The sequence below is a fragment of the Microcaecilia unicolor genome, chromosome 3, assembly GCF_901765095.1.
Source record: "Microcaecilia unicolor chromosome 3, aMicUni1.1, whole genome shotgun sequence".
In the NCBI taxonomy this organism is placed as follows: domain Eukaryota; kingdom Metazoa; phylum Chordata; class Amphibia; order Gymnophiona; family Siphonopidae; genus Microcaecilia; species Microcaecilia unicolor.
The window spans coordinates 316,177,602-316,465,959 of NC_044033.1; the positions used below are offsets into that span (position 1 = coordinate 316,177,602).

General features: G+C 45.0%; 1 protein-coding gene across 2 annotated transcripts; it reads left to right on the forward strand.

Moving 5' to 3' along the window:
- Nucleotides 1-37,345: 37,345 nt before the first annotated feature.
- On the forward strand, nt 37,346-225,688 carry CALCOCO1 (calcium binding and coiled-coil domain 1). Of its 2 annotated transcripts, XM_030198341.1 has the most exons (15): nt 37,346-37,398; nt 93,548-93,786; nt 104,905-105,007; nt 112,665-112,855; nt 118,272-118,430; nt 118,614-118,762; nt 121,240-121,330; nt 124,071-124,226; nt 143,743-143,997; nt 147,022-147,147; nt 156,380-156,475; nt 156,562-156,676; nt 175,761-175,960; nt 202,455-202,561; nt 223,260-225,688. In XM_030198341.1, the coding sequence occupies exons 2-15, from the start codon at nt 93,625-93,627 to the stop codon at nt 223,444-223,446; spliced, it is 2,097 nt and encodes a 698-aa protein (XP_030054201.1). In that variant the 5' UTR covers nt 37,346-37,398; nt 93,548-93,624; the 3' UTR covers nt 223,447-225,688. The 2 variants fall into 2 exon arrangements, with proteins under 2 accessions (XP_030054201.1, XP_030054202.1); XM_030198342.1 differs by lacking the exon at nt 124,071-124,226.
- Nucleotides 225,689-288,358: the final 62,670 nt, after the last annotated feature.

Genomic DNA, 288,358 nt, shown 5'->3' on the forward strand with positions numbered 1-288,358 from the left:
GTGGTTCTCTTGTACAAAAACATGTTTAACTGCAAAGAGATGTGTATTGATACAGTGGATACAATGAAAACAACCCATGGTGATGCTCTGGAAAAATCAAATACATATATTATTATACATGGAATGTATTTCAGTCCAGAAGATGGATGACAAGAAAAATCACACAGCACACACTAAAAATCCTCCTCCTAGTAACTGGAAATCCATATAGACAACACCTTCACCAAAATAAATAGAGAAAAGAGACCTCAACACAAGTCATTAACCTCATTAAAAAATAGGGCCCAACTAAAATCATCAGCAATTCTAAAAAAAACTTCTTTTGGAAAAAAAAGTTCCACCCAGAACAATAGTAAATATCATTTATAGTAAATATACTCCTTCCCAAAATGTACGTTTTTAAAACTTTTTTTTCACTTCATATTAAATTCACAGTTCACCAAACCCTGGAGAAAAATATAATCATTTATCTAAAGCAGATGAAGTTCGTCTGCAAAATTAATTTCCAACACCATAGTGAGCCTCTTTGAAATGGAAAAGTCCTATAATCCTCAATCCATAAGTCCCTCTGCAGCGTTACATCTTCTTCAAACATCCCAACAAGGATACCTTTGTTTTGCCAGGGGATGGAAACTCTTCAAATCATACTGCAAAAGAAAATCAACTACTTTATGAGAATCTGGACCCCCATTCTTAAACTCCTTAACATCTCAACTGAGAAGCATACAGTTCTCCTAAACACCCTGAGAACTTGACCTAATGATTTGCCATAACATTAACAACTGATGTCTAAAATGGTTATCTAATATGAGATGCTAAATGACAAAGAAAATGTTGAAATGTAATATATTAATATAATGTACGAGAGGGAGGAGGGAAGGGTTAATGGGGAGGGAGTTTGGGGGAGAAAAGAAAAGAATGTGTCAATCAGATGATAGACCTTATACAGTAACAATGAGGAAAATATTGGTTTGTCAGTTTGTAAGATTACAAAGCAGTCGAATAAAGATGATGTTATTTTAAAAAAATCCAATCAAAATATACTCATATCACTTGCTTAGATGTACTACTTCTCTAACCCACAAAAGATTCTTTATATTCATCAAATCACATTTCATTCCTTCTCTTTTCTTTTGAATGACCTCAGTGATGTTCGTTGCTAACTAACAATTGTTTTTTATGGCAACGTAATCAACATCATAACATCTTCATAGGTCAACTAGATTGACTATTGCAATTTTTCAAAACTTTAATAAAGCCTTTAAATAGTTCACTTATCTTTGTTCACTTATCTTTTTAAATCCATTTATCATTCGGACCCAGGGGTAAAAATGTCAGACATATGTTTCGCCCGAGACCGAGCTGTCTCAAGGACAATCCCCCTAAGTATTTTTAGCGCCAGCTCAGCTAAAAGTTCTATCTTCCAATTTTCCAAATTGGCCATCTTTTGGGTTATTTAAAAAAAAAAACATGGATCCCTAACTCATTCCTCAGAGCACACCCAGTCAGTTGTATTTTTAGGATATCCACAATGAATAAATATTAGATTGCTTGGCATATACTGTCTCCTTGGTATGCAAATCTATCCCATTCATATTCTTTGTGGATATCCTAAAAACCTGAATAGCCAGGTATGCCCTGAGGACTGGATTGAGAGCCACTGTCTTAAAACAGAGAGGCCAAATTTTCTAATACTCCAATCACAGAAGAAGAAGGAATGTCCAAGTCTAAAAAGATGGTCATTGTTACTTAGACCTAGCATGTGTCACATCCAGGTTGCAAAAAGGTGTTCTGATTGAACTGCTGTCCACTGCAGGGATTAAGGTACACAATGAGGCATATTGTCAAAGCACTTAGCCTTCCAAAGTTCCATAGGTTATACCACCTTAATTCCCCAGTGGTTGCTGTCCCCTTCCCTCTCCCCTGAATGTGAAACCAGCTAGAGATACCAGGCTCTATGACAGCTTCAGGTATAATGGACATCCTTCACAGACCAGCATACAGATCTGAGGAGTAGCCTAATGGTTAGTGCAGTAAACTGGAAACCAAGGGACCCAGATTCAAATCCTACTTCAGCTTGTAGCTGAGGAAGTAGATTGTTACATGACTTGCTCAAAGACCTAAGGAGGATCTCTGGGATTTGAGTGCTTTTCTCAATTTCAAATTCTTTTTGGGTGCTATGTTTGAAATTGAGATGGCAGATTTTCTGGATGTTAACATAGTAGGCTTCGTTCATGTTCATGTTTATGGCTGTGGTATTTCTACTGCAAGAATGGAAATGATGGTGGAATGTTAAATCTTTCCCTTCAGCTTCAGATAAGTGAAAAAAAAAACATTTTTGGACTATATGATGTTATATTAATAATTTTTGTGTTTTGAAGTTGATTTACAGGGCGTCTTTGACATTGTATAGTGGAGTTTTTTTTAGGACCAGTGATGGTGGTTTTTATACTCCACAAAAATCAGGCTCCTCAATAAGGGTAAAAGTGAATCGATTTTTCACTCTTTTAAAAAGTACAAAGACAAGGGACTTTCTATGAAATTACACGGAAATACTTTTAAAACAAATAGAAGGAAATATTTTTTCACTCAAAGAATAGTTACGCTCTAGAACTCTCTGCTGGAGGATGTGGTAATGGCAGTCAGCATATCTAGGTTTAAAAATGGTTTGGACAAGTTCCTGGAGGAAAAGTCCATAGTCTGTTATTGAGACAGACATAAGGGCCCTTTTACTAAGCCGCATAAGCCCAACATGTGCCACAATTGAGTTACTGCCCGGCTACCACATAGCTCTTACAGTAATTTCATTTTTGGCGCATGTCCGATATGCGCAGCCAAAAAATAATTTTTAATTTTGGACACATGTATTGAATGCGTGCCAAGTGGCATTTGACACGTGTAGGTCATTACCACCTGGTTACCATGTGAGACTTTACCACTAGGTCAATGGCTGGCGGTAAGGTCGCAGATCCAAAATGGGGACACAACAATTTTGATTTTGCCGCATGTCCATTTTTGGCAAAAATTTAAAAAAAACTTTTTTTTACAGGTGCGTTGAAGAATGGATCGGCGAGTGACCAAAACCCGCGTCTACACCACCGCAAACCATTTTTCACAGCACCTTAGTAAAAGGACCCCATAGAGAAGCTAATGCTTGCCCTGGGATTGGTAGCATGGATACTTGTGACCTGGATTGGCCACTATTGGAAGCAGGATATTGGTCTAGATGGACCATTATTCTGACCCAGTATGGCTCTTCTTATGTTCTTATGAAAACAATAGTGCGAGTAACTATTGTAGTAACATACAACTCAGATCCAGAAAGAAAAACTCAGGTAAATTATAAAAGACTGACAGCCATTGCCACTGTTGGGGAAATCACTAAAATAAATATTTCTTGCTTTTCCAGTACTAGCTTTCTGGCACCACCTAACCTGAAGCAAACGCAATCAAGAAACAAACTATAATGCATCTCCTACCTTTCCCTTTGGTACTGATCTGTTCAAGCTTCTGTAATACAGAATACATATTCAATACAGAAAAGGGGTGAATTCTATAAATCGCACCTAAAAATCAGCATGGATAAAAATGTTTAAGCGCTATTCTATAAGCAGCACCTAAGTTAGGCGTGGTTTATGGAACAGCACTTAAGCACAGGGGTCACATGTAAATTTACCTGCCGAACCCCTTTATTCTATAATTGTATGCGTAATTTGAATTCACGCCCAAGCTCTGCCCCAAAATGCCCATGACATTCCCATTTCCATGCCCCCTTTTCTGGAATGAACATAAAATTTAGGTGCAGATCGCATGCCTAAATTTATGGGCATACATATTAATTGATTTCAATTAGCACCAATAATTGCTAGCTAAAAAGTCAATTACAGGCACCAACTGGATGGGAAGGGAAATGGGAGTTGATATGCTTCCTTTCTGTGGTTTTTGCAACTATATTCAAAGTGGTTTACATAGTATATGAAGGTAATTATTTGTACTTGGGGCAATGGAGGGTTAAGTGACTTGCCCAGAGTCATAAGGAGCTGCTATGGGAATTGAACCCAGTTCCCCAGGATCAAAGTCCACTGCACTAACCACTAGACTACTCTTCCCCACTTTCATACATATCCCACCACTCGCATACCTCTCTCACATACACACACATACATTCCACCTACTCATACTCACTCACTTCAACACCACCCACAAATGTCACTCATACACACATACCGCCATTCCACACACACCTCACTCATATACAAAAACATACATCCATTCAATTCACATCCATTTACACACAATGAAATGCACTCCTACCCAGTTACTACTGCTCATGTCCAGCACAAGCCACTCCACTCTGGCCAGTCCCCCACTGCATCCTCAGATATCATTCACCAACACAGTCCTTCCAGCCATTAGGCAGAAACATATCAGGCATGTACGAGTTCAATACAGTGATGCCACTGGGGCAGGGGAGGATTTCATGTGGGGAAAAGAGGGTATGACTCAACCCATACATCTACGCAGACGATGTCACGATATACATCCCGTTCAAACAAGACATAACCGAAATCACAAATGAAATCACACACAGCCTCCAAATAATGAACTCATGGGCGGACGCATTCCAACTAAAGCTAAACGCAAAAAAAACACAATTTCTCATCCTGTCCTCACAATACAGCACAAACAAAACCAATACCATAAACACCCCAGACTACACACTTCCGGTCTCAGACAGCCTGAAAATACTGGGAGTCACAATTGACCAAAACCTAACACTTGAAGACCACGCGAAAAACACAGCAAAGAAAATGTTCTACTCAATGTGGAAACTTAAAAGAATCAAACCTTTCTTCCCAAGAGAAATATTCCGCAGCCTAGTACAGTCAATGGTGCTAAGTCATCTAGACTACTGCAATGCCATCTATGACGGATGCAAAGAACAAATCATTAAGAAGCTTCAAACCGCACAAAACACAGCAGCCAGACTCATATTTGGAAAAGCGAAATACGAACGCGCCAAACCCCTAAGAGAAAAATTACACTGGCTCCCACTAAAAGAACGAATTACGTTCAAAGTCTGCACCCTGGTCCACAAAATCGTCTACGGGGAAGCCCTGACCTACATGTCAGATCTTATAGACTTGCCTACCAGGAACGCAAAAAGATCATCACGTACATTCCTTAATCTCCACTATCCTAATTGTAAAGGGCTAAAATATAAATCCACATACGCGACCAGTTTCTCATACATCTGCACGCAGTTATGGAATGCACTACCGAAGGCCATAAAAACAACGCACGACCTAACCATCTTCCGAAGACTACTGAAAACAGACCTTTACAAGAAAGCATACCATAAATATCCATCTTTAAACACTAAATAATAATATTATACACGATCTATACAAAACCGAACTCCTATCACATGACTGATTAACCCTTTGCTATGAATAATCAAGCACTACCACTTTAAACCTTACACCAAATAAGGTCTCTCTATAGTCAATGACCTAATGTATGTTACATCCAATTTTTACTCAGGAACCTTCATGCTATACAATAAGATATTCTTCTTTACCATGTATGTATACACATGGTATATATATACCATGATCTGTTCGATATATGTTATGTTCCATGTATGTACCATGTATGTTACAATGTATGTTTACACCTTAACGCAAGACCAGTTGTAATTCTGTTACCCGGAAATGGCAACCGCCATTATGGCAACTGTAAGCCACATTGAGCCTGCAAATTGGTGGGAAAATGTGGGATACAAATGCTACAAATAAATAAACATAAAATCCTTATCTATTTTCCCCATCATTTTATGACAAGACTATCATACTGGTGATCAGAATACTAGAAGGAAAATTCTGAACTATCCAAGTTCATAAGCTAGTAGAATTTCAAATGATCAGATACTGCAAAACAAAATTAAAAGGGATTTTATAGAGACATGAGCTCTGTCATTCAGTAACAGACATAATTCTGCTGACTGTCACTTTCTTAGCTCTCTGTGAACACATCAACCGCTTCCCTTCCCCCTCCTCCCCTTCACATCACCATTATAATATAATCTGTGAATTACTTGTTTATTCAGGTCATATCATCCTTTCCCTTGACCTGCTCATTTTGTTTTGATCTGCTGAATGAAGTATAGCTCCAGAAAACTAGTCTAGAAATGTATTTTTAGTTGAATAACAAGATATTACCTTTCTCTGTTGTTTTTTATGTCCATATGATTCCCAAAGAACAGTAAAAGCCTTCACAGAAGTCAAATCAGAATCCTTGCCAAGCACCAAGAGGCCAATTTTCAGATTCTGATAGAACACCTGTGTTTAGCCAGTTATGCTGGGCTCAGTTTCAGATGCAATGTTTCAGCTAGAATGTGCCTGAAATTAGGTTTAACTCTAGCCTGCTAAATTTAAGCCTGCAGTAGCTATAATTGAGCCTGCACTATGTGGGAAAGCGCGGGGTACAAATGTAATAATAATAATATCTAGGATTGGTTTGTTAAGGCTCCAATGCTCAGAACCTAATGCCGGTGTTAGAGCCCATTAGCTCTAGACTAGCATCAGCATTAATCTGCGCAGAATGTTCAGAGGGCTTTAGCACAGAAAACGTGTGCACCAAAGATGGCTCCAAATTGTATTTAAATGTAGTCAAACAGATGCTAATGAGGTCATTTGCTATTTCTTCACAATGTTCAGAGAACAGGACACAAACAAACCCTGCTCATAATGCTGGAAACCTACCACCAGCTCAGAGCTGGCATTGGGGGGGGGGGGAGGGGTTGAAGAGAGAATTTCTTAATATTTTCTGTTTAAAATCTGCTGGTTTTGATTTACTTCAGAAGTGGGAGCCCATGCAAGCCTCTAAGTTCCGGTACTGAGAAACAAATGTGTGTGAGTCCGAGCCAACCTGACAGTGAAAGCACACAGTTGACGCCTGTTTTCTGCACTTAATTATAAACCTTTCAAGTGAAAACATTTCAAAAGTTTATATTTAAAGGTGCAGAAGAACGGCACCAATGTGTGCTTTACTTCTGGGTTTGCGCACAAGAGTTGCACTTACTATGAAACTGTTGTGTGCATGTGCCAGGCACGTTCCTCCCCTTACTTTATGTCTCACTACATGCATATGATTTGAATGTCATTAGTACTGAGTGCTAAGTTTTTGTGCTGTTTCCACATTGGGAGCTAAGTTTTTGTGCTGAGCATTGGGGCCTAAATTAGGGAAAGGGAAATGGATTTGATGTACCACCTTCCTCTGTTTTTTGTATCTATGATTTGGATATTATATACAGGTCATAAAGAGCTGTAGTGGGAATCAAACCCAGTTCCCCAAGATCAAGGTCTGCTGCACTAACCATTAGGCTACTCCTCCACTCCACTAAAAAGTAGTGCTAACCAGCTAATTTCATGTCCCTGAACAAGTCTCACCTCAGATTGTCCCCAAGCCCATCTTAATAATGGCTTATGGGCTTTTCTTTTAGGAAGCTATCCAAACCTTTTTTTTAAACCCCACTAAGCTAACTGCTTTTACCACATTCTCTGGCAATGAATTCTAAAGTTTAATTACACATTGAGTAAAGAAATATTTTCTCTATTTTGATTTAAATTTACCACTTAGAGTTTCATTGCATGCTCCCTAGTCCTAGTATTTTTGGAAAGATTAAACAATCTATTCACGTCTACCCGTACCACTCCACTCATTATTTTATAGCCCTCTATCATATCTCCCCTCAGCCATCTTTTCTCCAAGCTGAAGAGCCCTAGTCATTTTAGCCTTTCCTCACAGGGAAGTCGCCCCATCCCCTTTATCATTGTCATCACCCTTCTCTGTATCTTTTCTAATTCCACTATATGTTTTTGATAGATAAAAATAGTGAAATAAAACAGCTATATGTAGCTATTAAATACAGCTAAATATTCTAGCCAGCTCTGTTCTGTTCTTAGGCTTATACACTTACTAGTAAAACAGGCCCATTTCTGACACAAATGAAACGGGCACTAGCAAGGTTTTTCTCGGAGTGTGTATGTTTGAGAGAGTGTGTGTTAGAGTGACTGTGTGTGAGAGAGACAGTGAATGTGCGAGTGTGTGTGTGTGTGTGACAGAGAGAGAGTGAGACCACTGGGTGTGAGTGTGTCTTCTCTGTCCCCTGCCCCCCCTGCAGCCACCCAGCGATTCTCCTATGTCCCCTGCCCCCCCTGTAGCCACCCAGCGATTCTACTCTCTCCCCTGCCCCCTCCAGTCACCCAGCGAGTCTCCTCTCTCCCCTGCCTCCCCTCCAGCCACCCAGTGATTCTCCTCTCTCTCCTGCCCCCCTCCAGCCACCCAGCGATTCTCCTTTTTCCCTTGCCCCCCCTCCAGCCACCCACCGATGCTGTTCTCTCCCCTGCCCCCCTCCAGCCACCCAGTGATTCTCCTCTCTCCCCTGTCCCCCTCCAGCCACCCAGCGATTGTCCTAGCTCCCCTGCCCCCCTCCAGCCACCCGGCGATTCTCCTATCCCCCCTGCCCCCCCCAGCCACCCTGCAATTCTCCCCTCTCCCCTGCCCCCCTCCAGGCACCCAGCGATTGTCCTATCTCCCCTGCCCCCCTCCAGCCACCCGGAGATTCTCCTATCCCCCCTGGCCCCCCCCCTCCAGCCACCCTGCAATTCTCCCCTCTCCCCTGCTCCCCCTCCAGCCACCCAGAAATTCTCCTCGCTCCCCTGGCCCCCCTCCAGCCACCCATCGATTCTCCTCATTCCCCTGTTTACCTCCATCGAAACGGCCGCGTCTTTGAAAGCCCTGCCCGTCTGTAGCCTTCCCTTCAACTTCATTCCCTCTGAGTGCCGCCTGTTGACATCATTTCCTCTTTCCGCGAGGGCAGGACTCTGAGGGAACGAACTCAAAGGGAAGGCTATAGACGTTGAGGTTGTGCCTCGTGCTGCTATCCTGTGGTTGGCCATTGCTGTTTGTGACGAACCCGGAAGTACTTGACGTCAATTCAGGAGATGGATACAGCGTTAGAGGCAGCACGAACCCTTCAAACTTTCACTGCCACGGAGTCAGCTTCAGAACGTTGGAGGTGCTTTTTATTATATAGGATTCCCCCAAAAGGGAACCTAAAGCAGTTTATAACTGATAAAATTCATCAATATAGTATAGAACAACACATACAAAATAGTTAAAACAATCTTTCATGCAGTTTCATGCACCTCAGCTCTTTATTTATGTACTTTGCATCTGCTATTCCTACAGGTGACAGAACAGAGTAAAACATGACAAAAACATTTGAAAATGCAAGTATATGTATGGCATTTCCCCCCCAGTCAAAGACTGGCTTAAAGTTCCACATCGTTAAATACATGCTCATATTTTTAGATTTTCCGAGAGGCAAAATTTCCTACCAGAGGATGTAGCTGAGTAATTCCATCATTGCTTGGCTAAATCCCTCTAAAATTGTTCTCCCCACATATCACAAAACTAGAAAATAGCACATCCTCTGAATTTTATGACAATAAATAAAACAACATAAAAATACAAAATGAACAATATTCAGCTGAAGTATCTAACTAATGCATTTTCAGATTATAAATATAGTCAGCACTGCTATCTGGTTAGGTAGAACCGCTGAATATCCACATATGTCTTGAAACTTCTGACTTCTGTCTGTGTGGGTCACATCAGCATATGTATCTAGGTTTGGTCACTAGTCATTGGCCATCTATTTTCAATTGTATTTCACTCATCATATCTGTAATTTGATTATACTACTACTACTACTATTTAGCATTTCTATAGCGTTACAAGGCATACGCAGCGCTGCACAAACATAGAAGAAAGACAGTCCCTGCTCATAACTCTGCACGTTTTTATCATACTTTTTTCATATTGTCACCAGTAAGCTTATTTTCACCATTATGTATGTTTTTATCATTTTTACTTATCAGTAATTATATTGTCATCAGTAAGTTTATTTTTACTATTATTTATTTATTTATTTATTTAGATTTTGCTCACACCTTTTTCAGTAGGTGCTCAAGGTGCGTTACATTCAGGCACGCTGGATATCTTGTATGATTTTATTCTTATGTTTACTATTATGTATGATTTTATGATTATCCATGTAATTATTTGCAATCTTCATATCATATCTGTAATTCAATTGTATTTTTATATGTTTTATATCCTTTTTATCATCATTATGCTTGTTTTGATCATTATGCATTATTTCATGTTTATTTATCTATGTATCTATCGTTATATTCTTTCTATTACTTTGCTTGTTTTTACCATTTTGTATTATTCTATGATCATTTATCTATGCTTTTATCTTTACACATATTTGTTTTATTCATATAGACCCCTGAAGCAGGCACGTAAGTGCTGAAACATGGTACCATGTCGAGTCAGATTTAATAAAAATCTATAACTTTTCTTTAGCGTCCTGAGTCTGTTTTTGAAGAGCCTGATCCAGTTCTCACTCCCTGTGTTCTGACTCTACTCACCTTGTGGGATCTTTGTGTTCTTTCCACTGCCCGTGGTTCCTTTGCAAATGTGTGGGTCACTTGACATCTAACATATATTTAGCTGCTGAGTATCACTGCTTAGACATATCCGTCATATCTTGCAGAGTCGAGGAAGTGAACCTTCTTGTGAGCTGGCCCTGAGAGATGGAACCAGTGCCAGAGTACATTAGATTGCTGTCTAAAACACTGCCAGGTAGATGCACAAAAGTCCCCAGAAACATCCATGTTCATAGAGATACTCAGTATAAGTTACCGAATCGGAAATAGAGAGTGACTCCCATAGAAAATTGTATGCAAATGAGCTGTGGAGACTTTCAATGAGCAGCTCGTTAGAGAAAGCGCCAGCGCCTGTGTAGAACAGTCAATCGCTAAAGTGTGGCTGCTATGTGCATGCCCTGGACAGTGTGTGCTATGGACATGCCTCCATAGCATTTCACTTCACACAGCTTTCATACAAGTGATAATGTGCGTGTATGAAAGCCGTGTGTAGCTTTTTTTTCAAAACTTTTTTTGTTTCTTGACAACTTGTAGATCACAGCAGAAAGCAGCAGCCAAGGTCTGTCTTTCCCGTTTGGAGACCGATTACATCATGCTGGGCAATCCAAGAAAGGGGCTGCATTCTCCAAAGCGCTCCAGGGGCGTAGTCAGACATTCATTTTGGGGGGGTTCCCAAAGGTGGACTGAGAGGCCCTATATCCTCTCCCCTTCCCTCTCCCCATCCTGCCGCAGCAATAAAATATCATCTTTGCTGGCAGAGATGCCAAGCCCCACCAGACAAAGACGTCTCCTGCCTGAGTCATGCCTGTACTGAACAAGCAGGACTTAATTTAGCAGGCATGCTTCAGCTGCTAATGCCAGCTCTCCCATGCATGCACAGTTCAGGTCTAACAGAGCATGTGTGGGAGAGCAGGCATTAGTGGCTAAAGCATGCATGATTTACATGCTGCTCATTCAGCACAGGTGCGACTTAGGCAGGAGACATCTTTGGCTGGCAGGGCTTGGCATATCCTCCAGCCATGAAAGCAGAGGGGACCCAAGCTGAAGGTGAAGGAGCCCAGGCCACCAAGTCCTCCCCATAGGTACACCACTGGTGCTAACATCCAACAACAAGATCCTTGAATTCTGCATCCCTCCAAAATTGATGACTCCTCTAGAGATTACGGGACTCCTCAGGGTAGATCTGCCCCCAATATCCAAGATGCAGTCTCTGCAGAACCCAGAGAGGTTCACAGGGTAGCTCACAGCTTCCACCCCAGCTTGCCATTTACAGAGCTCCATGTCATCCAAAAGTACCAAGGATGCTCCCCCAGACATGACCTACAGCGATAAGGAAAGTACCAATGCTGATCAGTAGCAGGCTGCACTATCTCTGCCACATTTGCCCAAAACACAAACCCCCTATGGCTTTTGCACTTTACTGGAAAGCCCCCACATTAAAAGAAAAAGATCTCTTTCACAGCGACCCCGTTAACATTTTTTGGGGAACCTGCTGTACACCCAAGATCTGATCCAACTATCGCAAAGGGGTTTCTTCTCTGCTCACCGTCATGCTATGACAGCTCCTGACCTCCTCGTAAAAGGTAAGCATTCCTTTAAGTGTATCACTCAGGAATGGCTGTGCATTTCTCAGAATGCACATTTACATACTAATCAGCTCATTATAATAGTTTTGCTTATGATTCTCGTTGGCCTGCTGTCATGAACGGAAAAGAGTTCACAGTGCATTTCTTGCTGAAAACCATATTCGCTAAACTGGCTTGAACTGGTCAAAATCACACATTGCTGCCCAGGTAAGTTTGTGCATCAGGTTTTTAATCCTTGCTATTTCTGCAAGTGTATGGCATTGATGCCTAAAAGGTTTTCATTGCCTGTCAGTGTATTTTTAGTTTTTAAATTGTTTGAGTTTGTGATAGTATGGCTTTGTCCAATGTTTGTTATTGTATTATGTATTTTTTAATTAATGTTTTACAATTGTGCATGTTTCGTAGGTATTCCTGCTTACATAGGCAGATTATAAATGTTACAACTCAATAAATGAAATATAAGTTAGAAGGTTAAGGGGCTAATTTTTAAAAAAGAAAAACGTCCCAAAAATGGCACAGAACGACAGATTGATTTTTTTTGTAAAAACGTCCAAATCGCTATTTTCAAAGCTCATTTTAAGACTTTTTTTTAATGCAGTTAATCTAAACCTCAAAGGGGTGTGTTGAAGGTGTGTTTTGGGTGGGACTAGGGTGAGCTTACGATTTCTACATTTTTCTGCAATAATGGAACATTGTAAAAATGTCCAGGGCAAAAAATGGGATGTTTTTGGCTAGACCTGTTTCAATAATGACTATGTGCCAATAAGATGCCCAAACTGACCAGAAGAACACTGGAGGGATAAAGGCATAGACCTCCTCCCTTAATCCCCCAGTGGTCACTGATCCCCTCCCACCCCCCCTAAGAGATGAAAGTGACAGTACATACCAGGCTCTATGACAGCTGCAGATGCAATGACCATTCCTCTTAAAGCAACAAGCAGGTCCCTGGAGTAGCCTAATGGTTGGTGCAGTGTACTGCAGAGAAGGGGACCCAGGCCAATATCCCACTGTAACTGTTACACTTGTGGTGGAAAGTGTGAGCCTTCTAAACCCCACCAAAAACCTACTGTATTCACATATAGGTAACATCTGCAGCCATAAGGACTATTGTGGTGGTGTACAGTACATTTTTTGCAATTCCTGGAGGGTTCACCATACAATATAAAGGAGTTATGATGTGATGTGTACCTGGGACTTTTTATGTGAAGTTCAGTGCAGTGCCCCCTAGGCTGCCCCACTGCTCTGCTGGGATTTCTGCTGGCCCCAGACATCCCAATGGCTTGTTTTTGTATATTTTTCCCTTGGACGTTTTTTGTTTGAAAATGGCCCCTAAAGAAAAATGCACCAAACACAAAAATGTCTAAACTAGAGCGATTTTCAAACCAAAAATCTAGATGTTTTTCTCGTTCAAAAATGACCATGTTTGGCTCTTGATTTTTGGACTTTTTTTTTTCAAAATGTTCAAAATTGGATTTGGACCTCATATCGAAAATACCCCTCTAAGGATCACCCTCCCCAGAATATCCCATATGCTAACCCACTTTTTGTACAGATATTTTTGACTATATAACAAATTATGGAGTATAATTACTAAGGCGCGTTAGCATTTTTAATGTGCCTTTAAAGACAGATTAAACGCTAATGCGCCAATACATTCCTATGGGCGCAATAGCATTTAACATATATCAAACATTAACATGTGTGAAAAACGCTAATGCACCATTAGTGCGCTTTAGTAAACGTGGAGGGGTATAATCGAACGGGGATGACCATCTCTAAGGGCACCCATCTCTAAGGACGTCCCGGCGAAGGGGGTGGGGAAACCCATATTATCCAAACAGGATGGGCATCCATCTTTCGTTTCGATAATAAGGTCGGGGACGCCCATATCTCAACATTTAGGTCGACCTTAGAGATGGTCGACCTAAATGTTGAGATGGTCGACCTTAGAGATGGAAACCGAGGACGCCCATCTCAAAAACGACCAAATCCAAGCCCTTTGGTTGTGGGAGGAGCCAGAATTCGTAGTGCACTGGTCCCCCTGACATGCCAGGACACCAACCGGGCACCCTAGGGGGCACTGCAGTGGACTTCACAAATTGGTTCCAGGTGCATAGCTCCCTTACCTTGGGTGCTGAGCCCTCCAAAACCCACTTCCCACAACTGTACACCACTATCATAGCCCTAAGGGGTGAAGGGGGCACCTACATGTGGGTACAGTGGGTTTCAGGTGGGTTTTAGAGGGCTCACATTTACCACCACAAGTGTAACAGGTGGGGGGGGGAGGGATGGGCCTGGGTCCGCCTGGCTGAAGTGTACTGCACCCACTAAAACTGCTCCAGGGATCTGCATACTGCTGTCATGGAGCCGGGTATGACATTTCAGGCTGGCATACAGGCTGACAAAAATGTTTTTTATGTTTCTTTTAAGGGTGGGAGGGGGTTGGTGATCACTGGGGAAAGTCATCCCCGATTCCCTCTGGTAGTCATTTGGTCAGTTCGGGCACCTTTTCACGGCTTGGTCGCAAGAAAAAATGGACCAAATAAAGTTGGCCAAGTGCTCGTCAGGGTCATTATCGGCCGAGGACGCCCATCTCCTAATCACTCCCCAGTCCTGCCTTCGCTACGGTGCCAACATGCCCCCGTGAACTTTGGTCACCCCTGCAACGGGAAGCAGTTGAGGACGTCCAAAATCGGCTTTCGATTATGCCAATTTGGGCGACCCTGAGAGAAGGACGCCCATCTCCCGATTTGTGTCGGAAGATGGATGCCCTTCTCTTTCGAAAATAAGCCTGAAAGTGGTATACATACGAAATTATCCATTTAAGTGGCCTGGATTTATTTTTCTATTTTTTTAAAGCAGTTATGTGATTATTCCTGCCACTGACTGCATAGATGTGTTTGAATAGGAAGCACAAGGTATACTACAAAATATATACTATGACAGCATCATAGAAAAGATACCAAAGCACAGGTTCAGCCAGCTAACCTACTTCAAAATTGCATCACTAAACTATTGACCATATCATCCCCCAACAGATACAGATTAACACACTAGTTTAAAAAAAAAGACCTCAAGGCAAATATTTGCCTGCTTTATCACCTTTAAAAAGAATGATATTCTATTTGGCACCTGGTCTCAATCTGAAACTATTGCAACCTAAACTAATGCGAAAAATCTACCATATGCTTAATTCTATGTACTCATCCATCAGCTGCAAAGCAAAGATAAACATGCAGGCAGGAAGCTTCAGCCAGGAGTGAGAAGTAAGACAGACATATAATTCTAGATCTCATAGATCCAATGCCTTTTCTATGGAGATGATCTGTTCATTTTATCCCTTATGTCAAATGTTTTGCAGGAGAATCTGCTAGACACCTACTGCAAATCAAGGGCCCTAAAGGTGAAACCGGAAAAGAACAGCTCATGTCCAAAAAGTTCAAATATTTTCTATACAAATTCAAATTTTCCATAAATAACTAAGCAGTAGTGCACATCATAGACCATTCACATTTTGGCCTAGCATTAAGGGAGGAATTTTATAAATGGCACTTAAATTTTGGTCAATTACACTACTTTTGGGGAAAATTTCAACTAACCGGAGTACAAATGTTATCAAATAGTAAACCATCAAGTATTCACACTACAATTATATTATCACCTTTTTTAAATATAAAATGACTTTTTATTGTGCTGTGTCAATATATCCAGTCTCCCTATCCCACAACAAGTAGCCCCAGAACTCCTTGCATACTAGCCCAACAGATGCTCACACTCACTCACAATTGTCATATTCATACATTCAAGCCCTTTTATTGGTTCCTCCAGTAGCCTAGCTCTGGCCCGACGCTGTGGCTTTGTTAAAGAGCAACCAGTTTATTGGTGAAAGTGTGGCATTACTTATGTAGATGTGGGTATAGTGGGTTTGTGGTGGGTTTTGGAGAGCTCGTTCTTTCCTCCACAAACGTAACAGGTAGGAGGGGGGATGGGCCTGGGTCCGCCTGCCTCAAGTGCACTGCACCCACTAAAACTGCTCCAGGGACCTGCATACTGCTGTGATGGACCGGAGTATGACATCTGAGGCTGGCACAGAGGATGGTAATCAATATTTTGAAAGATGTTTTTTGAGGGTGGAAGGGGGTTAGTAACAACTAGGGGAGTAACAGGAGGTCATCCCCGATTCTCTCCGGTGGTCATCTGGCCATTTTGAGCACCTTTTTGTTCCTTAGTTGTAAGAAAAACACGACCAGTTAAAGTCGTCCAAGTGTCAGGGACGTCCTTGTTTCTTTCGATTATGGGTCGAGGACATCCAAGTGTTAGGCACGCCCAAGTCCTGCCTTTGCTACGCCTCTGACACACCCCCTTGAACTTTGGCCGTCCCTGCGACGGAAAGCAGTTTGGGACGTCCAAAATCAGCTTTCGATTATACCAATTTAGACGACCCTGGGAGAAGGACATCCATCTTCCGATTTATGTCGAAAGATGGGCGTCCTTCTCTTTCAAAAATGAGCCCATCAGTGAAATATATAATTTGACCAAAAGTGATTAAAGCTTTGCACACTTATTCTTCCAGTGATGATCTCAAATTTCATTGCATTATCATCACAACTGCCAAGCAGCTCCACCAAAGTTACTCTTTACATCATAACCTGCTTTAGATCTCAAGAAGACCCATCATCACCTCCCTGACATAAAGCAGTCATTTAGAAACTTCACCTCCCTGACATGATTCAATGAGACAGTCACCTAATTGATGCTGGGATAAGAGAAATCTCCCATTATTACTGTGTTTCTACATTTAGGGGAGAAGTAATCAAGCTGCATTAGGACACTAACCCACGCTATTTGTCCTTAACGAGAATTAAAGGGCTGTAATGCTGGGTGTAGTGCCCCAACAGAACATGAACTAAGTCACCCCACATTAAATAGTAATGAGATGCAAAATATGGAAATGCATTCAAAGCAACTCATTAATATCTAAATACTGCAGCTTGTAGTGTGCTTTGGGTGCACAACACAGGTCACGAAACAGCCTGTAAAATATCCCCAGCTAAAAGCTGAGGTTAGTTTTCTGCCCAGGAGCATCAGACCACCAAGCCACAGACAATGCGTCTGGGCTATCTCTTAGGGGGGCTGGCAACTTAAAAATATAGTAGACTTCTGCTTCCCCTCAACTGAAAGCCCCTAGTGTGGTCCCCCATCAAGTTCCCTCCAACCAGAATTCCCCCCCCCCCCCCCCCCGAAAGTGCAACCCACCACCAGGAAGCCCTACTGCAAGTCTAGAGGGACCCCCAAGGTCCCCTACCCATCCACAAAGACTCTCCCCGAACCATACCTTAAATATTCCCTGATGGCTAGTGGGCAGCCAGGTGCAATCCCCAGTCACCCTCACCAGTACTGGAATCCAAAATGGCGCAGACGACCCCTAGAAGCAGTCTCACAGTACTATTGCTAGGGGTTATGTTTCCATATAAAGGCTTGATTGGAGGAAATACAACAGGGACTTCCAGTTGGGTGGAGCACACAGGAGCCTACTACTTTTTTAAGTTGCTGACCCCTTTATTTAAGAGATAGCCCAGAAGCATGCTCCCAGGTCAATGGAGGTGGCTCACAAGTAGTGTTAGTCTTTTACCACAGCAGTTAGCAACCTGCAGTATTCAGGTACTTTTAGTTCACCTTGAACCCCCCCACCCCCACCCCCACCCACACATACATACTTAATAGCCATCTAATCTTCACTAGTATTTTACAATCTGCTTCATTATCCAGGTCAAGTGGACAATGTATACATTTTAATTTCTCTTTTTGTACAGTTTATTCAGTTGTGCCTACTGTACTTTAAGTATTCCCAACCCTCCCACTTCCTTTTCCACCTATACTCTTTTAAATTTGTGGGGAGCAATTCTTCTCCCTATCATGCAAGAAATTACTATGCACACCTAACTCAAGACTGCCTATACTTCAGCAAGCAGGTACAAGTTTGGCTGTTCTCCCAAGCCCTTTAATACATAACGAGAGAAATTCTATATATACCTAAAAAATCGGTGCAGAAATCAGGGCAATCTAAGTGTATTCTATAAGCAGCACCTAGATGTAGGCGCAATATATAGAATATGCTTAATTGATATCTTAGCGCCTAAACCTATGTGCATCCATTTACACCAACGAAAATGTGGCGTAAATCCAAGCATATAGATTTATGCACATTGGGCCATATTCTATAACTACGCACATACATTTCAGAACACCCATGAAACACCCATTGCCCCACCCATAACCAAGCCCCTTTTTGCACACATTAGAAGTTTGGCGCACTTCATTACAGAATACGTTTAGCGAGTTGTGCGTGTAAATTCTAATTAGTGCCAATTAGTGCTCATTATTGCTTAAGTGCTTAAGCGCTCATTAGCTTGTTAAGCTTAAGTTACGCACAAATTTCGGTGTGGATCTCTAGGTGCGCTATATAGGACCTGGGAGATGGTAACTAACTATCTACTCACTCAGCCCCTGGATTACCTTGCCACACACCCTGTAACTAAGACCAGTTCCACATACCTTATTCATATTCCCTTCAATTTAGCCATCCATCTATTTCTCCCAATGTCTTTGTCCTATCCATCTTGTCTATGTATCTGACCTGAACTTCACCCCAGCTGCCTATTAAGATGTTTCATTGTATTGTACTGACATTGTGAGCACCATACCTGTGTTATCTGAATGTTCTAATGTGTTGCCTTTTATGTGTATTGTGTTGACATCGTGAGTAGCATATCTATTTTATATAAATGTTCTTACATGTTGCCTATTATAGTATTGTGAAGAAACTGTATGTTTTAAGTCTGTAAAATGTATTGGGTATTTTCCTGCATTAATTATGTCCTGAAGTGTATTTCTCCTATTTGGCCAGCAGGTGGTGTTTCTTTGCTGCCATTACAGAGAAAAGAATGTTCTTTCTTTAGTTTAGCACACAAACAGAAAGCAAGAATCAGTATATGTTTGAAATTTTCTTGTTCTGGGCTCTGATTAGCCCAGGAGCTCATTTTCATTTGGAGAGTACTGGCTTTTGCTCCAGTCTTAGCCAGGGAGGAAAGAGAGACAGATCTATTTGCTGAGGCTCGGTGAACAGTTATATGTCCTGATTTTCCCAGGTACTTTTTAGAAAGTAAACAAATGTTTAGTTAGTGTTATAATTGATCCATATTTCAGTTACCTGTTATTGTTTGCTGATTGCACATTTTTTGTTCAATTTTTAAGACAGTAAAGAATTTTCAGTTTATTGCCTCTTTGGACTGATAAAGAATCCTGGTGGTTTGTGTGTTAGGTCTGTGAGTGCACTCTGGGAACTGTGGGATCACTGGGAGTGTGGCTCCAGTAACCTAGAAATCACTGGGAATAATTTGAGAGCAGGAGACTTGTCCAGAGGTGGTTGTGACCCAGTCGATGGGAGGAAGGTGCTAGTGTAGAGCACAAGTGGCAGGTGCTGGAGATAGACCCTGAAAGTGGCCACAGGGTAAACCCAGATGGGTGGCTAGGTGTTTCGTGTATCAATTGTGTTTAACATATTTCTATTATATGAATATTCTATTGTGCTGTTTTAATATGTATATTGCTGTTACTGTATTGGGGCATTGCTATTAATAGGATTTAATTTGCTTGTCTCCAAGTTTACCTTGATTGTATTTTATGCTTGCATTTGGTCATTTTACTATTGTAACATTGTTAATACAATGTAAGTTGTTCATGTCAAATTATGTTATACACTGCTTTGGCTGAATTTCTTCATAAAGATGGTTAATAAATCCAAATAAAATAAGCAAATAAATAAACTAATTTATTAATTAATAAAAGTGAGATTTCAGAATATAGTTTGTTTCCCACAAAATTTGAATTCTACTTGATTCTTTGAAATCACTGACATGTGGCAGGTAATTTTATAACTGGGTGCCTAGTTTACAGCAGGGCATAAACAGCCCTCCATTTTTTTGGGGGGGGGGGGCAGGAGTGAGCTGAGGGGTGCAGTGCATTTCCTTCCCCCACCCCACCCCCACATGTTAAAAATATTACCTTTGCTAGCCGGGATGCCAAAGCCCCACTAGCCAAAGAAATTCATTGCTCAGTCACTCCCCTTTTACTTGTGCTTCTGCGGTAAAATGAAAATCAGCAGTGTGCCTCCAACCGCCAATGCTGGGACTGCTCACACACTTTCAGTTCGCAGCAAGAACTGAGCATGCACAACGAGACCCAGCATCAGCGGCTGCAGGCACACTGCTGACTTTCTCTTTACTGCAGTAACACAAGGAGGCAGGGAGCACCTCAGGCAGGAAATCTCTTTGGCTGGCAGGGCTTAGGCATTCCCATCAGTCATTTAACAGGTGCTGCGGGACTAGAGGGAACCTGAGCCCAAAGTGACGGGGACCCAGACCCTCAAGGTTCCCCCATGGCTACACTATTGATTAAAGTGGCAAAAATGTACCTAGTTCAACCCTATTTTATAAGAAAAGTAGGCACCTGCTTATTTTTTTAAATAAAATACTAATGTTAAGTTGCAAAAAAAAGGTATTATCACTTACACCAGTCCTACAGTTTTCTTAAATGACTGTGCCTTCATTAATGCACATAAATTATAATATTCAATAATCCACATGTGTACTTCCATGCACCACCCATGCTCTGCCCAAACTCCAAGTGCGAGCCCATAGTGAAAGTATGCACATGCAAATGATGCACATACTTTTATGCTGGTCAGTATTTTATGAGACATTTGCATGCAATTTGCATGCATACACTTCCTCTTACCTGCGCAAATAACTAAAATACCAACATTGTGTATTATTTGCACCTGAAACTAAGCATCCCCTTACAGAACTACCCCCCTATAATGGCATGTGACAACCAGTTTTATCCATTCTGTCAGTTTAATAAATATTGAACCTTGGTATCACAATGTACTATTCGTTATCCTTTTTCTGCCAGGTCTCTAAGATATTTATGCTTATTCCGAGGAATTCTATATATGGTGCCTAACCTTAGGCACTACATCCATACTGAGCTTTTGGTGCAGAAAAGCATTCTAACGGATGCAAGGCGCCAAAATGGGATCTGCAAAGAGGGCATAGGCAACTCAGGGGCATTGCCTTAAGATGTGCACAGTATTACAGAGTAGTGTGGATCTGCGCCCAACTTGCAGGCCGGGATTTACACCTGGTTTTAGTTGGTGTAACACCTCGTGCCCAAAGTTCAGGGTGGATCCTGGTGCTACGCACTATGCTATGAAGGGCGCCCATCCCAGAACGCCCTCTTTAGAATACAGTTCAGAGCCAATTTTTGTCAGCGCCAAATTTCAATATCCTTAGCCTGTCTTCACTGCATGTTAACAGCATTGTAGAGAGATTCACAAAGCACTAATCCAAAGTCAAGCTAGTATATAAGGAATCGGGCCTTGTTTACTAAGCCATGCTAGAGGAGCGTTAGCATTTTTAGCATGTGCAAACCGTGTAGACGCTCATAATATTCCTATGGGCATCTACATGGTTAGCAAATACAAAACCTACTATGCATCCAACTTCTCCGTTATAGGCAGCCAACTGTGGAACGCAATACCTCGACACATCCGAACAACCAATGAACACCTACCCTTCCGAAAGCTGCTTAAAACTTACCTCTTCAGACAAGCTTAACCAAATAACCCAACTTAATTCTCGAACTCAAACCACACTACCCATACTCCAATCCTCTCCCACACATCCCTCCCTATTGTCCTACTCTTTCCAACTGGATCATCTCTGTCATTGGCGCCCCGGTATAAGAGGCTTGGACAGGCTAAGCCTCCCCTGCTGTGCTCTGAGGGGTTTAAATTGTTGATTTACCTCCATCCTCACAGCAGGAGCTGCAGTGAAAGCCCTCTAGCCTTGTCCAGTTGTAGAAATTGGTTTATGGTTTGTTTACCTTACTGCTGGGAGAGCGGGGGGGGGGGGGGTGGCTGGAGGTGTCCTGGGTTGCCAGGAGATATTTAAGGAGGATGACTTCCTGGCCTACACTGAGGACAGATAGCAGCAGAATCATACTGGGCCAGCATGATCAGAAAAACTCACCAGACAAAAAGGTAGAAAAAGATCATTTTATTTTCATTATAGTGTTTGGAATATGTCCACTTTGAGAATCAGGTGCTCAACATTAAAAGTTTATATTTATTTACTTATTTATGGCATTTTATCCCACATTAAACATGAATTAGGGTGTTTTGTGGCTCTACATGAGAATTGTGATGATATGATCCCTTGTTTCATATTGTTGATGGTCTACATTTTCCGTATGGGTGGTATATTGGTGTATTAGGTTCTGCCCAGTGTAATATTTATGGTACAGTAAGGTTCTGAGTGTGTTTTTTCACAAAGTTGTTCATAGTGTTTTGCAGTTGAGCGATTGTGCTTAGAATATGCTTTGAGCAACCACTTTATTCTTTGACATATGATACATATCTAATATCTAAATTTAATAAAAGGTATTGTGATTATTTTATTTTTATTTATTTATTTTTTCTCTGTGTTATCAAACAATTATGTATATAAGCTCCGCCCCTGGCTCCACCCCTAACCCCGCCCCCTTGAGCCTCCCCACAGTTGGGCCACCGACCGCCTATGATCTCTGTGATACTTCATACCATACTCTGTGTTATCTCTGTGGTACTTTGTACCACACCTTGTACCTTACTTTGTGTTATCTCTATGATACTCTGTATCACATCCTGTAAGCCGCACTGAGCCTGCTATCGAGCGGGAAAGAGCAGGGTATAAATGCCATAAATAAATAAATAAATAAGCATGCACTAAAAACATTAGTGCACCTTAGTAAACAGGGCCCCTCATGTCTTAACTTCTACAGTTGTATTGAAGAAGTAACAAGAACTGGAAAAATATGCAACTATTTGAGTGATAAAATGAAATTAAACATAATAATCTCAGCACTGTCAAGTTTTCAGGAGCTGTTCTAAGTCCTCAAAGTACAACTGCTGAGGTACTGAAGTAAGAGTGCTGAATTGCTAGACCAAGTCTGAATTACTGGGTAAAATGTAATATCCTCTGAAAGCTCTGCAAAGGCAGGAAACTAAGCATAAGCGGTTTGGCCTTTGCAGTTTTAGCCCACAAAATGCAAAATCTAATTCACAGGAGAAATTTTCCTGGATTCCATGGCTCCTTCCTAAGATCTACCCACAAATCAGAACAGCATAGGTAATCAAAATGGATGTGAATGCAGTTCCCTAAAATGGCCAGTAGGTGGTAGCATAACACATAAACATAGTAAACATTAAAGTCTAAGCGTACAAGAAGGCATCATAACACAGTCACTTCTATGACAGCACAGTCATTAGTGTCATACATTCTAATTCTCCAATCTTATTTTTAGACCTCTGGTGTTTCCATACAAACACCTAAATCTAGCCTGTCATAACACACTTTCAGTCGATCTAGGTAATGTGAAATCAGCTTTTTCCCCTATCAGGGAAAATCCATTGCATATTCTAGGATAAGTAGCATAAAATCTGTTTTACTGTTCTGGGATCTTGCCAGGTACTTGTGACGTGGATTGGCCACTGTTGGAAACAGGATACTGGGCTTGATGGACTTTTGGTCTGTCCCAGTATGGCAATGCATATGTTCTTAGGATACTCTAATTTCCCATTTTTAATGGTATACTTTGTAGATGCCCCTGCTTCAAACCATGCATTCCCAAGCAACTGTAAGTTTTCCCCTATGATCTAGTTCCCTTTTAATTGTAAGTGCCAACAGCCAGGTTCCATTTTGGTGAAGGTGAAACTAGGGCTACTGAGAGACACAGCCGGGCCTGGGGCAGAACCAGACCACCACACCCCTGTCCCCCTCACACTGCCACCCCGCCCCACTCATGCCACCCCCCTGCCCGCTGCACAAGCCAGCATGTTTGAAAATAAAAAGTGGGATCAAATAAAAATGCTACCGAGTAATAAAAGACCATAACGTGGATGCAGCAGCTCATAGGTTTGTTTGCTTTGTTGTGGGATGAAGGTGAAAGAGAGACTAACCGTCTCCTGTTTTCATCCAACCTCCTTGGTCTGTCCTTTCCTTCTCGTGCTGGGAGTCGGGACCCAGATGACTAGGTATAGGATAAGTTCCTGCAACTGACAGGTGATCCTCTCTCCTTGTGACCTTGCTCAGAGGCAGCCAGAATGGAGGTGGGACCATTCATTCTGATGTGTCTCTGCAGGTCTCTTCTATATTTCTGCTTCTCTGCCTCAGCTCTTGTGGATCAACCACTCTATTTTCCAGGGATTGTATTCATTCTCCAAGTGCTATGATCTTTACACCAGGTATACACATATAACCTCATCCTAGCAGGAAGGTAGTCATATATGTGTCAGTTACTGCAAAAAACTGGATAGTCCACATCTTACTGCTGGATTCCTATCTGCATCTATCTAGCTATCTATCTATCTATCTATCTATCTATGATAGATAGATAGATAGATAGATAGATAGATAGATAGATAGATAGATAGATAGATAGATAGATAGATAGATAGATAGATAGATAGATAGATAGATAGATAGATAACAGAAAGGGATTGAACATGTCCAAGCAATTAGAATTGCAATAACTTTTTGAGAAAACAAAGGGCTCCTTTTACAAAGCCACGCTAGTGATTTCAATGCAGCAAATGCAACAAACCCCACAGGAATTAAATGGGTTTTGTCGCATTTGCCACCCCAGAATCACTAGCATGGCTTTGTAAAAACAACCCAAAATATTCTGATAAACATTTGAAAGCAATAAATATGCTTCACTGGTATGCTTTTATGATAATTTTCTAATAGGGCATGAAAGCCAGCTCATCACAAAATTAAGAGAGAGTGTATTTAATTATTATTTATTTATTAGGATTTATTTACCGCCTTTTTGAAGGAATTCACTCAAGGCTGTGTACAGTACGAATAAATCAAACATGAGCAATAGGCAATTACAGCAGTAAAAATATTCAAAAACAATACAAAGTGGAAAAGGAAGTGAGACAGGTGGGAATGGGAAACAATGCTTAAATTCCAGTAGTCACAATAGAATAAAACTGCACAAATAGAGAAAAACATTTAGACCAATATTGAGACTGAAGAGATAGATCAGCTAACTCCCACGGTCGTTGGCAAACCCGGAAATCCAGTGCCGTGGCCCTATCTGGACACCAGCATTGAATGTTCTGCTTTTTTTGGGGGGTGCCGCAAACATAGCCGGTTAAGCCGATAATCATCAGCTGACTGGCTAAGTTATAACGGCCAAAGATAGACTTGCTATTTAAGTGGGTCAATCTGGCCTCTAAAGTTAACTGGTCATCCGATGAAAATTGGTGGCAACCAGCTATGTCATGCGACAGAGCCGCTGACAGGACCAGTCACTGACCAGGATATTCAGCGGGAGATAGCCAGGATTGAAATGTCCAAGCAATTAGAATTGCAATAAAATTTTGAGAAAACAAAGGGCTCCTTTTACAAACTTTTGAGATGGCAATAAATATACTTCACTCACTGAATATAAGAAGATAGCCAGCTTGAGGGTTTTAACCGGCCAGGTGCCATTCCTGGCCGGTTAAATACTTTTGAATATTGGCTGGATTGTACATACATTTAAACTAAGAAGCTACTTGAAGACACATTTGGACAAAAGAAATCAGCAAATAACAATCAAAAGATATAATTCAGAATACTTACCACACAATATTCAAAGCGACTTAACTGGGTGGAGTCGGTAATTAACCGGTTAGCCACAATATTCACACCACTAACTGGTTAAAGGGCCTTTCACTAGAGTGCAGCATGCCCACCGCGAGCGAGCCCACTGCATGGCAATCCAGCATTACTGCCAGGCTACTGCAGGAGCCCAGCAATAGTATCTGCCGCCGTTGTGTCAATAAACTATCTTCCGAGCTCCAAACGTTAGCATAAGCTGAAACAATACTCCACAAATTTTATACTGAGGCCTGTGATACCTACCAGACATTTCCAATATGGTTGGTAGCTATATCCCTTTGGGGAAACATCCTTGAAACAGCCGAGAGGCGAAACATGATGTCATGTCAGACAGCTAATTCCCCTTGGAAACAATCTGTGGAAGTTAAGTGCGCTATTTAAGTTTGTATACAAAAAAGAAATGCTATCTTATGATAATAATTTGAAATGTCAACAAATGCTAACAAAATAATATAAAGTAAAAAATACGATTTAAATAATCTCAAGAAGACCAGTGACGATAGGAGAGTGGAGGTCAAGACAGACAGCCCCACAACTCCGAGAGACTGAGGTCTTCTAAATCTTTTTTTTTTTTATTGAGTTTTCAAATACATTTCTCAACAATATCAGAGATATTTGGAAAGACATTAAAAAATAAAATAAGAAATCATACAAACATTTTAGGAAAATATACATGAATCTTTTGTCCACCAATCAGGAAATCAATAGAATATAATTCCTAATACAGGTAGATACTCCCTCCAATTACTGTCTCTAGCCTGCCATACACATTCAGGGAGGTCTTCTAAATCTTAATAATTAAAGTGTAGATAGCAAAAACCTCAGTATAAAATTTGCCCCCATTGTGTGCCATTTCTGGTGCTTCCAAAATATTATTACATTTTTAGTGCTATGGGCTTACTCAGCGGTAATCGGCCAGAGCCGCGCTGCCCAGTTACCACTGGGTTAGCGGGAGAGCCCTTACTGCCTCCAAAATAGGTGGCAGCAAGTGCTCCCCCAGGAAATGGCCACATGGCAAGTGTTTAACTTACCACATGGCCATTTCCATTTTTTAAAAAAAAACGAAAAGCCTTTTATCTGCTATGGTATAAGGGGCCTCGGTGTATGGCAAATCCATGTGCCGATGCCACTGCCGGGCCCCTTGTACTGCAGCTTCATAAAAGGGGCCCTAAGTAAGTAGCTAAAGTTAGGACAGCAAAAAGGTTGTCCTAATTTTAGCCACCGAGCTAACTGGACACTGGCATCCAATGATTAAAGAGATCCTCAATGAAATTAACCAAAGTCTACACATCATGAACACCTGGGCAGATGCATTTCGCTTGAAACTAAATGCAGAAAAAACTCAATGTCTGATACTCACTTCCCAGTACAACACGAATGAATTCACCGCTATAAACACACCAAAACTAAACCTTTCAATCTCAGAAACGTTAAAAATCCTTGGAGTCACTATCGACCGCCACCTAACACTCGAAACTCATGCAAACAACACAACCAAAAAGATGTTCTACTGCATGTGGAAATTGAAAAGAATAAGACCATTCTTCCCAAGATCCGTCTTTCGCAGCCTAGTGCAATCCCTCGTACTCAGCCATCTGGATTACTGCAACTCACTATACGCAGGTTGCAAAGAGCAAATACTGAGGAAACTCCAAACAGCCCAGAACACAGCAGCCAGACTCATCTTCGGAAAACCAAATATGAAACCCTTACGAGAGAAGCTACACTGGCTCCCACTTAAGGAACGCATTACTTTTAAAGCATGCACATTAGTCCACAAAATCATTCACGGTGAAGCCCCAGCCTACATGTCTGATATAATAGATCTACCACCCAGAAATGCTAAAAGATCATCCCGAACTTTCCTCAACCTCCACTTCCCTAATTGCAAAGGCTTGAAATACAAGGCGCTGCACGCGTCAACCTTTTCTTACATGAGCACGCAATTCTGGAATTCACTGCCATGCAACCTGAAAACGACCTATGAGCAAGCCACCTTCCGCAAACTATTGAAGACCCATCTTTTTGAGAATACTTACGGAAAGAACCAAAACACATAAAGCCCACACCCACGGTTCAATAATGCTTCAATACAGCCACTCTGAATTCTCATCCCCTGTAATCTCACCACACTCATACTTCTACTCACAGAAAATGTATACCATATGCTTTCTTGTTGTTATGTACTGCCCCTTTTAGTTTCCCGTTGTTCCCCCAATGTTTCACTGCTCTTTTCCATTGTTATATTCCTTACTGATACTCTGAGTTTGTCTCGCTTAACTCCTCACAATGTAATCCATAACCGAGTAGTAACAAATTGTATTTCTATCACTCACAACTTATTGTAAGCCACACTGAGCCCGCAAAAAGGTGGGAAAATGTGGGATACAAATGCAATAAAATAAATAAATAAATGAGGTTTTCATTCTCCCCAACGCAGCCGCCACCATCTTGATATACCCAAAACAATGTAATTAATAGGGTGACAAGCTCCACCTACTGGCTTCAGCCCAGATAATGGGCCAAACATGCTCCTGCCATCTCCTGTTCATCAAACCTCTTTGGTTCAGTATGAGACCAGACAGCTTCCCTTCCCTTCCCTTCCCTCCCCTCCCCCCAACACACATTTCTAATGGAGAGCTCTCATCTGTAATCTATCATTTGTTTTCACTTTTCAATTCTCTGGGTCAGATTTAATGATCAGACAAAAGAAGGGTCTCAAAACATGGACAAATCCCACAAGTCCACGTGCTTATAAACTTTCACAACAGTGCAACTTTTCTCCAAGGCTTTTACTTCTTGCAGCTTTTAGAAGAGGGAAAAAAAAACCTTCTGAGGGAAAAAAAAAATAGAGCAAGCAAAAACTGAAGGGACAGGATCATGAAGAGGAAAAGTTGAACATGTGAGGCTGGCAGCACCTTCCCTTTGCAAGTGCCCGACTGCATAATTACCTGTAACATCATGTGAGTAGGAGGATGCACAGGAGACAGGTGGAGCTTGATGTTGAAAACAGGATGCACACGTTTCCTACTGACACAGAGAATGTACATAAAGTTAAAATAAATAAATACTGCTTAGAATCATGAGGCAACAGATTGGGACTAAATCCAAGAATATTGCAGGGCTGACCTTATTTGGAGATGGTGGAGACAAGAACTATATCTGAATTCAAGAAAGCATAGGTCAAGCACGTAGGATCTCTTAGGGAGAGCATGAGATAGTAAATGGTATGGATGGGCAGCCTGGATAGGCCATATGGCCTTTTTCTACCATCATTTTCTCTGCTTCTATATTTGGATGATGCTTCATACTGCAAAGGAATACTTGCAGCAATCTTCAGCATAATTGGATAGATAATAGCATTAAATTTTGGAAGCCTAGGGGAAAACAGATTTTAGAAGGTGTGGAGGGATTTTTCAGCTTTTTTTTTTTTTTTAATTGCACTGCAATATGGCTACAGTGCCTGAAGGAGAAAGTTGCTTTTCTGAAGTACTCCTAAACCTCACAGAGTGTCAGGTTCTTGGCTTTGGGAAGTTGAATCACAGGCACAGCCAGTAAGCATGCTAACATACAGAGGCAAGAGACTGGATGTGCTGTGGAAAACCAGGCAGGCTGCTCTTCCCCAAACGTCTAGAAAGTTGGTATGAGGGGTGGACAGTGGCAGCTGCTCCCCTGAGATTCTTAACATAAAGTCTTTAATCATCCTCCATTTCACGGGGAATATTTTCAGATGTAAATGCCACTTTGTCTTTGTGTTTATGTCTTCGTTTATCCAGTAGAAATCTTGCTTGCGTTCAGCTCTAATTCCAGCAGATGAACTGCTGTAGTGCCCATCAGAGACGCTGCTGCCAGCGCTGCAGGGGAGCAAGGGTGGCGATAAATGAGCAGCCTACGCAGCATTTATCTTTATGGGCTAATCCCGAGGAGTCACTTGGAAGCAGTGAACTAATGAGGATTCTGTTTTTTAGTTGTCCCTGGGGCGATGCTGAGGGCATTATCTTCCAACGAAGGACTTACTAAGTACAAGGGAACTGTTGCGACGGTAAACTGTAATCAAGAGGAATATTTCATTTGAGTTAAATAGAAAATAACAAGGAGGAAAACAAAGTAGTAGACGAAAGCAGGTAGCTGCTTCGGTGACCATTTCCTGACATTCATGGAATAAGCAAAGGAACATGCACTTGTCAACAGATAAGGACCTCTTGGTCCACTTAGTTTGCTCACTGTACTGTCACAGACATTGCTCAGTTTCTGGTCTCCTCCTTCCTAACATTTATTTTAATATTGCAACTTTTTTGTTCTCTTAGGCTTGCACAGCTGGTGTATGATTGTTGCAATTGTCCAGGTCTTACCATGTCTAAGTGGCTCCACTTACTCAGATGTAGCAAGACCCAGAAAATTGCAAAAATCGTTGTAACTTTTTATTAGATTTTCAAACAAGAAACAATCAATACATATCAAGGCACCGGTATTTTATAAGGAGCGCATAGGGGTCCTTTTACTAAGCCATGGTAAAAAGTGGCCTGCAGTAGTGTGAGTGTGTTTTGGCGCACACTGGGCCATTTTTTACCGTGGCTGGGGAAAAAGGCATTTTTTAATGGGGCAGTAAATGGCTGTGTGCTAAAATTAAAAGTAATGCACAGCTATTTACTGCCTGAGCCCTTTCTGCCACCCATTGACCTAGCGGTAAGTGCTCACGTGCCACATGTGTGATACTCAAGCAGTGCATGCCAATGTGGGCATGTGGCTAATTACCACCGGAAATGCCCCCACGGTAGAAAATAGAAAAATATTTTCTACCATGGGAAACAGCGCGCACCAACTTCAGAATTAGCGCCGGGTGAATGCAGTACCCGGGCGGTAGTGTCAATTTGACACATGGTACACGTGCAAATTTGTAAAAGGGCCCTATAGTTGGGCACACACCCTATAGAATAGGCATGTGTGCGCCCCTTCACATACCGTTGTATTCCTGCATCTACATGAACATTTATGCAACGTGCTCTTTTGGCAGGCTTGGGGACACTTCTAAAATGGCAACCAGAGCTAGAAAGTCTAATTGTGGAGAAAAGGACACCCTCCTCCTCATCAAGCTTTTTCCAGAGCCTAAGAACCACCTGTTCCCAGCGCCAGAGCAGAGAAGAAAGATGCCCAGAATGTGCCAGGCCTGGCAAAGACTGGCCAGGTGCCAGTGGACTGGAGGAGTAGCCTAGTGGTTAGTGCAGTGGACTTTGATCCTGGGGAACTGAGTTCAATTCCCACTGCAGCTCCTTGTGACTCTGGGCACGTCACTTAACCCTCCATTGCCCCTGGTACAAAATAAGTACCTGAATATACTATGTAAACCGCTTTGAATGTAGTTGCAAAAACCACAGAAAGGCAGTATATCAAGTCCTAATTCCCCCCTTAATCACCAGTATCCTATCTCAGAGGAGTAAGTGCCAACAGGGAGATGAGCAGGAAAGGGTGAACTCCTAACAGTGAGAATTGCCATGCCAAAACAGTGAGATGTTTTGGACAGTGTCTGTATGGTATAAAAGGTAAAATATGTAGTTGCGGATGGAGTGTTTGTCATCTCACAATTGTAGTCCGTTTAAGAGGCGACTCCTTAAGATTTGGACAACATCTGTGAACACTCTTACTGTATGAGTTTGTTTGATTGTATTGAATAACCTGGACATTTAAGTATTGTATGACTTAGGCATTCCTGTTTCACTTTACATTGTGTTCTTTTGTGTACTACATTGGGGGGATGTGGGGGAGTTGGGGGAGGGGGTAATGCTTTCGGTGATCAGAAATTGAGTTATATACCTTGTTGGTAGGTTTTCATTTTGCTATCACTCTACTATTTGAAATTGTATGTTGCGGGTATAATTTTCAATAAACATATTTTCAAATAAAAAATTCCTGAGATCTTAAAAAAACAAAACAAAACAAAGTAAAATATGTAAATGATATATAGCATTTCCTTATGAAAATAGACCAGCTGTAACTGTAAATAGGCCTTCTCTGTAGCTAGTGAATGGTAATGGAGTACAACAATATGAGGATACATAGAGGGGCATAATCGAACGCAAACGCCCATCTCCATGGGCGTCTATGTCCGAGAACGGGTATGTGAAGGGGTGGGGCAGACCATATTTTCGAAAAAAAATGGGCGTCCATCTTCTGCTTTGAAAATACGGTTTGTACGGACCAAAATGCCATGGATTTAGTCGTTTCCGAGCTGGGTGTTTGTTTTTTTTTAGCGATAATGGAAACTAAAAACGCCCAGCTCAAAAACGTCCCAATCCAAGCCATTTGGTCATGGGAGGGGCCAGGATTCGTAGTACACTCGCCCCCCCTGACATGCCAGGACACCAACTGGACACCCTAGAGGTCAGAGTGGTGGATTTCAGACAGCACTCCCACATGCATAGGTCCCTTACCATGGGTGCTGAGCCCCCAACCCCCCTCCCCCAAAACCCACTACCCACAAATGTACAACACTACCATAGCTCTTAGGGTTGAAGGGGGCACCTACATGTGGGTACAGTGGGTTTTGGAGGCCTCCCAATTAACATCAATAGCTAATTGTTAACAGCCAATTATTGATTGTTAATGGCTCGTTAACTAATTTATTTGTGCAGGGATCTCAGGATCATGCGCAAATTTGGGCACCATTTATAGAATCCTGGAGATTATGTTTGTATTTAATGTGGTGATGGTGCAGAGTCAGGGGTCAAATTTTCTTTTCTTTATGACATCCAGGCTAAACTATTTTACTTAAATCATTTGTGCTCAATATTACCAACGTTGGAAAAGTTTTCATTTTTTTTCAAGTGTAGCCTGGGAATATAAGTTGTGTTCTTTTTTTTTTTAATGACAACTATCTGACCAGTGTTCTAAGTGGGGGGATCTCCTCACCTTCCTCCCTGACCAGAGTTTTTAGGGGGGCCATCTTTGTACTCTTCGGAAGGGGTGGCAACTCATTCTTATCTCAGGCAGAAGACTACCTTGAGCAGCACCTGAGAAGTGGCGGTACTAGGAGGTGAAAGCAGCACATACAGCTCTCACTTCTAGCTCTGCTGCCATACCACTTCCCAATCAATCCTAAACTCTTCTTTCCATGTGACCTGGCAGTAAGTAAAATGCTAAAGTACCTCATTTCTCATTGTTGCAGTGCTGAAAAGAGCCATGAGCTCACATGGCCAGGGTTGCCAGGTGGAAAATTTTTTTCCCACCCAATCCAGCCTAAAAACAGCCCAAAACCCGCCCAAACTCAAACCCCGCCCCTGACACCCCCACCCCCGCGTCATCAACCCCGCCCACGCTGTCATCAACCCTGCCTCCCCCATCACCGGCCCCACCTCCCCGTCATCAGCCCCGCCTCCCCGTCATCAGCCCCGCCTCCCCGTCATCGGCCCCGCCCAGAACGTCACTAACCCCGCCCAAAACGTCACTAACCCTGCCCCCTGCGGCCGAAAAAACCGCCTGAAAACCGCCGAAAAGAAAAAAAAGAAGCCCAAAAAACCGCCCACCTGGCAACACTGCACATGGCTCAAACAGCAAGACCTGAGCTCCACAGCAGCCTAAGGCCTCATGCTAATTCAGTGCCTGACTACATAGGGGGAGGAGGGAGAAATTGGAGACTAATAGGGAGGCAGAGCAGCAGCACTGCTAGAGGTAAGAGCAGTGTGTGCCATGTTTGCCTCTTCTTTCCAGACTTTAAAAAATATTTTATATATTCCATTGGAAAGGGGAAGAAGCAAGGAGTCTTCCCTGAACCCTCCACAGTACCCCTCAATTCCTCCCAGAAAACCTGGGAAAACTCCTCTCTACTGTAGATCCACCTCAGATGTTTCCCTCTACTGCAGCTCCCCCCCCCCCCCCCATCCTCCCTGCAGACTCACACCTTTACTTCACATACTCATATGCCCTCCCTGCTGACTTTGGACACTTCCCCTCTAATGCAACCCCCCCCCCCCCCCCCCACACACACACACACACACATACCCTCCATGCAGACTACTACTACTACAAATCATTTCTATAGCGCTACCACTCGTACGCAGCGCTTCACAATTGAACATGAAGAAAAGACAGTCCCTGCTCAAAAAGAGCTTACAATCTAAATCAGGACAGACAGGACAAATAAGGAATAAGGGTAGGACAGACAGATAGGACACATAGGGAAAAGGGACTGTTGAAGAGAGGAAGACAAGATAAAGGTTACGAGCAGGTGACAAGTTAGGAATTAAAAGCAGCATCAAACAGGTAGGCCTTTAGCCCGGATTTGAAGGCAGCCAGGGATGGAGCTTGATGTAATGGCTCAGGAAGTCTATTCCAGGCATAAGGTGTGGCGAGATTAAAGGAACGGAGTCTACAGTTAGCGATGGAGGAGAAGGGTGCAATTAGGAGAGATTTGCCTAGTGAACGGAGTTCCTGGGAAGGAGGGTAGGGAGAGATGAGGGTGGAGAGGTAGTGAGGGGCAGCAGAGTGAATGCACTTATAGGTTAATAAGAGGAGATTGAACTGTATATAGAAACGGATAGGGAGTCAGTGAAGTGACTTCAGAAGAGGGCTGATATGGGCATAGCGACTTTGCCAAAATATTAATTGTGCAGCAGAATTTTGAACAGATTGAAGAGGAGAGAGATGGCTGAGTGGAAGACCTGTGAGTTGCAGTAGTCCATTAGTATCCTATAGCCTGTTAATCAGGATGTACTTTTTGTAGGTGACATTTGTTTCTCTGCCATAGTAATTTTCAAAAGCATCCAGGATTTTGTTCACATCAGTCTTATTTGCATTGCTCTTGAATGTTGGGGTCTTACATAGCTCATATGCTTCTATGCCAATGCGTGCTAGGAGAATGGTAATATGCTCATCTGCTGCTCTTTCATAATTCCACCACTGATTCTTGACATCCAAGTCTGAATTTGGACATTTTGCACAAAATATCCAAAATCTGAATAGAAAAGAAGGTCATTTTCGAAAAGAAAAAGGTCTCTCATTTTTTTTTTAAATACTGTGTTGAACAAGGTTTTGTGCTTTGGATGTTTTTTGGTGTTTTGTTTGTCAATTTTCGGAAAAACAAAACAAGTGTAAAACGTAGATATTCATGCGATTGGGATGTAGGAGGAGCCAGCATTTTTAGTAGACTGGTGGTCCACCAGACATCCTAGGAGAGCAATGGGGCACCCTAGAGGGCACTTCTGTGCACTTCATGAAAATGCTCCCAGGTGCACATCTCACCTTTGCTCCCTTATGCTGCTCTAATAGATCTGGCTACAACATCTGAGGCTGTCATAGAGGCTGGTAAGTCATATTTATTCACATTTTTTGAGGGGGGGCATTGACCACTGGGGGGGTGTACTGCTATGTATTTACAGCCTGTATCGCTAACACAGACTACTCAATAATTACCGTGGATTCTTTTAGATTCGTATTAGGTAAATGAGACCTTTATTAGAGGTGCTAAAATCTACAATGATTAAGATATATATACAATGATTAAATCATCTAACTAAAAGAAAGCTATAAGACAGATATATACAACATCACTGGTCAGGAACTTTAGGCCCTTATCATCAGCTGGGAGGCCCATTGCAGCCTGAAGTCTCCTTATGACCAGGAACAAGTCCTCTGCGCGATACGTCTACCCACAGATGAGCCTCAAATCTCTGCTGCAACAAGCCCCCCTTTTTATAAAGCTTAGAACTCATGTTCAGAGCTAAGGAAAATTACAGAATGCTTCTCTGTTTAGGTAAACAAGCCATACTGTGGGAACGTGGTCACATGTTTTCCAAGTCCAGGTGGCCAGGCTGAACTCCAAAAACAAGCACCATCCTCTTCTTCACATACCAAATTAATTAGAGCTGTGTCTTATCTTCTGCATTCTAACTTATTTTCACACAATCAAAGTTAAACAATCATTTTTAAACAGAATTACTTCTAATCAACAATATAAACCCAGAGTGTACTGGTCAAGACAGAGTTTAAAAACAATCTTTAAAATTAACTTTTATTACAGGGGGTCACCCCTGATTCCCTCTAGTAGTCATTTAGGGCAGCTTTTTGTGCCTTATTTGTTCTAAAAACAGGTCTATCTCAAAACGTCTCAGTTTTAGTCCTAGACGGTTTTGTCTTGTTCCATTACGGCTGATAAACGTCCAAGTATTAGGAAGGAACGCCCAAATCCCACCCTTAATATGCCCCCTTTAAATTTTGATGCACTGCAGAAGAACAGCATAGAACAACATATGAAAAATAAGTTTCGGAAATACTAATTTGGACATTTTTGTGATTAAAACGTCCAAATGCTGCTTTATGCCACTTTTTGGACGTTTTTCTCTTTCAAAAATGAGCCCCAAAGTGACCTTACTAAATTCTAGAATCTGTATTAATAAATATATTTCTAAGGTAGAATTTTTCCTAGGTCCACACTCCTACTACTTAGGGAAATATGGTTTATAATAATAATAATCTATCTTAATTTTTCCACCTGGGGTCCATTCAGTCCTAGCTACACTACTGATAATCCTAATTTGAAGTCTAACTCCTAGAATCATGGAGAACTGGAAGCAGAGCTGCATCTGTTAAAATTAAAAAAAAGAAAAGAAAATACAAATACAAAAAAACACCGCTCCTTCTCTTGTTTCTCCAGCATGATGCTCCCTATTGAAAGGGAAGAATCTGGAATGGACACAGAGCACAAAAACATGACTGTTTCATTCTATAGACTTCTTCTGTTCTTTACAGGCTGCTTAAAGGGAATGGTCTAAACAGCAAGCACAAAGACTAACTGGCACCTTCATCAAAATTTGGCACCAGGGCAACTGCTTATTTAGATTGTAAGCTCTTTTGAGCAGGGACTGTCTCTCTTTGTGTCAGGTGTTCAGCGCTGCGTGCGTCGTAGCGCTATACAAATGCTAATAATAATAATACTCCTATGCCATCACTCTTCCCTATAATTTTTCGCATTAAGTTTCTTCTCAAACACTTCCATTCCTTCATTCTTTCTAGGTCACTCACTTCTTCCCTGCACTCTTTCCCAATCCCTGCATCCCTTCTATCCGCTCCCTTCCCCATTTTTGAGCCTCCGGGATTCCAGTTTGATAGTTCTGCCTGCCACAATACACCATCATCGAAGTCATGGCCTATTCCAGTGTCAAAAATAACCAAATCCAGCATGAACTACAACGCCCAGCTGTCCATGCCAAAGCCATACGCTTCCACTCGCAATGCCTACTAGGAACGGTAGTCCATATCTCGACTTGGTTTTGATGACGCCAATGACACCGACAGCACTAAGACCCTCCCCCCCCCCCCAAGCTTTTCCATTTCCCAGGATCCAATTCGCGGTTTATGTATCCTCCTAGGAGTTGTAGTCCCGTGTCTCCTTTCCTCCCATTGTTGAGCATAGCGAGAAAACTACAACCCCCAGCGCTCCGCGTTGGCCGCCCCCCTGACCGCCCGGTCCGGTCTCTGTTTACATTGTTGGTATAAGGGCAGCGGAAGAGCTGGTGGTGGGCTCTGGTAAGAAGTTGGTGTTTTGCTGCTTTTGAGCTGTGGTTGCTGTGGGCTTTTGCTGTGACCGGGGAAGAAATGCGAGTGGTTAATGTGCAGTTGGCGGCCGCTGTCCTGGGAATCATTCTGCAGTTCTATTGTCACTTCTCTCCTTGTATTATTTTGCCGTATGCTCTTTTTGTTTCTCTCGCTACAGGTTCTTAGCATAGGAAAGGATTTTCCTTTCCTGGCTGACGGATTACATTTATGGGAGTTGTTTCTGTGCGTGCTGTGTTTACTAGTTTGGTACCTCGATAGGGCTGTTGACACAGTATAATTTTTCACATACTGATGTTAATGTGCGTGTAGATATTAATAGATGTATTTCTAACTTCACTAAGCTGTGTATGTAGTTTACTGTGACTCAAATAGGCTGCTTAGCACTCGTCAGAATTATTGCAGGTACTGCTGTCTCCTTTTCTGTGTATATATTCCTTTTTCATAACAACCGTTTCACAAAAATATAACTAATGTTCTCAACTGTGGTCCCTCAAACAGCTGTAGATTTCAGACTGCAGTGATGTAGCTACTTGTCTGGACCCCTTCACTTTGGGCTCAAGGCTCCCCCCCCCCCCCCCCAAAAAAAAAAAAAAATTGGCAGGGATCCCCAAGTCCTGCTAGCCAAACAAGTCCTCTAGCGGCAGCGTGGCAATCGGCAGCACTTCTATGGGCATGCCTTGGTGGGAATGAGGGCTCTGGCACAGTGGCCCCAGCACAGTTCATAAACACAGTTGGGTCTACACTAGCAAAGGAGGAGAATGTGACCTGATTTGCAGGGGTTTACTTCCTCCTCCTCCACCTATTCTGCTGGTTGGTTATACTAGGCATCTGCTATAACCTAGGACAGAGCTACCCAAATTTGTCATGAAGCTATCACAGCTAGTCATGTTTCTAGGATATCCATAATGACTGTGTATGAGAGATCTACATGCTTGATATAGGTGAGTTTATCTCATGCATAGTCATTATGAATAGCTTGAAAATCTGGGGGGGGGGGGGGGGTTTCCCAGGACATGTTTTGGAAGCAGAGCAAGTGATGGGTCAAGAGGTGATGGGTCAGTGCTTTGAATGGTTCACCGAAAATATGGATGAGGGTAGGGGGAGTCACATTTTGCATACACAGACGCATGATCCTTTTTTTTTTAAGTAGGGGGTCCACCTATTCAAGTTCTCTTTCAAATATTACGCACTAGTTAAGTGTGCATTGTGGCAGAATGCTTGGGAATGGTGTTCTCCTTATTAAACAGTTACAGTATTGTCGTTGATTATATTCAATATATTGTGAATGGGTCATGGATGAAAGGTCATGTAATTTGCATATGTCATCTCTTTTGTCATGGATGAAATAAGGTTGCAGCTTTAACAAATTTACAAGTCAAACCATACAGTTCTTTAAGTCAAGCATTTCTGAGAAAACACAATACCTGTTACTATCAATCGTTCCATGTGCATTTTGCAAAGATTATCAGTTGTCAGGTATAGGAGTCAGTATGCCATGATCTAGCCTGAAATAATGCTGCTGGTAAAGCTATTGCCCCCAAACAACTGACCAGTTAGACTGTTACACTGGAGAGGAAAAATGATCTGCTGCAAACAGACAGTCTCATATAAACCAAAAATACATCTTGCACCACTGATTAGCAGCCTTATAGAGGGACTCGGTCGATTCATGTTGGTGAATTTCACCCAATGGAACTGCAATAATTCCACCACATTCTCTATTACTTTTCCAAATACAATAGGAAGTTCCTTAGCGTCAGCAGCAGAGTTGCATGGGGACAGAAATTTTCACCCGTCCTTCTTCGTCCCCACTAAAATCTCCCCCATCCCCATGACTCATCTCCTCCATCTCTGCCCATTCCCTGTACAAAAATAACCCAACTTGTGGTAAAATAATCCAATGTAACAGTAGCCAATGTTGATTCTTCCCCTCTCAATGCTTATGGAAATTTCAGTGCTATCAACCATATCCATTAATTTTTTTAGTGCTATTATAATTTGCTAAGCTTACTTAGAAACACAAGGAAAGGATAGGTAGGCTGGCCTGGCACTTCACTTCCATGGGAACCCTGCAGGATCTGCGTCCATCCTCGCTGGAGCCCCATGGACCTAGAGGGGATCCCCACTAACACCATTCTTGTGCAGCTGTCTAGTCAGCAGCAGACAAATCCAGGAATTAGTGTGTTGTGTCTGTGTACCAGCAAGTGGAGATAGATCACTGACTTTCATCCCTGTGAAATAGGACAGATAGCTCCGCCCAAAACCAGTATATCTCTCTATCTCCAGCAGATGGATGGACGGACTCCTCTAGCTCCTGGATTCGTCTGTTAGGGGTGCTCTTGGCCTAGTTTTCCTGGGCAGTTGAGTATGAGAGTGTTCTGCCTGTTTGTTGGCCAGCTTTAGGGGGCATACCTGGTTCCCTCAGTTCCCTTCTCCACCCCCAGTCTCCCCCTGCCAGTTCTGTGGGCTTCCTCTCTCTTGCTTGGGTTCCACTCTTTCAATTGGCTTTCTTAAAAAGAATTGAAAATCTTGACACAGCCTCACACTAGCTATATAAATAAAGTGTTGGAGTATTTTTTAAGCTATATTTATTTTTATTACATTTGTACCCCGCGCTTTCCCACTCATGGCAGGCTCAATGCGGCTTACATATTGTATACAGGTACTTATTTGTACCTGGGGCAATGGAGGGTTAAATGACTTGCCCAGAGTCACAAGGAGCTGCCTGTGCCTGAAGTGGGAATCGAACTCAGTTCCCCAGGACCAAAGTCCACCACCCTAACCACTAGGCCACTCCTCCACTCCTATATGATGGCATGCCGAGCCTACGCCTTATAGCCTGCTGAGTTGGGCTGGCTGGGTGGCGACACTGACTTTTTTCTCCATCTTTATGTGAAATAGGAGCGATAAAGTCTACTACAGGGTGAGTGTTCAACACTTTATTTACATAGCTAGTGTGAGGCTGTGTCTAGATTATTGTCTTAAAAAGAAAACAAAACAAAAACAGAGAGGGGATTTCTCTTCTCAGCTTCACCCTCCAGAACTCAGGAGTCTTTTGAGCTCTGTTTGGTTTGGGTTCTGTGTGATTGCATGTGGAACAAGAAAGCTCTTTAAAAAAGAGAGAGAGATAAAACGAGAAATCGGAGCAGACAGAGGGGACATCCAACATTATTTAAAAAAACAAAAATGTACAGAGCAAGGCAAGTGCAGCTGCTGCGCTTAGAGCTTTGAGAGAGTGTGTACATGCTGCTGTCTGGCTGAGTGCTGCTTCTGGCAGTTGTTTTCGGCAGAACAGCGTAAGCGGCTTGTCTGTCCCTTGCTTTTCTTTGCAGTGCGAAGGTTGCGGTTTGGGGCGATGGTGGCAGAGACCGCGAAATGCTGTTCCTGCTGCAGGAAGTGGTGGGCAGGGTCCGGTCTCTGTGTGTGGGGGGTGCATCGATTCTACCGTAGGAAGAATCCGTGTGAGTTGCTGACAATATGGCATCTTCCTGTGCAAGCTCCCCTCCCCTTCCCCCCTTCTTCTTTGAATGCTACGGCACCCGTTCCATCTTGCCGCCGGACCATATGGTTCCTCTGTCACGGCAGAGCCTTGGGGTGGGGGATCCAGGCAATTCTGGACCTGCTGCATTGCCTGAAGAGGAGGTATCTACTGCTTGGGGGTGGGGGGGAGCTCTTTTACACTTGATTTTGTTCTGTTGTTGCATCAGGCATACATGATGCAACGTGCTTAGGTACAGTCTGGGGGACTGCTGCAGGAAACTTTTGGCTTTCCCTCTCTGGGTTTGTTGCTGATGCCTCTGGAGAAGCAGAGGCAAGAGGAAACTATGTCTGAAGTGGGGTCAGTTGGCTCCTCCTTCTCCCTTAGCTCCCTCTTCGCCCCCCCCCCCCCCGGGTCCACTCTGGCCCTCTCAGCCAAGTCTGACCATTCTCCTTTGGACAGTGTCCTGGGAGAACTGCTGGCTTTGGAACTGGATCACCCTACTGCTGTCCTGATTCTTCATAAGGAGTTGCCCTCTTTGTTCGTGTGCTCCAAGCCCTGAACATTTTGGTCAGCGAGACCCCAACATTGGCCACGGTTAACCCCAAAATGACCCTACGGCTGTCTGGATTCTCCATAAGGAGTTGCCCTCTTTGTCCATGCGCTCCAAGCCCTGAACATTTTGGTCAATGAGACCCCAACATTGGCCATGGTTAACCCCCAAATGGCGAGCACCCAGAGGCCATTTCAGTCCTTTCTGGTGCATCAGTGAGCTTGATCCGGTACAGTGGTCCACTCTGGATGCTGGCTTCTGGGTGGCGAAAGCTATGACTCACCTGTATCCCTTGCCATAGGAGTATTTGGAGAAGTTGAAGCTCCCTAGGGTGGACTACTCTGCTACTTGAGGGGGGTATAGCCTTGAAAGATGTGCAGGACCAGAAACTGGAGGTCTTCTTGAAACAGGCCTTCGAGGTGTTGACGCTCTCGCTCCAAGCCGCCATCTGCAGCTCCTACGCGGCGAGGGCTTGCCTCGCCTGGGCACAGCAGGTGGCGTATGTGGCATCAGAGGAGGATCAGCTGGCATCAGATTTTCTTTCTTTGGAATCCGGCTTGGCTTGTTTGGCAGATTTGTTGTATGACCTGGTGCAGTCATCTGCCAACTAGATGGTGGTGGCCGTAATGGCTTGGCAGCTCTTATGGCTTCGCCCTTGGGCAGCGGACACGGCTTCTAAGCAGCATCTTACCAAGCTCCCCTTCAGGGGCTGGCCGCTGTTAGGGGAGGACCTCAAGAGTTGGTCAAGGACCTGGTGGATTCCAATACACAGCGATTGTCTGAGAATTGGAGGAAGCCTCTGTTCCAGCAGGGTACGTTGCATACCCATTTTAAGGAGGCACCAGCGTGTTCTTCACTTTTCAGTGCTGGGTCGCTGCTTCCAGTTTTGGGCTCTTTCCTTTGGCATGGCCACTGTGCCTCACATGTTTTCCAAGGTCATGGTGGTAGTGGCAGCGTCCCTTCACCAGGAGGGCATTCGAGTACACCCATATCTGGACAATTGGTTAATCCAGACATCTTCGGAGGTCGAGAACTGGTTGCTCACCACTAAGGTGGTGCATATGCTTCAATCTCTCAGTTGGTTAGTCAGTTTAGCCAAGAGCCACCTTGTTCCCACACAGATGCTGAATTTTCTCGGATTACACTTCAGTGCCTTTTGGGGTTAGGAGCAGCTTCGATCTCTGCTCTGCATGCCTTGTTCATGCAGGTACTGGAGTCCATGTGTCAGGACTCTCGGGGAAATGTGAGCCCTTGGGCCGCTGTCACAGAGGTGGCAGCAGCAGGCAAAACCACCCAACAGGAGACAGGCAACCCTAAGACGGGCTGAAGTAGACAGGACTGGAATGGCTGGGCTGGAGCTGAAGAGGCAAGCAACAAGGAATCCAGGAACAACGTCCTACAGCAGGGTTCAGGCTTGAGAAGCAGGATACAGGAGCTACATACAAGCTAAGCTCAAGGGAATGGGAATGACAGATACGCTTGCCAGAGGAAGGGTTAGACTGGAGCTACAGTAGCTAACAGATAGAAAGGAGAGAAATGGTTGCAGCATCAGCCGCTAACCAACCTCAGACAGGGAGCAGAGCCACTGCACAGGGATAACAGAAAGGCTAGAAGCCCACAGAGAATAATATACACAGAAAGGCTGGAAGCCCCCAGGCCGCAGTAATACAGCCAGCAGGCCTGGAAGCCCATAGATAAAAGGGATATACAAAGATAGACTGGAGGCCCTCAGAGCAATGGGCACAGAAGAGCTGGAAGCCCACAGAACAATAGACACAGAAGGGCTGAAAGCCCACAGAGCAATAATACCCAGAGCAGGAAGCAAGAAGCCCACAGGTAAATAATAGACTAGGCAGAAAGCCTACGAGCAATAATACCCTGAGCCAGAAGGCAAGGCCCACAGGTGATAGTAACTAGCAAAGCAGAAGGGCTGGAAGCCCACAAGAAAAGACAAGGAAAGCTAACTGTGCAAACAGCACACTAACCTTGGGACCTAAGGCACTGCGTAGGCATTGGCAATGCAAAGGCACTGAAGACCAGAACACCAGTTCCTTAAGAAGGCCCTGACAGATTAGGTCACCCCTTCAGACCACAGGCAGGGAGCATACAGAAGCCCAGAGAGACCTAACCCACACAGGTGTAGTCTAGTGAGGTAATTAGTGTCAGGCTGGAAGCAGCCAGCCCACCCAGCCTGAGACAGAGCTACCTCAGGAACAGCCCACTGAAGTACAGAGAGGCCCAGTACACACAAGTGTAGAGTAGTCAAGCCATTAGAGCAGCCAGCCCACAGAGACAGAGATAGAGCTAACTCAGGAACAGTATACTGAAGCACAGAGAGGTTAACCCCACACAGGTGCAGTATACTGAGGCAATCAGCGCCATGCTGGAAGTGGCTAACCCAGAGACAGAAACAGAGCCAACTCAGAAGTAGACAGAAACCAGCACAGACACTGATTCCCAGAAATAGGGTAAGTCTGAGGGTGGTCACGAGCACAGACGTGACACCATGACAGCGACCATGCATGTTGTGTCTTGGGCCAGGGCTCACATGTGCCCTCTGCAGTGCTCCGTGCTGCATTGCTGGTCACCAGTGTCGCAGGATTATCAGGTACAGCTCCATTGGACTCTGCAGGCCCATCTCAGCATGCGCTGGTATTGAAAGTGTTCTGGATCTGTTTCGGGACAGACCAATCCAGGTGCTTTCAGACAGTGCAATGGCGGTTGCTTATATCAACCGGCAGGGGGGGCACACACAGTGTGTTTCCTTCCTCCTTTGGGAGGATTTTACACCCGGGGGGGCTTCTTGGGCCTATCCTCGTAGTCTCGGTCCCAGTGGGCTGAGTGCATGGGGTATACGTAGAACAGAGGATTGCCGGAAGGCCGAGGCCCGACCAGGACTATCTTGGGGAATGCTGGGGCGGTCTTGGACCTGGTTCGAAGGCTGCTTTGGTAGCAGATATACTGGCTTTGGGAGGAGCTGTCTATCTCATATCACAAGGATGAAAATCGGTGAGATCACTTTCCACTTGCTGGTAGACGGACAGAATCCACCAGTACCTGGAATTCATCTGCTTCGACTAAAGAAAAGAAAATTATCAGTTACATCATAGTTTTACCTTCTGGCTTCTGGAGGTGCCTGCAGAATCTTCTGTTTTATAAATAAAAATAAATGATCCTCTTTACTCTTTATGCTTGTGGGTGCTTCACAGCTTCACTTCCTAAATTTTCATCCTCTTTTTTTTTTTAAATCCATGCCCCCTCTAGATTATTTCTCACAACTCCTTCCTTCTCCTTAGTTCCCCCTTCATTCTTTAAGCTGTCCCCAATCATGTTTAAACTATTTTATATACTTTTTAAAAAATTAATATCGTCTCCTACCCCCTGCATTGGCCTAGCTAAATTAGTAAGATGCTATGTATCTTCTTCAACTTTTTTTTACTGATAATCAACAGTCTTTAAAAGCATAAAATTATAAGATGCCCGATTGGTCCAATTTCAGTAATTGCCTGCATTAGGGGGAAGATATCTCTAGGTGACAAAAACATAAATATATCTAAAATGTTATAAAAAGACATAATAAGACTTAGTAGCCAGGTATATACCAACATACAGGGTTTCACTTGTAAAGGGATCCGTTCAGGGAACCTACCCTGCCAAATGCGAGAGAGAATCAAAATAAAATAAAGTCAGTCATTACCATAAAGAATTGTATAAAATATAGGGCTCACATAGAAGTCATACAAATGCATAACAAGTTAAGGGACGATTTCTATAAATGGCACTCAAAAACTGTTGTGGAAAAAATCTACTCTTGGCACGATTCTGTAAAGGGGATGTACCCTTTATAGAATTGCGCTTAGCACCGATTCCAACGCCTAACTTTTGGTGCCAGATTTATGCCTGGTGAAACCTGGTGTAAATGCTGGCTCCTAAATTAGGCGTGCTGAGGCATTATTCTGTAAGAACGTGCATAATAACTTTTCAGAATGCCCCTGATGCAACCATGGTCCTCCCATGACCACGCCCCTTTTTGATTTACACGTTATTAGAGTTAGGCACCATTCCTTATAGAATGGCATGCAGCTAGATACATGCACAAATTTTAATGGGTGCCAATTAACATCTATAATTGGTTGTCATCACCCAAGTATTGACATTAATTGGCTCATTAGCCAATTAATTTGCATGCATTGGAGGAGCACCTAAATTTTGGCACACAAATCTATGTGCCATATATAAATTCTTAATGTAAAAGCTAAAAATGTGTTTGTATATAGGATAACCACCTGAATGCATGGCAGTTCTCTACTAAGTGTAGGTATAAAATTACCATGATCAAAGGACCACTATATAAATCCTAATACCGATCTGGTATATCGAAACCAAAAAGGAAGTAAAGAAGGCAAATTAATTTGAGGATAAATTGAAGCTGAACCCAACTCTAAAATGAGTACTGGAAAATAATCCTTACTTATTCCAAACAGCTTCTCCAGCTTGCAAGCATGGAAGAAACCGTACCAAAACTGAGCAGTTTAAACAGATAAGGCTCTTTAGCATATCTTTTAGTGCTTATGCAGTTTGAGCCTCCACTGTTCATCTTGGGGGTGATGTCATATCTCCATGACAACAGCAGGAACTTTGAATTATTAACTGTCCTGTTAGCAGTAACCACAGCTGTGTGCTAAGTTCCAGTGCGTTAATTCACTGTTTCACAAGTCGGTACTGGAGTACCCTCTTGCCAGTCAGGTTTTCAGGATATCCACAATGAATTATGCATGTAATTGATTTACATACACTGCCTCTATTATATGCAGATCTCTTTTATACATATTCATTGTGGATATCCTGAAAACGTAACTGGTAAAGGGGTACTCCAGGACCGACTTGGGAAACACTGCACTAATTCATGCTGTAACTGCACAGACTGTAATGGGGTGGGAAATGGGTGGGTTGTGGGTGTATACTGTTTATTAGTATTGTATGCAAGTATCCTATATCCACTTGGAGCCTCGGAGTGGATAGCCAGTTTTAAACAGTACATTCTTACTATTCGTGCGTTCAGTATTTGCAGTTTTGCACGTTCATGGACCTGTATATGTAGCCAACAAATCACCTTTCACGCTGCATTCTCAGCGATTTGCAGACATGTACTTTTTAAAACAAGTTGTTTTGCTTTCGTCTCGCACAGTCTGTTTCCAGCTGTTCGCGGACGTATGCATTTCTTTCGCTTTGCTGGTGTTTATATCGGAACTGAGAAAGGAGTGGAGTCACTGGTGGCACTAGTTTGCTGGGGAGGTGGTCATCCTTGCTACTGGGGTATATATCGGAACTGAGAATGGCACCTAAGCGTCCTGCAAGTGAGTCTCAAGCTAGCATTCATAAGCGCAAGAAATCTGTGATGTGCCTTAGTGATAAAATACATGTTTTAGATGTATAATGCTGTTTTATTTTCCTGCACTTTCTGTGCATGTTTTTTTTAGTACTATAACTTCTTTATGTTACTGCAAATAAATAATTTTTATTCAGTATACAGTATTTGCTTCACTATGCAGTTTTTTGGTTTTTAATTGCCTGACAAAAATGCAAGCTGGAACCTAATCCTGTATTTCTCATAGGACCAGCGCTTCACTTTTCACAAAACCAGAGATTGGCAAGAACCTAACTCTGTATTTCCCATGGTAACAATGTATTGCCTTTTGTGATTTGCACATTTTTTTAACCATATCTGTGCGAATAGCGAGAATGCACTGTAAATGGAAATTATAGTAAATCTACTGTACATGCAAAACTTACAGGAGGGAGGGAGGGAGTGATGCCTGATGCTGGGAGGGAGGAATGCCTGGTGCTGGGAGGAAGGGCGGGAGGGGAGAGGAGGGTGGCTGGACATGGGTGGCTGGAATGGAGAGGAGGGTGACTGGACATGGGTGGATGGCGAGGAGGGCAAGAAATGAAGAAGAAAGGAGGAAAGTAAAGAAATAAATGGAAAGGAAGCCCTGGAAACGGAGTTAAGAGAACAGATTGAGAACAGCAGAATCAGAGACTGGGACCAATATGGATAGTTATCAACGTCAGAGGAGGGCGGGCACAGGAAGAAGGAGAGAGACGTCGGAGGAGACAAACGATCGAGGAACAGCTGATCCATCCCGTGCAGCGCCTTCACACACAGGTGAGAGGCGCTGCACCGGCCATTATGGCGGAGGGGGGGTCCGGTGGAGGGGGGGGGGGAGCAGCGGCGACGAACTCGGGGGGTCGGGGGGCGGGGCACGGAGGTGGAGGATGGCGGGAGGCGGAGCATTGCCGACAGAATAAGAGAGAGAGACAGGAAAGGAGGGGGGCCCAGCAACTGCAAAAGTTTGATTTTTAACAGCTTTTATTTCACAAACGGAGCAGCGAGATCCTCGGGGGGGGGGGGGGGGCAAGGCAAGGCCGTCCATACAGGACGCTGCTGATGAGCGCCTTTGCCCCCTCCCGATCCTTTTTTAATTTTAGTTTTGTTTTTTATTTTAGACACAGGGAAGCGGGGAACCACTTTTCTTTTTAAACATGCCAGCAATTTGGTTTTTCATGGTGCAGGGGGCAGCGGGGAGATGACAGCTCAGACCTTAATGACAGGTCTGAGCTGACGTTAACTTTCTGACGGTATATGGTTCGTTGCAGTTGTCGGTATGGTTAGTGCATTCCGAATTGACCACATTTCAATGGTAGTTTCTCGTATGCATTCCGTTTTCGTTAGCTGCTAGCCTTGTTGGAAAATGGCCTTTAATGCATGCTACGGTTTAAAATTTCCTCGTTAAAGGGTCGTTAAAGTTTTGTGCATCTGGGCCTCGGTCTCTGAAAGCTTCGCCATCATTGCTGTAGACTGTATCAGGCTGGTCCGGAGCCAACTAGGCTGCAGATCAGGAGATAAATGCAGTGGGGAATGTAGAATCTAAATTAGCCAGTGTTGCAGTGTCATGAAGAGTTGAGACCTGCCATTGATTATATAGCTCTTTCAAAAGAAAAATGCTTTTCAGAACAAAAAGCTGTCCCGTGATTCTGAGATTAACTGAGAGGATTAAGGAGGAAGAAACAGATATTTGAAAGGCAATGAGTTAAATACAAAACAAACATTTAGTGGCAGCCAAAAATTCTTGTTTTTCCAACAAGTTGGCAGAAGGCTATAATTAGGCGAAATATGTCACAGTTACCAAGGTTGTTTTTTTATAAATGATTGGAGGAATTCGCCTTTATTGAGAAAATAGATTATATCTAGGCAGAGCTGGAGAGTGGTTTGCATGTTTACCTTTATCTACCCAGAAAGTGGCATTAGAGGAAGCTTGTTCCATTAGGGAACTGTCTGCAGCTTTAAAATGATCTCCGAATGCAGCTACTAGGGAGCCACTCGCTTCATTTTTCAGTCATCAAGTGAAGTTAAGTTTCCATGGAACCTTGAGTTGAATCTACCAGAGGCTTTTCAGTCCTTTTCCTGTGAGTCTCGAAATGAATACTGTATTAATGGCTGTTTTAATACAGTCTCCTGTGGATTGGTATTATAAGGTGGGTAAAGAATGAGGTTTTGCACATCCCCTGAAGTGCTATAGTAACAGCTCTGATGCTGCTTCACAACCCAAAAGAAACTGCAGAATACTAAGAACATAAACATCACCATACTGGGACAGACTGAAAGTCCATCAAGCCCAGTAGCCTGTTTCCAACAGTGGCCAATTCAGGTCCAAGTACCTGGCAAAATTCCAAAAGAGTAAAACAGATTTTATGCTGCTTATCCCAGGAATAAGCACTGGTCTGCCACTGTGTTTATAAGAGTGAATAATATTCCTGGCAGACACATTGGTACACTCTGCACATGCCTGTTGCATTCACATTAAATCCTGGTAGTGGAACCTGTTTCTAGTTTGTTTACACAGTTGTGCTGACACCTTTCACCACCCACAAGGTTAGTCAGTTCTCCTGAGTCTGGATGTCAATTAATTACCCTGCTATTCAAACCTAAGCTCAGGGTGAGAAACTCAGGTACAGAGGGTTTATAATCTAAGTTTGCAGTGCTACCAGAGCCGCCGAGAGACTGGGCCAGGCCCGGGACAAGGTTGCCCTTGCCCCCCCTTCCCCCGAGGTCGCTGCCGCTCCCCTCCGTCCGCCACCGGGCAGGGCCCCTGCACTATATGTAAATACTTCAAGAGGTAGTGTGTCATGATTTAGGCTCTACACCTTTTCTGATGTTTTGGTGTCACCTCAGTAAGGCCAAAACACAATCTCTCCACTGCAAAACACTATACACAAACGTGTGCAAAAACATACTCATAACCTTACCAAACCATAACAGCACTAATTCCAAGGACAGGACGAGCTACAACCTTATGCGTGGAAAGGCAGCACTGTAATTACACCAGGCTTTAAAACACCAGTACACTACCTAATGAAAAACAAAAAGGGCTGCAAATACTACACACTAGCAGAATACTGCACCTTGATCACACATGAAAAACACATGACAACAGATATGACACAAGGAACTAGAAAAAAAAAAATATGAAGACAAAATACTGAACTGGAAAGTTACCTCAAGAAGTCAGACTCAGCATGCAGCAATACTAGAAAAATTGAAACTTACATGAAAAATATCAGATACACATTTCCAAAAGCTGACATATTCCAATTAATAAATTCTGAATAAAATACTTTTTTCTATCTTTGTTGACTGATCATTTAGTTTTTCTATTCGCTTTGGTCCCAGTGTTTTCTGTTTTATGCAGTGTCTTCTTTCCATTTGATATTTTTTCTTTCACCATGTCCACCATCCTCCTGTGTCCTTATGTGTCCTGTCTACCATCTGTAGCCCTGTCCCTAGCCTTCCTCCAGTTTCAGCATCTGCCCTGAAAGTGTTCCGATCCAGCCAAATTCAGCAATTTGCCTTCCATCCATATCCAGCATTTCTCCTCACTCCTCTCCCCTTCATCCATGTGCATGTACTTCTTGTCTTTCCTCCCCTCCATCCATGTCCAGCATTTCTCCTCTCTCCCTTCCCCTCCATCCGTGTGCATCTCCTTCCTTTGTCTTTTCTTCCCTTCATCCTTGTCCAACATTTCTCCTCTCTTCCCTGCCCTCCACTCCATCCATCTATGTCCAGCATTTCTCCTCTCTTCCCTCCCCTCTATCCATGTGCATCCCCTTCCTGACTTCCCTCCCCTCCATCCATCCATGTCCAGCAACTCTCCATTCTCCCCTGGCCTCTCTTCCATCCACCCATATCCAGTAAATTTCCTCTCTCCCCTGCCCCCTCCATTCATCCATCCATGTTCAGCAATTCTCCTCTGTCCCCTGCCCTCCCCTCCTGTCCAGCAATTCTCCTCTTTCCCCTGCCCTCCCCTCCTCTCCAGCGGTCTTTTCTCCCCCCTGTCCTGCCCTCCTCTCCTGTCCAGCAATCTCTTCTCTCCCCTCTGCCCTGTCCTCCCCTCCTGTCCAGCGATCTCTTCTCTTCCCCCTGCCCTCCCCTCCTGTCCAGCAATCTCTTCTCTCCCCCCACCCTCCTCTCCTGTCCAGCGATCTCTTAGTTCTCTCCCCCCTGCCCTTCCCTCCTGTCCAGCAATCGCTTCCCCCTGCCCTCCCCTCCTGTCCAGCGATCTCTTCTCTTCCCCCCCCGCCCAGCCCTCCTCTCCATGTCCAGCGATTTCCTCACCCCTGCCCTCCCATCCATTGTCCAGCGATTCTCCCTGCCCTCCCTCAGCTCCCCGACAGCCCTCCTCGCTCGCCATTCCTTCCTACCCCCCTGGGCCCCCCCTGCCATTCCTTCCTACCCGCCCCTCCGCGCGCATTTAACTGTTTTACGTTTCTTCATCCATCGCCGGCAGCGCTGCCATTCATTCTCACAGGCAGCTCCGCTCCCCTCTGCCGCGTCTATCCGCCCCTCTCTGATGAACTTCCTGTTTACGTAGGGCCAGATGGTTGGACGCGGCAGAGGGGAGCGGAGCTGCCTGTGACGGAGGAAGAAACGTAAAACGGTTAAACGCGCGCGCGGGGCCGCGCGGGGGGGGGGGGGGGTAGGAAGGAATGGCAGGGGGGCCCGGAAGGAATGGCAAGCGAGGAGGGCTGTCGGGGAGCTGAGGGAGGGTAGGGAGAATTTTGTCCCCCCTGTCCCCCTCTCTCGGCAGCCCTGAGTGCTACCAGTTGGTGAGGGGAAGTTGCAGTATGAATGCTAGACAATTAATTCTTGGAGATCAGAAAATTACCCAAATCAGCTAATATTTTTACTGATGATTGATAGTATAAATTGTAATCAGATTATAATTTAATTTTTTATTTCCGTTTAGCCAAAAGTAAATATAGGTTCCACAGCTTAACAAATTAAATAACTGTTTTGCTGATAATGTTTATTAATATTGCAAATCAAGAAATGTAGATATACGCATTCGCAGGAGAGATTTACTACCAGGAAGTGAGATTCTGCTTGTGCTATCCTGGCAAGTGTAGTTCTCATCCAGGGTTGTTGGCTGTACAATGATGGATTCCCTTTCTGTGAATAGATTTCTGAGGGAAACAGTTTCTAAAATAAGTTTTCTAGTAGTTCACTCAACCTTTTTACCTTTGAGCCAGTGAACACAGGAAAGTAAAACAACAGAATTTTTATTTCAGAAACCAGGATTGCAGTAACAGGCGGCTGATAAAGGGTGAATCAGAGATCAGAATATTATAATGCCTTCATATCGTTCCATGGGAAGATCCATAGCTGTTCCGAGTCTTCTCTATTTGGAGATAATGACTCTCACTGTGGTTTGGTGGAGTCCCAGAGCTTATATAGTTCAAAAACTTTTTTTTTCTCATCTCTTCTGGAATTTCCTTTGATTGTTGCATTCTTGTAGAAAATTTGTGGTGACCACTTCTCTCATGGTAAGGTTCAATATATAGTGAGGTTTAGGTTCAACAGGGCTGGTTGAACACAACCAGGCTTGATTACAATCAGCTGAATCTAATTACCAATCAAAGGGGGCAATTTCTTTTTCACATGGGTGATATGGATGTTGGATAATACCCAGTGTACCTGAATGTAACTCACCTTGAGCTACTGCTGAAAAAGGTGTGGGCAAAATCTAAATAATAATAAATAACTTTGTTCCTTTAAGTATATGATGTAATAATTTTAAAAAACTATGTCATGTTTACCTGTGTCTAATATTACATTATGTTTAAAGATCAGAAACTATTCAGTATGACATGTATGCAGGAATAGGGGAAATCAAGAAAGGGGCAAAAACTTTTTCACATCACTGTATCTTCACTCTTCTTCTAGTGTTGAATCTTTATGCCAGCTCAGGGCTGGAGTAAACTATTGTGTTGCATTTTAGTGTTTGTTTGTTTTTGTTTACATCAGGAGCTATTTGTGAGTCAGCATTTTGCATGCCCACTGCTGTATGTACCCTTTAGCACAGTGGTTTTACACTGATTTACATGTACTAAAATTTCTAACTAAAATAGTAAATGATGGTGGATGAGATCTGCATGGCCCATCTTGTCTGTCTAGTAAGGTGGTTAGAATGGTGCCTGCTGCTTCATGCAGGTAACCCTCTATGCCTTCGCTTAGGGTTGTACCTGCTGCTTTATGCAGGTTACTCCTCTCGATGCCTTTTTAAAGCTTTTTTTTTTCCACTCTATCCTCATCCTACATTGGAAGTAAGATTAACACAGGAATTTTTTGAGTAAATTGCTATGTTAAAGGATAGTGCAGTTTATTGCTCCATGGTACATCCACACCTCAAACATTGTGTGCATTTTTGGCTGCCACATCTCAAAAAAAGATATAGTGGAATTAGAAGAAGTACAGAGAAGGGCGATGAAAATGATAAAGGGGATGGGATGACTTCCCTATGAAGAAAGGCTAAAGTGACTAGGACTCTTCAGCTTGGAGAAGAGACAGCTGAGGGGAGATATGATAAACATCTGTAAAATACTGAGTGGAGTGGAACAGGTAGTCGTGAATCACTTGTTTACACTTTCCAAAAATACAAGGACTAGGAGGCACGCATTGAAGATACTATGTAGTAAATTTAGAACAAATAGGAGAAAATATTTCTCTGGAATTCATTGAAAGAGAATGTGATAAAAGCAGTTAGCTTAGCAGGGTTTTAAAAAGGTCTGGATAATTTCCTAAAAGAAAGGTCTATATACCATTATTAAGATTGACAGGAAAATCCACTGTTTTTCACTAGGAAAATCCACTATTTTTTTTCTAGGGTAAGCAGCATAAAATCTGTTCTCCGAGGACAAGCAGGCTGCTTGTTCTCACTGATGGGTGACGTCCACGGCAGCCCCTCCAATCGGAATCTTCACTAGCAAAGTTCTTTGCTAGCCCTCGCGCGCCCGCGCGCACCGCGCATGCGCGGCCGTCTTCCCGCCCAAAACCGACTCGAGCCGGCCAGTCTTCTTTCGTCCGCACTCGGTACGGTCGTGTTTTCGCCGTGTCGAGCCCCGGAAAGTCGACCTCGCGCGTCCTTTTTCGACGTGTTTTCTTCGGAAAATCCAAACTGCTTGGGAAGTGCTCTGGAAGCCCTCTCGGGTTTCGTTTGCCCCTTCCCGTATTTTTCAGATTTTGCCCCGGTAAGTTTTCTTTCGTCGTCGGGGTAGGCCTCTTTTCGGCCTCGGTCGAGATTTTTCTCCCTTAGAGTTTTGGTGCTCACTTTCGTCATTTCGGATTTTGATTTCGCCGGCGTGATTTTTCCACCCATGACATCGAAGCCTTCCAGCGGCTTCAAGAAGTGCACCCAGTGCGCCCGGGTAATCTCGCTCACTGATAGGCACTCGTCGTGTCTTCAGTGTCTGGGGGCCGAGCACCGTCCTCAGAACTGTAGTCTGTGTTCCCTGTTACAAAGGCGGACTCAGGTAGCGAGATTGGCCCAGTGGAACGTTTTGTTCTCGGGCTCTTCGTCGGCATCGACACCAAGGTCATCGAGTGCATCGACGTCGTCAGCGTCCAGACCTTCATCCTCGGCCGCCAGTGCATCGAGGCATCGGCCCTCTGCATCGGCGCCGAGACATCGGATAGCTGCATCGACGTCGGTGGTACCGGGACCTCGTCTGCTGATGTCGTCGGATGGTGGTGCATCGTCAGGAGTGCAGGTGAGGGCTGTCCATTCCCCTGCTGGTGGCGGTGAGCCTTCGGGTGGGTCTCCCCCTACCCTGAGGGCTCCTGCGGTACAGCCCCCCCGAGATCGACCTCCTTCGACCTCGGCCCCGAGGAAGCGACGGCTGGATTCTACGTCCTCTTCGTCGGTGCCGGGGAGCTCCGGTGACATGCTTCGGAAGAAGTCGAAGAAGCATCGACACCGGTCTCCTCCCCGCGTCGGCACCGAGAGCTCTGGGTCGCCGAGGGAGTCGGCACCCAGCAGGCATCGGCACCGAGAGGACCGCTCACCCTCTGTTCAGGAGGTGTCGATGCGCTCCACTCTGGACAGCCCGGAACAGCCTCCACGCCCGGAACAGGTTCTGACGTCGACGCCTGCATCGACCTCCATGCCTTTCTCTGCAGCCGCTCTGAACGAGAGCCTCCGGGCCGTTCTCCCAGAGATTCTGGGAGAGCTGTTGCGCCCTACCCCTCCGGTACCGGCGGTGCTTGCGCCTCTGGTACCGTCGAGCGTGGCGCCGGCTGGCCCATCGCCCGGGGTGAGGTCCCCGACGTCGGTACCGCGTGCGGTGCAGACTGCGGCCACCTCCCAGGAAGGCTCCCCGACTACGTCGGCGGAGGGAGCTTCGCCGATGCGGGCGAGGGAGTCTACCTCTCGACGCCCCCATCGTGGACGTGGCTCCACTGAGTCGAGCCGGGCGAGGTTGCAGACACAGGTTCGTGAACTTGTGTCTGACACCGAAGGTGAGGCCTCGTGGGAGGAAGAGGAAGACCCCAGATATTTCTCTGACGAGGAGACTGAGGGTCTTCCTTCTGATCCCACTCCCTCCCCTGAAAGACAGCTTTCTCCTCCTGAGAGTCTGTCTTTCGCTTCCTTTGTCCGGGAGATGTCTACGGCCATCCCCTTCCCGGTGGTTGTGGAGGACGAGCCCAGGGCTGAAATGTTTGAGCTCCTGGACTATCCTTCTCCACCTAAGGAAGCGTCCACTGTTCCCTTGCACCATGTCCTGAAAAAGACATTGCTTGCGAACTGGACCAAGCCATTAAGTAATCCCCACATTCCCAAGAAGATCGAGTCCCAGTACCGGATCCATGGGGACCCAGAGCTGATGCGCACTCAGTTGCCTCACGACTCTGGAGTTGTGGATCTGGCCCTAAAGAAGGCTAAGAGTTCTAGGGAGCATGCTTCGGCGCCCCCGGGCAAAGACTCTAGAACCTTAGACTCCTTTGGGAGGAAGGCCTACCATTCCTCTATGCTCGTGGCCAAAATCCAGTCTTACCAGCTCTACACGAGCATACACATGCGGAACAATGTGCGGCAGTTGGCGGGCTTGGTTGATGCGCTCCCCCCTGAGCAAGCCAAGCCTTTTCAGGAGGTGGTCAGGCAGCTGAAGGCGTGCAGAAAATTCCTGGCCAGAGGGGTGTATGACACCTTTGATGTTGCGTCCAGGGCCGCTGCTCAAGGTGTGGTGATGCGCAGGCTCTCATAGCTGCATGCCTCCGACCTGGAGAATAGACTCCAGCAGCGGATTGCGGACTCGCGTTGCCGTGCGGACAATATTTTTGGAGAGAAGGTCGAGCAGGTGGTAGAGCATCTCCACCAGCGGGACACCGCATTCGACAAGTTCTCCCGCCGGCAGCCTTCAGCCTCTACAGGTAGAAGATTTTGGGGGGGAAGGAGGACTGTTCCCTACTCTTCTGGCAAGCGTAGGTACAATCCCCCTTCTCGACAGCCTGCGGCCCAGGCTAAGCCCCAGCGCGCTCGCTCTCGTCAGCAGCGTGCGCCTCAGCAAGGCCCCTCGGCTCCCCAGCAAAAGCAAGGGGCGAGCTTTTGACTGGCTCCAGCAGAGCATAGCCGACATCCAAGTATCAGTGCCGGGCGACCTGCCGGTCGGGAGGAGGTTGAAAGCTTTTCACCAAAGGTGGCCTCTCATAACCTCCGATCAGTGGGTTCTGCAAATAGTCCGGCAAGGATACACCCTCAATTTGGCCTCAAAACCTCCAAATTGTCCACCGGGAGCTCAGTCTTACAGCTTCCAGCACAAGCAGGTACTTGCAGAGGAACTCTCCGCCCTTCTCAGCGCCAATGCGGTCGAGCCCGTGCCATCCGGGCAAAAAGGGCTGGGATTCTATTCCAGGTACTTCCTTGTGGAAAAGAAAACAGGGGGGATGCGTCCCATCCTAGACCTAAGGGCCCTGAACAAATATCTCGTAAAAGAAAAGTTCAGGATGCTTTCCCTGGGCACCCTCCTCCCCATGATTCAGGAAAACGATTGGCTATGCTCTCTGGACTTGAAGGATGCCTACACACACATCCCGATACTGCCAGCTCACAGACAGTATCTGCGATTTCAGCTGGGCACACGTCACTTCCAGTACTGTGTGCTACCCTTTGGGCTCGCCTCCGCGCCCAGGGTGTTCACAAAGTGCCTGGCTGTAGTAGCAGCGGCACTTCGCAGGCTGGGGGTGCACGTGTTCCCATATCTCGACGATTGGCTGGTGAAGAACACGTCCGAGGCAGGGGCCCTGCAGTCCATGCAGATGACTATTCGCCTCCTGGAGCTACTGGGGTTTGTGATAAATTACCCAAAGTCCGATCTTCTCCCAGCACAGAGACTCGAATTCATAGGAGCTCTGTTGGATTCTCGGACGGCTCGCGCCTATCTCCCAGAGACGAGAGCCAACAACTTGTTGTCCCTCGTCTCGCGGTTGCGAGCGTCCCAGCAGATCACAGCTCGGCAGATGTTGAGATTGCTAGGCCACATGGCCTCCACAGTTCATGTGACTCCCATGGCCCGCCTTCACATGAGATCTGCTCAATGCACCCTAGCTTCTCAGTGGTTTCAGGCTGCTGGGGATCTAGAAGACGTGATCCACCTGTCCACGAGTTTTCTCGAATCCCTGTATTGGTGGACGATTTGGTCCAATTTGACTCTGGGACGCCCTTTCCAAATTCCTCAGCCACAAAAAGTGCTGACCACGGATGCGTCTCTCCTGGGATGGGGAGCTCATGTCGATGGGCTTCACACCCAAGGAAGCTGGTCCCTCCAGGAACGCGGTCTACAGATCAATCTCCTGGAGTTGCGAGCGATCTGGAACGCTCTGAAGGCTTTCAGAGATCGGCTGTCCCACCAAATTATCCAAATTCAGACAGACAACCAGGTTGCCATGTACTATGTCAACAAGCAGGGGGGCACCGGATCTCGCCCCCTGTGTCAGGAAGCCGTCAGCATGTGGCTCTGGGCTCGCCGTCTCGGCATGGTGCTCCAAGCCACATATCTGGCAGGCGTAAACAACAGTCTGGCCGACAGACTGAGCAGGATTATGCAACCTCACGAATGGTCGCTCAACTCCCGAGTGGTGCGCCAGATCTTCCAAGCGTGGGGCACCCCCTTGGTGGATCTCTTCGCATCTCGAGCGAACCACAAAGTCCCTCAGTTCTGTTCCAGGCTTCAGGCCCCCGGCAGACTGGCATCGGATGCCTTCCTCCTGGATTGGGGGGAGGGCCTGCTGTATGCTTATCCTCCCATTCCTCTGGTGGGGAAGACTTTGTTGAAACTCAAGCAAGACCGAGGCACCATGATTCTGATTGCTCCTTTTTGGCCGCGTCAGATCTGGTTCCCTCTTCTTCTGGAGTTATCCTCCGAAGAACCGTGGAGATTGGAGTGTTTTCCGACCCTCATCACGCAGGACGAAGGGGCTCTTCTGCATCCCAGCCTCCGGTCCCTGGCTCTCACGGCCTGGATGTTGAGAGCGTAGACTTTGCCTCTTTGGGTCTGTCAGAGGGTGTCTCCCGCATCTTGCTTCCAGGAAAGATTCCACTAAGAGGAGTTACTTCTTTCTGTGGAGGAGGTTTGCCGTCTGGTGTGACAGCAAGGCCCTAGCTCCTCGCTCTTGTCCTACACAGACCCTGCTTGAATACCTTCTGCACTTGTCTGAGTCTGGTCTCAAGACCAACTCTGTAAGAGTTCACCTTAGCGCAATCAGTGCATACCATTACCATGTGGAAGGTAAGCCGATCTCAGGATAGCCTTTAGTTGTTCGCTTCATGAGAGGTTTGCTTTTGTCAAAGCCCCCTGTCAAGCCTCCTACAGTGTCATGGGATCTCAATGTTGTTCTCACCCAGCTGATGAAACCTCCTTTTGAGCCACTGAATTCCTGCCATCTGAAGTACTTGACCTGGAAGGTCATTTTCTTGGTGGCAGTTACTTCAGCTCGTAGAGTCAGTGAGCTTCAGGCCCTGGTAGCCCAGGCCCCTTACACCAAATTTCATCATAACAGAGTAGTCCTCCGCACTCACCCTAAGTTCTTGCCAAAGGTCGTGTCGGAGTTCCATCTGAACCAGTCAATTGTCTTGCCAACATTCTTTCCCCGTCCTCATTCCTGCCCTGCTGAACGTCAGCTGCACACATTGGACTGCAAGAGAGCATTGGCCTTCTACCTGGAGCGGACACAGCCCCACAGTCAGTCCGCCCAATTGTTTGTTTCTTTTGATCCCAATAGGAGGGGAGTGGCTGTAGGGAAGCGCACCATATCCAATTGGCTAGCAGATTGCATTTCCTTCACTTACGCCCAGGCGGGGCTGGCTCTTGAGGGTCATGTCACGGCTCATAATGTTAGAGCCATGGCTGCGTCGGTAGCCCACTTGAAGTCAGCCTCCATTGAAGAAATTTGCAAAGCTGCGACGTGGTCATCTGTCCACACATTCACATCTCATTACTGCCTGCAGCAGGATACCCGACGCGACAGTCGGTTCGGGCAGTCAGTTCTTCAGAACCTGTTTGGGCTTTAGGATCCAACTCCACCCCCCGAGGGCCCTGTTTTGTTCTGTTCCAGGCTACACTCTCAGTTAGTTGGTAAATTTTTTAGGTCAATCTCAGTTACGTCCTCGCCGTTGCGAGGCCCAATTGACCATGGTTGTTGTTTTGAGTGAGCCTGGGGGCTAGGGATACCCCATCAGTGAGAACAAGCAGCCTGCTTGTCCTCGGAGAAAGCGAATGCTACATACCTGTAGAAGGTATTCTCCGAGGACAACAGGCTGATTGTTCTCACAAACCCGCCCGCCTCCCCTTTGGAGTTGAGTCTTCCCTTGTTTCTCTTTTGCTACATACGAGACTGGCCGGCTCGAGCCGGTTTCGGGCGGGAAGACGGCCGCGCGGGCGCGCGAGGGCTAGCAAAGGACTTTGCTAGTGAAGATTCCGATTGGAGGGGCTGCCGTGGACGTCACCCATCAGTGAGAACAATCAGCCTGCTGTCCTCGGAGAATACCTTCTACAGGTATGTAGCATTCGCTTTTTACTCTTTTGGTATATTGCCAGGTACTTGTGACTTGGATTGGCAACTGTTGGAAACAGAATACTGGGCTTGATGGACCTTTGGTCTGTTCCAGTATGACAAAGCTTATGTTCAAATGAATTATCTATACACAGTATATGCCAGTTTTCAGTGATATCCTGTCTTTTAATCAAATTTAATACAAAGTCTTATAGCCCGCTGCTTTCAGCCTCAAGGCCGTGCAGCACAGATTACAACAGCATCAACCCTTATCAAACAAACTACAAATGATATGTAACTTTGTATTTACTGAGGCCAAGGCCTGTATACTTTCAGCCTACCAAAGGCATCATTTTTCTCTCCCTCTGCTTACAGCTACAGTTCTTTTATTCCACTTTTACCAAATTTGATTCTAAGTGGATAACATAAAGAATACTAGATCAAAATATCTAGGACCTAACATAGTATTTATTAGATACAACTTTATTGCAAAACATTTTTCTGAAACAACTAAGTTTTAATAGCCTTTTTGTAAAGATCAAAGCTAGATAATGATCTGATATTGTCTGGTGAGGCTGACCAGAATCTGACTTCTTGATGAAATGATGTTTGTAATACACTTAGGACTTGTGGACAGTAACAAGTTAGAATAATGTACAAGATGATTTGTTGTAGGTACAGGCCTACAGACCAAAGACAACATATATGAGGGAATCAAAACATGTTAAGAGCTTAAAAACTAGGCTTCCAAGTTTAAACACAATTCTAGCCTTTACTGGAAGCTACTGGAAGCCAATGTAGAGTTGCTTAAAAAGGAGTAATATGAGTGGAAGTTTTTAAAGCAAAAATTAATCAGATAGTCCTATTTTGAATTGTCTGTATCCATATTTGTAAATTTTTTGGTACACTGAAGTAAACTATATAATACAATTTACTTAGCATAAGTGATTGCACTGCTAATTGAAATTGATTCTGATGAAGGTATTTTTGTATTTTTCTTAATTTCCTCATAATCCAAAAACAACTTTTGGTTAAATGATTAATTTGTTCCTCCATAGTTAATCTAAAATCAACAAATATACCTAAGATCAAGGCTGCACTCCTTATTGCTATGTGGGCAACGTTCAGATCTTTCACCGGGTTTCCAATCTCTCTCTCCCGCTAACATCACTCATTGAATGTCTACAATAGCTAAAGGACAATCTGCTTTTTCTCAACACTTCCACATGTGAATGAAGTCTTTCCCAACCCTCATTCTATTTACCTCCTCCCCCATCACTAGATAACATATCTCTCCAATTCAGAGACATTGTCAAAATACTTGGTGTTATCTTTGATAGAAGCTTACCTTTAAAATGCAAATTAATTTTGTGGTCTGCTTGTCATTTTTTTCCATTTGATTTCTCACTTTCTCTCCCCTTCCCCCTTTCCCTATTTCATACCCTCATTCTAGTACTGGTAGTTTCACATTTGGACAACCATAATTCCCTCTATGCAGGCCTCTCATTACATTCCATTAAACGTCTCCTCATTCAGTCGACTGCAATCAAACTCTTACATAACTCTTGCCGGTTTGACCATTCTACCCCACTGCTTCACACACAACACTGGCTTCCGGTTTCCACCTGTATAAAGTTCAGACTTCTCCATCTCATTTACAAGTGCCCTCAGCCTGGCTCCCTTCTTTACCTTAATACACTTCTCATTCCCTACTTACTTTCCCAATCACTCCGCTCTGCCAACAACAGCCTCTTGGCCCTTCCTTCTCCCTCCGCGCTTACCTCACCATCTCTAGGGAAAAAGCTTTCAGTTATCAAGGCCCCCAATTTTGGAACTTACTACCCCCTCTTATTAATAGTAAACTCTTCTTAGCTGCATTCAAAAGGCACCTCAAGGCCCACCTTTTCTCTGAGGCTTTTGGACTCCTTATCACCTAATCACTATATCTCGCTTTCTCTACAATGACTTGTATCACTTCTCTTTCCCTCCTCCCTCTGCTTTCTCTGGTCAAGCTTTTTTTTTTATTTGTTTTTAAATTTGTAAACTGCATAGAAGTCACTTGGCCCATTGCGGTATATCAAGCTCAATAAATACATTTTGACCCCTAACAAAATTAGATTGTTTACCTTTAATTTATGAGTGAATTATTTCATGCATCTATGACTGTTCATGCTGAGTGGTATTTTACAGTCATGTAAAATTCAAGGGCCTAACCACTGTATTTTCCAAGATTTAAGCACACACCTAGCTAGGGTGAGGCAGTGGATCTGTGTATGGGACTGTATTTTGTAATACGTCTTAGTCTGAATTGTTTCATGTGGGGAAAGTCATTAATTTCTGTAGTGTTTGACCAGTATCATGCCTTGTGTTGTATGATTCGAGGTGATCATTTTACAGCTGAAGAAGTTGTAAAACAACTTCAAGATGTGTATGAAGAACAATCAAAGGAAGTATGAAAAGCATGTCCTTGCTTGCACTGCCCACCTTCCGCCCAAACTCCACACATGTGGACATACATAGTGCAAGTATGTTTCATGCTAACAAAGCATTGACTTTTATGCTGGTCGGTATGTTATAAGAAGTCATTTACACAAATAACTGATTAAAATATTGCCATTATGCATGTGCTAGGCACCTAAATCTAGACAGCTTCTTACAAAATCTGATCTAAGGTAAGTGTTTATATTCCACTTAACCAAACATACGGCTCAAGGTGGATTACAAATAAGAATAAAAGAAAGGGTACAATCCCAACCCTGAATCACAATAAAATAAAGGGGCTCATTTTTGAAACAGAAAAGCATCCAAAAATCAGTAGATGGCATTTTTCTTGCAAAAATGTCCAAATCGTTGTTTTCAAAACACATTTTAAAAACTTTTTCTATGCAGATTGTCTGTAGTGTGTCCAAATCCCAAGGGGGCATGGTGGGGGTGGGATTTGGGCGTTCCCACAACTTGGACATTTTTCTGCCATAATGGAACAAATATACTCGCAGCACGTAAATCGTATTCACACAGTCTTTTTACTTCTTTTAATCTTTTAGACTTCAGATTTCTCCGGTGTGTTTATTATATTTCATAAACTACACCTCACCGCTATGTTTAAATGTAAACCGCGGGAATCCTCATTAGTCTTGAGTGTTCTTAATTTTTACTTCTTTTTATATAACTCATTAATACAGCACTTATCTTATTTTCCGGTTTTTTCTACTGGTTACTGATACGCTCTACAGTGCGCTTCTGTTTCGTCATTCCTTCTTCTGGAGCGATAACTTTAGTGTGCCAGTTCGTATATCCTACGATAAAACATTTGTTGTTATTACTTCTTCTACTGTGTTAACATTATTATCTTATCTTTATAACTACTCATGTACTCACAGTTAAGTGATGGAACAAAGCAAAAATGTCCAGGGCCAAAAAATTTGGATGTTTTGGTCTGGACCTCTTTCAATCATGACTAAGTCATAAAAAGGTGGTCTAAATGACCAGGTGACCACTGGAGGGATTAAGGCATGACCCCCTGTTACTCCCTCAGTGGTCACTGACCCACTCCCACCACCCCCAAAAAAGATGTGAAACAAACATTATATACCAGCCTCTATGACAAGCAGGTCTGGCATAGCCTAGTGGTTGGTGCAGTGGACTATAGAGAAGGGAACTCAGGCCCATATCCCACTCTTACTGTTACACTTGTGGTGGAAAGTGTGAGCCCTCCAAAACCCACCAAAAACCTACTGTACCCATCTATAGGTGATATATGCAAGCACAAGGGCTATTGCAGTGGTGCACAGTTGGATACAGGGACCTTTTCTTTTTTTAATGAAATCATCTTTATTAAATTTTGAAAGAAATATACATATGCAAGTGAACACTAAAGAAAAATTACAATGAAAAGAACAATTTCCTCCCCTCCTTCCCCATCTAACGATGAACTGTGAGACTAAGAAAGAAGCTACTGAACAGTAGACAATAAAAAAACAAAAAACAAGCATAATAGGAAAGTGGTACCCAGGTCCAAATATTAACATTGTAGCACAGTCTAACTGTCTAAAGAGTCCAAAAAAGGAGTCCACACTTTGATAAAGAAATCAATTTTCTTATGAGTGGTACCCAAAACTGATAAACGTTCCATAACAAGCAGCTAGTGCATTTGACTTCTCCAAAGTGACAGAGATGGAGGTTCAGAGTGAATCCACTGCAGCAAGGTACAACATTTCACCATCAAGCAGAATTTTAGCACAAATAATACCTGGTCCTCACTGGGCAATTTGAGATCATCATCCAGGTCCAGTAAACATAACTTTGGAGATCTCAGTACAGTATGAAAAAAGGCTCTCAAGATGATTCCAGAGGACATCTCAAAAACGGGCAATTTTTGAACAGGACCACCAGTAATGTGCACACTTAGGGACAGCCAGCGGATTTGACTGGCCAAATTTTATACACTCGACTAGGGCTCATGTAAAGGTGATATAAAGTCTTTTAATGAATTTCCCGAAAAGAAATAGATTCAATCAATTCCAGTGCTCCAGACACTCCTTCCCTACATTTACTAGGAGTGTATTCATCCACCAATCCCGTATCCACTGTTGAATAGTGCAACAAAAGGGATTAGCAAAACGCTGAGCCATATATGCAGAATAATACACTCCAATAAGGCCCTTCACTGCATCTTGGGACCAATATTGTCGAAAGGAATCTGTAGTCCACTGTATAGGAGAATTTTGCAATAAATTGGTAATATGAGAAGCCTGAATATTCCTAAGTACATAAGTAAATAAGTATTGCCATACTGGGACTGACCGAAGGTCTGTCAAGCCCAGCATCCTGTTTCCAACTGGCCAATCCAGGTCACAAGTACCTGGCAAGATCCCAAAACGGTACAATACATTTTATGCTGCTTTAAGCAGTGGATTTTCCCCAAGTCCTTTTTAATAATGATCTATGAACTTTTCCTTTAGGAAACCGTCTAAACCTTTTTTAAATCCCACTAAGCTAATTGCTTTTACTACATTCTCTGGCAACGAATTCCATAGTTTAATTACCCGTTGAACTTAATTACCCTGGGACCTTTTATGTGATGTCCACTGCAGCGCCCCCCTAGGGTGCCCCACTGCTCTGCTGGGATGTCTGTGTGGCCACTCTACTTAGAATTCTGGCCCCTCATATGTCCCAATGGCTTGTTTTTGTGTATTTTTCCCTTGGATTTTTTTTTATTCAAAAATGGTAACAAAAGAAAAATGCACTGAGCACAAAATGTCTAAAACATCTAAGAAATGGCCATTTTCAAAACAAAAAGATAAGACTTTCTCAGTTTTGAAAATGGCCATGTTCCTCACTTGATTTTTGGACATTTTCAACAAAATGTCCAAAGTTGGATTTAGACGTCATATCGAAAATACCCCTTAAAATCAATGACTGAATTCAACTGTGTATAGGTTGTCAATAAGTCCATAACAAACAAGTTTGCTCTCAAGAATACCTGAATATGATATCACAACGCTAGATCCCATTCAGCATTCAGTTAAAGATTGAAATCAACTGTATTTCATCTATCTGAAAGATAAATATCAAATAGATCAGCTTTCAGCAAGCACCTGAATGTAGAATAACTATCCACTGCTCTAAGATTACAATTTTGTGCTTAAAAATCAAGCGCTATGATTGTGAGTGTTGTAACCAGATAGTGGGATTCTGGCATGCACAAAGAGGCCTGAAAATCAGAAGTGAAATAGCTTTAAAAGAAAGCCATTCAATCTGTTTAGTGCATGAAAGAAGTAAATGGAAAGAAATATTCATGCACATCCTGCATTAAGGCCCTGACGCTCAGAAGCAAATGCGGGCGCTAGAGGCTATTAGCGCTGGACTAGCACCTGCATTTGCAAGCATACAAAGCTCAGAAGCTGGTGGCACAGGGATCAACACATATGCTGAAGAATAGTGCAGTGAGCATGCAAATGTAGTCAAAACGATGCAGATGAGGGCATTTCCTATTCCTGCCAATGAACAGCGAACAACGTAGCTAACAAGGGCACTCTTACTGCTGCCTACCCTATGCCAGCTCAGAGCTGGTGTTAGGGTGTTTGTGCCTAGCCGGTACCCAGATGCAGCCATGCTGGCCTTTGCCTCCTTCTCTCCCTTGCACACCCTGGCAATTAGGGCAGCCCCACACAAGTTCCAGAAAAGTTGGCAGATCAGCTGCCATAATCCTGCGCCTTCTCCTTCTGCCCCTCCCTGATTCCTTCCTTGAGTGGCGATCCGGGACACGTACCTGCCCCTGCACGAATGCCTGAGTTCTGCCTGGTCTCACCACTAACCCCCGCATGGCGTTAGCTGCCGGTTGCTTCTCTGATGCAGGCGGTGACAGAGTAGCAACCGGCAGCTCTTCCTCGTCCGTCTCTCCTCCCCCCTCTGATGTTTCTGCTCCCTGGACTGGGCATGAGCACAAGAGCTTGCTTATTGCGCAGCTCTTGTGCGCATGACCCAGGCTCTATTTTCCCTCTTAACTTCCAAACAACTTCCTAATGCTCAACGCTAGCAGCACACCTATATTTGCATATCATTAGCGTTGAGCATTAGGAAGTTGTTTGGCCATGCTGTTCCGGTGCTGTTCCATATAGCGCCAGTTTTTAGTATCAGCCTCCAAGTCAGGACCTTTTTAAATCCTTTACGCAGTGCTCTGTTTGCAAGAAAACTAAACATCAGGCAAATTGATATTCATGAGCATCCTTTGTTCTGCTGGATTAAGGCCACTTTGCTGTTGGTTAGTGGCCCATCATGTAATGACAGTGCATTAAAGAGTGTCTGTACTTTGACAGGTGGGGCTAGATTCTATATATGGCACGAAAAAAAACCCTTTAGTTTATAGAATAGCACTTGCGCACAGGAATTGCGCTTAACTTTAGGCACAGCCATTTACACCGAAAGGTGGTGCAAATGTATGTGCCTACATTAGGTGCATTTCACTGTTATTCTATAACAACACACGTTAATTTTAGGCGTGCCCCCTCTACGCCCATGACTCTCCAATTTCCACGCCCCCTTTTTCAGGTTGCACGTAAATTTTAGGCGTAGATCCCGCACCTAAATTTGTGTGTGTAAATGCAAATTAAATCTAATTAGTGCCAGTAATTGCTTGTTGAAATCCGGCTATTGGGGATAATTAGCTCATTATCCAATTAAATTGTACATTCGCAATTTGTGGCGACTTTATAGAATTAGGGGGATGTTGACTGAAAAACAAATCTCTTTTTGGAGATGATTTTTAGTGTTCTTCCTGGCTGCTGGAAGCACTTTGATTTAGGTTTCTTGCAGTGTTTTACTTTAATTATAAATAGGTAAAGTCATCCTAGAACAAAATTAATATATATCTGCAAATTTCCGACTTTTTTTATTTGAAATATCTTTATTAAATCACCAACCTAGCAGACAATGGAATGAAAAAACAAAACAAAGCTTTTGACAACCTTCATATTGAACAGTTCAATAAACATGGTGATATTAATATACAAAAACCACGGCCCTCAACCCTTCAACCTGCATCCCTAACCCTCCTCCCCATGTGTATGCTGCATATGTACATCCCAAAAAAATACACAACAAATCTCCCCCACTCTCTTCCGTTCACATCCAAATAGTCTCCAATTATCTAACACAGCAGCAGACAATCTCGCAAAATACTTCAATGAGAAAATCATAAAATTACGACTCAAGATACCTGTCAATACCATTGACTACGCAAAACTACTTGACTGTCTAGACCCAAACCCTGGTGAATACCCAGCGGACAGAACCTGGACCAACTTCGAGACAATATCGGATGATACCATTTCCCAAACACTCAAAAGGTTCGCCAAGTCTCATTGTAAATTGGACATATGCCCTAACAACCTAATAAAGTCTGCCCCTCAACAGTTAATATCTGAACTCACGGAGCACCTGAATTACATGCTACAAAACGGACTCTTCCCAAAGGATAAAGGAAATATTCTACTCACCCCTATACCCAAAGACGCAAAGAAAAGTTCAAGGGACTTAAGTAACAACCGCCCAGTAGCATCTAGTCCTCTGATAACCAAACTAATGGAAGGTATGGTGATCAAACAGCTCACCAACTACTTAAACAAATTCTCAATACTCCACGACTCCCAATCAGGATTTCGACATAACCACAGCACTGAAACAGTACTAGTTACCCTCATGTCAAAATTTAAACAAGCGCTCACAAACGGCAATAACATACTTCTTCTACAATTCGACATGTCCAGTGCCTTCGACATGGTTGATTATGGAATACTACTACACATCCTTGAATACTTCGGAATTGGAGGCAACGTTCTCAATTGGTTCAAAAGCTTCCTAACCACACGATCATACCAAGTGGTATCTAACTCGAATACGTCAGCCACATGGACACCTGAATGTGGAGTTCCCCAAGGATCTCCCCTCTCGCCGACCCTCTTCAACCTAATGATGACACCTTTGGCCAAACTACTATCCAACCAAAACCTCAATCCATACATATATGCAGATGACGTAACGATCTACATGCCATTTAAACATGATTTAAAGGAAATTACCAACGACATAAACCAAAGCTTCCATACTATACATTCATGGGCAGATGCATTTCAGCTGAAACTTAATGCAAAAAAAAAACCACAATGCCTTATAATCACCTCACCATATAACACGAGGAAATTCACCACCATAAACACACCAAACTTGTCACTTCCCGTCTCGGACACACTGAAAATTCTTGGAGTTACCATTGATCGACATCTTACACTTGAAAGTCATGTGAAAAATACAACCAAGAAGATGTTCCATTCAGTGTGGAAACTAAAAAGAATAAAACCTTTCTTCCCAAGGACCATCTTTCGCAACCTGGTACAGTCAATAGTGCATAGTCACCTAGATTACTGCAATGCACTCTACGCCGGATGTAAAGAGCAAATCATCAAGAAACTCCAAACCGCACAGAACACCCCAGCCAGACTCATATTCAGAAAAACAAAATATGAAAGTGCTAAACCCCTAAGGGAAAAATTACACTGGCTTCCACTCAAAGAACGTATCGCGTTCAAGGTATGCTCTCTAATTCATAAAATCATTCACGGAGATGCTCCAGCCTACATGTCAGTCCTGGTAGACTTGCCACCCAGAAACGCCAAAAGATCATCCCGCACATTCCTTAATCTTCACTTCCCCAGCTGTAAAGATCTCAAATACAAACTAACACATGCATCAAACTTTTCTTACCTTGGTAAACAGTTATGGAATGCATTGCCGCGCAAATGAAAAACTATTTGGGAACTAACTAAATTCCGTAAATCCTTAAAGACCCACCTCTTCAACAAGGCATACCACAAAGACCAGCAGCTGTAAGTGTGATACTTCTCTACCTTACCTATATCAGAACAGTCTTCTTTATTATAAATGCTTGTTTAAACTCTTTATTATGCTACTCACTCTCTTTATGCAACACTGATTGTTATCTTCCAATCTCTGTCTACCAATAACGATACATTGTAAGCCACATTGAGCCTGCAAATAGGTGGGAAAATGTGGGATACAAATGCAATAAATAAATAAATAACACAAATGAGGTGACCTCTGCAGGAATAAGCAACCCGTCACATCTCCAATGAATTCAAAAATTGTGAATCCACAGCTTGAGAAATCTTTTCTTAGTCCTAATCCCTCTAGTGTCCACGGTATGTCTCTCCATGAGCAAAAGTCCGTGTATCTGCTTCCTCCACTATGTAAGCTTGGGGGTTATACCCTTAATCCATTGTAACAAGACACAACGTTTTGCAATAAACATACAGCTCCTGAAGTTGGATGCTTTCTACCAGTTTTGGTCTTTCTTTCAGGCTAACCAATAAGTCATCCTTTGAATGCTGCCCATGTAAAATATCCAGAGCTCTATGGAGGGACAATACCGGCTGTGTAAGTGTGGCAGGTAGATCATCAATGAATAAGGCTTACTTAAATCAACATTTACTCATAGGTATCCTGTGCACTTGTGGATCTTGTAAGAGCTTAAGGGCTAAAGGTTCTGTACACAAGACAAATAAAAGAGAAGATAAGGGAGTCAGACAGAACCATAGCATGATTTCCACTCTCCCCCCACCCAGCGAGCCACAGTGAGCCTACTCCCCCTCTTCCTATCATGAGTAGGGTCTGCCACCGCATTGAAGTCCCCTCCCATAATATAGGTACATCCAGAGAAAGGAGTAAGTGCTTTGAGCAGAGTATGGAAAAAATGTTAGGGACGTGCAACGAGATCAGAACACATGACTTGCCATATAGAGTGCAATGAAGGAGCACCCAATGGCCCTGATCATCACTACAAGTTTTTAGTACAAATGGAAGGGCTTTATTTATTAATGTAGCAGTGTCCGCCCAACAGGTTACTGAACCCGTTGAATAATAGCAATGACCCACCCATTCCCTGCAAAGATTTAATGCTCAGAAGCAGGTAAGTGGGTCTCCTGCAGGAATACGATCCCCACACCCTGAAACCGCAATTCCATAAGGATCTTTTTCCTTTTAATGGGTGAATGAATGCCACTGACATCCCATGTAATAATAATATTAACTGCCATCCATGGGGTGCGGGGTCAGCATCCTCCAGAAGCACTCTCACATGGGCACCGTATAAAAATCAACAATCCCGATGATACGAACAAGCAAAGGACAGTCAAGAGGAAGTGAAATATCTGAGGAGCACAAAGATACAGGCATGTACAGGATTAATCCCTCACAAATGCTAAGACAATACTCCCTATCCTCCTCCTCCACTACAAAACTCCCTACTCCTCTTACACAACCCCTCCCCAATAAGGTTACAATGTTCTCATCGAACCCTAAAGCACAGAAAATGGTTTTAAAAGGTGCAAATAGATATTCATTGACTCGGCATTCAATATCCAGGGCTAACCGGCAGCGGTCAGCGTTTAAACACTGCTCACCGCTGCCACAGCTGAATATGGACCCGGTAATATTTACTCTGCTGTGGGAGGCAGCGTTCATAAGTACATAAGTAGTGCCATACTGGGAAAGACCAAAGGTCCATCTAGCCCAGCATCCTGTCACCGACAGTGGCCAATCCAGGTCAAGGGCACCTGGCACGCTCCCCAAACGTAAAAACATTCCAGACAAGTTATACCTAAAAATGCGGAATTTTTCCAAGTCCATTTAATAGCGGTCTATGGACTTGTCCTTTAGGAATCTATCTAACCCCTTTTTAAACTCCGTCAAGCTAACCGCCCGTACCACGTTCTCCGGCAACGAATTCCAGAGTCTAATTACACGTTGGGTGAAGAAAAATTTTCTCCGATTCGTTTTAAATTTACCACACTGTAGCTTCAACTCATGCCCTCTAGTCCTAGTATTTTTGGATAGCGTGAACAGTCGCTTCACATCCACCCGATCCATTCCACTCATTATTTTATACACTTCTATCATATCTCCCCTCAGCCGTCTCTTCTCCAAGCTGAAAAGCCCTAGCCTTCTCAGCCTTTTACTTGTAGAAGCTTTGTTCTGTTGCAGGCAAATCATGGTAAATTTCAGGCAGTGGGGTATCTTTGGTCAAGAGAAGAGGAGTGCTCACAGGCAGCAGATCTCTCTGGTACAGGCTGTTTGCTCTGCTGAGAGTCAATAATGACTTCCTCTTGTGGAAACCAGTTTTTGAACAAGTTGTGCCACAGGAAATAGTGATTAGAATGGAAACCTGAAAAGAAGGCAGTTCACAGCATTACTATTTCTTCTCACAGTGACTAGAACGGAGTTTTTATTTCACACTGGATGTTGAATGGGCAACCCTTGTAGCCAGCAATCCCTTCCCTGACCCCCTTTTATTATATACTAGTAAAAAAGGCCCATTTCGTTATGAAATGAAACGGGCGCTAGCAAGGCAATCCCCCACCCTCCCTCGCTGTCTCGCTCTGTCCCCTCCGAGTTCCAGACCCCCCTCCCACCCTCCCTCCCAGTTCAAGGCCACCCTCCCTCCCTGCCTCCCTCCCTCCCAGTTCAAGGCCTCCCTCCCAGTTCAAGGCCGGCCTGCCTCCCTCTCTCCCTCCCAGTTCAAGGCCCTCCTCCCTCCTACCCAGCCACAGAGGCCTCTCAGCCTCCCACCCACCCATTTCAAGGCCCCCTCACGCCCCTCCCACCGAGTTCCAGACTCCCCCCTCCCTCCAATTTCAACACCCCCTCCGCGTTACGGACCCCTGAACCCCCCTGCCGCGACCCCCTCGACCCCCCTTCTCGACGAAAACACTCCCCCGCTGCCGTCACGCAACTGTGCTGATGAATGATCATCTGTTGAATGAATGATCATCTGTTGAAGTTTCTGTGCGTGCGTCAGATGATCATTCATGAAGCAACGCCCCGGCGCAGCCGAGAAGAGAACTTCGGCTGTCAGGGGTTGGGGTCCCCCGTCAGCACAGTTGCGTGACGGCAGCGGGGGAGTGTTTTCATCTGGAAGGGTGGGGCGAGGGGGTCGCGGCAGGGGGGTCCAGGCGTCCATAAGACGGAGGGGGGGTGTTGAAATCGGAGGGAGGGTGGAGTCTGGAACTCGGTGGGAGGGGCGTGAGGGGCACACGTCATGATGGTGGCTAGCAGACCACAGGAGCCATGGTCCCAGGCAGGACATAACGTTGGAGGTGAGAATTATATATATATATATATATAATATCTACTGGCCCAGTAACTAATGTATCTTCTTCCAGCTACTTGCTACCTGTACACTTTGCATATTGCAGAATAAGGCTTATGCTGCTGGGAGGCGGGAGGAACTGTCAATGCTGAGAGTACGAAAGAAAACAACAAAGGGCAGTGTTGCCAGACAGAAAAAAGTTTCCACGCCCAAAACCAGCCCAAAAACCGCACAAAGTCATTTGCATACGAATGACATCATTAATAAATATTAATGAGGCCATTTGCATAGAAATGGCATCATTAAGCCCGCCTCCATAGAGCTTCTATTGGCCGTGGCAAAACGAGCCAACCCGTGGCCGTGCGAAAAAACCGCGGTCGACGGTAAAACCGCGGAGGGGCAAAAAAAAGCCACCCAAAACCCCGCAAGCGGCGTAAAAAAGCCGCAGCGGGTCGCAGAAAGCTGCCCAATTGGGCGGGAAACCCGCAGCCCTGGCAACACTGACAAAGGGCAAGAAAGCTCAGTTTCAAGATAAGTACATACCTACCTAACCCTCCACCAATAGCTGGGCCAATTTGTCTTAACAAGGAGGGCCTAGACCAATCTTATATGCCTTCTGTGCAACCAGAGCATCTTATTGGAAAGTTCTAGCCCGTTAATAATTGGTTGAATAAAGCTTTTGTGGCCAGTCTTGGATGAGACTAGGATTCCAGTCATACGTTCACTTTCTCCCCCAGTAGGGGGAGTGGAGTCACCATAGGTGCTGCAGGAAAAATTACTGAGTTGCAAACAGCAACCAGTGCATAAAGGGGGATCACATGCAAATAAAACATTTCTTAAAGGGAAGTAATTAATATATAAAAACATTAAAATATTTCTTAAAGGGAAGTAATAAGCATCTTCAGAGAGTTAAATAATCATATACTGGTCAGATCTCTGGCCACTTCTTGATGTTTGAAAAGACAACCAAAAGGGCAAGTATATTCGCCCTGCTTGGGTCAGCTTAAAGAATAGGAGTGGAAAAGTATTTGAAAAACTTAGCCATTAGCTAGTTTGTAGAAACCTGTAAAAATTCCTGTTTTTTTTGTTGTTGTTCATGCTAATTTTTGCTCCTTTTTGTGGACTAGAAGATTAGCCTAGTGGTTAGGGAAGTGGGTTGAGAACCAGGGAAGCTAGGATTCAAATCCCACTGCTGTTCCTTGTGACCTTGGCCAAGTCACTTAAGCCATCATTGTCTAGGGTACAAACTTAGATGGTATTTCTTTTTGGCCAAAGGACTTACAAACTGTACCTGAATGTAACTCACCTTCAACTATTACCAGAAAAGTGTTCACTAACCGTCAGAAATGGGGATGTTTCTTTTTTAAAAGTACTTAAGAAAAAGTAAAAGTACTAGCTTCTAAAGTAGTGAAGTAAAAGTAGAAAGTCTTATTAAAAAAAAGTACTCAAGTAAAAAAGTACAGCTCTTAAAACTACTTTTTTATTACAAAATAAAAAGTATTCTTAATAAGTTGGACCACAGAATCTAGTATGTTTAGAAGCAGTACTGTATTGTGATTATCTGCCTGTCAACTTGTAATCTGTCTAGATCTCTGTGGGTACAATGGAATAGAAAATTAATAAATGAAATTATAAATTTAAATTAAATACCTTTTTAATAATCTTGTTAGATTTATTTGTGAGAGTATGGAGGAGGGAAGGAGTTTTGTGTTTTACATTTTCAAATGATTGCTGCTATAAAATTGTTAATAGCTATATGCATAGCATTTTTAAATGTAGATTAATTTTATTTTTGTAAATGTTTTGTCTTTTAATCACTTCCATGATAGGTTTCCATGTGGGGAAACCAGCAAGAACGGGTGGGAATGGGAATGAGAAACTTTATCCGAGAGGCGACAAACCACCAGTACCCTTCTTCCCCTTCCCACCTTCACTTCAACCCTAAAGAGGTCAAACAAGCCAGGGAATGGTACCTGCAAATATCCGGGCTCTCTCTTGGCTTAGTGGTGGGCCGATTGCTTAGCTTGCTGTAGCAAAAAACAATACACCCGACCCGGTACTGCTGCAGAGCAAACACAGTGAAGACTCTGGGACTGAGAGCTACCTGACTACTAGTTAGTAGCAGTGACTAATGTTACCATTGCAGGCAGTGGGTGAGCAGTACTACTACTTCCTAGCTGCATGTGGAAGTTTCTAGAAAATTTGCATATTTGCACATGGAGGTCCACACACACACACACACACACCTGTAGTCAAGTGACCTCTGATGCTGCTGGTCCGTGTGTGTGTCAGACAGTGTGAGCCTACATCAGCTGGGCAGAGAGGGCTTAGTTCTGGGGATGCTTTCCCTCTAGACTGCAGATTTTTGCAGAGCAGTGCCAGTCCATCTTTCCCAAGGAGCTGCACCAGGTCCTGCTGCCCTGGCAGTTGGAGATAAGTGAGCAGCACTACTGGAGGGTTATGGGTAACTTTGTCAGGCTGCAGGAGCAGGACTTCACTGAACACAATGTGCACATGTGACAAGTTCATTGTATAAGTACCGCTTCCTCCGAGTCCTGCTCGCTCCAGTCAGCGCAGCCGCACTAGACTTGTTGCTAAATTAGGAGGAGGAAGAGGCAGGGGTGGGGGCCATGTCAGAGGACTCTAGGTAGATGAGAGGATGATGGTACACTTCCTCAGTCACTCATACTGGGGGGGGGGGGGGGGGGGGGGGGTGAGGAGCAGGAATAGGGTTTCCAAGTGATGTCAGATACTGGCTTGCATTTGATTAGGCCCGGACTTCCGGTCCCAACTCAGGTGTTTCTGGAACCGTAAGTTCAGGCCCGATCATCTGCAAGCCAGGTCCAACATCACCAGTAGAGAGAGAGAAGCAAAGGTTTGGAAAATATTTAAAAAAAATATTTTCTAAATTTGTACTTAATTACAAAAGCACAGCTCAATTGTAACGCAGTGGTTCCCAAACCTGGGCCTGGATGCACTCCAGCCAGTCAGGTTTTCCAGATAGCCACAATAAATATTCATGAGAGAGATTTGCATGCTCTGCCTCCACTGCATGAAAATCTTTCTGATGAATATTCATTGTGGATATCTTGAAAACCTGATTGGCTGTGGTGCTTCCAGAACCAAGTTTGGGAACCACTGTTGTAACTTTTTTGCCATACTTTTTACTTGTAGTTTATAGAATCACTCTAAACGTGTGGTTTTCCAATGCTGATTTTTAAGGTGCCATTTGTAGAATTTGGCCCATAATGCGTAACTGCAAATGGGTGTACACATGAGAGGGGCATGGGCACGTCTCCACCAGGCTGCGACTAAGTTGAATATACTGCTGCAAAAAGAGTGCTACTGTTGAGCACATGCTGTTTATACCACGTCTTTAGTTTCTAAGTCCTATGGTAAACATATACATTTGTCAAACATAGAACATATATTGGGCTACTTTGACAATATTCCATCATTTTTCATGTGTTGAAACAATTACTTGACCCCTGTGGCAGGCACATCGCCAAAACACAGCCCATGTCTGGTCTACAAATAAAGACTTCACACCAACTCTTAAGGCCCTTTGTGCTTTCTTCTTCTTGTGCTGTTTTGCTGTACTACTGTTTCCATCCCCTTTCCTATGGTGTAATATTCTTATTAGATCTTTGCCACTGGTATCTCATTTAATAAGGGCAGTGGCTTAAGCAATGATCAGCAGACTTTTCAAGTTGCCTTAAAAAATGCCAAACACCTGTCTGAGAACAAGAAAATCACAAGTCTATCAGAAATCATTTATGGCAGATAATCCAAGTACATCTCTCATGCTTCGTCTTGTCCAAGAGTTCTCAACTCAGTACTTGGGGGTAACACTCAGCCAGTCAAGTTTCCAGTATCTCAACAACAGATGTGCATATTTGCATATACTGTCTCCACTACATGTACATCTGTCTCATGCATTTTCATTGTGGATATCATGAAAACCTGTCTAATTAGGTGCCCTGAGTTGATGGGATTGAGATCCAGTGGTCTAGTTATCTATTCCACCATAAATCAAAGAAACAGGTATCTACTGACACTCTCTCACTCCACCTGGAGATGCTACTAACAGGCAGGCTATGGTTACATAGAAGGAGAGTAATTTTTATAAGGCAGCACGTAGGTCTGGAGGTGGAGAAGGTGCCTATTTTTAGCAGAAATCATGCCTACATTGAAGGTGTGTCACTTTAACTTGCCAGTGTAAACAAATTATGCCAGAGCAGAAGCAACATATGTCACCAATTAACTATTACGCTCAACATTCACAGTGAATGATTCATTCCAATTGACCTCAGCGGCGACTTGTTTCACGGGAGCCCCTCTGCTCACAGCTCGGATGAGGAGGCAGGCAAGCCGTGAGTAGAGGGGCTCCCATGAAACAAGTCGCCACTGAGGTCAATCGGAATGAATGAATCATTCACTGTGAGTATTGAGCGTCACATCGATGATAATCACTTCCTCTGCTCAAGGCTCGCCTGCCTCCTCCTCATCAGTCAATAATTGCTAATTTTACTAGTTTTATTTCCCCACAATAATTCTAAATTTTCTTCTCAAAAATACATTTATCAGAAGTTTTCATCATCAATTATAAATAAAATCAATTTAGCTTCTGATTGTTAATTCTCTTCCCTAGATCCACTGCCTATATAACCATGTTTCGCTTGACATTAAGCCAATAGCTTCGTCAGGTTGTGGACCACAAATCCCACTGAGTCCATCATCTCAACCGGAACTCATAGGAGCTGTGCTAGATTTGATTCAGGCAAAAGCATTTTTTCCACAGGAAATGATTATCATCTTGATGTCTTTGAATCCATTGGTAGATTTTCACATGAGACCAGCCCAAGTCACTCACAGGTTATGAGGCAACATGGTCCGTGTAGACAACGGATCTGAGGAAGAGAATTAACAATCAGAGGCTAAGCTGATTTTATTTATAATTGATGATGATGAAAAGTTCTGATAAAAGTTTTTTTTTTAGAATAAAATTTATAATTATTATGGGGAAATAAAACTAGTAAAATTGACTGATGAGGAAGCAGGCGAGCCGTGAGCAGAGGGACGCTCATTAAGCAACTCACTGTTGAGGTCAGTTGGAATGAATGAATGAATCATTTTCTGTGAGTGTTGAGCGTAACAGTTAATTGGTGATACATTGAAGGTATGGGCATTTATGTCTGCTTAGGAGCAGGTGTAAATGTTAGCATGTATAGTATGTACATCTAATATAATAATTTGCACCTCCAACGTTCTGAAGCGGACTCCATGGCAGTGTAGCAGTGAAGCCGTGTAGTGTTTGTAGGGTTCATAATCGCACTCCCGATCACTGCCCCGCCCTCGAGGGAACTCTGTATAGTTGCCAGGGAAAGAAATGCAACGTCAGAAGAAGGGACCAGCCACAGGCAATCGCAATCACTCTCAGTTTCCGCAAACAGGAAATGACGGCGGGACCAGAGGAGCAGCTGAAACCACAGCCTGTCTGAAGCGGCATCTGTACTTGCTGCACTTCAGTGTTGGCGGCCGAGCAGGAGGTAAAACCTTTTAAACAGCACACGTCCTCCTTGCACTCGCAGGCCACATGCGCTGGGCGGCGGAAATCGGAGGAGAGGGGGGCGCGGATAGAGGGGAGGTCCTGAGACGAGAGGGGGAGGGGTGGGGTCCTGAGACGAGAGAGGGGGGAGGGGATCCTGAGACGAGGGGGTGGGGGTCCTGAGAGAGGAGAGGGGGAGAAAGGAGGAGGGGGGTCATGTCAGGCTTCTCACGGAAGCACAGGGTTTGTGAGCCGTTGGACCACTGCCGTGGAGCGGCAGTGGCAGGCAAAACCACCCCCAAACCAGAGGCAAGGCAGAACAGGACTGGAACCCTGGACTGGAGTTGCAGCAGAGGCAAACAAGCTGGGACAGGCAGAGCAGGAACAGCTAGACTTCATCTGCGCTTGACCGCCGTTCCCCAGGAGTTGAGCTCCTGGGTGCAGGCGGCCGGCAGGACTTACAGGACAGGGCAGGAACTGGATACCAACAGGAAACACACAGCAGAGTCAGGACTAAAAACTGCCAGGCAGCCACTAAGACAGAAACACAGACAGGTGAGATTTAGGACTGAAAGCTGCCAAGCAGCCACTAAAAAGGAACACAGACACAAGACAAGGAAATGCAGACCAGAAACAAGACTAGGAAGTAAACAATAAAACCAAAGCTAACTACACACAAATTAGAACCAGGCAAGAAAATCAGACTAGAACTGGACTAGGCAGTAGTGCAAAGAGCACACCCACATACCAGGGACCTTAGACGATGCAAAGGCAAACACAGAAGTTTCCAGGTGGCTAATAAAGCCCATCAGCAGCTGAAGTTCAGCTGCAGAAATCACAAGGCAGCTACGGGTGCTGTTCAGGCACAAACAAGAAAAGCAAGTCTGGCAGCTTGGAAGATCTGGACCGGACTGGGCTGAAGTCTGGAAGATGTGACAGTTCATAGCAGCCACCGGTTCAGGCCACCAGAGGGCGAGGTGAGCACAGACAAGGAAACAGTCACCACTGTGACAGGTCAGTGGGGTTTGTGCAAGTATTCTATAAGAGAATCAGGGCGACAATTTATACAGTTACCCCCTTGCTAAATATAAGATCTTTATGAGGCCATGCAACATCTAGAGATGTTGATTCCATCACATGCAAATTACACGGAAGGAGGCTACAAACAGCTCTCAAACTAAAGGAAACTGTCTGAGATACCCATACTGCAGGCCTCAACAATTTTTCACAAAATCTAGGAGCCAGCAGCAGACACCTCTCTTGCTTCTCCTTCCCCATCCTTCCAACATTGTCCCCAGTGAAGTTGAGAGGGGGAGTGAATCCCCTTCCAGATCAGCAATAGGTCTTTTAGAAATTTGCTAAGGCATACTAAGGGCCCATTTCCTATTTTGTGACTGTGGGCAAAGATATTTTAGTAAATCAGTTTCTTACAATACCTCTGCAAATCACTGGCAAAACCCAGTAATATCCCTTTCCAAAGCATGCTATCAGCTGTGTGACAGTATTTTTCTCTTTGTTTCACATGTCACCGAAACCTGGGTCCCCCACCAGTCTCTCTCGCTCACACATACCTGCCCCCCCAGCCTTCTCATCCATAGACTTCATCCAATCTCTTACTCGTGTATACCTTTCCCCCAGCCTTTCCCCAGTCTCTCATTCGCTCATAACCCCCCCCCCCCCCCCAGCCTTCACCCAGTCTCTCACTCACTCATACCTATCCCCAGCCTTCACCCAGGCTTTCTTATCCCCCCCAGCCTTCACCAAGTCTCTCAACTCCGCCCCCCCTCAGCCTTCACCCAGTCTCTCTCAACTTCCCCAGCATTCACCTACTCTTTGTCTCTCTCTCAATGCCCCTCCCCCGGACACTCACTCTCAACCACCCCAGCTGTCACCCAATCTGTCTCAAACCCACCTCCGCCTTCACCCACTCTCTCTCTCTCTCTTTTAAACACTGCTACCTATTCCCCTTACCTTGCAGGCTGCCTTTGCAGAGGAACCAGCATGCTTCCTAAACCCTGCTGTGATCCAGCTTTCGTGTAAACTTGAGCCAGGTGGTACAAGAAGTTCAGACTGGTCTCGCAGTTTTGAAATTCGAAGCCACAAGACTCCCAAGCTTACATAGAGAGCTGAATCGCAGTAAAGAAGCATAACACATGCCGGGTAGTGTTACAAAATATCTAGGTGCCATTGTGACCTGGCGCCCAGGATTTGTTGAGCCCTGCCATACTAGCATACACTAAACAAAAAATCTTATTCAGAGCAAATACACTCTCGTCTGAAAATTCTGATACCTGAGTGGAGTGGAACAGGTGGATGTGAAGCGTCTGTTCACGCTTTCCAAAAATACTAGGACTAGGGGGCATGTGATTAAACTACAGTGTAGTAAATTTAAAACAAATTGGAGAAAATTTTTCTTCACCCAGCGTGTAATTAAACTCTGGAATTCATTGCCGGAAAATGTGGTGAAGGCGGTTAGCTTAGCAGAGTTTAAAAAGGGGTTGGACGGTTTCCTAAAGGACAAGTCCATAAACCGCTACTAAACGGACTTGGAAAAATCCAAAATCCCAGGAATAACATGTATAGAATGTTTGTACGTTTGGGAAGCTTGCCAGGTGCCCTTGGCCTGGATTGGCCGCTGTCGTGGACAAGATGCTGGGCTCGATGGACCCTTGGTCTTTTCCCAGTATGGCATTACTTATGTACTTATAACCCATCCTTCCGTTACTACTTTCCACACAAAGGCATTCACCCTGGCCTGCCAATCCACACCAGAAGCAATTACAGAGTTAATCAAATTTATCCTAACCCACAACTACTTCACAACCTAAAAATCATGACCACTGGAATAGCACCTTTTCATGGCAGACTTGGAAGAGAATATGTTTTGAATAAATATTAAATTAAATACTTCAAATGTTACCAGTATATTGATGATGTTATTCTGATTTTCACTGAGAGAAAAGACACACAACATTTCATCAATCTTAATGCGTCTCATCCTTTAATTCAATTTAAAATGGACTATTCCATAGAAAGAATGAACTTTCTTGACACTGAGAGAGTTAATAGCCCACAGCAGTCAGCGTTTTTTTAAAATGCCAACTTCCAGTGGTTTTTTATACCCAGATACTAGCGCTGAATGTCCAGGACAAGTGGCTGCCAGCACTTAACTGGATACTGGCAATATTCAAAATGGTATCCAGACAATACTTGGATAGGTTGGACAGATCTTGCTGTTGGATAATTACTTGGTTATCAGGCTGAATATTGCTGTTAGTCGGGTTACTTCAGTCTTTGCTTTAGAACCCAGACCACCCCAGCACTATCTGGATATTCAGTGATATTATCCAGATAATGGTGCTAAAAATCCAAGTATGGACCCAGTCAGCAGGACTTATCTGAGTAAAAGCCGTTCCTACCTGGATAAATTTGATTGAATATCAGACCTATGGTTTCTGTGAAAAATGGTCATCTACAAACTTCTATGTGTAGAAAGCTGACTGACAGATGCAGCTACCTTCGTAGTTCTAGCTTGCATCCTTCATATCCAAAAAAAAGTCTATTGTACACTGTCAAGTCACACAATACCACCCTATATATGGTCTGACCCAGGAGGCAGGGTTGAATATCTGAAAGTCCTGATTAAATCCTTTTTGGCTTACGCACCCTTAGTAAATAATGGTATCAGAGATAGCCCAGTATCCAGCTTTTACACCAAGCCTCTCACCTATAGGGACTGGGCTTGATCCACAGAAGGACACATGGATACGGAATCTTTTACCTCTAGTACTGAATGGATGGTGGGATGGGCACAGGGATACAGAACATCTCACCTATAGCACTGGAGGGATGGGCATAGGGATACAGACTATCTCACCTGTAGCACTGGGTGAATGGTGTGGGGGGATGGACCCAGGAATACAGAACCTCTCACCTTACTACTAGATGACTTAGGGGATGGGCACAGGGATACAGAGCTTCTCACCTCCACCACTAGATGACTCAGGGGTTGGGCAAAGGAATACAGAGCCTCTCACCTCTAGGATTGGGTGGCTGTAAGAAATAAATAGAGAATTTTAATTTCTTTGTTACATATTTGACATTGGTTTAGCTTAATATTGGCAGTAGTTGGTACCCTTATTAACAGTACCAGTAGATAAGTATGGTTTGTTTGTAAATGTAATCATTCACTTCCCTCCTGCTCTTAGATCGGTGCTTATCAAACATTCTGTGGCTGTGACCCATTTTAGCCACCACAGGCAAGCACCACAAATCCTGATCCATACCTTGAATCACAGCTCTGACTGCAGAGCTGACATCACCGCTTGCCTTTCATGGAGCCCATGCAAGGTCTAATTCGAGCATGGGCTCAACAGGAGGCACAGGCCACAAATGTTTCACTCTTTGCCTGCCTGATTGTAATTCCAGATGCCGATTTTGTCCCCCCCCCCCCCCCATTTTGAATTACAGCCCACATTGTTCTAAATGTTATTCTGATGTACCTTGATGAAGGTGCAGGCTGCAATGTGACATAAATCTACACCTTGTTCTATTCCCTCTAATAAAATGAGTGAGCGTCCAGTGATGATATTAGCATGGACTCTTAAGTTCTTTTAAAGGACATGAATTTCTGTGCTGGGAGGAGAAGCTGTGATATACTGTATACACCACCACTGACTCTCATTAGTAGTTGTATACTATAATATATAAAAATAATTTTTATCTAATATAATAATTTGCTACTTGAACGTTCGAATGTGTCGCACTGGGATCGTAACCACCTGCTGATGTCACTGGCCAGCACTAGAACCCTGCTTGCCTGACGTCAGGACTCATGAGGTGGTTACAATCCCAGTGAGAGAGCGGGAAGTGCGCGACCCGCAAAAAGAACAGCAGACAGTTAAAGAACAGTGGGAGCGGGCAGAGACGTCCCTACGTGCACGTCGCCCCCCCCCCTCCAAAATTGCCAACCCCCCCTCTGCTACCCTCCCCTCCTCTTATTGGGGTCCCGGTGGCAGCAGTGAAGAGCGAGCAGGCTCGGCGAGTCTGCTGCCTTCCCTTCTCTTCGTTCTGACTCTGGTCCCGCCCTTGCGGAAACAGGAAATGAGGGCGGGACCAGAGTCAGAGCTCAGAGAGAAGGGAAGGCAGCAGACTCGCCGAGCCTGCTCGCTCTTCACTGCTGCCGCCGGGACCCTGGTAAGAGAGAGGGAGGGAGGGGAGGGTAGCAGAGGGGGGTTGGCGATTTTGGAGGGGGGGCGACGTACACATAGGGGGATGGGCGGGGCCAGTGTAGGGGAGGGCCGCAGGTGGAGGCATTGCAAGGACGTGTCTGTGAGACTGAGAGAGGGGAAGTGGCGATTTTGGAGGTGGGGCGGGGGTCTGGAACTCGAGGGAGGGAGGGGGACTGGAACTCGGAGGACGGACAGAGGGAGGGAGGGGGGGCTGGAATTCAGAGGAGAGGGGAGGGGGGCCTGGAACTTGGAGGGGGGAATGCACCACCTGTAAAAAAAAAAAAAAAAAAGAAAACAGCACCCCCAATCAGCCCTGTAGAGAACACCTGAAAACTTATGGACAAAGTGGTGAGTTGCAGGGGAGTGGGAGAGGGGAGGGAGGACAGCCTGGAAAGGAAATTGGAGGGGAGGAAAGGGGGCTGTGGGACTTGGAGGGGACAGAGGGAGAGAGAGAGCGAGGGGGGAGGGATAACCTTGCTAGCGCCCATTTCATTTCATACAGAAACGGGCCTTTTTTACTAGTATGTAAATAGAACCTCTCAGTGTGTCACCATATCGCTCTCAGCACTCTCTGGTACCCTTTTACAACAGCAAATATGGAGCCTAAACCGGTCACTGTTGCTTGTATTGGTGAATTTATCCACACATCCTTGAGGTCCTATACTGTGAAATATATTAACAATAGTATCAACAACTACCGGGAACTGTGTTCAATAGTGTTTTTTCAAACTCAACATGCCCATAATCTTCAAAAACTTAACGTGAAAAAAATCCATTCACTTTGCTTGAGGAAAAACGTACGGCAGACTGGTTTCACTACGGCTCAACGAGGTGCCCCGTTTTGTACTCTTCCTCAGGAGCCGTCGTTGCGGATTCTTTCCTGCAATTCTATAATATTTGCATTGAGCAGATTTACTGCGCACATGCTGGAGAGCAATATGGTGGCACACTGAGAGGTTCAATTTACATATAAAACATTTTTATATATTATAGTATACAACTACTAGTGGGACTGATGTGTTCTATGAATATTTTCAGAGAGTCAGTGGTATGGTGTATTGAATGATTCTCTGTGTATAGAATTGAGTATAGTGATATATTGTGTGATATTCTGACCCCTAGCTAGAAGCTTTACACCAATAGTCATTGTGTTAACCTGTGAATGTATTTTTAAGCACAGATTCCTGTAACGAATTTGTATTCTTGATTGCAGCCATATGTTACTCAGCTGCAGGTGGGTTATATTAAAGTGTCTTGATGTGTTTTGCAGCACCACTAGAAATTCTTTTTGTTTTAGGCACTGTGCCAACTACTCTGTAAAGAGTGTTCTACATATTTTGTTGTGTTGCTGAGCTCCAATTTATTTTCCTTAATAGTCTGTGCGTGGGATAGATATACTGTTTTTGCTTCAGATAGCCATCTCCTTCTCCCAGCCTCACTGGGCAAGTTTAAGACTAAGGGATGTGAATTGGCCTTTATTTGTGGTCACCCAGGGCTTCTCATCTTCAGTACCATCTGTGGCCATCAACAGACAGACTGTGATAACTTATTTTGTTAAGCCAAGCGGTAGGTATTGCTTGGGTGGTGTGATTGGGACTTCTTCCCCATTTCGTAGCAGTTCCAGCCCAGTTCCTTTCACTCCTTCTGCAGTGGGCAACTGGAAAGAAAAAGAAGCATGCTCAAAAAGGTTCCAGGTCTAGCATGGTCTGGCCGAACATCACCTCTTCCGGCCCAAGAATGAGGAGATAAATCATTTAAACATACCTGGGTCTTCTACTCAGGTGAGAGATTGAGACCATATCTAGTATACCCTTGCTTACAAGTGAGGTTCATTCCTGTCATGGAATGCACAGAACTAATCACTAATGAAGTAAATGAGACTCCATTGCACTTTCAGGCACAGAGAGAGTAGAAATAAAGATTAGCAGACAAAAAGATGATGTAATATGATTCCTCTGTTGGATTAACCTAATACATATGGGGTCAGTGGCATGAATAAATGAGACTGTTCAGCGAGTGAAATTTCATGTTTCTGTAAATTTGGTAAGAATGGGGAATGCCTGCTTCTCACATTGGATGATGCCCTAAAAGAATCGTGGTGAACTGTGTATGCCTGTTACCCTTCTTAGCAGCTTAACATCTGACCTAGAGGCAGGGCTTTTTTTGAGGGCATACTTGGGGGTACTGAGTACCGGCACCTTTTCCATTGTCTGTTAAAATTGACCCATGGACCCCAAGTTTTAATGAAAGAGCTCTGGCTCTACACACCAATTCAGTCTTGTCATAAATTCTGTGACTGGTTGCAGGGGGGCCTGGCTATTGTGGAGTGGGTCCTTCAGTGATCACCCCACCCCTGAAGGGTGGCTTAGCATTTGAGTACTGGCACCTTTTTCGCTAGAAAAAACACACTGCCTAGAGGCAATGTCAGTGGGAGGATCTGAGTTACAATTCTTTTATGCCAGTGATAGGCCTGAGGAGATGAGAGTACTGCTCATTAATAATCACAGAACTTTAAATAATTAAACTAATTTGCAAACCATGCTTCTCCTGGGATTTATAATGACTAGTGCTCTGAAGGATTTCTAAGGAGATCACTTAAAGGCGTGTCTTTGCCCTTCCACCTACATCCAGCACTGCCTGTTTTGTTCACCCCAGGCGCCTCATGCTGGGAGACTTGCCAACATTCCAGAAAACCAAGAGGCAGAAGAAGGACAGAGAGAAAAAAATTCCAGCTTCTGCGACGTCTCCTTATGTTTGAGATTTTCAGGTCAATATGTAACACAGTTGGTGTAAGAACAGCCAAAACTAACGAAGGGAGAGAAAAAAATCAGCTTATTATTTAAACACCCAGCTGGGCACACGCTTCCATGATTAATTTCTGTGGGTGTGGCTTTCCTACCTCTTCAAGATGAAAATTTTTTTGGGGTTTTTTTTTCTTCACAATAGTGACCTCAGAAACAGAAAGGGAGTCTCACTCAGACCTGGGAGCTGACCATACCAGGATAAGTTTAAAAAAAAAAAAAGGGGGGGAAACAGAAAACAAGAAGCTTCAGATTACAAAGTAAGGAAGATGCAGATGAATGGTGAGGTCTGTCTGGGGGAGAAAAAGCCTAATGGGGTGATTTATATATAAGTATTACAAGGAGAAGAGGTAGAGACTGATATCATAGAAGCCAACTGAAGGATAGCACTCAGTAGAGACATACTGTTAACGGAGGACCTAATCTACCAGATGTAGTTTGCAAACTGCTAGCTGCAGGAACATATTGAATGGAGCCCATTCATGATAATATGACACTGGACCCTCAATACTGACAAAAACAATGTCACTAAGCAGATGGTAGGGAGCAACCTAGAGGCCTGTGATCATACTGAGTGGTGTAATGTAAATATGGGATCCATCCCAAACTGTATTAGAACAAGGGTACTAGTCAGAAGGACCAGCTTCAAGAAAATGAATGATTATGTTGAGGAAGCTTTGTTAGGAGTTGGGCACCTAAGAGGTACAGAGGAGTTGTGGATGGTAATAAATGTCTGACACAAAGGTTTATTGCCACATGTTAACAAGGGGAATAAAATAGATGCTGTGACTCACCAAAGAAGTTGGAGAAACAGAATAGCATTCAGAAAATTCAAAACTAGAGAGGAAAGGCAAAATTACAAAGAGAAACAGAAGAAGGCAGCATTGGCAACGGCTCAAGTGGAGGAGTATAAGGGTAATTCTACGCTAACATTTAGGTACTGACTGAGAAGGATTAGAATATTGGAATTGTGTGTACATGCTTAAAACCCACCTAAGTGCTATTCTATAAATACGTGTATATTTTACATAGTACTTACTTTACAGGTCTGGGCAGAGCATGGACAAGACTGATACGTGTGTAACTTGTAGAATGCCATATGTTAATCATATATTTTCCATTTCGTGTATAATTTGTTATTTTTTAAAAAAAAAATTTTCATGTGAATAAATACATATTTTTTGGTATCCTCATCCATTCTCCTCACTTTTTGTTTTGTATCTCACGGTTTCGTGAGGGTTTTTACCTCCTTTTTTGTTTTTGCTTGAATCATATATTTTCAGCATTTATGTCAGTGATTTAGCCAGACCTCGACATGGGGGGGGGGGAGTCCAGAGCCCAAAGTGGAGGGAGCACATTTTGGCCCGCTTCCCCTCTGCTCCCCCCTCCCACTGCCGCTGCATCACATACCTTGGCTCACTGGGGTCACAAATTGCCTCTAGGGCCCCTGGTTTGGCTGGCAGGGGTCCCCAACCCCCGCCAGCTGAAGCATTTGTCCAGCATTGCTCTCTGCTGCATTGCCTGCCCTTCTCTTCCTCTCACATCACATACATGCTAAAAGCACGCAACGTGAGGGGAAGAGCAGGACGAGCATTGTGGCGGAAAGCCGGAGACTAGCACTGGACAAACGCTTCAGCTGGCAGGGGTTGGGGACCTTCGCCAGCCAAACCAGGAGCCCCAGAGCCAGTTGGGGGAGGGGCAGGCCTCTGTGGCCCCTATAGCTACGCCACTGATTTATGTAGACACACGCCAGCTCTATGGTGGCATACGTGCTCACACCCAAGCTCATACATATGTATATATGACCACCGTGGTAAATAAATAAATACATAAATAAAGATATCCGGTTACACTAGTATTCTATAAAGGAAAGCAGGTGCCAACATATAGATGCACAGTTATAGAAAAATGGGGCAGCTGGATGTGGATGTAGCGCCACAGCTATAGAATCCCTCCTATCTTCCTTACTCAGTAAAGCAGGAGCTAATACTTCTTTACATGCATAATTGAACAGAAGAACTGTAACAGGGAAATAGTAAGAATTGTAGGAGAAGTTGGATTTAGTGAGCAGGATCGAACGAGAGCAGGTACTTTGAATAAATATATTTCTCAGTCTCACTGCATGTAGAAGGATTATAAGACAAAGTCAGAAGATGAGCATAAAATGGTGTAGGTGGGGGGAAGAAGAACCCATTTCCTGAGAAGGTAGTTAGTATTCACAGTATTGGCACAGCTAAATGTAGACAAGGCAATAGGACCCAATTAAGTACAAACCAGGGTTCTAAAGGTGTTTAGAAAATAAACTTAATTTTCCAAGAATGGCATCAGATATAACACAGTTCTCTGCTTTTATACAGAACATCTCATGGCAAGAATCAGATGGCTCAGGGGTGGATAGTATCTCAAAGCCAGTGGATGGGATTCTAGGCATCATTGTTTTACTCAAAGAGGAATATCTCGCTAAACAAATTTGGATATCTGGACAAAGTTAACCAGATATTCAGTTAACTTTCCTGTTGAATATCTGCTGCTCATTGTTTAAATCAGTGGTTTTCAACCCAGTCCTCAGAGACCACCTGGCCAGCTGGGTATCAGGATATCCACAATGAATATGTATAATACCAAACTCAGGGTTAAATCCTCAATAATTAGCCATGATACATCAAAATTCCAACTTCACTTGGCTAATACAGTGTTTCTTTACCAAATTCAACACAAAACAAACATTCCAAACCCATTCATACATATACTTAAAATTACAATCTTTATTACAAACTCATATTCTAACAATTAATAAAACACTCTATTGATGTTCTCATAACATCCTACCCTCTCCACATTTTAACATACACAGTGCTCTAATGTCCTTCTCCAATCATAGTTATTGCAATCAGAACAGTGATGAAATGCTCATAGGAAGGCCCAAGGCCATTATTTATCTCAAAAACTCTTTTGCAATTATGGCGTACCCCTAATCAGGTGCGCTGAACTTCCCAGTAATAAATCCGCTGCAAATCCTGAAGACTCTGAAGAAGAACCACAGATCATTGAAAGAAGTATAGGGTATCAGATGTCAACTCCATCAACTTATACTTTAAAAGTTCTCTGGTCCCATGTATCTTTTTTGGTCCCAACACTGGCCGTGTTTCCTTATGACCATCAGGAGACCTTATACAACCTCTAATCTCTGTCAGGCACTCCACATAGAGCTCTTCAGCATCCAGTGTCTCTACCTCATTTCCTGCAATTCACGGGGGGGGGGGGGGGGGGGTGTCTTCCTATGAACATTTCATCACTGTTCTGATTTCAATAACTATGATTGGAGAAGAACATTAGAGCATTGTGTATGTTAAAATGGAATACTCTTGATACAGAAAAGAAAAGAAAAAAGATAAGCATATTATCGTATTACTCAATTATACAGGAAATAAGTAATCTTTCTGATCTCTACTCCACTAATAGGAGGGTGAACAAGGCACAATTTCATGAACTCAGTTTTACTTAAATAAGTAAAGGAAATAGAAGAGAAACTAGACCATTCATACTGTACTATGGAGTAGATGAAGATATTTGTTACTGGTTGCGCGGGTGGAGACACCACAGTCCTTGAATCTAAAAAGATGGTTAAATGTATTGGATCATAAAATACGTATTTAACCGAATTAGCTTTCAGTACATATTTACAAGGAAAATTCAACCAAAACAGACCACCCATTTGTAAAACCCTAGGGTGAAGCTTGAGAAAACGTTGACGCCGCTTTTTTGGGTTGTTCTAGCAACATCTAGGAACATTCTAATCTTACAGTTCATAAAAAGTTCTTCCCTATGTCGGAAGAATTGTTTTAATACCCAGTCTCGGTCAGGTTGTAGAACAAATGTTACTATTTAAGTTGCTGGTTTAATACCCAGCTCATCCTCTTCAATCAATTGTGTGACATTTAAAATATCAAAGGAAACATCAGCTCCTTCCACAATGGGTTGTTTTGTATCTTTCTTTATATATGGTAACAAGTAATACATCTTGGAGACTGGTGGATATGTTTGTTCAGGAATCTTCAATATCTCCTGTAAATATTTTTTAAAGGTAATGAGAGGAGCTATTGATGGTATTTTGGGAAAGTTTATCAAATATAGAGTGTTAACTCTCTCTTTGTTTTCCAAATTTTCAATTTTGTATTGCAACAGTCTATTTTCTTTTACTAGCCATTAAGCCCGTTAAAACGGGCGAGTATTGGTATGGGGGTTTTCCAGGGCCCCCTCCCCCCCCCCGCCGCTGCAGGGCCCCCTCCCCCACCTCGCCGCTGCAAGGCCCCCTGCCCTCCCAGTTCCAAGGCCCCATTCCCTCCCAGCTCCAAAGGCCCCCCTCCATTCCTTCCCCCCATCCCAGCTCCAAGGGCCCCCCTCCCAGCTCCAAGGCCCCCTGCCTGCCCTACCAGTTCCAAGGCCCCATGCCATCTCAGCTCCAAGGGCCCCCCTCCGTCCCTCCCAGCCAACTCGAAGGCCCTCTTCTGTCCCTCCATGCCAGCTGCAAGGCCCCCCTCCTTCCCTGCCAGCTGCAAGGCCCTCTGTCCCTTCCTCCCAGCTCCAAGGCCCCCCTCCGTCCGTCCCTCCCTCCCAGCTCCAAGGCTCCCCTCCTTCTGATACTTCCCATGTCCAGCATTTCTCCTGCCCTCCCCTCCCCCTGAGGTCACCGCTGCCCTTCCCCCCCCCCCCCCGAGGTCGCCGCTACCGGTCCCCCCCCCCCCCCCGGAGTCGCCGCCGCCCCCTCCACCCGGCCCGGGCCCTCTCTTCGCTATTGAACTTACATCGCCGAAAATGCAGCAGGGCAAATCAGCTGAGCTGCCGTCGGCCTTCCTTCTCTGCCTGTGTCCCGCCCTCGTGTGACGTAACGTCGGTGAGGGCGGGACACAGGCAGGGAAGGAAGGCCGACGGGAGCTCAGCTGATCTGCCCTGCTGCGTTTTCGGTGATGTAAGTTCAATAGCGAAGAGAGGGCCCGGGCCGGGTGGGGGGAGCGGTAGCGGCGACCTGGGGGGGGGAGCAGTTCCCTCCCTCCCCTTCGCGCAGTTTCCCTCTCTGTCCTGCCCTCGTCATCACGTATTGACGCAGGGGCGGGATAGAGAGGGAAGTCTCTACTGCACATTTGCGGGTGAGTACGGTCACTCGCATTTTATATGTTGATAAAACTCATATGAGTTTGTTGAAGATTCTCTGTTTTACCCATATTAGATTCAATATTTTTTTCAACAGTTATAACTTGTGTTTCCAACTCAGTTATTTTTCCTAAAGGAGCCTGAGAGCACTGGCTCACTGAAATCAGTTTTTGTGAGAAGGACGTTTCCAGGCCCAGAAGCGCTTCCCATATAGTTTCAAGACTGATCTTTTGAGGTTTTTCAGGCAAATAAGACTTACTGAGAGCTACAATTTTGGTCTCCTTCCCTTCCAAGGGCTGTCCCTTTCCTGCCGCTTTGGAGTCCAACAAAACACTGGCTGCTACTGGTACCTCCACCTCCTGGCTGGAAGAAGCCGGCACTCCTACACCGCGACCTGTGGAAGCCCTCCTTGAGCGTCATCACATGGGGCCTCCAATGCACATTGCAGGTCCAAAGCCGGCATAGGCGGTGGACTCCGAAGATCAGGGCTTAACGAGGTGTCAATCTCCGGCTGGAGTAGCAGGTCACCTCCCACCGCTGCCTCCAGCAGCGAGGAATCCTGCCCCTGAGAGCGTCCAGCGGCAGCAAAGCGGTCCATCAGTCCGCCCCTTGGTACAGCAGGTGTTGCGGGGCCAACACGCTGCTTACCCCTCCTCTTGGGCATTGAAATAAGAAAACACTTTCAGAAACAATGGAGGTAGGATAGAGAGAGATACTTCCTGCTTTCTCTTCAAGACGCCATCTTGTTCTCTGATCAATAGTGTTTTTTTATTAATTGTTAGAATATGAGTTTGTAATAAATATTGTAATTTTAAATATATGTATGAATGGGTTTGGAATGTTTGTTTTGTGTTGACTTTGATAAAGAAACAATGAATATGTATGAGATATATTAGCATGCACTTCCTCCATTGCCTGCAAATATCGCTAATGTGTATTCATTGTAGGTATCCTGAAAACCTGAATGGCCAGGTGGGCCCTGATTTAAATGACTAACATTTATTTGGATTTTTTTCAATAGGAGCTAAAGGTGAGTTACATTCAGGTGCACTAGGTATTTCTCTGTCCCTGGAGGGCTCACAATCTAATTTTGTACCTTAGGCAGTGGAGGGTTAAGTGACTTGCCTGAAATCACAAGGAGCAGCAGTGGGATTTCAACCGGGCACTCTGGATGTCAAGCCCAATGTTCTAACCACTAAGTTACTCCTCCACTGTTAAGCATTTAAATTGCACATACCTAGAAGAGCCACTTGCAGCATAGTGTCTCGTCTCTCTCCCCCCCCCCCCCCCCCCCCCCCCCCAGATGGGGCATATTTTCCAATAAATGGTTGTGCTTCTTAGTGATATTTTTGGGGACTAAGTTTATTTACACAGAAAACGAGAGATTTTCAGTCACTATTAGATACGTAAAACTCCATCGAAATACCAGATTGGATACATCTAAATGGGACTGTTGGTTAGAAACTTAAACACCTGATCCTTTAAGAATGGGAAATTTAGACCTACTGAAAATGGCCTCACCTGTGTTCCATTATGCGGCCGTGCCTCAAATCTGCCCAGTTTTTTTCAGTTATAGTGGTACTAAAGAATAATGTCCCATTGGAGACCTGACTAGAAGGATTACCTGCATTGTCACAAAGAGTGTTAGGGTGGGAATTAGAGAGCTTCTGGATATAATATTTTGGATAAGAGGATAGACTTGAAGTAATGTCGACTGGTACAGTTGTGGAAGGGAGGAAAAGTATTGATTTTAATAGTGGACCTTTATTGGATTGTAGAATAAATGAGTATGCGGTGAAGATGCTGAATTTTGCTGTAGTGTTATCCATATTAGTACTACTACTACTACAACAACAACAACAACTGTATGTGGCTATATTCTGTGTTTTTATATTTACAAATTACCTGTAAGCACAATATTGTGAGTAAAAGTCACAAAATAAATAAATGTATTTGTACTTAGATGCTTAACATTCCTTCCACGTCTGCCTGGTCCTTTTTGAGATTTGTGTTCCTGTTTTACACATCTGACTAATTTGCAAAGCTTGGAAAAGTTTACACTATGGAACATCTTCATTAAGGAATTCGCCTTCCAGATTATACTTGTTGGAGGAGAAAAGAGAGAGAGGGTGTCCCAGAGTAAGGGAAAGGTCTTAGATTAATCTGAACAGTGGCAGGGGTTTGGAGGTATGAGTAAACTCTGGGGAAAATGAGTACCTAAATGTGGTGAAATACAGGAATAAATGCAAAGGGGATAGCACATGGCCTCAGCCATATACAGAAGCCTAATGTGTTTCTTTTATTTCCATTACAGAGCTCGGCTAAAGTTTTCTGATGTATGTTTCTCGCTGGTGATTACCTTTTTAGAAGAAACATAACAGAGCAACAGCAATGGAGGAAAGTGTTCTCAGGAAATCACTCAGCCAGACCAAGTCAGGCGTGGTGTTTCTCAATGTGGCTCAGAGCTACATCCCCAACACCAAGGTGGAATGTCACTACACCCTGCCTCCCACCATGAAGTGGTCAGCAAGTGACTGGATTGGAATCTTCAAGGTGCAGAGTTCTTCACCAGTATTGTACTTCCTGTATCTTTTCCATGCAGTGCACTCAGCTAAATTTTGAGCTATGAGTTTGTGATCCCTATCAGTTACTGACTTTCTGTGTGTGACTTTGGGAGAGTTGCTTGTTCTCCCTATACTTAGGATTACCATATGGCTCCAGATAATGGAGGACGTGGAGAGGCATTATCGAAAGGGACTCCCACGTTTTGCTGAGGACGTCCTCGCAAAATGTCCCGGCGAAGAGGCGGGGAAACCCGTATTATCGAAACAAGATGGACGTCCATCTTTCGTTTCAATAATACGGTCAGGGACGCCAAATCCTGAAATTTAGGTCGTCCTTAGAGATGGTCGTTTCTGATTTTCGGCGATAATGGAAACCAAAGACGCCCATCTCAGAAATGACCAAATGCAATCCTTTTGGTCGTGGGAGGAGCCAGCATTCGTTGTGCACTGGTCCCCCTAACATGCCAGGACACGAACCGGGCACCCCAGGGGGCACTGCAGTGGACTTCAGAAATTTCTCCCAGGTACATAGCTCCCTTACCTTGTGTGCTGAGCCCCCAACCCCCCCCCCCCCCCCCCCAAAAGAACCCACTACCCACAACTGTACACCACTACCATAGCCCTTATGGGTGAAGGGGGGCACCTAGATGTGGGTACAGTGGGTTTGTGCTGGGTTTTGGAGGGCTGACATCACTACAAGTGTAACAGGTAGGGGGGGATGGGCCTGGGTCCGCCTGCCTGAAGTGCACTTCACCCACTACAACTGCTCCAGGGACTTGCATACTGCTGCAGTGGACCTGAGTATGACATTTGAGGCTGGCATAGAGGCTGGCACAAAATATTTTTAAAGATGTTTTTTGAGGGTGGGAGGGGGTTAGTGACCACTGGGGGAGTAATGGGAGGTCACTCCGATTCCCTCTGGTGGTCATCTGATCAGTTCGGGCACCTTTTTTGGCTTGGTCATAAGAAAAACAGGACCAGGTAAAGTCGACCAAGTGCTCTTCAGGGACACCCTTTTTTTTCCATTATGGGTTGAGGACACCCATGTGTTAGGCACGCCCAAGTCCCGCCTTTGCTACGCCTCTGACACGCCCCCGTGAACTTTGGTCATGCCCGCGACGGAAAGCAGTTGGGGATGCCCAAAATCGGTTTTCAATTATGCCGATTTTTGCGACCCTGTGAGAAGGACGCCCATCTTCCATTTTGTGTCGAAAGGTGGACGTCCTTCTCTTTCAAAAATAAGCCTGAGAGTGAGCCAGTCCAGATTTTACTTCCATTAAAAGCAACGGACTGGCACAATCTGTCCTCCATTTCTGGCAGTTTTAATATGCGCTCTGCCACTAACTCTTTGGGGCAAATTGCTTTGGGGGACAATTTTCAGTGGCTTTGGAATTTCCCTTTTAAAATCCACTAGCCAGCTCATACCGGGTTAAGTTGGTGAAAAGTAGGCATAGAGGGGCCCTTTTACTATGCCATGTAAGAATCTATGTGTGCCCAACGAGCGCCAAAATGGAATTACCGCCCAGCTACCGCGTGGCTCTTGCGGTAATTTCATTTTTGGCTCGCGGATGAAAAATCATTTTTAGTTTTGGATGCGCACAGGTCATTACCGCCTGGGTACAGCATGAGACTTTACTGCTAGGTCAATGGCTGGCAGTAAGGTCGCAGACCCAAAATGGACGCGCAGCAATTTTGATTTTGCTGCACGTCCATTTTTGGCAAAAATTTTAAAAAGGCCTTTTTTATAGGCGCGCTGAAAAATGGATCAGTGTGCACCCAAAACCCGCGCCTACACTACCGCAAGCCATTTTTCAGTGCACCTTAGTAAAAGGACCCCAGAGACTTTAAAGTAGGTGTTTCCTGGCCCCACTCTCAACGCAATACCTCTTTTCCCCACAGAGGTCCTGGGCAGCTTCTAAATGGGTGTCTTTCATGGAAAGTACTTGTTTACCACAGAAATGCTTCTGAAAATTACTCGCTTTATATCTACATACCTCTGTGCCAGTTGCTGGCGCTGCTGCTGACCTGTGACTCAGTTTATGCAGCTCTATTATTGTTATTATTGTTAGCATTTGTATAGCGCCACCAGACGCATGCAGCGCTGAACACCTGATACAAAGAGACAGTCCCTGCTCAAAAGAGCTTACAATCTAAATAATACAGACAGACAAGACAGTTACAGGTGAGGGAAGTAATGGGTGAGAAGGGAGGAAGGGACAAGGGGAGGGCAATTGTGGCTAGGAGCTAAAAGCAGCAGTGAAAAGGTGGGTTTTCAGCATAGATTTGAAAACAAGTAGAGATGGAGCTAGACGTATAGGTCCAGGAAGTCTATTCCAGGCTCTAATAACAGTATTCCTTCTCCCTGAGACACTTATAAGATTTCCTACAGTTTAATATTAATGCAGCCAGCTCTGCTGTAGACTACTGATAACTGTCTACTGCAGAGCTGGCTGCATTCATATTAAACTGTAATGCATGTTGGAAATGTGCTTATTTATCATTATTATGTGCTGCAAATCTACACTACTAAGCAATTTACAGTAAAAATTTGAAATAATTCACATAAAATTGAGCAAGTCATAAAACGAATACCAATATAATAATGTAAAAACATCTTGAACTAAATAGTGAAATACACTGTCATTCATAAACCACACGTGGAGGGGCATAATCGAACGCGAACGCCCATCTCCATGGGCGTCTATGTCCGAGAACGGGTACGTGAAGGGGCGGGACAGACCGTGTTTTCTAAAAAAAAAATGGGCGGCCATCTTTTTTTTAGATAATACGGTTTGTGCCCGGCAAATGCATTGGATATGTGCGGATTTGAGCTGGGCGGTTTTGTTTTTCAGCGATAATGGAAACCGAAGGCGCCCAGCTCAAAAACAAACAAATCCAAGGCATTGGGTCGTGGGAGGGGCCAGACTTCGTAGTACACTGGCTCCCCTCACATGCCAGGACACCAACCGGGCACCCTAGGGGCACTTGTAAAAAGTAAAAACAAAAAGTTAAATACCTCCCAAGTCCATAGCTCCCTTCCCTTGGGTGCTGAGCCCCCCCCAAATCCCCCCCAAAACCCACTGCCCACAACTCTACACCATTACCATAGCACTTATGGCTGAAGGGGGGCACCTACATGTGGGTACAGTGGGGTTTGCGGGGTTTTGGAGGGCTCAACATTAACCACCACAAGTGTAACAGGTAGGGGGAGGGGATGGGCCTGGGTCCACCTGCCTGAAGTCCACTGCACCCACCAACAACTGCTCCAGGGACCTGCATACTGCTGTGATGGAGCTGGGTATTGCATTTGAGGCTGCCATACAGGCTGGAAAAAAAAGTTGTTAACGTTTTTTATTTTGTAGGAGGGGGTTAGTGACCACTGGGGGAGTCAGGGGTGGTCATTTAGTGCACATTTTTGGGACTTGTTCGTGATAAAAAAGGGTCCAAAAAGGTGACCTAAATTCGTGCTAAAAACAGCCATTTTTTTCGATTATCGCCCGAAGGTGCCCATCTCTGCTCGGCCAATAAACACACCCCAGTTCTGCCTTCACCATGCCTCCGACACCCCCCCGTCAACTTTGTTCTCCGAGGACAAGCAGGCTGCTTGTTCTCACAACTGGGTTGACGTCCACGGCAGCCCCCTCCAACCGGGAAAAAACTTCGCGGGAGGTCCCGCACGCAGGGCACGCCCACCGCGCATGCGCGGCCGTCTTCCCGCCCGTGCGCGACCGTTCCCGCTCAGTTTTTTTCCTTTCCGCGCTGGAGAGAGACGTGTCCCCGTCCCTCTCTTACTCAGCCCTGGAAACTGGATTGCGGCCTAGCCCGCGGTTTTTCTTTCTTAGTGTACGCGTTCGCGTTATTTTTTCTCGTAAAACAAAAAAAAAAGTTTTCCTCGTCGTTCTCAGTCGCGAGGGCGCGTCATTGTGGCCTTGTGGCCACGCGGTCGTTTCTTTCTTTTTCGGGTGTGCTTTTCACCGCCACCATCGACGATTTTGACTTTGCCGACGCGATTTTTCCGTCGATGTCCTCAAGGGTCCCGAGCGGATTCAAGAAGTGTGGTCGGTGCGGCTGGCAGATCTCGCAGACCGATACTCACGCTTGGTGTCTCCAGTGCCTCGGCCCGGAGCATAATTCCAAGACGTGCACTTTGTGTTTCGGCTTACGGAACCGGATGCAGTTGGCGAGGCACGTTCTGCGGGACTGTCTTTTTGGAACTTGCACCGGCCCTTCGATGTCGACCTCGACAGCATCAGTGTCGACTGCCGGGTCTTCGGTGTCGGCGCCGACTATGGCATCGACCCCAGGAGCACAGGTACCTTTGGCCCGCCGGCCTGCCGGCGACAGCGGTGGTGAGCGGCCGCGCGGACAGTCTGCCCCGGCCACTCCCGCTGCTCAGGGCCATCGGGACCGAACCCTGTCGGATTCAATACCTCGAGGCCGGGCGGTGGGGCTCCACCTCCTCCTCGTCCCTTCCGCGGAGCGCCGATGACGGGCATCGAAAGAAAGCCAAAAAGCACCGTCATCGGTTGCCCACGACGCACAGGACTGGCAGCTCCGGGACATCGAGGGACAACTCGACACCCAGGAAGTCTCCTGGACCCGAGCAGCTTCCAGCACCGGCGCCCACACCGGCCCTCCTGCCTTTCCCGACAGCGGGCCTAGATGAATGCCTCTGAGCCATCCTTCCGGGGATCCTGGAAGGGCTGATGCGCCAGGCTCTACCGGCACCAGGGGGTGCTTGAGCCCCCGGCGCCGTTGATGGAGGCGCCGGTGGGCTCTGGCCCGATGATGAGGCCGCCGACGCCGCTTGCAGCACCGGTGTCGACCACCACTCAGGTGGAGTCGACGTCGATGGAGGGAGCTTCGTCCCCGCCGGTGCGGGAGTCCACCGCTCGACGCCATCATCGAGGACGTGGTTCCTCGCAGTCGAGACGGGCCCGGTTGCGGTCTGAGCTGAGAGAGCTCATGCCCGACCCTAGATATTTCTCCTCAGAGGAGTCTGTGGGCCTTCCCTCCGACCCCACTCCTTCACCGGAGAGGAAGCTCTCGCCTCCTGAGAGCCTCTCCTTTGCCTCCTTTGTCAGGGATATGTCTATCAGCATTCCCTTCCCAGTGGTTACTGTGGATGAGCCGAGGGCGGAGATGCTCGAAGTCCTCGACTATCCATCACCACCTAGAGAGTCTTCCACGGTACCGCTGCACAATGTCCTGAAGGAGACGCTGCTTCGGAACTGGTTGAAGCCACTATCTAATCTCACCATCCCCAAGAAAGCAGAGTCCCAATACAGAATCCACTCAGACCCAGAGTTGATGCGGCCTCAATTGCCTCATGACTCGGCGGTCGTGGACTCTGCTCTCAAGAGAGCACGGAGTTCGAGGGATACCGCCTCGGCGCCCCCTGGGCGGGAGTCTCGCACTCTGGACTCGTTTGGGAGGAAGGCCTACCAATCTTCCATGCTCGTGACCCGAATCCAATCATACCAGCTCTACACGAGCATCCACATGCGGAACAATGTGTGGCAACTGGCGGACCTGGTCGACAAGCTCCCTCCGGAGCAGTCCAGGCCTTTTCAGGAGGTGGTCAGGCAGCTGAAGGCGTGCAGAAAGTTCCTGTCCAGGGGTATCTATGACACCTGTGATGTGGCATCTTGAGCTGCGGCCCAAGGTATAGTGATGCGCAGACTCTCCTGGCTGCGTGCCTCTGACCTGGACAACCGTACCCAGCAGCGGCTGGCGGATGTCCCTTGCCAGGGGGATAACATTTTCGGCGAGAAGGTCGAGCAGTTGGTGGACCAACTACACCAGTGGGAAACGCTCTCGACAAGCTCTCCCACCGGGCGCCTTCAGCATCCACCTCAGCAGGTGGACATTTTTCCCAGGCCCGGCAGGCTGCACCCTACGCCTACAGCAAGTGTAGGTACACCCAGCCGGCCCGAAGGCCTCCTCAGGCACAGGGACAGTCACAGCGTGCTCATTCTCGTCAACAGCGTGCGCCTAAGCAGCCCCCTGCGCCTCCACAGCAAAAGCAGGGGATGAGCTTTTGACTGGATCCATGGGAACATAGCCGCCATCAAAGTAGCCGTGCCGGACGGCCTGCCGGTCGGGGGGAGGTTGAAAGTTTTCACCAAAGGTGGCTTCTTATAACCTCCGACCAGTGGGTTCTCCAAATAGTGCAGTGCGGATACACCCTGAATTTGGTCTTCTCTCCACCAAATTGTCCACCGGGAGCCCAATCCTTCAGCTCCCATCACAAGCAGGTACTTGCAGAGGAACTCTCCGCCCTTCTCAGCGCCAATGCGGTCGAGCCCGTACCACCCGGGCAGGAAGGGCAGGGATTCTATTCCAGGTACTTCCTTATGGAAAAGAAAACAGGGGGGATGTGCCCCATCCTAGACCTGAGAGGCCTGAACAAGTATCTGGTGTGAGAAAAGTTCAGGATGCTTTCCTTGGACACCCTTCTCCCCATGATTCAGAAAGACGATTGGCTTTGTTCCCTGGATTTAAAGGATGCTTATACTCACATCCCGATACTGCCAGCCCACAGACAGTATCTCCGATTCCGTCTGGGGACACGTCACTTTCAGTATTGTGTGTTACCTTTTGGGCTCGCCTCTGCACCACGGGTGTTCACAAAGTGTCTCGTGGTGGTTGCGGCGTACCTACGCAAGCTGGGGGTGCACGTGTTCCCGTATCTTGACGATTGGCTGGTTAAGAGCACTTCAGAGGCAGGAGCTCTTCGGTCCATGTAGTGCACTATTCACCTTCTGGAGCTGCTGGGGTTTGTGATAAATTACCCGAAGTCCCATCTCCAGCCAGTCCAATCTCTGGAATTGATAGGTCTGGAACGCACTGAAGGCCTTCAGGGATCGGCTGTCCTACCAAATCATCCAAATTCGGACAGACAATCAGGTTGCAATGTATTACATCAACAAGCAGGGGGGCACCGGATCTCGCCCTCTGTGTCAGGAAGCCGTCAGGATGTGGTGTTGGGCTGGGTTCTTGTTTTGAGTGAGCCTGAGAGCTAGGGATACCCCAGTCTTGAGAACAAGCAGCCTGCTTGTCCTCGGAGAAAGTGAATGATACATACCTATAGCAGGTGTTCTCCGAGGACAGCAGGCTGATTTGTTCTCACCTACCCTCCCTCCTCCCCTTTGGAGTTGCGTTTTCCTCATTCCTTTGCTTGTCATTCAACTGAGCGGGAACGGTCGCGCACGGGCGGGAAGACGGCCGCGCATGCGCGGTGGGCGTGCCCTTCGTGCAGGATCTCCCGTGAAGTTTTTTTCCGGTTGGAGGGGGCTGCCGTGGACGTCAACCCAGTCGTGAGAACAATCAGCCTACTGTCCTCGGAGAACACCTGCTACAGGTATGTATCATTCACTTTCATTCCCGCGACGGAGTGAAGTTGCAGGCGCCTAAAATCGGCTTTCGATTATACCGATTTGGGCGCCTTTGTGAAATGGGCGCCCATCTCCCGATTTGGGTCGAAATATGGGCGCCTATTACTTTTGAAAATAAGACTGATAATGTCCTAAGTCATTCATAACACTGCTGAGAATTCTTGTTCACAAAGGTAGGTCAGCACCTAGTCCTTTGTTGCCAAACAAGCCATAGTCATTATTGTGATCTCATGGGGTTATATAACCTGCCTTCATGGCCCCCCCTAGCCCCGAGCATCCCAGTTATGTTCAGCAAGAATCCACTTAAGATCTCCAATGTCCATAGCTGGACTTCCTGGCCTGTAGCAATGCAAGGCCATCTCCATTCCAGCCAGCACAAGGCCCTTACCCTTTGAAGTCCTGTGTCCACTCTCAGGCCCTACAGTGGCAACATTTGTAGATATCCCTGTAGAAATAATCCTTGATAAAAGGTGCTGTCTGAATTCAGACTGTTATGATGAATTGCAAAGAGAAAAAGAGAGGATGTAAAGAGACTGACAGTTAAATTTGCAGGTGCTGTAAACTGAAGGAACACTTTTAGACTGAGCACTACTAAAAATTCTTGGAAAACCTATACAGTGGGGGAAATAAGTATTTGATCCCTTGCTGATTTTGTAAGTTTGCCCACTGACAAAGACATGAGCAGCCCATAATTGAAGGGTAGGTTATTGGTAACAGTGAGAGATAGCACATCACAAATTAAATCCGGAAAATCACATTGTGGAAAGTATATGAATTTATTTGCATTCTGCAGAGGGAAATAAGTATTTGATCCCCCACCAACCAGTAAGAGATCTGGCCCCTACAGACCAGGTAGATGCTCCAAATCAACTCGTTACCTGCATGACAGACAGCTGTCGGCAATGGTCACCTGTATGAAAGACACCTGTCCACAGACTCAGTGAATCAGTCAGACTCTAACCTCTACAAAATGGCCAAGAGCAAGGAGCTGTCTAAGGATGTCAGGGACAAGATCATACACCTGCACAAGGCTGGAATGGGCTACAAAACCATCAGTAAGACGCTGGGCGAGAAGGAGACAACTGTTTGTGCCATAGTAAGAAAATGGAAGAAGTACAAAATGACTGTCAATCGACAAAGATCTGGGGCTCCACGCAAAATCTCACCTCGTGGGGTATCCTTGATCATGAGGAAGGTTAGAAATCAGCCTACAACTACAAGGGGGGAACTTGTCAATGATCTCAAGGCAGCTGGGACCACTGTCACCACGAAAACCATTGGTAACACATTACGACATAACGGATTGCAATCCTGCAGTGCCCGCAAGGTCCCCCTGCTCCGGAAGGCACATGTGACGGCCCGTCTGAAGTTTGCCAGTGAACACCTGGATGATGCCGAGAGTGATTGGGAGAAGGTGCTGTGGTCAGATGAGACAAAAATTGAGCTCTTTGGCATGAACTCAACTCGCCGTGTTTGGAGGAAGAGAAATGCTGCCTATGACCCAAAGAACACCGTCCCCACTGTCAAGCATGGAGGTGGAAATGTTATGTTTTGGGGGTGTTTCTCTGCTAAGGGCACAGGACTACTTCACCGCATCAATGGGAGAATGGATGGGGCCATGTACCGTACAATTCTGAGTGACAACCTCCTTCCCTCCGCCAGGGCCTTAAAAATGGGTCGTGGCTGGGTCTTCCAGCACGACAATGACCCAAAACATACAGCCAAGGCAACAAAGGAGTGGCTCAGGAAGAAGCACATTAGGGTCATGGAGTGGCCTAGCCAGTCACCAGACCTTAATCCCATTGAAAACTTATGGAGGGAGCTGAAGCTGCGAGTTGCCAAGCGACAGCCCAGAACTCTTAATGATTTAGAGATGATCTGCAAAGAGGAGTGGACCAAAATTCCTCCTGACATGTGTGCAAACCTCATCATCAACTACAGAAGACGTCTGACCGCTGTGCTTGCCAACAAGGGTTTTGCCACCAAGTATTAGGTCTTGTTTGCCAGAGGGATTAAATACTTATTTCCCTCTGCAGAATGCAAATAAATTCATATACTTTCCACAATGTGATTTTCCGGATTTAATTTGTGATGTGCTATCTCTCACTGTTACCAATAACCTACCCTTCAATTATGGGCTGCTCATGTCTTTGTCAGTGGGCAAACTTACAAAATCAGCAAGGGATCAAATACTTATTTCCCCCACTGTATTTATCAGTAATGAGTTTAATACAGGATTCAAAATGATTTGTGTGCTTAACTTTGACGTTAACTGCACAAATCATTAATTTTGACATTTTGGCCCTGCCAACAGCATAATTCTTGGCGATTGAGTTATGCAGTTAAGTCTGTGAGGAATCTGAGATATTTCAGTGGGCCAGCTTTAGAGATAAGTAATCTTTCAAGGGATTTTCACCTAAACAGGTAAGTCATTCAGGGGCTTCTTACTAAAGCGTAGTGTGTGCTAAATACTACATGTCCTATTTTATAACTATGGGCTACATGGCACTTAGTACATGTCTGTTAGTGCATTCTAAGCTTTAGTAAAGAGCCCCTCAGTTATCTTTAAGTGAATATCAACCCCAGTGTTTCCAGCAGCCACTCCAGGGGTATCTCTCATTTAAGAAAAGAGGGATGTCTTGGGCTACGAGATGTGGAGCCCCATTTTACATAGAATATAGGTATCAGAATTAAGATGTATTTTAGAAAGTGATATACAACTGCAGAGCCTTTTGAAAAATTCATACCGAAGGGCGCATGTATTTGCCGGCAGATGCCATGGGAACAGCCATTTTACAAATACACATCTTGAAAAAATGAACAGCACAAACCTAGAAGCTTCCATATTATGGTGTTGGAACTTACACATAGAAGTGGCTAGTGCTGCCAGTTAAGTAATGAGGCTGCAGTTTTAACATAGTTTCATTTTGGAGGTGGAAATAAACTACATGGGTCTTAGGAGAATGGCTCACTCAATTCCTCATGTAAAGCTCTTGCCTAAACAAGCCTATGTGTGACTTTGAGCTAGTGTAAAATCCGATGCAGAAGTTTTTCCCCATGCTCATGTGTTCCTTTTGTAATATGGGAAATATGTGATTTTAGTCGCACCCAAGCTATGGCCAAAACACACCCAAACTATACTTCCTTGAAATTTCTACATGGTATGGATTTTCACATTTAAATAGCAGCTTTCTAAAAATGCTATTTTCACGTGTATGTGACCTATATATGTAAATGCAACTATTAAACATGGATGTGTTTTGTAAATTAGTGGCTGTAGAATTAATAGATGATTGCAAGTACTTAGGGATAGGATCTAAGAAGAGTAAGTTCATAGATGCAGTTGGGATGAAACCAGGAGTGGCACAGCATGTCCCTGATTACAGAAATAGAAGCACAGGCTAGCAAGGTGGCAAGGCCCTTTAGGAAGTACATAGAAGCATTTCACCATTCACCCCCTTTGTGAAATTTTTAATTCATCCCTCTGGAGTACATTACTGCCCTTGTAAAATGACCTAGCCCCAAGAGCTTGTACATACCTTGCATATAAAGGTCACAGTGCATGGTCATATGATGCTGCCTGTTACATCATGAGGTTTAATATTTATTTCCATCATGTTATAAGCAATGATTCTCTTCCTGCATGACTGTGACCGAAGGGTACCTGCTGCAGAGTCTGTTTTTATGTTTGACCTGCTGTTGTGTTCCAGGTGGAGGCCTGCTCAGTGCGGGATTATTATACCTTTGCCTGGTCCATGTCACCTGATGGCAGTGGAGAAGGACTGCCCATCCACTGCAGTGTCCAGTTTCATGGTAAGTGGAGGACTCGTTCGCCTCCCCTCTGTCCTTCAGCCAAGATAACCCCAGGGAGTGCTCCTGGTGTGGCAAGAAATAATTTATACTTGGGGATATCTAGAGCACTCACTAATATTTATAAGTTTTAAGATATATATTGAATAATTCTCCACCAGTTACCCATTAAGGCAACAAGATTCACAATTGCAATGGATTAGAGGAATTAGATGCTATATTTATTGAATTACATTAACCTGCATTACCAGGTTTAAGAACATATGTGAAGAACAGACCATATATTTAGCTTCAAAAGGGGTTTATCTAGAATACAACTGCAAGCAAGAGGTAGTTTCTTTTAAGGATCTGGGAACAGATAATTTGTGCCAAAAACAACAAAGTAACAGGTTTAAATCAAAGGTCTTTAACTTACAGAAAAGTCTTTGTTGCAGAATTGTTGAAGCTGAGAGAGAGTGAAGAAGGAATCCTCTCTGCTGAAAGAGTACTTTTCTTTTAAAGTTGGTTGCTGGAGCCTAGAGAGAAGTCTTGTCTGGATGTGTGTGTGTAGAGTTCAGCAGAGGAAACAGGTCCCAAGAGCTGCAGATTCCCAAGAGAGCGAGCTGGGCTTTTTCCAGGCTTTTTATACAGTTTGTTTGCAAGGAAATATGAGTGCATGTCCTGTGTGCATTTGCTTCCTGGTTTGCACTCGACCCTGAGTAGTTGCAAAGCATTGTGGTATCTGGTCTCATGTCTTATGACATCATAAGACTTCCTGTCTGGATTTTGCTGACAAATAGTCTATTGAAGCGACAGGCTTCCTGTTTGACTCTCTGTGGCAGATACACATTATACTTTCCTTTTGTCAATAGGTGTGTGGATTCCCACCTCCACAGGTTTTCTGTCTCCTTGTGTCTACTGGTTGCCTTTTGATCCTTTGTTCACCCTCAGGAAGGCCTTTTGATCAGAGGAAGGGAGTAAATTTAAAAACACTCTTTGAAGTAGCCTCTTACTTGTTTGTATTTGAATAGTTCTTTTGTTAAGAGTCCTAGAGGTGTTAACTACCTAGCCAAGCTTTGGCTGTCAAACGTTTCCCAGGAAAAAGGGAGGGGGAGATGAAATTCAGATCAGTTTCCCTATTGCAGTTTCAATTAGTCTTTTAAAAACTGTATTTTTATATTGTTATATATTTGTATCTGATTCAGCCCAATCAACTGACATACTGCTCAATAATTCTTTTTTTTTTTTTTAATTTGAATTTAACATTTTATTACAAGTTAAACACTTGTGAAAGAAAACACAGCTTAAGATAAAGAAAGACAAAATGATATTTAACATATACAAGGAAAAAAGATCAGCTTCCTTAGACCACTAATGTTGAGGGGACGCCGCAGGATTAAAAGGAGTCATTTAAGTATAGTCTAAGCAATTCTAGTCTAAGCAATTCAACAAAAGGCTTACATATGATTACCCTCCCCAATTATCAATCTTTAACCCAACAAGATTACAACTTTTTCAAATCCAAAAATGCCCTTAACTGTTCAGGTGAATAGAACATGTACTCTACATCCAAATATCTTATCAAACATTTACACGGATAGGCTAAGAAGAAAGTGCCCCCCAAGCCCAGAAGCTCCTTTTTCATAATCAAAAAATTTTTCCTTCTCTCTTGAGTGGACTTCGTGACATCTGGATATATCCAGATCCTATTTCTTCCAAAAGGAGTTTTTGATTGTTTAAAGTATAGTCTTAAAATTGTATTGAGGTCCTGTTCAAAAACAAATATCACCAAAAGAGTAGCTCTCTCTAGACAATTTTCTAGCGATTGTTCTAAAATGTCCGAGATATTATTCACATCAATATTCAAGTCCGGACCTCCTCCATTACCTCCCGCAGTCACTGGGCTTTTAGGCAAATAGTAAATCTTGGATATAGGGGGAAATGCTTCTTGGGGAATTATACTGCTCAATAATTCTGACACCATGTTACACTGGGAGATAGAAAGGTTAGGAAATGAGAAGAAAAATCCTCCCCACTTCATTTGTTTCCTTCTTAAAGAAATCCAACCACCTGTGAACAGCAAGAAATGCACTTTGATGTAATTGGGTCCTGATTTATAGCTGCAAATTGGTTGCCAAAAATATGCATATGTTTCATAAAGAGAGGTTCTTTAGCATCTGTGCTGTGCCATCTTGACAAGCAGGCGTTGTCCTTTCCTGCCAGTAGATAGAGGTAGAGAAATTGATCTTTCCCAATGACATCATCAGTATAACCTGCTGGTACTCAATGGAAATCTCCAGAATTTCTATACCTCCAGCAGATGGTAAGTATTCAGGCTAGTGCTACTGGTTCCTGGCTTAGCTCCCAGAAGCCCAGTCCTTTGCCTCATAGCTTGGTCGAGCCTAACGGTTGGCTCCCAGGTTCCCAGATCCACCATCAGACATGGTCGAGCACAGAGTTTGCCTCTGCTGCCCTCAGTCATTGCCTGCAAGCGACCACTTGGTGAGGCTTATGGCTGAGCCCTGTGAGGCTTTGCCTTAAATGGTGCAGGTCCCTATGTTTCCCTTTGCTACTTTTGCACTTCTTTGTACTCCTCCTCCCAGGCTCCCCTGCAGCTCCAGGCAAATGAATTGGCTGAGTTTGTATGGTTTCTCTTTTCCCTTGCATAGGAATTAACCTAAGTTAAAAAAGCTGCTTTTGCATTCCTTACCGAACAAAGCAAGCAGGGGAATGGCAGGAACACTGGAGTCCCAGGCCGCTGTCAGTCCATGCAGACCAGCAAGTCTCCTCATGCCCACCACGTGGCCAGGTGTGTTGGTCCACTGGTGCTGCAAGACTTGCGGAAGCCAGCAGCTGAGCATAGCTGTTGGTTCCCTGTGCCTGTTCTGGAACAAAAGAGTTTCCAACATGAGAAACGGTGGGGGGAGTACCCAGATGTCTATAGCTCCTTCCTTAGAGGCATTGGGACCTGCAGCCATTTTGAATGCTCAGTGTGTTTCTTCTGCTGCAGCTTTTCTGAATCAGGAACTTGCACAGCCCCCACTGGGGTTTGAGGAGACAGGGCTGGTATCTGCTTCATCATCCTCAGGCCCAACCTCGTTGGGGAGTTCCCTTGGGGCGCCCAGAACCCCTGATCCATGATTGACTCCAGCATCTTGTCCTGTTGGCTAAACAGGCTTTGACCATGGAGACTGAGTCCCCACAGCATGGGGAGACCCTCTTTGGACCTTGGTTGTCCCTCTCGTTGGGGGCCAAATGATACTGGGGGGGACTTGGTCCCCCCAGATGTCTCTGTGGGAGTTTAATTCAATTTGAAGGATACAGGTGAACTTTCAGACCCCCCCCCCCCCCCCCAATCACCCCAGGACCGACTCTGAGGCAGAACATCCCCTTGTGAGGAACAGAACGAGTTTGCCTCTTAAGGCACAAAGAACTTTCTTGTTTGATAGATTTGGTTTCAGGGGCCCTTGGTATCTCCAAGACCCAGGTGGATGACCTGTCAAAGGGTGGCCCTATTCTGGAGATTTTAGTGGGGCCCTCAAATCATTTTATGCTTCATAAGGCAGTTTCACGCATGATGCCGGTGGAACGAGAGTCTCTGAGTGGGGCTCTCAAGGTGTCCAAAGATTGTGAACAGATTGAGGCCGATATTTAGTACTGAGCCCGGATATTCAATGCCAGGCCGTTTCCGGTGACCGGCATTGAATATCCTTTTTTTTCCTTTTTTAATGGCTAGCTTAAACGTAACCTTCCAAGTTAATATTCAGCGCTGGCTGGTTAAGTTTATCATGGCCAAAGATAGGACTACTATTTAGTCAATCTGATTTGGCCGCTAAACTTAGCCACGAAGCACTGAATCTTTGCAGCTAATGTGATATAACCGGTTAGCTGCTATGCGCTAATATTCAGCGGAGGTAACTGGCTACTTTGTACTGAATATTAGTGCTTAGCTGGCTAAGCCGTTCCTGGCCGGTTAAATAGCTTTGAATATCGGGGGGATTGTATCCATTTGCCCCTGAAGAGGTGGATAGATATTGGAGGTACTCTAGAGTGGAATCTCTGGTCATGGCTTAAACAACAAAATGTGCTGTGTCAAGTACAGGGGGCTCCATCCTCAAGAAAACTTAATGAGTGAAAGGTGGAGCAGCAGTTTAAGCTCAGCTTCTAAGCTACTGGTGTGCAGATTGCCATTTGTGGCAGTTATGTGGCAGGAGCTGTGCTGCATTGGTTACCACAGCTGCCAGAATGCCCTGAGATCTCCCGCCTGGGGTTGGGTGTGGCATTTTTAGCTGATGCACTGTATGACCTGGTACACCTCTCCTCCCGGTCCATGACCTCGACTGTCTTAGGTCAGAGATGGCTTTGGCTTCGTCATTGGGTGGCAGATACAGCCTTTAAGACGCTTCTCAACCAGCTGCCTTTTTGGGGTGAATGCATTTTGATCTATTAACCTTCTGGAGTCCCAGGCAGTCAGGTTAGTTCTGATGGAGTTCCTCCCCCTGATTTGAGGGAAAGGCAGTCTGGATGATGACTGACAATGCCAAAGTGGTAGCCTATATTAACAAGCAGGGTGGCACTGGAGTCAAGCATTGTCTTTGTTGCTGAGCAGAAGTGAATCTGTTGGCCTTTTTGGCAGTCCACATTGCCAGCAAAGACATCATACAAGTGGACTTCCTCAGTCACTCCCTATTGGATCCAAAGGAGTGGGAGCTGGAACAGGAAGCCTTTCATCTCCTTTGGGACCATTGGAGGTTCCAGTCTTTGACCTGTTGGCCTTGAACAGCAATACTAAAGCGCAGTGCTTCTTCAGTCATTGGAAGGAAGTGGCCTTGCAGGAGATAGATGCCCTGGTTCAACTGTGTCCCAGAGAGGAGATCTTGTATGTCTTCCTGCCATGGCCTCTTATAGGTCAGGCACCATGCAGGATTGCGTGTCATCCCTTTTTAGTGCTTCTGGTGGCCATCATATGCAGATCTAGTTTTTCTATTGGGAGCCAGTCCACTTCCCCTACCCAGGGGTTGCATCTTGCTCAGGCAGGATCCAGTGGAAATGGAAGATCCTTCTGGCTTACAGTCTGGCCCATGAAAGGTGGCACTTAGTGAGGAAGGGGTTCTCATCTGCCATCATCTCCACCTTGGTCAAGGCCTGCAAGTCTTCCATCTCCCTGACCTATGTTTGGGTTTGGAAGATTTTTGAGTTCTGGTGGGTGCAACGCATTCTTTCCCCTTGGAAGGCCCAGGTTCCAGAGTTTCTTGGATTTTTGCAGCAAGGGTTCTAACAGGCGCTGGCACTGAACTCTTTGAAGGTCCAGTTAGTGGCTCTCTCCTGTTTTCAAGGAAAGATCCTTGGATTATCCTTCACAGCTCATGGAGACATTGCCCAATTTTTGAAGGGGGGTCACTCATTTGTGTTCTCTTGGGTCCACTCTTCGAGACCCTGAAGTCAGCCTTGATTAAGGGCCTCATTCTGAAGGCAGTCTTCCTGGTAGCGATTGTATCGTTCAGGAGGGTATTAGAACTCCAGGTTCTGTCTTGTTGAGATCCCTATCTCTCCTTTTCAGAGGATTCAGTGTCTATGCTCACTGTTCCTTCCTTTCTTCTCAAGGTAGTCTCCCCCTTCCATGTGAATTAGGAGGTGTGTTTGTCCTCCTTTGTGGACTGGGATTCAGAAACGTTTGCTTCATAAGCTGGACATACTCAGAGTGCTTCTTCAGTATTTGCAGGAGATGAATGAGTTGTAAAATGACGGCTGATAAAGACCTGCACAGTCCATCTAATCTGTCCAGCAGTCATAGTTTTATCAATTTATGATTGAACGAACAATCAAATAGTATTATTAACAACATTTTACTCGCTAAGTTCCACTTTAAGATGTCTTCCCCTCCCCCTCTGAGATATACAGCACCCACACTCATAGCATACAGTATGAATGTGGTATAATATACACATACTTGATCCTGATCTGTCCTTGTTATTTTCAGGGCTCAGGGCTCAGACCATAAAAGCCTGCCCGGCACTGGTCCTACTTCCCAACTACTGGAGTTGCAGTCGAAGCCCACTCCAGCCCATCCTGATCTATCTGGCCATATACAGGACACAAACCATAGAAGTCTGTCAGCATTGGCCTCACTTCCCTACCACTGGAGTTGCCGGCTAAGCACCACTCCTCTTGCCCATCATAAATTAACTGATAGTTGTTTTATTTTTTGTTTTATTTTTGTTACATTTGTACCCCGCGCTTTCCCACTCATGGCAGGCTCAATGCGGCTTACATGGGGCAATGGAGGGTTAAGTGTTGATATGTTAAGTTTTGTTTTGATACTATTCTCTTTCTATTTAGGGATCCTTTGTCTCTTTTCCACATCCACACATTTTTCCATGTTTCTCGGATCATTCTTTGTTCTCTTTCATGGCCCTAGGAGGGGTCAGATGGCATCCAAGTCCTCCATTACATGTTGGATCAAGGCAGCCATTGAGGCCACCTACATTTGCAGGAATAAGAGAGTGTCTCCTAGATTGAGAGCTCACTTGGACACAGTTCATCTCCTGGGCAGAGACCTGGGCAGTTTCTCCAGAGGACATCTTTAGGGCAGTGACATAGTAATCATTCTATTCCTTAGTGAAGCATTACAGACTGGATGTGCTAGCCAGAGCCCATTTGGACTTTGGTAGAGCTGTCATTCACGGAGTTCTCCCATCCATTGAGTCTGCTTGGGTACATCCCACTTGTCGGAATGTGCAGCCCAGATGCTAAGGAAAGTGAAATTTAGTCATATCTGTTAATTCCTTTCTTTTAGTTAGGCTGTACCATCCTGAGGCCCTCCCACAGAAGTCTACAACTGCAGGGACTCTTGGGGTTCTCTGTCTTTCTATCCAGTAGTGTTAAAAAAAATTGTGATTTCTTATAGCTGTAGTGGTTGATAGGGTATAGATGTGCTTTCTGGAACCGTCCGCTGCTTTGACAGAAGAATACTGAAATTTTCTACTGAACACTAGCAGGTTATACCAGTGATGTCACTGGGAAAGATCAGTTTCTCTACCTCCATCTGCTGGCAGGAAGGGATAACACTCACTTGTCAGAATGGTGCAGCCCAACTAAATTTCACCTTATTGTAGTAGAGAGTGACAGGCATTTCACTGGAGTACAGGAATTCAGCTCAGCTGTAATGGATTTACTATAGATTCCAGTACATTTTATTGGCCCACCATAAGAATTATTAAAATATGTTAGTCTTTGAGCTTTTGAGACCACACAGGTCCCTTCTTCAGATGTTTTGAGGACTCGTGCTCCTGAAAGATTGTATACATCATCATTTTTTGTTAAGTTCAGTAAATGGTGTCACAGCCTGCAAGGAATCTGGTTTTCTCCAGGATCAGTAGAGCCATTAGAAGTATATACTGCAAGGCTGTATAAAGACATGGTGCCCAGACAGTGAAAAGTCACTGTGATAGTGGATTCAGAAGAGCTAAGAACAGTGAGATGGGTAGATCTATCCTACTAGAGCAAAGGTCTCAGTGATGGAGTGCCATATACGGAAGGTGGAAACGTGAACAATAGAAAAATATTGAACTAACCTTTGCTAAGTATGCTGAACTTGCTATAAAACCTTCTGATACCGAAATAAAGCAAAATGCTTAATAGGTCATCTTAAGGACTCTGTTTCTCTGTTCTGTGTCCCCAGCATATTATCTGCCGCGGCCTGGGGAACAGCAATACCAGTTTCGCTACGTGGACAGCCATGGTGGGCTACGTGGCCAGAGCTCCCCCTTCACCTTCAGTGAGCCCCTTCCCATGGATGATCTGGTCACCCTGGAGGCTGATGAGGCTCATATGGACATGTTGCTGGTGGTCCCCAAAGCCACAGTGCTACAGGTGATATGCCAAAATGGATGTGGGGCTGTCAGGGTTGGGGCAGGGATTCCACCAGGTGCTCTGTTAGAAAAAGACATGCTTAATCTAGTATTTCGAGTAAAGTGGTGTGGTAGCCATGTTAATCCATTTTTAAGGTAATAAATAGAAATAAAGCAAAACAGAGAAAAGAAAATAAGATGATACCTTTTGTATTGGACTAAGTACATTTTTGATTAGTTTTTGAAGGTAATCCTTCTTCAGATCAGAAATAAGCAAATATTGACAAATATCAGAATACATAAGTGAAACACAAAAGCATCCAAGTGATAGTCTCACAGGAAAAGAGTGGGGTGGGTTAGGTGGGAAACAGGGAGGGCTGGGTGGGTGAGAGACAGGGAGAGATGGATGGCTGATAAGAGGGTGACAAAGCAGTAGAATTGTATGGTTTATAATGGGATAGAAAACCCAGATCTTTGTTAAGTCCTGTCTGGTGGGTGTCAAAATATTTCATCATTTTAACTTCAAAGGTCTTACCTTCCTGAATTGTCTTAAAGTTTCCTTTTAGTATTCTTACAATAAAATCATTCATGCAGTGTTCTGGTTTTGTAAAGTTCTGTCCCGCAGAGGTGACATCCTGGTTGTCATTGTCATGCTTTATATGACTCCAGCTTCCACCCGTCACATACAAAAAAATCCATTATATATAGCCAAGCCAAACAATACCGTCGTATCTGCTCTGACCCAAGACACAGAGATAAACACCTCAAAATCCTGACTGAATCCTTCAAACAAAAAGGCTACAACTCCAAAGTAATCTCCCAAGAATATTGCCTCTTCCCTTGAAATACCCAGAGAAGATCTATTGCAGTACAAGGAGAAGAAAGCCACAGAGAGAATTCCCCTTGTAATAACATACAGTTCAGAGCTAAAAAAAAAAAACTGAGAAAAATCATAAAAGATCTGCAGCCAATACACTAGGAGGACAAATTACTGAAAGAGATATTCTCAGCCCCACCAGTGCTGGCCTTCACATCCACCTAATTTAAAACATAAATTAGTAAAAAGCATGCTCCCAATACAAGCTCAAAAATGATCATACCGGACAATGATTGTACCGGACAATATACAATCTTCATTACCTTCGACCCTCTATAATTACCTCATTCAAGCACTATGCATCCATGTATTTGATATCAGCCGACCTTGCGATTGCCTTGACGGTACTATGTAAGCCACATTGAGCCTGCAAATAGGTGGGAAAATGTGGGGTACAAATGTAACAAATAGTAATAATAAATAAAAAGAAGAGCATGGCACATATCCCTGCAATATACCAATCTGCAAACTGTGCCAATACATTTCACAGGATCCCACTGCCAATCATATGGGAAAAACATTCAGCATAAGTGGATTCTTCACATACTCTTCTTCAAATGTGGTATATATCATTCAATGCAAAAAGTGTGTAAAAGTGCTGTATTGGAGAAACAAGCTACATGCTAAAAACAAGGTTTCATCTACATAGGCATCATATTAAGCATGACAATGCCAACCAGGATGTCACCTCTGCGGGGCAGCACTTTACAAAAAAGAGAACACTGCATGAATGATTTTGTGATGAGAATGCTAAAAGGAAAAATTTAAAACAATTCAGGAAGGTAAGACCTTTGAGGTCAAAATGATGAAATATTTTGACACCCACCAGACAGGACTTAACAAAGATCTGGGTTTTCTATCCCATTATAAACCATACAATTCTACTGCTTTGTCACCCTCTTATCAGCCATTCATCTTTCCCTGCCTGTCACCCACCTAGCCCTCCTTGTTTTCCACCTAACCCACCCCACCCTCCTCCTGTGAGACTGTCATTGGAATGCTTTTGTTTCACTTATATATTCCAATATTTTTCAACATTTGCTTATTTCTGATCTGAAAAAGAAGGGTTGCCTTTGAAAGCTAATCAAAAAATGTATTGTTAGTCCAATAAAAAAGGTATCATCTTACTTTCTTTTCTCTGTTTTGTTTTATTTCTATTTATTGTCTAGTATTTCATAAGTGTGTGTGGCAGTTGGTGATACTGGCCCCACTATTAAATGGGAATATTACTTTGTAGACTTTCACATATTTCACAGTATCAGTGCCTCACCACACAGGAAATTGCTCAGCTGAAACACCCATAGGTGGGATTCAGGTTGCTCACATACAAGGTTCTGGTAGTCGTGGTCTGTGGCCACTACCAAGAAGATGGTGGGTCTAAAAGGGCAATTCTATAACTGGGCTCCTGCATTTATGCGCCCCTTTAATGCAAAGTTACAGAATGCTAGCACTTAAGCATGTAACTGTACACTTACCCACGAGAGTGCTAGCAAGGCACTTAAGCACTATTCTATAAGGGCATGGGTAAGTAGCATGGTACATAAATGCAAGGGGGTGTTCACCTGGGTGGAGAATGGGAGGAGCTTGCGCTGTGCTGCCATCTATGTATGCCACAGAATACAGTAAGTTATGCACGCCATTGCCACAGTTACAACATAAATGTAAAGTGAGCTGATGCTAAGCTATGTTAGTATTCTATAATGGGAAATGGGCACCAGATGCTATTATATAATAGGCTCTTCCCACCTGTCCTTGGGGCATCCAAATGGAGGCACCCAGTTATAGAATTGCCCCTAATTGTGGAAATTCCCTGTTGGATATGAATGAAAGTCCACAGTGTCTCATCTCCCCCCACTAAAGGGAATGGCAGTAGGTAAGGCTGGGACAGGCTTTGAGTGAGTTTGGAGCTTGGGTATGAAGGAAGGAGATTCAGCTAAAAATATAATTGAAATTGAATAAATAAGACTTGTCCGCCTCCTTTTGGAGACAGTGCTGTGGGGTTGGAACATTTTTCCAAGAGGAGAGGGTATGACTGGTAACCCATAATATTTAGGCGAAGAATCAGAGAGACCAGGAAGATCATACACTTAGGCTTTCCATTTGATCCAGATGATGATGGGATGACCTGAAAACATTTCTTCTAAGTTAAAACGTATGCATTTGATTTCAGCTGCAAGAACTATGTTAGCCAGTGACTGGAAACTAAGTTGCTGCTTGAGCAAGGATAAATGGAAACCAACGTCATGGATAAACTCACCACTGTTCTTCATCAGAAATATAGGAAGGATAGTCCTGTCTAATCCCTATTCTTAGAATATCTGACTAAAAGTAGAAACAACTATAGTTCTTCGTTTACCTTTTTATCGGTAAAATGCCTACATTTTGTTTGGCTGTGTGATACAGGAGTGTTGTATTCTTTACATACTTGTGGGGTTCATGTGTTTATGTGTCCAGTCACAACAGACCACTCTGTTGTTGAGTTTTCTGTTTTGTGGCTTTGATTATTCCTTTTCAGTTGTGTACTTTGTTTATACATAGTTCTTTCTGCCCCTATAGATTATGGTTGAATATTAGACACTATCATATAAAAGTATAATTATGCTATTGAACCTGTTGGGAGAGGATGTAGTCAAGGCAGTTAGCATATCTGTGTTTAAACAGGATATAGACAAGTTCTGGAGGAAAAGGTCATAAACCATTATTAGCCATATTGACTTGGGAAAGGCACTGCTTATCTCGGAGTATGAATGATAAGGAATGGCTCTACCCCTTGGGATCCTGCTGGATACTTGTAGCCTAGATTGGCCACTGTTGGACACAGGATCCTGGACGATGGACCTTTGGTACAACCAGTATGGCACATCGTATGTCCTTATGAATATTGACCCAAACATTTTAGTTGAGAAGTAGTAGATTACTTGATTTGTCAAATGAGCTTTTGAAACATTTCAGGGTGAATAATGGTGCCACTTTATATTAAATATATATTCTTGCAAGTCCCACAGTTCCATGCTTCTTGGCATGGAAGTATTTTACTGTTTTTTGCAATCAGATTAATGATATTGTACCTTCTATTTTGTTAAGAAATAAGAAAAGATATTTAAAGACCATACCTTTCCTGTTCCTTGGTTTTGGAAAGCCAAGTAATTCCACTTGTCCAAATTTTACTGTTCTCAGTTTGGGAAGTCAAAAAGAAAAGCACATCAAGAGGGGCATAATCAAAAGAGATGCCCAAGTTTTGCTGAGGACGTCCTCACAAAACGTCCCGGTGGAGGGGCGGGGAAACCCGTATTATTGAAACATGATGGACGCCCAAATCTTGACATTTAGGTCGTCCTTAGAGATGGTTCTCCCTAGACTTGGTCATTTCTGATTTTCGGCGATAATGGAAACCAAGGACGCCCATCTCAGAAACGGCCAAATGCGAGCCCTTTGGTCATGGGAGGAGCCAGCATTCATAGTGCACTGGTCCCCCTGACATGCCAGGACACCAACTGGGCACCCTAGGGGGCACTGCAGTGGACTTCATAAATTGCTCCCAGGTACATAGCTCCCTTACCTTGTGTGCTGAGCCCCCCCAATCCCCCCCCCAAAACCCACTACCCACAACTGTACACCACTACCATAGCCCTTACGGGTGAAGGGGGCACCTATATGTGGGTTTGTGGTGGGTTTTGGAGGGCTGACATTTACCACCACAATTGTAACAGGCAAGGAGGGGATGGGCCTGGGCCCGCCTGCCTGAAGTGCACTGCACCCACTAAAACTGCTCCAGGGACCTGCATACTGCTATGATGGACCTCAGTATGACATTTGAGGCTGGCACAAAATATTTTTAAAGATGTTTTTTGAGGGTGGGAGGGGGGTTAGTGACCACTGGGGGAGTAAGGGGAAGTGATTCCCAATTCTCTCCGGTGGTCATCTGGTCAGTTTGGACACCTTTTTGTGGCTTGGTCGTAAGAAAAACAGGACCAGGTAAAGTCGTCCAAGTGCTCGTCAGGGACGCCCTTTTTTTTCCATTATGGGTCGAGGATGCCCATGTGTTAGGCATGCATAAGTCCCGCCTTCGCTACACCTCCGACACGCCCCCATGAAGTTTGGTCTTCCCTGCGACGGAAAGCAGTTGGGGATGCCCAAAATTGGCTTTCGATTATTGCCGATTTGGGTGACCCTGTGAGAAGGATGCCCATCTTCCGATTTGTGACGAAAGATGGGCGTCCTTCTGTTTCGAAAATGAGCCTGCAAGTCTACCCAAACAATAAAAGATTGACAATCCATTCTGCGTATCTTTATCTTTTTTAACAATTTTTGAAAGTTGAAGACCTTCCAGTGGAGGGTTTTTGCATGTTACTATTCCCATTGTCCTTTGGGGGCAGTCATGTTGAGAAGAATGTCAAAAATAACATCATAGACAGTGAAGACCATTCTATCTCCACTCTGTTCCTGTCCCTCCACAGCATCAGCTGAAGATGTCCCAACAAGAGAGAGACATCTCAGTTTGAGCTGATGTTTCATTTTTATGTTTTCTTTTCTTGTCTTCCCGGTCCCTTTCACCTCACAGCATCAGCTGGAGGATAGTCAGCAGGAGAGGAACAGCCTAATGAGGGTGAAGCTGCAGCTAGAAGAGGAGGTGGGTGATCTGAAGAACAAGATTGAGCAGCTGGAGGAGACTCTGAGGACTACAAAGGCTGAGCATGGCAAACTGACAGAGCAATACGAGGTGGGCTAGAAGAAGTGTGTGTGTGTGTGTGTGTGTGTGTGTGTGTGTGTGTGCGCGCGCGCATATTACATATGCTCATTGGTGTAATTCTCTAGATGAAAGACGTTTGCTCAGTGATATGACAAAGGAGGCGCATGAGATGGGTACCACTGCTCTCATTTCCACCACCTGCTTCTTTTACAGGATATCTCAGCGTCAGAGACAGCAGTGAGGGAAGAGCGAGATGCACTGAGTCATCAGCAGGCAGATCATGTGGCTAGAATTCTGGAGCTGGAGGAGGACGTGCAGGTTTTCAGTGAGAAGGTGCTGGAGAAAGAGGAGGAGCTGAGCAGGTAATGAGTATAGTGTGGTCCCAGGTATCCAGAGTCATTAATAGAACAATGTTAAGAGGAAGAAGGTTTCAGCTTAACCTTCTTGGTTGTATGGATATAACTCACCGATTCTCCTCAGCTTTCTCACACAGCAGTCTGGTTTTCAGGATAACCAACGTGAATGCTCATGTTTATGTTTATTATTTACTTACCATTTGGCCTTTCTTACATTAAAATACCAAAGTGGTTTACAAAGCTACAATTACAGAGAAAAAGAAACAAAAACAGAGAAATCCCATCGAGTAAAGACAAGCAGGTGATAAAATAGCAATTACCCAGCTCCTAGTACAGCAATAAAATGAGACTCTGCCTATCATGTCTGCCAGCAGTGACCTGAAGGGCTCAGTCCATCACACCACTAAAGGCCAATTCAAAAAAGTGAGTCTTCAGAGCAGTTTTGAACTAGAGAGATGCACAGGGACAGAAATTTCACCCATCCCCAATAGGATCTAACCCATATCCACCCATATCCGCTTAGATCCCATCTTCACTCTTAACCGCAGGAGTCAACGCTATTATTTACTTGCTTGCAACCCTCTGTTCCTCCCAACACCAACAGCCTCCCATGGTTTTTTGGATGGTATCCACTATTCAACCACTTAGTGTTTCAAGTCTCAGTCTGGCATTTCAACTGCCTCTCTGGGCATTCCAATCCTCATTCTGGCACTCCATTTTCCTCTCTCCTTATGTTCCTAGCCTCATTCTGGTGCTCCAGTTGCCTCTCATTGTATTCCAAGCCTTATTCTGGAGTTACCAGAGGTTTTGACTACACTTCCGCGGGAGTCCCATGCCATCTTCTTCCATCCCTTTGGGAATCCCATACCCATGGTTTACACGGGATTTCTGCAATCCCCATTCCCGTGCAGCTGTCTATTTTGAACTTATTATAGGAGGACTCCCTGCAGAGGAAAACAAGCAATGAGTTCCACAGGGAGGTCGCCAAATAAAGCAAGGCTGAACAGTGGGCAGAATGTAATCTGAAGTGGGAGACTGGTGGAATGTCTAATCAGTTCTCACTTTGTGGCCAGAGCATTCAAGAGAGTGTGTAAGATACAAACAATAAAAGATAAAGTGGAAAGCCTAAGTACAACAGAAGGACCTTAAACTGTCTATTTGTTAGATTCTTGATATATTGCCTTCCTGTGGTAGAACCAAAATGGTTTACATATTACATACTGTAGCTTTCTATCCCTAATGGGCTCACAATCTAAGTTTTGTACCCAAAAGGACATAGAGAACAAATGGTTATGATACAATAGTGGTGTAACATAATTATATTTGGAAGAGCTACATAGAAGCGTTCGTCAAGAGGTTGATGCTTGACATAATTTGTGTGTATTGGAAACCAGAACACTTTGGGGGCTGCAAGGGCCGGATCTGAAAAACAGGAAGGTGGAGAGCTGAGTCAGAATATTCGAAGAGGCCCAGACTGTGACATTTGTATTAGCCTTTTATTTATTTATTTGGATTTTTCTCGCACCTTTTTGAGTAGTAGCTTTTGCACTCACACTAGCAGATTTCATATACTTCCATTCTAAGGGAGGGTGATGCTTGAGGCAAGATTGTACCCAGTAGATTTCCTGTGTATTTTTGAGATATCAGGTGAGTTCCCACCTGGACAGTTCCCCCCCCCCCCCCCCCCCCCCCCCCCCGGTCAAGCCTTTTTTGGGTTTTTTTTACCAACCGTAGCTTCTTTTTTCTTGTATCGAGTCCCATAAGTCTTGGCGGTGCTTTTTTTTTTTATGGTATCTGGAACAAGGAAGTTAGAGCAGCATACAGATGTACACAGAAGGACGCAGAGGACACATAATAACAAAATAACGTCATAGGTAGAGTAGTAATTTGTTATAAATCGTAATCAGTGTGTCATTTTGAGGGGCTAAATTAGGTTGAAACCTAGTTGGGGGGGTGTAGGGGGCATTGCCCCCCTCCCCCCCCCCCCCCACATGAAATGCAGTTTGTATTTATCCATTTATGTATTTACTTGTTATTTATGTCATTTAGATCCCAGATTAAACATGAATTAGGTTGAAACCTAGTTTGGGGGTGGGGGGGCATTTCCCCCCCCCCCCCCATACACACACATGAACTGCATGTCTGGAAGGGGAAAGGGATGTGTAAAAGATAATGTTGTGGGGGGGGGGGATGAGAGGGTACTTACTGGTCCCCCAAACTATCTGGGAAGAGAAAAGGGAGGGGGATTACTTGCCTTGTGTGTTTTCTGTTTTTTGGGTTATGGGTGGGAATTGTCCTCTCTGGTGTGGTGGGAATTGTCCAGATGGGAATTGGTGGGTTGGAACTGTCCGGTGGGAACTGTCCAGTTGGGAACTGACCTAGAACCATTTTTGATTATGGGGGATTTTCCATGAAGTTTGATTGTCATGTGTGCTCTGTAAGGATCTCTGCTGGGTTTGTATATCCATGCCTCTCTCTCTCAGGTTAAAACACAAGGTAGCAAGCTTGGAATTGAAGAAGGAAAAACTCAACGAGCAGCTGAAGCATGAGAGCGCAGAGAAGGAGCAATACAAGGTGGGTGTGAGTCCTAAGTCATAGCCTGCATGAGGCAGCCTCCCACTGCTAAACTTACCTCCATGTTGTTGTCTTTTTACAATACATATGTGCCCAGGGTGTCACTTTTTTAATGTTGCTACAGTTTATACAGATGTACCATGTATCTTAAGGTATATGGGGCTTCATCTTACAGTACTTGTGTGAGAAGGCTGTGAAGCAGAGATGGACCCTTAATTATATCCAGTGTGAAACAACAGGCCCTATTCAAAAAGCACTCTGTGTCTGTGGAAAAAATCTTTGTTCAACAAGGCACTGCAGAGTTTCTTATGCCATAAAAAAAATACAGTACTTACCAACTTCTTGTAGGGGACCTGTGAGTGTTCCATTTGTTATTTTTAGGTGATGGGATTTTTTTCCAAAGCAAATTGAGAAGCAGCCTCTCTCATTACAAAATAATATCATTGCCTTTCCTATACATGTGAGCACATGTGTGTACAGGACATGAGATGCTGGGGGCAAATCAACCATTCTAGTCATTTTATAGATTGACCCTAAGGCACAGCTCTGTTTATACTGAATCTGAAAGAGAGCATCATAAGTAGATAAATTGCCTAGAACAGCTGTTCCCAAACTGTACACTGCGGCACCCTGGTGCGCCGCAGCAAACTCTCAGGGGTGCTGCGGCAAATCCTGACCTTCCTCCTGCCGCCCACAATCCAGCATCACTCCCTGCTTCTCACAGGTCCAGAGTCTGCCGCTTCCTCCTTCTTCCCCCACCTCCGCCTCAGTGCTTGAAGCTTACATTTTTGGGTCATCCGCGTTTCACTCATGCACTACGGGGACATCCCTCTGCCACGTCCGGCCCTTGCAACAGGAAGTTGCATCAGAGAGGGCTGGACGCAGCAGAGGGAAGGCCCCGGGGTGCCTGTGTGAATCGCGGACAGCCTGAAAATGTAAGCTGCAAGCACTGCAGCGGCGGCGGGTGAAGGAGAAGAAAGTGATCCTGGATCTGCAGAAAGGAAGGTAGTGAGTGATGCTGTATATGGGGAAGACAGAGGTGTGCTGGACTTATGGGAGGAGGGGGGCTGCAGGGAAGGGAAACATGCTGGTCTATCTTGAAGGAGAGGGGCTGCAAGGAATGGTGTGCTGGACTTTCTGGGAGGAGGGGGTCTGCAGGGAAGGGAGAGATATGTTGGATTTATGGGAGGAGGGGGGCTGGAGGGAAGGGAGAGATGTGCTGGACTATCTGGGAGCAGAGGGGCTACAGGGGATGGTGTGCTGGACTTTCTGGGAGGAGGGGGTCTGCAGGGAAGGGAGAGATATGTTGGATTTATGGGAGGAGGGGGGCTGTAGGGAAGGGAGAGATGTGCTGGACTATCTGGGAGCAGAGGGGCTACAGGGAATGGTGTGCTGGAGTTTCTGGGAGGAGAGGGTCTGCAGGGAATGGAGAGGTGTGCTGGACTATCTGGGAGGAGGGGGTCTGCAGGGAATGGAGAGGTGTGCTGGACTTTCTGGGAGGAGGGGGCTGTAGGGAATGGAGAAGTGTGCTGAACTTTCAGGGAGGAGAGGTGTGCTAGAGTGAGAGGAGGGGGCTGCAGGGAAAGGGAGACCTATATGGTGGAGGGGGGGATGTGGAGACCTATGTGGAGGTGGGGTGAAGAGACCCCTGGGGGGGTGCCGTGAAAAATTGCTCGGACACTAAGGGTGCCATGAACTGAAATATTTTCGGAACCACTGGCCTAGAAGAAGCCAGTGTGGATATGTGTTGGTTCTTAGCGCTCTACTTTTAATTCTTGCTTTGTCTTGCCTCATCCACTGCACTTCTGTTGTTGCACTCTCCTTAACACCTTGCACCCTGACTGGACAATCTTTTTGCTTTTGCATCTTGTTTCTACTCATCCCCTCTCATTCAAGTGGCTTCTTCTCATGATTTGCTTTTGTCAGGCTAAAACTAATTTCTTTATTTTCATTTAAAATTCTTGTAACTGTTAGCTGTATCTAGCATAGTTAACTTGCCATTGCTGTGGTCTGCTCTTTCTTTGAATATATATATATATATATATATATATATATAAAACCCAGAGCTGCCGGGGGGGGGGGGGGGGGGCAAAATTCCCCGGAATCCGCACCAGGGTCTCTCTATCTCTCCTGCTCCTGATGGGACCTGAGTGATCACGTCCCAACATGAGCCTTGGAGGCTGGGGAGGACCCGGAGCCTTCTCCAGCACTGCTCTTCTGCCCATTGCTGAGCGGCTGCTTTTCTTCTCAGGCGCTCATGCTCAGTTTTGAAACCAAGCATGTCCTGAGACGAAAAGCAGGGGCAGGCAGTCAGCGCTGGAGGAAGACGTCTTCTGCTGGCGGGGCCTCGGGATCCCCGCCAGCCAAGGTATTTCAGTCCTGTTGTGGCAGTGATGGGGGGGGGGGGGGGGGCAGACCCTGCCCTAGACCCAGTTCAGTCTCTCACTGGCCCTGATAAAACCTGCTGTATATTTTCATGATTAACTCAGCTTTTGGAGATGTAGGAAGGGAATAGAAAGGAGTATATAATCACACAGATGTGCGTATATGTGGTGGGGGAGGCTAGGCAGGAGGGAAATGTATAAGGCACATGAGAAGTTTACATAAGTGCATGCATGAGTGAGTGAAAGTGAAGATGCATGCACATCTTTTTTTTTTTTTTATAGCCCAAGATTTTGGTGTATTGGTTTGAAGACTTAGACTTATATTGTGTTTGGGGGTTTTACTGTGTGATTTCCAGCATGCACTAGAAGCCTCAGAACAAGAGAGCAGGAAGCTGTGTCGTGAACTGGAGGATATCAAGTCTCGTCTGAGAGAGCAGGATTCTCAGACACACCAACTTCAGGAAGAATTGGGCAAACTACAGGACAGGCTGATGGCGGCTCAGGGAGGAAAGGTCTGTGCAACCTGTAAGACAGACTGACAGCAGTTTAGGGAAGAAAGGTCTATACAAACTGCAGGACAGAATGACAGCTACTCAGGAAGGAAAGGTCTGTGTATACTAAAGTATGAAGAGGACAGGTATAGAGGCCGATCGAATTTCAGTTTCAGATTTGGCACCAAAACTGACCCAAACTCCGGGTTCGGGTTTCAAGTAAAAATGCCTGTGCATTGTCAGCTGAAACTGAAACTTTCTGCCCCCACTCCCCCCAGTAATCACTATCCACCTACCCCCACCCCCAAAGAAGAGTCTGTTCGCCAACCTGGCCCCTCAAGCATCAGTGGGCCCTCCTTGGACCTACCTTAATAATCCCTAGTTGTCTAGTGCCCTCTTTGGGGTAGGAAAGAACCCCACTCTTTCCTGCCCGGTGCTGCTGCTGCTGTGCCCAGTGTCACTGCTGCTTTAAAATGGGTAGCAACACTGCTGCAGGAGGTCCCAGCAGCCATTTTGAGATTGTCTCCAGCATAAGCAAGAGCAATTGGCAGCCATCTAAAAGCAACAGCAGCACTGGACAGGAAAGATTGGAGTTCTTTCCTGTCCCCAAAGAGCAGTGGCATTCCTAGGGGGGGCGGACACCTGGGGCGGCGCCCCGCCCCCACGAGTGCAGAGCCCCCCCCCCGGGTGCATGCCGCTGGAGGGGGGGGGTGCCGCAGCGCGCGCCTGCTGCGAGTTTACTAACTTTGCTCGTTCGCTGCAGGAAGTAACCTGTTCCGGGGCAGAGGGAGCTGCAGCGAACGAGCAAAGTTAGTAAACTCGCAGCAGGTGCGCGCCGCAGCACCCACCAGCGGCATGCACCCGGGGCGGACCGCCCCCCCTTGGTACGCCACTGCCAAAGAGGCCACTAGACCACCAGGGCTTGTTAAGGTAGGACCAGGGAGGACCCTCAGATGCCTAGGGGGCTCAGGGAAGTGGCAGTGGCCTGGAGGGGCCTGTCTTCTTCTGGGGGGGGGGGAACGGGGCAGGCATGACATTTTTAGTTTCTGCTTCTGTTCCGGCTGAAACTGAGCCTCGAAATTGGTTTCAGCCAACCTCGAGAGGTTTTTTTTTGTTTTGTTTTGTTTTTTTAACTGATTTTTACAGGGAGAAAGTATTACACCCACTTGAATGGGTTCTGAAAACATCTTCCAACACAACTAAAGTCTTTTAGCTGCACTGAGTTGCAGTTTTACCGGGAGTAGGGGGAGGGAGGTATTTGTTTGGAAGGATACGTTCATAATTTGGCTTATATTTTTAAAAATCTACAAGTGTACATCTCAATCAAAATTTTACCCACAGAAAAGCAGATGCAAATAACAGCATGTACTTTGTACCAGTGGCAATTTTCAAAGAGAAAGTATACATGTATTTGTGACTTGAAAATTAGTCAGAAACACACACAATCTTTCTCCCAATGTGGACAGTTTGAAAATTGCCTCGAAATGACAGTACTTCTAGTAATAGAGAATTAGCAAACTGCAGGACAGACTGAACAGTTCAGGTAAAAGATGGACAACAGGCTGAGGCAAGAGTGTTTTGATAAACTGCAGGACAGACTGACAGCAGCTTGTGGAGAAATGGTCCTGCTTTGGAGATCTTTGTGCCCCACCCCCATTCTTGCCACTGTGGAATTAATACTTGTGACATCTTTGGGTGGTGTTTTGATGTTTGACACCTCCATGCTGTATTGTACTATGTGTTTTGTCTTCCTTTTGGACTGTGATATGTTATACTACATTTCCTTCTCTCTGCTGTGTTACATCTCCTTGGCTGTACTATGTTGTGTAATTCTCCCGTTCCATATCATCATGCTGATCAATCCATAGACTGGTGGGTTGTGTCCATCTACCAGCAGGTGGAGATAGAGAGCAAACTTTGCCTCCCTATATGTGGTCATGTGCTGCCGGAAACTCCTCAGTATGTTCTCTATCTCAGCAGGTGATGGTCACACACAGCAGCAGCTCTGGCTAGGCCTCCAAGCCTAATTTTTAGGTTTTGTTGAGTGCCTGGGGTTGAGGGCTCTTCTTGAGCAAGTGCAAACCTGGTGGTGCCAGGTCCCTCCTTTTCTCCCCCCTCCCGCTGGCTCCGTTTAAAAAAAAAAAAAAAAAAAATTTTGAACGTCCTTAAAGGCGTTTATTTCGACGTTTATTTAAACGTTTATTGCAGCTACTCACTGGGACACCAGGTCGTTACAGCTCGGAGCGGACAGCAGGTAATTTTTACCTTTTATAGCGGGCAGGGGGTTCCCCGATTGGTCTCCACGTGGCCTATGGCGTCGGAGGGCGAGGGCGCAAAGAGTCGCTCCCCGGATCGCGTGTGCGCTTCCAGAGGGGATGCGGGGGTCTTAAAGTCTGATTCGCCCTTGTTGGGTGACAGTTTCGTGACCGATGAGTGTCCCGGTCCTTCCTCCGGTGTGGCGGTTTTTCCCGCCATAAACGCCCATCCCCCGCGGCTCGCCTCCGCCATATTGGCCGGCCACACGGCTCGGACGGCTTCTTCTTGGGCCGCCCTTGAGGTGGGAGACATTGATGCCATGAACGCCCTTAATTTGGGCGACGGCACAAAAGCGGCTAAAGTTAAGCACCGTTCTTCCCGCGCGGCTCCTTCGCGGAGTGTCGTGCCGGACGCCATCTTGGATGCGCAGCATGTCTCTCCCCCGCTCTTGCGAGCGCCGGTTGAGGGTGCGTCTAGGGCTGTAGCCCAGGCTGCGGAAGTGCACAGTATGCGGGGTTTCTCCCCCGAGTTTGTTTTGCTGCTGCATCAGGCCTTCCTTATGCAAACGCTGCCCCTGCTCCCTCGTCTGGTAAAGAGGTTGAGGCCCCCGGAGGTAAACGCCCTCGGGTTGATTCCCAGGCCTTGGAGGACTTTGTCTCCTCCGATGTAGATGAGGGCAGCGTATCTGAGTTCTCCCAATGGTCCTTTGCGGATTCCTTGGAGGAGATGGATCCCCGCTCGGATGGAGCGGATGACCCCTCTGCAGCACGGCTCTTTAGCTCAGAGGATTTGCCCAACCTGTTAATGCAGGCCATGGGCATTTTGAAGATTTCCTCTCCGGAGGATGTCTCTCCCTCAGCCCCTGTTGGCTCTGCCATTATGCTGGGGACGAAGCGCCCGCATAGAACCTTCCACGTGCATGATGCCATGCACACCTTAATTTCGGCTCAGTGGGATGTCCCGGAAGCGAGCCTTAAAGTGGTTAGGGCTATGTCCCGCCTCTATCCTTTGCCTGAAAGTGAACGTGAGGCCTGTCTGTGGCCTACCGTGGTTTCTTTAATCACTGCGGTGACTAAGAAAACGGCGTTGCCGGTGGAAGGTGGCATGGCCCTATAGGACGCCCAAGACAGAAGATTGGAGGCGGCCTTAAGGTCGTCCTTTGAGGCGGCTGCTTTAAGTTTGCAGGCCTCAGTTTGCGGCTCCTATGTGGCCAGGGCGTGCCTGACTATGGTGCAGCGGGCTTCCCCCTCGGATCATTCCTTGAGGGCTGATTGGCCGGCCCTGGAATCGGGCTTAGCCTATTTGGCAGACTTGCTGTATGATGTCTTGAGGGCCTCAGCTAAAGGCATGGCTCAGACAATCTCTGCGCGGCGGTGGCTTTGGCTGAAGCATAGGTCTGCTGACCACGCCTCTAAATCCCGCCTGGCTAGATTGCCTTTTAAAAGCAAGCTGCTCTTTGGGGTCGAGCTGGACAAAATCGTGACCGATCTCGGCATGTCTAAGGGCAAGAGGTTACCAGAGGTCAGGGCTCGGGCTAGTGCTCGCCCCGGTACCTCCAGAGGACGGTTTCAGGAAGCCCGTCGGTACCGCCCGGGCAGGTCGGGCTCCTCTGCCCCCTCTTCCTTCAAGAGGAAATTCTCCCCCAAGCAGCATTCCTTTCGCAGAGACCGCAGTCCCGGAGGTGCTCCCTCCGGTCCTCCCCTAGGGTCTCGTACCAAATGACGGGGTCTTGGTCCCCGCCCCAGGGCAGATTGGAGGACGGCTGTCCTCGTTTCTGGGCGAGTGGATCACAATAACTTCAGACGCTTGAGTGCTGGAAGTCATCAGAGACGGCTACAAGCTAGAGTTCTGCCGACCCTTAAGAGACGGGTTTGTACTCTCTCCCTGCAAGTCTCCGGTCAAAGCTGTGGCAGTGCAGCAGACCTTGGACAATCTGATCCGCCTGGGTGCGGTCGTTCCGGTGCCAGAAAGTCAGCTTGGCAAGGGACGTTACTCCATTTACTTTGTGGTACCAAAGAAAGGAGGTTCTGTACGGCCTATCCTCGACCTCAAGGGGTCAATCAGGCTCTTTCGCATGGAGACCCTCCGCTCTGTTATAGCGGCAGTGCAGGCAGGAGAGTTCTTGGCATCCTTGGACATCAAGGAAGCGTACTTGCATATTCCCATCTGGCCTCCTCATCAACGCTTTCTGCGTTTTGCAGTACTAAGCCGACGCTTCCAGTTCAGAGCCCTCCCGTTCGGGTTGGCTACTGCTCCGCGGACCTTCTCCAAAGTAATGGTGGTCATCGCGGCCTTCCTGAGGAAGGAAGGAGTACAAGTCCATCCTTATCTGGACGACTGGTTGATCCGAGCCCCCTCTTTTGCAGAGTGTGGCAAAGCTGTGAACCGGGTGGTTGCTCTTTTGAGCTCCCTGGGGTGGATCATCAACTGGGAGGAAAGCCAGCTGCGCCCAACTCAGTCCCTGGAGTATCTGGGAGTTCGATTCGACACCCAAGTGGGCAGAGTGTTCCTGCCAGACAATCGGATTGTCAAGCTTCAGGCTCAGATGGACCAGTTCCTAGTAGCCTCTCCTCTTCCGGCTTGGGACTATGTGCAGCTGTTGGGCTCCATGACGGCCACGATGGAAGTAGTGCCCTGGGCCAGGGCTCATATGAGACCACTACAACACTCTCTGCTGCAGCGCTGGACTCCGATGTCGGAGGATTATGCTGTGCGCCTTCCCTTGGACCCAGCAGTGCGCAAGGCGCTGAGCTGGTGGACGCAGACAGACAAGTTGTCTGCAGGAATGCCTCTGGTGACCCCGGAGTGGATTGTCGTCACGACGGACGCCTCTTTGTCGGGGTGGGGAGCCCACTGCTTGGGAAGGACAGCGCAGGGGCTCTGGTCTCCTGCAGAGGTAAAGTGGTCTATCAACCTCCTGGAACTCAGAGCCATTCGGTTGGCGCTTTTGGAGTTCATCCCGGTACTGGCGTTGAAGCCTGTACGGGTCCTGTCGGACAATGCCACGGTTGTGGCCTATGTCAACTGCCAGGGAGGTACCAAGAGCGCCCCTCTAGCCAAGGAGGCCATGAATCTATGCCAGTGGGCGGAAGCCGGAGTCATGAATGTCAAGGCGGACTTTCTCAGTCGCCATACCTTGGAGCCCGGAGAGTGGCAGCTATCTGTTCAGGCGTTCTTGGACATCACGAAGCGCTGGGGCCAGCCGAGCCTAGATCTGATGGCATCATCGGCCAATTGCCAAGTGCCGCGCTTTTTCAGCAGAGGACGGGACCCTCGATCCCTGGGAGTAGATGCTCTTCTCCAACAGTGGCCGACACAAGAGCTTCTCTATGTGTTCCCGCCCTGGCCCATGTTGGGCAGGGTGCTAGACCGGGTGGCAAAGCATCCGGGCCGGATAATCCTGGTGGGTCCGGATTGGCCCAGACGTCCCTGGTATGCGGACTTGATCAGGCTCTCAGTGGACGAACCTCTGCGACTGCCAGTGGAGCAGGGCCTGTTACATCAGGGTCCCGTGGTGATGGAGGATCCCTCCCCCTTTGGTCTTACGGCCTGGCTATTGAGCGGCAGAGTCTGAGGAAGAAGGGCTTCTCAGACAAGGTCATCGCCACTCTGCTGAGAGCGAGGAAGCGCTCTACTTCTACTGCTTACGCCAGGGTTTGGCGTACCTTTGCAGCGTGGTGTGAAGCAGGTTCACTTTCTCCATTTACTGCTCCAATTTCTTCAGTGCTGGCGTTCCTGCAAGAAGGTCTGGAGAAAGGCCTGTCGCTCAGTTCCCTGAAAGTCCAGGTAGCGGCCCTGGCTTGCTTCAGGGGCCGCCTGAAGGGTGCTTCCCTGGCTTTGCAGCCAGATGTGGTGCGTTTCCTAAAGGGAGTTAATCACCTGCGCCCTCCTCTGCACTCAGTGGTGCCTGCGTGGAATCTCAACCTGGTGCTAAGAGCCTTACAAAGCCGCCTTTTGAACCCTTGTCAAGGGCATTTCTGAAAGACCTGACGTTGAAAGCAGTCTTTTTGGTGGCTATCACTTCAGCCAGAAGAGTTTCCGAGCTCCAGGCACTCTCTTGTCGAGAGCTTTTTCTGCAGTTCACTGAGGCAGGAGTGACTATTCGCACAGTGCCTTCCTTCCTACCCAAGATTGTTTCTCGCTTCCATGTGAGTCAGCAGCTCTGTCTCCCTTCCTTTCGTAGGGAGGACTACCCAGAAGAGTATTCTGCTCTCAAATATCTGGATGTGAGACGGGTCATCATCAGATAATTGGAAGAGACCAATGATTTCCAGAAGTCGGATCATCTGTTTGTCCTGTTTGCAGGTCCTCGTAAGGGTCTGCAGGCTGCTAAGCCTACAGTGGCAAGATGGGTCAAGGAAGCCATTGCAGCGGCTTATGTGGCCAAGGGGAAGGTGCCGCCTATTCAGTTGAAGGCCCACTCCACTAGAGCTCAGGCGGCCTCGATGGCAGAGGCCGGGTCCGTCTCCTTGGTAGAGATTTGCAAGGTGGCAACTTGGGCGTCGGCCCATACCTTCTCCAGACATTACCGCGTGACTGTGGCTGCTCGGGCGGAGGCCCGGTTTGGAGCTTCAGTGTTGAGTTCAGGGATTTCAATGTCCCGCCCTGGGTGAGTACTGCTTCGGTACATCCCACCAGTCTATGGATTGATCAGCATGATGATATGGAAGGTAAAATTATGTATCATACCTGATAATTTTCTTTCCATTAATCATAGCTGATCAATCCATAGCCCCTCCCAGATATCTGTACTGTTTATATTCTGGTTGAATTTTAGGTTCAAGTTTAGTCTTCAGTTACTTCAGGAGGACTTCGTGTTCAAGTTTTTTCACTTGGATTCTTCAAGAGTTGAGACGAGTTTGTGTTACAGTGAGCTGCTGCATTCCTCTCCCCTCCGTTTTACGGGGCTGGATTGAGACTTAAATTCTGCCGGCACTCCCTCCCGCTTCGTGCGGCTGTAGGGCAGCTTTGTACCCCTCCCGCTTCGGCGGTGTTAGGGTCAGTCAGCTCCTCCCGCGGTTGCGGTTGCAGGATAAGCCAGATCCCCCCGCATCGGCGGGGTGGTGTCCCTCCCCCGCTCCGCGGGGATGAGCTGGACGGATTCCCCTCCCCCACTTGTGTGGGGATGAGCTGGGTTAATTCCCCTCCCCCGTTTCGGCGGTGGTGAGCTGGGCAGAGTGTCCCTTTGTGGGTGTAATTCTCTAAGTGCTGAGTCCTGCGGATGGAGCTTTGATATCGACATACTGAGGAGTTTCCGGCAGCACATGACCACATATAGGGAGGCAAAGTTTGCTCTCTATCTCCACCTGCTGGTAGATGGACACAACCCACCAGTCTATGGATTGATCAGATATGATTAATGGAAAGAAAATTATCAGGTATGATACATAATTTTACCTTCACTTTGCGTTCAGATGTTTAGGACGCCACCTAGAGTTGCAAAGGCCAGGCTGGCTGCCAGCAGACCCTTAAAACTAGCACTCAGAAAACTGGGTTTTTTGCTGGTCCAGGCTCCCTGCCCCGCTGTCCGACAGCTGTCTTTCCCTCTCTTTCCTCCCGCAGGTCCAGTAGCCCTCTCTTCATCCGTTCCCTCCCACCTCCGGCTCCAGCGGCTGCCTCTCGCCTGGTCCTGCAAAACCATCGAGCTGCAGGCAGCACTACAGATGCCAGAGCTGCCAAAGGGTCCCAATTTTTGAGAGGGAGATTTTAGTACATGCCCAGCCCCACCCACTCTGCATTGGCCCCACCTACTCTGCATTGGCTCCACCCCCTCTTCCTCTTGTCATCCTTTTCTTTTGATGTAGACATAAGGAAAAAAGATTTTAAATGTTCCCAGGTTTCAACCCAATTCATTTTTAATGTGAGATAGAAATGATGTAAATAAATAAATAGAAACTCTAAATATTGAGCACCTGATTCTCATAACTCGATGTCTGTTTTAGAAGCCCTTTACCTTTAGAAAAAAAAAACATCTTTACACAAATATAACAGTGTCCCCATAACCAGCCCCTCCAAATGACACACTGATTACAATTTCTAACAAATTAGTAATCTACCTATGAAAAGTTATTCCCTTATTATACTTCCTTTATGTACATCTGTATACTGCACAAGCCAGCATGTTTGAAAATATAAGTGAGATTAAATTTAAAAAATGCTACCAACAATAAAGAACGACAATGTGGATACAGCAGCTCATAGGTTTGCTTGCTTTGTTTTGAAGCGGAAACAGATCAAAACTTACCTATTGGCTTCAACTTGTTTGATTTCATCCATCTCCCTCCTGTTTCCTTGCAATCTCTGCAGCAGCCGCGACAAAAATAAAAAAGCACGGGGCTGCAGCAGCCTTCAGGCTTGTGCTGTCGACTCTGCTGGTTCTGTGCCCCCGCTGACGTCAACTTCAAGTTCCAAGGGCACAGGACCAGCAAAGCCGATAGCACATGTTTGAAGGCTGCTGCGGCCACGTGCTTTTTCATTTTTGTTGTTATTTGCTGGGAAAAGCAGCAGTGGCGATGAGAAAAACAGTGATTCGATCTCAGCGGGAGACTGTCCCGCTTTGGCAGGAGATGACCCACCAAAGCGGGAGACTTGGCAGCAGTGCAGATGCGCTGCTTTTGACTGCCCTGGTGCTTCTCTCTGTTTGGTCCCACACACAGGAAATAGCTTTAAAAAAGGAAGGACCAAACAGAGAGGCACCAGGACATCCAGAAGCAGTGCATCATTAGTGCTGCCTGCAGCTCGATGGTTTTGCAGGACCGAGAGAGAGGCAGGAGTGCCGCTGGAGATGGGAGGGAATAGAGGAAGGGAGGGCTGCCGGACCTGCGGGAGGGGCAGATGCCGCCAGACATGTGGTGGAGGAGAGGGAGAGCTACCAGACCCAGGGGACATTGGTAGGGGTGGGATGGTTATTCCCAACCCATGGAATGGGGGGAGAAGGAGAGATTCCAGACACTTGGGAGGAGAGATGCCAGATCTACAGGATGGGGGGAGGGAGAGAGACTAGACTCCCTCCTTGGAGGGTAGAGATACCAGACTAGGAGGTGAGCTGAGGTGGAAAGAAAGGGAGAGAGATGCTGGACTTAGGAAAGTGGAGGGGTAGTGGAGGGAAGAGTGCGAGAGGCCAGACTGTAGAGGGGGAGAGATGCTGGACTGGGATGAGTGGAAGGAAGAGAATAAGAGTTCATACTGTAGAGGGGGAGAGATTCTGGACTGCTGGACCATGGTGGGGGAGTAGAGGAGAGCGAGACCATTTGGGAGGGGAAAGCTGGACCAATGGAGGGAGGAAGGGAAGGCATGAAAAAGAGAGAGAAAGATCCTGGATTGCAAGGGTGGGCAAGGGAGAGAGAGGGAGAGATTCTGGCCACAGGGTAGGGGTGCCTTAGAGAGGGGAGGAGAGAAGGGATGGGACAGGGACACAGAGAAAAGATGCTAGGCATGGAGGGAGCCTAGGGGCAGTGACACAGAGGTGAAATGCTGGACATGGGGGTGGGAGATAGAGACACTGAGAAGGCAGATGAGGAACATGGAAGGAGGAAAGAGGACATACATACATACAGGATAGGATGGATAAGGAACATAAAGGGAAGATGGGTGGTGGACATGGAGCAAGAAGACCTTGCAAGAGAATTAGGGGGAAAATAGGAAAAAAACAGAAAAGAGACACTAGGACTAAAGCAAATGGAGAAAGAAAATTGTCAGACAAGGTAAAAAATATATATTTTATTCTGAATTTAGTAACTGAAATGTGTCAGCTTTGGCAAATGTTCTTTTCTGATAGCTTGCTTTTCAGTTTCTGTTTCTCTACTATTGCTACGCATGCATAGTCTGACTTCCTGAGGTTTCCAGTTCTTTTTTTTTTTTTTGCTTTCATATCTCTATTACTGATGTATGGTCCCTTATTTTAGACTTGTTGAGGGTCTGTCTTGTTTTTGCATATGAACCAAGGTTCAGTATTCTGTTATGTGAGGAACCCCTGAGGGTCAGGGAAGAAGGGATCAGGGAGAGGAGCAAGATGGGTAGGTTTCATACCCGGGATTCCAACTAGAAGTCCCAGGATCCTAGTGGCTGGGAAGCCACGCCCCCTCAGAGGCATAAGTTTCCCAAGAGCCGGAGAAGGGAGGAGGACTACAGTTCCCAAGAACCCCTGCAAAGCCCTGGGAGCAAGCAAAGGGAGCAGCAAGGGAACTACAAGTCCCAGGATCCCGAGGGAGAGGAGGGGGATTGGCTGAGGAGGAATAATCAGGAGAGAGAGGACCAGCTGGGGACCATAAAGTGAGAGGAGCCCATGGAATGGGAGGTAGAGAAAGAGGTCGGAGAGGAGATCCAAGCCCAAGATGACTGGGGAAGTGAGCCCATGGAGATTGCTGCTCTAGCTCAGGTACAAGGGAAGAAGTTGAAAGGCTTCATAACAAACCTTCTTCAAGGCTGGGGAAAGCTTGGCGGAAAAGTTAAGCAGCTGTTCCACTCAAGGGGGAGAGAGGTGCTGTGCTGTAAAGCAATGAATGATTTCAGCTGTGGCCAGAAGTCAGACCCGGCTGGAGAAACAGGTAGTGACTTCAACTGTGTCCAGGAACTTGGCCATGCTGGGGAAGCAGTGAGTGATTTAAACTGTGTCCAGAAGTCGTGCCATGCTGGGGAAGCAGTGAGTGATTTAAAACCGGTGTCCAGAAGTCGTGCCTTGCTGGGGAAGCAGTGAGTGATTTAAACTGTGTCCAGAAGTCGTGCCATGCTGGGGAAGCAGTGAGTGATTTAAAACTGGTGTCCAGAAGTGGTGCCATACTGGGGAAGCAGTGAGTGATTTAAAACCGGTGTCCAGAAGTCGTGCCATGCTAGGGAAGCAGTGAGTGATTTAAAACTGGTGTCCAGAAGTCGTGCCATGCTGGGGAAGCAGTGAGTGATTTAAAACCGGTGTCCAGTCGTGCTATGCTGGGGAAGCTGTGAGTGATTTAAAACTGTGTCCAGGAATCGGGCCATGCAGGGGAAGGAACAAGGGGTAATATGTGCTTTATCCAAGGATTGTGTCTGGAATAGGAAATGTCTTGGCCTTGCTGATGGAATAAAGTGATTTTAAGCATATTTTTGGAGTCTGCTTCTGGGAGTGCTGTGTCCAGGGAAGGGCCCTTCCATGGTCAGCTGAGTTCATACCTGCAGGAAGGCCTGAAGGTGGTGGCCTTCTGACAGTTAGCATATATTTTTTGTGAGGTATTCTGCTAGCATGTAGTTTCTAAGTTGGAAGCTGTAGCGGTCTGATTTTCCTGTAGGGACTATATTGGTATTCTAGAGTGCTGCCTTTTCATGGGTAGAATTGTTACTGTTTAAATCCTGGATGTTAGTGCTGCTTTATTATGCCAGTTTTTCTATATCTGTGAAATGTGTTTGTTTTTTGCAGGGTTTGGTTACTGGAGCTCCGTTTCTCTTATGTCAAGTTTGTGAAATAATCATAGAACATACATACATGTGGCAGTTTTTTTTCTGAGATGGTAACCCAAGTGTGAACAGTGAGGGGAGGGGAGAAGGGTGCTACAGTAGGCATGGCAAGGGACTAAGGGTGGGGTTTGGGGTGGGCCAAGGGGACAGGGCAACAGAGGAGCATGGAGCAGGACAGGTGTCGGGTGTTTGGCAAAAAGATGGCAATCCTAATGCCACCTGTTGCCACCAGGGGTTAGATTCTACTACTACTACTACTACTTAACATTTCTAGAGCGCTACTAAGGTTACGCAGCGCTGTACAAATTAACAAATAAGGACGGTCCCTGCTCAGAAGAGCTTACAATCTAAAGGACGAAATGTCAAGTTGGGGTAGTTTAGATTTCCTGAGAAAAGGTGTAGTGATTAGGTGCCGAAGGCGACATTGAAGAGGTGGGCTTTGAGCGTATGGGCTCAGGGAGTTTGTTCCAAGCATGGGGTGAAGCGAGGCAGAAAGGGCGAAGCCTAGAGTTGGCGGTGGTGGAGAAGGGTACTGAAAGGAGGGATTTGTCAAGAGAGCGGAGGTTACGGGTGGGGACATAAGGGGAGATGAGAGTAGAGAGATAAGGAGGGGCTGCAGATCGAGTGCATTTGTAGGTGAGTAGGAGAAGCTTGAACTGTATGCGGTAACTGATCGGAAGCCAGTGAAGTGACTTGAGGAGAGGGGTGATATGAGTATATCGGTTGAGGCGGAAGATAAGACGTGCGGCCGAGTTCTGGATGGACTGAAGGGGGGATAGATGGCTAAGTGGGAGGCCGGTGAGGAGTAGGTTGCAGTAGTCAAGGCGAGAGGTAATGAGAGAGTGGATGAGAGTTCGAGTGGTGTGCTCGGAGAGGAGGGGGCGAATTTTGCTAATGTTATAGAGGAAGAAGCGACAGGTCTTGGCTATCTGCTGGATATGCGCAGAGAAGGAGAGGGAGGAGTCGAAGATGACACCAAGGTTGCGGGCAGATGAGACAGGGACGATGAGGGTGTTATCAATTGAGATAGAGAGTGAAGGGAGAGGAGAAGTGGGTTTGGGTGGGAACACAATAAGTTCCGTCTTGGCCATGTTTAGTTTCAGGTGACGGTTGGACATCCAGGCAGCAATGTCGGATAGGCAGGTCAGTACTTTGGCCTGGGTTTCCGCAGTGATTTCTGGTGTGGAGAGATAAAGCTGGGTGTCGTCAGCATAAAGATGATAGTGGAAACCATCAATTAATGCAAACCAAATTAATGTATTTATTAAAAGAAAAACTATCTTGGAATTAGAGGGCTCGGCACAGTAAGCTGTGCTACCCATTAGTGTAGCAGTTTGTGCTTGATTGCCCTGTGCTAATGGTTCGCCCCGATGCAGAAACAAGGATTAGAGCAGGAAAATCAACCTAAATCAGTGAGCTAAAGAGTAGCACAGTGAGCATTTAAAACGCATGCAAATCACTGCAGTAGAAATTGCTCCCTAATATAAAAAACTGCAGTAAAATCTGGTGCAGTTTTTTTTTTATACTCATTTTGTAGTGCTGAATCTTTACATAAACTCAGGCTTAGCATGAAGATGCAGCACAGGAACAGAGTGAACTCAGATGAAGTGCAACACTTCACCTCAGATCACCGATCACTGCCAAAGGCCCCGGACCCTCCACCCCCACCCCTGAACTCCACAAACAGCCTGCACCCCCTGACACCCAAACCAAAATCCCTGGTTATCTAGTGGACCCCTCTCGCCTCCTATTGCCCCACCAGGCTCCCCTACTCATCTTTAAGATGGGAGGCAGTAGCGATGCTCACTGGCTCCTACATTTGTGTCGTCATCTCAAAACATGGCAGAGCCAGTGATGTGCTGGAGCCGGCTTGCACCGGCTCGCCAGAGCTGTTTGTTATTTTTTAAAGAATTTTGGGAACCGGTTGTTAAAACTTTAACAACCGGCTCCCAAAATTTGTGCTGGGGTGACTCGGGTCCCCTTCTGGCGGCATCGGCATCCAGCTGCCCTGTGGCTTGGGCATCTCACTTGCTTTCCTTCTCTCCAATCCTCACAGCAGCAAAACAGAAAACAGCATGAAACCATGCGCAGGGCCATAGCCCTGTACGCACCGCTGCTGGCTCCCTTCCTCCTCCTTCTCTAAAACAGGAAGTTATATCCCGAGGGGAGGGAGAAGGAAGGAAGCCTGCAGCGGCACGCACAGGGCTACGGCCCCACGCCTGGTTTCAATCTGTTTTTTTTGTTTTGCCCGCCGCGAGCATGAGGGTCGCAGAGGAGAGTGAGTGAGCGCAGCTTGTGGTTCCGCCTCAGTACCGACCTGGGAGGAGGAGGAAGGAAGCCGGCAGCAACGAGTATAGGGCTGCAGCACAAGGAGGTTAGATTGAGAACAGGAGACGAGTGAAGTAAAAAAAAAGTTGAATTCATGGAGGTTTGTCTCTCTTTCCCCTCCCCTGCACAGTCGTCATCCCCATACATTCAAAACAAAGCAAACAGTTCTTTGAGTTGCTGCATCCACGTTGTTATTCCTTAATGTTGGTAACATTTTTATTTAATCTCACTTATATTTTCAAACATGCCAGCTTGTGCAGCATACAAAGGAAGTATAATAATGGAATAACCTTTTCATAGGTAGAGTAGTGATTTGTGTCATTTGGAGAGGCCGGTTATAGGGACACTCTAACATGTGTTGTATTTATGCAGAGATTTTTTTCTCCTGGTAAAGGGCCACTAAAACAGACATCACATTATGAGAATCAGGTGCTCAGCATCCAGAGTTTCTATCTATTTATTTACTTATTTATAACATTTATATCCTACATTAAACATGAATTAGGTTGAAACCTGGGAGCACTTAAAATCTTTTTTTTTCCCTGTGCCTAGCGTGCCCACATGGGGGAGAGTGAGGAATGCGTTGCCCCTCCCCCTCCACCCCCAAATTGCATGGCTGGTTATGCCCAGAGAGAGAGCTGCTTGTTAAAAATGTTCCAGTACACCACTGGGCAGAGCCCACCAGGGATAATTATGACTTGATGGGTGTGCAGAGCTAGCTTAACCTATGGATCAGCGAGGCACTTGCTCAGGGCACTGGTGGTAACAGGCACCAAAATCACTGTTTCCTCCAGGCTCCCCATGGTTCGGCATCTCTCCCTCTATCATACTGCCCCCTCCCCACCTGCATGCGGTCTAGCATTGCACCTCTCTATCATCCACTCCCTTCTACCTCCTAGGTTTTTCTAGCAATAGCAGCAATTCAGATACACTGCCTGCAGCTGGTCTGGAAAATTTCCGCTGGCTTCCTGCCCCCTGACACAACTTTCTATTTCTGTAGGACAGCAAACAGCAGAGGGAAAGCTCCAGGGCTGGCAACAGGCAGCATATGTGAATCACTGCCAGCAACCTCTAGGAATAAAGACATGTTTGAAGGTAGAGCAGGGGAGAGGAGCGGACCTGAGAGAGAGCAGAGATATTGGATTAGGTTGGGGTTGTAGATATCAGATTGCAGGTGAAAAGTGTGTGGATGGGGGTGGTACTGATGCAAAATTTGGATCAGAGTTCCACCAGTCCTGTGAGGGGGGAAGAGGAGACACAGAGCCTGGTAGACAGGTTTTTTATTTTTTTTTCCTAATGTCTCTCTGTCAGTGTGTGAGCAAATCCCCACTCATGCACTGACAGGAAGGGAGATATTTTACTTTTTGATGCAGCAAATGGCTGCATATCAACTACAGCAGTGTGTGCTGTCTTTTTCTGACAGCTCGCACGTTTTTAACACAGTGGTATTTTTCATGCTGTTTGCTTATAGCATTGGGGAGCTAAAATGTTGTGATAAGCTTGTGTTAGAAATCTGTACCCAGAATCTGTAAACAAAGAGCCAGGGTGTCTATGAAAGAGATTTATAGATTACGATGAAATGAAACTTGAACAGCAGACTTGCAGCAGAAAGAAAACTAATATGCAGGTATTTTAAGTTGTAATGTTGTTTTATTCAGAAGATACTTGAAACCAACTCAGAGTTTATTTGTTAACTTAGGGAGAAGCAGGTTCTCTTCACCTTAATAATGAAACATACATACAGAAGCTAGCAAGACATGTAGCATAAGTACTTCTCAACAGTGAAGACCAACAGTGCCAAAGCAGGTCAGATAAATCAAAATATTAGCGTCCAGTCCATTTCAGATTAGATTAGTCCAGTTTACTTTTGTAGTTAGTTTCACTAGGTCGGAATATACCCTACACAGCTGCATAGTAACACAATAAATGATGGCAGAAAATCGCCATCCGGCCCATGCAATCTGCCTAGTTGTTCTGTTGCCGCTGTAAGATTATCTCCCATTTGCGAGTTACTGTGTGTGGTAACCTGCAAAATTTCTTTTTACCCAGGACAGCCTTTGTGCCTTTTGTACACCCATGGCTCATAGTTTCTTCCATAAACACCATCTTTCTGAGGTATAAATATAGATATTTGTAATAATTTAAATACCTAGCAAAATCCAGCCTCTTAGGTTTCCTGCTTGCATTTGTACTGGGACGTCTACTTTATTCTAGAGAAAATTGTATCTCTTATCAAGGCTGCACACTACAGCTCACAGCACTCAAGTTGCTGGGAATGCCTTCCTGATGTGCTAATCCTTTAGTACTAGGATGTGGTGAATTCTGAAGTGAAGGATCAGGAGATATAGATAGGAAAAATTGCCGAAGGACTTCATTTCTCAAAATGATATGTTGTTACAGCATCAAGGAGTGTACTATAAATTCAAGTTTAGCATTTTAGCCCTGACTTTTAAAGTGACGAGAGGGGGTGTACCTTGGTATGTACTCAAGCCAGATTTAAAGTCAGGGGGCTAAATTATATCTAGCAGCCATTTAGGAAGTGAGAGAATCCATCTCTAGATCTTCAATGTTTTCTCTGGTGTTCCCCGTGCTTTGGAATGTTTTACCTAATTATGTTAGACATGAGGTGAAGTATTTGTTGTTTAGAACAGGGCCAGCCCAAGTATATTTGACACCCTAGGTGAACCTTCAGCCACGTGTTCTCCTTCCCTTCCTTACCCATCCACCCCCAAGTATCCAGAATCTCCCCTTCCTTACCACCCTTGGATGTCCATCATCTCTCTCCTTTTCTATTCCCCCAGGTGTCCAGAATCTTTCATTTTCTACCCCCATCTCTAGCATCTCCTCTTCCACCCCCAGGTGCCTGGCATCTCTCTCCTTCTCTATGCCCTCCTGGGTCCAACATCTCCTGTTTTCTCCCCCCTCCAAGGAGTCCAGCACCTCCCTTGCCTACCCTCTTCCCTATCCCTTGCTTAAGGTATCCAGTATCTCTCCCCCGCCCTTTGCTTTCCCCCTGCCACCACCACAATCATCCTCCCGCCATTCTTTGCCAGACCTCAAGAATGCTTCAAAACGAAACTCAGTGCAGCAGTGGGTGGGCCTTCAAGCACCATATGCATCCTCATGGCCTGTCTTCATCCTCATGGCCTGTCTTCAGATAAGTGGCACTGAGTGGTTTGCTGTTCTGCTGCTGTCTTTCCAGCTGTGCCTGTGTTGCACTGCTGCTGTTCGAAGTTTGCTACCTAGTGGTGGGGCTGGCTCTCTATAGGAAAAGATGGAAGCTTGTCTGGTTTCCTGATTTATTGTAATGAGGACCTGGTTGGTACTGAGAGATGAAGAATGTTTTGGGTTATGTGACTATCATTAACTGTATGTTGTTTCTAACAGTATCTTTGCTGTGTGATGTGATTTTTTTATAAAGTTATTTTATGATGTTTTAATTTAGTTTTTATATTTTCTATATTTTGTTGTTAGTATTGTGAACCACTCTGAGTGACTCATTGCTGAACCAGCTCGGCATTTTATGATAGATAAATACATACATATCTAAATGTTATGTCTGTGAGAGAACATCTTGTGAGTGGCGTTCAAATCTCATTGAGATTTCATGTCATTTGTTTTCTTCTGTCCCTGCAATAGTGGGTCAGGGTTGTTATGATGGTCAAGATGAAATACGTTTTAGGAAACTGCAGAAATTATGATGAAGTAGATGTGACTTGAAATAGGCATATAATATTACATAGCAAGATTTCATGTTAAGATGTATTCTCTTAAGTGCCCACTCTGTTAAAATAAGCATATTATCTAGTGAAACTTTCTTTTGGATTTAGTGATTTTTTTTATCACTGAATCCTTAGTGCAGGAAGGAAGACAGATAGTATTTAATCAATTGCTCTTCCTTCCCCCTCCCCTCCCCGCCCAATTATACCTTGCATGACTAAAAAAAGAACACGTGGGTTAGGAATAGTATAAACAAACAGAATTTTGCTGCCTGCAATTATCCCCGGAAATTCAATGCCGGGACATGTCCGGGCTCCGGCATTGAAGCTAACGCTTAGTGATAGGACTTAATCGACTATGCTGAACTGCATAAAGATAGACTGACTATATGGTCCTATTTATATGGTTAATTTGGCTGGTTAAGTGATGAATATCAGCACTTAACCGGCCAAGTGCTGACTCCGCCACAGAACACCCCCAAAGTAGTTTCAGGTTTGGTGCTAACCAGACATTTTCAGCGGCGCTATCCGGTTAAGTACTGCTGAATATAACCAGTTAGCCTGGAACAAGCAATTTAACTGGCCAGGAGCTGTTTCTTGCTGGTTAAATCATTGTGAATATCAACCCCACAGTGATGCTAACCAAGTTGGCCTGGCGTCAGATTAATGGAACAGAACATTTATTATTAAACAATAGAAGGATTTCAAAGTGGATGTTTGGGGAGAATTTTGTAAAGCATTTTCCACTTTTAAAGCATGTTTTACATAAGGAAAATGGTTATTATAGAATTGTGTGGGTGAATATGCACATAAAAATACAGGTGCTGACAAGAGCGGTGTACTTTAATCTGTCCTTGTGTAGGTTTTCTGGAGGGCAGTGTTTGCACACAGCTGGGGCGGAGTTGTGAGACACGTGTAATTTATAAAGCACATGTGCCCTTGTGTAGAGTATACACACATAATTGCACCCTCTAGGTAGGGTCACTGAAAATTCTCAAGCCACCTCCATGTGAGAGATTAAGATATTTCATCCCAGAAACTCCACATCTGTCCCACATACAACCTGAAAGAATTAATAGTCAGAAGCAGACTATCCCAGTGTACATGAAGCTGCTGACATGTGAGGACTACTTCTTTAATCGCCAAACCACAGTAAAGGATGCTTGTAAAGTTCAAAACTCATTTTTCGTAGGTTTCTTCAATAAGTCCTGCCCTGTTATAAGAGTCACATGCTTAAGTGGCAGTTTTTATGTAGATAAACTTCACAGTTAACTTCCCAGGAAAGGTCAATCACATAGATGAACATGCACTGCACCACTTTAGAAGCAGAGCTATGTATGTGCCAGCTAGAAAGTTCAGCTAGAATACAGTATATGGGTGGGGACAAGCCTAAAGGAGAACTCGGAGCCAGGTAGTTGGTGGCACAATGTTTTATTCACATAACATCATATCATGAACCATGTATAACTTATGAGGATGTGCACTTGAAAGGTACAAGTTTCATTTGATAAAATGCTCCACTTGCAGACAGTGTAGAAATATGACATACATTCCTACGGTCTGTAAATCACATCTAGGTCTACTGATGGAACAGAGAAAATAGTGAAGCAGTATGAGAAGCACATTTTTAACTGCATGGTGACATGCCTTTCTCTGTATTTTGGTGTGGCAGGAATGACACGCTTTCTGAGTTCTGCAGACACATTTCTGTTAAATGGTATGACTCTCTACAGTAACAGTTTTCTCTTGTTAATGTTGCGCTGTATGGAGCACTAAAAAATATTTCTCTTTTGTATTGTGCTATGCAGCTGCAGGTGGATGCATTATATGAGAAGCTCCGATCCACCCAGGACCAACTCTCAGCCAGTCAACAGAAGGTAGTACTTTTGGGAGAGGAGCTGGCAAGTGCATCATCCATCCGAGATCGCACCATCTCTGACCTCCACAAGAGTCGGCTGGAGACTGCTGAAGTCAACATCAAACATGCAGACATGACTCTGAAGTGGAAGGAAGGGAAAGGGCAGTGGTGCAAGGAGAAGGCTGCCCTAATACAGAGCATGGAGGTACAGCAGTTCCAGAGAAGGGGCAATATAATAGTGCTGTAGAACTCAAAGGGAATGGTCAGTGGTGAAAAGAGATGGTTTCCCTAACATGACTTGGCAGTTTAGCAGTTACAGGATAGCCGGAGAGAATGGTTTCACTTCAGTTTTGCATAGTTGAGTTCTAAAAGTGATAAAAGATTCAGGTACACTGCCTACTCCCCATGAGAGGGATTATAATTTAATTGAGGCAGAGGTAGAGGATTGAAGATGGCCGTCTGCCTTGTTGAATTTAGACAGGGTTGACAAAGTGACCTCAGTGGCTTGGATCTAGGCACTACAGTGTAGGAGAATTTGGATGTAATTGTTTCCTTGGGACAGACAGCACACACTCCCTTTCTACCACCATTTGTGAGGGTGGATCAAAGATCATTATCATGGGTGGTTAGCCTTTGAACAGTGTGGAGTGAACACACATCTCTACTAGGAAAGTACAAGAAGTCTGTGTTGTCAGGAAAACCAACTGTTTTGCATTTAGAACAGAGTTGGACAGACTTTTATTTTTACAAAGGCACATATTATTGACTGCTTTCTGCATCAGGAGTCTAGAGAGTGTATGCAAGAGCTTTTTCATAAAGGATCACAAAAAAAGAAAGAGGAGCGTGAGAGGAGGCAAAGCCAAAGAGAAATCCAACTAGGTGTCTGCCTTACCATGCAGCAGTGGTGTGCTGGAGCCAGCTCGCTCTGGCTCACAAGAGCTGCTTGTTAAATTTTGACAGCTCTTGCGAGCCGGTTGTTCTTTGGGGCGAGCTGGCTCCATTACGGGAGGTAAGCATAGCAGGAGGGCGCCATCACAGGCCATGCTTACCTCCCCTCCCGCTCCCAAACATGTGCAACGATGTCCTTCGCCCCCACCCTCCCCTCCCGCTCCCATCCGTCTCTTTTTGTATTACCTCCGTCGAAGCGCTGCCTTATGTAAAGCCCTGCTGCCCGTCTCCAGCCTTCCCCTGCTTGCGTCTGATGAGTTCATGCCCTTAGTCCTGCCTTCTGACGTCATTCTGACGTCATTTCTTTTTTCCACGGCGGGACTGAGTGAACGAACATCATCACGAAGCAAGCAGGGGAAGGCTGGAGACGGGCAGCAGGGCTTGAAATAAGGCGGCGCTTCGACGGAGGTAATACAGAAAGATGGATGGGAGCGGGAGGGGAGGGTGGGGGCGACGGAGAATCGCTGGACATAGATGGGAACGGGAGGGCAGGTGAGGGAGGAGAATCACTGGGCATGGATGGGCAGAGGGGGCAGGGGAGAGAATTGCTGGGCATGGATGGGCAGAGGGGGCAGGGGAGAGAATTGCTGGGCATGGATGGGTAAGGGTGGCAGGGGAGAGAGTTGCTGGGCATTGATGGATAGAGAGGGGCAGGGGAGAGAGGAGAGTTTCAGGACATGGATGGAGGGGAGGGCAAGAGAAATTCTGGACATGGATGGAAAGGAGGGAAGGGAGAGAGAAGAAATGCTGGACATGGAGGGAAGATGGAGGAAGGAGATTAGATGAGGGAAAAGGAAGTGAGGAGAGAAACTGCACATGGATGGAGAAAATAGGCAGAAGCTGGATCCACTGTACAGTCAAGTCTGCGGAGGACCAGAAATGAAGAAGAAAGGAGGAAAGAAAAGAAATAAATGGAAAGGAAACCCTGGAAACGGAGTCAAGGGAACAGATAGAGAGCAGCAGAATCAGATACTGGGTCAGCATGATCAGAGAAACAAAGTCACCAGACAACAAAGGTAGAAAAAAATAATTTTATTTTCATTATAGTGTTTGGAATATGTCCACTTTGAGAATCAGGTGCTGAACGTTAAAAGTTTATATTTATTTACTTATTTATGGCATTTTATCCCATATTAAACATGAATTAGATTGGAACCTGGGATCATTTAAATTTTTTTTCCTGGAGAGAGTAATGCATTGCCCCCCCCCCCCCCCCCCCCCGGCTATAGCTAGCTCTGCAATTTTGGGGGGGGCGCAGAGGTGGGTGGGGGGGCACAGTGGTGGATGGGGGGCACCGAGGTGGACGGGGGGGGGGGGCGCTGAGGTGGACCGGGGAGAGAGCCTGTTGTTAAAAATTTACCAGCACACCACTGCCATGCAGATACTGTTACTTTTTAAGAGCTTGATGTCAGGCCCCACAGGATTTATCCATGCATTCCCAAGCAGCTTCTCTATTCATATTAGCCACATAATTGACTTCTATAGTTGTCCCTTAATACAAGAAACCATCTCCTCCTCTGCCCATGCCCCGATACTGCACAGAATCTGAAACACCATCTAACTGAGCCATATATTTTCCTGCCAGCCCTGTGATCAGCTGTTTTCAAACAGCTGATCTTTTTTTTTCCTGATTTCCATTTCTTTGCCATTAATGTGTACTAAAGGCAGAATTGGACCCACAGCAATTAAAAGAAAAAGATGCAAAAGTAATATCAGCTCTTTGCAAGAACAATAGTTTTCTGGGCTGGCAGGCAAACACACAAAAGCAGCAGCAATAAGTGCCTTTGGAGACAGCTTGCTATGAACTGCATCAGTCAACCCTGAAGTGATGTTGCTGTCAGAAGGAAGGTTCTCATGTATTGGTTGTGACTTGTGGACTGTACTTTCCTCACCCCCTCTCCTTAATTTAGGACAATTTCATATTTGTGGCTTAAAATTTAAAAAATAAATTGCTCTCTTGAAGAATGTAAAGTGTTCCCAGTAAATTTTGGGACTTATTAATGCACTTTTCACTACCTTTCAGCATCATTGTCTAATCAGCTTCTGTGAGAGTCAGATGGCAGCCATATCAAAGTTAATACCATTTTTCAAATGTTCAAAATGTGCTAAAAATGTATCCACCTTTTGCATTTTACTCAGGCTCTGTTCCTTATATACACCTCATGTGCTGAGAATAGTCCTCAGAATCTGCAAAGAATCCTTCTGCATAAAAGAGAAAACAGTCTTGACATGGCATCTAATGCGTTGTTAGTCTTCACTAGCTATGCTGCCTCTTTTGCAGGTAGAGAAGGATAAAATCCTGAAGCTAAGTGCAGAGGTGCTAAAGCTGGAGAACAGTTTTCAGGAAGAGAAAAGCCAGATGCAAAAGCTGAGGAGTGAACGCTCTCGGGAGAGGGATGCCAGCCTAGTAAGTGCCACCAAGGGGAATTCCAAGTCAGGTTCTCAGCTTTCAGCATCAATAATCAGAGGTCTATCAAATCCAATTTTCTTCCAGGGGTCTGTGCTGGGTCCGTTGCTTTTAATGTATTTATAAATGACCTAGAGATGGGAATAACTAGTGAGGTAATTAAATTCGCCGATGACACAAAATTATTCAGGGTCGTCAAGTCGCAGGAGGAATGTGAACGATTACAGGAGGACCTTGGGAGAATGGGCGTGCAAGTGGCAGATGAAGTTCAATGTTGACAAGTGCAAAGTGATGCATGTGGGTAAGAGGAACCCGAATTATAGCTACGTCTTGCAAGGTTCCGCGTTAGGAGTTACGGATCAAGAAAGGGATCTGGGTGTCGTCGTCGATGATACGCTGAAACCTTCTGCTCAGTGTGCTGCTGCGGCTAGGAAAGCGAATAGAATGTTGGGTGTTATTAGGAAGGGTATGGAGTCCAGGTGTGCGGATGTTATAATGCCGTTGTATCGCTCCATGGTGCGACCGCACCTGGAGTATTGTGTTCAGTACTGGTCTCCGTATCTCAAAAAAGATATAGTAGAATTGGAAAAGGTACAGCGAAGGGCGACGAAAATGATAGTGGGGATGGGACGACTTTCCTATGAAGAGAGGCTGAGAAGGCTAGGGCTTTTCAGCTTGGAGAAGAGACGGCTGAGGGGAGATATGATAGAAGTGTATAAAATAATGAGTGGAATGGATCGGGTGGATGTGAAGCGACTGTTCACGCTATCCAAAAATACTAGGACTAGAGGGCATGAGTTGAAGCTACAGTGTGGTAAATTTAAAACGAATCGGAGAAAATTTTTCTTCACCCAACGTGTAATTAGACTCTGGAATTCGTTGCCGGAGAACGTGGTACGGGCGGTTAGCTTGACGGAGTTTAAAAAGGGGTTAGATAGATTCCTAAAGGACAAGTCCATAGACTGCTATTAAATGGACTTGGAAAAATTCCGCATTTTTAGGTATAACTTGTCTGGAATGTTTTTACGTTTGGGGAGCGTGCCAGGTGCCCTTGACCTGGATTGGCCACTGTCAGTGACAGGATGCTGGGCTAGATGGACCTTTGGTCTTTCCCAGTATGGCACTACTTATGTACTTATGTACTGTGTGGTAATCCCAGGAGGGTGCAACTCTGCTTCTTCCTACTTTCCCATTGCTTACACTGGGAGTAATTCTATAAAGAGGGCACCAACATTTAGGCACCAAGAACATGTATTAATATATGTGCATATGTGGGCATATATATGCATAAATGCCAATATTCCAGTTCTGTGCTATTCTATGAAATGACAAATGCGATAGTGCATAATTTGAAATTATATGCATGAGTGGAGACTGTATAGCTAATGTAAGTGCTCACACCTAAAATATGTATACATATACTTAAAATATGTATACATATTTTAAGTATTCTGGTAGTATTCTGCACCTACTTTTCTTTATAGAGTCAGCTCCAGATAGGTGACTTCCTGGTATCTAAATATAAGCCCCACCCACCACCACCAGTGTCCAGAATCTTTTATTCCCTAACCCATTCCCTGTGTCCAGCATCTATCTCCTTTCCTACCCTTCCTATATCCAGCATCTCATAGGACAAGCAGGCCATGTTATTCTCACACGTAGATGATCCACGTCGTCTAGTGTGGAACGCTTTTACATCATACTACAACTTTAAGAGCATGCAACAGCGTCCCCACTGCGCATTTTCGAGTGCATTCCCATCACTACTACTACTACTACTATTTAGCATTTCTATAGCGCTACAAGGCATACGCAGCGCTGCACAAACATAGAAGAAAGACAGTCCCTGCTCAAAGAGCTTACAATCTAATAGACAGAAAATAAATAAAGTAAGCAAATCAAAACAATTAATGTGAACGGGAAGGAAGAGAGGAGGGTAGGTGGAGGCGAGTGGTTACAAGTGGTTACGAGTCAAAAGCAACGTTAAAGAGGTGGGCTTTCTGTCTAGATTTAAAGGTGGCCAAGGATGGGGCAAGACGTAGGGGCTCAGGAAGTTTATTCCAGGCGTAGGGTGCAGCGAGACAGAAGGCGCGAAGTCTGGAGTTGGCAGTAGTGGAGAAGGGAACAGATAAGAAGGATTTATCCATGGAGCGGAGTGCACGGGAAGGGGTGTAGGGAAGGACGAGTGTGGAGAGATACTGGGGAGCAGCAGAGTGAGTACATGTATAGGTTAGTAGAAGAAGTTTGAACAGGATGCGAAAACGGATAGGGAGCCAGTGAAGGGTCTTGAGGAGAGGGGTAGTATGAGTAAAGCGACCCTGGCGGAAGATGAGACGGGCAGCAGAGTTTTGAACCGACTGGAGAGGGGAGAGGTGACTAAGTGGGAGGCCAGCAAAAAGCAGATTGCAGTAGTCTAAACGAGAGGTGACAAGGGTGTGGATGAGGGTTTTGGTAGAGTGCTCGGAAAGAAAGGGGCGGATTTTACGGATGTTGTAAAGAAAGAAACGACAGGTCTTGGCAATCTGCTGGATATGAGCAGAGAAGGAGAGAGAAGAGTCAAAGATGACCCCAAGGTTTCGAGCTGAGGAGACAGGGAGAATGAGAGAGCCATCAAAAGAAATAGAAAACGGGGGGAGCAGGGAGGTGGGTTTGGGGGGGAAAATGAGAAGCTCGGTTTTGGTCATATTTAATTTCAGGTGGCATTGAGACATCCAGACAGCAATGTCAGACAAGCACGCTGAAACTTTGGTTTGGATGCAAGGTGAGATATCAGGGGTAGATATCAACCGCAAGAGCGCAGGACCATCTGTCTCCATCCGCCTTGAGAGAATGCGCTGTTCACGGCTCCTCACAGCGTTTGGTGTGTGATTACTTTTTGAGCTTTTTGTGCCTTCCCTGTGAGGTTTTTTCCCACCTCGTTTTGTATTTTCCCCTTTTCGGGACTCTCTTCTCCTTACCCTTAAAAGTTTTAGTCATTTTTCCCCACTTTGTTTTCATATTTTTTCTCGAGCTTACTAGGCCCTCTTAGGCCTGAGCTTCGGTTGGGATTTTCCCTACCTTTTGTCTTGGTGATTTGCCACTTTTTCTGTCACCATCTATTCGTTTGATTTGGCCACAGCTGTTTCTCCTTCCATGTCATCAAAGGTTCCCACTGGCTTCAAGTGCTGTGCTCCGTGCAATTGGACCATTTCTGGAACTGACACCCATTCCTGGTGTCTCCAGTGTTTGGGACCAGATCACAAGTCTACCAACTGTATTTATTTATTACACTTGTATCCTACATTTGCCCGCATAGCAGTAGGCTCAATGTGGCTTACAGGTTCCGGAGAGGAGAGTGCCAACTCCGGGAATATATACAGAGTGGAAAATAGAGTATTCTTTGCCTACGTATGCAGAAAAGAACATGATTGTCCAGAGAGGCTCAAAGAGAGAAGATTTTTGTATGTAGTAGGCTCGAATCAGCATTGGCGCTTGCACCTGCGTTGGGTGCATCGGTCCCCATGGCTGCTAGACCCATGTCTGACTCTGAGAGTGAGTGTACATTGAGCAGGTCTTCACCTGTCTTGGTGCCGGCTGCTTTGGACACGACACCAAGGACACACGAGGATTCAACATCATCCTCATCAGCACCGAGTAGTGTTGATGCTCGGCATCGGGCGAAAGCCAAGAAGCACAAGCATCGATCCCCCTTGACACATGGTGCCAGGAGCACCAGGGCACCAAGAGATCCGGCACCTGAGAAGTGTTGACACCAGGCGGAGTGCTCTCCCTTCATCGAGGAAGTGCCAATGCAGGGGACTCCATGCTGCCCGGAGCAGGTACCTGAGTCGATCCCAGCAGTTCAGCAGCCTGTCTGTGTACTGACACCCCAGCCTTTCCCATTGTCGACCCTTGATGAGCGCATCCAGGTCATGCTGCAGGAGCACTTGGTGGGAATAATCCAGCAGAATGCCTTGGCATCAGGGGTTCTTGCGCCAGCCATGCCTCTACCTGCTCCCTTGCAAGGCCCTCAGCCTGTGGTGAAGTCACTGATGCCAGTGCCGAGTGCAGTACTGGCGTGCACAGCCACCCATGCTGGTATCCCCTCGATGATGATGGTAGAAGCTTTGTCGGAGTCGAGGATGGATCCTGCATCTTGACACCATTCCAGGCAAGGACCAAGTTCCTCATACTCGAGGTAGGCTTGGTCTCTGCCCTTCCATGAGGAGTTCTTTGCTGACACCGATATGAAGCACTCCTGGGCGTCTGATGAGGATCCACGGTACTTCTTAGAGGAGGAGTCATAGTAACCTAGTAATATACATAGTAGATGACGGTAGATAAAGACGTGTACAGTCAATCCAGTATACCCAACAAGATAAACTCATAGTATAAGGTATGATACGAATACTTGATCTTGATTTGTCCTTGGCACAGACCGTAGAAGTCTGCCCAGTACTGGCCTTGTTCTTCAGTTACAGAAGCTGAAACTGTCCAGCTACGATCAGGGTACAGACCATAGAAGTCTGCCAAGCACTGGCTTTGCTTCCCAATTACTGGTGTTGCCATCTAATCGCCACTAAGGCTTGTTTGGTTCCATGCCTACTATACAGGATTCTTTTGTGCTTATCCCACGCATTTTTGAATTCCATTACCATTTTCATCTGCACCACCTCCCATGGGAGGGCATTCCAGGTATCTACCACCCTCTCCATGAAAAAATACTTCCTGACATTATTCCTGAGTCATTCTCCCCGCAACCTCAGTTCATATCCTCTAGTTCTACCACCTTCCCATCTCTGGAAAAAGTTTGTTGTAAATTAATACCTTTCAAATATTTGAACATCTATCATATCACCGCGCTCTCTCCTTTCTTCCAGGATATATATGTTGAGGTTCTCAAGTCTCCTCATACATCTTGCGACCCCATACCATTTTGGCTGCTTTTCTCTGAACCGCTTCAAGTCTTTTTAAGTCCTTACAAGATACGGTCCCCAAAACTGAACACAGTACTCCAGGGGGGTGGGGGACAAAATTCCCCGGGCCCGGCTTCCAAGGGGGGGCCCGGCACTGGGGTCTCTCTCGCTCTTGAAGAAAACTCTGGCGCCGGGCTCCCCTTGGAGGCTGCGGAGGAGCGGATACAGCCAGGCTTTGGGCCAGGGCCTCTAGTTTGGCTGGCAGGGTCCACCCAGGCCCCGGCAGCAGAAGAAGTTTTCTTCCAGTGCTGCTGTTCACTCTGCTGCATTGCCTGCCAAGAGGCTGCTTTTCCCCTCTGGCCACGTATGCTCAGTTTTGAAACCAAGCATGCGTGACAGAGAAAAAGCAGGGGCAGGGCAGGCAATTGCAGCAGAGTGAAGAGCGGGCTGGAGGAAGACTTCTTCTACTGGCAGGACTTCTGGATCCCTGCCAGCCAAAATATTTGTAGTTGCAGCGATCCTGGGGGGCGGCAGCGGTAATGATCCTGGGGGGGGGGGGGGGGTGTCCTGGTCCAGGCCTGGCGGCAGCCCTTCCATACACCTAACTCAGTCTCTCAGCGGCCCTGCCTGCCACCTCCAAAATCACAAGTAAGCAGCAGGTTTAGAAGGGAAAGTATCCGTCCCTGTCTCTAATGTACGCTGACTACATCCACTTATGTGGCCAGTTCTAAAATCTCCTTCTTAGGAGGTGATTTTATAAAGGATTTTTCACATGTGCAAAAGACCTGTTATAAAATTACCCTACTCGTAAAAGTACGCATGGTGACAAGAAGATGTGTACTGTTACCTGAAGATAGTCATGATCTGGGGAACAGTTTGGGCAGAGCAACAGCAGAGTTCCATATACACCTACGTGTGTATTTTTGCACCTGTCTGTAATGACTGTGGTGGACGTGCTTCTGCGGTATGCTTTTGACTAAGTTGCAGCTGGACCATTTGGTCTGTCAACATGGATAGCCATTCTCATCAGACCCCTGATTCAGGCATTGTTGCTGAAATAGGTCTCATGTTGGGTCTTTTAATAAAGAACTCTTTGCTGTCTCAACTCCAGAGGCCCTTGGTGCTTTTTGTTCTTCTGTGTGTGTACTTCAGCCACATAAATTTACCCCATCTTCCAAGCTGGTGAGAATGAACACAGCCACATATTACCCTGAATAAGTCACTAAAAATTGCACATGCAAATTTGGGTGTGCGCCCAGTGCTGATAATTGAATTCTAACAATCCATTATCAGTTCTAATTGGCAGTAATTAAAATTTACATGCAGAAATTTATGTGTGGATCCAAAGCGTGGTCATGGGCGGACCGGGGGTGTTCCCACAATTTATGCACGCTGTTTATGGGGATTGAGCACAGGGATTTACACCAAGGTGTTTGGTCGCACCTGAATGTAGTTGCAGTTCCTGGCTTTTAGTGCTATTCTCTAAACGGTGCCTAACTTTAAGCACTAGTTTTTAGGCACCATTTAATAGAATTTAGTCCATTAGCCCCAATTTCAGCTGCTTTTGCCTCTTGAATGTGCTTCTGGCCTCAACAGTTCTACTCCTAATGTGGCATTGGCAGAATTTTTACAGTGACCAGAGAAACAGGTGACCATTTGAAACAAAGAGCATTCATGAACTTCACAAGCTCTCTATGGTTCATCACTAGTTGAGGACATGAATTTATTCAGTGAAAATATATTTGAGCTCTAAAGTGGGCTTGACGGTACTTTTTTCTTCCCGCCAAGACTCACTATAGGCACCGAATGATTTAATAATCCTAGCCTGAATTGAAGTATATGCCACATTTCACAGCATTTAGAGACTCCTGAGGCAGGGCCATAGGCCGAAACACGGCTGTGTCGAGTCTGTAGATTGATAAGTACATAAGTATTGCCATACTGGGAAAGACCAAAGGTCCATCAAGCCCAGCATCCTGTTTCCAACAGTGGCCAATCCAGGTCACAAATACCTGGCAAGATCCCAAAAAAGTACAAAACATTCTGTACTGCTTATCCCAGAAATAGTGAATTTTCCCCAAGTCCATTTAATAATGGTCTATGGACTTTTTCTTTAGGAAGCCATCCAAACCTTTTTTTAAACTCCGCTAAGCTAACCGCCTTTACCACATTCTCTGGCAACGAATTCCAGAGTTTAGTTACATGTTGAGTGAAGAGAACTTTTCTCCAATTCGTTTTAAATTTACTACATTGTAGCTTCATCGCATGCCCCCTAGTCCTAGTATTTTTGGAAAACGTGAACAGACACTTCACATCTACCCATTCCACTCCACTCCACTCCACTCATTATTTTATACACCTCTATCATATCTCCCCTCAGCCGCCTTTTCTCCAAGCTGAAGAGCCCTAGCTGCTTTAGCCTTTCCTCATAGGGAAGTTGTCCCATCCCCTTTATCATTTTCGTCGCCCTTCTCTGCATCTTTTCTAATTCCACTATATCTTTTTTGAGATACGGCAACCAGAATTGAACACAATATTTGAGGTGCGGTCGCACCATGGTGTGATACAAAGGCATTATAACATCCTCATTTTTGTTTTCCATTCCTTTCCTAATAATACCTAACATTCTATTTGCTTTCTTAGCCGCAGCAGGACACTGAGCTGAAGGTTTCAACATATCATCAACGACGACACCTAGATCCCTTTCTTGGTCCGTGACTCCTAACGTGGAACCTTGCATGTCGTAGCTGTAGTTTGGGTTCCTCTTTCCCACATGCATCACTTTGCACTTATTCACATTAAACATCATCTGCCATTTAGACGGCCAGTCTCCCAGTCTGGTAAGGTCCTGTTGTAATTTTTCACAATCCTTCCGCAATTTAACGACTTTGACTAACTTTGTGTCATCAGCAAATTTAATGACCTCACTAGTTACTCCCATCTCTAGGTCATTTATAAATATGTTAAAAAGCAGCAGTCCCAGCACAGACCCCTGGGGAACCCCACTAACTACCCTTCTCCATTGAGAATGCTGATAAATAAACTCTATATTTAAAAGCATTGTCCAGTCCTCCTCCTTGAGTCACCTTCACTGTTTTCTGTGTGCTCGATGAAAATGTCATAATTTCACGAGTGTTTGAGTGAGGAATCCACCCCTCCCCCTTTGGTTTTTTGTTAAAGGAAATCAGCAGTTGTGGGTGTGATGATGTAGTTAGCCTTGGAGAAATGTGCCAGTCCAGGCAATTATCATGTGGTTGGTGAGGATTTTGTTTCACTGCTGTCCACTTTGTTATATATGCACGGGAGATTTTCAGCTTACAGTAGACCAGTGTTTCTGAAGCTGGTCGTACAGTATCTTATCTCCCCTTATCAGTCTAGTTTTCAGACTAGCTACAATGAATACGTATGAGATGCAAGGGAGGCAGTGCATGAAAATCTGTCTTATTAATATTCATTGACAACAATTCTATAAATAAGGCACTAATATTTATGTGGCAAATATGTACGTAAATACCTGGAATACCAACATATATGCTGGTATGTGTGCACATATACACATAAATGCCAGAAATCTGCCTAAGTGCTAGTCCATAAATACGAACAAATATGCATCTTACAAGGTGCATATTTGACAGGTGAACATACACATGGGCCAAGTTTGGGAGGAATTCGCAGTCATGAAATTTACAAAATACTGCAAGATACGCACATATCTCCAGCATTTATACAAGCTCTATGGATGAAGGAAGTGCTCATACCTAAATTATAGATGCATATTTTACCAGTTATGCTAGCATTCTATAAAGGAAAATAAACACCTACTTTCTTTTATACAATAAGTGCCACATAGCTACCCTGTTACAGAATTGCCTCTGTTGTGGCCATTCTGAGAACGAGACTGGCTAGAGTAGGGATGAGCAACCACGGTTCTCGAGGGCCACAACCCAGTCAGTTTTTCAAGATTTCCACAATGAATTTGCACGAGATTGATGTGCATGTACTGCTTCCTTTACATGCAAACAGATCTCATTCATATTCATTGTGGAAATCTTGAAAACCCAACTGGATTGTGGTTCTCGAGGACTGTGGTTGCCCACCCCTGGGGTAAGGAATACTGAAGAACTGACTTTAGAAACACTGCCCTAGATAACCATGTGGTGAAAGCTGTTAGGGAAGCAGAAGGAAGTTGGACTCAACGGATCTTTGGCACCTCAACATAACCAGTTATATTACTGTGTTCGGCCATTTTCTAGGTATCCCATACACCCTGCAACTCACCCTTTAATATGGCAGATAAGACTGATGCCTTCACTCACTTTCTGTCCCTGTACATCCAGGTCCAGTTATCGGAAGGCCGACGGGAGCTGAAGGAGCTTCGCTCAGCTTTGAAGGTCGCTCAGATGGAAAAGGAGCACTTTCAAGAGGAAAAACAGGTAAGTCAAGAAAACTCCAAATTCTTTCCCCACTTTTCTTCCATTTCCTGTTCCTGATATGTTTCCCTTATCCTCCTCTCGTTTAGGTTCTGCAGGACTATGTGAAGAAGTTGGAAGAAAGGCTGGAGAAGGTGGCAGATGAGAAATGGACCGAGGCAGCGGCAAGTGAGGGGATTGCCACTGCCACAGCATTGGCTTCAGGTTAGTTTGAGGTTTGAGTTACAGAAACAGAACCTGAGATATATAACCTGCAATTAATTAGTACATTCTGACACCTTAAACAAAGGCATAGAGGGGAAAAACCTTTACAGAGCAGAGTAAATGTGCCATGCTGGTCCATCATTTTCTGTGTTACTATGACAACAGCATACTTAGCCCATTCTACACAGACCTGATGAAGGGAGTAACTCTTCAGTATACACTTATAACCTATAACTTAACTCATCTTTGTTTCATCATGAAAAATGTAGGGCAATACTGAAAGCCACTTATGCAGTTAATATTGAATGCTGACCATATATGTATTTTTTAATTTGCCAACCCAGAAAACAGATAAAGATTGGTGATATAAGTTGCTACATGACCAAAATGTATCTGTTCAAAATGGGGCAGGATTATGGGCAGTCTGGAGGCAGGTCTAGAAGCAATATGTAGAGTGGTGAAATTCATACATTCTCCTTAACTTAAGTTCAAGTTTCAGTTCAAATATAGCAGGAATAACTTTATTTATCAAATCTCTTAAACCATACAACATAAAATTCAAAACAAGAGGAAGCATTTTGTTTTATAATAAAACATAGACATAAGTAATCCAAATGAATATAAATAGAACCATCTTCAGACTCCCCCCCTTACAACAAAATCTAATATCTATATTCATCCTAGCAATTCCATCTACCTATGGAAGGTTTTGTTTCTTATAATCTTCCATGTAACCAATATCTTCCTCCACTCACTGCACCCCCCCAAACCTTTTCCTCCCCTTCCCACCGAATCGCTCCCTTCAAACGAGCAGTGACTGTAGTTAGAATTGGTATTCTGTTTTGTGATGTAGTACCTCCCAGTTGATTCAGTACTAAGCTGTGGATTCTCAGGGAACGATTCTGGGCCCGATATTCAGACCACAGGAGTTAGCCAGGCTAACTCGTGCAGTCAGCTATGAGCCCAGATATTCAATGCCAGGCCATTTCCAGTGACCAGCGTTGAATATCCAGTTTATTTTTGTTTGGTTAAAACTTAAACAACCAAGCCAATATTCAGTGCTAGCCAGTTAAGTTTGAACCAACCAAAGGTATTCCAGGTATGGATGCAGCCAAATATGGCTGCCAAACTCACACTGAAAATCAGCGGGTAGCTGGTTATATCGTGTGATTGGCTTAACTGCGAATTTTCAGCGGGTCATGTCTAGCTGTGTCCTGCTGAAAATTTGCAGGTAGACAGTTATGGGGCATTTAACCATCCAGGTGCCGATCCTGGCTGGTTAAATGCTTGTGAATATCAGGGAGGGTCTTTATGTAGGGATCCTATATCTTTAAGAACTTTTTACTCTGCTTAAAAGAGCATCTTGCTTCTTATAATTCCAACAGCATAAGAGCATGGGATGTGTTGCGCCAGGGTCCATACTTTAAAAATACACATGTTCCTCATTTTATATGAATAAGTTATCTATTGGGTGGCGGAGCAGGTGGGGGAAGAGAGGTTGGTAGTTGGGAGGCGAGGATAGTGGAGGGCAGACTTATACGGTCTGTGCCAGAGCCGGAGATGGGAGGCGGGACTGGTGGTTGGGAGGCGGGAAATACTGCTGGGCAGACTTGTACGGTCTGTGCCCTGAAAAAGGCAGGTACAAATCAAGGTAAGGTATACACAAATGAGTTTATCTTGTTGGGCAGACTGGATGGACCATGCAGGTCTTTTTCTGCCATCATCTACTATGTTACTATATGAAGTTATGCCAGCATTTTCTGTGTTCAGACTTGAATGCTTGGCTCTGTTGAAAATCCATATAAGTTTATATGGATAAATTACCCTTTTAACTACATATGTTCACCGTCCCACCGAATATTGTCTCTCATTTTTTAGAGGGAAGATGTATTCAGGTGACTCATATATAAACTTATCTTTTATCAGATCATGCTGCATAAGTCCGTGCTAAACCTGTGTCTAAATGATTCTTACTAGCACTGCTGTCCTTGCACAGCTATGTCTACCTGAAATGGGACTTGATAGAGCCAAAAAGACCAGATCCACAGCTGTAGAGTTTTCAGAGACATAAGTTGAGCAAGCAAATGGAGGTGTCTACAGTTAGACCTCCAAAGAGGGAACAGTTTAGAAGCTTTTTAATTGGTTGCATTTCATTCATTTTCAGTACACAAATCACCCATACATTACTGCACCAACTATATAGATGTCTACTTACGACTCCATCATAGAAGTTGAAAACCTGATCCATTTTCTGTGTACAAATGTGATATGCACACCCGATTCTCTTTGAAAATGTACTCCATACTCTCCTCTTACATTAGAAACTTACATGGAAAATGTGCAGTTTATTGAACTCCTGTTTAAACCTGGATAAGAGATTCTGCTGCTGACTTCCACACTTCTCCCTTCCATGGCACATGAATAACTTAAGCCAAACTGAAATTTTAAGCAAAAGCAATAAAAAGGTTTTAATACAGCCCCTACAAATCAGTTTGCTTCCCTAGTTTTGTAATACGCCCAAGGTTTTAATTTCCTGCAAATTCTGGAAGGGGAAAAAAAACTTCTGTAGAATTTTAACCCAGTCTTCATCTCTTTAAGCAAGCCTACCCAAATGCCCCAACCTAATCTCGCCAACTTCCACCCCCAATTCTGTTCTGACTTAAATACCAACCTCCCATCCTTCTCTTTCCATCTCTCCTTAATTTTATCCCTCCTTACCCTTTCTCACAAATTACACTATCCTATCCTGTCTACCCTCTTTTATCCTAGTCATATATTATCTAGCTCAACTTATCATACACTACTAAGCCCAACTTTACATTGTTTTACTACTGTTTTATTAAAATTCTATTACCTTTGTATTTCAAATTACTATGTAAGCCGCATTGAGCCTGCACTATGTGGGAAAGCGCGGGGTACAAATGTAATAATAATAATAATTTAGCCCTTTGTGGTAAAAGATTCTGCAATATTTTCTTGTGCAAGGTTTTTTAATACTCATCCTTTTTTCTTCCCTTTCAGTTATTATTATTACATTTGTACCCCACGCTTTCCCACATAGTGGGATTCTAGCATCATGACCCTTCATCAAGTCTCCAGTACCTATCTCTTGTCCTCTCTGTCCCCAATCCTAATATCACCCACACCAGTGCATGGTTGGACCGTGTCATAACCTCAGTACCCACCTCAATCCCCTCCGGAACTAAGCCGCTTTCCAGCAGTAACATATCTATTTCTGGAGTATTTTTATTTATTTATTTATTGCATTTGTATCCCACATTTTCCCACCTCTTTGCGGGCTCAGTGTGGCTTACAATAAGATATGAATAATGGAAATACATTTGTTACAATTTGGTTATGGGTTACATTGTACAAGTTATGCGAGATCATAGAAGTATCGTTTGGAAAATAACAATGGGACATCAACATTGATATCTTGGAAGGAGACAATGGGAAGCATAAAGGGCAGTATTAAGACACAAAGACATATGGTGTATATATTTCTGTGAGTAAATGTATGAGTGATGTGGAATTACGGGGTTGAGAGATCAGAAGTGGATGTATGATACATTGATGAACAGTGAGTGTGGACTCTATGTGTTTTGGCTCTTTCCGTAAATTGTTTCAAATAGATGGGTCTTCAATAACTTGCGGAAGGAAGCTTGATCGTTAATCGTTCTTAAGTTGCGCGGCAGTGTATTCCAAAGCTGCGTGCTCACGTGAGAAAAGGTTGACGCGTGCAGCGTCTTGTATTTCACACCCTTGCAATTAGGGAAGTGGAGGTTGAGGTATGTTTGGGATGATCTTTTAGCATTTCTGGGTGGTAGGTCTATCAACTCGGACATGTAGGCTGGGGCTTTGCCATGAATTATCTTGTGGACTAATGTGCATACTTTAAAAGTGACGCGTTCCTTGTACTATGATGCACTTGAGAAAAATAAAGTATAGTCCTGTAACCAAGGATTCATTTCTCTCCAAATATCTACCAAGCCTAAGCTATTCAAGACCCCTTCTCCCCCCCCCCCCCCCCCCCCCCCCCACACACATACACACAAGTTGTCCAGGCGTAGATTCAATGCAAGATTAAAATCTTTTCCCATCAACGCTGGTCCATCTTTATCATCTATGAGTTTCCCCATCACTTGTTTGAAAGAACGTCCCCTGCTCTACATTGGTGATATATATGTTCACTACTGTATGTTTCTTTCCAACTTAAGACGATAAGAACGTAAGTGTTGCCATACTGGGACAGACCGAAGGTCCATCAAGCCCAGCATCTTGTTTCACGACTGTGGCCAATCCAGGTTACAAGTACCTGGCAGGATCCCAAAAGAGTACCATACATTTTATGCTGCTTATCCTAGAGGTAAGCAGTGGATTTTCCGCAAGTCCATCTTAATAATGGCTTATGGACTTTACTTTGTAGCTTAATTGTGTGCCCCCTAGTCCTAGTATTTTTGGAAAGAGTAAACAAGCGATTCAGGTCTACCCATTGCACTCCACTCATTATTTTATTATTATTTTTTTTTAATGTTTGAATATTTTATTGAGCATCATTACAATACAACAATGTAAACTTCTTCATTTTTCTCCCACATTTCCCCCCCCCCCTCCTCCCCCTCCCAGCTCTATGTCAACTGTCCTTATTGGGTTAATCGCTTGAATCGAGACCACAGTTCAGAAGATGGGCTGTACCTTCCCATTCTTTTGTCCGTTAGTTGCTCCAATTCCCCGACCAGGGAAAGTTTCAGAGTCCAGTCCAGCTCTGAGGGAGCCACCTGTTTCTTCCAGTGCATTGCAATGACACTCTTAGCCGCTGTTAAACAAATCCTCTTTAGGCGCCTCTGCCATTTAGTTCCTCTTCTGTTACCGAGACCCAAAAGACACCAATGCGGCGTACATTGAAACGGCTTATTCGTACTTTCTGAAATTTTTGTCGTTACTGTCTTCCAGAATGTTTGTAAAGTCCGGCACGACCACCAAATATGCAAAAAAGTCCCCTCCTCATCTCCACACCTCCAACACAGTGAGGATGCCGAGGAGAACATAGCATGTAGTCGATGCGGGGTGTAATACCACCGCGACAATATCTTAAAAGCATTTTCTTTTAACAACACACAATTCGAGGCTTTTTTGACTTCTGTTACTATAGCCTTCCACTCATTTATTGTAAACTCCCTTTGCAGATCCTGTTCCCATTTTATCATATAAGCACATTTCTCAAAAGATCTACCTCTGATCAATTTGTACAACATAGATATAACTCTTCTCATTTTCCCCAATGATCCCCACAAATTTTCAAGTTCCTCGTATTCTCCCGGGTCCCTTTTCAACCACCCTTGTTGGCTCATATAATGCTTGACTTGTATATAAAAATAAGTATCTCCCGCACCTCCCCCACACTGTTCCCGGATCTCCTCTAAGGGTCTTAACTCCCCATCATCCAGAAGATCCCTAAAACAAATCAACCCCTCCTCTTCCCACCACCCTGCAACCTGGTGGCCCATTCCCACTTGAAAAGCCGGTTCCCAACCTATACCTGCCATTGTGGAAGTTTTCCTCCTTATCCAGAACCTGGTTCTGAAAGAGGCCCACAAGGTCAACAGATGGTTCACAAATGGATTCGTTGTCATTTGGCCATATACCCTCGGTTCTAGTGAAGCCCATATAACCGACTTCAACTTATAACCCTGCACCATCTCTTGGTCTAAACTAGCCACCACCGATGGAGGCTCCTGACTCCATGCCACCACAAACTTTACCTGTGCAGCCCAAAAGTACCATTCCAAATTGGGCACCCCCCTCCCTCCCAGGTCCACCGACTTCCACATCATTTTCCTATGTATTCTCGGAGCTTTACCCCCCCCATATAAATTTCATAATCTCCCCCTGAAGCTTATTTATTTCCTTTTTAGGTACCTGCACAGGCAAAGTCTGAAACAGGAACAAAATCCTGGGTAAGATATTCATTCGTACTGTTGCTATTCTCCCCCACCAGGATAGCCACTTACCCTGCCAGCCCGCCATGTCCCTATGTATTTGTTGAAACAACGGGCCATAATTTAGTGAGTATAGCTGATTCAACTCAGAGGGTATCTGAACCCCTAAATATTTGATATTGCCCTTCTTTAGTCGAAATGAGAACCCCTGTAGCATCTCTTCCAGTCGACCCTGTGGGATAGTCACCCCCAGAACTTCAGACTTGTCATAGTTTATCTTAAACCCTGAAATTCTACCAAATTGATTAAGCTCTTTCACCAAGTTTGGTAAAGTCGTCAGGGGACTCGTGACAAAAAACAGAATATCGTCAGCAAATAATGCCAGCTTGTGTTCCCTGCCCGCTACCACCATCCCTTTTATGTCGCCCATCTCCCTTATCCTCTGCGCCAGCGGTTCAATCGATATCGCAAACAACAAGGGAGATAGTGGGCATCCTTGCCTCGTACCTCTCCCTATCTTAAATGCATTAGAATACCCCCCATTTACCTTGATCCTTGCCGAGGGTCCTTCATATAACCTTTGCAACCATCCTATCAACCCCTCTCCCACACCAAGATGCCTCAAAACCTCCCATAAATAGGGCCACTCCACCCTGTCAAAAGCTTTTTCAGCATCTGTGCTTAGCAAGGCCATATGTCGACCCTCCTGTTGAGCCTCCCAAATCATATGCAGTGTACGGCGTATATTATCGGCTACTTGTCTCCCCGCTACAAACCCTGATTGATCTGGGTGGATTAATTTGGGCAATATCCCCCCTAATCTGTTCGCAAGGACCTTAGAGAGAATCTTAACGTCCAAATTAATTAAGGAAATTGGTCTATAAGACCCACACGCAGAGGGGTCTTTGCCTGGTTTCAGTATGAGTGATATACCAGCTTCATGCATACTAGAAGGGAGGGAGCTGCCCTGGAAACAAGCATTTCCCACCCTTACCAACAACGGCCCTACCTCCCCAGCAAAGATTTTATAAAACTTTGCAGAGTAGCCATCCACCCCTGGGGCCTTCCCTCCTTTAAGTCCTTTTATGACCTGCCTAATTTCCTCCAAATGAAAGGGGGCCTCTAGCTGTTCACAATCCTCACGAGATAACTTGGGCAACTTAAGAGAGCACAGTTCCTTTCTAATTTCACCTTCCTCCACTCCTATAGTGCTAGTATATAGTGTACTATAAAATTTCAAAAATTGCTCTCTAATCTCTCTGTCCTTGTAAAGGATCTGATCCCCCTGCCCTTTAATTTTGGTAATCAGCGAGTCCCGTTGACGGTGTCTCAAACAGTTAGCCAGCATCCTCCCTGACTTATTACCAAACTCAAAAAACTTATGCTGGAGACGTTTCCTCAGGAACTCCACCCGCTCAACCTGTATTTGATCCAAGGCCACCCTCCATTTACGTACCTCGCGCAACTCCTCTCCCAACCCCCCTTCCTGATGTTTACGCTCCCAGTAGGCCAACCTCTCCCTGGCTTCCAGTTCTTTTGCCTCCCGTTCCCGTTTTTTCCTGGCACCCCACTTAATTAGGTGACCCCGTACCACCGCCTTTAAAGCATCCCAGAGTGTGCCCTCCGATACTTCCCCTATGTCATTCATACTACTGTAATCTTGAATTACCATGCGTATATCCTCACATATCTGTTTATCGCCCAAGATGCCCTCATTAAGCCTCCAAAATCTCTGTTTATCCTCTTCTCCCAACCCCTTCAAGTCAAGTTCTACCGGGGCATGATCAGAGACTGAGATAGACCCCACATCTGCATCCACAACGTGTTCCCATAAAACCCGGCTACACCAAATCATATCAATACGTGTATATGAGTTCTGCGAGTGAGAAAAGAATGTATATGCCTTCTGGGTCGGATGTTTAAGTCTCCAGACCTCCAGGAGATCCAATCTCGAGGCCAGTGCCCTCAAACTCCGAGTATAAGGCTTGTGTACTGTAATGTGTCCCTTAGAATGATCCATAGATGTATTCCACAAATTAAAATCTCCTCCCATAATCATCCCACCTCTTTGAAATTGAAAAAGTTCCTCCCTTATATGCTCAAAAAACTCTCCCTGACCAGAATTAGGTGCATAGACATTCACAATTGTCACAGATTTCCCATATAAGAGCCCTCTGACCGCTAAACAGCGCCCCAATTCATCTCTATAAATGTCATCAGTTACAAATGGAGTCCCTTTCCGAATATAAATGGCCAAACCGCCCACCTTTCCCCCTCTTTTGTCAAAGTGTGCAATACATTCACTGTAGGCCCTCTGCTGTAATAAATGTGCCTCTCGGCGTCTAATGTGTGTCTCCTGCAGCAAGACTATATCCCATCTACTCCTCTGTAACTCCCGATATACCATATTTCTCTTCCTCTGCGAATTTAACCCATTCACATTCCAAGTTCCCACCCTCAACCCTTTCCCTCCCTGTACCCCCCTCCCGCCCCCCTGTTGCTGAGCGGTACCATTTGCCGCCAGCCTAGTACTGTAAGGAAATAACCCCTCGCCAGAGCTGACTCCCCCCTCTCCCCCTCTGTTTTTCCCCCCTCCCCCCAAACTCGTATTCCCTCTCCCTCCGCTCCACCTTCTCCAAACTCATTACATTATAACAGTGTAGAAAACATCCATTCTCTGAACTCATAACAGAAGATAACTATTGCAAACCCTGTCCGGTAACCCTCCCGGGCTACTCAACCACCTATAACTGTGGTGAACTGAAACCAGTAGGGTCTCATACTTTCCATCAGGGTACTCTGTCCATTTCCGGCCTATGTGAGCCCGGTCCTTTGCGAGAGCCCGCCTTTTGCCACGACGATCCTCTCTTCTCGGTTGCTGCCTTCCCTGGTTTCCCTGTATCTCCATCAGATGGCAAATTGTTACAGCCAAGCTCCTTCAGCACTTTCCATGCTTCAACCAGCGAGGTCACCCTCCTCGTGTGGCCCTCTACTGTAAGCTGCAATCCAAACGGGAAGACCCATCTGTACCTGTAATTGGCCTGCTGTAGAAACTTGGTCAGATCTCGAAACTCTCGTCTTCGTTGCAGCGTGCCCAGGGCTAGGTCTTGAAATACTAGCACTGTTTGATTGTCCAGGGAATTTCACCCATCAATCGTGCCTTACGCCAGACCAGATCTTTAGTCTTATAATCCTTAAAGCATGCCACTATATCCCTGGGCTGTTTATCTCTTCGGGGTCCCAGGCTTCTGTGTACCCTATCAAATTGTATCTCAGTCCCATCTCCAAGCATGTGTTCATCTCCTTCAGATGCCAGGATAAAGGCACAAATTGCTTTCACCACCTTAGTGCAGTCCATATTTTGATCCGTTTCTAGGACCCCTTTGAATCTTAAATTATTTCTTCTGGATCTATTTTCTAAGTCCTCAAGATCCAACTGCATTTTATCTTTTTCTGCACGCAGGGAGCCAATCTCTGTTTTCAATTCCAAGATGTCTCCCTCCACGTGCTCCAGTGCTTCCTCAGCTTGTTCCACCCTGGTGCCAATTTCCCTCACCTCTTTCTGAATGTCCACCACTGCCTCCTTGATCGTTTTCCTCACTGCTGCCATTTCAGCTTTGAGCGCTTTAAACCAGCGCGTTACCTCCTGCTTCGTGAGTTCAGTATCGCTCTCCTGCTGTTCCATCAGCCCCTCCGTATCCGAGCCCGAGTCCGCGTCCGCCATTTTGTCTCGCGCCTTGCGCGGGGTGCGGCTCGATGTTGCCGCTCCGTCCCGCTGATCAGCGCTGTATTTAAATTTCTCCAGGCGCTTTCGGGTCGCCATCGATCCCCGGACTCAGGCCGCCTAAATTCGCGATCGCGGTTTCGCTGGGGGAAAATCACTGTTTTCACTGCTGCCCCGACGGAGCTCAAACTTCAAGCAGCCATCTCTGACGGTGACGTCACTTCCTCCCACTCCACTCATTATTTTATAGACCGCTATCATATCTCCCCTTGACCGTATTTTCTCCAAGCTGAAAAGCCCTAGCCACTTTAGCCTTTCCTCATAGGAAAGTTATCCCATCCCCTTTATGATTTTTGTTGCCCTTCTCTGTACCTTTTCTAATTCCACAATATCTTTTTTGAGATGCAGTGACCAGAATTGCACACAATATTCGAGGTGTGGTTGCACATGGAGTGATACAAAGGCATTATAATGTCCTCATTTTTGTTTTCCTTTCCTAATAATACCTAACATTCTATTTGCTTTCTTAGCCACCGCTGCACACTGAGCAAAGGGTTTCAACGTATCAATGATAACACCCAGATCCCTTTCCTGGACGATGAATCCTAATATGGAATCTTGCATCACATAACTATAGTTCAGGTTCCTCTTTCCCAAATTCATCACTTTGCACTTGCTCACATTAAACGTTATCTGTCATTTGGATGCCCAGTCTCCTAGTCTTGTAAGGTCCTCTTGTAATTTTTCACAATCCTCTTGCGATTTGACAACCTTGAATAACTTTGTGTCGTCAACAACTTTAATTACTTCACTAGTTACGCCCTTCTGTAGATCATTTATAAATATGTTAGAAAGCAGCGGTCTCAGCACAGACCCCTGGGGAACCCCATTATCTGTTTTTCTCTATTGAGAATACTGACCATTTAACCCTACTCTTGGTTTTCTATCTTTTAACCAGTTTTTAATCCACAGTAGATCACTACCTCCTGTGCCATGACTCTCCAATTTCCTCTGGAGTCTTTCATGAGATACTTTGTCAAACGCCTTTTGAAAATCCAGATACACAATATCAACCGGCTCACCTTTATCCACATGTTTATTCACACCTTCAAAGGAATGTAGTAGATTGGTGAGGCAAGATTTCCCTTTACTAAATCCATGTTGGCTATTGGGCTCATTTTCGAAAGAGATGGACGTCCAAAAAGTGACATAAATTGGGATTTGGACGTCCCATCTCACAGAGACGTTCAAATAGGAATAATCGAAACCACATTTTGGACATCTTTCTCAGAAGTCTGTTATAAGGATGTCCAAATCTCAAGGGGGCATATCGGAGCCGTGTTTAAGGTGGGACTTGGGCGTTCCTAAGATTTGGACATCTTCGAGCCATAATGGAACAAAGCAAAAACACCCAGCACTAAAACTTCGACGTTTTGAGCTGGACCTGTTTTTCTTACGAATAAGGCACAAAAAAGTGCCCGAAATGACCACTGGAGGGAATCAGGGATGACTTCCCCTTACTCCCCCAGTGGTGACTATCCCCCTCCCAACCCCAAAAATTGTTTTGAAGAACATTACTTGCCAGCCTCTATGCCAGCCTCACTTGTCATATTCAGGTCCATTACAGCGCATGCAGGTCCCTGGAGTAGTTTAGTAGTAGGTGCAGTGCACTTCAGACAGGTGGACCCAGGCCCATACCCCCACTACCTGTTACACTTGTGGAGGAAACTGTGAGCCCTCCAAAACCCACTAGAAACCCACTGTACCCACACACAGGTGCCCCCTTCACCCGTAAGGGCTATGGTAGTGGTGTACAGTTGGGGGTAGGGGGTTTGGGGGGGCTCAGCACACAAGGTAATGGAGCTGTGTACCTGGGAGCATTTTATGAATCCCCTAGGGTCCCCGATTGCTGTCCTGGCATGTCAGGGGGACCAGTCTACTAAAAATGCTGGCTCCTCCCACGTCCATCTCACTTTTAAACCATGCCTGCTGTTTTTTGGCCTCCATTCCTCCTTTTTTAATACATGGAATATATCTGGCCTGGCCTTCCAGGATGGTATTTTTGAACAGCATCCATGCCTGATGTAAATTTTTGACCTTCGCAGCTGCTCCTCTAAAATTTTTTTTTCACTGTTCTTCTCATTTTATCATAGTCTCCTTTTTGAAAGTTAAATGCTAATGTATTGGATTTCCTGTGTGTACTTACTCCAGAGCTGATATAAAATCTGATCATATTATGATCACTGTTACCAAGCGGCCCCAGCACCATTACCTCCTGCACCAGGTTATGTGCTCCGCTAAGTACTAGGTCTAGAATTTTTCCTCCTCTTGTTGGCTCCTGTACCAGCTGCTCCATAAAGCAGTCCTTGATTTCGTCAAGGAATTTTATCTCCCTAGCATGCCCTGATGTTACATATACCCAGTCTATATTGGGGTAATTGAAATCACCCATTATTATTGTGTTCCCCAGTTTGTTAGCCTCTCTAATTTCTGATAAAATTTCTACATCAGTCTGTTCATTCTGGCCAGGTGGACAATCCTATCACTATCCGTTTCCCTTTTACACATGGAATTTCAATCCATAGGGATTCCAAGATGTGTTCTATGTCCTGCAGAATTTTCAATCTATTTGATTCAAAGCCCTCCTTAACATACAGTGCTACCTCTCCTCCATTTCGTATAATTTGTATCCTGGTATGACAGTGTCCCACTGGTTATCCTCCTTCCACCAGGTCTCAGGGATGCTTATTATATCTAATTTTTCATATAGTGCAATATATTCTAACTCTTCTATCTTATTTCTTAGGCTTCTGGCATTCACATATAGACATTTCAAACTATGTTTGTTGTTCCTATTTACATCTTGCTCAGTAATTGACAGAGATAATTTGCAATCCTTTGTCTGCTGTTTATTTAAAGACACCTGGTCTTTGGTCTCTATTGCCTCCTTGCTATCGGGATACACTATCTTCCCAGTTTTGGTAATATGGAAAGATACCTTGTTCCAAACCATTAAAGGGTCACATTCACTGTTAGGAACTGACCCTCCTTATCCTTAATTACCTTATGACCTTCCTGGTAAATACAAACCCCACCCCCACTTCTTTCTTCCTATCCACCCAATTAATGGCTAATACCACATGGGAGTATTCCTGCCGGGCAAGGAGATGTTCAGATTTCCTCACTATGGTTATCTGTGTAAGGCAGATGTCCACCATTGTTCTCTTTATTTCCTGGGAGGTGTGCTGCCTGGTAGGTGCCAAAATTCAAGATGTTACAGAGAGCTTGCCGAGACTCATCAAGCCTAATAACTATTGTCCAGTGCTGCTCATCCATGTTGGCACAAATGATACTGCTAGGTACCCCTCCGAACATATCAGAAGTGACTTCATGGCTCTGGGAGAGAGGATGAAGCAGACAGACACACAGGTGATATTCTCGTCAATCCTCCCTGTTGAGTGTAAAAGCCAAGGCAGAGAAGCTTGCATCCTGGAAGTTAATATGTGGCTGTGCAGATGGTTTTGTCAAGAGCATCCTGGCTTCCTGGTCCATGGGATACTTTTCCAAGGGCTGCTGAGCAGAGACGGTGTCCATCTATCAAAATTAGGGAAGAAGTGTTTTCAGCAGCATACTGGCTAACCTAGTGAAGAGGGCTTTAGTTTAGTTAGTTTAGTTTATTAAAATTTGATATATCACCCTTCACAGGCATATCAGAGTGGTGTACAATAACCAATTTAAAACAAGCAAGGAAGGAACTACAAAATGCAAAGGAAAGTGAAAGAGAGAGCAAAACATTTTTCTAAAAGTAAAATAAAATCAAGTAGATAGCAGTTCTGGTGCAGGGCTGTCAGGAGAAGTTACAAAAGGAAAGGCTAATTTGAAAATGTGGGATTTCAGCAGGGATTTAAAACAGCAAACAGACTGCTCAGAGTGAGGGGCTAAAGGGAAGGGACCAGGTAAAAGAAAGCGGAATGACGGGGTAGATTCAAGATGTGAAAGATGAACGGGGGGGGATAGAAAGACATGAAGCAGAGAGGGAATGGAGCGAATGAGAGGTGATATAGGGAGAGATAAGAGTAGTAAGATAAGGAGGGGAGGTCCAAAGTAAAGAGTCTTAAAAGCCAGAATAAGATGCTTAAATTGAATACGATAGGAAATGGGGAGCCAGTGATGGTGCTTGAGAGGAGGAGAAACACGATCAGATCTGTGAGTCTGTCTAAGGAGACATATAACAGTATTTTGAACTGTCTGTAATCAAGAGAGGGAGACTTTAGGGAGACCCCCGTGAGACACATTACAATAGTCTAAGCAAGAATTGACTAGCGAAGAGAGAAGAGTGGCTCAAGAAGAATCATTGAGAAAACTATGGATAGATCGAATCCGGCGAAGGAAAAAGAAACAAGACTTCACAGTAGAAGAGATATGGGAGGCAAAGGAGAGCTCTGGGTCAAAAAGAACTCTGAGATACTTAAAAGAATCAACAAGATTGAGCGAGATACCAGATAAAGATGGGACAATAGTAGGAGGTGAGGAATCCAAATGGCAGGTGAAATTTCATGTGGACAAATGCAAGGTGATGCACATCGGAAAGAATAATCCGAATCATAGTTACCTGATTCTAGGGCCCACCTTGGGGGGTCAGCACTCAAGAAAAAGATCTAGGTGTTGTAGATAATATGCTGAAATCTTCTGCTCAGTGTATGACAGTGGCCAAAAAAGCAAACAGGATGGTAGGAATTATTAGGAAAGGGATAGTTAATAAGACTGAAAATACTATGATGCCTTTGTATCACTCCATGGTGAAACCACACCTTGAGTATTGCGTTTGGATATAGCGGAATTAGAAAAGGTTCAAAGAAGAGCGGCCAAAATGATAAAGGGGATAGAACTTTTCTCATATGAGTAAAGGCTAAAGAGGTTAGGGCTCTTCAGCTTGAAAAAGAGATGGATGAGGGGAGATATGATTGAGGTCTACAAAATCCGGAGTGGTGTAGAACTAGTAGAAATAAATCGATTTTTTTACTTGTTCCTAAAGTACAAAGACTAGGGGACAATTGAGGAAGTTACATGGAAATACTTTTAAAACAAATAGGAGGAAATATTTTTTCACTCAACGAATAGTTAAGCTCTGGAACTCTTTGCTGGAGGATGTAGTAACAGTGGTTAGTGTATCTGGGTTTAAAAAAGGTTTGGACAAATTCCTGGAGGTAAAGTCCATAGTCTGTTATTGAGACAGACATGGGGAAACAACTACTTGCCCCAGGATTGGTAGCATGGAATGTTGCTGCTAATTGAGTTTCTGCCAAGTACTTGTGACCTGGCTTGGCTACTGTTTAGAAAACAGGATTCTGGGCTAGATGGACCATTGGTCTGGCCCAGTATGGCTACGCTTATGTTCTGAGGAAAAGGATGTTACCAGTGGTGTGCCACAAGGATCAGTTCTTGGACTGGTTCTTTTTAACATTTTTATAATAAACAATTACCTGGTACTTGCCACTGTTAGTAAAACACCTATAGTACACCATCAGCAAGTAAAACTCTCTATTAATTTCTATTGTAGATGTCTGAGGAAAAGACTTCAGACACTCGGTTCCAGCTGTTGCTAATGTTGTTAGTGCAGCGGACCGCCTTGCTTAGCGTATACTTTGAACAATTTCAAAAAAATAAATACGCTACCAAGTATCATCACTAGTCAAAAAACCTCATTTGGTAATGACTCTGCTTCAATTTAAGACTGACTTTATTGACTATTTTAACGCCTTTAAGACAAAAACTGGTACTTAGCTGTGGTACGTTCTGAGACAGCTGGAACCGAGTGTCTGAAGTCTTTTCCTCAAACATCAACAATAGAAATTAACATTTTTATAAGCAATATTGCTGAAGGGCTGTCTGGTAAGATTTGCTTCTTTGCAGATGAAACCAAAATATGCAATAGGGTAGACACCCCTGATGGTGTGGATAACGTGAGGAAGGACTTGGCGAAGCTAGAGGAATGGTCCAGAATCTGGTAGCTTATATTTAATGCTAGAAAATGCAGGGTCATGTATTTCAGCTGCAAAAACCCAAGGGAACGGTACAATGTAGGGGGTGAAGAACTTTTGTTCGCGAAAGAAGAGCAGGACTTGGGTGTGTTTATATGTGATGATCTTAAGGTGGCTAAACAGGTAGAAAAGGTGACGGCGAAAGCTAGAAGGATTCTTGGGTGCATAGGGAGAGAAATGGCCAGTAGGAAAAAAGAGGCGATGACATCCCTGTATAAGACTCTGGTGAGACCTCATTTAGAATATTGTGTATAATTCTGGAGACTGCACATTCAAAAAGTTATAAACAGAATGGAGTCAGAGGATAGCTACTAAAATGGTCGGTGGTCTTCGTCATAAAGCGTATGGGGACAAACTTAAAGATCTTAATATGTATTCTTTGGAAGAAAGGTGGAAGAGGGGAGGTATGATAGAGATATTTAAATACCTATGCAGCATAAATGCACAGGAAGCGAGTCTCTTTAAATTGAAAGGAAGCTGTGGAATGAGGGGCATAGGATGAAAGGTGAAAGAGGATAGACTCAGAACCTGAGGAAATACTTCTTCACAGAAAGGGTGATGAATTCGTGGCATGGCCTCTCAGTGGAGCTGGTGGAGATGAAAACAGTATCAGAATGCAAGAAAGCTTGGGACAAGTACATAGAATCTCTAAGGGAGTGATAGGAAGAGTAGATGGCATGGATGGCCAGACTGGATAGGCCATATGGTCTTTATCTGCCTACAATTTTCTATTAGTCTTTGTTTTTAAAAAGGAGATATTTCTTTTGCGGTGAATTCAAGCCCCACACGTTTATAGACATTACCTTAATGTCCCCTATAAATCCCTTGTTTTCCAATGCAACTCCTATCCCAGGGGAGACCCTCTTGTTTCTTCTCCCTCCCTATCCCCTTCCTCTCAGTATATTCCCTCCATCTCCATCCCTACTCCTCTCATATTATAGACTGGTTAGGCCACTCAGGTGTTCCTGTCCTGTACTACTTGCTAGATTTGAACCTGTTTTATCCTCTCAGTATTCTTCTCTCTCTCATCCCCTCATTTCAACACTCATTTACCTTTATTTATTCATGCATTCCTTCAAGCAGCCATCTACTTCTTTACATATGCCCACCCAGTTCATGAATATCTCTAAAGACTCTAACTCTACTCCAATCATACACCCATTATCTCTCCAGTTCAGCTGAGCTCTAATGCAGTCTCTTCTTGGGTCAGGTGGTCACCATCTTAATCTTTTGCCCTTATCCACACATTTCCATCAATACTCCTGCCACCTATGGAGTACAGCCTCAGGTATTGATTCCATTGTAAGGTCTCCCAGACCCACATTTCAGTTCCAAACGGGCCTCTGACACAGTTCTTGATGTTATCTTGGTTCTATCTACTGTTGCAAGTATGCCAAACAGGAATAACCACCTATAGCAGACTCACTTTGTGAGTATCGCATAATAACATTCATAATGTCTCAGCTTCTTCAAAGGGTCAGCAGAGCTAAATCCTGATACACCTGAAACTGGTTCCCATCCCATTGCAGCACATCTGCAGCTTTTGCCTTGACAAAAATCTTGTGCTTCACACTATACTCCAAGCAAACAAGCAGTTATGCCCTTTGGTTTAATTCTTTTGCTATGGGCCCAAAATCTGATGGACACATTCAATATTAATTCCTCTGTAATCTCAAGTGCTCTTCCACATTCTGTTCTCAAAATCTTCCAGTTTATAATCATTGTCTTGCTGTAGTTTTCCAGGTCCTCGGCATGCTTTTCCAAGGGTTGCTCTTCCATTCTCCCTTTCAGTTCATGTTTTCTGTTACCATCTTTGTTAAATCTCCACGGAGCTCTGCAATCATTGCCTGGACATCAGTTTTGACACTTACTATAGAGTTCTTCAACTCACTGAACCAACCCCACACTCACTTCATGTTGGTAAAGTTGCATCATCCTCCATTCCATTGTTGCCACATGGCTGCTTGCCTGTCTTGCGGCCTGTATGAAAGATGTCACTCTGATCATGGCTAGGACCTGCAGCTGTGCTCAGAGTGCCACCATAGGTGCACTCTTTCAGATCGACTCCTTTCTTTTTAGGCCTCATCACTGCTTTCTCAGACAAATGGGGGTCTCCACAATGCCTTCGGGTTAGCTTTAGTTGTGGATGGCACAGAATTTAACACAGGGTTATTGCAGCAGAACTGGAGCAAACAGATCAGGCATCCATTTTGGCATGTGAGGTCATCAGTCACCCCAAAAGCTTTTCAAAAAAACATGTGCAACCTGATCTAAAGACAATATGGAGTCAATAAGTCCTTGAATTTTTATCTTTGAACCTGAATATCCTGTTAAGAGATTGGGGGGGGGGGGGTTGTTATCAACCTGCATTAGGGCACTAATCTGCATTATTTGCCCCTTAACACATGTTAACACTTTAACGCTTGTTGTGGTTTCCTAATGCAGCATTATTTAGGTTACCCCATGTTACATAGTAATGAGATTCTAAACATGCAAATGCATGTAAAGTAGCTCATTACTGTGTAACTACTATAATTCCTAGTTAGTTTTGGATGGTAGAAGACTTGGGGGTAAGAAAGGGAAGAGGGGCTAAATATTGACTTAAGAATGGGAGTGTAAAAATCAAAGAGGAAGATGACAAAGCCTGGAGTAGCTTACCAGCAGAAGTGATGGAGAGCAGGATTCGTAATAGGATCCAAACATGTTTCGGTCAGTTACAGTTGGTAGTAGTAGGAAGAGGGTTGAGAGGTTGATTTCATATTGTGATACACCAAACCGTAGGGTAACCAGGTTGGTTTATGCAGGCCATAATTACTCAGAAACCAGCCGGTTCATTGTCCACAGGTTTGTGGTGGCAGACTACTGTCTCACAATGTCACAGGGACCTAGATAGCCATGTGTTTTAGAAGTGACCTCGTAAGTTTTGTTATTTGCTTGTGTTGTTGCAGAGCTTGGGGGTGAGGGCTGATGGGTATTAATTCTAGAAATTTGTATACACGACTGCTTTGAACAGTAGAGAACTAAAGAAAGCTGCAAGAAAAACTGATTTGGATAAGGAGCAATATGCTACAGGCGGTCAGCCTCATACACATAAATAGCACCCATCTTCATTCCACTCGTATAATTATATAGAAGACTGTGCAGCCAATCAAATTGTTTGAATATTCTGTATTATCCTGGTCATCATTTTTTTTAATAATTGTCATTTCAAATATATATGGCACAAACCAGTACCACTAGCATTGGAAAGCTCATGGACAGCACCTCTTTGGGGCAGTTATAGCAGTATTAGCATCTAGACGTTGAGTCAAAAATGTGGAGGTCAAATAATGAATACTATTTTAAAAACATTGTTCCCTTCTTTGCTGGTCTGGATTTAGATTCATCACTCACCACAGACTCTGAAGACGAGAGCCCTGAAGACATGCGAGTTCACCCCTACAACCTGTGTGATAATAGGGGGGCTACAGAGCAAACAGCTGCTTGTCAGCGAGAGCCATCACAGAGGGTAGTTATCAGCCAGCCTGCTCCCATCTCTTCCCAAAGAAAGCAGCTACTGGAGGACAACAGTTCTGACTCGGTGAGTTCTGAGGGAGAAGCATGCTCTAAACCAAGCGAGGAATGCTGACTTCTGCATCATTCATGATGGAAAAAAGACATATGGGCATGTTGATTAAACTGCATTAAGCAGCTAGCACAGGTTTTACAATCCGTGCTAGCAATTAATGCATATTAAAATGGCCAACGCAACAAAAAAACGCCATGCTAGCTGCTTAACACAAGTAAGGACAGTGCCTGGGTGTGACGGGGCGGAGTGGAGGAGTGGCCAGCAGTGACAGCTAGCATACACATCAGTACTGTGCGCTAGTTGTCACAGCTGCCAATAGCATAGCATAGCTACACAATGCCACCTTAAAAGGTGCCTTTAAGTGCAGCCCTGAAGCACTCTGGTAGTAACATTAAAGTTAGAAATGCCACAGTGGTGCACCTCACCCCCTTTTCTGATCACTCCTTTCCCCTGAGTTCAACCCTCCAAGTCCAATCCCCTTTCACAGATCAAATCATAGGGTCCCCGAGCGCAAGCCCCATCCACCACAAAGCCAGACCCTGCTTGTATCCCTGACCCCCTCCAGGACCTACTTAGGTGTCTGCCTTGTGGCCCACCACCCCAGGACTGTGCCGGGTCCGAAATGGCGCCGATAACTCCGAGACTACTGCTAGGGTTCATCAGCCCAGTCCTTGGCCTTTTATACCAGTTCTTATAATTGGAGGTATAAAATACACAGTAACAGTAATGACTCATAAAATTACAGAATTAGGAACAAAGACATTGCACTCTGCCTAGCCTGGAGGCCTAGGTAAGTTTTGGATCTTTTCCATGGATACCTTTGTGCTGCAAGGACAGCACAGTCATCATCTTCCAAGATAAGGAGTGTGGTCCTGTAGTGCACACCAGCATTTAGACATATATATCACCTACACATCTAAATCATGATATTAGAAAGCTGGAATATACATGTTCAACTCACAAATATGTGACCCTCCCTGAGAAAACATGACTAAAGTCACTAGGCCGATATTCAGACTATGGGAGATAGCCAAGCTGCCTCCCACGGTCGGCACCGAGCCTGGATATTCAATGCTGGACCATTTCTGGTAACCGGTATTGAATATCCCGTTTATTTTTGGCCGGTTTCAACATAACCGGTTAAGTTGAAACTGGCCAAGGATAGACCTGCTATTTCGGCAGCCTAATTTGGCCGCCAAATTGAGCTGGCAAAATGTGCTGAATATTAGCAGATAGTTATATCATGTGGCATAACCAGTTTCTCACTAAGCGCTAACCGGCAATATTCAATGGGAGATAGCCAGCTCTCTCTCACTGAATATTGCCGGATAGCCAGTTGAGTGCCATTTAACCGGCTAGGAGCCAGTTTTAAATATCCGGGTGGGGGGGGAACAACTAGTTCTTGATTATTTTTTCCCAGTGATGATCAAATATATGCATTTTGCAAGGGGGGGGCATGATCTGGGCAAGTGCATCCCTATTTCAGAAAGGGAATATATGTTTATGTCGGGATTTACAGCTCTTCATGGGGACATCTAGGATATATCAAGGTGCTTGTTTTGTACAGCTCTGTACCAGGGTATCAGAGAGGTCACCCCTTTATTCCCTCAGTGTTTTTTGTATCCCCAACAGTGATTCTGGCAAATGATATCAAACTCTGTGCTAGAATGGGGAAGCATAGATGTGTAGGTTTCTGAAATAGCAGACACACAGATGTATGTGCCTGCATGTACACATGTGTTGTGAAATTCCAGCATACACTGTACATGTCATGTTGGTCCAGTTGATATTTTAGACATTAACACTTGTAAAATGGATGTTTCCACCCCACATAGCTGTTGCATAAATATCCATTCCTGCATCTATTTTTTTTTTTAAAAAAGCTCTGTGTTGGCACATTGTTTTCTAAAATAACATAACTTGACATGTCCCGACCTGAGGCCCTGATACTCAAAACTCTGGCACTGTTTCAAATAGCGCTGTAAAAATACCGCTGGGACAACGTAGAACAATGCCCTAAGGCTGAACGCTAATGAGATGCAAATATAGACGCATTTATAGTGTTGAGCATTAGGGATTTCGGCGGGAGGATTGAACATTAGGGATTTCGGCGGGAGGATTGTGCTTGGTGCATGCTTAGCAGGGGCATGTCTAGGTGGGGCCACGGGCCCCCGCAGATTTAGCCCTGGCCCCCCTGCCTTCACCCCCCCACCGACCTTCCCCCGCCACATTCGACCCACCATCCTGCCACCGCCAACCCTCCCCTGCCGCCGCCATCAGGTACCTTTGCTGGCGGGGGTCCGAACCCCAGCCAGCCGAAGTCCTCTTCAGCGCCTGTCTCCGACGCGTTGCTAATCTGGATTCTGTTTCTGTGAGTCCTGACGTCCTGCACGTTCGTAAGGACTCACAGAAACAGAATCCAATCAGCGAATTCGCCGGAATCGGAGACCGGCGCTGAAGGGGACTTTGGCTGGCGGGGGTTGGGGACCCCTGCCAGCAAAGGTACCTGGCAGGACGGGGGAGGGGCAGCGGTGCCGGGGGGGGGGGGGTCAAAACTGGTAAGGGGGGTCGGTGGCGCTGGGGAGGGGGCTAAAATGTGCCCCATCACCTCGGGCTCTGGACCCCTCTCCCCTCTCCGCCGAGTCTGCCTACGCCCCTGATGCTTAGAAGAGTTCAGTGGTAAGCTCCGCTCCTGAGCGCATGCATGTGGTAAAACCTGAACATGAAGCACACATTGGCATCTATTTTCTTCGGCTCAAATACAAGCGTTTTTGATTATTTTAAGTTTGGACGCTTATATTTAGATGTAGGAAATAAAACGCCAATATGTGTTTTCACTTTCTTTGGGGAGCCCTTTTACTAAGCCGCATAGATGCCTACCTGCGTCCAATGCGCGCCAATTCGGAGTTACCACCCGGCTACTGCGTGTGACTCCAACTTGACGCACATAGGCGATTACTGCATGTGAGTGACCTTACCGCTAAGTCAATGGCTGGCGGTAAGGTCTCAGACCCAAAATGGACGTGCACCAATTTTTATTTTGCCGCACATCCATTTTCAGCAAAAAGTTTAAAAAGGCACTAAGGTGCGCTGAAAAATGCCCAAAACCCATGCCTACACTACCGCAGGCCATTTTTCAGCACACCTTAGTAAAAGGACCCCTGGGAGTTTTTAATTTTTTTTAGTATGGACACTTTAAATTTAGACACATGAAACAGTCACCAATGTGTGCTTTTGCTTGGGTCCGCTGTTTCTCAGAACCAAAGCTTAAGGGCTTGCATAGGCTTCCTTGTGCTTCCAAAAGTAATCAAATCCAGTAGACTTTGCAGAAAGATTCATGAGAGAAGGCTAAGAATGATGGGAAATCTTCTCTTCCAGCAGCTTTGCAGCAGTAAGGCAGTTTTGTTTCGGACACTATTTTCTGAGCATTGGGGAGGAATACAAAATGACCTCATTAACATGATATTGACTACATTAGCATGCTACTTGCTCTGTTCATCTGCGCGCTTGTTTGTGTCACGTTTTCCAAGCTGGAACTAGGTTTATGAGCCCTTGGGCCACTGCCGAGGAGCGGTAGTGGCAGGCAAAACCACCCCACACCGGAGACTAGGCAGAACAGGACTGGAACCCCGGACTAGAGTTGCAGCAGAGGCAAACAAGCAGGAATAAGCAGAGCAGGCACACTTAAGCTTCACCTGCACTTGGCCGCCTTTCACCAAGTGTTGAGGCCCTGGCTGCAGGTGGCCGACAGGACTTACTGGGCAAGGCAGGACTGGATACCCACTAGGCTGAACCAGGATTGAGGGTCAGAGGGGAAAGGAATAAACAGGGGCATCAAGGCAGGGAAAGGAAAAGCTAAAGGACAGGACTGAAAGCTGCAAACGCAGCCCCTAAACAGAAACCAAACACTGACAAACAAAAGACAGACCTGAAAGCTGCCAGGCAGCCACTAAACAGGAAACACAGAGAACCCAGAACTAGACACAGAAATACAAACAAGAGTCAAGACTAGGACAGTACAAGCTAAGCTACACAAAACTAAACTAGCATCAGACAGGAACTAGAACAAGAAACTAGACTAACCAGAAGTGCAACAAGCACCAACATACCAGGGCCTTAGGCGATGCAAAGGCAGAGAATTTCCAACTGACTAATAAGCCCAGCAGCAGCTGCAGCAATCATCAGGCAACTACGCGAGCTGGGCAAGTTCAAACAAAAAGAGCAAGTCTGGAAGATCCGGACCGGACTGGGCAGAAATCTGGAACGGGAAACAGCACACAGACAATCCAATGCAGCCAGCACACAGAGACAGAGACAGAACTAACACAGGAAAAACAGACAGGAGCCAGCTCAGAAGCTGACTCCCAGAAATACGGTGAGTCTGAGAGGGGTCACGGCCACAGATGTGACAGTACCTCCCCCTCAAGGCTCCCATGTCCCCACGGGAGCTTTCAGGTTTCCATGGGTAACAATGGTGAAACCTACGGAGGAGCTTCAAAACCTGATCAGGGGTAGCTGGGCTGGAACTCAAACTCGGCAAAGTCTCGGCTAGGAGTGCCACTTGAACAGGAATCAAAGGCTCCGTTAGAAGCGCCACTCGAACTGGACTGAGGCTTGATTGGAAGTGTCACTCGGACTGGAATCAGAGGCTTGGTTCCAAGTGCGACTCGGACTGGACTCCGAGGCTTGAGTGGGAGCGCCACTTGACCTGGGTTAGGAGGATCAGTTTGAAGCGCCACCCGAACTGGAATCGGAGGCTCGGTTACAAGCGTCACTTGGACTGGACTCTGAGGCTTGAGTGGAAGCACCACTTGAACTGGGATTGGAGACTTGGTTCGAAACGCCACCCGGACTAGAATCGGAGACTCGGTCAGAAGCATCACTCGGACTGGACTCAGGCTTGAGTGGAAGCGCCACTTGAACTGGGATAGGGGGCTCGGTTAGAAGCGCTGCTCGGACAGGAATCTCAGCTTGGCTGGAAGTGGAACTTGGCATGGGCTCAGCGGCTTGACTGGAGCTGGAGCTCGGCTTGGCCTCTGGAACAATTCGGCTAAGAGCGTCCCTCAGGATGGACTGATGGTACGCCTGGACCTCGGGATTCACATTACGCTTTCTTTCCATGACAGCTTCCCGAGTATCCTGCAGAGCGGGGTCGGAGACAAGTAGGTGGCGATATTCCCAGAGTGGGGTCCTAGGAACAATGGCCGAAACAGGGTTCTCCACGAGCCCAAGCTGCCTGATACGCTTCCTGTCTGCTGAAGCTTCAGGCAGTTTCTTCAAGAGTGGATCAGACAGAAGTTTTCTACGATACTCTTCCAGGGTCATGAAAAGGTCAGGAACAATCATACGGCCAGAACCGAACTTCACAAGGGAAACAAGAGCAGAAGTTCTAGGCTGGAGGCCCAGCAGGAAGGGTGATCTTGCCGAGCTCATGGCCTTTGCATTCTGTCACGTTTTCCAAGCTGGAACTAGGTTTGTGAGCCCTTGGGCCACTGCCGAGGAGCGGCAGTGGCAGGCAAAACCACCCCATACCGGAGACTAGGCAGAACAGGACTGGAACCCTGGACTGGAGTTGCAGCAGAGGCAAACAAGCAGGAATAAGCAGAGCAGGCACACTTAAACTTCACCTGCACTTGGCTGCCTTTCACCAGGAGTTCAGCCCCTGGCTGCAGGTGGCCGGCAGGACTTACTGGGCAAGACAGGACTGGATACCCACTAGGCTGAACCAGGACTGAGGGTCAGAGGGGAAAGGAATAAACAGGGGCAGCAAGGCAGGGAAAGGAAAAGCTAAAGGACAGGACTGAAAGCTGCAAACGCAGCCCCTAAGCAGAAACACAAACACTGACAAACAAAAGACAGACCTGAAAGCTGCCAGATAGCCACTAAACAGGAAACACAGAGAACCCAGAACTAGACACAGAAATACAAACAAGAGTCAAGACTAGGACAGTACAAGCTAAGCTACACTAAACTAGCATCAGACAGGAACTAGAACAAGAAACTAGACTAACCAGAAGTGCAACAAGCACCAACATACCAGGGCCTTAGGCGATGCAAAGGCAGAGAATTTCCAACTGACTAATAAGCCCAGCAGCAGCTGCAGCAATCATCAGGCAACTACGCGAGCTGGGCAAGTTCAAACAAAAAGAGCAAGTCTGGAAGATCCGGACCGGACTGGGCAGAAATCTGGAACGGGAAACAGCACACAGACAATCCAATGCAGCCAGCACACAGAGACAGAGACAGAACTAACACAGGAAGAACAGACAGGAGCCAGCTCAGAAGCTGACCGCAGGAAATACGGTGAGTCTGAGAGGGGTCACAGCCACGGATGTGACAGTTTGTTCCCTCACTCCGGGCCTCTGAACATTCTGCACAAGTCAATGTGGGTGCTAATATGGCACTAATAACCTCTAGCACCCACGTTTACTTTTAAGCATTCAATTCCTATTTCTAAAATGGGGCTTCATGTCTATTCAGTACAATGTGTTTCCGCAGAAGTGAATTCCTTGCAGGTTTTGGCACATTTTTTTCAGACCAGTAGATGAACTATCCAGCTATGGCTTTTTGTGTGAGCTTTCCAGCCACACAATCCCTTTTCAGATGTGACAGGTCCACCCCTGGGGTCTATACGTCTGCATAATCGTTTTACCAATCCAACCAAATGAATCACAGTCCTCAAAAGATCTTGGTTTTTCCAGGACCCATTTAACAATTAGAGCCTTCCACTGTAGAAATGCAACAATATTTTCAGCCACATCTATACGTTCCTTGGCTTTATATCATGTGTAGATACCAACACTTGTTTTATTTCATCTTGAGTACTGTGAAACCATTCTAGGTAAGGAGTCTGTACTCTTTATTTTCCTTCAGAGTCATGCATTAGCAAACAAAAACAGGTTCTAGAATTTGTGGTGTTGATGATATGGAAAAGGGAAAAAATATTTAAATTCCTCTAGTAGGTTGGTGCTTTATTTGGTCGTAGTATTTTTATTAAATTTAAAAGAGAATAACAGAAGACAATTCAGTGTAACAGTACAACAGCATACAAGGACAGAAGAGAGAAAGAGTCAGTCCAGCATAGCAGCAGAAATCCAAGACCAGGGGAACCCAGATTCATCAGATCCCCCTGCAGCTCTAATCCACAAACACAACTGATACAAACAATAAGCTGTTCTTGAAATGTAAAAAAAAAAAGGGGGGGGGTAGAAGAGGCAAATATTCTCAGCTTTACAATGAACATAACATCTTCAGCAAACAGGAACATTAGGTTGTACTAATGACATAAGGATAACAAGCATAGCTCTCCGCGAAGGCAAATTTAACCCCACCATCCTGTTAGGCCATCTCAGTTTTACCCCTTTCAATCACTGGCGTTCCAAGTCAGCCCAGCATAGTAGTGGAAGTCCAAGACCAGGAGAACCCAGACTCGTCAGATCCCCATGCAGCTCTAATCCACAAAAACAACAGACCAGACCATAAGCAGATCGTTCAACACAGGCAAATTCAGTCCCCTCATCTGATTAGGCATTCTCAATCTTCTTCAAGTACTGATGTCCCAAATCAGTCTAGCAGTTTATCAAAAGTCCAAGACCAGGTGAACATATATTCGTTAGATCCACTTATAGAAGTCATCCACTATTTTTCACGCCATGTTCGCAGCTGGAGGCAAATCCTTTAAAAAGGTTTGTGCTCCTTCAGGAGTATCATAAAACTTAGGCCTTCCCTCAGTAAGGATCTTAAGACGGGCCGGGTATAACAAAGCGAATTGCACATGTCGACGATGTAGCTCAGCACAAACAGGCGAATACGCCCGTCTCAAACCCAAGACCCGGGACAAAAAGTCTTGGAAGCATAGAACCTTTTTGTTTTCATATGAAAGGGGGCCCTTTGCTCTGATGGCTCTTAAAATTTCTGTTTTATGTGCAAAGTTCAGGATCTTGAAAATAACCACCCGTGGGCACAATTCCTCCGGTCTCTTTGGGCCCAACCTGTGTGCCCGCTCTATATGGAGAGGCCTCCCCCCCCCCCCCCCCCCCCCCCGACTGCAGCCGCAAATTGGAAACTAGCCACGTCTCCAAAAACTGCCTCAGTTCCACATCCACAATGCTGTCCGGGAGACCAACCAAACGCAGGTTTCCTGTCCTAGAACGGTTTTCAATATCATCCACTTTGTCTTCCAGTCCTTGCATTTTGCCTTGTAACGTGGTGTTCAGGGATAAGAGTTGCTGCACCTGATCCTCCAAATCAGAAACGTGCTGACAGTATGCAGAGAATTTGCCGCTTAAGGATACCAATTTGCCATCCACGTTATCCAATTTGTCTGCCACTTCCTGTAGTCTTTTATCTAAAGAGTCTGCAATAGCCTTCTTCACTTGGGAAACAACTTCGGCCACCCACACGGAGCTTACAGAGGCGCCTCCGGAGTCTTCTCCAGCCGCCATCTTGGACTCGTGCAGCGCTTTCTCCTTCTCCCGCCTTTGTAGTTTAGTAGACATAGCTGCCTCAAGAAACAAATCTCTTTCACAGCCTCGCGGATTTCAAAGCTTATGCTCCTAGTTTGCTTGCTCACACACCGATAAAAGGTTCTTGGAGGGTGCGATCTCGTGATCCGGGCCCGGGAGCTCTCCCACCTGTGCTCCCTCTCCTAGCACAGCATCACGTGACCTCAGGCGTTTTGGTTTTAAAAACCTGCTTCCAGGGTTGTTAGACTGGATCGCGATTAATTTAGCATAAGGGGCTGAATGCCACTACTTTTTGTTGAGTGCGGTTTATAGAATCCCTTCCATGTAAGGTATGCACATATTTACAGAATAGCGCTTAGGCGGAATTTTGGCCTTTGTGTGCATTTGCGTACAAATATATGTGAGTATATGCCATTATTTAAAATATTTATGTGTGTAATCCGCACATAAATGGTAGCACCCACTTTATAGAACTAACCCTCTTTAGATTACATACAGACTTGCAAAGCTACAATTATACGTATATCTGCCAGTGAAAATATGTATATTAGGCTTTGTATGAAGCCTAAGTAGGAAAATCGACATTTAGGCCTGATTCAGTAAATGATGCTCAAAATTTAGCACTGAAAAAAATCAACACTGAATAGTATTCCATAATGGGCATTCCTGTGTGGGCACCCCTTATAGAATGGCATGAAACGCTGGGATCTGTGCTCACCTTTGCGCGTTAGGAGTTACACCAACTGAAACCAAGTGTAAACCCCAGTGCAGAAGTTGAGAGCTGATCCACAGTATTCTATAACACTGCGCACATTATAAGGGAATGCCCCTGACCTGCCCATGCTCCTCCCATGACCGCATCCTCTTTGCAGATATGCTTGGAAACAGTTAGGTGCTGTTCTATAAGAGACCCTTTTACCAAACTGTGGTAAAATGGGCCCTGTGGAAGTGGCTGTTTTTGGCACGTGCCAGAGCCTGTTTTACTGCAGCAGGTAAAAAAAAGGCTCTGGCGTTTTGACATGGCCATGCTGTAAAATTACATTTACCGCGTGGCCATGTGGGGGGGAGCTCTTACTGCCACCTATTGAGGTGGCGGTAAGGGCTGTTGCTGTAACCTGGCGGTAACTGGAAGCACACAGTGCTGCCCGATTACCGCCGGGTTAGCACCACACTAATAATTACAGAAATGGTGCGTGCTCGATATGGAACTACTGCCAGCTGTCATGTTGGTCTGGCGGTAGTTCTGGATTGCCGCGCAGTAACCCGTTAGTAAAAGGGCCCCTAATTGGGCATGTGTGTTTTCACACAGATCTGCCATTTCTGCCCTGTTTCAGTGCCTTGTATCCATCTGTTAGAACGCTTTTCTGTGCTGAAAACTCGGCGCAGAAGTAGCGCCTAATGTTAGGCACCATATATAGAATTCCCATGCTAGTTCCATGCATTTTAAAAAAGCCCCTAGTATCATAAAAAAAAGCCTGAGTGAACACAGAGACTGTTCAATAATAGGTATAGTGCCCCCAAAGAAACCTGTATCTTTATAAAACAGCACAAATCCTGCAAAAATTGCAGGTAAAACTCATCCACGTATATGTACACTTCCTGCTGGAGAGCAGATGAGAATGAATGTACAGACAGTCGTACTTATAAAATACTGCACATAAATCCCAACTCCACCCATGCTTAACCCAGACTCTGCCCCTGAACATGCCTACATACAGGTCACATAAAAGAGCATGCCTTCTTGTCCCAACATTTGCTTTCACTCATGTAATCCTGTGGCACTTTATGCACAAACAAATCCTTTACAAAATTACTCCCATCCCCCAAATTGTCTATCTGGCGCCTTTAAGTTGTGCGCGCTAATTTGCATGCCAAATTGTAAGCATAACTTAATTGATTAACAAGCCATTCAGCGAAGATAATTGATACTTAGCAACCAATTAGAGGCACTATTTGGCTTTAATGTGTTTTAGCTCGAGCAGCATGGGATCTCGCCAGGTACTTGTGACCTGGATTGCCCACTGTTGGAAACAGGATGCTGGGCTTGATGGACCTTCCATCTATCCCAATATGGCAATACTTAAGTTAGACCCACCCATGTGAGCCCTCCCTCAAATAATAGAATAGTTCTGAGCCCTCGCTAGCACTTGTGAGTAGTAAGTGTATATTTTTGCATGTAACTGCTAGTATTTTATTTATTTACTCTTGCAAATGGCACTTAAATTTAAGTACACTGTTATAGAATGAGAGGGTGGGAGGAGTTTCCTCTCCTGTTGCAGCTGCTGCAAGACCTGAGAGAGTATTAATCCACAAACGAACCTTTTCCAGAGATGCGAAGGAGGTAGAACGAAAGGACATGAAATGAGATTGAAGGGGGGCAGACTCAAGAAAAATGTCAGGAAGTATTTTTTCACGGAGAGAGTAGTGGATGCTTGGAATGCCCTCCCGTGGGAGGTGGTGGAAATGAAAACGGTAACAGCACATATGAGTTTATCTTGTTGGGCAGACTGGATGGACCATGCAGGTCTTTTTCTGCCGTCATCTACTATGTTACTATGTAATTAGAATTTATGCGCACAAGTTTCTAGGCATATTCTATAATACGGTGCGAGTAAATTCTCATGCATGCAGTCAAAAAGGGGGTGTGGCTATGGGCATGGAATGGGCGGGTTGTGGGTGTTTCAAAAAACTATGAGTACTATTATGGAATGCACCCCATCGGCGCCTAACTTAGGCGCAGGTATTTAGGCCTAAATTTTAGTCGCAAGAATGGCGCGTGAGCATATTCTACAAACTATTTGTAACTTTAGGTGTAGTTTATAGAATCTCGCTAACCATGTGCTTTTTCAGCATCGATTTTAAGGCGCCATTTATAGAATTTGGCCCTATGCGTGTAAGTGGCAAATGTTGTAAAACTGCACCTCCTTGGAGAACTTATTAAGGAGCCAAGCTCCAAAACTCAAACTTTTGGCATTTTGATGAGGTTTTCAACACCTGAGAGGTAAGCACAGTTACCCCTCTCAAGCTCCCGAGGTCCAAATGAGAAGTTAGCCAACAGTTATACATGACGTGAAGCAAGTGGAATTGCCCACAGAGATGTTTTCCAGGATTCATATGTATTGCCACTTTAAAATATGGAATGCATGTATACTTTGAAGGACAGTCCAAACCAGGGGCGTATCTGCGTGGGGCCTCAGGGGCCTGGGCCCCCGCAGATTTCGCCCTGGACCCCCCTACCGCTGCCAACCCTCCCCCTCCGTTGCTCGCCTACCTTCGCTGGCGGGGGACCCCAACCCCCGCCAGCCGAGGTCCGCGTCCTCCTGCCGCTGCCGGCTGCCTTTGGTCCTTTAATTCTTCCATTGAAGCTGGCGCCGACGAAAGTTTCTTTTGAGTCTGACGTCGCTGCACGTTGTACGTGCAGGACGTCAGACTCAGAAATTGTTTCTGAGTCTGACGTCCTGCACGTACAACGTGCAACGTGCAGCGACGTCAGATTCAAAAGAAACTTTTTCGTCGGCGCCAGCTTCAATGGAAGAATGAAAGGACCAAAGGCAGCCGGCAGCGGCAGGAGGACGCGGACCTCGGCTGGCGGGGGTTGGGGTCCCCCGCCAGCGAAGGTAGGCGAGCAACGGAGGGGGAGGGTTAGCAATGGCAGCGGCTGGGGGGAGGGGGATCGGCAATGGCGGCGGCGGCGGTGGCGGCGGGGGGGGGGGGGCTATAATGTGCCCCCCCTCTCTGGCCCTGGCCCCCCCTACCGCCGCAGTTCAGATACGCCCCTGGTCCAAACCATACCCAAAACATTCCTTCTTGAAATTTTTTTGCATGCCACAACATATCTGTGTAAGTAGTACCTTTTCTAGTATTACTACAGTTATGTGTATGATGGTTTACATGAGTAAACCCACTACAGCCAATTACTCATTAGCTTTTTATTTCCTTTATTTTATTTTTTTCTATTTGTACTTTGTACATCTTGATGGCATGATCTGCTTTGCTACCAGGAATGCAATTTACAATACTTTTAAATAAAATTAGAGCTGGATTTCAATTAAAATTTTAATCATGATTAGTTGTGTGATTAAAGGTATGTCGTCCCCCCCCACCCCCGTAGCTCCTTCTGACTCTGGACAAGTCACTTAACCCTCCATTGCCCAGAGTCTCAAGGAGCTGCAGTGGGGTGGGGGGGGGGGGAACATACCTTTTAATCACATGATTAATCATGAATTGATTACAAATTTTAATCAAAATGCAGCCCTAAAAAATTAAAGAATAAAAAGTAATGAAAAGATAAAAGAAATACAGATTAACAAGTTGTAAATTGAAGAATCTAAAGCAGCATGCAGATTAGCTATAATAGCCTTACAATTTTCACAGCCTACTTCAGAAAAGCAAACCTAAATAAAATAAAATATAACAGTAAATAACAGTTAAAACAGCAGTCACCACACTGAACATTGACCTCCCAATGTTTACTTAAAGCTGTTTTTGGAATCCAGACCATTCCAGGGCTGGGGCAGAGTAAGATTGAAAGACATGGAAATAGGAGTCACTTCTGTCCCCAGCTGCAATCTGCCTCTTTCAGAAAATATTCTAAGACACCTCATTAGAAGAAAATCAGAATTTTTTTTCAACTACGCAGGCAATCTATGAAGTGGTCAGTGGGGGTGGGGGGGGGGGGGGAAGGGGAGTTATATCTCACAAATCAGCATGTCATGGAGATGGAGGCCCTGTCCCATCACTTTAACTTTGAGCACCACCCACGCCTGTCATTACATCCAGAGAAAGACAGAGGTGCCACCCTCGGTTTTTTTTATTTCTGCAGTCAGTGGCATGCTTAATGAAGCAAAGTGTAGTTCATAGCAGTTCAAGGCACTGCTGCATGCCCAGTCTTCCTCCCCCCTCATCCTCAGATGCTGATCCGCTTTTTCTTTTAAAGTCTTTACCTTGCCGGTGCAAATGAGGAAGAGCAGCAGCAGAGGCACATAGCTCAAAGGGTTAGTCACATGAAGAACAGATAAATATAATTCCCATTTTCTCATGGCATTGTGTTTCTTCAGCGAGAACTATTGTGGCTTATAGCAATACAAGGAAATTTAATTCCTAGGGTGATATGTAACAAGATGGGGAATTATGGACAGATAGTGGACCATTTGTTTTTGTTCATGCACAAAGGCATGCTGTGGATAAAGGCTCAGACGCCCTTGCCTTCTGGCAGCAACTGGAATGTCACTGAGTTGGGGCAGTAGAATATTAAGCATTATCTCGTATAGACTGGAGCAAAAGGAAATAAGATTTTTCAGTTATTCAATCTCCCCCAAACCTGACCTTTTCCCTGCCTCAAAATGTTCTGTCTCCTCCTCTTTCTCTATTCTCTCAGGCCCAGATGATCAAAAGCCCCGCGCTGTTCCAAACAGTGCCCTAAAAATAGCGCCGGGACCGTGCAGGGCTTTTCTGCATCGATGATCAAAGATAATGCATGCAAATCTAAGCAGCGCTATTATCTTTGATTATCATGTTTTAGTGCGAGAGAATTGTGCCGAGCATGCACTCAGCACAATCCTCCCGCACTTGTTTGACAGATCTGGGCTGTCAAAAGCCCAAACCTGTCAAACAGCCTGCCGAGGCCCGAACAACGAGGCTGCCGCCGCCGGGCAAACCATCTCCCACCCAGCGATGGGGGGTGGGGGCTAGAGGTCCGGAGGACCTCCGGTCCCCCCCCCCCCCCCCACAATCCCCCCCCCCATGTTCACGGAGGGCTGGAGATCCGGTGGGTCTCCAGCCCCCTCAAACCCCCACAAATCGTTGATTGGCCGCCTCCGGCCAAAGGATCGCCCACACGATGATGTATCAACGGGGGTGGGGGCTGAAGGTCCTGTGGACCTCCAGCCCACCCCAACTCCTCCCCCCCAGTGTTCTACTTAGGTTCCCTGGTGGTCCGTGGTGTGGTGTCATGAACCCTCCCCGCCCTCCCGACCCCCTACCTTTTGTTGGAGGAGGAACGCAGCCTGCCTGCCTCCCTCCTCTTCTAGTCAGTCGACGCCCAAAATGGTGGCGCCCAGCCCCGCCCATTGCATCCTGGGATGCGCTGGGCGGGGCTACAGACCATGTAAGGGAGCGATTCCCTTACATGGTCTGTAGCTCCGCCCAGCACATCCCAGGATGCAATGGGCGGGGCTGGGCGCCGCCATTTTGGGCGTCGACTGACTAGAAGAGGAGGGAGGCAGGCAGGCAGGCTGTGTCCCTCCTCCAACAAAAGGTAGGGGGTCGGGAGGGGGGGGATTCATGACACCACACCACGGACCACCAGGGAACCTAAGTAGAACGCTGGGGGGGAGGAGTTGGGGTGGGTTGGAGGTCCACCGGACCTCCAGCCCCCATCCCCGTCGATACATCACCGTGTGGGCGATCCTTTGGCCGGAGGCGGCCAATCAATGATTTGTGGGGGTTTGGGGGGCTGGAGACACACCGGATCTCCAGCCCTCCGTGAAAATGGGGGGGGACCAGAGGTCCACCGGACCTCCAGCCCCCCGTTCGCGTTTGCTTTGGGGGGGGGAAGGGAGGCCTGCCAGCATGCAACTGCATGCTGGACAGGGCTCACCATTCCTCCCCAATGATCCGCAAAATCTAACGCCAGCCTGGAGCTGGCATTGATTTTGCTGCGGCCAGCGACCCAATCTTTGGCACGCTGGTCGCTGATCATTGGGGATGAATGCGTTAAGCGCCAATTAGCATGCATTTGCAAGCTAATTGCGCTAGAAGCCCTGTTTAGCATGTATTTGCATGCTACTTGCGCTGAGAGCCCTCGAGTACGCTGTTTCAGGCGCTCAAGGGCTCTGATCATGGGTCGGCTGCAAACTCTGGCGCTAGTATGGCGTTAACAGCCTCTAGCGCCGGAGTTTGCTTTTGATCATGAGGGCCTCAGTCTCTGTGCCTTTTTTGTGTCTCTCATAATAACATAAGTGTTGCCATTCTGGGTCAGACCGAAGGTCCATCAAACCCAGTGTCCTGTTTCCAACAGTGGCCAGTCCAGGTCACAAGTACCTGGAAAAATCCCAGAACAGTAAAACAGGTTTTATTGCTGCTTATCCTCAAAATAAGCAGTTGATTTTCCCCAAGTCCATCTTAATAATGGCTTATGGACTTCTCTTTTAGGGAATTATCCAAACTTTTTAAACCCTACTAAACTAACTGCTTTTACCACATTCTCTAGTGATAAATTCCAGAGTTTAATTACATGGTGAGTGAAGAAATATTTTTTCCGGTGTGTTCTATGTGTTGAGTGAAGAAATATTTTTTTCCGATGTGTTCTATGTTTACTACTTAGTAGCTTCATTGCATGCCCCTTAGTTCTTGTATTTTTGGAAAGAGTAAACAAGTGATTCACATCTCTCTTCTGCTTCTCCTTTTTGTCCAGTTAGTTCTAGACATAAACAGACTAAATGATTGTTTAAGCCAAGACACCGAACAGCTTGGGAGGGAGGGGGGGGGGGAGTCCTTGGACTCAGATTGTAGAATTATTTTGCCTACATCCCACTGTTACTTTTTTTTTCTTACATTTGTACCCTGCGTTTTTCCCACTCATAGCAGGTTCAGTGTGGCTTACATATTATATACTTATTTGTACCTGGGGCAATGGAGGATTAAGCGACTTGCCCAGAGTCACAAGGAGCTGCCTGTGCCTGCAGTGGGAATCAAACCCAGTTCCTCAGGACCAAAGTCCACCACTCTAACCACTAGGCCACTCCACCTCTCTCTCCAAATTAGGGTCCCCAATAAGTTAATATTGCCTCTGCCTTCTCCATTTTTTATTTCTTTTTTTTGTAGAGAAAAAGACACCTCACCCCTTCACCCCAATCCCCAGCAGAATGAAGCACAGTAAAGAAAACTCAGACGTATGCACACAAGCCACAAACAGCAGAACAGCAGCCAAAGGCTTTCACTGCAGCTCATGTTCACATTTCTCTATTTTCTTTACCCTCTTCATATGTGTTTGTTCTCGTCTCTCTTCTTCTCTTTAACCTTATCCGTTTATTCTGTTATTTTCCCTTTTTTCTCTCTCTCTCTCTTCCCCCTTCTCCAGTGTTCTTTTCCTCCTCCTTTTCTCTTTTCCATTTTATCCTTTTCCGTTTTCTCTCCTCCTTCTCTCACCTCCAGCTGGTCCTGCTGAGCCCTATTGTCTTTGTGATTTCTTTTTCTTCCCTCCATGATGTTTCTCTTCCTCCAGTTTTTTCTTTGGTTATCACTGTTTCTCTTTCCTTTCCATGTTTTACATCTCCCTCTTCTATTTTTTTCTGTCTTTGCCTCCTCCTCCTTCTCACCAGCATACAACCTCTTGCCCCCCACCCAGACATGAGCACATGCACAGACATGCACTGCCGCTGAGGTGTTTTTGGCAGCCTCATAAATGGGATTGATGCAGCTTCCACACAGAGAGCTAAATTTAAGGAGAATTGATGACAGTGCTATGCGGTGTGCCTCGAATGACAGAACTGCTTTGGCAAGGGGAAGATAATTTTGCTCTTTTATCACCCTACAGAAATGTTGATGTTTGTGCTAGTGAAAATAAAAAAAACCTTATTTTAAACCTCTCTCCCAAGGCTGCAACGATGGGTGGACGAGCAGCACAGCCATCCAGTTCACAGAGCTCCTTGGAAGTGGATAGAAAAATAGATCACATACAAGCATGAACTGGCAGCAGATGAAAAGCCATAAGAACATAAGAGTAGCCATACTGGGTCAGACCAATGGTCCATCTAGCCCAGTATCCTGTTTTACAAACAGTGGCCAAGCCAGGTCACAAATACCTGGCAGAAGCCAGTGTAGCTCTCCTCTTTTCCCCCAGTTTGAGAGAAGGTGCTTTTGCATCATAAAAGAAAGAAACTTTTGTACAGGTTTCATTAGTGACAAGGACAGGGTTTGTTCTGCCCTCCTGAAGCATTAAAAAAAAAAAAAGGCACAAGCATTACACTTTGAATGCTCCTTGGAGATTCTTTATCATCTGCAAAAGGGGGAAAAGGACTGGGACTTAGTGAAAGAGCAAAGGCAGAAGAGTAGGAATCAAGGTGTGAGGTGGAATAGGTGTAGGAGCAAATATAGTTGCCTGCCCCAGGTACTAAAATACCTAGTTATGACTCTTTCATCCATAACAAAGCACTACCCTTCCCTGTATTTCAGCATTGCTTGATGACTGGTGCTAAAACACCATCTAGGCAGATGGAAGCATAAAAAGAAAACATGAAGTTATTGTTGGGGGTGAGGTTCAGTGAAGAAACCACTCCAAGCACTCAGAAAATGGGGCTTCCCACACATCCCCTTACTAAATGTATAATAAGATAGTATCTTATTATTTACATAATTTCATCAGCATGCACAATGTTGTACATTAGTCACATGATCGAAGATACCTTTCCCTAACGACCTTACAATTTGAACATAAAGGGCCCGATATTCAAAGCTATTTAACCAAATAGTGTTTTAGTACTTAACCACGGGTATTCAGTGAGAGATAACCGGTTATCTCCTGCTGACTGCTAACTGGCTATATCGCGCGACATAGCCAGTTAGGTATGAATATTCAGTGCCAAACTGGCTATGTTTAGTGGTTAAAATAGGTCTGCTATTTATGCGGCCTATCTTTAACTGCTAGGCACTTAACCGGTTAACACTGAATATTGGCTCAACCACTTAAGTTGCTTCAGTCAAAAATTAAACTGGATATTCAATGTCAGTCGCCAGAAATGGTCCGGCATCGAATATCCAGTTTTAACGCCGCTGGTGGCAAAATATCGGGGAGAAAGAGGCTAAATTACTTCCTCAACCTCATATACTGCAAGTGAGTAGGAGTGGAATTAGAACTTGGTTCCCTTTTCCAAACACTGCACTCTCTTTCTAAGTCCCAGCCTGACTTCCTATAAAGTGAGAGAGGGGCTAAAGAAATGTTTTCCCTTACTGTAAAATCAGTTGATTGAACTGGGGATGTCATTAAGGGAAGAACAAGAGAATTCACAGCAAGATCAAGTAATACTTCTTGTAATTCATTGCCAGAAAATGTGGTATAAGCAGCTTAGCGGGGTTTAAAAAAGGTTTGGTTAGCTTCGTAAAAGAACAGCATAAAATGTATTGTTTTGGGATCTTGCCAGGTACTTGTGACCTGGATTGGTCACTGTTGGAAACAGGATACTGTGCTTGATGGCCCTTCGGTCTGTCCCAGTATGGCAACATTTATATACTTAGTGATGATAAATCACTTATTACATGCTCAGCAGCCCTCTGAATGGTTGTAAGCAGGGATAAGAGATCAGCCATGAAAACAGGTCGCAGGTAACTGATCACAGTATATGCAACCCACTCCACTCCATCCCCAGTACAGTAATGTTCAAAGTAACTTGAATAGAGTCGGGGCAGGTCTCATGCTTCCAATGATTGAAAATCTGTTACAACATATTAACATCCAACCAATTATTAACTATATAATCATTTCCCTCTGTTCCCCAGAGCTGAAAATATACCCCTAAAATAAAAATAAAAAAAATCTTCCCCAATGAAACCCAGAGTCAGAATTTTTTTTTTTTTTTAATTTTAGACACAGAGAATAATCGCATCTATTTTTACATGTGTTTGGGGAGAAATTTGGGCAGAGCGCAGGTGCCATTGCAAAGTACTTGCCTATTACAGCAACTCCTGAGTAGGTACACGTATACATGGTTGTATACGTATACATGGTTGTAGGTTTTGTGAAGCATCTGTGTCTTTATAAAATAGGTGTTTACTTGGACTTTCTACATAGGAGATTTCTTTAAAAATTACCTTCATAAAGCATGAATACTGCACAGAAAGCTAAAGAGCAGAAGTTCATCAGAGTTTTGTTCATGTGTCATACTCATAGACAGACAAAGCCATTTACATAGATAATGAGTAGGATGTGCATTCATTAGTGCACCTTAAAGATTTCAATGTACACTAAATTGATTTAATTCACATTAATCAACTTTACGCACTTTAATTCATTGGTTAGTTTGCCTTAAATCAATTTAGTGCACACTAAAAATTATCTATGAAAATGTGTGAAAATAACCAGAAAACACCTGAAAGTCAAGAAACATTTGTGAAAAGAAGCAAAAACTAACCAAATTTTTCTTGCTTGTACACACCCTTAGTAATCAGCCTTCTGAAAATTATCCTTCCTCAGAGCAACTAAACATACCCATGATATTTCACAGTACACAGACTTTCAGCCACATTTAGAGGATGTGTTTCCAGGGGTGTGCATAGATCAGGAAAAGGCAATAATGTGCAAACTGTAGATTGCATTTTCATTTCTCCATACTTTCTCTTCCATTGAAAAAGTGCCTGAAGAAATAAGCAGGTGCAAATGTCCTTGAGTACTGTTTAACCATAGCAAGTTTCAAAGTGATGCACATGCACTTTGAAAATGAGTACAAAAGAATATGGCATCCTGAAGGAAGCAGCAGGCGAGTTTAGCTCTGAGGCTTTCCCCTGGAATGGGGAAGAAACACAAGGCGAAAGCTCAAGATTTCCCCTCAGAATCTCAGCAATCACTGCCTTTCAGGCAGGCAACTATCCCGGAGCTACTCACCAGATTACCATCATCGCCAGACTGCCCCGCTGGGACGATTGAAGCAGCGTCTTTTGGGGAGGCAGAAACAACTACGAGTCCAGCCCTGCGCAAAACTCCACCTCTTCCAAGGATGGCGTCTTCAGAGCTGGAACTACAGCAAAACCTGTCACACTTCGGCATGCTGGCTGTCGAGGGGAGTGATCAGCTGAGAATAGAGACACCTGGTACACCTTCAAAGGAGCAGAGGCTCCCAAAGTGGAGGAAATGGCGGGAAGAACTGTGAGTACGCCACAAAAGCAGCCCTGTTTACGGCAGGATAACCTGGAGCCTATAATAAGTATTCCTCCTTTAGAGAAACTATCTACTGTGACACTGATGCTCAGAAGCAAATGTGGGCACTACAGGCCATTAGCGCCGGAATAGCGCACGCATTTGCTAGCGCAGAATCCTCAGAGGGCTCTAGTGCGGGGAACACCAAGCACGCCAAGGGATAGTGCAAGTAGCATTAAAATTAGATGAAAATGAGGTTATTTCCTATTCCCCCCCCCCCCCCCCCCCCCCCCATGCTGAGAAAACAGCAAAGTTAACCATGGCGTCCTTGTTGTGGGAAGCCCTATGCCAGCTTGGAGATGGCATTGTGGTTTCTGGACAAGCGGTGGTGAGCAGTCAAGAGGCGGAAACTCATTAGTAGCACACACAAGCGCTCTGGTTGTCACCGGCTCTGTGTCCACTGCCGAGGACTCGGGCTCCAGCTGGAGATTGGTGCAGCCTCCGCCTCAAACGCTAGCTCCACAGTGGCTGCTCTACACCTTCCTCCCTCCCTGTACTGCAAGCTTCCTTCACTCCCTGGTAGAGTATGTGAGATAGCTTGTGCCCCTTGGGTGGGAGGGAATTTGCTGAGCCAGAGAGGAGGGACTGGATCCTTCCACTGCCAGGCTCTGGCAGCTGTAATTTTGATTGGCCACCATGTGGAGGGCCATGGTCAGAATGTTCTGCAGCAAGGGGTTTATAGCAAGCTGCAACAGCCATAGGTAAGCCTTGCGAAGGCCAGTGGAGAACTGCAAGCCTCGCACAGGTCTTGTGCGCATGTGCTGGGTGCATTCCTCCCTCCTTACTTACCAATGCTCAGCGCTAACTGCGCATATAAAATTTGCATACCATTAGTGCTAATCATTGGGAAGTTCTTTTTCGGTGCTGTAATGTTAGTATTTTCCGGCACTGTTTTGTACCGCGCCAGAGTTTTGAGCGTCTGCCTCTGAGCTCTTTTTGGGACACTATTACTGTCTTACATAAATCTGTTACAGCTCTTATATTTGCTGTGACTGTTTATCAGAAAAGTTCTTCAGAAATATTGGGAACTTTTATATTCACCTAGGAGAGATTGGATAAATTAGGGGAGCAAATGACTTGAGACATGCACTGCTCAACTAGCTTTAATTAAGTACATAAGTAATGCCACACTGGGAAAAGACCAAGGGTCCATCGAGCCCAGCATCCTGTCCACGACAGCGGCCAGTCCAGGCCAAGGGTACCTGGCAAGCTTCCCAATTAAAGACAAGATTCAATTTCATAGACAGCTTGAGATTGTGGAAAATTCACAGAGTTACCTTAATTTGCGCCTCTTACACTTTCCAAAACATCCAATTATGTCTGCTGTGGACTTACTGAATAATATTTGGAAGAGATTTTTCATGCGCCCAAAGAAGCAGCTCCTTCCTTTGCCAAGGTTTATTATATTCCCCAGAAGAAGTCCCTGGGATCAGTGCAGAGTGAAGTTGCTACCGATTGCGGATTTGACGCCAGATAGTTTGGAATAACTGCCTTTCTGGAACAATCTGACTCAGAAGTGGTTAGTCATGCTACATTGATAGTGACATTTGTTTTTCCTCAAGATCGTAACCATTTTCTGCATCTTTATTTTCATAATAGGAACCTTTTGTTTATGGGACAGAAAATTTGGATCTTTCCAGATCTTGCAGGACTAACCCAGGAAAAGCAGGAAAACATTGTTGTCACGCCAACAGCAGATCCAATCCCTGGGGGGAACGTTCCATTTACGATTTCCTTGTAAATGTTTAATAGTTAATGCCTCAACTAGATATGTTTTCTTTTATTCTGATCAGCTACAATTTTTTATAGACTCTAAAAGACAGCAGCTTTTCCACTTAAGCTCAGATCATTGTAAAGGAGGAATATTGGAGCAGTTAGTAATGTAATGTGTTACGCCACTGTGAGACAACTAGCAAAACAAGCAAAAAAATAGGTGCCTTCCTACCCCATTAACTTAGGAACCCTGTTATAAAATTACTGTGTATATGTGTCGTCCTAGTAGTATTCAGAGACTGATGGGCCAGTGCTCAAAACCTGATGCCCACGCTAGAGCCAATTAGCGCTGGACTAGCACCGGCGTTAATACGCGCAGAATGTTCAGAGGGATCTAATGTGGGAAACAGCACATCCTCCAAAGATTAGTGCAAATGGTATTTAAATGTAGTCAAACAGATGTTAATGAGGTCATTTCCTATTCCTTCCCCAATGCTCAGAGAACAGCGCACAAAACAAAGTCACTGCAAACCTAATGCCTGCTCGGAGCTGGTGTTAGGGTGTTTGAAGAGAGGATTTCTCATGATTTTCTCCTTAAAATCTGCTAGTTTTGATTGAATTTGGAAGCGGAAGGAAGCCCCTGGAAGCCTCTAAGCACTGGGCATGTGAAACACATGTGCATGAGTCTGAGCAAAGCTGAAAATGAAAGCACACATTGGCACATATTTTCTGCACTTAAATATAAGCTTCCATTGAAAAAGTTTTGAAAGGCTTATATTTAAAGGCGCAGAGGAATGGTGCCAATGTATGCTTCACTTCTGGTTTTGCCTGTCTCATGCAAACCTAGAAGTGAAGGATGTGGTAACAGTAGTTAGCATATCTGGGTTTAAAAAAAGGTTTGGACAAGTTCCTGGAGGAAAGGTCCGTAGTCTGCTATTGAGACAGACATGGGGGAAGCCACGGCTTGCACTGGGATTGGTAGCATGGAATGTTGCTTCTATCTGGGTTTCTGCCAGGTATTTGTGACCTGGATTGGCCACTGTTGGAAACAGGATACTGGGCTAGATGGACCCAGTGTGGCTACTCATGTTCTTAGACACACAAAAAACGCACTTACCATGAAACTCTTGTATGCATGCACCAGGCACATTCCTCCCCCTTACTTTCGGTCTCACAGTGCACATATTATTTGCATGTAATTAGTGTTGAGCATCGGGGAGCTATTTTTCTGCATTGTTACTGCTCTATTCTCCACTGCTACTCAAAGCCCGAAGATTTGACTGCACCTCCCATCTTTTCAGTTTTGAAAATACTCTGTCTCGCTCATAAGGCTGTTCAACTAGGTTCTCCCTCCTTTAATTATTCCATACACTCCAAACCGTAACCTCCGGTTGTTAGGTGCTAATTATCTCACTTTGCCACCACCTTACATGGCCAAATACGAGGCCACTCATTCCTCAGCTTTCTGTTTTCTTACCCCTAAACTGTGGAACAACCTCCCCACACGAATTCGAAATTAACCTGTCTTTTCTAAATTTAAGTTGCTTCTGAAGACTCATTTTTTTCACCTGGCCTTCGGCACTGAACATGGGGACTCCTGACCTTGTTGTTTTAGCTGACAGACTCCTTAAATTCCCTCCTGTGTGATTGTTTGACTTTCCTGTCCATAAATTGGCATTCTTTTTATATTATTTTATTTTGCTGATTGATTTTTGTTGTTAACCACTGATGCTTTTGTATATCAAATACCAAATAAACTATATAACTAACTATAAACTATAGCGCCGGAGTTCTGAGCATTGACCCAGAGAGTGTTAATTACTGTAATGGTATAGACATCCTGAGACTGCTATGCTCTTGAGTAAATTATGAGCAGCAGTGCCGGCCCAAGGCAAGATGCCGCCTGAGGCAGAGCTAAGATGCCCCTGGGCCGAGATGCATTTCCCTATTCCGTCATGTTCAAAATTCAGCAGTAGCAGCGATTCCCATACGCTGCCCTGCGGCCGGCACCCACCTCTTCCCTGTACTGCAGCTGCCTAAGCCTCTGACGAAACAGGAAGTTACATCAGAGAGGCAGCCGCAGTAAAAGGAAGAGGCGGGTGCCGGCGGCAGGGCAGCGAAGGGGAATCGCTGCTGCTGCCGGGTTTGAAACGTGACGAAACAAGTAAATGCCGTGAACGGGATGGCCACTCCCCGAAGAGTGGGGAGATGCCGCCCCTGAAGAGTGCCACCTGAGGCCCCCGCCCCAGGTGGCCTAATGGTCGGGCCGCCCCTGCAGAGCAGGCTTAAGGCACTTGCTTAGTATTCAAACATTTAGGGAACCTTTCAGATTAATTAGCTAACTCAGGGCCCCTTTTACCATGCTGCCGCAAATGGGGGCCTGTGCTGGTGTCAGCCATTTCGGGGGGGGGGGGGAGAGCCCTTACCGCCACCCATTGAGGTGGCGGTAAGGGCTCCCGCACTGACCCAATGGTAACAGGGCAGCGCGTGGCACTGCCCGATAACTGCCGGGTACACCCTGGCGCTACAAAAAATAAATATATTTTTGTAGCACTGGATATGACAGCATGCTGGGGGTGGGAAGTACCGCCGAGCTGCTGTGGTAGCCCGGTGGTACTTTATATTTAGCGGGTGGTAAGCTCATGTTGGGCTTACTGCAGCTTAGTAAAAGAGACCCTCAGTGTTTTCCCTTGAAAGATTAATGCACTGGCCAATTGGCTGCTGGCAGAATAAAAATAGGGTCAGGCCAGTTGTACAAGTCTGTCTCTCGTCCCCACAACCTGTGCGTACTGCTCCAGGTGACAGCAGGATTTAACAAGCAGTGCCTTTTACTTACTGCCTTCTCTGCCAGTTTTTCACTGTGGTCAGAATCACATGGGGCCTGCCTACAGAAGAAAGCCAACAGAGGAGGTAGCAGCAGGTAGGAAACATTGCTCATTGACTCCTACCTACTAGAGGTGATCAGTTGAAGGTAGGAGTGAAGGTGAGGAATGAGGAAAGTCCTTCTGCCAGGGAGATGGGGGAATGAGAGGAGGTGATGCGATTATTCCAGGGGGTGGAGTAGCTTCTAATTAATTTAATTTGACACATTTATATTTGCTCAACCTTAAGTTCAGAGCTGAACAATAGTTAAAAACATACAAAAAATTGCACAAAAATATTCTACATTATAGATCCCACAAACCAAAGTCAACCCCAAATTATGAATTGACTAGTCTGCTCCTTAGCATCAATAAGCCAAACCCCAGCTTTCCAGACTTTTCAAATAATATATTCAAGGTCTACTCAAGTATTTAGTAAAGAGCCAGGTTTTCAAATGGCAATGAAATTCCATATAGTTCTTAATACCTCTTATAAAAACTGAGAGGGAGTTCCATAATTCAGCCCCTTTACCAATTAGTGTCCGTTGCTCTGTACTTGTCATGGCAGACAGATGTAGGAGGATTAGCCAGTTTCAATTCATTAACTGAATAAAGACATCACATTGCCCCTGGTACAAAATAAACTACCTGAATATATGTAAACCGCTTTGAATGTAGTTGCAAAAACCTCAGCAAGGCGATATATCAAGTCCCCTTTCCCTTTGAGAGGTATATAGTATCACAAAATCCTTTAACTATCTGGAACTGAGACCATAAAATTTGTTAAACATAAAAATTAAAATGTTAAACTCTATTCTGGAAACTAATGAAGCTGAATCAAGTAAGGCATCATATGACCATAATTCCTCCCACGCAAGATTAATTCAACTACAGTATTCTGAACAGCTTGCAACCTATGAATTTGCTTCTGGGGCACACCCATAAAGACCACGTAACATTAATCCAGTGTACTAGTGTTCACATGCTTGTGAGGGGGGTTAAGCATGTATTTGTTCCTTGGTGATGGTTCCTTCCAAAGGGTTAATCCTGCCTTGATCATGGGACTTGCACTGGTGTTCAAATTTTGCCCCAAAGCTTTGGAATGCACTCACACCTGTCAATTTTAAGACTCTTATTATTATTTTGAACTAGCCAGTAGTTTAAAATGTGCTTAAGTCTAGCACAGGGTGATGGAGTGATGTGGGAACTGAGCAGTCTTCCAATTCCCTTTGACTCAACTATGTGAGTGAATACTGGCCTATCAACTTTATGGCCTTCCTTTCAGTGATTACTTTGACCGATGTTTTATATAAACCGCTTAGACCTGGTTAAGGTAAGTGGTATAGCAAATGGAAACACTAAAACATAAACTTGTGCAATACTTTGTCGATCTTACTGTACTGTGGGGATGGGAGTGTGAATTAGTGCATCAGGGTATGGATCCTGACCCTAAAGGACCACTTAATAGATCCTGCTGTTATCAGGCCCTGAGTCTCTGCCCCAGTTGCTCTGTTTCAGACCATGCAAGAATGTCTCATTTTAATTTTCTTGTCTGTTAGGAAGCTGAGGATGAGAAGGCCGTTATGATGGCAGCAGCACAGAGTGGGGGAGAAGAAACAAACCTGCTCCTGCCAGAATTGGGAGCCATGTACCACTCCTTGGTGGGGTAAGCCTATAGGAAGCACAGGGGAGGACTCTGAACTCCCTGGAAAGGGCGTGGACATTATCAGTGTACTAAGCTGTATTCCCACACATGGGCTCTAGGCAGAGCTGGGCCAAAATTCTGCTACAGGTATATGGCTGCATTCTTCAGGATGAGAATTAAACAATATTGGTACAGGGGTGCTGAAGTCAGTTTGCAGGTATCACCTAGGGACATCCATGAATAGGGTATATCATTCCTGGGATATGGATCTTGAAGGATACTCTTGTCTCAAGCTCATTATCTCTGGTAATTCTCACTTTGGTCAAATACAAGGATCTGGTTTTCTCCCAGAGTTAATAATGATCATCCCTTACCTTACCTTCCATTCCAGACCAGTCCAAACAAGTGGATTGTTTTCCCCTTGCCAGCAGACAAAAACTTAAAGCTGACATCACTCTTGGGAGCAATCCAGTCAATATTCAGCCGGTGGTGGTCAGCATTCTTTGCCAGCTAAATTAGCCCTGGATATTCAGGCCATGTGCAGCTAAATATCGGCCAAGACCCATATAATTGGAGTCTGCAGTTCCTCACTCCCCCTGCCCCTCCCAAACATTGTCCAATCCCCCATTCTTCCCAGTTCCCCCTCCCTACAAGCAGACTCCAATCCCCGCTCCCATTCCTCCCCCCAAGCAAAGTCCAATCCTGCCTCAATAAGTCAATCATACCAGACTCTATCTCCCTCTTTCTCTCTGATTAACAAATGGAGAAGTTTGTGGAGGCTATGAGGCAATTCTATTACTTGGTGCCTTCAGTTAGGCACACCAATTCTACAATGGCATCTGTGCACCAAGATGCAGTTGTAGGATACTAAGGGTAAACCCCAACTAGCATGCCAACATTTAAGCGTATCAGGGGTGTAGCCAGACTTCAGCAGGAGGGGGGTCCAGAGCCTGAGGTGAGGGGGCACATTTTAGCCCCCCCCCCCCCCCCTGGCACCGCCAACCCCCCTCCACTTTTGACACCCCCCCCCCCCCCCCCCCCCCCCCCGGTGCTGCTGTCCCTCCCACGTCACTTTCGACCTCCCGCCGCTGCGAACCTGCCACCACCAGGTACCTTTGCTGCAAGGGCTCCCCTTCAGCACCGGTCTCCGAGTCCTGTGCGTTCACTGATCTGGATTCTGTTTCTGTGAGTCCTGACGTGCAGGACGTCAGGACTCACAGAAACAGAATCCAGATCAGCAACGCGCCGGAGACCGGTGCTGAAGAGAACTTCGGCTGGCGGGGGTTGGGGACCCCCGCCAGCAAAGGTACCTGGCGGCAGGGGGGGGGGGTCAAATGTGGCGGGGGAGGGTCGGCGGCAGGGGGGCCAGGGCTAAATCTGCGGGGGCCCACACCCCCGTGGCCCCACCTAGCTACGCCCCTGAAGTGTATAGTGCTAGATACTATATATGGCCCCGAAAAAATTTCTTAAGCGTTATTCTAAAAGCTGCGTCTGAAGTTCAATGCGGTTTATAAAATTAACACTTAAGCGGAGAGGTTGTGTGTAAATTTAGGTGCCTCATTTACACCAATGAAAATGTGGTACCACTACTGAGTACCCCTAAGATCCAATCAGCATAGATTTTGAAATGGACAGTCCAAAAACTGACATATTCTAATCACGAAATAGAAAATAAAATTACTTTTTCTGCCTTTATTGTTTGGTTATTTTATTTTTCAAATTGTTGGTTAGAGCCCTGGTTTCTGATTTTTTTTTTTCATCTTCTCTTAACTTTTTCATTTTTTTCTCTTCTTTTCCTTTCAGCTTTCTTCAATTTATTTTTCTGCCTGTCTGTCCATATTTAATTCATTCTTACTATCCAGTCTTCAGTTTTCCTCTTTTTACTTCATCTCCCTACAGCTTTCCATCTCTTTCCTCATCCCAGCTCTCCTGTTCCATTCCTTTTATTCCCCAAACTTTCACTATCATCTTCACCTTTCCATTTAGCATCTCTCCTCTCTCTCTCTCATCCAATGCCTCCCTTCTTTTTCTCCCCATCTTTCCATCCAGGTTGCAGTTTCCAGGCACACACTGTTGGCTCTTCCAGTCCTCCATCCACTACTACTACTACTACACTTCAGAGTCAACTTCCTGTTCCAGAGCAGGGCACCGGATGAGCAGACAGTGCGCGCCTGGAGATTGTGACCCTGACACTGTTCCAGGTTGTTTTGCTGCTGTTGTTGTTTTGGAGAAACAGCAGCAGTGGAAGTGACCATGGGAGGGAGGTGAATGTAAACCCCCTAGTGGTGGAGTGGGTAATTACAACAAATAAATGAAAATAGAAATGTCACGGTTCCAATAAGCTCCACACAATCAAGGGATTTGACAAAACAAATATTAGGTATTTTGTTAAATAGTAAAATAAATGGAAACACTTGGATATGTTTCTTTAAGTTGGTACCAATTGTTAAAGTTTGATGGCATTAAGTAGAGATAGTACAAGGTGTTAAATACTTTGCAATAATTTACAAAGGCAATAAGGTGTTCAAATTTACAATAAAAATTGCCAAGACCCCAATCCAACTTCTGCGATAACACAAGACATCCCAAACAGTATCACAAACTTTTTCACTTCGCTCCTCCACTACCTCTGCTACTAAAACTCAGTCACTCTACAGTAAATATTTCATGGATAAATATTCACAGTTACTCTGCAATAAGCATCAGACAAATATACCCAGCTACTCCTTTCCCCTTAATGTAGCTTCAGCTCTGTGACCCAGGGACCAGACCCTTTGTCCCCAAGTCTAAATTTTCCTTTACAAGTTTCAACAGATTCGCATACATCCAGGCTTCCCTCAGATAAGTGTGTTACAGTGAGTGTGTAATGGCAGTTAGTGTACTCAGATCTGAGATTTTTTCTTTTGGGGATCAATTTGTGTGCACACAGTGATATTACCGGTACATCAAATCTTCGCTAGCATTGCAGCTGTCTTGGTTTGTGTACCTTGGTAGTCTCCATGTCCATATCTCCTCGGTTAGCAGGGTCAGCTCACCAGCTCAGGAACTCCAGGGTACCTACTATTCTGACTCAAAAGAACTAAAATAAAAGGAAAACTCTGACTCCCTGTGTTTGGCAAAGAGCCTTGTGGACTAACTAAATTTAAATAAAAAGATAAGGTAACACATATCCTTATTTCTTTTATTGTTTCCCTTTTCACCCACTCTACACCCACTACTCGAATTGATGGACAGATAAACTAAATCCCCTAAAGGCAGGCCCCTAACTGCAGGCACTCACAGTGCTTGAGGCTTAGGCTGGGCAACTCCTTCCCCTGGGCAGGCTCTCTTAGGTGCAGACACTCGAACTGGCAGGTTCTTACACTGGATCCTCCTGCAAGCAGGCACTCACGCTGGCAGCCACTCCAAAACCAGTACCTTTGGAGTCTGGGCACTCAGTAAGGCTTCCAGATTTGAGAGGGCCCAGCTACCTCTCTACTCTTTGGTAGTCAAATCCGCTCTCAAATGTGCCAAGAGCTCTTGGTCTCATCCTCGGCATCCCTGGGGCAAGAGGCCAGAACCTTGGACTCATTTAGGAGGAAAACTCATTGCCCGCATCCAGTCCTACCAGCTCTACACGAGCCTTTACTTGGAGTCTTTGGTTAATAGTACACTCAGTCTGGTGGATTCTCTCCATGCCAAGCAGGCCACTTAGCTTTGCCAATTGCCCAATAAGCATATGGAGTATAGGCATTATTTGGCCAGGGGTACTTACAACACATTTGATGTTGCATCCAGATTCTCTGGTATGGGGGTAGGGATGCACAGACTCTCATGGCTGCATGTCTCTGACCATAAACAAGCTGTTTGAGAGGTTAGCGGACATGCCTTGCCAAGGGGACAGTTTATTTGGCAAGAAAGTGGAAGGAGTTGCTGACCTCATTAAGAAACATACGGACACGATCCACACTCTCTCTCGGCAACCTCCATCTGCATCTTCTTCCACAAGAAGATTTTCAACAGGGCAGAGATGCAGGTCCTACTTCTCTCAGAGGTATAGATACCAGCCCTCAGCCCAATCCACTTGGGTGACTCAGGGCCAGCATCCCAGGCCTCACCAGCCCTACCCTCAGAAGTCCCAGCCTGCTCCCCAGTCAAAGCAGGGCATGGGCTTTTGACTGGCTCCCACAGAGCATAGCCACCCAACGAGTATCCGTTCCGGATGGTCTACCGGTCAAGGGAGACTAACTTTTTACCAACACAGATGGCCCCTTATAACCTCCGACCAGTGTGTTCTTCAGATAGTCCATCATGGGTACACTCTGAATTGACCTCTAAATTGCCCACCAAGAGCTCTCAGCATAAGTAAGTACAGGAAATCTCCACCTTTCTACAGTCCCAAGCGGTCAGACCTGTGCCACCAGGGGAAGAATGGCAGGGATTCTTTTCCAGGTACTTTCTTGTGACCAAGAAAACGGGGAGATTCCGGCCCATCCTAGACCTAAGGGATCTGAACAAATTTCTAGTAAAAGACTAGTTCAGGATGATTTCCTTGGGCACCATACTCCCTCTCATTTAAGAAAACGATTGGCTGTGCTCTCTGGACTTAAAGGATGCCTATACCCACATTCTGATACTTTCCAGTCAAAGGAGATATCTCAGATTTCGAGTGGGGAAATACCACTTCCAGTATCGCTTTCTGCCATTTGGCCTAGCATCTGCCCCCAGAGTTTCACTGACTGCCTGGGATTGTATCTTACCTGGACGATTGGCTGGTCAAGAACACAACTCAGGAGGGGACAAACAAGTTAATGCGGATGACTATTCAGGTGTTACAACTACTGGGATTAGTTATAAATTATCCTAAGGCCCATCTTCATCCAGTCCGACAATTGGAATCCAGTCCGACACAGCACAGGCTTGGGCCTTCCTTGCTCTAGTGAGAGCAGATACCTTGGTATTGCTTGCCTGGCAGGTCCACAGCAGCCAGCAGATTTCAGCTCGGTAGCTGATGGACCACATGGCTTCCACAGTGCATGTCACTCCCATGGCATGGCTCCACTTGAAAGTGGGTCTTAGTTTTCCACTGGTCTCAAGCCATGGGGAACCTAACGGATATCGTTTACATCCCACCAGAGTTTGCTCACGCCCTTCTCTGGTGGACATTCCGGTCCAATTTGACTCTGGGACTCCCATTTCAAATTCCACCACATCAAATGGTGTTGACAATGGATGCCTCCAAACTGGGTTGGGGAGCTCATGTTCATGGGCTTCACACTCAAGATCAGTGGTCCACTCAGGAGGCTTATCTTCAAATTCTTGAGTAATTTTAAAGGAAAGTATATCTCTGTGCCCAATACTCTTCCTTTTCTAAAGGTATAGCCATTCTGAAGTTGATTGTCACTCACCTTTGAGATTTTTATAAGTGCCCAATTCTTTTTGAATTTGGATAGGACTTTGACCTATAGTTGTGGATTTTGAATGTAGCTCAAAGCAAGTTACATTCATGTACAATAAGTATTTTCCTGTCCCTGGAAGGCTTACAATCTAAGTTTGTATCTCAGGCAATGGAGGGTTAAGTGTTCAAGATCACAAGGATCAGTGGTGGGATTTAAACCCTGGCTTCCCTGGTTCTCAGCATGCTGTTGTAACCATTAGGTTGCATTGATTTTAGGATGAATCAAGGACATGATCACCTTGCACGACACCTGCAAGAGATTGCACGTCACAATAGATTAGCAAGTCTACTAGGTTAGAGTACAAGAGTCCTCATAGGCAGAGTTAGTATCTGTCTATCCAGAGGATAAAGGCAGGGCAGTGCTCTTGCCTCTGTTGCACCCCTGCTTTGAGTACCTCAGCTTGGTTATGCAGGCCTGGAGGGGCTACATCCTAGATGTAGGATTCCTTAGAGCTATCATGGCTTCTTCCTGTCCAGTCTAAGTAAATATTGTGTACATCCAATTCATCTGGACTTCCTTTCAGCCTGCCAGACTAGTCCAGAACCTAACCAGGGAAATCGTGGTGATCAAGGATTGTCAATCTGTCAAATTCAGAAGGCTAACTGCAAGCACATTGTTACCCACCCTGCAAGTAGTTGGCCTAAGTAGACCCTTGGTGTAAGGTATCATCTGATTCCTAGTTTAGTGACCATAAAGTGAAATTTATGACTACATCAGGAATGACTTTGATGGTGAATTGAAAACCAAAATTTCCTCTTTGTCTATACCAGAGCAGTCCAGCAGATGGAGACAGAGAAAATAGTTCCAAGTAGTTCACCCCCTTAAGGGAATCGTGCAGCCTAGTATGTTCAGTATTTTCTGTCTCTAAGGGGATGGTAGTCATATCATGCAGCTCCTCTGTGGTGCTTGTCTGCTAGCTCCTGACCCGGTTTGTCCGGGTGTCAGTTGAGCAGGGGGTTATTGCTGACTAAATTAACTCAAATCTTGTCTGCTGTTCCTGAGCTTGGACGATACTTGGTGAACTGGAGTTCCTCATCCCCAAGCCTGGGTGACACCCGGTAGCACCGGGTTCTCCCCCACCCCAATCCAGCTACACAACAGCCATACTCATTCCATGAACAGAGATAATATGGAGTGAAGTAATGCTACGATTCGTTGTATTCTCAATCTTTGTCTGTGTGTGACAGCTTTAAGAATCAGTTTCTGCCATCAGGTATGCAGTTTATTTTTTCTCCACTTTCGGTGGGTTGTGGTTGAGGTAAGTACTGTCTTATTACACATTTTAAGTGCTTTGAAGAACTAAGGCTTACTTGGTTTTTGGAGTGGCACTGTTAGTCCAGCTCCCTTCTGCCATCGAACGATGGGAAGTCTCTAATTTGCTGCTGTTGGCAGTGCCAGTTTTCAGCCTTGTTTGTCTTTCAGTGATTTTAAAGTGATATTTCATTAATGTTAATTTTAATGGGAACGCTAATTCTCTTGCCGACTTTTTGTGTTTTTTTCCTTCCAGAGTATTTTACTTTTCTATGCATCAGTCACCTCTTGGTTTTGGTCGGCTGTTTATTTTCAGACTTTGTATATATGGCCGTTGAATTCTGCGAGCAGAATTTCAATTACTGTCAGCAGAGCAATGACCTCACATTGACTCTGGTATCTCATCTCTAGATTATATATTTTAATCAGCTGCCTCTTACTCCTTTTTATTCTTAAAAAAAAAGAGGAAGCAGAGAGAGAGAGACAGTAGGTTCTCTAGTTGGCCCTTGCGTACCAAGCCACATGCGCTTTTTCTTTTTCTTTGCCTTCGTTCTCTAGTTCTTCTCCTAAATATTTTGCCTTTGGTATTACTCAGCTTAGAGGTTGCATCCTTCTGGGCTATGGAGAACTCAGAAGTACCCTAGTTGTTGGAGCTCTTGCTGAGTTCCTGGTGGGAGGCTCGGAGTCAGTTGCATGTGTTTGGCGCCATGGTAGAAATTGCTGGGGTCGCACGGCAGCAACCAGTAGTGATGCTCAGTTAAGATTGTAACATGTTCTCGGAAATGCGAGTGTCCACGGGGGTTGCCCAGTGGCAATGTCCATGGTTGTTGAACAGGGCCGCAAACTACTTTTCTGGCAGGTGACAATCATAGTAGGATGTGGAGGCAGCACTTACATGTGCCTCTGTGGAGGCTTCCACTTTTCAGGTGCTCTAGAGGCAACCCTGTGTGCTATACAGAGGCAGCACCCTTGTGTGCTGTGTAATGGCAGCATACTTAGATACTGCTCAATGACAATCTACATTTGAACCAAGAAGTGGCAACTTCAACTTGTGCTGAGCAATGACAACTTTCACTCGTGTCGAGTGGTGGCAACATCCACTTGTGTTGACTAGTGATGATGTCCACCTGTTTTGTGCAGAGGCAACTTTTATGAGCAGTGGAAACTTTCCCTGATGCTGAGAAGTAGCAACTTTCTCATGTGCTGAGCAGTTGCAGTAACCACTTATGCCGAGCAGTGCCTCACTGCAGTGCAGTGGCAGCAATGATGTGAGCTTTGCAGTTGCATCCCCTACATGAGCAGTGCATGGACAGCAAAAATATGTGTTACATGGAGAAACTGTCTGCAAATAATTTGCTCTACTGGCTGCTTCTTCTGTTCCGTGGAGATCTTTCCACATACCTTTTGTCTATTAACGATGCCTACAGGGGATGTGGATTAGCAGCAGCCGCGTGCATTTAGTCAAACTGGGGCGCAATGACATCAGTCACCACAGGCCTTAAGCAGTGGCATCAGAAAGGCATCTGGTTTTGGTGACAGCTTCAGCCATTGCACAAGGACAATAGTCTCAAGCATCGCATCCTGGCCTCAGCCGCATTTGCTGCACAGCACCAGTATCCTTCTGCTGTTCCACTCTTATACTGCTCGGTTCCAGAGTGGTTGAGTTTTTCAGTGTCAGCATCCTTTGAGATATTTTATGCCAACAACTTTATTGCTGCGCAAGGTCAACATTCCTTGTGGTACAGGGACAGCAACGTTTACTGCTATGCAAGGTTGCCACCTGTTGTTAGGCTGAGCAAGGACACTATCTTTGCTTCTGCGCAAGGAGAGCAACTGTTTGAGTCCCCTTTCTTTGCTTTCATGGGGTGGCTATTCCTGGGTTCTTCAGCAGCTGTTCCTGTTTTACTGCATGGAGACAGAGGCCTTTTAGGCTGTGTTGTTGCAGCAACTGCCTATAGTATGTGGGGTTACTTATTCCCGGAGACTCTGTATGGCAGCCCATTTCCAGTTTGCAAGGTAGTGGCAACTGCATAGAGTCAACTCGCTCATATTTTTTGCCATTGTATCAGTCTTTCAGCTACTTCTACCTTCTGAGTTTCATGGTTCAGTTTTCTTCTAGCTTGCGGGTGGCAGTTTCCCAGAGAGTGCCTTCGGTGCTGTCTATGTCATACTTGTCAGAAATTCTGACGTTTCTCTTCTGGATTGATTGGCTGCAGCATCCATGTCAGTTCCATTCGTTGCATCTCCCCTCCTCCTTTGTGATTTATTGGGTGGCGTGGTTACGTCCTCTAGCTGCATTTATTTAATTGATTTATGACACTCTTCCTTTCTTATCTGAATGTTGTGTCTACACTTGATCCCTATGGCTTCTCCCAGAAGATGACATTTCGGTGCATTGGGTTTTATAGCTTGTGTAATACTTTGCTTACATCAGCCTCTGCCTTAGCCTTCTTGTCAGACACATATTTTGCCTGTGCCTTCGGCACTGTGCAGTTTTCACATATGACTGCTGGTGGCACCTTCGTATGTTGATGGGATTCATCATAATCTTGAGTGTCCTATCCTCAGGCATAGTTGCAGGGGTGCCCTCCACATAGGTGGTTTGGTTGAAGCTGTCGGCAGGGTCACCTTCTAGAGGGTAGAACACAGTTGTGGCTTCAGATCTAATTTCCTTGGAGGGGCTTTTTTCAGGTGCAGTAGTCTGGTTCAGATGCACACATCAGTGAAAGTTTTAGGTGCAGCGTCTGCAAATGTGACAGTGGGTGCTATGTTTCCACCGGGTTCTCCGGTGGCACCCTCACAGTTGACATCAATAGTCTCCTATATGTCCAGACTTACCACTGACTTTTATCTCATCCAGCAGCAGCCCCATACGTATTTTTCTGATTACAGTAGATGGAGGCTACGGGCTGCTACACTTCCCTTGTTAGCATCCTCCCTCACCTGGATATCGACTGTACATGCCTATAGACCACCCAAACTGCACTTGCCTCTTTGTATTTGCCTGAAACTGTTCGTCGGTTCATGCGAACTGTTCTTGTGCCTGCATGGTTGAACCTTAGGTAGCTGTGTTGTTTGCCAGCACTAAGTACTACGATCACCTCTTCTTTCAGCAGTGGCCTGTATAGTTCTGACGTCTATACATGATATTCTGTCGTTAATTTTTTCTCTCCCCATAGTATCTCCTACAGAGGCGGTGGAGGTATCTCCAGTTGCAGCTGTCATTCTGGCAGCACCAGTTGTCATCCTCACCTACAGTCTTGGAAGGTGTTTTAAGTCTTTTCCTGCTGCCGCTGCTTGTTTCACTTATTTCCTCTGGTTGCTCGTTTAGCATATTACCAGAGTTTGTTTTGGTTCCAGGCTAGTGGGGTTCTACATTCTGCGATTTTCCTGTTTTTTCACACCTTCTATATGGTGCAAGGTTTCATGTCTTCTGCGTTCACGGGTTTGTAGAATACCATTTTATTCTGGCCCTTTGGGCTCTCATCCTTAGTTCTGTCTATGGACTTCATGATGTAGGGCTTCATTTTCCCTTTGCTCCTTATAGTTTTCATCTTGTGTGGGGCATTTACTTTTTCTTCTCCACAGTGCCTCTGTCGGCATCTCTGGAGCGCACTTAAAGGATTCTTCCTCTTAGTTTATTCTCTTCAGAGTTCTAATACACAAATTCTTGGGTTTGTCCTTTTCTTGTTTCCCTTATGCCTTGCATTCTTCTCTAGGTTTGTTCTTTCATTGGCAAAAATTAGGCTTGAGGTATTCTACACTTTATGTTTTCGGTCCCACCCTAATGGGGTTACAGTTTTGCTACATCCCATTCATCTGGACTGGTCTGGTATGGACGAAGAGGAAGGAAAAATTACCTGATCATTTTCTTTCTTTTAGTCCTACCAGACCAGTCCAGAAATTCTCCATATTTACTTTTCCTTAGGTGATATATTTCTCCGCAGATGTCATCTCTTTGACTTTCCATTTCATTGCCTTACATATCATTCATCTCCTGACTCAGTGAAATATCTGCTAGTCAGTTGAGTATTGGCCACACTACAGGTTCATTCTAAAGCTGGGTAACTTCACTGGCTGTTGTTTTCATTGTTCTTGCTATCCATGTCATGAGCACCGTTGCTTGGCTATTTGAAATACAGAACATTCCAGACTGCACAATACCCTTAAGGGGCAAACTACTTGGAACTATTTTCTGTGCTGCATCCACTGGTAGATGGTCACAACCCATTCGTCTGAACTGGTCTGGAAGCAGCGAAGGAAAATAAATTATGAAGTAAGACATAATTTTTCCATAGTAATTGCATTCAGTTGTCTTAGCTTTGGCATATAATATCAAGGAGCTGATGGCAGGACCAGTCCCTCCTGTAAGGGAATGATGTCAGCTCTGAGCTTTTTTACTTTGTCTCCATCTGCTGGCAGAGGACATAAACCACTTGTTTGGATTGGTCTGACAGGACTATATATAAGGAAACCTAGAGTAAGTTTAAATTGTACCTTGAACTCTGTGCTACAGCAAATTGTTTAATTCTCTATAAAGATTGTCCACAGTGACTTTCTGAACAGCCATTTCAACATCTTGTTTGGATTTTATACATTTGTAGGCATTCAGCCAGGATCCCAGTGGGATAAGCAGTCTCAGCTCTCCAGACACATACATGTAAAAATGTCAACTGTGTGCAAAGTGAAGAGAAGAAGGGGCAGAGAGAGGAATTTTCAGTCATTTACCCCAGGAAGATGGGATAATTGTTCATCGCTACCTGATTAAAAGTATATGTGGGCTCTTGAGAATAGGGATTAGGTGAGGGAAGGAAGACAGCACATTTACATTTGATTTTCAACTCAAGCACCCATGGTTTCCCTTTGCGAGTTTGCTGTGATGTACAGCGACAGCAATTCCCATACCCTGCTGCCACCGGGTTTGGAATGTCACCATGACGAGGTAAAATTCTGCAAAGCCGCCCCCCCCCCCCCCCCCCCCCCCCCGAGATGCCGCTCCTGAAGAGTGCTGCCTGAGGCCTCTGCCTCAGGTGGCCTAATAGTTGGGCCACCCCAGCCTGTATCTGTCATTAATTTAGGGAGCAATTTAGTGTCTGTTTGACATCAGGAAGTTCCTGAAATATGAATTCTAATCTCTTTTCTATCATTGACTGACTGCGTTTCTGGGTGTGTCACCTTATCTTCCTGTTCCTCAGTTCTAATCCTAGCCATGTCACTGACTCTCTGTGTCACCTTCAGCAAATCGCTCAGGAAAATGTGGGATACAAATGTAACAAATAAAATATTCAGCGGGAGATAACTGGTTATCTCTCGCTGAATATCCTGGTTAGCAGCTAGCCACTAACCAGATATATTGTGCAACATAGCCAGTTAGGCGCGGATATTCAGCGCCAAACCGCCTATGTTAAGCAGTCAAAATAGGCTGCTTAAATAGCAGGCCTATCTTTGACCCCTAAAAAGTTAATGGTTAGCGCTGAATATTGGCATAGCCGGTTAACTTTTTAGCAGCCGAAATAAACCCAGATATTCAATGCCAGTTGCTAGAAATGGCCCAGCATTGAATATCCAGGTTTAACGCCAGCAGCGGACAGCAAACACGCTGCCCGCCACTGGCTGAATATCAGGCCTTCTATGCCTAGATGGATGAGGGTACATTTGACTCAGACATGGGAAAACTAAGAATAATTTGGGAATTATAAGCCAAATGTGTAACTTATCTGTATAGCACCAATATTTGGAATCTTATACATATAATCTTATACATAGAGACCCCAATATTTAGATATTCTAAGGAGTCAAGTTGTAGCCTAATGGTTAGTGCTAGTAGCTTGAGAACCAGGGGAACTGAGTTCACTTCCACTGCAGCTCCTTTTTACTCTGGGCAAGTCACTTAACCCTCCATTGCCCCAGGTACAAAATAAGTACCTGTATATAATAATATGTAAACCTCTTTGCATTCATAGAAAGGCAGTATATTTAAGTCCCATCCCTTTGTGTATATTTATACTTCAAACATATAAACGGCAAGTGACCAACTCACCTGCAAATGCGCAGTAGAGTCGGAACGCTGAGAGTGTAGAAGTCCAAGCCCCGCCTCCACCAGCAGTACAGCCCAATAGGGAGTTGTGCTTGGACATGGGCATGGAAATCGGAGAAGGAGGGGGCGGAACTGAGGGAAACAGACGCTGGGGGGAGGGCAGGGGGGAGGGCAGGGTTGGTGGATGGGGGGGGCCCATAGAAAAACAAAAAACTAGCCCGTTGTTACAGGCTTAACGGCTAGTATATGTATAATTTATGCTTGCATATTCAACAGCACTAGTTGCATGTATATTGCCGCTGAATATAGGAATAATTTGAAACATCTAGATTAAACATTTTCCAGTTATTCCAAAGATGTTTTACTGAAAATAGACCCAATAAGATAGAACACATGTACACACACATGCTATCTGTACACATATAGTCTCCAAACTGATGCTGGCAAAGATGGATACTGGAGGGAGGATGGTGCTCAAAAAATTTCCCAGGGTGAGTCTGTTACATTTTGAAAGGGATCTATGGAGAGACAAACATACACACAACCCCAAAAAGAAAAAAGTCAGGATCTCTGCAATCCTTATTGTAGTGTGTAAGAATAAATAAATTTCAGTCACTCTACCAGGAGTAAAGATGACTTTTACAGCTGATGGCCATAAAACCGGCAGCAGAGGAGGGGACAAGATGTACAGCAGTGTCAGGACGTTCCTGAATCAATTTTCAGCATCATTAGATTCTTTTTTCCTGCAGACAGAAACGGGGAGAGAGACAGAAGAAATAAAAGAGAAAATGGCAAGGGAGCGAAGCTGGAGCAATTGCAAGTGAAATAGATAAAATTGCAAATTGGCTGTTACTCTTTGGTTTAGGGTGGGGGTGGGGAGGTGTTAGTACAGTGCCAAGTGGTTTGGACTACTGCAGCCAGAAGAAAAATGGATTTTTTTTGGGGGGGGGGGGAGGGGAGCTCATGCTCCTTTCTGTTCAATTACAGCATCTGGGTGCCAACATATGGGGTTTTTTTGTACTTGCAGCTTCCTTTGACTTTTGGGCTTCCAGCTCAATTGGAATCTGCTCAAGCAGAGTCTATAGCACCACAGCTACTCAAGGGTTCGCTCACTTTGTTGTCTCCCTCCTGTTCAACTCAGCAATTGCTCTGACAATTCTCCAGCCAAGGGGCACAAACCATGGTTCCTTCTGCAAAGTATACTCTTTACCAGCTAGTAGGTGTTACTATTGCATTATATTTATTTATTTAGACTTTGCTCACATCTTTTTCAGTAGTACCTCAAGGTGAGTTACATTCAGGTACACTGGATATTTCTCTGTCCCAGGAGGGCTCACAATCTAAGTAGTTAGGACTCCCTCCATCTCAGGGACTAAGAGTACAGAGACGTCTATAAAGTCCCATGCACCTGCCAGCCTGAGAAACAGGAGCTGTTAGGGGCATGGGATTTTACTACAGTTCGATATTTTGGCTGCCTTTGATGCAGTAAATCATGAGCAGCTGTTAGTTAGGTTGAGTGAGCTTGGTATGAATGGGCAGGTTTTCAATTGGTTTGGAGAGTTTTTATAAAAGAGAATATATAGAGTTAAGAAGGGTTTTCATTTATCTTCAGAATGGAGGGCAAGTTGTGGGGTGCCACAAGGCTCCCCGCTTTCACCATCTTTGTTTAATCTTTATTTGACAAAAAAAGATGAGTATTCTGTTATCAGAGTTGGTTGTCACAGTCTTCTCATATGCTGACAATAATTTTTGCTATGTACTACTTTAGAAAAATTTGGTGATACAATAGGATTCTTGAAGAAGATAATCATTAGGATTGAGAATAGGGCTAATGAAAATTTCTTAAAATTGAATAGGTCAAAGACTAAGATAGTCTGGTTTGGTCCTTATGATCTATTACCAATCTTTTGTGCTTGATTTGGGAGAGGACCTGAGATAGACAACCACTCCAAAATTCTTGGAGTTTTGGTTGATTCAGGTCTGACCTTTGAATTACAGTTAAAAGCTTGTACGAAGAAATTATTTTTTTGCCTTAGACAATTAAGGGCCATATAATCAATTTTATATCCCCATAGTTTCAGAAATGTGGCACAGGCTGTCCTTTTGCCATATTTAGACTATTGTAATTCCTTATATAGTGGTCTCTCATGCAAATTAATTAAGAAAATACAATTTTTACAAAATACAGCAGTGAGATTAATATTTGGACTGGGTAAATATCAGAAGGCTACTCCATTATTGCATTACTTGCATTGGCTTAGAGTAAACTTACGAAAAAATGTAAGATAACTTATTTGATATGTCACTTTATGGAGATAGCTCGAAATAATTGGATAATTATCTACAATTTTCCACCTCTTTCTATACAGCTAGGAAAGAACGATACTTAAAACTTAACTATCCATCTATTAGGAAATACGAAGAAAATTGTATTTGCAATCTTCTTTCTTTTATCAACGTGTAAAAATCTGGAATAGCTTATCATTACATATTCGATCAACCCAGTCATATACACTGTTTCAAAAACTTTTAAAAACTAATCTCTTTAAAAATGGGTAGTGATACATGTGTATCAATTTATCTCTTAGGTTACTGTGAGGCTCATTTTCAAAACGCTTAGGCTTACAAAGTTCCATAGGTTACTGTGTAACTTTGTAAGTCTAAGTGCTTTGAAAATAGGCCTCGTATGTTTAAATGTGAGATAATTCCCCTGGACTACAGGGTTGTATTCTTATTGTACTCCGCCTAGAATCTGAATTGAAACTTAGTGGTCTATAAAAACTACATAGTATAGCAATTGAGGAATGTGAGGGAACCAGCATATCTATAATTTGATCCAAAGTAAACCATCTTGGAAAGAGATTGGAGCCTTTACTCTCCAGGGTTTCAGTTCTCACCTGGGTTAGTGAAAACCAAAAACTATTGCCGCTGAGTTAGTGGGCTTCAAACTCAGCGGCAGAGAATCAAAACTCCGGCACTATTTTGAATAGAACCATAAAAATAGCATTGGAATAGCGCAAAAGAACAATGCCCTAATGCTCAAAGCTAATGCAATGCAAATATAGAAACGCTCATACCTTTGAGCATTAGGGAGTTCAGCGGGATGATTTTGCTTGGCGCATGCACAGAATAGAGTTCATCAACCAAAGCTTCCAAATCATGCATTCGTGGGCGGATGCATTTCAATTGAAACTTAATGCAGAAAAAACACAATGTCTTATGCTTACTTCACAATATAACACAAGTAAATTTACTACTATAACCACACCAAACTTTTCCCTTCCCGTCTCAGACACCCTGAAAATTCTTGGAGTTACCATCGATCGAAATCTTACACTTGAAAGTCATGTGAAGAATACAACTAAGAAGATGTTCCATTCAATGTGGAAATTCAAAAGAGTAAAACCTTTCTTCCCAAGGATCATTTTTCGCAACCTGGTACAGTCAATGGTGCTGAGTCATCTAGATTACTGCAATGCACTCTATGCTGGCTGTAAAGAGCAAATCATCAAAAAACTTCAAACAGCCCAGAACACTGCAGCCAGACTCATATTTGGAAAAACAAAATACGAAAGTGCAAAACCCCTAAGAGAAAAACTACACTGGCTTCCGCTCAAAGAAGGTATCACGTTCAAGGTTTGCACTCTAGTTCTTAAAATCATTCACGGAGATGCCCCGGCCTATATGTCAGACCTTGTCGACCTGCCACGCAGGAATGTTAAAAGATCAGCCCGCACATTCCTTAATCTTCACTTCCCCAGCTGTAGAGGACTAAAATACAGACTAACACATGCATCCAGCTTTTCCTACATGAGCACGCAGTTGTGGAATGCACTGCCACTTAACTTAAAAACAATTTACGAACGAATTAACTTTCATAAATCTCTGAAGACCTATCTCTTCAACAAGGCATACCACAATGATCAATAACTGAAATTGTAACACATCACCACTCTACCTTATAGTCTGAATGTTTTCTTACTATATGTGTTTGCTTAATTCAATTATGTCATCCATGTTCTCTATATAACACCAATTATACCTTTTACTCTGGAATGGCGAATACCATGACGGAACATTGTAAGCCACATTGAGCCTGCAAATAAGTGGGGAAAATGTGGGATACAAATGCAACAAATAATCAGTAAGTTCAGCCCCTGTGAGCATGCTCCTGGTAAAACTCGAATGTGAAACACACATTGGCGTCTGTTTTCTGCAGCCTAAATATAAGTGTTTTAAATTTTTTTTCTGGATGCTTATATATAGATGCAAGTAACAGACCTCAATGTGTGCTTTGTGTTTTTTTTAAAGCATGACCGTTTTAAATTTAGACGCAGGACAAAAACATCAATGTGTGCTTCACATTTGGGTCTGCTGTTTCTCACAATCAGCGCTCAAGGGCTTGCACGGGCTTTTTTCTGCTTCCAAAAGCAATCAAAACCGGTAAATTTTGCAGAAAGAATCATGAGATAAGCATGAGAATCCTGGAAAATCCTCTCCCAACACCCTAACACCTGCTTGGACCTCGTGTTATTTTTTACAGCGGTAAGGCACCTTTGTTTCGGTCGCTCTTTTCTGATCATTGGGGAGGAATACAAAGAGGGGCATAATCGAACGGAAACGCCTATCTCCATGGGTGTTTATCTCCGAAAACGGGTCCGTGAAGGGGCGGGCCGAACTGAATTTTCGAAAAAATGGACGTTTTTGAGCTGGGCGTTTGTTTTTTTTTAGCGGTAATGGAAACTAAAACGGCCAGCTCAAAAACGTCCTAATCCGAGCCATTTCGTCGTGGGAGGGGCCACGATTCGTAGTACACTGGCCCCCCTGATATGCCAGGACACCAACTGGGCACCCTAGGTCAGTGCAGTAGACTTCAGAAAAAGCTCCCACATGCATAGCTCCCTTACCACGGGTGCTGAGCTCCCAACCCCCGTCCCCCAAAACCCACTACCCACAAATGTACAACACTACCATAGCTCTTAGGGGTGAAGGGGGCACCTACATGTGGGTACAGTGGGTTTTGGAGGCCTCCCATTTACCAGCACAAGTGTTACAGGTGGGGGGGGGGGATGGGCCTGGGGCCACCTGGCTGAAGTGCACTGCAGTACCCACTAAATGTGCTCCAGGGACCTGCATACATGCAGGCCTCTAGGACTGGTTGCTGCTATATAACATTGGCACACCAGTTGACACCTGAAGACTAATCTCTCCGAAAACGTCCTTTATTGGAATAACCGCCTTTACTCACAGTTAACTGCAGATCAGACTGTAACACAAGCTAATGAAATCACGGAGCCCAATACCCTACACCCACCACAATGCAATGCTGATGTGACCCTGTACTGCACCCAAGACCCAGGGAAAGGCTGTGACAGGATCGAACACATTCTGCTGTCATGGAGGTGGGTACGGCATTTGAGGCTGGCATACAGGTTGGAAAGAAAGTTTTTAAAGTGGGTTTTTTTTGGTGGGAGGGGGTTAGTGACCACTGGGGGAGTCCGGGGAGGTCATCCCCGATTCCCTCCAGTGGTCATCTGGGCAGTTGGAGCACTTTTTTTGGGACTTGTTCGTGAAAAAAAGGGTCCAAAAAAAGTGACCCAAAATCGCGGTAAAAACGCCTTTTTTTTTTTCGATTATCAGCTAAAGACGCCCATCTCTCCTCGGCTGATAACCACGCCCCAGTTCCGCCTCCGGCATGCCCCCGTCAACTTTATTCGTTTCCGCGACGGAGTGCAGTTGGAAACGCCCAAAATCGGCTTTCGATTATACCAATTTGGGCGCCTTTGCGAGACAAACGTCTATCTCCCGATTTAGGTCGCACTATAGGCATTTTTCTCTTTTGAAAATAAGCTGGAAAGTGACCTCACTTAAATGAGCTGGACTACATTTGCATGCTATCTGTGATGAGGCCTGGCACACTCATTGTTTGCTGCGCTAGACCCCTCTGATCATTCTGCACTGGTAAATGCAGGTGCTAGTACGGCACTAATGGCCTCTAGCGCCCATGTTTACTTTTGATTATCGAGGTCTCAGTGTCCATATGTCTGCCCTGTTGAAGCCACTCTCAGCAGACAGAATATTAAGTGAAAGGATAAAAAGACTGTACTCCTCTCAGAGGTGGTCTCATCACTGCATAACCAAGGCACATTTGAGTGGTAATGCGTAGAAAGAACTTGAAAATGTGAAGGTATTTTGGGTCCTCACAGCAAAAGTACCACTGTTGGATCAAAAGGAAAGGTTTGTAGCAGTGAAATAGATCAGTCACTCATAGTCAACACTCAGATGAATTTTGCCCTCAGATTAAATTCTGGCATTGACTTGATTCACATCACAGCTAAAGTAGTCCATTGGACTATGTCTTTAGATATTTTATTTATTTATTGGGATTTATTAACCACCGTTATAAAGAGATTCACCCACTTCATATATGTTCTAAAGCCCGCATCTGGGAGGAGAAAAACATTAGAAAGAGCTAGGGAATGGGAGAGGAGGAAAATGCATCTGGATTCCAAATCACAAAGAAATCCCTAGAACAGGGAATGGCCAGGGCACGGTCCTAGAATCAAATGTTTAAATCTACAAATCTCAAAGTCTTGCCCTTTACCACATTCAAAAACTCTGCACCAGCTCCAATACCACAATAGCTTTATGTCAGCTTCTGGCGATGCCAATCATACTTGTCATTATGAAATGTCATTTTTTTCAACCACCTTAATTCATTTATCTCACCATCTGAAAGAATTATAGATAAATGTTGGAAATCTCTCTGGCTCCTTTCTCCCTTGGCATTATGGTTTTCTGGTATCACTCTGTAGCTTCTCTTTTTTCTAGGAGCACTGGGGCTCTTGACATCTTTACTTTCTGGCTCCTCTTTCATTTGTAGATTGGATGGTGGGTACAGAGAGGTAGATTGCCCCCGCTCGGTTTCAGTTTCTCTTTGCTTCATAAATTAGACAGATGAGGAACATGGCCTGACTTGTTCTAGGCTTCTCTCTGCTTTGACACTTGAGTGGGGAGGAGAAAGAGGCAAACTACGGTCTGCTTGCATTTTTGGTGCCCTGGCAGCACGTGCTGTCTTACACTTTCAGGTAGAAAGCATAAGTTCTCTAGGAATGTAAGCATTGTACTTGGAGGAGCAGATGATCAAAACTCTGGCGCTATTCTGAATAGCACCATCGGAACAGTGCAGAGCAACACCCTAATGCTCAAAGCTAATGAGATACAAATTATAGGCGCGTTCATAGCTTTCAGCATTAGGGAGTTCAGCAGGATTGTGCTTGGCAGATGCGCAGAGGAGTTCAGTGGTAAGCTCAGCCCCTGTGCGCATGCGCCTGGTAGAACTTGAATGTGAAACACACATTGGTGTTTGTTTTCTGCAGCCTAAATACAAGCATTTTTATTATTTTTTTTTTATATTTATATTTAGATGCAAGTAACAGATGACAATGTGTGTGCTTTGGTTTTTTTTTAAAGCATGGCTGCTTTAAATTTAGACGCAGGACAAGAATACCAATGTGTGCTTCACATTCGGGTCTGCTGTTTCTCACAACCAGTGCTTAAGGCTTCCACGGGCTTCCTTCTGCTTCCAAAAGCAATCAAAACTGGTAGATTTTGCAGAAGGAATCATGAGAGAAGCATGAGAATCATAGGAAATCCTCTCTTCCAACACCCTAACGCCTGTTTGTACCTGGTGTTATTTTTTAAGCGGTAAGGCACCTTTGTTTCGGGTGCTTTTTCAGATCATTGGGGAGGAATACAAAATAACCTCATTTAAATGAGCTTGACTACATTTGCATGCTATCTGCAATAAGGCCTGGCACACTCATTATTTGCTGTGTGCTAGACCCCTGTAATCATTCTGTACTGGTAAATGCGGGTACTAATACAGCACTAATGGCCTCTAGCGCCTACATTTACTTGTGATCATCGGGGCCTGAGTGCACTGTAATTGTGATAGAACAGTTGTAGATATTTATCTTCTGTCTTTCTCTAGTGACTTTGTGGAAAAGAATGATCCAGAGGCAGACAGCAAACAGGGGGGAAGACCCAACAGCTGTATGTGGAAAGAGTGCCCCATCTGCAAGCAGCGCTTCCCACCGCAGTGTGACACAAACACTCTCGAGCAGCATGTAGACAGCCACTTCTTCTTCAGCACTCATGAACCCTTCATTTTTGAGTGACCTTCAGGTGACCTTCAGAACAGTTTTTCAACTCTGTGTGTCTTCCTGTTTTCCATTATTCCTCCTCTGTTCTCCCTCCATTCAAGGTCTTCATGTCAAGCTCTGCCCCTCATCCCCAGCTTTAGTATCTCTACAGGGATCTTTTCTTGTTAAAAGTTTGGCAGATTTCCAAACTGATGAAAATCTGGAAATGAGGTTACTGCCATCAACATTTTGGCCTCTGTTTACAACATGTATAAGAAAGTTCCCACTGTCCCTTCCATAACAAATAGCTGACAACTGCATAAGTGCAGGTAAGATATGGACATGTGTGGGGTACTGTTAGACCCCAGTCTGTTTACGGCCATTACGTATGATGACTTTTTCCAAAGCACTTTTTACAAAACAGTTCTGGGTGAAAACAAAAATAGCAGATGGTCAAAAAATGCCAAGATTGCAAGAAAGGGAAAGCTAAATATCTGGAAAGGACTGAATAATGTAGAGGATTGTTCGGCTGCATTTCTGTAGATGAGCTATAATCTGCCCAGCATGAACTGTCTGTTGTGTCATATGTAGCCAGCAGCATTGTGTACCTTGTATCACTCACAGAAATTAGATGTCTCTGCTGCCTGGGGTCTAGCTGTCTTAGCAAAATCACAGATGATCTCACAAACAGGTTATGATTGCACTTGCAACATCATAGCCCACATGGAGCAGTAAGATCCAGCACACATGATGTACCTTACACCTCTTTATCTGGCATGGATATCCCCAAGATCAGGGAGAATAAAGCTCTGAGAAATATGAAAGTAATAGTTGATAATAACAAAATGTGATCAGTGTAGAACAAGTGTTTATACGCTGCTATATGAACACCTGTGCCACATTGCACAGGAGACAAAAGATGGGGCCTTCTCCTGTTTTTTTTAGTTCTTCCTAGATCAGTTTTCTAACTCCTTAAATTCCTCTGCCTATTGAACATGACAAGAAGAGGTAAAGAGCCGGGGAGATAGAAGTAGCTATACAGAGAGGGGAAGGGCCGAGAGAATTTTTATATTTCTGTAGCTTTTGCGGCTTTAACCCAAGCACAATAATCTGAAAGCAGTGACTGCTTGAAAAAGGAGCTTTCTTCTTAGATACATGTCAGCTGGATAAAAGAGAAGGCGAGGAGAGAGCAGTAATTCTGGCAGGGTTTGCTTTCATGGGATGTGAGGCCAGGCATGCTGATGCTGACTGACGCCTGCAAGGGTGGCAAGAGCTCTGTCCCTGAGTGACCTCATTATTCCCTAATCACTTACTGCTGCAGTCTAGTGCCATTAACATTAATCCAATAATAACAGGATCACCTCTTTAACATCTGCTGGTTTTGTTAAGAGTGTCGGGCATATAAATAATAGCAGTAATTTGCCTATCATCCAACAGAATGGGGAACAGCTCATGCCATTACCACCACCACTGACAGGCCCAGTGGGGATTTTAACTACATGGCGTGACTGCCATAGTCAATAACAACTGGAAATACAGTGTGAATAGATCATCCCCTTTCTCCCTAGCATGTGCTTTTAACTCTGCCATTCTTGGGTAGAAGTGCAGCTCCTGTTCACCCAAAATCTGATATTGGATTTTTTTTTTCCTTCAGAACTAGGGGGTGGGACTTGGGAACTCTTGCAAATCTCACCCAAAACAGCCTGCACTGGGATTCTTCCTAAGTTCTGCTGACGTTTTCTAAAGGTCAGTGTACATAGGTGCTCTTGTCAGGTAGACCTCACAGGTACAACATATAGGCGTATACCGTAAATAACACAGTATATTCAGTATACAGTGTCAAGTGACCTTTAATGGTAAGTGGTCTTAAGTAGTAGTTCTAACATTATTATGGAAGGTACCTAGCACTTGCTAAAAAAGTTGTCATGTTCTAGTCCCATAGAGTTTAAGTAGTGAGAGGTTACTTGCTCACCATAGTACCTTTAGAATCTACTGGCTTTAAGGTGAATGGGTATAAATGGGGAGCTTTCAGTAGATGCTGTTGGGATTAAAACTGGCTGAGATGCAGTGTCGGTTTTAGTTAGCATAGGATGAGCATTATAGTGTTATAGGCATTAAAACCGCTGAGATGAATCAAGGTAGTGTGCATGAAAGTGTCCCATAGATGAAGAACACAGGTAATACCACAGAGTGAAAGCTCTACCATCCCTAGAGCCAGAAAATCTGCTCTGTTGAATAATCCACTGTTTTGTGCAGGACCAACTCAAGGGACTATGGTGCACTGAACCAACTTTTGCATGGGCATCCCTACCCCCCCCCCCCCCACACACACACCTGTAATCTGATATTTTTTCCTCCATTCCCCCTCCCCAACCATGATCCAGTATCTCCCCTTCTGTCTCAAGTATCCCTCTCACTAGTGGGTCCCCTGCATTCCAGATTCTCTTCCTCTCTCTTCCCTCCACCTGACCATGTCCAGTATCCCCCCTCTCTCTCAAACCCCACCTCCTTCCACCCAGACTACATTCAAACTCCTAGAGGGCAGCAGTGATTCATACGTGATGCCTGTGTCCAGCCCCAGAGCCTTCCCACATATAGCCCCACCAGAAATAGGAAGCTGTATCTTTGCCAAGTATTTGTGACCTGGATTGGCCACTATTGGAAACAGGATGCTGGGCTTGATGGACTTTGGTCTGTCCCAGTATGGCAATATTTTTGTACTTACATAGGGGGTGGGACATAGCAGTAGGAAGGCTTCTGGCTGGCTGCTGGCAGTGTTTTTGTGTATCACTGCTGCAAAAAGTTTGAAGGTAGACTGGGGAGGGGGGAGTTTGAGATGGTTGGAAAGGAAGAGAGAGAAAGGTCTGTAAGAAGCCTAGAGGGAACAGTGATTTTGGTGCTCTTTATCACTGGCACCCTGAGCTAGTGCCTCACCTGGCCCATAGGTTGAGCCAGCCCTAGTTTCATGGATAGTTCCTCATTTTGACTGCTTTCCAGTTGCCTCTAATCTGATACATTCCAATTGCAGGATAGAAAAGAATTGTTCAGTTCGTTTCACAGTGCCCACTAGAACAGTGTTTTCCCAACTCTCTCCAGGAGACTCGTCTAACCACTTGAGTTTTAAGAATTGTCACAATGAATATGCATGAGATAGGTTTGCATATACTGGGTTTTCAAGGCACACAAATATATCTCATGCATATCCCTGATAGATATTGTAAAAACCAGATTGGTTATTTGTTCCTCCAGAAGATGGTTGGTATACACCTGTCTAGAGCTTTAGAATACTGGCAGATATGAAACATGGTGGCTGAATTACCCTAACACCACCACCATGATATGGCTTCCCTGTCCCTATAAAACCAGAGAAGGGAAATCATGTGAAGTTTCTGACATTTCAGCTTTCCAAATGACTGTTTCTCACTGGTTCCTGCAGCTGGTGGGGTTTCTGCAGATCTTATCCTCACATATTCCAGCATCAACTGCCATTCTATCCCATAGTAGCTAAATGAAGGCCATGCTTTTTCCCCATCATGCTCATGTGGGACAGTGAATAATGGGGCAGACAAGATCAAGGCATTTCTAGAATGCATTGCCATTAGTTTTATTAAATATATTCCTCATTGCTTCATTCCTTCCTTTATGAACTCTTTCTGTCTGTGGAATCATGGGCAAATGAGGAATACCGAGGCAACGTTCAAGCACAGAGAACAGCTGGGGTATATGAGAACAATGCAGAGCTTCAGGACAGTTGGAAGGAACTTCAATACTCATCAAAGTGTGCAGTGCTAAGCACACATGGCTCCTCAGGGACCCTCATTGATGTCCTTTTACCTCTCAAAGTCCTCATAACAAAACAGAGAAAAAAAAATCTTGACTAGTGTTATGTACCAAAAAGGTAGACCGAGAAGATCTTGTAGTACAGTGTTAGGGAGAAGGCTGGAAATGATTTGTAACACAAAAGGAGAGGACTGCAGACATTGCCATAGTTGGAATGAGGAGAGTGTCTGCAGATATATGCCCGATTCCTGAAATCTGGTAAATGCCAAGAGCTGTTTGCTAATAAGTGCACTTCTTTGTCCTCTACTGGTACTGGTCGCAGTGCTACGAGTATCCAGGTACTTTCCAGGGAGGGAGGAGCTAGAATCAAACATAGAAAATGACAGCAGATAAAGACCATATAGCCTATCCATTCTGCCCATCCATACCACTTGCTGTTATCTTTTCCTCTCCCATAGAGATCAAACTTCTGATCTTATGACAGGGTGGATTTCATGTGCTAAAATGTAAGTAACAGGCAGCGGCTGAGCGTCTACCACTGCACACTCAGTACATACAAAGCCTGGCTCTCGATATACACAGCAAGCAGCAGAGATCACTCACTAATAACTACAGACTATAAACTGCTCCCTAGTCATTTACACTAATCCCACTCCCACATTCGCTACAGTGTCACTCACATCTAGTTACACTCACACACATACAGCATGATGGATTTAAACTGAGTGAACAGAGTACACAACAAGCCACATGCAGCACAACACATGCACACCTCCTTTCTCATTCTGTCAGTGTGAGGGCTAAAAAGATGCCTTCTTCAGTCCTTGCCATGATATTTGCTTCTGCTGCTGAATTTTGAATGTTTTTCCCAGTGTATTCCAGTTGCTACTATTTGGGTTTCTGCCAGGTACTTGTGACCTGGATTGGCCATTATTGGAAACAGGATACTGGGCTAAATGGACCATTGGTGTGACCCAGTATGGCTGTTCTTATATTCTTATGTAAGGTCTCCTAGAGTCCAGTGTGGTGTTCTCGTACATTGTGTAGAGTTTTTGTAGATTTTCGGTTGGGAGTGATGTTTGCTTGTTTTTTTAAATCTTTTTGTTGTGATTATGAATGAAGCTATATTCTAGTTACTGCATACTGTAGTCACATTAAGATGGTAATCACATTAACGGTTAGAGATAGGTTGCCTGTTTTTATCCCTGTATTGTTTATTATTAACCTCACATTTGGTGCAGGGCTGGATTAAGGAGAAAGGCAAAGGAGTAATTTGCCAGAAGCATTTCCCATATTCCCAATGCAGACCTGCAATAACAGCTGTTTCTCAGCTCATACAATCTCACTCATGCCCAACCTAACAGGGAAGTCTGTCTTTAGCCAGTGCTGCCACCGAGCTCCATTTTCCGTAAGAAACACAGGAGTGACTCAGCCAGTCGTTTATCATTGATTATATTTGATATACTGTTTCTAGTCAAATCAAAACGGTTTACAATAAAATAAAAACATTTATAAATGAACGTAGATATATAGTACAAGGAACTCCAATATAGATAGCAAAGCTCAATTACTCAGGCCAGGCATTCCATAAACAAGCATTCACTTACAATCATTCACAAACAGACCAAAACAACGAACTTTGATACAGATATATCAGTATCATTATAAAACAGTTATTTCCTTCATGTCTTCCTTCCCCTCAATTGCAATAATCAATCAGTAGACTAAAAAGACATCCCAGAGCAAAATCAAAGCTCCCTTCATAATCCAAAAGCCAGACTGAAAAAAATTTGTTTTCAGGAGTGTACGGAAAGTAGTATATGAATTCTCTAAGATTTTGAGGAAAACATGGAGTCCGTTGGCAGCCCATGGCGGTAGCTCTGCTGGCTGAATCATCTGCCTACACCAGGGCCATAAAAGACACTCTGCCCGATATTCAAAGCATTTTAAGAGGACAGGAAAGGCTCCTGCCCGCTTAAATTGCAATGAGCCACCTAACCCCCAATATTTAGCGGCGCTAAACTGGGCAGTGCCACTGAATATCATCTCTGACCGTCCATGTTGAAAGTGGGCAGGGTAGGTCAGGGGCGGTACAAGGGGCAGCACTGGGGAGGAACTGGCAGTTATGTGGATGCCAGCAATATTTAGTGCCAGGACCCACATAGCTAACCCACCTGGTTTAGCTATGCGATTCCAGCATTGAATATCAACTCTTTTTTTTTTCTAAACCTCTGAGCCCCTCCTGCCCCTGAAGTAGCCTGCATCCTTCATGACCTCCTCCTCCCAGGCCTGCTTGTATCCCTGGTGATCCAGGTAGAGGCGATGGAGGCAGGAGCGAAGCCCCTCACTCTTGTCCCTTACGGTTGCTTTTAAGAAAATGACTGTTGCAACCTGTCACAGCAGCTCGCAGTACTGCAGAAGTACCACAAGCTGCCGCGAGAGGTTGTGGCAGGCACAGGAGACAGGAGCGAGTGGGCTTTGCTCCTGCCCCCATCGACCCCACTTGAACTACCAAGGATATAGGTAGGGCCAGGGGAGTTGAGGAGAAGGGGTTGTGACTCGGGCTGGGGGATGGGAAGGAGGAGCTGCTTGGTGGGGGGGGGGGGGGAGATCAGGGAATTCTTTTAAAAAAGAGTTAAGCGAGTCCCCACTGAATTCAGCCGGGGCTCTCATAACTATCTTACGCGGGCCTTGGCTGAATATTGGGATCTGCATAAGCTCCAGCAACCAACGCACCACCATTTAGCCCTAGAATTGAGTGCCAGGGTCTGCATATGGCTCAGCACTGAATGTCCAGGGCTAATTTAGCCAGCCAGGGTAAGCATTAAAAAAAACAATGATCACTGCCGGCTGAGTATCACCCAGCCTGAAATCACTGAAAGGGCAGATAGGACCAGTCCCAGTTGAAGCGTGTGGTCCTCCTTTCAGTTCTCTGAGTTTGTCATCTTGGTGAACTACCATCATCATTACCTTTGGCTGATGAATTTTGGGAACCGTGCCCGCTTTGATGCCTTAGCCGCTCCCATGCATGAAAAAAAGTCACACTTGTTCCATGGCCTGAATTCAGCTTCAAGTAGGAGAAGTATGGCATGCCTGAAAATGAGCTCCCCTGACCATCCGAGGTAGATGACAACCAGTTGATATATGGGCAGAAAGAAATCTTCAGTCATCTTGCACACTTCTTTGGATTATTAATGAGAGTAATGCCATTAAAACATACAAATGTGAACTGTGTAAAGAAGAGGTAACTGGCCAGGGGCTCTGTACACCCATGAGATGCTGCTTGCACTAGTTTGTAATTGCTGCACCTTTTGGCTCTGAAAAGCTGTGGACAGGGCAGGGGCTAAGTGGAGATAGAGCAGTTTGAAAATATCCCAGTGGCCTTACACCTTTAATCCAGCTCTGGTTTGGTAGAGTTATTGCTAAGCATCATATTACTGTTTAAAGACAATTTCTGAGGGAGGGGGGGGTTGTGTGCCCCTCTTCTCACTTGACACTGTACAAGAGGATAAACAGCCCTGTGAAAGTGGAAAGGGTCTTGCTAATGTTAGTATTACATTGACATTTGTTGAACTGTGCCTTTGACTGTGGAGGTGTTGCTTCTTCCAAAAGGAAATCCTCCATATCTTCCATGGTCTTCAGGCATCACAACAGTCACTGTGGTCTGGTTTGAGTGTATGCTTTTTTTTTTTTTTTTTTTTGTTCCCACTTGTTAAAGAGCCTCCTGATAGCCACATGAGAAATGCACATCTTTCTAATATACTGGTTTTGTGATTGACACATGCAGTGGGTCTATGTGGTTGGCAGGTGCAGTAGACGTTGTCATGGCTTGTGACACACAGATTACAAAAAGGCTGCCCACTGAAGACTATCTAGGCTAAGCCTATACAGAGAGCCCAAATCCAGACTGTAGACTTAAAGGAAACTCAGATGGCAAGTATCAAGGATGACTAGATAGCAAAGCTTTGCACCCTTCTCCTCCACCGCTAACTCCAGACTCCGTTCCTTTTATCTTCCTGCACCATATGCCTGGAATAGACTTCCTGAGCCGGTAGGTCAAGCTCCATCTCTGGCTGTCTTCAAATCTAAACTAAAAGCCCACCTTTTTGATGCTGCTTTTAACTCCTAATCCTTACTCACTTGTTCAATACCCTCATTTTATCATCCTCACCTTAATATTCCCTTATCTCTTATTTGTCCTGTTTGTCTGTCCTAATTAGATTGTAAGCTCTGTCGAGCAGGGACTGTCTCTTCATGTTCAAGTGTACAGCTCTGTGTACGTCTAGTAGCGCTATAGAAATGATAAGTAGTAGTAAAATACTATTTACTAAACAAGAGAGTAGGACAGTGCTATATATCACTTATTTCACACAGAATTTTTCATAACATTTTTAACAAATGCACACAATATAGAATTCTAAACTTAAATGACAGTATGTTATTTAAATTGGTAATAAAAATACTAATGCTATTTTCCCCATCTTATCTATCAAAATATATTTGCTGCTGTCTTTGTTATTTCTCACCATCATTTTCTTTCTGTCTACCTGTTTCACCTTTTCCATCCTTTCCCTTTGTCTATCACCCTAAGTTCCAGTTTCTAATTTCCCATCTTTGGCTTCCCCAGCCTCTTTTTACCCCTGCAGTCTCATCTCCACAAAGGCCTTTCTGGCTTCTCCTTACACTCCCTCTTCTCCTGTCAAGTCTCCCATTCCCTCCAGAGTGGCAGTGTGTGCTGTTGAGACATAGTGGAAGGGCATGTAGTCATTGTCCCTACCTCTGCCGCTTCTCTTCCCCACTCCTTTCCCAAGCAGTGCATGTTTCTCTCTAGATCAGGAAATGTGTGGTACAGAAAAAGAGAGGAGGAGGAGGAGCAGCAGCAGCCACATTGCTGCCTTAACATGGGCTGCAATGGAGGAGCAGGTAGATGATGCACTCATCTTCTTCCTCCGCTACCAGCACCTGAGCCAAGAGACCTGTGTACCTACCACCCAACAGACAGGAGGGAAAGTATGAAGCGTAGTAGACTCTCAGAACCAGCAACAATTTTTCCTTGAAAATATACTAGGGCTTACCGACCGAGGCTGAAAAATATGTCAAATTTTCTTTACAGCCATTGGGAAGAGCTCGCATACAACAAGATAACTGGATAATGGGGACTGTAAATACTTGTTTACTGTGTCTCTTCACTGCTGTATTTACTCTCACTGTCACAGGGCTGGGGAAGAAGAGCAGTTTCTCCAAACAGTTGCAGCCACTTTTCCTCTCCTGATTAGCAGGGAATATCTTACTGCCAAATTTATAAGAATTGCCATACTGGGTCAGACAGAAGGTCCATTTAGCCCAGTATTCTGCTTCTAATATTGGCCAATCCAGGTCACAGGTAATTGACAGAATCCCAAAGAGTAGCAAGATTCTGTGCTACCAACCCCAGGGATTAGTAATTGCTTTCCCTGTGTCTACCTTAATAGCAGTTTTTGGACTTTTACTAGCTCAATCATTATTTTACAACAATAATTTTGTGTAGCAGTGAGTTAAAATTGCCTATTAAATTTTAATTGATGGAGTATGATTACATAAACTGTTTTTCTAACCTAGGATTGGCATTTTCCCTCTGCATTTCTGTTCTTCTTTTTATCTATTTTGTATTTTTCAGTCATTCCTGTTTTATTTGAAATGTTTGCCTTCTTCGTTTTAGTTTCCTGTCATCTCTCTTACCCTGTCTACTTTCCTGTCTCCATCCCCAGACTTCTCTTTCCCTTTCTGCCTTCCTCCTGTATAACATTTGCATTCCCTTATCACAACTGTCATGCCTACCTTGCAATGCTTTGAAGTCTTCTCTCCCTAACCTTCTTCTTCCTTCTGTCCCTCCATCCATATAGTGTTTCCCAAACTTTTCCTGGCCATGACCCCATTTTAGTGGCTCCAAAAATCAGGCAACCTCAGCTCTACCTTTCCTCCCATGCCTGTGCTCCAGGTTGACTTGCAGCATCAGCTGATCACACTACTGCTTTCCCCACTTCCCATCAAGTCCACACAGGCTGAGTTTTATAGCTTCTGATCCCACTGGCCTTTTTTTCTTGCAATCTGAAATGAGGATTTTGTAGTCCCATTTGGGGTTATAATCCACAGTTTGGGAAACGCTGCTCTACCCATTTCTACTGTCACTGTCCCTCCCCCCCCAATAGCCTCTGTCTTCCTACCATCATTCTCCTCCAGCTTCTAGTTATTCCCTCTGTCACTGTCCACACAGCTTCCCTCCCTCTAGCCTCTACAGTCTCTGTATTCTGCAGTATCCTCCTTCAAGAGCCCCCCACACCACCTCCATCTCCTCACTTGCTGCCTTTTTCCCACAACATCCCCATCCCATGCACTTAGTGAACTTGGAGGTTATGGAGGTGGGATAAGACTATAGGGGGTGAGAGGGTAATACCCCTGCAACAGTGAATCTGGAGGGATTGGAGGGAGTTAGAGAGAGGGGAGGTTTTCAGCATTTATGGAATGTGCAGTTTTTCACACTGTCAGTACATGGCTCTGTAGTAGAAAACTGGTCTATAAAATAATGAGTGGAGTTGAACGGGTAGATGTGAAGCGTCTGTTCATGCTTTCCAAAAATACTAGGACTAGGGGGCATGCGATGAAGCTACAATGTAGTAAATTTAAAACGAATCTGAGAAAATCTTTCTTCACTCAACGTGTAATTAAACTCTGGAATTCGTTGCCAGAGAATGTGGTAAAGGTGGTTAGCTTAGCGGAGTTTTAAAAAGGTTTGGACGGCTTCCTAAAGGAAAAGTCCACAGACCGTTATTAAATGGACTTGGGGAAAATCCACTATTTCTGGGATAAGTAGAATAAAAAGGTTTGTACATTTTTGGGATCTTGCCGGGTATTTGTGACCTGGATTGGCCACTGTTGGAAACAGGATGCTGGGCTTGATGGACCTTTGGTCTTTCCCAGTATGGCAATACTTATGTACTTATGGTGCACCCAGCCCACCCCCATAACTCCTGGCTGAGCGTCCCCAGCCTGCCAAAATTTCCTGGTGTCCCAGCAGCCCTGCCCCCCCCCCCCCCGATCCATTCACCCATTCTGTCATAACTCTGTGGTGGTCCATTGATCCTGACCCAATCCCCCCCCACACACAGGGATCTCTAGGCAAGGGCACCCCAGTCTCAGGGAGGCCCTGTACCAGAGAGCCTCTGTTGATGTTAGCACCCCCTTGGACCATTTATATCTGATCTACGGAGGAGGTCCAGCAGTGTGCATCTTCAACACTGTCATCTTTGAAAATGGTGGTTCCTGACCCCTATTTTCAAAGACGGTCATGCAGGGGTGAGTGGGCATTGCTCCTGCCTAACGTTATAGTGGGGAGTGAAGTCAGGGGGTCCAGGAGAGTGTTGAGGATCCCTGTGTGGAATTGTATGGAGATAGGGGAGCGGGTGTGAGGTGGAAGTGGACTGATAGCCAGTAGGCCACCAGGGAGATTGTTGGGGTTGGTAGGTAGGAGGTCCAGGGGCCAACTTTGGCCACCACAGATTTCTGTGAGAAAGGAGGGCTGAGATGGTACAAGTGGGCATTTGGGCAGTTGGAGAGATCTTCAGGGTTCAGGGGTGGGAAGATCCAGGGAAGAACTTGGGCCACCACAGATTCTCTTGTAGGGGAGGAAAGTTCAAAAGGATCATTAAGGCCTCCAGGGTGATCTTTGAGTGTGGAGGTGGCAAATTTGGAGGGCCTCTTGGGTTAATATGGATTTTTTGCTGTTGGTGTGTGTAGTTCAGGGGGAAGTGCAAGGGTGCCACTTGGCTATCAGGGCATTATGGGAGAGGGGATCAAGGGAGGCAAAAGGTACATCACAATGGTCCTAGAGATTGTAGCATCCCTGCTGCACCCCAGCATCATTATGTATGTCCCAGGGAATTGTACATTATTTTGAATTTTTAGGCATTTTCCCCCCGGATTCTATAAAGTGTGCCTAGAGAATCACACTGAAATCCAAGCGTATTCTATAACAATGCACATAGCGTTAATTGGCTTAACAAGCTAATTAGCATTGATAACAGCTCTTAGCAAGCAATAATGAGCACTAATTTGCAATAATTAGAATTTACGTGCACAACTCGCTAAGCGCATTCTGTAATGCCATGCTTCTATGCTCCATTTTGTTTTCTTGTTTTATAAGTAGGGCTTAATTTGTAGACAAAAAAGAATCTAGAACTGTGGAGCTGGGGAAGGGGGAAGGCAGGGCCGGAGCAATAGTAAAGATGCTGGATTAGGGGGAACAGTGATTATTCTCTGCTCTGCTTCAGGTTCATCCTCTCCCTTCCTCTTCTACAAGCTGCCTGGAAGGGAGGAGCTGGAGCAGAACACTCCTGCTGCCGAACAGTCTGAAAAGAAGTGCTGGAACTGTGTTCCAGGCTGTTCTCCCAGAAACTCAGCCCTGTTTGTAAGATAGATGACTAGACAGATCCATACTCTTAACTCCTGTATAAATATTCCTAGTGCTTTTCTGTCCTTTGTGGGTTACTGGCTAAACTTCACTCCACTGAAGCTGAACCAGGAAGTTTGATAACAAAATGGTGGGAATGGATATTTGATGGGGAAGTTCCACTGTCCTGTCCATGCAGATAAGCTGTGTCCTCTATGTTCGGCTGAAATCCAGACTCAGACTATTTTAACATATGTATAAACTTAGTAAGGAAGCAGCAGGGTTAAGTGAGTGCATTCCCATACTCCACAGACTTCTGGGCTGATTTAAACCAGAGAGTATTTTGTTCTAGGATGACCACATGACTCTATATAATATATGGCAGGCTCAGTAAGTACTGATTTTTTACCACTTTTTATGTACATGATGAAGATGTAGTTTCTGATGTTGGAAAGGAAATAGGAATTATATCTTCATGCACGTAGTGGAGCAAGTCCAGGATTGTTGTAGCTTGCATGGAGCCATCTGTTAAATCTTTCACCGTCACGTTTAGCATTGGAATGAGACTATGACATTGCAGTGCAGGTAGAAATCAAAAATTACCTTTTCTAGCCTAGAAATTTCCCTGCCATTAGGACTCCTTAGGGACAGTGGTGTCTTTGTTGATAAGCTTATTAGGGATGGGCAGCCAGAAAGCTTTCTTTTCATTCCATTTCTGGGAATGTTCATTTTCATTTGGCCATTTTATATCATGGGAGCAAAGTAGTTGCATGGTCTTTTGGAAAGAGTGCACACTTTTCCTGATAGTGAAAGCATGTGTGATGATTTGTGTATGAACAATAGGTGCACTGTCATGAATAGAGTGCACCCTCTTTGCTCATAGTGCGCACTCTTTTGAAAAAGTGTTCACCGTTATTGGCAAATGAAAAAACACATTGTCATTTGTTAACAACATAGAATATGTCGGTTGACATTTCCTATAAACAACAGCTTATCCATAAAGCTTATTATCTTTAGCTTATTAGCTTTAGCACAGATTCCAGGGTAACAGGAATGGGATGTTTCCCCATTAATGTATGTCAGAAATTCAAGTTCAATGAGCATTGGGCAGTACTGAAATAGTCAAATAAAAGGAGATGAGATACTGAGAAACATTCACTGTAAAAAGAAGCACACTTTATGGGGGAGCCATGACATATCCCAACTAATTCAGCCAATGTCAAACATTTAAATATGGAACTTTTCATGTACTGTACAGACTAGAAATCAATATTCCATAGATTGTGCAAGCTCCTATATCTACATGTACTAAGTGTGACAGCTTAGCATGTTTAATGCAGTTTACACTGATGATAGCCATTCACTGCAAACACCATAAAACTAATATATGGGAAATATGTGCGTTATCCCATGAGGCTTTTTTTCAACCTTAAATTAAGAAAAATTAAATGTGTTATGTTATAAACAGTGCAATGCTGCGTGAAATATTACAAGCAATAAGATATTTCACGTGCAAAGACTTGTACAGCATAGTGTACATACATATATATATATTTATATTATATGCATAAAACTCTTCTAATAAACATGATCTTTCAGCACCACCGTGTACTTCTGTTTTTGCTTTAAAGATGAGAAATGATGCATGCTTTACATTATGATACCATGCTGGTGATTTTGTTTTAATGTCCCACCACGTAATCCAATGAAAATCACTTTCTTTTGGGAGTTTGATGACATCAGGGAGCTATTTTCTCGGAGGGTATAGAAGCCAGTAGAGTATTCTACCTCAGTTCAATGGTGGTGTGACATTCTTTGGAGTCACATATTGAGGGGCATTTTCGAAAGAAACATCTAAGTTGGAATTTGGACATATTTATAGAATGTCCAAATTCAGAGGCGGGGAAAAGGTCATTTTCAAAATAAGATGGACGTCCGTCTTTGTGTTTGAAAATACCTTGGACGTCCTTGGATTTGGACATCTGATTTTCGGCCATTTTCGAAACCAAAGACGTCCAAGTCTAAAATGTCCAAATTCAAGCCATTTGGACATGGGAGGAGCCAGCATTTTTATTACACTGGCCCCCTGACATACCAGGACAGCAATTGGGCACCCTAGGCAGCCCTTCAGTGGACTTCATAAACTGCTCCCAGGTACACAGCTCCCTTACTTTGTGTGTTGAGCCCCCCAAAACCCACTAACTTCAACTGTACACCACTACCATAGCCCTTACGGGTGAAGGGGGACACCTATATGTGGGTACAGAGGGTTTCTGGTGGGTTTTGGAGGGCTCGCTGTTTTCTCCACAAAGGTAGGGGGGGTGGGCCTGGGTCCACCTGTCTGAAGTGCACTGGACCTACTACTAAACTACTCCAGGGACCTGCATGTGCATCTGAGGCTGGCAAGTAATATTTTTAATCATGTTTTTTGAGGGTGGGAGGGGGTTAGTGACCACTGGGGGAGTAATGGGAGGTCATCACTGATTCCCTCCAGTGGTCATCAGGTCATTTCGGGCACCTTTTTGTGCCTTATTCATAATAAAAACAGGTCTGGGTGAAAACATCCAAATTTTAGTCCTGGATGTCTTTGCTTTTTTCCATTATGGCTCAAAGATCTCCAAGTCTTAGGAACACCCAAGTCCCACCTCAACCACGCCTCCGATACGCCTCTTTGAGATTTGGACGTCCTTGCGACAGACATCTGACAAAAACGTCCAAAATTGGGTTTCGATTATACCGATTTGGACGTCTCTGTGAGATGGATGTCCAAGTGCCGATTTATGTCATTTTTTGGACGTCAATCTCTTTTGAAAATGAGCCTGATTGTCACCTATTAGTTAAAGGCCCCCTTTGAGCCAGCTAATATCCAATACAGAAGGTTACGCTTTTACTACTTAGTTCAGCTCATGCAGTCAGTGAGACTGTGGGGTCCTTTTATTAAGGTGCACTAACAGATTTAACGCACTCTAACAATCACCACATGCTAAATAATAAGACACCCATTATATTCCTATTGGTGTCATCATTTAGCGCGTGCTAAGGGCTTCTTTTACAAAGCCGTGCTAGCAATTCCCACACAGCAATTTAGAGGGAGCCCATAGGAAGTGAATGGGATTCCTCTCATTTACCACACAGGAATCACTAGCGCAGCTTTGTAAAAGAAACCCTAAATCTGTTAGCACACCTCAGTAAAAGAACCCCTGTGACTGCTCAGCCCCAGAACAAATTCTGTGATCATTAAATGGTGCTTTGCATTTATTTTACGTTCTTTCCAAACATGGAGTCAGAATTACACCTTAACCAGTCTTTCCATTTTTTCCCTCCTCCATCAGACTATGAAAGAACTCTCACCATCTCTCTATGGAGCAGGCTAAAACCAGGGCCGCCGAGAGGGGGGGACAAAGGTCCACGGGCCCGGGCCTCCGGAGGGGGCCCGGCGCCACCGCAGTCAGGCCCGCCCGCCCTCCGTCGCTCCCGGAACCAACCTTAAATGCCTCCTTTCCTTCACAGCAGCAGGGCAGGCCACTCCTTCCATCCGTGTCCCGCCCTCGCCTGACGTAACGTCCGCGAGGGCGGGCAGGGAAGGAAGGAGAGGTCTGCCCTGCTGCTGCTTGCTGCGAAGGTGGTGAAAGGAGGCGTCTAAGGTTAGTTCAGGGCCCGGCCCGGTAGCGGGTGGAGGGGGCCCGGCGGCGACGACGACCTCGGGTGGGGGGGCCCGGGGGCGGCCTTGTCCCGGGCCCGGCTCTGGCTCTCGGCGGCCCTGGCTAAAACCTTATAAAAATCAACACATGGTGTTTCTTTTGATCCTAATAAACCTGACTTTCCTTTGGGGAAAAAGGTTTTTTTTTTTTCAGTTGCACCCCTGGTAGTTATGCCCATGTCGAATTGAACCTGAAAGGGTATATCAGTTCCAGTGATCGTGGCTTCAGTGGCAACCTCCAGAGATGAAAATTTCAAGGCTGCAGTGTGAAGTTCAGGCCAAACACTCACCAGGCTGCTTTCTTTCTGGAGTGTAGGTTTTGGCTTAGTGGTACTCCAGGAGCTGATTCTTCTCCCACTTGAGCCCATTAATGTCTCAACTTCTGCATGAGAACATCTTCAGAATTGTCTGATGAAGCAGGAGTGTAGCCAGCCCTCCAATTTCATGGGGGGGGGGGGGGAGAGCTCAAAGGTGGACTGAGGAGGCAACATATCTCCCCCCTCCCCATTAGAGGTGGGGGGTCATTACTTTTTAAAAGTACTTAAATAAAACATTAAAGTACTGGCTTCAAAGATAGTGAAGTAAAAGTAGAAAGTTTTATCCAAAAAAAATACTCAAGTAAAAGTAGTAAAGTACAGCTCTTAAAACTACTTTTTTACTTCAATATTTGTAACGAACCATTAAATGATCCAAGTAAAAGCTGACTTAGGGAAGGGAGTTCTATGGGATAGAAGGTATATGGTCAATTTGGGGTAGGGTCAGACTGCTTGAGCACGGGGTGGGGGGAGGAGGGGATATGGAGGGGTCAATATGAAGATTGGTCTGATGGACCTCATGGTATAATATGTGTTTTCCTGATGCTGGGAGTAAAAGGTATGGGACAAATTGATCGGCGGGATTGGTAGACACATCAGTTGTCGTTAGGTTAACACGATCTGGGAGATGGGGTAGGGCCATATTGTTAAAAGATTGATGAAGATGTGTTTCGTTTTAGACTTGTTGACTGTGTGTTTAAACAATTGAAATTCATCAATAAAAAAACTGTTGAAACTTAAAAAAAAGAAAAAAAGTATGCTTAACAAGTTGGACCACTGAATCTAGTATGTTTACAAGCAAATTTTCAGGGAGTCACACAAGGTCCTTCCTAGAAAAAAAGCAACCCCCTGAGCATTGCATTGGGCAGAAGAGCATTAATACATCTATTGGAAAACAAAGCAAGCTGCATTAGTACAGATTAGTTCTACACAGACACTTGACGCTAACAGAATACCCAGCCTTTTCACACATGAACAGAGATATAGAATAAGTAACCACAAACTAAACAGAGAAATATGTAGACAAAAATTAAACTGAACCCCCAAGAAGTCATACTCTGCATACAATGCAAAACCAAAGAAACAGTACCATGCAAAATATAAAGAGACCAGATGTAAATTTCAATATATATTAAAAATTAACAAATAAACACAGAAAATAAGCAATACATTTTTATAGACTGACATAACATTTTTTGACTTTTTTGGAGACAAAAATCTCCTTCCTAAAGTCAGGACAAGCATACTATTATAGCAGTATAATGTCTCAACCTGAAGAAGTAGGTATTGGTCTCCAAAAGTTAGTCAAAAAATGTATATAGTCCAATATAAAGGTGTCACCTTATATTTTAAAAAATATTTATTAATTTTAGGGCCATGTTTACTAAGGCGCGTTAGTGTTTTTAACATGCCTACAATTAGCATGCGCGCTAGCTGTATAGGAGCCTATAGGGATATTGTAGGTGCATACATGGTTAATGCGCGTTAAAAATGTTAATGCGCCTATAATGCGGTTTAGTAAACAGGGCCCTTAAAGTGGACTAACGCGGCTACAGTAGTGTGCTGGAGCAGGCTCTCACAGGCTCGCAAGAGCCAGCTGTTAAGGTTTTAAGAATTTTGGGAGCCATTTGTTAAAGTAGGGCCCTCCATGGCTATTTTAACAACTGGCTCCCAAAATGTGGGCTTGGGCCCCCTGCTGAATTCTCTTTTACTTTGCTGGTGGGGATGCTGAGCCCTGCCAGCCAAGTAAATAGACTACTGCTGCTCCCCGCTCCTTGTTTCCAGCTCAGGGCAGCAGGCTGGGACTTCTCCAGCATGTGAGAGAAGTTCCAGCATACTGCTCAGAGCAAGACGTTGGGAGTGGTGGCAGTCCATTTATTGGCTGCCAGCAAAGGTATGCCTAGCGTGCCCACACGAAGGGAGGGAGGAGAGAGAGGCAAGCGTTGCTCCCCCACCCACCCCAGCCACCCCAGGCCCTTCCAACTGCAGAGCTGGCTACGTCCGGAGAAAGAGCCTGTTGTTAAAAATTTACCAGCACACCCCTGCACGGCTACCACATTACTTCATCTTAAATTAAAAATACATTTCTTTTTTTCTACCTTTGCTGTCTGGCCATTTAAATTTTCTAATTTTGTTGGTCCCAGTCTTTGGTTACTGCTTTCCTGTCTTCTTTTAATTCTCTGTCCAAGGGTCTCCTGTCCATGTGTCATTTTTTTCTCTCCTTCTGTTTTCTTCACCTCTTCCACTATAACCAACTACAACACTGATCTGTTCCAGCTTTTGGGTGCTTGAGCACCCCCAATATTGAGCAAACTCTTTGTGTCCAGAGAGGGGTAATTTCTATTGGATTTAGCATCCCCAATCATTTTGAAAACTTGACTCCTATTTCCCCACCTATCAAGTGTTGCCCAATTTCTCTCTCTCCCCCAGCCCATAGCCTCTGTCTCTCCCTCCATTTCATCTAGTATCACCCATCTCTGTCACTCTCTCCCTCCCCACTCATCCAGTCTCTCTCTCTCTCTCTCTCTCTCTCTCTCTCTCTCTCCCCTCCATCTACTGTAACCCTGCAGCACCATCTCGCTCCTTCCTTCCTGCGCACCTCCACCAGACCCGCACTAATAAAGTACCATAGGAGACACAGGACCCGGTTCTGTGCACTGTTGCTAGTGCTTCCTGTGCCAGTCCCGGAAGTGTACATCAGAGGAGGCAGGAAGCACTAGCGTCACTGCAGAGAGCCAGGTCCCGTGCATCGCCCATGGTAATTTGATAGCATGAGCTTGAACGTTCAGGCCCAATCAGTTGCAAATCGCATCTGACACCGCTTGGAAAGCCTGTAGAGTGGGAGAAGCAGAGAGATGGAAAATACTTTTTTTTAAAACTACTTTCCAAATTTGTACTTTGTTACTAAGTACAAAAGTACAGCTTAAATGTAACTCGTTACAAGTAAAATTACTGTCAATTGTACTTAAGTACTGAAACAAAATACAAGTACTTTGTTACTACCCATCTCTGCCTCCCAGTGCATTAAATATAATACCTTTGCTGGCAGGGATACCGAAGCCAACACTGTGAACACTGCAGTGGGTACTAAAATATAAGTGCATGTACTGGAAAACTAAATCTAACAACTTACAGATTGATCCTACACAAACATTCAGTGCAGAACCAAGTCTAAGTAATCACAAACTAAAGATAGATATTTGTAGACAAAATTTAAATTGAACTCTCAAGAAGCCAAACACTGCACACAATGCAACAACTAATATAAAGAGAAGCAGTGATGCATGTCCCCCCACACTGTGCAAAATATCAAGAGAGCAGGTGTAAATTTCAAAAATTGATATATTCTAATCACATTTCAAAAGAAAAAGAAACAAAACAAAAAAAGGAAAATAAGGTACTACTTTTTTATTGGATTAACTTAATAGTGTGTAATATACTGTCCTTTCTTGAGGAAGGAGGTTTTGGCCTCTGAAAGCTAGTCAAAAATGTTTTTAAGTTAGTCCAATAAAAAGTTTCACTAATTTCCATTTTTAATTTTTTTTTTAAATTATTAACCTCTAGAGTAGATTAACACAGCTACCACACTACTTTATCCTACATTTTTTAAAATTATTTTTTTCTACCTTTGTTGTCTGGCCATTTAATTTTTCTAATTGTGTTGGTCCCACTCTTTGACTTCTGCTTTCCTGTCTTCTCTTAACTCTCTTAACAGGGATTCCTGTCCTTTTGTCATTTTTCAGTGTCCTCTGGTCTTCATCACTTTCTCCACTACATCCACCTGTAACATTAATCTTTCCCTTTTAGTTTTCTTCCATTTATTTTTCTGTGTCTCGGTACATATTTCATCTATTCTTACTATCCAGTCTTCAATTTCCCTTTTTTAATACATCTATCTACAGCTTTCTATCTCTTTCCCTCACTCTAGCTCTCCTATTCTCTTCCTCTTCCTCTTATTTCCCAGTCTTTCACTATCCTCTCCCCCTTCCATTCATGCATCTCCCCTCTTCTCTCTACCCCACTTCCATACAGCATCTCTTCTCTCCCCTCCACATCCACCCTCAGCATCTTGTCCCCTTCCATGCTGCATCTGCTCTTTCTACCCCCTCCTATCCAGAATTTCTCCTCTCTCTCCCAATTCATATTGTCTCTCTCCCCCGTCCTTTCAGCATCTCTCCTCTCTATCTTTGCCTCTTCTATCCAACATCTGCCTTCTCTTTCTCCCCCTTCTGTGTAGCATTTCTCCTCTCTATCCAGCGTCTGCATTCTCCACCCCTTTTCATTCAGCATGTCCCCTCCCAACTCTCCATTCCATCCAGTAGCTTCGTCCTCTCTCCATCCTTTTCATACAGCATCTCTCCTTCTGTCTCCACCCTTTCCAGCTAGTGTCTTCCCCCTCTCTTCCCCTTCCAGCCAGTGTCTCTCCTTTTCCTGCCAGCGTGTATCCTTTCTTCTCTTTTATATCCAACATCTCTCCTCCCTCCCCCTATCCATGTAGCATCTCCCCTCTCCATTCAGTGTTTCCCTCTGTTTCTGCCCCCTTCCAGACAACATTTACATCCAGTATGTTCCCTCTTTCCACACTTTCCATCCAGTGTTTCTTCCATCTTTCTTCTTTCTTTCCAGCCAGCATCTCAATCTCTCTCTCTTTCCCCCCCCCACCCAACACCCACTACCCACCATATGCACCTCAAATGGACCAGGCCTGACCCTCCCCCCTCCCTAACCACCACCACCTCCCACAGCACTACTCCTGTCTCTCTCCCTCCCCTCCCCCCAGGTCATCCACAACCATTCATCAGTTGTTGTTCTCTCCCTCTAGTTTCCACCTCTGCTGGGCTCACAGTATTAATTATAAAGCAAAGCCGCACTTGACCATGGCTCTCTGCACACTGCAGCTGCTTCCTCCAGGTTGGCCCCGCCTCCTTCAAAAGAGGAAATTATCTTTCAGAGGAGGCGGGGCCAGCCCGGAGGAAGCAGCTGCAGCGTTTAGAGAGCCACAGTCCTGCGTGGCTTTGCTGAATAATTGGGACCATGGGCCTGGCAGAGATGGTAACGAAAGGGAAAGAACAACAACTATTGTATGTCGGGTGACTAAGGGGGCAAGGTGGTGTCAGCACCAGGAAGGCAGCGAGTGGGGAAAGTTGCTGTTTGGGCTATAGCCTCTGATGCTCCAAATGACGCTGGCACCTGCCCCTGTGGCCCGGACATGCTGGCTCCTGCCTTCCGGCACCACGTGATTCAGTGACTCAAGAGGATGCCAGTAGGCAGGAGCCAGCATGTCCAGGCCACAGGGGCAGATGCCAGCGTCATTAGGAGCAATCAGAGGCATATCATCAGGCCTTCTTCCCAGGCACAGAGAACAACAAGCACTGCTATACCGAGAGGTAAGTGGTGTCTAAGGTACCTCTTTGGCCACCAGCCTGGCCTGAGAGAGGGATAGGGGCCTGGGCTACCAAGCTCCCTGCCCCCCCCCCCCCCCCAGCTATGCAACTGGTGAAAGGACCTATGTGCTCTTGAAAATTCATGAATAACAGTGTGTTTTTTTATGGGTCCAATAAAAGTTACCACAGCCAACAAACATGGCAGTTCTCAAAACCAAAAAAAACATAGTGTATGCTGCTGGAGCTATTTTAAGACAGCCAATCAGACTAAAGATCCAATCAGGTTGACCTTATTGGCAATGCTTATCTATAGAGAAATAGTATTACTTATTGACAATTGTCTTTTGAAAACTAAGGGGTGTTCTAATGCTCATGCTGAAAAATACTGCAGTAAACTAATGGCATGCAAATTTTATTTATTTTTGACGCTTATAACCTATGTGGTTCACAATAAATAAAATATACATAATCATAATTAAAAAAACACATAAACAGCATCAAAAACCAACTGCTATGATACACAACAACACCATCTCCAACTGACACAATCACACAATTGAGAATGCGTGCACAAAAAGATGAGTTTTCAAAAGTTTTTTAAGCCACGCCAGCACGTTACATAAACTTAAGTAACCTGACAATTTGTTCCAAATCAGCAGACCTGCGACAGAAAAAGCTGCTACTCTAGTTTCAGCATAATGCATTAAAACATCTTCTCAATGGACAACTGCGTTCCTTTCTCAGATCTTAAACTTCAGTTCGGGCAGTATAGCGAAACCACCTGGGACAAATATGAGAGAACTTTCACATAAATCAACTGATGAAGAAACAAAATCACTTTATTCCAAATCCGAAACTCTACAGGCAGCCAATGCAATTGATACACCAACCCAAAGTATGCAAATCTGGTCCCCCCCCCCAACAATAAAACTAGTTGCTGCATGTCAGCATTACCTTATGTTGTGCAAGGCCCTAACCCCTGAAAGTTAATCTAGCTGAGGCTTCAGGGCCTACTCTGAATGTCAGCCAAAAGCCTCTGGGCCACCCCCCTCACACACACACCCAGTCTGATCCCTGGGAATGTCAGTGTAAATAGACAAGATGCCTCCTGCCTCTGAGTGTTTTAACATCTGTGCTTCCAAGCAATAAAACAGACCAGAATCAGTGATCAAGAGAACAACAGAAATAAACCACTGTCTCCATAAACTGTGCCTTCACAGGAATTCACACCTCCTTGGTAAAAGCAAACCAAATTATATCACAGGCAGGTGTGTGGGAAAAGAATTCAGTTATTGAAATCCAGAGAGGGACAAAGAGAGAAAGAACACACATCCACACACACCCTCCTACCTGCAGCCATTCCACACACATCCCCCTCCTCAACCCTGACAGAAGGACAGACTGTCATTCACAGACATCTTGGGGGCTCATCTGAATTGTAGCACAATAATACAACACACAAATGTGGCTTGGAAAAAGTTACCTGCAGCCATCCCACACACATCCCCCTCCTCATCCCTGACAGAAGGACAGACTCTCATTCACTGACACATACATACACAGAATCAGAGAGACAGGCAGACTCAGACACACAGAAACCGCCCGCTGCAATACCTTTCTGCCCTAACATATGGATGATCAGAAGCAAACGCCAGCGTTAGAGGCTGTTAGCGGCATACTAGTGCCAGCGTTTGCTACTGTCCCATGATCAGAGTCCCCACGCGTGTGAAACAACACACTCGAGGGCTCTGAATGCAACTAGCATGCAAATACATGCAAAACAGGGCTAAACCTATTCATCCCCAATGATCAGCAACCAGCGCGCCAAAGATTGGGTTGTTGGCCGCGGCAAACCCTACGCCAGCTCCGAGATGGTGTTAGGGTTTGCAGACCATTGAGGAGGAATGGTGAGCCCTGTCCAGCATGCATTTGCATGCTAGCAGGCCCCTATTCCCCCCAACAAAGCAAACCCCTCAACCGAAGACAACCCCCAAGGGCCAGGGGGCTGGTGGACCTCCGCCCCTCCAATGACCCCCCCCCAGGTTCAAGGAGGACTGGAGATCTGGTGGGTCTCCAGCCCCCCTAACTCCCCTCAGCATTTATAAAAGGTCCCTGGGCGACCGACCCCCCCCCCCCCCACAGTGACAGGGGAGCTGGAGGTCCGCCGCACCTCTGGTACCCCCGACACAGTTCAGGGAGGGCTGGAGATCCGGTGGGTCTCCAGCCCCCCTAACATTAACAAGGGGTCCCTGGTGGTCCAGTGTCAATCCCCCTACCCCCACCACCCCCTACCTTGAGTTGGAGGAGGGAGGTAGCCTGCCTCCCTCCTCTTCCTTCAACAATGACGCCTGCAAAATGGCGGCGCCTAGCCCTGCCCATTGTATCCTGGGATGCGCTGGGTGGGGCTTCACACCATATAATGGAGTCCCTTATATGGTGTGAAGCCCCGCCCAGCGCATCCCAGGATACACTGGGCAGTTCTAGGCGCCGCCATTTTGCAGGCAGCGGCGTCAAAGGAAGAGGAGGGAGGCAGGCTACCTTGGCAGGGGGATTGACACTGGACCACCAGGGACCCCTTGTCAAACAAGTGCGGGAGGATTGTGCTGAGTGCATGCTCAGGCACAATTCTCCTGCACTTCTACCCCATGATCAGAGATAATTGCGTGCTTAAATTTGCATGTCATTATCTCTGATCATAGGTCTAATAACACTCGCGCTGTTCCAGTGCTATTTTTAGAACGCTGTTTGGAACAGCGTGCGGCTTTTAATCATCTGCCAGTAAGTGCTGTTAGCCTATTTCTAGATAAAATACCTTTTCCAAGCCACATTTGTGTGTTGTATTATTGTGCTACAAAACCCAATGGCCCTAAGAAGTGGACCCGGGACCAGAGAAAGGAACCCAGAACCAGACCAAAGCCAAAGCTGACATCCGACCTCTGGGGCCATACGGACACTGCATTTTGAGTAACTTGTAAACAGTGTTGTATGGTACTTAATTAATTGTAATTAGTTTTGTCACTTTTTTTTTGTGAAGGACGTCCATGTTAGGCACTTTAGAAGGAAGGCCCTGACGAGCAGTTGGACGTGGCTAGGCAAAGGTTTCCGGCTGGTTGTTTTGAGTGAAGGACGTTTTTTTTCCCGATTTTTTTTTTTTGTGTGTTAAATTTATAGAAGTTTTTAGAGGCGAATAAATCCTGTGCAGCCCCAACGAGAGGTACAGACCTCCCGTTAGGTTTTCCAAGGTAAGGGGATCAGAAAACGGTAGTGCATCTCATTATAATAGCCTTGCAATGGTAATGCAGCTCATTATAATAGGCTACTGAAATGGAATCTATGCGGGATGCAAAGAGCAAACATTAAAGACACTTCAGCCTGCTCAAAACACAGGCTTATCTTCGGAAAAACGTGATTTGAAAGCACAAAACCCCTCCATGAAAAACTACATTGGCTCCCAATCAAAGAACGCATTGCTTTCAAAATCTGCACTCTGGTTCACAAAATTATCTACGGTGCAGCCCCGGGATACATGACCAAATTGATCGACTTACCAACGAGAAACACATCCGAATCAACACGAACATACCTAAATCTGCACTACTCAAGCTGCAAAGGACTCAAATACAAATCAACTTACGCATCCAGTTTTTCCTACATAAGCACACAACTGTGGAATGCATTACCAAAAGCCTAGAAAACTACGTACGACCACTTAAACTTCCGGAAAAAACTAAAAACTAACCTGTTTAACCTATCGATCCAACATAAATGCCTGATCTCTGCAACACAACATAACCAAAATACGTAATGGACATAACACAAATCTCCCAATGTACGATTCCCAAATGTGGCTGTGCCACGTGAACTTTATCTTACCACAATATCACTTTGTATTTGTTTACACCGGAATCGGCAAATGCCACTCCGGCACTATGTAAGCCACATTGAGCCTACAAATAGGTGGGAAAATGTGGGGTACAAATGTAACAAATAAATAAATAATCACTTTTATATATTCTTGGAGAATTCAATAAATGGAAGTTTTATTTTATTTAAGAAGAGTCTCCCAGTTACTTTTTTGCCTTTGACTTTACTGTGCCTATCTGTTATTATCTAGCAACCTTTATGCTTGCCAGTAGGAAACTTTATTAATGTGCATTGGAGAGAAGGTTTTGGAAAATTTGGAATTTTGGCCACAGACACCATTAAATTGCCCACCAGCCTCTGGGGAATCCCCCAACCCCACTAATCCGTGATGTGTGCTACACTAGACCTGGCATGAATGGATTTAACTTTGATAAACAGAGGTGCAGAGGGGTGGGAAGCGTCAAAGTTGTAAGCACAAACCACTAAGTAACATGATTCCTTACAGTTATTTGGCACTAGATGCCTGCAGAATCTTTTAAAATGAAACATGCCTTAAAAGATAGCAAACAACAAAGAAGAACTCTTAGGACACCAGAAACTTTACTTATCAATGAAAGAATTTCATTTAAGCTCTGTGTTCTTGTTCATCATATTCTTTATGGTATCTCACCATCTTATTTGATAGATCTCATTGTTATCACCACTAAATGCCACCTCATTATCTAGTTAGTGTGAGGAAAAGGTGACTCTTATTATCTAAGCTCTGACGCACCCAGCATCTAAAGCTTACTAAGGCAACAACAACTCCGAATCATTTAATTCATGCTCTAACATTCGATGCCTAGATACATCCTTGAGTTCACCATTTCCATATATGTGCAAATGTGAAATCAATGAAACTATCCCAAAATAGGAAAAATGTCCCCAAAAGTGAACAAGAAAGAAAAGAAAGACTCCAAATAGAAATATAATAGTTATTCAATGATGATAAGTCCAAATTACTTATCTTAAAATTCAAAAAATTGGAAGCCAAAACTCTCCAACCTATGGTTCTACAATGCTCCATTTTGTCATCTTCTTCAGGAACCCCGGTAGCAAGAGTAAGCTGAAAGTGGAGTCAGACAATTTCAAAATGGCGCTAGAGACAAGAGGGACGCCAACTCAGTTTTCTGCGGAACCAAAATACCTCTGATGATGTAATCATTTGAAAGAACTTTATAAAGTGCACAAAATTCAGGCAATACTGTTCCATTCTATACATTCATTAAGGCCATGAGGCTGAATCGCACACAGTTCAAATATCCAATATTGTTCCCCTAATAAAAGATCATGTGTTCTGTCCCCTTGAAAATCTTCACAAATCTGTTCAATAATGAACCATCTAAGATCAGAAAAGTTATGTTGGTGAGATAAACAATGTGCCACCATAGGAGCATTCACAGAATTGGTATTCAGTCTATTGTGGTGCTCAATTAAACAAGTACGTATCTTACAAATGGTATGACCAACATAAATTTTCTGACAGAAACAATTACATAAACTACAAATGTAGAGTTGAACATTGTTCTAGCTTTAAGCACATAGGATTTACCAGTGCCCAGATTTCTCCATTCTGAACCAGATATGACTTGGGCACATACTGAACAATGTCCACAACATGTACGACTCCCCTGTATAGACTCAAGATGATTAGTTTGTGATTCAAATTTTGCTTTAAAAATCCTGTCACGTAAATTTCTTGGATGAGAAAAAGCTATATAGGTCAGGTCTTTAAAAATAGAATGTCTGGAAATTGTGTGCCAATGAATGCTCTTGGAGATAAATTGTGCTTGATTAGGATATGAAAGTACAGAGTTTCCACCCCAGGGGAGCGTGTAAGAGAATAAATACCTCACAGACACAGCAGGAAAGAAGAGAAATGCTGAATATGTGGGAGGGGAAGGTTTGAATGATTTACAGCACAAGCAGAGGGGGGAGAAGAGCAGAAGCAGAGCCAGGTTGACAGCGCGGGGGGAGTGACAGTGGCATGAGAGTGGACTTTCGCCGGCACCGGCACACATTTTCAATGCAACAAGACGAGAAAAAAATAGGCACCAGCAGAACTCCGTTTGGGGGAGTGGCCGCTCCCCTGGCGCCCCACCTAGCTATGCTACTGGAGAAGAGAATGAGACAGATGCTGGAAAGGAAGGGAAGGAGAGAGATGCTGAAGAGAGGAAGGTGAGAGGAGGGGAGGGGAAAGGAAAGGAAAGATGCTGAGGACTATGGGGGTTTCAGAGGAAGGAAAGGAGAGAAATGCTGGAGACCATGGGGAGGGTGGAATGTTGAGTATTTCAGGGGCGTTGAATAATGGATATCACAGGCACAGGGGGAGAGAAGGAGACAGATACTGAAGAGAGGAGGGGAGGGCAGGGGAAGGGAAGGGAGAGATGCTGGAGACCATGGAGGGTGGTGAAATGCTGGACACCACATGCGGAGAGGGGGGAGAAGGGAAAGAGAGAGATGCTGGAGACCATGGGGGTAGCATTTGGAAATCACAGATGGGGGAGGGAGAGGTGAAGGAGACAGATGCTAAAGGGGGAGGGAAGGGAACAGATGTTGAAGAGAGGAGGAAAGTAGAGAGATCCTGGAAACTCAGGCTCATTTTCAAAAGAGATAGACGTCCAAAAAGTGACATAAGTCAGTGTTTGGACGTTTATCTCACAGAAACGTTCAAATCAGTATTATCGAAACCTCTTTTTGGACATCTTTCTCTTAAGTCTGTCAGAAGGACATCCAAATCTCAAGGGGGCATGCCAGGGGCGTATTCAAGGTGGGATTTGGGCGTTCCTAAGACTTGGACGTCCTTCAGCCATAATGGAACAAAACAAAAAAGTCCAATACTAAATCGTAGACATTTTGAGCTAGACCTGTTTTTATAAAAAAAATAGCTGCAGTAGGAATGGAACCCACTTCCCAGGATCAGGGTCTGCTGCATTAACCAATAGGCTACTCCTCTACTCCACACAAGAGGTGCCCCAAATGACCAGACGACCACTGGAGGGACTCAGGGATCACCTTCCCTTACTCCCTCAAATCACAAAACATTTTTCCAAATAGCATTTTCAAAAGGAAAAGATAAACCTTTTGACCTTTCCAGTTCTGATTTTGGACGTTTTACAAAAAATGTCCAAATTCAGACTTAGATGTCATATCCAAAAATGCCCCTTGTGCATTTGACTTAACCAAAGTCACAAGGCACAGCAGTGGGAATTAAACCCATGTTGCCAGGAGCAAAGCCCCTGCACTAACCATTAAGCCACTCCATCTCTGTTTTGGATGTCTTGCATTTGGACATCTTTTGTTTGAAAATGGACCAAAAAAAGGTCATCCAAATCACAAAACGTTCAAACCAGAGACATCCATGTTTCAAAAATGACCTTCTTTCCTGTTTAGAATTTGGACGGCTTTGTAAAATGTCCAAATTCTGATTTAGACGTTTCTTTCAAAAATGCACCTCTATGGTGTGGTGGGGATAGAAGGGGAGGTGCTGGAGAACATGGAGTGGGTCGTATGCTGGACACCACAGACAAGGGGAGTAGAAGGGAAGAGAGATGCTGAAGGAGGAGGGAAGGCGAGGCATGCTGAAGAGAGGAGGGGGTAGAGATGCTGTAGAACATGGGAGGTTGAGAGGGAGGGAAGGAGATAGATGCTGAATATCCTGGAGAATGGAATGTTGAACACTACAGGCAGGGGATGGGAGAAGGGAATGAGAGATGCTGAAGGGGAAGGGAAGGGGAGAGGTGCTGCAGACCATGGGGGAGGGAGAGAGATGCTGTAGACCATGAAGGGTTGAGGGGGAGGGAAGGAGAGAGATTCTGAATAAGATAGAGGAAGGGGTATGGAAGGAGAGAAATGCTTGACACCATGGGAGGAGGGGGTTGGAGGGATAGAGGGAAGAAGATATATTATGTCGGATGCCATAGGAGGGGACTAGGATAGTATAAAAGGGTTTGGGGCAGAGCTTGGGCACTCCCCAAACAAAAAAGCATTCTGCTGTGCTGAACCTGCATGGCTATGTGCATCAATGCCAGATATATAGAGACAGAATGGTCCTGCCACAGAAAGACAGAGAAGGACAGCTCTCTCTTCAGAGAGAAAGATAGAAAAGAGGAAAATAAACAGAACAAGCTACAAGTGGTTAGAACATTACAGGTGTGGTACATGCTGAAATTTAACACTGATACAAGTGAACTGGTACCTGCTCTATAGATTTGAAATAATAGCAGCAAAGCTGACAAATTCTGTAGCTAATAAACCTTCCAAAGCACAGAATCTTAAGTTCAATAGATTTGCCTGTGCTATATATTTAACTAACACTGAAGCAGCTTCCTTCTGCTCTTTATAGTGCTTTGCCAGGGTTCCCCACCCCCATCCTATTGTTCCTATCCCTCTACTCTCCCCCAGAAAAAAAAGAAACAAAAAAAATTGTCTGCATGATTAACAGTTTTTATAACTGAGGTGCTCACTGTTCCAGCACTAAAGTGGATAACAATAAAATCAATTTTTCTCTCTCCTTCGGTTTTATAATCCCTTAAAATATAACAGCAAATCATTGGAGAATTCATTATTCCTTTTTTGTGAGTAATTTTATTTAATTAGAAATGTAAAATCCAAAGTCTCCAGGCAGGTGAGGAGGACAGCAGGGTGGATGTAATACCAGGAAGGTGAGTAATGACTGTGTAAAGCTGGATTTATGGTGACTTGGATGGCAGTTTTGCCCTTGTATTGCCAATTGTAATGGAGTGTTACAATTCTAGCGTTAACTGCAATGACTGACCTGGGATAGATAGATCATTAATGCTACCCGGATCACTGCGCCAGCAATTACCACACTGGGGAAGACTGAGCATATGGCCAGGCTTAGTTAAGGTGACGTTCCATGGGAAAGGGAGAGAGGAGGTGCTGCCTGCTTACAGATGGGTCAGTACTCTGATCCCTCATGCTAGCTCCTTTATAAGAACATAAGAATAGCCATACCGGGTCAGACCAATGGTCCATCTAGCCCAATTATCCTGTTTCCAATAGTGGCCAATTCAGGTCACAAGTACCTGGCAGAAACCCAAATCGTGGCAACACTCCATGCTACAAATCCCAGGGTAAGCAGTTGCTTCCCTATGTTTGTCTCAATGGCAGACTATGGACTTTTCCTCCAGGAACTTCTCCAAACCTTTTTTAAACCCAGATATGCTAACTGCTGTTACCACATCCTCTGGCAAAGAGTTCCAGAGCTTAACTATTCGTTGAGTGAAAAAATATTTCCTCCTATTTGTTTTAAAAGTATTTTCATGTAACTTCCTTGAGTGTCCCCTAGTTTTGGTACTTTTGGAACAAGTAAAAAATCAATTTACTTCTATTCGTTCTACACCACTCGGGATTTTGTAGACCTCAATGATATCTCCCCTCATCTGTCTTTTTTCCATGCTGAAGAGCCCTAACCTCTTTAGCCTTTCCTCATAGAAGAGGAGTTCCATCCCCTTTTACCCAGGGCTGGCGGAACGCTGTAGGCAGGGTTTGCATGGCAGGGGGGGGTGCCAACATTCAAGGGGAGCCACAAACTTCCATGCTTACCTGTGCGCTACGCTCCACTGGCCACTGCTGCCGCACACTACAGCTCTCCCAAGACCTACCTTGATCCTTGAAGGCCGCCCTGGGGGTATAGTGGCCTCTGCGGCTACTCCACTCTTTCCTGTCCTCTGCCACTACTCCATCTGTGCTTTGCTCTTCTGTGCTGTGGGCAGCCCATGCCATGTTTAAAAAATGGCTGCCAAGGCTTCTGGCAATGAGACCTAGTTACCAATAACTAGGGTTAACAGTAAAATAACACATCTTAACAGTAGCCCAACCTTAAGCACTTTACATATATAAACAACACAAACATCATGATAGGATCAATTGCTCTTTAGTTCCTCTTTCAATGCCCTTCTGTCGCAATCATGCTATTAGAATCTATGTGATTGTATAGTACCTTGCAAAAGTATTCACACCCTTGTATATTTTTCACATTCTGCGCTCTAAAAAGGCAATTCAAAATGTATTAAAGGAGTTTGTTTCTATGCTATTCTACACTTTCAATATAAAAGAACAATTATATAGTTCTCGCTCATTCTTGGCAGAAGTGCTCAGGATCTTTCAGGTTGGCTGGGGATTATCAGTGGACTCATCTTCAGGTCTTGCCACGGATTTTCTATTGCATTCAGGTCTGGGCTTTGACTGGGCCATTACAAGAACGTTCACTTTCTTCTTGCTGAGCCACTTGTTTTTGCTTTATACTTAGGATCATTGTGCTGCATAAAAGTGAATCTTCTCCCCAGTTCCAGATAACTGAAACAGGTTTTCCTCCAGGCTGTATCTATATCTCTGCACCAGCTGTCTTTCCCTCAAATACACACAAGCCTCCCTGTCCCCACTACAGAAAAACATTACCACAAAATAATTTGACCAGCACCATGCTTTATCGTAGAGATGGTGTTAGCAGAGTGATATGCGTCATCCCCCAGATTTTATGTAGCATGCCTAGAATTACGCTTGGTTCTGCACGTAAATCTAGGCATATTCTATAACTACTCACATAGATTAATTTTTTTAACAAGGTGTTAAATGTTAACAGCTCTAAACAAGCAATAACGAGCACTAATTGGCAAAAATTAGAATTTATGCACATACATTGCTAAGCGTATTCTGTAATGTACTGCGCCTAAATTCTAATGCACGCAGGCAAAAAGGGGCATGCTTAGGGGGCATGGAAATGAACGATTCATGGGCATTCCTAAATCTACATACATGTGTGGTTATAAAATATGGGCCAGTGCGCGTAAATCTACATGCCGGGATGTACACCAGCTTTTCGTTGGCGTAAATGGACGCACATAGATTTAGTCACATCAACTATGCCTAAGCATATTCTCTATACTGTGCATAGATTTATGCATGGTATTTGAATATGCTTAGGCATGATTGCCTAATGCGCGTTAATTTTAGGCACCATATATAGAATCGGGCCCCATGAGAGTAATTCCTTTATAGAATACTAACATAACCGGGTATATATGCATGTATGCAAGTAGGCTTGATTTTATTCAGAATGAGCTTCGTTACTGTCTTCTCATTGGTCGATTTTTCGTGCTATTTTCCCTGTTTCTTTATTTATATGCTACCATGTTGGCGTCCTTCTTTTTACCGCCAGTCTATGTAGACTCGCTACTGTGCACTCCATGCATTTTCTGTTCCTTCATTGCACCTTTGGTAAGATCCTCCACAGTTTGTCTCACTGGCACTTTTATATCTTTGTATGTCATGTGACATTACGTGACTGCTGCACTATTTCTGTCTATCAGTAATTTTATGTCAATAAGGGGTTGTCTACTTGCACATCATTCACTAATTTGTAGTTTTATTTGATACACTTCACCGCTCACCTCACTCAGAACGTATCATGCTTACCTTTATTTCACCTGCACTAGTTTAGACACAATAACTGCCTTATTTTCGAAAGGGAACGACGCCCATCTTCTGACACAAATCGGGAGATGGGCATCCTTCTCCCATGGTCGCCCAAATTGGCATAATCGAAAGCCGATTTTTTGCATCCTCAACTGCTTTCCGTCGCGGAGATGACTAAAGTTCATGGGGGCGTGTCGGTAGTGTGCCGAAGGTGGGACGGGGCGTGGTTAAGAGATGGGTGTCCTCAGCCGATAATGGAAAAAAGAAGGGCGTCCCTCATGAGCATTTGGTCGACTTTACTTGGTCCCTTTTTTTTCACGACCAAGCCTCGAAAAGGTGCCCGAACTGACTAGATGACTTGAAAGTCTTAGACTAACTGAATTCAAAGCCACTGTTGGATGGTTGGAAAGATGGAAGGAGAGGAACAACATAAAATTCAAGAAACAGCATGGTGAAAAACAAGACGCTGATGACTTTGGTGCTGAAAATTGGGTTGTTTCAGTTCTTCCTACCATCTTGAACAAGTTTGCACCTCATGACATTTTCAATGCTGACGAAAACAGACTCTACTGGCGAGCGATTCCTGATGGAACACTTGCATTCAAACAAGCCAAAACTATAGGAAGTAAAACTTCGAAGGACCAACTGACAATCCTCCTTTGCTGCAATATGGATGGGAGTGAGAAGTTGGAACCACTCGTCATTGGAAAGAGCAAACAGCCCCGTTGCTTCAAGAATGTTAAGCAACTTCCTGTGTCATACGAGGCTAATGCAAATTCGTGGATGACTGGGGAAATTTAGAAGCAGTGGCTAAAGAAGTTAGACACTAGAATGTGGGCACAAAAGTGTTAGATTTTTTTGCTTTGTGATAATTGTGCTGCACACAGTGATGATGTCAGGCTAATGTCAAGGTGGTCCTTCCTACCACCAAACACTACCTCTCTGATCCAACCTATGGATCAGGGCATAATAGCCAATTTCAAACAACATTATTGGGCTCTTGTGCTACGTCGTTGGTCTGATGAGTGTTATGGATGACCAGACTGGCAAAGGTTAAATATGCTGTTGAACTGGCTCATAATCTATCACTGTTGGATTCCCTACATATGCAGAAAGAAGCCTGGAATCATGTTACACAGGCAACCATTGTGAACTGCTTCAAGCGGGCAAGCTTTGTTAGGGATGTGGAGAGGGACGAAACAGATGCAGCTGTTGCAAACGCGTCAGGTGAAGAGGCTATTGACATCCCAGCCTGTGTTACTGAAGAGGAGTTTCAACACTATGTAGCTGTTGATTATGATCTACAAACAGCTGACGACAGCACTGATGTCCAGATATGTGCCTACACGCAGGCAACGGCTGATGATGAAACAGATGATGAAATGAGCAGCGAGGCACATGCTGACGAAATTCAACAACCTCCTGTCACTTTTGCAAGAGCGCTGGAGGGTCTCAACACCATGCGGGCCTATCTGGAGGCCACTGGATGTCAGTGCTATGACAGTTTTTACCGTCTGGCAGACGTAGTCTATGGAACTCACAGACACAAGAGTGTACAGAGGACTATGACTGATTACTTCAAGTAAGCCTAACGTCAGTTAACGGAGACTGTATACTGTACGTATAATAAATAGTACTGTACATATGTTTATCAGATGTCAAGCTTCTTTGTGTCACAACAATTAAGTGCACGCTCCAGTTAACTGCATGTATTTCTTTGGTCCCAGACCCTTGCACTTAAGTGGATTGTACTGTATTTCAAGCGGCGTTAATCAGTATTTCGCCGGGTTTACTTGGTCCTTTTATTTTCACAACCAAGCCTCAAAAAGGTGCCCCAACTCACCAGATGACCACCGAAGGAAATGGGGGATGACCTCCCCATACTCCCCCAGTGGTCACCAGCCCCCTCCCACACTAAAAAAAATAAAAATAAAAACCTTTTTTGCCAGCCTATATGCCAGCCTCAAATGTCATACCCAGCTCCCTGACAGCAGTTTGCAAGTCCCTGGAGCAGTTTTTAATGGGTGCAGTGCACTTCAGGCAGGCAGACCCAGGTCCATCCCCCCCTACCTGTTACAATTGTGGTACTAAGTGTTGAGCCCTCCAACCCCCCCCCCCCAAAACCCACTGTATCCACATGTAGGTGCCTCCCTTCACCCATAAGGGCTGTGGTAATGGTGTAGAGTCGTGGGGAGTGGGTTTGGGGGGGATTTGGTGGGCTCAGCACCCAAGGTAAGGGAGCTATACACCTGGGAGCTATTTTTAGAAGTGTCCCCTAGGGTGCCCGGTTGGTGTCCTGGCATGTCAGGGGGACCAGTGCACTACAAATGCTGGCTCCTCCCACGAGCAAATGCCTTGGATTTAGCCGGGGTTGAGATGGCCGCTTTTAGTTTCCATTATCGCTGAAAAACAAAACCGGCCATCCCAAACCCGGCGAACTCTGGCATTTGGCCGGGCCAAACCGTATTATTGAAAGAAAAAATGGCCGGCCATCTTTTTCGATAATACGGTTCGGCCAGCTGTTTGCGGCGCTGCCAAAATAGATCGCCAGCAATCTATTTCGCCAGCGCCATTCGATTATTCCCCTCTATGTTACACAGCCATTTAAGTCAACACTCAGCACTTAAGCAGCCCTAGGCAAGTGTATATAAATAGGACAGACTTTTATGCCAGCCGATTTGTGTGCTAAACCTTTCTGCTTATTTATTTATTTATTTATTTATTTATTTATTTATTTATTTATTTATAACATTTGTATCTCACATTTTCCCACCTATTTGCAGGCTCAATGTGGCTTACATAGTTCCGTAAGTGGTGATACCAGTTCCAGATAGGAGAAATACGTAGTTGAGGTAGAGGGATAAATTGGGTTAGGTTACAGGAGGAAAGTTTGTCTTATGATAAGAGCTAAAGGTAATAGGTTAAATTTCATTCATGACAAAATTAGCTTGAACAATTAAGAAAATTAAACTGGAAATCAAGATAATTTAGCAAAAACAGTTGAGATATAGAGACTACATGTTGTATAGATGTGTTTTGTGAATTTGCATTTAGGATGAATTATTATTGTATGCTTTCTTAAATAAATAAGTTTTCAATAGTTTACGGAAGGTCACTATGTTGTGTGTTATTTTTATGGCTTTTGGTAATTCATTCCAAATTTCCGTGCATATGTATGAGAAGCTGGATGCTTATGCTAATTTATATTTCAGCCCCCTACAGTTTAGATAGTGGAGATTCAGGAATGTACGTGATGAGCTGGTAGAGTTCCTGATTGGTAGGTCAATAAGGTCTGACATATATCCTGGTGCCTCACCATGTATGATCTTATGAACCAGGGTGCAAACCTTAAAAGCAATGCATTCTTTTAAAGGGAGCCAGTGCAGTTTTTCTCGTAAGGAGCTGGCACTTTCATATTTCATTTTGTCAAATATGAGTCTGGCTGCTGTGTTCTGTGCAGTTTGACGTTTTTTGATAATTTGTTCTTTGCACCCAGCATAGATGGCATTGCAGTAGTCTAGCTGGCATAATACCAATGTTTGCACCAGTCTGCAGAATGCTTCTTTTGGGAAGAAAGGCTTAATTCTTTTGAGTTTCCACATGGAATGAAACATTTTTTTTGTTGTGATTTTCTCACGGTTCTCTAATGTAAGGTTGCGATCAATTGTAACTCCTAAAATTTTCAAAGTTTCTGAGACGGGGAGGGTAAAGCTAGGGATGTTTAACTTAGTGGGTTTGTACTTGTTGTGCTGTGATGAAAGAATGAGACATTGTGTTTTCTCAGCATTGAGTTTTAATTTAAAAGCATCCGCCCATGAGTTCATTATATGGAAGCTGTTGTTTATTGCTTTTGTAACTTGGTAGATGACGGCAGAAAAAGACCTGTACTCAGTGATGTGCTGGAGCGGGCTCTCACGGGCTCGCGAGAGCCGTTTGTTAAGTTTTTAAGAATTTTGGGAGCCGGTTGTTAAAGTAGGCCTCCCCATGGCTACTTTAACAACTGACTCCCAAAATGTGGGCTTGGGCCCTCTCCTGAATTCTCTTTTACTTTGCTGGCAGTGATGCTGGCCCCACCAGCCAAGTAAATAGACTGCTGCTGCTCCCTGCTCCTTGTTTCTGACTCTGAGCATCAGGCTGGGACTTTTCATGCAAGCGCAAGAAGGTTCCATCATGCTGCTCACAGCCAGAAACAAGCAGCAGAGAATGGTGGCAGTCCATTTATAGGCTGGTGGGGCTCGGCAAAGGTATGCCTAGCGTGCCTGCACAAGGGAGGGGAGAGAGCGCATGTATTCCCCCCCAAAAAAAAAATTTCAGGGCCGGCTAAGCCCGGAGAGAGAGCCCGTTGTTAAAATTTTACCAGCACACCCCTGCCTGTACGGTCCATCCAGTCTGCCCAACAAGACAAACTCATATGTGCTACTTTTTGTGTATATCTTACCTTGATTTGTAACTGTCATTTTCAGGGCACAGACCGTACAAATCTGCCCAGCACTATCCCCGCCTCCCAACCACCAGCCCCACCTCCCACCACCAGCTCTGGCACAGACCATATAAGTCTGCCCAGCACTATCCCCGCCTCCCACCACCGGCTCTGGCACAGACCGTATAAGTCTGCCCAGCACTATCCCCGCCTCCCAACCACCAGCCCCGCCTCCCACCACCAGCTCTGCCACCCAATCTCGGCTAAGCTCCTGAGGATCCATTTCTTCTGAACAGGATTCCTTTATGTTTATCCCACGCATGTTTGAATTCCGTTACCGTTTTCCTCTCCACCACCTCCCGCGGGAGGGTATTCCAAGCATCCACCACTCTCTCCGTGAAAAAATACTTCCTGACATTTTTTTTGAGTCTGCCCCCCTTCAATTTCATTTCATGCCCTCTAGTTCTGCCGCCTTCCCATCTCCGGAAAAGGTTCGTTTGCGGATTAATACGTTTCAAATATTTGAACGTCTGTATCATATCACCCCTGTTTCTCCTTTCCTCCAGGGTATACATGTTCAGGTCAGCAAGTCTCTCCTCATACGTCTTGTAACGCAAATCCCATACCATCCTCGTAGCTTTTCTTTGCACCGCTTCAATTCTTTTTACATCCTTAGCAAGATACGGCCTCCAAAACTGAACACAATACTCCAGCTGGGGCCTCACCAAAGATTTGTACAGGGGCATTAACACCTCTTTTCTTCTGCTGGTCACTCTCCTCTCTATACAGCCTAGCAACCTTCTACTTACGGCCACCGCCTTGTCACACTGTTTCATCGCCTTCAGATCCTCAGATACTATCACCCCAAGATCCCTCTCCCCGTCGGTACCTATCAGACTCTCACCACCTAACACATTCCTCTCCCGTGGATTTCTACTCCCTAAGTGCATCACTTTGCATTTCTTCGCATTGAATTTTAATGTTTAAATAGGATATAAATTGTAACATCATCTGCATAAATGAAAGGGTTAAGGCCTTGGTTAGCTAATGTTTTGGCTAATGGTGTCATCATTAAATTGAAAAGGAACGGTGAAAGTGAAGATCCTTGAGGGACTCCACATTCTTATTTCCAAGGTGATGATATTGTCGAATTTGATATCACTTGGTATGTTCTTGTTGTTAAGAAACCTTTGATCCAGTTAAGTACGTTTCCTGTTATTCCAAAGTATTCTAAGATATTTAGCAGTATTTTGTGATTAACCAAGTCAAACGCACTGGACATGTCGAATTGCAGAAGAAGTATGCTATCTCCCTTTGCTATTGCTTGCTTAAATTTGGTTAGTAGAGTGGTCAGTACAGTTTCTGTTTTGTTTTGTTTTTTTATTATTCATTTACAAAATATATCAAGGAATTACACTTGAATAGAAAGTGTTAAACTAGTAATTATAACAATTCAAGAAAATTTCAAAGCAGGAAAAAAAAATACACTTTTTCAACACTCAAGTCCACATTACTTAGGGGAGATATCCAATACAATGGAGGTAAGAGGAAAATAAGTAACTTCAAGTAAGAGTTCAACCACTAGGAGAGTATGGGCATATTCCATTAATTAGCTCCTTACTTTCTTTTAGAGGTTACAAAAGTTGTTAGCTGGGATGGCTCCATAAAAACAAACTTTTGTGTATTGTAAACTACTATTCACTTGCAAGGATATCTAAGAAAAAATGTGCCTCCCAGCCGCAGGACCTCTGGCTTCATTAACAGAAATTGTTTTCGTTTCTTCTGTGTGTCCCTTGAGACATCAGGAAATATCGATATCTTAAGGCCAAGAAACAAATTATCTTTCTTTTTAAAGAACATTTTAAGCAACCACAATTTATCTGGTAGTAAAGCCATCACAGCGACTAAAGTTGCTGCAGTGGCTTGTGCTGTATCAGATGCTTCAAGGAAATTTGTTAAATCTAAAGTTGCTTCTTTTTGTGATGGTGGATCTCTTTGTTTCTGAGGTACATAATAGACTTGGGTGAAGGGTGGTAAGTTAGTCTCTGGTATCTCAAGAACTTCTTTAAGGTATCGTTTCAACATTTCCACCGGACTTATCTTTACTCTAGGAAAATTTATAAATCTAAGGTTATATCGTCTCATATGATTTTCATGAAGTTCCATTTTATTCCTTAGATTCGATAAATCCTTCATCATACTAGTTTGAATATTCCCAAAACTTGTAATTCTTCCTTCCACCATTTCAACCTTTTCAAAACATGTTTTTATATCAAGTTCATTTTTTCCCACTTTACTTTCAATTTTGTTAACTTTTTGAGTTAGCATATTTGATTGTTTTAGCAAATGTTGTGCCATTTGAGCCATTAAGTCCCAAAGATTTTCTAGAGTTACCTTTGACGGTTTCTCTAGAGACCAGGGAGGCAAATTTAGAACGTCTGTTTCCTCCTCAGCTTCTATTCCTCGTTGTCCTGCAGTCGATTCTTTCGGAGTGCTCTGCTCAGGAAGCGTTACCCGTCCTCCTGGCTCCCTCTCGAGCTGTCCAAGTTGAGCTTCATTCGAGCCTAGTTCAGACCCATTCTGCAGAGCTGAACTGCTCGCTCCTTCGAGGGGGGAGCTCATCCGTATCGGCTGCGGAGGCAGAGCTCTAGCGTCGGGGCTCAGCGTCACATCAAGTCCAGGGAGCGCCGAATTTCCCTCCGCTATGCCGGCGCTCCGTATGGAACCGCTCCTGACCAATCCTTCATGCCCTGTTGCTGTCCTCAAAAAACGGTCCATTGGACCTGCAGGTAATGGGGTTGGCGCTGGGGAAGCTCGGACCACCGTCTTTCCCCTTCTCTTCGGCATTTCTCTTAGTCGAAGAAAATCAAGGTCAGCAGCTCAACTAGTGCGTGCGGCCATCTTGGAATCTCCCCACACTCGTCAGTACAGTTTCTGTACTGTGGTTAGATCGAAATCCTGACTGTGATTCATGTAAAATCAATAACTTATTTAAATAATCGGTAAGCTGCTTAGTCACCATTCCTTCCATTAGTTTGACTATTAAAGGGATGGATGCTACTGGGCGGTAATTGTTTATATCATTTTCTTTTTTCTTTAGGTCCTTTGGTATTGGTGTGAGTAATATATTTCCTTTATCATTAGGGCAGAGTCCATGTTGTAACATATGGTTTAGATGTTTTGTGAGGTCTATTATGAAGCGTTGAGGGGCGAATCTTATTAGGTTGTTGGGGCTTGTATCAAGCTTGCAATGGGATTTAGCAAATTTACTGATCGCTTGGGTGATGGATTCTTCAGTGAGGGTAGTGAAGTTAGACCAAATTCTGTCAGCTGGATATTCCTCAGGAGATGGATCCAAGCAGTCGAAGAATATTTCGTGTTTGGTAGTAATAGATGATAATGTGATTCGAATCTTAGCAATTTTCTCATTAAGGTATTTAGCAAGACTGTCTGCTGATGGAGTATCTGTGGTAGATGAAGTGACTGAGTGGTGTTTAGTAATTTGTTCACTAGTAGAAAAAGTTTATGTGTGTCTTTGTAGTCTGGTCCAATTTTTGTTTTGTAATATGATCTTTTGGAATGACGTATAGCATATTTGTACTTCCTTTGGATTTGTTTCCAAGCGTTTAATGTGTCTTCATTTTTTCTTTTATTCCATGCTCTTTCGTATGTCCTAACCTGGGTTTTTAGCTTTTTCAACTCTTCATTAAACCAATGTACTGAATTGTTTCTTCATGAGGATTTTGTTCGTAAAGGTGCTATATTGTCTAGTGTATTCCTGCATCTAATGTCCCATTCTTGGAGATAATTGTTCAAGTCTGCTTATATTGTCCATTCGTCATTGTAGAACTGTTGCCAGAATGTCATGGGATCTATTTTCCCTCTTGAGGTATAGGTTGTGCGTTCCTGGTTCTGGCGTGTGTTTTTTCTTCTCCATTGTAAGGATAAGTTCAATTTATGGTGATCTGACCACGGTACTTCTTCCCATTTTGTATCTACTAAAGTTAGATTTAGATCTGATGCTAATTTGTATGTAATGAGGTCAAGAGTATGACCTTTGGTGTGGGTTGCTTGTATATTTGGCCAGATAAGGTCACATAGTTGAAAAAAACTCTTTACATTCACTAACATTGGTTGAATTAGAATAGTCTAAATGTAAGTTTATGTCCCCTATAATAAGAACATTGGAGTTAGCTACACATATGTTTGATATAAATTCCATAAGTAGTGGTTGGCATTCAAACCAGTTTCCCAGTGGCCTATAAAACAGAACAACATTCAGGTGGTCAGTCAAGGATGTATGGTGGATTCTTACTGAGGCTATTTCAAGATGAAGCGTTATAGACTCAGCTGTTATTGTAATGGTGAATTGGTGCTTAAGGGCTAAATATCAGTACTTAAATGGCCAAAGGCTGACTCTACCCCCAGAATGCCTCCAACATAGCCAGCTTTTAGTTAGGCACTAACTGCGAATCTCAATGGCACTTAGTTAATTACTGCTGAAAATTAGCAGCTAGCCCCAAATGATTTAACCAGACAAGGGCTAGCTAAATAACTTTGAATATTGACTTGTTAACCTTACTTCATTTAACAGTCTTACATACCCCATATCTTAATAACATGGTTCACAAATGACATTCATAATTATAATAAGAACAAGCATACAAATCAAATATTCATTAAAACATCATTAAAGTTGAATTCTGTACAATTTCTTTACTTATTTGAATGCTAACATAAATAAGCGTGTCTACAAATTTTTCATCAAGGTAAGAAAATGTCATACTTGCTGTAACACTGCAGGAAGAGCATCCCACAGTTGTAGCCCCTGCACCAAAGAAAATACACTAGTAATGTCACACCCCTCATCTGTTCTCCATGGTCCTCAGCAGCATTCCATACCAGCAAAGTTTGATTTACCTCTTGGCAGTGGCATAGCCAGAAGGCAATTTTTGGGTGGGCCAACAGGTTGGATAGATGGGAACTAGAGAAACACCTGCCACCTGATAGGCCCTGCCCACGCCCCTACTCCTACCGCACACCTACCCCACTCCCAATAACTTCAATGGGAGTAGCAGTGCAGGCCTCAGTGGCTGCAGGCCACATTGAGAGCTACGGTCCGCCAACACACATATGCTTCCCCCAAATGTGCCCTACATATTACAGTGGGGCCCTAAAATATCAATACATCTACGAAGAAAACTGAACAAGCCAAAGTACTATAGAATACTACATAGAAAATTGATGCTAACAGAATATTTTGGTCACACACACAGAACACAAATGCCAAATACAGAATAAGTGACCACAAACCATAAACAAATTAAATCAAAATCCCAAGAGGCCAGACCTTGCATTTAGCACAGCACAGAGAAATACAAAGAGATTCATTTTCTCCTATACTGTGCAAAATATGACAGCACATGCAAGAAACAGTGTTAGGGGAGGTACAACTAGGGCAACTGGGTTTGGCCCCCTAGCCAGAGAGAACCCCAGGCCAGCTGGAAGCTGAAGAAGGTGCAGCCTGTTAGTAAGCTTTGGGGTCTCCTCCTAAATATCTGCCTTGGGCCCCAGCCATATTCTAACACCAGCTCTGGCAGGATGTACATTTCAAATCTGACATATTCTAGTCACAAAATAGAAAAATAAAATTCTTTTTTTCTACCTTTTGTTGTCTTCTCATTTTATTTTTCCAAGTCATGTTGATCCCAGGCTCTGGTTTCTACATCCTTCTGTCTTCTCTTAACTCACTCACCAAGATCTCATGTCCATTTGATATTTCTACTCTCTCTCCATGTCCACTATCCATCTTCTTCCATCTCTGTACCTCTATCTTCCTCCATGTTTAGTATCTCCCTTACTCTGTGTCCCTATATTTCTCTGTCCAGCTTCTCCCCTCTCTTTGTCCCCAGTGCCATTATATCTCTACCCTCTCTGACCCTACCTCATCCAGCTTCTCTCCCTCTCACTCCCTCCCCTTTCCAGCATCTGGTTTGGTTGCTTGATTCCCTGCCTGCCCGCCCTCCCTTCTTTCTTCCCTCATGCTGTAGGTTTAGTATTTGTTCCCTTTTCCTTCATCTCCTTGGTCTGGTATCTCTGTTTCCCTTCCCTCCCTCTTTGTGCTGTACCAGCAGTTCTCTCCCTTCCCTCCAGTTCTCCTCCCCCTCTTTGTCCCACATCCAGCAGCTCTCTCCCTTCCATCCAGATCCCCTCCTCCTCTTCCTCCCACATCCAGCAGCTCTCGCCCTACCACCCAGATCCCCTCCTCCTCCTCTTCCTCCAGCAGCTCTCTCCCTTCCATCCAGTCCCCTCCTCCTCTTCCTCCCACATCCAGCAGCTCTTTCTCTCCAGCCCCCTCTTCCTCCTCCCACATCCAGCAGCTCTCGCCCTACCACCCAGATCCCCTCCTCCTCCTCTTCCTCCAGCAGCTCTCTCCCTTCCATCCAGTCCCCTCCTCCTCTTCCTTCAATGTCCAGCAGCTCTCTCCCTTCCCTCCAGTCCCTTGTTCCTCTTCCTCCCATGTCCAGCAGCTCTCTCCCTTCCCTCCAGTCCCTTCTTCCTCTTCCTCCCTTGTCCAGCAGCTCTCCAGCGCCCTCCTCCTCTTCTTCCCTTGTCCAGCAGCTCTCCAGTCCCTTCTTCCTCTTCTTCCCATGTCCAGTAGCTCTATCCCTTCCCTCCAGTCCCTTCTTCCTCTTCCTCCCTTGTCTAGCAGATCTCCAGCCCCTTCCTACTCTCCCTCCCATGTCCAGAAGCTCTCCAGCCCCTTCCTCCTCTCCCTCCCATGTCCAGCAGCTCTCAGCCACTTTCCCTCCAGGCCCGCCCATCAAACATCCTTCGCTGCTGTGACGCTGCCTTTTCTCCCGTGGCTCCGGGTACGGCCGTCCGGGAGGCAGCGTTCAGCGTTGCCTACCTGCCCTGAAATAATTCTTCTCCCCAGGCTCCGCTGCATCGGTCCCTGCATTCTCTTTTTTGCCCATCACGTAGCGCTGCCATTCACACAGGCAGCTCCGCTCCCCCCTGCCACGTCCATCCGGCCCTCTCTATGCACTTCCTATTTACCCCTCTCGGCAGCTATGACAGGCTTAAATGCAGGTGCCTACAGTTAGGCGCAGTATGGCCATATTCTATATGTGACCGATGATTCATATGTAGTGACGCTCATATGAGCACAAGGTTTTCAGCGTGTTTGCTATATGTCACTTATCTGAGGTCCTTCCCACCATTTCTTATTCAAGCAGTGAATCTATTTTGTAAACCCGCTTGTATTTTTGTTGTTCATATTCTAACATAACGCATAACATTTTGGAATGCCCCCAGAAACACCCCATCCACGCCCCCAAATATGTATGAGGGATAAGTTTAAATGCACATTGTTATAGAATATGATATGCATGTAAATCCTAATTATTGTCAATTATCACCAATTATCAGTCTGATTGGCTCATTACTCAATTAAGTTACTCATATTAAATTGGGAACGCACCCAATTTAACGTAACTGTCAGCATCATATACGATACTATGTAAGCCACATTAAGCCTGCAAATAAGTGGGAAAATGTGGGATACAAATGTAACAAAATAAATAAATAAATATATAGATTTTGGCCCTTAGTGCCGATCTTTTCCAGCACCCTTTTTTTGAGTGCCACTTACAGAATCCTTCTCCCTTCTCCTCCAGATTTGGGCCGTGATATCCACGGCTGGTTTTCTCCTCCATCATGCTTCCTTTCACCTCCTTTTGCAGTTCTCTGCCTGGCAGTGGTTCTGCTTGTTATATGGAATTGCATGATTCACTGTTTGATGGTGCCTTTATATTGCCATATAAATTTTGCTCATTCCTTCCTGACTCTTTATTTACAACTTGGGATTTTACACCAGATACAAAATAAATTTATAAACAAATCAATTAAATATCTCTTCACAATTTGTCAGCCCTGGAAAGAAAAAAAGGTGCACAATAATTTAAGAGTTATTGTCCATACAGAAGCCACACAGCAATTTCCACTTCTTTCAGGTTTGGATCCTGAAGTTTTGTTCCCTTTGCTGAGGCCACAGCTGTTCCCAGGCTCTTTTGCTGACTCAGCACCTGTAATTGCTTGTCTGGCTCCACTGTGCTGATTATTAATTGAACTAATAATATGAAAAACAAATGCCAAATAAACCACCGCAAGCATTAGATTTAAAACAGCAATCAGCAAAGTAAGTCATTTTTGGGCACACTGCATTAATATCTCCCTTCCAAGGCTTGTTTTTTGTCAAATTCACTCAGTTTGCTAAGTTAAGTATTTTTAGGCAGTCTTGGCTCCTGCAGAGGTGACCTAACTGCAGGAAACAAAGATTTGCTTTTGTCCTTCCTGGATCATCAGATACCAGGGGCAGACTGACCATGCGGGCAACCGGGCAGTGCCTGAGGGCCCAGGGCTGTGGGGGGGGAGGGGTCCAGCACTTCCCTCCTACATGCCTAATATGCAATGTCCTTCTCTCTCCTCTGGGACCAGGACATCCGCATCTCCTCCCCCTCCTGCGCTCATGTCCCCGAACCCCTTTCACAGGTGGGGGCACCAGCAGCTAAATCAGCCATCTGCTGCTGATGCTGTAACTTCCCTCTGTCGCTGCCCGCCCCCTTCTGATATCACTTCCTTCTTTCACAAGCACGTGCCGTGGCAGAGGGAAGTTTCAGTGTCAGCGGAAGATGGCCGATTTAGTTGCAGGACCAAAGGAAAAGGTCAATGGCAGGGGGCGAGGGAGGCAGCATGACTGGGGGGGGGGGTCAATGGTCCTCATTGCTCGGGGGCCTAGACCACTCTCAGTCTGCCCCTGTCAGATAGAAGGTTCCAGCAATGAGATATTTGATTTTGTGGATGATGTATGTGTAGAGATCTATACAGGTCTGCTCTGGATAGATAGCAGTAGCTCTACTAAAGTACTGACCAGTGAGATAATGTTTTTTTCTTTCTCCACCCTTCCCAAAGGAATTGATTCTTTGTGTTATTATTATTATTATTATGTTTTATCTTACAGGTACGCTGGATTCAAGAGAAACGTCAGGATATTTGGGTAAGTGTTTAACTCCAAACTCCCAATTTTAATAATTCAATAAGAGTCCCTGTGTTCACTTAGTTCTGTAGTATCAGCTTCTTCTCCTTGCTTGACATGACTTTGGTCTTGTTTGAATGATGGGGCCCTTTAGTGTCAGGAACATGTCCAGTGGTGCAATATCTTCTCTGCTGATCACCAGAAGAACACTACCTCCCTATAAACCCAATAAGGCAAAACTCTAACTGGCCTAAATCTTTGAATTAACTGTTTAGCTGGGACCACTTAACAGACTTTGAGGCCTTTCTAACTACATTAAAGAAAAGGCTAATTAATTTCCCTAACTATTGAAGCCAATGCTGAATACTGGCCCTATGCTAGAAAGCTGTTTAATGTAGTGTAGGCTTAACAGTCACCCAGCACATCAATCACACAGGCTATTTAAACTGAAGACAGATTCTCCAAATGCAGCGCTGTCACACTACTCACAGCCTCCAGCGTATCCAGCTCATTTACAGTCAGACTCACGGTCACACAATACTCAGGCCCAACCACTTCAGGCCTGAAACCAAAAGGAAACCTAGCATAAGATTTTAAGAAAAATCTTCTCTCAACACACCAAAGTGTCAGAACCTCTTCACAGTAGCTGTCATTTAACTTCTCATAACCTAAAACCAGTTTCACTGTCAGCCACAATCACAGACTTATAGTACTGTTTCAATTTAAAGGAAAATAATCAGGGTTTTTTTTTTTTTCAAAATCCATTCTGAATCTATTAAGCCAGTCACTCTTACATAGCAGTGACACAGTACAAAACTACACTTTTTCAGGAAATTCTCTGTCGCCATACAGAGCCACACATCTGTGCTTCCACACTCTCGTGATGTCACAGCTCTTCTGTTCTGAGCAACTGCCTCAGTGCCACCCGTCATTGCCAGGGTAACAGTGACTCAGATGACATCAGAGTACCTGCTAAAAGCCCCGGGCACCAGTCAAAAGCAAGCATTTAACACATTCTAAAACTTTTGCATGCAAGCAGTTCCATTCTGCAACTGCAGTCTCCATTTTGAAAGTGTAAAAGGTCATTGAAATGAATGGGAAATTAAATTTTAAGTGAAATGCCACAAAAATCATCACACATTTTAATAAAAATCACCACAATGTCCTATTTTACTGTGTATCACTGAACACTTTTTTCCAAATTTACAATACGCCATACATTACCAAAAAATTGTAAACACTGGGGTCTCAGGGCTATACAGAGGGCTCTACTATTACTAGTGACTGAGTACCGCAAGCCCAATGCACATTCCTGAGCCACAGCAGCAATTATACTATCTACGTTCCCACCATTCAAAATAATGGGAAGGAAATATTAACTACATGGATTTTGAGACCATTGACCAGTCAGATCTTACAATATGGTAAACGAGGACTATAAAATTGTTTTAAGGATACATTTGACAGCAGAATTAACTATGGAGCCCTTATACAAAGCTGCGCTAAAAAGTGGTCTGCTCTATGTCAGAACTGCCAAGGGGTCCCAATTTTTGAGAGGGAGATTTTAGTACACGCTCCCAGCCCCGTCCTACTCTGCCTTGGCTCCACCTACTCTACATGGCTCCGCCCCCTGGCACACCTCAATCCCACAGCCAATTCAGAAAATATTTTATTTAATAGCCTAATACCCTTTTCAATTAGCTTTCAGAGGCCAAAACCTCCTGCCTCAGGTCAGGACAGTATAATGCTGTTATGGTATCCTCTCCTGACCTGATGAAGGAAGTACTGGTCTCTAAAGGCTAATCAAAAGTGTTTTAAAAATCAGTGAAGGTATCACCTTATTTTCTATTTTGTGTTTTATTTGCATTTATTAACCTTCCTTAACACAGCTACCCCATTGATTTACCATAAATTAAAAATACAATTATTTTCTGTACCTTTATTGTCTGGTCATTTACTTTTTTAATTGTGTTGGTCACAGTCTCTTGATTCTGCATTCCTTTGTCTTCTCTTAACTCTCTTGCCAGGATTTCCTGGAATGAAGGAGTAGCCTAGTGGTTAGAGCACCGGTCTTGCAATCCAGAGGTGGCCAGTACAAATCCCACTGCTGCTCTTTGTGATCTTGGGCAAGTCACTTAACCTTCTATTGCCTCAGGTACAAACTTAGATTGTGAGCCCTCCTGGGACAGAGAAATATCCAGCACACATGAATGTAACTCACCTTGAGCTACCACTGAAAAAGGTGTGAGCAAAATCTAAATAAATAATAATTTGTCATTTTCTCTCCTTTTTCTTTGTTTTCTTCAATTTATTTTTCTGCCTCGCTCTCTGTCCAGATTTAATTCACTCTTACTATCCATTCTTTAATTTCCCTCTTTTTACTTCATCTACCTATGGCTTTTCATCTTTTTCTCACTTTTGTTCTCCCCATGTCCCTTCTTCTTATTCTCCACTCTTTCACTAACTCTATCCTCTCCCCCTTTCCATCCAGCATCTCCCTTCTTTCTCTCCCTCCCTTCCAGTGTCTCCCCCTCTCTCTCTGCATCCTTCCATCCAGCGTCTCCTCTTTCCCTCCCCGGCAGCTGCAGCAGTGGCAGCAGAATTCAATGGGAGACTTTCCCGATTTGGTGGGAGTATGGGAGATGACCCGCCAAAGCGGCAGGTATGCTATTTTTTGCGCATGAGTTTCCTGCACACGGAGGTCACTTTTAGCGCATCTATAAATGGCCACAATCTCTTTTTTTCCATTAATGGCCATGTGCTAATTTCCCAATTAGTCCATGACCATTACCATGTGAGCCCTTACCACCACCTATTTTGTAGGTGGTACGGGCTCAAGGGCTAGCCCTACACTAATTGGCAGTGTGCAATGATTTGCCTACACTAACCAATTAGCACAGGGCATGCCAACTCTCTGCCCCTAAACACGCCGATCCCAGAACTACCAAGGAAAGCCTGAGTGCATCCAATGGTAGTGCCTTTTAGCATGCGGTAAGCACTCAATAGTGCATACTGCTGCTTACTAAAATGGACCCTTTATTTTTATATTTAAACAGAGTTTGTTCCTTTTGCTTACATTAGCATAAACTAAGACAAATTCTACTGAACCACTTCTATCTGTGACCTGGATTGGCCACTGTTGGAGACAGGATGCTGGGCTTGATGTACCTTTGGTCTGTCCCAGTATGGCAATCAGGAGCGTAGCCAGCCTTCCGTGGGGGAGCCCTCCCCCCGGCGCCGCCCCCCCCCCCCCCCCCCGCCGACATTGCCGCCCCCCCTCCCGCCGCGAACCCGCCGCCGCTGCAGCCTACCTTTACTTTTGCTGGCGGGGGATCCCACTCCCCACCAGCCAACGTCTTCAGTCGCTTCCTGCTCTTCAATTTGTTTGCTGACGTCCTGCACGATGTCAGACTCAGAGAACAGCAAAAGTAAAGGTAGGCGGCGGCGGGGACGGGTTCACAGGGAGGGGGGTCCGGGGGTGAATCTGCGGGGGCCCCAGCCCCCTCAGGCCCCACGTAGCTACGCCACTGATGGCAATGTAACAGAATCTTCGGCTAAGTAAATCAGGAGACAAGAGGCAAATGGTTCCGAAGACAAGGCAGCTTTATTGCTAGCAATGAACAGTACTGAGTTCAGTCTCAGGATACTGCGTCACGAGCGTCACCTGACACTCGTTCTTATACCAATTACTGGTCATGCGCATAAAACGCACCATACATCACACATACACATGCGCAGTACAGGCACATGCGCAATACATTAGTAGTTCTGTAGTTCTCACAGAGAAAAGATACGTCAGTTTCATAGCTTTCATAGAAATTGTTACTTTGCAAGAAATGTAACTTATTGCAGTGTTCCAGCACATTTACACAATACAGCCTCTATGCATGGATCACGAGACTGCGCTGGCAGAGCCAGCTGCCTTCCCTACAACCCTAAATTGCTGACTACTACAACTTGTTATCTAGCGGCTGGTTAACAAATACATACTACTAGTAAAAGTCCAAACTGCACAGGTTTAGGTCTTAGTCTAGGCTCATTATATAAAAGCTGAGGTTTTGGTACAAGGCAAAGGTGCAAGTGTGAATGCAAAGTCCAAATAGAAAATCCTGTTAGTGCAAAAGTCCACAAAAAGTCCAGACAAAGTAAACAGTGTGTAACGCTGTTTATCTAATGCGTCTGCATCCTGTCTCAAACAGTTATCTATCTAGCTAGCAGGAGCTGACAGTTGATGGTTAAGGCACAATACAAGAAGATGCAAATGTTCAGTAAACATTCAAGTATAAAGTATGCCACAAAGAAGGCAAAGTCCATAAGTTGTGTGCAAAGAACAAAGTCCATAGGTAGTATGCACAGAGCTTGAGGTTGTCCTGCCAGTCTAGTGATGGCTGCAGGCTGTGTACAGTGTTCGCTTGTCCACTCCTACAGCAATACTTATGTACTTATGTCCCTTTCACTAACAGACTCCAGGCTTATGAACCTCAACATGTATACACTGGAAGAGAGGAGGGAGAAAGGAGACATGATAGAAACATTTAAATATCTCAAGGGCATTTATGTACAGGAAGAGAGCCTTTTTCAAATGAAGGAGAGCTCTGGAATGAGGGGGCATATGACAAAGTTAAGAGGGAATAGGCTTAGGAGTAACCTAAAGAAGTATTTCACAGAAAGGGTGGTGGAGGCGTGGAATGGCCTCCCGGTGGAGGTGGTGGAGTCGAGGACTGTTCCAGAATTTAAAAAGGCATGGGATAAGCATGTGGGATCGCTTAGGAACAGGAAGAATTAGGAGTTACAGAGGATGGGCAGACTGAATGGGTCATATGGCCTTTATCTGCCATCATGTTTCTATGTTTCCATATCAGTTACTAGCAGGAATGTCAATCAACTTAATTAGATAAGTATTACCAAAAGTTTTTCTCTCTCTTTCCTTTCTTCACAGTTACTCTTTAATCCCCTTAAGAAGTGACTCTTTGTGTCTAGTTCTGTTTTTCAGGTATTCAGGTATTCTCACCCCCTAACATTTCCTTAAGTTTATTTTGAAATCATGTTTATTGGGTGAAAAGTTAACATGACATAATACAAAACAAACCAACCAACAATAACTTTCAATAGCAAGACAGTTCAAACAACAATACTTATGGAATACTCACTCAAATTTAAAAGCTTTTTCAACCGCCCTACCCTTTCCCACTTCCCTCCCTCCACCCCCACCCCCATTTGAAACAAACAAGGCCAATTTTGCTATAACAAGCCAGGATTGCGATGGACTAAACTAAATAGCTTGTTCCCTTCTGTGAGATACAACCACAGGGGCGATGAGACACTATAACAAAGGTTATAAGTATTTGATAAAGATGTGGACCCTCGGTATCATTAGAAACGGCTAAAGCACTTATCAGGGAAATTCTCCACACAAAAAAAATTGGCCAGTGAAGGGATTGACATTGAATCAGTTGGTGTGTGAATGGAACTGGGAGATGTCGGAGATGTTAGATGTCCTGGTTCCAGTGAAGTGGTTCTATGTAGTGCAAGGCCATGTTAGATCATCACCGTGGTATTGATGACCCTAGAAAGATAAAGCAGATCTGTAGGCAATTAGGGTGTATAAATCTGCATGCTATTAGTTTTGATCATGAAGGCTTTAATTCCCCGCGCTGTACCAGTGCTAATTTTTCAGCGCTGTTTAGAACAGTGTGGGGAATTTGATCATCAGGGCCTAATTGCAGAAGCTGTTCGACAGGTCTCGGCTGTCAAAAAAAAAAAGCCTGAACCTGTCAAACAGGAAGCTCCCTCCTCCCCCTGCATACAAGGGGCTGGAGATCTGGTAGACCTCCAACCTCCCTAACCCTTCCTCTGAACAAGTTTCCCTGGTGGCCCAGTGGCCTTCTCCCTGCCACCCCCTAGACATGGGGGGGGGCCTGGTGGACCTCTATTTTTATTTATTTAGATTTTGCTCACATGTTTTTCAGTAGTAGCTCAAGGTGAGTTACATTCAGGTACACTGGGTATTTCCCTGTCTGTGGAGGGCTCACAATCTAAGTTTGTACCTGAGGCAATTGAGAGTTAAGTGACTTGCCCAAGATCACAAGCAGCAGCAGTGGGATTTGAACTGGTCACCTCTGGATGTGAAGACCAGTGCTCCAACCACTAGGTCACTCCTTCACTCCACCTCTAGTCCCCTTAACTCCATGGTGGCCCAGTGGGCAACCATCCCCCTCCTCCACCTGCCCTGGTGGTCTAGCACCCCCAACCTCCCCCCATACCTTGTAATGATGGAGGAGGGAGTAGCCCTCCCTCCTCCTTCCAGTGCCACCTCCAAAATGCACTGACCAGGGCTTCCCTACCATATAAGAGAGTTTCTTCCTTATATGGTAGGGAAGCCCTGCCCAGCGCAGGGTGCCGCCATTTTGCAGGTGGCTCTGGAAGAAGGAGGGAGGGCTACTCTCTCCTCTGTTATTACAAAGTATAGGGGGGTTCGGGGAGTGCTAGACCACCAGGGTAGGTGGGGTAGGGTTGCTCACTGGCCCACCAGGAAGTTTTGTTTTGGTATCTGGGGGTGTGGGGGGGAGACAGCCACTGGGCCACCAGGGAATCTTGTTTGGGGGGGTTAGGGGGCTAGAGTCCCACTGGACCTCCAGCCCCTTGCATGCGGGGAGGGGTGGGGGTCCTGTAAGCATGAAAATGCATGCTGGACAGGGTTCCCCCATTCCTCCCCAATGCTGTGCAAACCCTAATGCTAGCTCTGAGCTGGCACAAGGTTTGCCATGGGAGCAGCGCCAGTGTTTGGTGCGCTGCCCACTGAGCATTGGGGAGAAATAGTAAATGCCCTATTTAGCATAGATTTGCATGCTACTTGAAGTTAGAGCCCATGAGCATATTGTTTCATGTTCTCGTAGGCTCTGATAGGGCAGGAGCAAATGCGGGCGCTAGTATGGTGCTAACAGCCTCTAGCACCCACGTTTGCTTCTGATTGTCGGCCCCTTACAGAGATCATTGAGGAAATAACAGAAGCATGAGCAGCATAGGGTCTGGAAAATGCAGCTGTGAGTGTTTCAGTCAGCAGATCCCATCCTCTTTATACAACTCCCATGCTCTGTTTGCAGGTGTTCATTCCTTAACCACATTAGGAAGATATGCCATCCAGCTGTGCTTAGGTGTATAGAATTTGCTGGATTTTCTGACTCCAAGATCTCTCGAATGATGGAGCAATTCAAGGGAGTTGGTATTAGTGGTAGAAGGTAGGAGGAATTTGAATGTTTATCAGTGGGTGGCAGGGGAATTTTGATCTCCTGGACTGAGTCTTCATTGGTGTCCTCAGAGGTTATCCATAGGATTCTACAGTCTATGCGATTAACATCTTGTGTTTTAGATCCTTGCTGGTGTGGCTGTGCCAGGTTATAGAATCTTTATTTATTTTAATTTATAATAGAATTTTGATTTAGTGATGTGGTGAATGTGTCCTCAAAGGAAGAGTTATTTCCTTCCTTATTATAAATGGCTGTTTTTGACACCCCTCCCCAAGGGTTCTTCCTTGGATTTGGCCAAAGGAGGAGAAGTAGCCTAGTGGTTAGTGCAGCAGACCTTGATCCCGGGAAACTGGGTTCAATTTTCACTGTAGTTCCTTGTGACTCTGGGGAAGTCACTTAACCCTCCATTGCCCCAGGTACAAATAAGTACCTGTGTATAACATGTAAACCACCTTGAATGTAGCTGCAAAAACCACAGAAACGCTGTATATCAAGTCCCATTCCCCTTCCCTAAAGTGGATATCAGTCTTCAATGTGGTTGACTATTCTACTCTACTGCACTGACTCAGGCATTTCTGGTGTAGTCTACAACTGGTTCCAAGACTATCTTTCAAACAGATCTTTTTGTGAGCATTGACATAACCCATCTTCTAACCATTACAAACTTGATTGCAGAGTTTCTCAAGATTCTTGTCTTGCTCCTACCCTCATCAATATTTCCTTCACTCTGTTCTTGATGCTCATTCAAACCCTTGGCCTTACCTCTTATGTCTATGCCAACAATATTCAGATCATCGCCACTCTTGAAAATTGCCACCCACACAATATTAATGACCTCAACGCAAGACTACTCACTATCGCCAACTGGATTTCTTCTGAAAATTTGAAATTAAATCCTGAAAAAATATGACCTTTATTACTCTCCTGTACTAATCCTCCCATCTCCATTGTGGGATTCCCAGTGAACTTTGAAATGATTCTTAGAATCCTAGGTGCCATTTTCAACTCTAATTTTACTTACCACTCTTACATTTCCAACATAGTATAGTGCTCATTTTACAAACTTAAAATGATTTTTTCAGTATATCATTTATTCACAAAAGAAGCACTCCGGATCTTCAGCTATTCATTAGTAATCTCTAACTTAGATTACTGGAATAGACTCCTCCATGGAATAAAACTCTCAGAAATCAGACACCTTTAAATAATGCAAAAAGGGCAATAAAACTCCTAACTGTAACAAAACAATTAGACCATGTTACCCCACTCCTTTGAGAGGAACATTGATTATCTATCACATCATAAGTACATAAGTATAAGTGCATAAGTATTGCCACACTGGGAAAGACCAAAGGTCCATCAAGCCCAGCATCCTGTTTCCAACAATGGCTAATCCAGGTCACAAATGCCCGGCAAGATCTCAGAAAAGTACAAAACATTTTATACTGCTTACCCAGAAATAGTGGATTTTCCCCAAGTCCATTTAATAATGGTCTATGGACTTTTCCTTTAGGAAGCTGTCCAAACCTTTTTAAAACTCTGCTAAGCTAACCATCTTTACCACATTCTCTGGCAACGAATTCCAGTGTTTAATTACACGTTGGGTGAAGAAACATTTTCTCCTATTTGTTTTAAATTTATTACACTGTAGTTTCATCGCATGTCCCCTAGTCCTAGTATTTTTGGAAAGTGTGAACAGCCGCTTCACATCTACCTGTTCAATTCCACTCATTATTTTATAGACCTCTATCATATCTCCCCTCAGCCACCTTTTCTCCAAGCTGAAGAGCCCTAGCCGCTTTAGCCTTTCCTCATAGGGAAGTTGTCCCATCCCCTTTATCATTTTCATTGCCCTTCTCTGCACCTTTTCTAATTCCTCTATATCTTTTTTGAGATGCGGCGACCAGAATTGAACACAATATTCGAGGTGAGGTCACACCATGGAGCGATACAAAGGCATTAAAACATCCTCATTTTTGTTTTCCATTCCTTTCCTAATAATACCTAACATTCTATTTGCTTTCATAGTCGCAGCAGCACACTGAGCAGAAGGTTTCAACTTATCATCAATGACGACACCTAGATCCCTTTCTTGGTCTGTGACTCCTAACGTGGAACCTTGCATGACGTAGCTATAATTCGGGTTCATCTTTCCCACATGCATCACTTTGCACTTGCTCACATTAAACGTCGTCTGCCATTTAGACGCCCAGACTTGTAAGGTCCTCTTGAGGGGAATAATCGAATGGTGCCGGCGAAATTGATGGCCAGCCATCTTCGGGGCTGGCACCGTAAGCGTGCAGAGCTAAGTGTATTTTCGAAATATGCTTGGCGCCGGCCGAATCGCTTGCCGTGTTTAGAATAGGATCGCCGTCGGATCGCCGGATTTAGATGAGATGGCCAGGTCCGATTTTCAGCCATAATGGAAACCGGACCCGGCCATCTCAAACCCAGCGAAATGCAAGGCATTTGGCCGTGGGAGGAGCCAGCATTTGTAGTGCATTGACCCCCCTGACATGCCAGGACACCAACCGGGCACCCTAGGGGGCACTTAAAAAATCTTTAAAAAAAATTAGCTTCCAGGTGCATAGCATCCTTCCCTTGTGTGCTGAGCCCCCAACCCCCCCCCAAAAAACCCACTGCCCACAAGTCTACACCATTGCCATAGCCCTAAGGGGTGAAGGGGGGCACCTACATGTGGGTACAGTGGATTTTGGGGGGGTTTGGAGGGCTCAACATTAACCACCACAAGTGTAACAGGTAGGGGGAGGGATGGGCCTGGGTCCACCTGCCTGAAGTGCAGTGCACCCACTAAAAACTGCTCCAGGGACCTGCATACTGCTGTCAGAGAGCTGGGGATGACATTTGAGGCTAGCATACGGGCTGGCAAAAATGTTTTAGTTTTTTTTTTGTGTGTGTGGGAGAGGGTTGGTGACCACTTGGGGAGTAAGGGGAGGTGATCCCCGCTTCCCTCCGGTGGTCATCTGGTCAGTTGAGGCTCTTTTTTGGGACTTGGTCCTAAAAATACATGGACCAAGTCCACCCGGCGAAATACTTGTTCGAGCCAGGGTTTTTTAATCCTTTATAACCTTTCTAGAATGCTGAGATCTTCTCAGTTGAACTCATTGATTATCCCCTCACTCCATCAAATCTGCTTCAATTCAGTAGGCTTTTAGTATTACTGGACCAACTTTATGGAATGCCCTTCCTCTTGAACTCTGTCTAGAAACATCCCATTCAACTTTTCATTCTTCTCTTAAAACTTTCTTATTTCATGATGCTTTAGTCCCTAGACATTAATTGTTGCTCCCTCATCTGTCACCAATGGGTGCTGAGTGAGAATTATCTGCATGCTGCTTCCTATTTCTTTCATCGTGATCTCTATTAGTGTACTATCTAAATATGGAGTTCCCTTTCTTCTTCTTTCTCTATTTCCACTGTTTACAATTAATGACTTTTAGTTATTTTTATGGAATTTAAGCCACATTGAAAGATATTTTTTCTAGGACGTTAATCAAGTGAGCTTCTGCATTTTAATGCTGTTAGATGTTAGTGTAACATATGACACGTCAAGCCAAGATTTGTTGTTGAGTAAGGTTTGTTTGTTTTTTTGTTTTTGTTTTGTTACATTTGTACCCCGCGCTTTCCCAATCATAGCAGGTTCAATGCGGCTTACATATTATATACAGGTATTTATTTGTACCTGGGGCAATGGAGGGTTAGGTGACTTGCCCAGAGTCACAAGGAGCTGCCTGTGCCTGCAGTGGGAATCGAACCCAGTTCCCCAGGACCAAAGTCCACCACTCTAACCACTAGGCCACTCCTCCAGAAGGTACAAGTGGGAGAGGTGTTATCTTATCCCTGGTTATTGCAGCCTCAGGGGTCAGTTTTATCACTTGACTTATTTAACTTGTATTTGTTGCCACTGTATTTATTGATCCAAATGGTAGAGTCGCATTGTTTTGCATATGCAAACAATGTGTAAATACTGCTACCTGTGGCCCAAGGTACAGGAACTGCTGTGCTTAGTTTAATTTCACAGGGGAAAATGAGCTTGCTGAAAACCTAGTTTTGGTTGATGCAGCTGCATTTGACCGTGTCAAAAACTGAGTTATTTTTTAAATATTTATAGGATTATACAAAAAATACTATTCAAGCAAATAACTTGTACAGAAAAGCAGAATTATAACCAAGGATATTTAATTGCATTAATAAAGAAAATAATAACTATCATTAGAGCCAAAAAACAATCCTTCAGAAAGTGGAGAAGAGAACCAACTGAAAGTAACAGGATAGATCATAAGGAATGCCAAGCCAAATGCAAAGCGGAAATAAGGAGGGCAAAAAAGGACTTTGAGAAGAAATTAGCGTTGGAAGCAAAAATACATAGTAAAAATTTTTTTAGATACATTAAAAGCAGGAAACCGGCCAAAGAGTCGGTTGGGCCGCTGGACGAAAATGGTGTTAAAGGGGCGATCAAGGAGGACAAAGCCGTAGCGGAGAAATTAAATGAATTCTTTGCTTCGGTCTTCACCGAGGAGGATTTGGGGGGGACACCGGTGCCGGAAAGAATATTTGAAGCGGGGGAGTCGGAGAAACTAAACAAATTCTCTGTAACCTTGGAGGATGTAATGGGTCAGTTCAGCAAGCTGAAGAGTAGTAAATCACCGGGACCTGATGGTATTCATCCCAGAGTATTAATAGAACTAAAAAATGAACTTGCGGAGCTACTGTTAGAAATATGCAATCTGTCCCTAAAATCGAGTGTAGTACCGGAAGACTGGAGGGTAGCCAATGTTACTCCGATTTTTAAGAAGGGTTCCAGAGGAGATCCGGGAAATTATAGACCGGTGAGTCTGACGTCGGTGCCGGGCAAGATGGTGAAGGCTATTATTAAGAATAAAATTGCAGAGCATATACAAAAACATGGACTGATGAGACAAAGTCAGCACGGATTTAGTGAAGGGAAGTCTTGCCTCACCAATCTAATGCATTTTTTTGAGGGGGTAAGCAAACATGTGGACAATGGGGAGCCGGTTGATATTGTATATCTGGATTTTCAGAAGGCATTTGACAAAGTGCCGCACGAAAGACTCCTGAAGAAATTGCAGAGTCATGGAATCGGAGGTAGGGTATTATTATGGATTAAGAACTGGTTGAAAGATAGGAAGCAGAGAGTAGGATTGCGTGGCCAGTATTCTCAGTGGAGGAGGGTAGTTAGTGGGGTCCCGCAGGCGTCTGTGCTGGGTCCGTTGCTTTTTAATGTATTTATAAATGACCTAGAGATGGGAATAACTAGTGAGGTAATTAAATTCGCCGATGACACAAAATTATTCAGGGTCGTCAAGTCGCAGGAGGAATGTGAACGATTACAGGAGGACCTTGCGAGACTGGGAGAATGGGCGTGCAAGTGGCAGATGAAGTTCAATGTTGACAAGTGCAAAGTGATGCATGTGGGTAAGAGGAACCCGAATTATAGCTACGTCTTGCAAGGTTCCGCGTTAGGAGTTACGGATCAAGAAAGGGATCTGGGTGTCGTCGTCGATGATACGCTGAAACCTTCTGCTCAGTGTGCTGCTGCGGCTAGGAAAGCGAATAGAATGTTGGGTGTTATTAGGAAGGGTATGGAGTCCAGGTGTGCGGATGTTATAATGCCGTTGTATCGCTCCATGGTGCGACCGCACCTGGAGTATTGTGTTCAGTACTGGTCTCCGTATCTCAAAAAAGATATAGTAGAATTGGAAAAGGTACAGCGAAGGGCGACGAAAATGATAGTGGGGATGGGACGACTTTCCTATGAAGAGAGGCTGAGAAGGCTAGGGCTTTTCAGCTTGGAGAAGAGACGGCTGAGGGGAGATATGATAGAAGTGTATAAAATAATGAGTGGAATGGATCGGGTGGATGTGAAGCGACTGTTCACGCTATCCAAAAATACTAGGACTAGAGGGCATGAGTTGAAGCTACAGTGTGGTAAATTTAAAACGAATCGGAGAAAATTTTTCTTCACCCAACGTGTAATTAGACTCTGGAATTCGTTGCCGGAGAACGTGGTACGGGCGGTTAGCTTGACGGAGTTTAAAAAGGGGTTAGATAGAAGGACAAGTCCATAGACCGCTATTAAATGGACTTGGAAAAATTCCGCATTTTTAGGTATAACTTGTCTGGAATGTTTTTACGTTTGGGGAGCGTGCCAGGTGCCCTTGACCTGGATTGGCCACTGTCGGTGACAGGATGCTGGGCTAGATGGACCTTTGGTCTTTCCCAGTATGGCACTACTTATGTACTTATGTACTTATGTACCTCTATATAAAACTATATCAATATTGATTGTATTTATAATTTACTCTGGTCCACACAAAAGGATCCAAGTGAGAAACAATGGAGAAATAATACAGGAAAATTACCCAAGAAACATGTAATAGGCCATTACTTGCTAGGGTAGGAAAACAATATTACATCAAAGATCCAATTTTCAGCCTACGTAGGGTGTACTAGTTGCCAAAAAGGAAGTTAGGTGCTAGATCCCAAAATATACATTTAGCAGCCTGTTTCAGACTTAGTGAGAGCAGTTCTATAAAGAAGCACTTAGAAGGGGGCCTATGTGGAGTCAATTTTGTAAAGGAAATAGGCATCTACTTTCCCTTACACAAGCCATAGAGCTGGTGCAAACGTTCATACCTAGATTCAGGACATACACACGTAACTTAGAGGTTCTTTTACTAAGCTGCGATAAGCGCATGCTTAGCACAACTTAAAAGGGCTTACCACATGACCACCATGCATCCTGAGGTAAGTTCCCATTCGGTGTGCCCTACCTACATGCAAAAAATACTTAATTTTTTTCTTGAAGGGGGCATGACTGGGGGGTGGAGAGTGGGTGTTTCTGCACTTATCAGTGCATCTATATTACCATGCACTGATTCATGCAGGATTAGCGCGTGAGCCCTTAGCACCTACAAAATAGGTGTCAGTAAGTATTCACCCACTCAGTGCTGACCCTACCATTTGGCCAACTGAGGCAGGGGCCTCAGGAGGCACTCTCCAGGAACAGCATCTCCCTCCTTCCTTCCTCAACCCTCTTCCCTACGTTTACTTTATTTTTTCTTTTCCAAAAGGCGGCAGTGGCAGCAGCAGCAGCAGCAATTCCCACAGGCTGCCCTTCCGCTGACACCGGCCTCTTCTCCCTACTGTGGCCTGCCTCTTGACATAACTTCCTGTTTCCTCAGAGGCAGTGGTGTAGCCACAGGTGGGCCAGGGCCCACCCATTTAGGGCTCAGGCCCACCCATCAGTAGCACATGTTTAGCAGTAGCTGGTGGGGATCCCAAGCTCCGCCAGCTGAAGACTTCCCCCGATGGTAACGAAAATGCTACTCTCCATGTTACTGGCACCTGCATATGCTCAGTTTTCAGCGTAAGCCTGCTGCAGACTGCCAAGGTAGAAAGAAGTGTTTTCCCACCAGCTGAGATATTTTTTTCATGGTGGTAGTGGTGGGGGTGGGGGGGAGGGAGGGAGAACACTTGGTGCCCACCCACTTCTTGCCCAGGCCCACCCAAAATCTGTTGTCTAGCTACGCCCCTGCTCAGAGATGGGATGCAGTAGAGCAAAGAGGCTGGTGCCGGCAGCACCACAGCAGGGCAGCCTATGGGAATCGCTGCCACTGCCTTTTGGAAAAGAAAAAAATAAGGTAAACACAGGGAAGAGGGTTGAGGAGGAAAGGGAAGGGAAGAGATGCCAGAATGGGCGTGGGTGGCATCTCATCCCTTCCTCGGGTGGCAGATTGCCTTGGGCCAACTCTGCACCCACTAATAATTTTTAATGCCTGCATGCTAATAGAAAATAGAAACTCAGCCATTTTACAGCTACAGTACAAATGACCTTAGAATGCACGAAAAAACAGTGTAAGGGCACCCTAAGGCCACTTTTTACCATAGCTTAGTAAAAGGAGTTTTTATTCTATAAGATATGCTTGGGTGAGCTCTGAAACAAAAGCAGTGCAAAAAGCAGCACAAATGTACAAATCTTTATCCCCAACTAATAAATATAACCAAATACAGCAGACAAGTGTCTAGCCCCCTTCTCATGTTTCAGTATTCACTCAGCCCAACATGTTTCAGTGTCTTGCCTGCATCAGGGGCTAACTTCATAAACATTGTACAATACCACTTGCAATCTGATCATGCTCAAAGCACTAAGGGGTCCTTTTACTAAGCCGCACTAGCAAATGGCTGTCACTGCAGTTTGTGCGTGGGTTTGCCTCACGCTCTTAGCCACTTTCTAGCGCTGCTGAAAATTAGCCACTTTCAGGTTTTTTTTAATAGCCATGCACTAATTTCCCCATTAGCGTGTGGCCATTAATGCTGGGAGCCCTTACTGCCACCTATTTAGGAGGTGGTAAGGGCTTCTGCGCTACTTCTGCACTAATCAGGTAGCATGCGATAAAGTGCCTGCGCTACCCGATTAGCGCAGGACATGCCTACTCCCTACCCCCCACTCTAGAAAATAATTTCTATTTTCTACAGCAGGGATTGGTGTGCGCTGATCACAGCGATCCTGCGGGATACTTGAGAGCGCCCCGCGGTGGTGCTGTTTTGGTGTCTGCTACCCAGGCGGTAGCCCTACCGCCCTTTAGTAAAAGGGCTCCTTAATCCAAAAGGTATAAATAACTACATAAAGGAATCACAAGTACTTCCCTTTCCAAGAAATCCACTCCAACAGCTTAATATGTCCACTACCAGCATCCAGAGCACAATCTGCCCATGTTCTGCCCAGATTACGCCCATAAGAATAGCCATACTAGGTCAGACCAATGATCCATCTAGCCAGTGCTTTTTTTGTAGGAAAATAGGTACCGATACTCATTATGGGTGGGGTCACCATCTATGGCTCTGCCCATATGGTAGCCACACCCCTTATGCCAGCCATGGCGCATATAAACAGGTATCATTGAAAATACTATACCAGTATAGTTAGAATATAAGGACAGTGCCAACAACTTCTATGGCAAAGAAAGACCAGGATCAAATATTTTATACCATATTCATTGTTGTTTATCACAAATTGACAATGAGTGTGACTGTTGGGCAAACTAAATGGACCTTTCAGGTCGTTATCTGCCATCATCTACCATGTTTCTGTTAAATGACCCCCTTAGTTGAGTAAATGGACTATTTGAAAACTGCCTACCCTCATTCAGTCAGACAGATGGACATACCCTCAACAATAAGTATGCTTGATGTAGCAAAATGCACCTAAAAAGAATTCAGCTCCGAGCCTGTTAGTTATCTGGTTCACAGGCCCTGTGATGGCCCCTTTCCCTTCCAGCACAGGCCTCTTGTTAGAGTTAGGAATGCTACAAGGTCTGTGAATTAGGCTCATAGACCTTACACTAATTTTACTGCTTCTGCTGTGGTCCCTTTTTAAAATTGATACCCCTGCCCCTCTCCTTTCCTCAAGTCCTGGCATTGAGATTCTCTAAACTGTGGATTGCTTATATCCCTCTAGTACAGTGTTTCTCAACCCAGTTCCCAGGACACCCCCAGTCAATCAGGTGTTCAGGCTATCCTCTATATGCATGAGATAGATTTGCAAACACTGAAGGTAGTACATGCAAATCTCTCTCATGCAGATTCATTACAGATTATAAACCAGAGTGGCTGAGTGTGTCCTGAGGACTGAGTTGAGAATCCTGCTTTACTACATGACACTTTGGCAGTGCTGTTCAGATGTATGATGCTTTTGGTTGCATTGAGGGATTTGGGTCACTTCCTTTCTCCGAGGACAAGCAGGCTGCTTGTTCTCACGACTGGGTGACGTCCGCGGCAGCCCCCACCAACCGGAAATAAGCTTCGCGGGACGGTCGACACGCAGGGCACGCCCACCGCGCATGCGCGGCCGTCTTCCCGCCCGTGCGCGACCGCTCCCGCCAGTTACTTTTTTTCCGCGACTGAGAGAGTTGTGTTTTCCCCTCTCTCTCGTTTCAGCCGCCGGATTTTTTCGACCGCGTTTACGCGGATCGTCGCTTTTGGCCTGTTCGGCCTCTTCTTCTTCTTCTTTCTCTTTTATTAAAAAAAAAAAAAAAAAAAAAAAAAAAAAATTTTGCGCGTGTGGAGCACGCGCTCCTTCTTTTCCCTCGCTTTCTAGCGGGGACGCCTCGTTGCGGCCTAGTGGCCGCTCGGTCGGTTTCAGTTTTCGTGGTGTGATTTTAGCCACCATTGCCGACTTTGACTTCGCCGACGCGATTTTTCCGTCGATGTCCTCGAAGGTCCCGAGTGGATTTAAAAAGTGTGGTCGCTGCGGCCGGCCGATCTCGCAGACCGACACCCACGCTTGGTGCCTCCAGTGCCTCGGGCCGGAGCACAATCTCAAGTCGTGCGTTTTGTGTCTCGGTCTCCGGAAACGGACTCAGGTTGCGAGGCAAGTTCTGCGGGACCGTCTTTTTGGAACTTGCGCCGGCCCCTCGACGTCGACCTCGACGGCATCGGTATCGAAGACCGGTTCTTCGGTACCGGTATCGATGCCCGAGACATCGGCACCGATGGCAGCGACCCCAGGAGAACAGGTCCCGTCGGCCCGCCGGTCCGCCGGCGAGAGTGGGGTAGAGAGACCGCGTGGGCAGTCGGCCCCGGTCACTCCCTCAACTCGTGAGCCACGGGACCGAACCCTGTCGGACCCGGTACCCCGAGACCGAGGGGGATCGACCTCCTCCTCCTCCATGCCCTCCGGCACCGGTGACGTGCACCGGAAAAAGACAAGAAGCGCCGTCACCGGGAGCCCTCGGTGCACCCTGAAGAGGAGTCGACGCCGAAGCGTCATCGCAGAGAGGAGAGATCTCCGTCGGTGGTGGAGGTACCGACGCGTCGGGGTTCCGGCACCTCGGTGCCGTCTCCTGGCCCCCAGCAGCTTCCGGCACCGACACCCTTACCGGCCCCACCGCCTTTCCCGGCAGCGGGCCTGGACGAGTGCCTCAGAGCCATCCTTCCGGGGATCCTGGAAGGGCTGATGCGCCAGGCTGTGCCGGCGCCGGGGGTGCTTGCGCCCTCGGCGCCGATGACTGTGGCGCCGGCGAGCTCTAGCCCGGCGCCGGGGCAGTCGACACCGCCGCCGCTTGCGGTGCCGGTCTCGACAGCCACGCAGGTGGAGTCCCCGTCGACGTCGATGGAGGGAGCTCCGTCCCCGCCGGCGCGGGAGTCCACCGCTCGACGACACCGAGACCTCGGTGCCTCGACGTCGAGCCGGGCCCGGTACCGGACGCAGCTACATGAGCTAATGTCCGATACCGAGGATGAGGACTCGTGGGG

Bases quoted from the DNA above. Each gene is read 5' to 3' on its own strand.
- CALCOCO1 (XM_030198341.1), top strand. From the start codon at position 93,625: ATGGAGGAAAGTGTTCTCAGGAAATCACTCAGCCAGACCAAGTCAGGC. The intron at 121,331-124,070 runs GTGGGTGTGAGT...TGTGATTTCCAG, and splicing joins CAGAGAAGGAGCAATACAAG to CATGCACTAGAAGCCTCAGA. The intron at 175,961-202,454 runs GTGAGTTCTGAG...CTTGTCTGTTAG, and splicing joins AGGACAACAGTTCTGACTCG to GAAGCTGAGGATGAGAAGGC.